Source organism: Dermochelys coriacea, chromosome 7 (genome assembly GCF_009764565.3).
Source record: "Dermochelys coriacea isolate rDerCor1 chromosome 7, rDerCor1.pri.v4, whole genome shotgun sequence".
NCBI classification, from domain to species: Eukaryota; Metazoa; Chordata; order Testudines; family Dermochelyidae; genus Dermochelys; species Dermochelys coriacea.
Window position 1 is genome coordinate 72,308,914 of NC_050074.1, and position 256,916 is coordinate 72,565,829.

General features: G+C 40.3%; 5 protein-coding genes across 20 annotated transcripts; 1 reads left to right on the forward strand and 4 right to left on the reverse strand.

Moving 5' to 3' along the window:
- Positions 1 to 15,305: 15,305 nt before the first annotated feature.
- PARG (poly(ADP-ribose) glycohydrolase) lies at positions 15,306 to 139,935 on the reverse strand. 11 transcript variants are annotated; one of them, XM_043518908.1, is made up of 19 exons: positions 139,333 to 139,864; positions 135,343 to 135,409; positions 131,239 to 132,065; positions 131,055 to 131,139; positions 126,452 to 126,635; positions 123,760 to 123,882; positions 121,557 to 121,640; positions 115,158 to 115,232; positions 85,222 to 85,314; positions 77,767 to 77,924; positions 58,270 to 58,349; positions 54,460 to 54,520; positions 50,872 to 50,947; positions 44,518 to 44,665; positions 34,341 to 34,419; positions 33,381 to 33,489; positions 28,283 to 28,388; positions 19,843 to 19,971; positions 15,306 to 18,912 (listed from the first exon to the last, which is right to left on the reverse strand). In XM_043518908.1, exons 1-19 carry the CDS (start codon positions 139,550 to 139,552, stop codon positions 18,752 to 18,754), a joined length of 2,865 nt encoding a protein of 954 aa, XP_043374843.1. In that variant the 5' UTR covers positions 139,553 to 139,864; the 3' UTR covers positions 15,306 to 18,751. The 11 variants fall into 11 exon arrangements, with proteins under 11 accessions (XP_043374843.1, XP_038264766.1, XP_043374842.1 ...); XM_038408838.2 differs by adding an exon at positions 137,282 to 137,366 and having other exon boundaries at positions 126,452 to 126,638; positions 131,055 to 132,065; positions 139,611 to 139,849; XM_043518907.1 differs by having other exon boundaries at positions 126,452 to 126,638; positions 139,333 to 139,711.
- Positions 139,936 to 140,021: 86 nt separating this feature from the next.
- Positions 140,022 to 170,141, forward strand: TIMM23B (translocase of inner mitochondrial membrane 23 homolog B). 3 transcript variants are annotated; one of them, XR_006282750.1, is made up of 8 exons: positions 140,022 to 140,160; positions 141,462 to 141,520; positions 146,556 to 146,649; positions 146,871 to 146,955; positions 153,460 to 153,518; positions 156,412 to 156,522; positions 164,165 to 164,326; positions 169,560 to 170,141. XR_006282750.1 is itself a non-coding variant. In XM_038408851.2 (8 exons), exons 1-8 carry the CDS (start codon positions 140,052 to 140,054, stop codon positions 169,575 to 169,577), a joined length of 588 nt encoding a protein of 195 aa, XP_038264779.1. In that variant the 5' UTR covers positions 140,022 to 140,051; the 3' UTR covers positions 169,578 to 170,141. The 3 variants fall into 3 exon arrangements, 2 of the variants coding, with proteins under 2 accessions (XP_038264779.1, XP_038264778.1); XM_038408851.2 differs by lacking the exon at positions 164,165 to 164,326 and adding an exon at positions 156,664 to 156,716; XM_038408850.2 differs by lacking the exon at positions 164,165 to 164,326.
- Positions 170,142 to 176,121: 5,980 nt separating this feature from the next.
- On the reverse strand, positions 176,122 to 200,268 carry NCOA4 (nuclear receptor coactivator 4). 3 transcript variants are annotated; one of them, XM_038408848.2, is made up of 10 exons: positions 200,108 to 200,268; positions 184,221 to 184,375; positions 183,138 to 183,278; positions 182,856 to 182,944; positions 182,102 to 182,210; positions 181,236 to 181,307; positions 180,292 to 180,438; positions 179,085 to 180,101; positions 178,657 to 178,746; positions 176,122 to 178,079 (listed from the first exon to the last, which is right to left on the reverse strand). In XM_038408848.2, the coding sequence occupies exons 2-10, from the start codon at positions 184,359 to 184,361 to the stop codon at positions 178,074 to 178,076; spliced, it is 1,812 nt and encodes a 603-aa protein (XP_038264776.1). In that variant the 5' UTR covers positions 184,362 to 184,375; positions 200,108 to 200,268; the 3' UTR covers positions 176,122 to 178,073. The 3 variants fall into 3 exon arrangements, with proteins under 3 accessions (XP_038264776.1, XP_043374848.1, XP_038264775.1); XM_043518913.1 differs by having other exon boundaries at positions 180,292 to 180,435; positions 200,108 to 200,187; XM_038408847.2 differs by lacking the exon at positions 200,108 to 200,268 and adding an exon at positions 193,468 to 193,605.
- Positions 200,269 to 204,372: 4,104 nt separating this feature from the next.
- LOC119859002 (elastase-1-like) lies at positions 204,373 to 213,875 on the reverse strand. The gene is made up of 6 exons (XM_043519365.1): positions 213,779 to 213,875; positions 212,403 to 212,512; positions 210,685 to 210,779; positions 207,472 to 207,752; positions 206,229 to 206,392; positions 204,373 to 204,569 (listed from the first exon to the last, which is right to left on the reverse strand). Exons 1-6 carry the CDS (start codon positions 213,873 to 213,875, stop codon positions 204,393 to 204,395), a joined length of 924 nt encoding a protein of 307 aa, XP_043375300.1. The 3' UTR covers positions 204,373 to 204,392.
- A 1,686-nt stretch (positions 213,876 to 215,561) lies between these two features.
- On the reverse strand, positions 215,562 to 247,358 carry GPRIN2 (G protein regulated inducer of neurite outgrowth 2). Of its 2 annotated transcripts, none has more exons than XM_038410332.2 (2): positions 246,993 to 247,358; positions 215,562 to 221,088 (listed from the first exon to the last, which is right to left on the reverse strand). In XM_038410332.2, the coding sequence occupies exon 2, from the start codon at positions 221,072 to 221,074 to the stop codon at positions 219,269 to 219,271; it is 1,806 nt and encodes a 601-aa protein (XP_038266260.1). In that variant the 5' UTR covers positions 221,075 to 221,088; positions 246,993 to 247,358; the 3' UTR covers positions 215,562 to 219,268. The 2 variants fall into 2 exon arrangements, with proteins under 2 accessions (XP_038266260.1, XP_038266256.1); XM_038410328.2 differs by lacking the exon at positions 246,993 to 247,358 and adding an exon at positions 230,962 to 231,045.
- Positions 247,359 to 256,916: the final 9,558 nt, after the last annotated feature.

The window sequence follows — 256,916 nt, forward strand, 5'->3', positions numbered from 1 at the left end:
TCCATGCTTTAGAGGCTTAGACCTAAACTAATAGGGAGACTGAATTATGACTTTCCTTCTAGACAGGCTGAGCCTTTCAGGACAGAGCTGAGATCACTGACTAGACAGAGCTGAAGAGCCTGAGCAGTGATAAGGCCATTATACCAGAGTGCGGAGATATAAAAAGAGAGCTTATAAAAATATTTTTAAAGCAACATGAACACTTTCATGAGCACAGGACAAAACATAAACCTAGATTTTATGGGAAGGTTTCAGTTTTGTGGTTGCAGGAGTTTCACCTTTTGAAGAAAATGTCACTCCACAGCAGTTTTCAAAAGCAAGATCTTTTATTGGATGTGGCTAAGAGATCAGGGCACTGGGAGACAGGCTGCTTGGGGTTCTATACCCAGAGGACACTGACTCATTGTGGGAGTTGGACAAGTCACTTAACCTATGGATGTCTCAGTATCTCTATCTGTACTATTCAAATAATGCCACCTTATAGGGTGTTTTGAATATTAATTAATATTCATAAATGCTTGTAACATGAGAACCATTGTATTCTTTGCCTGCTAGTGTCTCTCTGAGCCCTAGGGAGATGCTAAGGTAAGATGTTGAAAACATGTGAAGTCTGTTGTTTAGAGATGCAGTTCCACATCATCCACACAACATCCAGTGAAGAATTTGATCAACATTATTAGAGCTCAAATCTCAGATATAAATGTAAGATTATGTTAAAAAACCATAGTTTAGTAACCCCACTGCCTTCTGCATTTTCAAAAAAGCAGAGCACTCTGCCATCAGTTTCCTTGGTACATAAGTACTTAGCTTTGGTCACAGACTATGGGCTTTTCATTGGTACAATTTTATATTGACCTGTCAAAAGCTTTTGCTACAGTACCACAGAGGCCAATTCAGACTCAATTTATTACTTAAATGATTTGAAGCTGTCTAAAGCTAATAGGTATATGGAATTCCCCAGACTTATTAAGCTTTGCAGAAACAAAGATGGGGGCTCTTGATGAAAGGAAACAGAATTTGAGCAGAATGGAAAGGGAATGACAAAAGCCTGCATCCCATTGGCAGCCATTGGAGGATCCTGCTGTCTATCATAATGGAAAAGTTCCAAGAAAATACAGCTATTGTGCTAGATCATCTGATTGTTTCTAAAGCTCACGTATGAGGGGCTGGGAGAGGGGAGTCTCAGTGTCGCGAGCTCTCTTGACTTGGTCACGTCTCATGTTTTTGGAGGGGGATTTTAAAGCTCCAGATTCTGAAGTCAGTTGATTACCAAGAATTAGCCATGATGATTGCAGGAAAAGACTTGAAAATGTGAATCCTGCAGGTTCAAAGACCATGAGGCATATAAAAAGTAACCCAAATGTATGATATTTTTAAATCCCATGATTTTTAATCCAATCTAATGCTATTTTAGGACCTGACTCATAATTTTTGGGCTGGCAGTACTAAGGAATGACAGATGCACTGAAGCAAGTGAAATGGGACTATCTATTATTTTTATTACTGGGATTATAGTAGGGCAATATACACCCACATAACCAAAAAACTATCCACACCCCAAACATCCTGCATGTGGTTGGACAACACATGGAGAAAATGAGCAAAAGAGGAGGGAAGTGGACTCTGACATTCCCCAGGGTACAATCTAGATGGTTGAACAACTGTGTCCCCTAACCTCTCCAATTGCCAGGCCTTTTACACTACCTCGCTGTGAGAGAAACCGCTCCTGGTCTGTTCATGCACAGCCTGTAGCATGCAAAATCACTCTTAGCTGAATTACAGGAGTGCTTCTAGCCAGCCACTCCTGAGAGTGACACCAGCAAATTCCCAGTCCCAGACTTGTCCCCAGAAATGTGGGTCCTGTACTACCTATCTCTTTTCTTCTGGACAATACAAGCTGATAGAAAGTGCGTCACTTCATTAATAGAAAATGATATGCATAAACCCTGTTATCTCAAGTGGAGGTTCCCAAACACTTCAATCCAAAACACACTGGCTTAGATGAAGCAATAAAACAAGTTCATTAACTAGTAGGGTGACCAGACAGCAAATGTGAAAAATCGGGTGGGGGGTAATAGGAGCCTATATAACAAAAAGACCCCAAAATCAGGACTGTCCCTATTAAATCAGGACATCTGGTCACCCTATTAACTACAGAAAGATAGATTTTGAATGATTACACATAATGACAGATAAAAGTCAGAATTGATTTGTGTGATGGGGTCTGCTTACCCTACAGTAGCCCAGACAGAGTTAAGCCCATATTATTGGCAGCGAAAGTCTTGCCCCTGCAGCGGGACTGGGCATACTCCAAATGCTCTAGCAGTATAAAGGGAGGAAGCCCAGCTCATCGTGGAGGCTGGAGGCTTCAGGGGAAGGACTTGTCTGGGAAGCTCCTGTAGAGGGCCAGCCACAACTCCTTAGTGTGCTGGGAATCAGAGCCTCCCCGGGCCCACTTGAACCCCAGCAACTGGAGGAGCCACAGGAAGCGACCAGCCCAACTGACCATGGAGAATCCAAAGGCTCATGGGTGACCCCAATGCAGATACTGGTAGGAAGTGATCCAGGGAGGGTGATGGAGTGGTACCTCCCACCCAGGAAAGCTCAATGTGTTTCAGTAGGACCCCCACACTGAGTCAGTGGCAAGTTGCTATACCACTGTTAGGGCCCTGGGTCGGGGTCCAGTGGAGTCGGGTGGGCCCGGGTGCCCCTACTGGGGCTGCTACACCCCTTGGTGGGCACCTCACCCCCATTGAACTTTGGCCACTAGGCCACGCTGCCCTGACCCTAGAGACGTAGACCGTCACACGTGGTGGAGAATGTGGGCAATGACCAGGACCTGCTGAAAGGTAGATGACGGGAGCCCCACCACCGTCCAAGATAGAGACAGAGAAGCTTCTAAAGTGGATGCCGGAGAGTCAGCAAGAGTAAGCACCCCAACAGCAACAGGCTCAGATGATGCAGCAGATGGCCAGCCAGCTGCAGATGATCCAGCATCAGAAACAACAGCAGCAGAAACAACAATTCGTAAATTGGCTGTCTAGCAACAAATACAACAAAAGTGCCTGGTCCAGCAAGTGGCAACTCTGTTACGCCCACCAGGAGCCCCAGCTCCTGCACCCATAGGGGCGGGATCTGGAGAGACTTTGGTGAGGCTGCCAATACACCTCACTAAAATGGGACCAGGGGAGACCCTGAAGCATTCCTGGTCACTTTCGAGCTGGTCGCTACAGCCGCCCAGTGGCCCCCGGAGCACTGGGCCACCATGTTAGCTCTGTATTTGGACAGGCACAGTGTCTACTGTAACCTTGATCTCCCAGAGGCCCTGGAGTACCCTTGGGTGAAAGCGGCCATATTGGAGCATAACGGCATTAGCCCGGAGACTTACTGCCAGCGCCTCTGCAAAGAACAGTACCCTCCTTGGGCTCAACCACGGGCCATGGACCAACGGGTACGGGACCACTGTTGGAGATGGTTGGACCCAGAAAGCTTGACCGGATCCCAAGTGGCGGAGATGGTGGCGTTAGAACAGGTCACCCAGATCCTCCTGGCAGGAGGGAGCGCTTGGGTGCGACGCCACCGACCGGCAACCTCATCAGCAGCGTGAGCCTGATGGAGGACTATCTGGCAGTCAAGGGAGCTGAGGCACCACCCTGGGAATCTGGAAACCTGAGCAGAAGGGACAGGCCAGGCAAGGGAAGTGCCCTGGGAGCAGAGGCCTGGGAACCTCAGTCCATCGCCCACCCCACACTCACTAAACCCCCTAGCTCCAAACCCAGACACAGGATCGCCCAGACACTGATTTGAAGGGATTGGCACTCCCAAGAGGGGCGAAGCCTGCCAAAAGAAGGCCCTGGGCCCATGGAAGCCCGAGAATGCTGCTGGGAGTGTGGCCAAGAGGGACATTTTTGGCAGGAATGTCTGTTCATGGACTGCAACTATGGGCACGTCTGGGTTGCCAGCCAAAGAGCTCAGAAAAGAAGACTGGGAAAAATCATGGTCCGTGTATGGGTTGAAGAGACTCCCACGAATGCCCTCCTGGACTCAGGATGTAGTCAGACCCTTACAGGGGAGGGGCTGGTCCCTGACCTTAAACTCTCCGGTGAACAGATGCACTTACAATGTATCCATGGGGACAACCATCCTTATCCCACAGCCTGGGTTAGGATTGAGATCTGCCACCAGGAAGAAGTCTTCCACATGGGTGTGGCCCCCAGATTGGCCTATCCCATAGTGCTGGGGCAAGACTGGCCAGAATTCAGGGAGATCCTCCAGAAGTATCAACCACCTGCTCCATGAATGGAAGGGGCTAGGTGTCTGGGGAGAGGGCTGTTCGGACACACACCAGAGGCAGACCCCGGGGAAGGGACAGCTATGGCTGGGAAAATGCCCACCAACACCTGTGCAGCAAGGCACCCGTCCATGGTCAACATGCAGGCAGAGCTGGAGTGAGATATAAGATTTTGTGCAGGAGCAGAGAGATGACCCAACCCTGAGTAATGCCTGGGAGCAGGCCACTGGCCCCAGGGAGGACGCACCTTCGAGACCTCCGCAGGGGCCCCGATTTGAGATCTATATTGGGTGGTACAGGAACCACAGACACCCGAGCTGCTCCATCAGCTGTTGGTGCCCTTGCACCTCCTTGCACTTCAGATTTGTTTCACAACTTGCCAGCTACGTGGAAGAGACCAGCCAAGTTTTTGTTTGTTCTTCTGAACTAGCAGAATTGAGTCTTTCCAATTTGTCTTGTTAGAGAAACCCATTTTCAACACAACTGAGGGAGAGAAAGAGATGCAAAAAAATCCTGCTGCCCTACATTGGACATTCCAACTAAGAAGGCAGCGAGGAGGGAAAATGAATGGCTCTAGCACTCTTCTCACCCTACAAAACAAAACACAGGGGGATGGGTGTTTAGCCAAGCATGAGGATTCACTCATTTACTAATAAATAACAGTAATGCTTTTCTTAAACATTCATGAATAAAGACTCAGCTCTAAACACTCTATTGGGGGCAGATAAGTGCTATTAACCCAATTTTATTCTGTACATAGAGAAGCAGATACAGAAAGATTAAATACAAAATGCCCAAAGTAGTATTGTAAGTTACAAGCAGAAATGTACAGGAAAAGAACCCCAAATATTTATTCCCTGTCCCTGTCTCTAACCTCTGGACCACACTTTCTTCCTTCTCATTAAAATAAGTTGCAATCTGACATTTCCATGAGAAATTTCCATTGTAAGCTTTGAAGACTCCTCTGCTGAGACCTTCTCTGTGGGAAAACTGTAAGTAGATGCCTTTTTTTTTTTAAATCAGAGTTTGGGATGCTCAATTCACAGTGGATGTTGGATTTTTGCCTTTCCACCTCCAATTTAAAATTTTCCATTTAAGTTGAACATAAAATCAAACTCTCCCTCATTCTTGACCTGGATCTGAAGAAGGTCAAGTAATTATGAATGAAAATGCCATTTTGTTTATACAACTTCTGTTTCATGACAGAGATGAAGTTAAGAAATTCTTACTCCTGGCATCTTATTAATACTGTTTCTCTGTAAAGTTCCTCAGGCAACTGCGGAAATAATGACTTAAAACTTCAACAGGATAATTACTTACAATGTAGGCATTTCTAAGATAGAGTTAGCACAGGATCTGAAAATACTGTTTGTTCAGGGCCTTGTCCTTTTTTTAGAAAAAAATATGAAACATATACAATTACCCTAATTTATTTCAATGACATTTTGTTTTAAACTCAATCAATTCCTAGTACAATAAGGAAAATTGTGTCATTTAATTACAGAATGCAGCCATCCAAAGCAGTTTTTTCACCATTTAATTTTGGAAATGTAAGTCAAATCTTTCCCTGAACAATATTAGCAGATTTAGAATTGGTCAAACTGGGATTTATAGTAAATTTGTATTTGTATCAGGTGTTCCAGGCTGTCCCGATGATTCAAATACATTGATGTATTGCAGCATTGCACTGCAGCTTTCTGGTTCAAGTTCAGTTTTAATCTGAAAAGAAACTGTGAAAATAACTCAATTTTACTCAACAGATTAGAATCTGGCCAACTGACTCCAGAGGAAAAAAAAATGTTTATGCTGCTTTTTACTCTTAGCCCTGAAGAGGCAATACAGCTAAGAAGCAACAATCTGGTTTCTCATCTAGTTAGTACATCAACAGAATTGTTTTCCTACACCTCTGCAAAGCTATTAAAGATAGTGAGAGTGAGACAGGTGCCACTAAGGGCCTAATTCAGCCTGAGGAACATTTATTACCAGTGAAAATGTTCGAGGTAAAAGAACTCTGTTTCAGTAACAGCCTGTGCCACTCAAGTAAGACCAAGCAAACAAAGCAGCCCTAATAAGGGCACCATCGAAGAATCCTAGTGTAGCTTAAAGTAGACGTAGCTGGCACAGAGACTCCTCTCACTTGTGGCAGGGCCCAAATCATCCCCCAGTAGTTTCAGGAGTAAGGAAGCATTAAGGTGTGTGACAGGGTTGGGCCAGATGGCTACAGGAGAGTGATCGTATTGGGATCCAGGACCACAGGAGAGTGATAGAAGGCAGATATATTAGCCCCAGGTTAAGTAGGTCCCTTTTCCCTGGGTAAGGTAACAGGGAAGGTTCCAGAACAATCAGGAACTTTCTGGAAACGATTAAGACAGGCTGATTAGAACACCTGCAGCCAATCAAGAAGCTGCTAGAATCAATTAAGGCAGGCTAATCAGGGCACTTGGGTTTAAAAAGGAGCTCACTTCAGTTTGTGGTATGCATGTGAGGAGGAACTGAGAGTGAGAAGGCGTACTGCTGGAGAACTGAGGAGTACAAACATTATCAGACACCAAGAGGAAGGTCCTATGGTGAGGATAAAGAAGGTGTTGGTAGGAGGCCATGGGGAAGTAGCCCAGGGAGTTGTAGCTGTCGCACAGCTGTTCCAGGAGGTGCTCTAGACAGCTGCATTCCACAGGACCCTGGGCTGGAAACCGGAGTAGAGGGTGGGCTCGGGTTCCCCCCAAACCTCCCAACTCCTGATCAGACACAGGAGGAGTTAACCTGGACTGTGGGTTCACAAAAACGGCCAAACTGATGGCTGCCATGAATCTCCGAGGCGAGCAAATCCGCCAATAAGCGCAAGACCCACCAAGGTAGAAGAGGAAATTTGTCACAGGTGGCTTGCAACTACCTTTGCCCCCGTGGGTCCTAAAATGAGCATCTCCAGGCCAGAGCTCAGTTTTATGTATGTATATTTAACAATGAGAAAAATGCCATATTTTTTACCTGTAAACTGAGCTATTTTTATTCAAGAACTGATAAGGCCACGTTAGAGTAGAAACATGTCTGTTAATCTCGAGTGCTCATACAAACACTTGAAGAAGCCTAGAAAGGAGGCCACTATATGTTGGATATGAACTTTGCTGTATTGTTCTTTGACATCAAGATCACCTTGTGGAGAAGGGACACCTTAGCAAATGTGCAACAATGCAAAAAAAGCTTGCCTAAAGTGTATCCCCACTAACAAGGTGGTCTGCCTCTTTAAGGGCTAAGAGCCCATTCATTCATTAAGAAAGAGACTCCCTTTAAGAACAGGTATTTGGGCCTGCAAGAGGGGATTATAAAACCCAGCTGGGACGGGATTAGATGATTTCTATAAAGAGCTGAAAGAACTCAGTTAAAGGGGGAGCTGTGGGCAGCATCTCATGATAGGCAGACTGTGGAACAGGGGAGAGAGATGTAAGAGGAAAGGCCTTTAAGCCTCTGCTGCTGATTTTAGTCAGGGCAATACCTTTGTTTGTGTTACTTTTTGAGTTTTGGTGTTTGAAGAATAAACTGTGCCTTGAAATAGCCTTTGGGCTTCACATTTAATCGACAGGTTTCAGAGTAGCAGCCGTGTTAGTCTGTATTCGCAAAAAAAAACAAACAAACAGTACTTGTGGCACCTTAGAGACTAACAAATTTATTAGAGCATAAGCTTTCGGGAAATGCATCCGATGAAGTGAGCTGTAGCTCACGAAAGCTTATGCTCTAATAAATTTGTTAGTCTCTAAGGTGCCACAAGTACTGCTTTTCTTTTTACATTTAATCGAGTGACTGGAAAGATTGAAGTGTTCTACAGGCCAGTCCTTGCTTACAGACAGCCCCCCCAACCTGAAGCAAATACTCAACAGCAACCACACACCACACAACAGAACCACTAACCCAGGAACCTATCTTTGCAACAAAGCCCGTTGCCAACTCTGTCCACATATCTATTCAGGGGATACCATCATAGGGCCTAATCACATCAGCCACACTATCAGAGGCTCGTTCACCTGCGCATCTACCAATGTGATATATGCCATCATGTGCCAGCAATGCCCCTCTGCCATGTACATTGGTCAAACTGGACAGTCTCTACGTAAAAGAATAAATGGACACAAATCAGACGTCAAGAATTATAACATTCAAAAACCAGTTGGAGAACACTTCAATCTCTCTGGTCACTCGATTACAGACCTGAGAGTGGCTATCCTTCAACAAAAAAAAAATTCAAAAACAGACTCCAACGAGACACTGCTGAATTGGAATTAATTTGCAAACTGGACACAATTAACTTAGGCTTGAATAGAGACTGGGAGTGGATGGGTCATTACACAAAGTAAAACTATTTCCCCATGTTATTTCTCCCCACCCCCCACCGTTCCTCAGACGTTCTTGTTAACTGCTGGAAATGGCCCACCTTGATTATCGCCATAAAAGGTTTTACTCCTCCCCCACTCCCTTCCTGCTGGTAATAGCTCATCTTAAGTGATCACTCTCCTTATAGTGTGTATGATAAAACCCATTGTTTCATGTTCTCTGTGTGTGTATATAAATCTTCCCACTGTATTTTCCACCAAATGCATCCGATGATGAAGTGAGCTGTAGCTCACGAAAGCTTATGCTCAAATAAATTTGTTAGTCTCTAAGGTGCCACAAGTACTCCTTTTCTTTTAAAGGATAGCAAGTATCAGACTTTTAGGGTATGTCCACACTGCTGCTTGGAAGTGTAATTCCCAGCTCCAGTAGACATACACACACTAATTTTGGTCAAGCTACTGTGCTAAAACAGGCAGTCTGGCCACAGCAACACAAGTAGCAGCTCAGCTAGCAGCTTGAGTACAATCCTGCCCAGCTCTTTGGGTATTTACTCAAGCACCTAGCCTTAGCCACTGTCTGTGCTGCTGTGAGCACACAGCTCTTTTTAGCATGCTAGCTCCAGGAGAGCTACTGCATATATGACTACCCAAGCTGGGAATTACACCTCCCACCTGTTGTGTAGACATACCTTTTTTTTTTAATGTCTTGCCTGAGTGTAGCAGGGAAATTTTTGTCTAAGGGTAACACTTTAAGGAATTATTAAAAGAAAGTGATTAGTTATAACACCCTACCTACAAAAAAAGTCTTTAGAATGGCAGTGCCGAGCTACTACATGATTACCACCGCCAGTTTGTAATATAGTGAAAAATGGCATTATCTCAGATGATGCTGTGTGCTGATACTTGGTAAATGTGGACTTTTTGACAACCACTTTACCTGTCTCTATTTCACTGTCTCCAGCCACTGAATGGGGCCTTTGTCTCTCTCAGTGCAGGATGCCATTTTGGTGATCCTTCTCTGTATAGTAAATGGCACAATGCTATTAATTTCCAAATAGTAGATGACATCTGTTCAGTGGTAGTTTTTTTAGTTCATTAGACAGCACCTCCTGCTGGGAAGCAAACAGAGAAAGGCACCATTGAAAATACAAATAAATCAACAAGATGGCTATGTGGACATCTACACTGTTCTCCAAGCACTACAGATGAGGGGTACAGGTTTCAGAAGATGCCACCTGTGGTAGAAGGGTGCCATGCACTGTGGTGCCTCAGTCACCTTGGTCATTCAGGATCTTCTTTCCCATCTTTTTTCATAGTTATGGGAGCCCTCCCTTTTGGTTCCACTGCTCTAAAAACGCAATTGTTGGAATGGTGAGCCTGAAAGGAGACATATCACTAGATAACTACTCTCTCATTTTGCAGTCCAGTTTTCCCTTTCATTTGTTCCATCCATGGTAGGGACAATACTGGGACAGGAGTTTTGTAGATTAGACTAGTGTCGTCATTCTTTTTCGTAATCTGTTTTTGAAATTAAATCCCTTGTCTGTCTAGTGGGACAGGTGGGATTTCTAAAATGCATAGTAAGATTTAGAGAATATAGACAACTTTAAAGAGAGCCAGGTAGTAAATTCAGATTAACAAAAGATACAATGAAATGGTTATTTTATATAGGAACTACTGCCCTCTACTAGATGGATTTACAACTGATCAGCTAAAAGAAAAGGAGTACTTGTGGCACCTTAGAGACTAACAAATTTATTAGAGCATAAGCTTTCATGAGCTACAGCTCACTTCATCGGATGCATTTGGTGGAAAAAGCAGAGGAGAGATTTATACACACACACACACACACACACACACACAGAGAACATGAAACAATGGGTTTATCATACACACTGTAAGGAGAGTGATCACTTAAGATAAGCCATCACCAGCAGCAAGGGGGGGGGGAAGGAGGAAAACCTTTCATGGTGACAAGCAAGGTAGGCTAATTCCAGCAGTTAACAAGAATATCAGAGGAACAGTGGGGGGTGGGGTGGGAGGGAGAAATACCATGGGGAAATAGTTTTACTTTGTGTAATGACTCATCCATTCCAAAGATGGACTACAAGCCGTCAGGAACAGTATCCCCGATACTGTCACGGCTAACCTGGTGGCTGAACTTTGTGACTTTGTCCTGACCCATAACTATTTCACATTTGGTGACAATGTATACCTTCAAATCAGCGGCACTGCGATGGGTACCCGCATGGCCCCACAGTATGCCAACATTTTTATGGCTGACTTAGAACAACGCTTCCTCAGCTCTCGTCCCCTAATGCCCCTACTCTACTTGCGCTACATTGATGACATCTTCATCATCTGGACCCATGGAAAAGAAGCTCTTGAGGAATTCCACCATGATTTCAACAATTTCCATCCCACCATCAACCTCAGCCTGGACCAGTCCACACAAGAGATCCACTTCCTGGACACTACGGTGCTAATAAGCGATGGTCACATAAACACCACCCTGTATCGGAAACCTACTGACCGCTATTCCTACCTACATGCCTCTAGCTTTCATCCAGATCATACCACTCGATCTATTGTCTACAGCCAAGCGCTACGATATAACCGCATTTGCTCCAACCCCTCAGACAGAGACAAACACCTACAAGATCTCTATCATGCATTCCTACAACTACAATACCCACCTGCTGAAGTGAAGAAACAGATTGACAGAGCCAGAAGAGTACCCAGAAGTCACCTACTACAGGACAGGCCCAACAAAGAAAACAACAGAACGCCACTAGCCATCACCTTCAGCCCCCAACTAAAACCTCTCCAACGCATCATCAAGGATCTACAACCTATCCTGAAGGACGAGCCATCACTCTCACAGATCTTGGGAGACAGACCAGTCCTTGCTTACAGACAGCCCCCCAATCTGAAGCAAATATTCACCAGCAACCACACACCACACAACAGAACCACTAACCCAGGAACCTATCCTTGCAACAAAGCCCGTTGCCAACTCTGTCCACATATCTATTCAGGGGATACCATCATAGGGCCTAATCACATCAGCCACACTATCAGAGGCTCGTTCACCTGCACATCTACCAATGTGATATATGCCATCATGTGCCAGCAATGCCCCTCTGCCATGTACATTGGCTAAACTGGACAGTCTCTACGTAAAAGAATGAATGGACACAAATCAGATGTCAAGAATTATAACATTCAAAAACCAGTTGGAGAACACTTCAATCTCTCTGGTCACTCGATCACAGACCTAAGAGTGGCTATCCTTCAACAAAAAAGCTTCAAGAACAGACTCCAACGAGAGACTGCTGAATTGGAATTAATTTGCAAACTGGATACAATTAACTTAGGCTTGAATAGAGACTGGGAATGGATGAGTCATTACACAAAGTAAAACTATTTCCCCATCGTATTTCTCCCTCCCACCCCACCCCCCACTGTTCCTCTGATATTCTTGTTAACTGCTGGAATTAGCCTACCTTGCTTGTCACCATGAAAGGTTTTCCTCCTTCCCCCCCCCCTGCTGCTGGTGATGGCTTATCTTAAGTGATCACTCTCCTTACAGTGTGTATGATAAACCCATTGTTTCATGTTCTGTGTGTGTGTGTGTGTGTGTGTGTGTGTGTATATATATAAATCTCTCCTCTGCTTTTTCCACCAAATGCATCCGATGAAGTGAGCTGTAGCTCACGAAAGCTTATGCTCTAATAAATTTGTTAGTCTCTAAGGTGCCACAAGTACTCCTTTTCTTTTTGCGAATACAGACTAACACGGCTGCTACTCTGAAAACTGATCAGCTGTAGACCATATACCCAGTACTGCTAACCGCGTGGGCCAATTCTCATTTAGTTTTTGGAATAGATCTAATGTCTATCCCCACTGACACCAAGCAGCCACGGATGTTAATGATCATTGTGGGTCTAAGAACCTATCAAGTATGCTTAGAACATACTATGGTTTCCTTTAACCGTGTACCAAGTGTCACTTAGCAGAACCACATAGTTTTGTATCTCCAGCTGACAGCTCAGTTAACCAGAAATTGATGTTACTGTAATGGAGTTATCAGTGAGACACCCCTCCTATATAGCTTCCAGCTCACACTCACTTAAGCAATGATAAAGGAGTATGAAATACCATTAATCACAAAACAAGACCATAAGTATACAGTTTTTAGTTTGCAAATCTTCAGACAGCTACAGCTGATAGCCTTCTAAGGTTTTACGGATGTTTTTAATCCTGTTAAAAACATGCCAGATAGTATTGGATGGAAAATGCTGTTATAAACATTTTTGAAACATTTTATTACAGATATTCATAGCAAGTATTAGAGCTTGCCTGTTTTGGGGTGATAAAACATTAAGCTGGTAAACATGTAAGTGTTTCTTGCAGCTTGTTGGTATCCCAATGTCTGTATAACTCCATCCTTAGCCCCATTCCAAGGCCCAAGCAAAGATTGTGAAATGGAAAAACACTTGGAGTGTAAATGTTGGCAGTTGTAAAATCTGTTTGCCTGAGGTTCCTATGAATAACGACACAGACATTGACTGGGAAACAGGAGGCTGGCATTTAAGCAAGAGTCAAAACCTGATTAAATCCATGGGAAAGCAGACCTTGCAACTCAGGTTAGTCCCCAGTGTTATTTACATAAATTCTCGGAATCTTAATTTCTATTAAGAATTAGCTGACCTTACTTCCCAAGGCTACTGCTCCAGGGTACCATAGCATTACATCACTCTGTGACAGGGAGTGGTGGCTACTTTAGGTCTTAAGATGTTGCAGGAGCAGAGTGGAAGAGTTCCTTCTCTCATTAGTACATGCTCTTCTAACGTTTACAGCATATTTCTCCCAGCCAGTCATGGATTATCTAGGGTCCAGTGGGCTACGGCAGCTATCAATCTAGTAATCCATTCTGCTTTTTAATTGGATGGCCAACACAAATCAGATCCAGATGATCTCCACTGGCATGCTGCAGTTAGAAAGCTGGAGTAAATAATATTTGACATTCACAAGCAATAATATGCTTTAGTGGCCATTTGCAAAAAAAATAAGTGTTCCAAGAAAACAAAAATGATAAACTGTGTCATGTGTGCTTGCAGATAAACGGAGACCACAGTATGGGGGAATTGACACCAGTGGTAACAGGTGAGAGAAGGTGGAGGGCTTTCAATTGGGTTATGAATAGGCTCTTTTTAAAAATAGCAATGCATCCAAAGAAAAACACAAAACAAGTTTTCAGCTACCATTGAATTTTCCATATTAGTGTTTGCCACTGCAGGTTAGCTGTGTCATCATGCAAATAGTGCTACCATCAGAGAGAGCAGATGCTTCCTTTAATAAAAATATGATGAATGAAATGGTGAATTTCTTTGAGTTACATTTGATACACATGGCCTCCGGGCTATGGCATTTACTTTTTTTTAAAAGGTCATAAACAAACAAGGAAGTAGGGGGCAATTCTGGAGAGGAGCAACTACTGATAGCATCCTGCAGACGTAGGAGCTGCACTGAGGGGCAGCCACTTCAACCTGCCTTTGATGTTATCTGGTTTTAAAAGATCAACTCTGCATGAATATTTACATATGCAAAATAGGAATCTAAGTTCATATGTGACAGGCTGAAGACAAGCTACAGCAAAATATTTCACCATTCAATTAAAAGGCAAATTGTTATTCACTTTCAGCAAGCTTAATCTGTGATCCCTCATCATCCACATAAGCAAACACTTTTTCAGATGCTGTGATTTGCTGATCCTGCTTTAATTTGGAATCACATTCCTATTTCTGCCATAGCACTTCTTAAAAGTAAGCAATAAAAACTGTAAGATTCCATTGCTACCTGTATAAGGAAATAGCCTTCCTATACGTACTGGACTTCATTCCAGACTGATTCATTGGGGTAAAATTTAGATGAACATACATGTAATAGTAATACATTTGGGCTTGATTGATGCAGATTTTAAAACAAGTTCTAGATAGACAGACAAGATCTGCAGGGATGGTGTTGCCTGCTAGATTAGAGTCTAAACCATTTTATAATCAAACACTTAAGCCTTGATGAAAGAATTATATATATTCTTCTGTAATGAAGAAAACTGATTTTGAAATTCCTTTAAATGACAGCTTTACAATAATCATTTCGTTCTCAGAGCTTTCATCTAGTGGGAATCTCAAAGTGCTTTTACAAATTGATTGGGCAAACATAGGACACACAGCATTATTTGTTTAAATTTTTTCAGTTTTTTTAAATTAATGCTACTGTAGTATTTCCAACACTCGTTTTAAAGCAATATTGTGAATACCATAATACTGTTAATTGCTTGCTAATGGAAATTAAAGAATTTAATAGCTAACTGTACAGGCACTTGCACACTAACACACAGTTTATTCAGTCAGACACCTATACAAAATCACTTAGCTCATCCTTGAAATTTATAGTAATCATCTTTTTAAAAAATGCTGCAATTGATCAACACTGCTTAGCAACAGCATACAACAGGCAAAGAAGGTTTAGCTGGACTACTCTTTGCTACAATTTATTTTTAGTCTGTTACACTACCTGGTAAATAGTTCTCCATAGCCAATATTATACAATGTAAACACACTGGAAATCTCAACCCGTCTCAAATTTACCTAACATGAAGATCGTAAATAATGAAGAGGACAAAGTTCTGATCATCAGATTTTTTTTTATTTTATTCCTACAAAAATCATGTAAACATTAGCATCCAGAAAAATCAAAATATGATGCATCAACTGCAAGTTTAAGAATGTGTCAAGAATATTTCAGCAATTCGTAAATTAATATATTCAGCTATTGGTACACAAAACTGGACAAAAGCACCTCCTAACCAAGGAATTTAGGTGTAATAGCTGTAAAGTGAACAGAGGCACTCCGTCCCCCTAACCTGATTATAAGACCACACTCCAATCTAATAGACTGCCCACCATTGTTACATATTGATCATTCTATTTTGCAGCTAAAACACAGTATAAATCAACTGTTGGGGTAGGAAGTTTAATAATTCTGTTTATTTGAACATATGTAGCAAACACCCCTATAGAATGAAAAGAATAGAGCAGTCCACAAACAGGTTTCTAGGAGAGTAAAATTCTAGCTTCCCTGACTGCAAGATTAGTCCATCAGCACTCTCCATTTCTCAATATTTTGAATTCAGCAACAGAAGCGTGTCTGGCTAGATAGTATGCTCCAGAAAGTATGGATGATGCTGACTGGATAGGAAAGAAATTAAGATGTAGAGCAAATATTACACAGACCCAAAGTTATCCTTTTGGCTTTGATGGAACATCCTGGACAGTTTAATTTTCTCTCAGATTAGAAAGATCCTGGGAATATAATGTTTTTAACAACTTCTTAACCGTGTGCTATGTTACTTCAAGTCTGTATAAGTAAATATAATCTTTATGCTGCACTCAACATTACATTGCAAGTGCCCTCACAGTATTCCTCCTTCAAAGACCAAGTACATAAAGATACAGGAGATATTACTTCTAATTTTTCAGGTGACTATATATAAATTACATGAATTCTGTATGGACAGGTGAAAAAAGACAATTTATTAACTAAATTTCAAAAAAAAATATGGAGGAACATACATTAAAGAACTGAGCTTGAATAAATTGCTCTCTATGCTCCACCATTATTTAATTCTCCAGGATTTTAAGAAAAAAACAAAACAAAAAACATCATAGATGTGATCACATGGATTGTCCTGGAAATTCTTGATACTACCAACATCTTACTCTTTGAATTGAATACACTATGGTACAGTCAGAAAATGAACTTGAGAAAATCATCTTATAGTTACAAATATTCTCCATTTTCATGGCTGAAGTAGATTTTCTTGTAATGACAAGAAATTCATTTGGTAGAGTTTGATCTATAAAACTGATTTTTTCCCCAAAGATTAACACAATGCTTGTTTTCAGTAAGACTTATTTAAAATAGGGGAACGTTATGCCCAACTACAGGACTTGCTGATGTATTTTCTTCCAGTTGTTTAGGCCAAATCCTGTTCATCTTTGCTATAAGTAGTAAGCTGAGCAGGATTTGACATTTAACTTCAATTTTCTGTACACAGGTATGATCAGGTTGTGTTTATTATCAGCAGTGCACTGGAGTCAAATCCTAAAACATGATCCTTAGAACAAAATGCCTGGAATGAGAGTTCACTATGAGCATTAACCTCTTATAGTCAGAATCTGAGCAATTCCTGGAACAGACACATTTCCTTTAGCTCTAAAGCCACAGGTATAAACAAAGGAAAGATTCTGAAATGCTATTCCAAGTCTCTTTATCAAGAGTTCTTTTTCAATTTGCTCTTCAATGGATTTGGATGGACCAAAAGTACAACAGTTGGGAATGGTAGGGTTAAATCACCTGTGCCATAATGTATTAAATTACAAGGAATGGTGATCTTTCCTAATTGAACCATTAGCATAACTGTGAAGATGTTTTTACAGAGCGTCTGCACTAATCTTTTTTCAAGTCCCAAATTCCCCACTAGTTCATCTCCAACTGTAGGAGCATCAGCAGGAACATTAATGTAGGCGCACTAGTATTTAAGCACCATGTTGTTTAAGCCCACTCAGAGATCTACCAGACATCATGCTGAATATGTCCGTGGCCAACAGTGCTTTATCTACTCTACAGCTTTCAGTATTACTACCACCTGTGGAGCTTAACTGGTAGCAGCAGCAGCAATAATGAGATTGGACAAAAAAAGCCTAAGGGAGAGAAGGCCATACTTTCCACCTTGGGACTAAATTGCAGACTGCTTACCAGAGGCAAAACTTTCACTGAAATCAATAGAGTTTGGCCAGCATACATTCCTGGGATGTTATGCTACAGTTATGTTCCTGAAGCCTTGGAACTCATTCATACTTTTTTTAATGTACAGCAGCAGCATTCATTTTGGATTCATGGAGATGGTAATAGCACAATATCTACACTACTTCATGTGACATACCTCCACTGTTATCTCTTCCATACTTCAAATGGCGCACACATACACAGCTTCCACCAACAGTTGTTGGTTTAATGTTTTCTTTTTTGTAGGATGGAAAGATTTCTTGCCCACTGATGCCTAAGTAATTATCATATCCTCGTTTCATTTCTATTGTGTGCACATTTATACACATGTACATGCGTATATCTGTATATATTCTAGGTAGGGGATCATTGATATGCTGTTGTAAATCTAACAAATAGCTGAATTCCAGCAATATTACAAATCACTGCAGCAAACTGAGTAATTTTAGATACATCATAATGTTCAAGAACTTGTTCACCACTTTATATAATACTTGGGACCTACTACAAATTTTTAAGAATGTAAGTAAACAATGTGAATTTTTTCCCTCTGCTTCCTCTAGTTTTAATGTTCTCTCTTTTTTTCTTATAACTCAGCCCCTCTTTTCCCTTTCCCAGTCTAACTTCCTGTTGTCCTTCTCTCCTCAGAGTGCCAACACCAGAAGAGTAGCTGTGGGTGCTGCTTTAATTTTTGCTTCCCCATAATCCTTGCAGTTTTTAAACTTTTACTTTTTATTTAAAACATATTTAAAATTGTGAAGTTTTAAAGCTGTAGAAATTAATAAGTGAAAATTAAAGGCAAAAGTACCATGGCAGTTCCAGGGATGGACTGGAACTGTTAGAATTTCCAATAAAATGGATAATTACAGGCTTTCCTAACATCATACCCATGAGTTACATGGCTGTGGGTTTAGTAGTAATCACTTTATGTTGGAAATTTGTATATTTTATAGGTTCTCTTAAAGAGAGAGTTTTCACATAAATTGGTATTTGTTGATTCCAAAGGGTAACAAATATAGACCAAAATCTGCCGATGAACAGGACGACATGCAAATAGGATTTACAAAACAAACCCTTTATATGTGTGGATGGATGGGGTTTACATTGTATAAACAGAAAATCTCACCTCTGAAAGTTTGGTTTTAGGTTAGGAGAGTTTATAGGATTACAAATGCAGTATTATATACATTGATATTAAGTTAAGCCAGTCCATATATTACACCCAGCAATTAAACAATATATTAGAAGAGGAGGAAAAAAATCCTCCTCATAAATTTTTATTTTAGTCATCAAAGCCCAATCCTTTCTCATCTTCATCGGTGGAATCTGCATAGGATTCAAGGGTATTATATATGAAAGGGTAAAGCTTCATATCTGGTCCTGGAGTAGAACAGCTTCTGCATTCTTCATTATAATATCTGAGCAACAGCTTGTAAACATCCCCTTGAAAATGAAAAGAAATAAAACTAAAAGTAATTCTAAAATTACTGCATCATACTATATGTATATATTCACAATCAACAACTGTGTACTGGGTACAGGCCAGAGGATCTGCATTTACATGGATTTCAGTGGCAAGGAACATTGTTTAGGGGAAGTGAAGGGGCAGCAGCTCTTATTTCAGTGTGTAGGCTGGAAGCGCAGACCAAGAGGGACTGTGTCGTAATCTGTGGTTTGCTAGCTAGTTGAAAACAAGGCTTTGGGTCCCACTCAGCTTCTCAGTTCCTTGCACAAAATCCATTGCTTACACAACTGATTGCAAAAAACTACCTGAACTCTGTGCAAGGAGCGGTGAATTTCACAGTAACTGTATGTATATACATTTTATAATTTTAAACAACAAAACCATTACAGAATGGATTATTTTTTCAACTGATTTGGAAAGACCTAAATTTAGAGTTCTGTTTCCCACAAAGAAATTAGAGATAGCACTATCAGCAGGGCAATGAATGTAGCTTCTCCTGTACTGCCATTGGGACTCAACGAGTCCCAATGACTTCAAATCCGGCTACTTAGGTGCATCAGGGCTTGTAGGATAGGGCTCATAATACCATACCAGAATAGTACAAAATGTGGGTCCTATTTTTTTTTTTAAAGACAGAAAAGCATTTCAAATTCTATTTAGAGCTCTGGCAGGCCTTCAGTTACCATAAACTAACTTGATGATTAACTAATATGATGGCACATGTTTATTATCTACCACTTTTTCAGGAATAGCTTCTTGTATAGACCTGTAATGCTGAGGTTTTCTTTACTTAAATTCAGCACTTTTATGATCCTAGTGTCTACATTTCTTACTGTTCAGCTTTCACACAGGAAGGGGATTTATTCCTCTTCATATTTCACAGTGGAGAGAGATTGTTTTATGCTTACCAACAGTTTGGCCCTTCTCAGTGAGAAAGGTGTGCATGTTGTAAATATCCCTCATCAGCTCAGCATCTCCAAAGGTAAAATAAACCACATCTCGCCCAGCCTCCGCAGCTGCAAGGATTTGTATTAAGGCTGCAGCAAAAAATAAGTAAGTAAGTAAGTAAGTAAATAAATAAATAAAATAAATAAATAAATAAATAAATAGAATTTTTTAAAAAGGGAGAGAGAACACAGATAAATATAGAATAAGAATTTATTAATGAAGTAGAGTAATTTGTGGTCTAAATTTAAGGTTGGGAGCTTTCACAACTAATAATCACACCACATGGTATTCGTCATCTGGAGATCTTAAAGCCCACTTTTTGTAAAATTGCAAGCATCATTCCACTTAAAACAAAAAACAACCAGAAACTGAAGCTCAGAGCAGTTAAGTACACAATAGGCCAAAGACACAATAGGCCAGATTTTGTCCTCTTACATCAAGTTGTATCTTGATGTTCAAGTAGTTCCCTTGAAGTAAATGTGTCTATTCAAGTAGGACTCAATTATGAACTAGCTAATGTTCCTGCACTGTGGATTAAGAGAGCATCCCCCACTCCCTTGTGTGAGCTGCCTGCGTCGTGGGTCACAAAGCCAGATGAGTGCAGAGCAACAACCATTGAGCAAATATGCCCTCTGCTATTCAGGTGGGCAGGGAGTGGATGGAGCCTTCACTCCTCCCCCAACATAAAACCTGGCACATCCGAGTCTAAATTATGCCAGGAAAAGGGTTAGCATAGATTCCTTCCCCCCAAGAACACGGAGGAAGCAGGGATCAAATGCGAATCCCTCAGCCAGTGTAGATACATACTGTTCTTTACTCAATGCAGATTGCCAATCTAGCCTAGTAAACTACTGCTCAGCATGAATAAAGGGGGCTTATGTGACCCCTAGAGAGTGGGAGAGCATGGAATAAACCCAAAGTTTCCAAAGTCCCAGTTTTATATTTTACCCACTGGATGACACTGCCTCCACTGCTCTGACACAGGCTCCCTCTACGAGCTTGGGTACATTATACTATTTAGTCTCCCTGTCTCCGTTTTTTTCATATGGAAAATAGGGAGACTACTTTCTTCTGAGGAGTAAAATGTGTAAGTATTTGTGTTAAGAAACCGTACTTACCAAGTAGCGTGATAGGCACTTTATGTATTATTTAATCACGTTTAGCTCAATCAGCCTTACAATGTTCCAAACGATGGATCTCTATCAACTGCTGAATCTATGGAGGGTTACCATTATTTCTCGTCTCAAGAGATGTACTTGTCTGAATGCTAATCTTTGCATTCACAATGTCCGTCAGGGATATTATCCACTCTATACTCACCAGGTAGAAGGTGGTGAAGAATTTTATTTTAAACAAAAATATGAGAGAATAGTCCTTGCATTCACACCTGGCAGGGCAAAGCTCACTAGTAAGGTGTTCATTGTTCAGCTAGGAGGACAAATTTAACATATTATGCTCTTTAATCAAAGGGCCCTTTTAAACCCAGAACTAAATTATTCATTACACTCATCACATACACAATCGATCTCAATTTGGGGATGATATTTTAATTAAAATATTGAACCAGCAGCCTGTGGATTTGGTAACACTTCAGTAGTTCTGTTTTATAAAGGGCCTAATGAACTAACCTGCATAGGAGAACTGAATCTAATGAATCTTCACATTTAGGCCAAATGAACTATGCAACTGCGCATTGCACTAGGAGCATGAGAAAGTGCTCTGCAAATTGCTTTCCACCCGAGTTTTTACTTTTAATTGCTAAAAGTCTGTAAATTTGGCACTCATGAAAGCGAGGAACGTAGTGAGGAAAGCAGTGGCTTCAGTCAGAGTTCCCACCATACAAGCCTTCCCTTTCCCTTCCGTCACCTCTATTAGGGCCTGGTCCAATGTCCTTTGAAGCTAATGGAAAAAACCTCCCTTTGGTTTCTCACTTTACTTTTTTGAACAGATTTTTTTCAGGTTAGAGAAGTTTTTATAAAAACACTGATCTGGGTAGTTGAGAAGTACCTTGTCTCTCATGTAATCACAAACAACATATCCCATGAAAATACATTTTCATAACACTATGAAGATACTGAACATTTAGCATTTATTTTAGTTATCTCAGACCTTGCTCTTCCCTTTTAACTGGAACATACTGGAAAACTAGGTAAATATTTTAAAACAATCAGGAAAGAATGCCTTTCTGTACAAGAAGCATCACTTCAGATTATTCCCCCTAAATTAGCATAATGGAACCATGAATCCTAAGTGGAACCTTTTGGCGGTACTGCAATATAGGATTACGATATACTATTCAATTTTTCTAAAGAAAAAACTAAGTTGGCCTGGATAAAGTGTTCCAGTAGGAATCTACAGAATTAAGGGTAGATAGATTTCATTGAGCTATAGAAAAGACTGTAGAGGCCAAACAGCTCTAGTGCAAAGAAATTTAGAGGACATGAGAACAACACTGATGACTATGGCTGTTAGACTGTAGTAAGTCAGCGATCCACAGGATAATTGTATGCATATCCTTAACCTTTTCCAGTACATACAGTACATAAAATGAACAAATGAAAATCAGAGAATGGAAGCATGCAAATCCTCTGTGAGAAAGAATCTTGGCATTATGTGCCACACAGTGCAGTTCAGAAAATAAACAAACAAAGCCCACTTCACAATACTAAAGCAGAATTTTTTGAAGGAGACAAAAAAGGGGCATTTCTATGAACAGCCAATTCTGTGGTGACTTTAAATCAGTTATAGCCTCACCTCAGACTGATCACATTTGATACAAAGTAGAAATTAATCCAAATCAAAACCTTGCCTCCCAGCACCCCAATCTTTGGGAAGGTTTATGGATGTGGATCCAAACTTTGTAGCTCAGTTGTATCTCTAGCTGACAGACAGACAGACATGTGCCACATGGGCGTACACAGCCAGATAAACTCACCTTTTAAATATTCAAAATATCTATGCTCATAACTTAAGATCATTGAAAAAGGTCACAAACAAGCTGAAATCTACTTCAAAAAGTCTTATTTAGCCAACATAGCATTCCTCTATTTATAATCAGGAATAATTTTCTTTCTTTACACTGCAGTTTGTTGCATTCTCAGGTCATTCACTGTGACCTTGATTCAGACTGTATTTTCAATACAATAGCTTTTCTTTAATGCGTGAGACACAATCATGCTGGAGTGTGATTAAGGCTTCTAGAACAAATGTACTTTAAAAAAAATAAAATAAAATAACCAAATTCTCCTGAAACATCTGCAGAATATAGGGCGACCAGACAGCAAGTGTGAAAAATCAGGACAGGGGGTGGGGGTAATAGGACCCTATATAAGAAAGACCCAAAAATTGGGACTGTCCTTATAAAATCAGGACATCTGGTCAGCCTAGCAGAATCTCTTGGTAGAACGTTTGGAGATGAAGACAATTTTGCTTTTTTAATCTGTGAAAATGAATTCATATCTCAAACTTGAATCTCTGCATTTCTGAACACACAAAAACACTGGTCAACACCATACTAAAAAGGGTTATAAAAATACATATACAAAATATAGCCCCAAAATGTCATATCAGTAAACAAGTTCCTAATTTCTAAAGTTGCTTTCTCACTGCCATATATTGTCAGATTTAAGACAGCCTGTAAAGTCTATAGTATCAGGTTCTTTTAGTTCATGAAAACAACAGATGACATTGATAATCTTACATGTATGTAATTCCTTCCATCACAAAGGATCCTAAAGCTTTTTACAAACTTTAACCGATAGACTTTTCTCCACCACTAAAAACTGAGCTACTACTGGGATAAAACCATTCCCAAATTTCATAGTGCAAACAATGGTATACAACATTTGAGGACAAGAGGAGAAAATATCTTTTGCACTTGAAATCATATAGGGAATTTGCCCAGGCAGAACGTAATAAGTAGTTTGAATTTGGCCAGGAATTACCACTTCAATTCTCAGGAGGAGAATCATGGGATTTTAAATGATCAGAAGTTGGTCAAGTTCTTAGTTTTACCCCATGTTTTATTCAAAAAAGCTGTTTTAATCCTTCAAGTATCATATCAGCACTGACTCAGGAAAAAAAAAAAAGTCTCATGCTTAATCATAATACCTCTTGTGCAGCACCTAGCTGTTCCCTAATTCTACCAAGCAAGTACTGATACAGCCAAACTCTGGTTAGAGCCTGATCCAACTCTAAATGATGTCTTTCCACCAATTTCAGTGGATCAGCCCCAAAGTTTATAATATCTGATGGAAGCACAGCATAAGGTTAGAGCAGTGGTTCTTAAACTGTGAGTCAGGTCCACAAAGTGGGTCACGATCCCCTTTGAATGAGGTCATAAGGGCTGCCTTACACTTGCTGCGGCCCAGGGCTGAAGCCCGAGCCCCACTACCCAGGGCCAAAGCCAAAGCCAGAGGCCTTCAGCTCTTGGTGGCAGGACTCAGGTTGCAGACCCGCTGCATGGGGCTGAAGCCCTTGAGCTTCAGCTTTGCCCCCCACACTCAGAGTGGTGGGCTCAGGCTTTGCCTGCGCCCCCCCGCTCCCAGGGCAGTGGGGCTTAGGCAGACTCAGGTATCAGTCCCCGCTCCTGGGGTGGTGAAGTAATTTTTGTTGTCAGAAGGGGGTCAGCGGTGCAATGAAGTATGAGAACCCTTGGGTTAGAGGATACATTTGTATATTCTGATCTATATTCTCAACACAGTAGCTGCAGCAAAACCTGCTTTCAAGTGGTACTAAATTGAGAATTTCAGCTCTGAAAAATCATAGATGGATATAGAAAGTAAGGCAAATTCCACCAACAGGTAGAGAAAGTGGCTAGTTTTCTCTTGCCAGACTAGAGATGATTATAGCACTTGGCTTACTGGAGATCAGGTTATATATTTTCTAACATCAATAGGCCATAACATTAGTGAACAAAAGCCAAATAAAATTAAACTTTGTGCATATATTGTAACTGAAAAAAAGTTTATGCGTCATAACATAATTTGTTTAAACACACACACTTATAATTCTGCCATGACCTTATACTCTCACTCTCTCCGATATCCTCCTCTAATTTTCATCTACTCAACACTGAATTTTTTTTTAAAAGGTAATGCCTCTCTCCTCAACAAATCTGCTGGGACAGTCTTACTAGCCACCCCCAGACTGAACCTCTGCGTGACTAGAAGAAAGTTATTTTCAGTGTAGGACCATCAATTGTAAAGTTCATGTCCACTGTTGGTGCAATCGTACCTTAGTCAAGTGATCATTATTTCTAGCAGAAACCCATACATTTTAGGATTACACTGGGATATTGCATTTCAGACTAAGGCACTCTTATGCAAATTAAAACATTTATTAAAACTCCCTAACTTGAACTGTCCCTCAAATATGATCACAGATTGCAGCAGATTTGGCTCTTTGTATTGATGGTCTGAACTTGATAATCTATTTTATTTAATGGAAAACAAAAAACAGTTGTCACGAAATCAATGAGCACAGAGTGAAAAATAGGCTCTTGCTGAGTAACACACATTTGGAAAGAAAACTGATGAAGCTGGCAGCCTGAAGATCATGATGCTTACGTTTAGTTTCTAACATAACCACCTAAAATATTCACTAGGTCATAGTTAAACTAACTTTTGAAAATATTTTTTCACCCCAAACACTGACAATAAGAAGCAAAATAGGCCAATTTCTGTTTAGATTTAAATTATGTTAAATTATAACTATACAGAACTAGATTTGGGGATTTACTAATCCAGAATCCACACGAGTGCTTGATTTGCAGGTACCCACAAAGTGGGAAGCAGTCCCAAATTAATCCAGGACTTTGGGGTCTGCTGCAGGTTGAATGGCTTGATTAAGGACCGGGCAAGAGAAATTGAGGGATTTGGTTGCAAGGAAGGAGAAATTTAAGAGACTGGAGGTCCCAAGAATACACTTTGCCTTTTAAGAAGGCAGAGACCAAGAGGCATTTATAGAGGCTTCAAAGGAAGCTATGTTTCCTGTCCTTTCCTGACGATGATGTCAAGTATGTTGCACTGGCAACTGGTGCCCTCAAAGTGGTAGGGGAGAAAATGGGGCATGTAGCGAAGCGAGACTCACCGGCAAGGCGCTCCTGCTGGTGATCCTGGGAATTAGCTCGATCCCAGCCCGGAGCGCCTCCTCCTCGCCGGTGGCTCACCTGCCGCTGGCCCTGTATCCCTCCCAGGCCCCATTGCCCTTTACCTCGGGATTCTGCCCTAGCAGTAACCCACAGTCTGGGTCTCCCCTCCTGGGGAAACCCCAACCCTCTAAACCCCACCTTGCCTCAGTGGCTGCTGCCAGTCATCATCTAGCCCCCGCTCACTGGGGCAGACTGCAGGCGGTAAACCACTCATCACTGGCCAGGGGGTTGGACCAGCTGCCTCTGCCTAACCCCGGGGCCACGCCTCTGCAGCCCCAGTACCTCTGTAGGCCTTGCACAAAGCTGCAGCCTGGGGAGTTACCAGGCTGGAGCTTTCCAGCTCCTCTTGCCTTTCCCCAGCACTACTCTACCTCAGGTACCAATGTGGGCAGTTAGGTCCTTCTCTCTCCATTGTTAGAGAGAGACTGCCCTGCCTTCTGGCCCTGCAGCTCTTTTATAGGGCCCAGCCTGGCACTGATTGGTTGCCTCCCAGCCTTTTCCTATTGGCTCCCTGGGGCAGCTTTTTCCCAGGGCTGGTTTTAACCCCTTCAGGGCTGGAGCAGGTAACCACCCCGATACAGGGCATAAATTCTCCTAGAATGCAGCTCATTCTTATCAGCCAACAATCTCCAATACAGTAACTTCCCACTTAACATCCTCTCGGTTAACATTGTTTTGATCTTGCATCCCTGTTCCATTACAGAATATGCTCCATTTAAAGTTGTGCAATGCTCCACTATAACAACGTTTGGCTGCCTGCTTTGTCCACAGCTGGCAGCCCCCCTATCAGCTCTCCTAAGCCCCACCCCCCCGCGCCTCCCGCCCACCGGTGGACCCTGTGGATCAGCCTCCTTCCCCCTGCCTCCTGCCCGCAACAAATCAGCTGGTTTGCAGTGTTCAGGAGGCAGAAGGGAAGAGCGAGGAGGCAGTGTGCGGAGTAAAGGAGGAGGAGTGGGGGGGAGAAGAGGCGGATTAATGGTGGGTGCTTGGGGGAAGGGGTGGAGTGGGTTGAACCCCCCGCCCCTGGTGCTTGCACAGTAGGGGAAGCTGCTGCTGCGCAACGTGCTTCTCCTAGCTTATGGCACCTTCAGGATCCTTGCCTGCCTCATTGTCTGCAGTGCCAGTGGGCTGTGCCAATGTGGGGTAAGACGGGGCCACCTCCCATTGCTTCATACTCAACAATGATGTTCTCATTGCTTCATATTCAGCAATGATGACTGTAGTATTAAATTGTTTCTTTAAAATTGTTTAAAACTTATACCTGTATTAAATTGCTTGTTTAAAATGTAGATAATGCCTTTTATCTGGCAAAAAATAAATTTCCCTGGAACCTAAGCCCCCCCACCCCATTTACATTAATTCTTATGGGGAAATTAGATTCACTTAACATCGATTCGCTTAAAGTTGCATTTTTCAGGAAAGTAACTACAACGTTAAGTGAGGAGTTACTGTATTATACTTAACATTTTACATCTTTGGAGTGCTATACAGATATTAACCCTCGCGTGGGGTAGATGGGCAGGTATCAACCCTGTTTTGCTCTGATTAGGAGTCTGCTTAAGGCAGTGGCCACTTATGATTTTTCTGTAAAAATCAGTGCAAACACACTGGATAAACAAGAAAAGAATGAGAAGAACTTGTAACAGATTAAAGAAACTGAGAGCAAGGCAAACTGTCGCTGCAAACTGTGCTTGCAAATAATTGCAGGCACTATTTTGCAACCAAAATTAATTGCTCCTGCATTTTAGGTAATTTAGGTATCTGAGCACTGTACCGGATTTGTGAGTACAATTAAGTAATTAAAACAGTTTTGTGGGCCCATAAATAAAGGTCCACTTAAGATTGGACTCAAAGTTTGGCCCAGAGAGGTTTGGCCCAAAGCCACAGAGTGTGCCAGTGGCAACAATGATTTAAAACTCAAATTCTTGACTCCCATTCCCATGCTCATTCCATTTGACCTTACCTGTCAAAATAGAATTACAGACTTCTCTCACTATAATGTGCAAAATACATGAATTTAAGAAAAAGCATGTTCCTTTTTGGATTAGTACTACAGATGGTTTTAGTACTACTCCAGCCCTTGGCTAGCAGTTTGTTATGAAAACTCATTTCAATTTTCGGGACTTTTAAAGAGGGAGGAATAAAAACTCATTTCCTTCTCAACCAAAGTGTCCAAGCACCTAAAATAGAAAGCTTACTCCAACTTGACATTTGATTCATTCTGTCCTTAAAACATTGCTATTATTTACCTTTCAATCTGGAATCACCACCGAAGGCACCACATCCCCAGTTTCCTGTGGCTACTGCTGAAAGATGCTGAGGGGGAAGAGCTGGTCGAGCGAAGCCACAGTATGCCTGCAATCAGACAAAAGGCACATCAGCAGAGGAGGTTTTTGACAGTAGTTCTGCTGCTATATTCTTAAGCTTAGTGTTGGATAACAGTAATCAACATTTTTATTCTACTGTTTTCTGGTAATCTAAAATTCAATATAGCTTCAGGCTGGCTTAAAAGTGAAAGTTAACATACTAGTTTGTTGGCAAATGAGCAATGATAGGTAATGGAAACATTTAAAGTGCAAATCAGATAGGAAAACAAAATCCTAGTTATTTCCCCAGGACTAATGAGGAGCAGGGAATCCCTCATGCCCTAGGTAGAATTCCAAGAATATCTGTAAAACAATGTCTTTCATTCCATAAGACCCTAAGGCACTTTACATATTTAAACGTAATATGTATTCTATATTTAGTGAAAGCTCACTTGGTCCACTTGAAACCTTTCTGGTGAAATAGCTACACTATGCTAAAGTTGAGCAAAGAAAGAGGATACTTGTAGTCAGTTGAAAGTTGAGAGCGTATTTAGGTAAATGTGAATTTCTTAAACGGAATGTGGCTGAGACACTGGGATTAACCCTACTTGTATGGAAAATGCCATGGTCTCTTTAAATTACCATACTGGTCAGGGCCTAGTTTTTGTGTCTCATCTGAAAGCAGTACAGTACTAGCACATACCACGCTGGGGCTTCAGTTCAGTATCTACTCAGAAGGAAGAGTACTACCTCCCAAACCACATTATGCAGGTTCCTTAGAGGGCTTCCATCCAAGGACAGGTATTTATAGTTTTTCTGCATAATCCCCTTTACCCTATGCAACCCCTGCTGCCCTAGGCCCTGCATAATTGTCACCTTTTAAGGATAAGGAAGTATTTCATTTCTGGCTTTCAAAAAACTAAAGGTTAGATTAGCTATAGGTTTAAAATGGTACAATCTTTTCTTACTGTGCCTCTCTCATATACTAATACTATAAAGTTAATAAAACTTCTGTCATTTTTATTTTTTTAAGGTTTTTGTTTAGGTCTTTTGACCACCCAACTGTTTCTCATAAAGGTGTAAAATCTCCTCACCAGTTAAGCAATCAGAATTTAGAGAGCATGACCCAGAAAGGACCAACTTGTGATTTACCAGCTATCATAGCAAAGACAAAAGAAATCTGAGCCAAGTAAACAAAATGACCTTACAAGAAAAGGAGACAAATTTCCAGCACTAAATGAAATGTAATGAAGCATTTTTGTGATTGCTTGTGAAGTGAAAACTTGAAAGGCCTATCATTGATCCACACATTATGGATATTATTGAAATATAGTGAATATTATGAGACCATTACAGTAGGTTAAACCACTATGTAACAGCAGGACAAATCTGTCCCATGTTCTTTAAAGGCTTGAAACTGAGAATAAAATACACAAAGCCATCTTAAAATACAGGTCTTATATAATATTAAGTGAGGGAAGGAGGGGGAAAACCTGACAGTCACTCACAAATCTTGAATAAAGAAAGATGCTTCTACAAAAGACCCAGAGGGGGAAAAGGGCAAATCTCTCCTTGAAATGTTTACAAAGGTATAAAAATTTATTGAACGCTTTGTCTGGTACGGATTAGTAAACCTGTTTTTTTCGCTCCCATGTAGTCTGTAAAATCTGACAGATATTAGTTATGATTTGGCAGTACACCATTATTCAAAGTTTAAAACGGAGAGCTTACACAACAGTTCACAAATTACCTGTTCCATCAGATGCATGTGGCTTTTGAAAATCTCTCTCAAGAAAGAAATATTGGTGTGCTCAATGACTGGAGCAGGTTTGTGAAAAATGACAGCACCTAGCAAACCATTACAAAGTTGTGTGGAAAATAAACCTCCCAAGAAAGAACTGGATCTGTATTGGAACAAGACAGCCATTTTGTTTCTGTGTTTGTTTGTTTATTTGCAGGAAGGAGTGGGACATGTATTTTCTCTGTGTACTTCAAAAACACATGGAGAACATGGAAACTGCCTTTATATTCTCTCTCACTGTCCTATCTAACAACAGATAGGAGAGCTCCAGAACTAGCAAGCCGAGTGCCTGGAGTACCTCTCATCGCTCCACAATGACCCTTATAGCCAATATAAGAGTGGAACTGTCTTCGTCATAAAATCTCAAATTTCTAAACAGTGATAAGTTTTGCTCTACTGGAAATTAAAAAGAGCAAGTTGTATCTTGATAATTAAGCTATAAAGTATCACCAGGGATAGAATATTATTAACTAGCACTATTCTCAAGGGAATCATGATGATAATACAGTAGCCCTGTGGATAATCTTGCTATTACATTTCTTACATTGTGTATTTGCAAATCTTAATATTGAAATCAGGCACAATGGATGCCTTAGAATTCTAAACAGCTGATCTCGGACAACATTCATCAGTTTTTTTTTAGGAATGGTTTAAACCAGGTGTACAGCTAGTTATAAAACCAAAGAATTATAGTTATCTTAACTTTGATTAAAAAATAATATATTTGCTTTATAGTTTGTGGCTAATAAGCAGAAAAAGACCCTAATCTGCAAATAAAGGAAGCCTGTGAGAATAATTAGTAGTAGTAGTTATAGCGTAGGAAGGATGCATGGGTAGGACGGATGCATGGTTAAAAAAAAAACCTAATAAAAAACTACAGTAGCAAGACAAAGAAAAACCGTCTTAAAACCTTCTCTCTTCAAAAGAAACAAGCACAAACCTTCCCACTGTTCTGCTGGTAAGCAAGGAGATGGGAGTAGACAAGAAAGGAAGGAAAAAAGCAAGGCTAAATTGCTTCAAACTGGGTTTTTGCTACAGCTAGCAAGTTAGCTGATGGGTATAAAGAGAGCCATGAATCTTAAAGTTCTTTGTCAGACACTACCTGATCATTCTGGAGCACACCAGGATGAGACGGTTTTCCCTGGGTCTGACCTGTTTTTAAATATATTGATCACATGCTTATGAATAATTTGTTACTGTATTGGGTGTAGTGACTGGTTATCTTTGGGCTGTAAGGCATGTTTTGAGCAATTGTATAAATACCATTTGTCCTTCGGACTTAATAAAGAAATTTATGGTTGAATTAGTGTTTGGTGATCTTCCATATTAATATTAATAATTTCAAATAATATTAATAATTCCAACACCACGAGTAGGTGTCAGTTCCAACAAACTGCTTCTTGGGAAAACTGACTAACATCTGGCCCCATTGAGATAAGTGCAGCTTAAAAAGGAGGAGCTTAAAAAAAAATACCAACTTATAAAATAGGATCCTTTTAAAAAATAAAACCACTCTATTAAATGTCTCTCTCAATTATTTCCTAATGCTTAATAACAGAATAGAAGTATAACAGAACTACAGGAGTCAATGGATACCGATCCCTATCCTATCATCGGGTGCCATTCTTGTATAAACAGGTATTTGATAGCCTAAATAAATAAATGGTCTAATTAATTAAATCAGAATATATTTTATATAAGAAAAAATTGTAACACTTATTGTTTGTTTCCACACCACACAAAAAGTTAACTCTCTTGGTTTAGATAAACTGACTGAAAATCAGTGTAGACAAATATACTAGCAATATGTTGTCTTCAGAAGGCATGGTGATTTCTAGTATGATTTAGTATAGAATTCCCCCTTATATTTAAGTTTACCTTACTTAATGGAATGTAAAATCTATTTCACTCAGCAGTTGGCTTAGCATTTTCCTCAGATATGATTAACCTGTTCACATTGAACTACCACTGCCTAACAGGAGTTCTAAACAGAAGAAAATGCATACATTTATCCTAATATATGAAAGGATTTGCATCTATCAATATGATTGATAAGTTTAGTCTGCTCTCAAATGCATTGGGGTGGGCGATTTAGTTTTCCAATTAAACTGTCACTGAAGTTTACTAAATTCATTTACTGTCTTTTTCAGGGCTTATTTCATTACCATCAGTGATGGAATGATGTGATGTATGCTACTTTATACAGGAAACACAGGTTTTTAAACTAAAACTAGTCTTGATGGGTATACATCATTTTTGGAAAAATTACCTTAAAAGTGGTATTTCCTTTTCAGTAGGAAGATTAATGAAAAGCTTGCCTATACTTGCTTGAATTTATTTACATATCTACAGTAGGACCTGATCCTGAAAGGTGCTGAATGCTTCAATTCCCACTGATGTAAAATGGAAACTGAGGTTTCCCAGTACCTTTCACAGTTGGGCCTATACAGTACATATGTACACCTGCTAAAGATTAATTACAGGGCATAAAAATTAATGAAAAACCTGCCTTGTTTAGTTTAAAAAAAGAGTTGCAACTAAAGATAACTGTAGCTGGAAAGGTATACCAAGAATGTACAGTATCATCAGAATTCAATGTTTACTTGGTTTCTAGATGGGGCTAGGATCTGATCCATACTAAAGCAAGAGAATTCCCTCTCCAGTGTCTGATTGAAAATAGAAACTTAAATTGGATACTCATTTAGAGGAGAAAGAATTAGTCCAGAATTTGGTCATAAATTAGAAACTGCGGGCAGAGGGAGGGGGAGAAGAGAAGGTTAACAATATCAGTATTGTTAACTGTCACTCTATAGAAATATGAGGTACTGTACTTTTTTGTTTGTTTGTTTGTTTAAAATCATAGAGTAGGCTAGATTCATTACAGCTAACCAATCAAACACAAATTGCAGGAAATATTGGTAGTGCTAACTTTTCAGTTCTGGGCTTAGAACCTTTGAAAAACATTATTGGGAAGATTTAGACAGACCTATTAGTTTCCATTTAGAAAATTAAAAAAATGTATGCCAAGACAGAAACCATTTACCAACAAGCATTCTATCTGGCATGCTCAGACTTTAATCTTACTATTGCAAAATATGAAGGATACCTATTATGAAAAGATACTGCAATTAAACAAGATGTCCCCTTCAAAGGAGTTGCTGATCCTGCAAGAACTATGGGAAAGCATAACTCCAACATTAATGAAATGGCTGTAAATAATGGGCCTTAGAAGTTACTGGCCTTGTTGAGTTCTCTTCTAATTTTCTCAGGAACAAACTGATCAAGGAAACGTCTGAAGTGAAATGCATCAATAGCAACAATTTCAGTGCAGCGCCTCTGCCATTCATCCCTGCATTGGAAAAAGGAGGACAGCAAAAATTTTGTGTAGTCAATAATATATTGTCTAGAAACAATTCCAAAAATTGAAGTGTGACTCAAAGCTTTATAACTCATTCAGCAGGTTAACACTTTCAGTAGGCTAAGCTACAATTCTGAAACACAAACTTGGCAGAGATAATAGCACCACCTTACCTCACAGTGATGTGAAAATACATGCATTGGGTCTGTGAAGCACTGATATCATGGTGACAAAGGCCATAAAAAGCCCTTTCAATGTGTTTCAGATATTTTTGTACTGAAGACTCATAACTACACCATAGAAGTTATGAGTAAAATGGAATCATAGGTAGCTGTGGCTTTTGGCACCTAACAAGGTAATGCTCAGCAGTGAAACAGTAAATGCTGATAAACTGTCATCAGATTTCAGAGTTAGCACCCTTTCTGAATACATGCAATTTATGCCTCTCAGAACTACTGTTGCAAGCTGTCCAGTCTAAGGAAAACAATACTGTTACAGTTTGCACTTGGTTCCTCTTTGAAAGGTTTTCTTTGGTACCATAACGGCTTTAAATTAATGAATAATTAGTTTATTACCCTAAACTATCCTGTTGCAAAGAACAGATTCTGCAGTAAATTGCCCTGCCATAGAATATATGCACCTTATCTATAACAAAGCACCTACATTCTTTCTAGCAGTTTTAAAAAACCCAATTGGTCAGATCTGTAAAAAAAAAGAAGCTAAAAAGTACCCGAGAGCCGTAGTTCAACATTCATGATAGTTTCCTTACTCTTTTTTTCAGGAATAAAGAATAAACTTTAATATTAAAAATTATCTCAGCTACTCAACAGTGAATGTATTACCTTGGGGTATCATCTTCATGGCTTCTCGCCCATCGGTATGTTTCTGCATAGCCTGTATATTCACTGTATTGCTCAGTACCTGAAATAAATCATTTGTCAATTTGCAGATGTTTCTCTTAATACATCGCCTCCCTCCAAGGAGTCTTCACTCCTCTGAATATATGTGCAACTTATGTTAATACATATGAACATTACGAGGCAAACTAAACCCTATGTAATCAATATGAGTCTCTTTTCCACAGTGGATAGTAAGTGTCCAACACAGGCAATCAAAACTGTAGGTCTTTTTTACCTGTGTCCACAAGTCCTAACATACATTTAACTACCTGAAGTTCTCAACCTCTCCAGTCCAGAGTGAAATTCACCAGGAAAGACACAAGGCTGATGGCTAAGGATGCAGAGGTTTGTGAGTAGCAAGTTAATTTTTGTTGGGGGAGAGGGCGGGGGGAAGTCGACGAGGAGGACAGGGAAGAATGGAAGGACATGAGTTAATCCAACACAGAATTTTTCCAATAAACTATTTTTCCTTCAAGTTTTCACTGATAAATGTCTATTTAACAAAGAGATCAGATGCCTTACCAACAGGGGTTTTTTGTTTGAGACACAAGTAAAGAAAATTAGTTCTTTCATACAAGCAAGAATATTTTCCCAAATTTTAATAATCTGACAATGATTTCTAATCTATATTGTTCAAAGATCAGAAATTCCATGCCAAACATTTCTTAGGAAGGGTTAAGTTATTAGCCCTAGGAGTTGCTCTTTCAACTGGCAATTCAGTTAGGACATTTTTGAAATATCAGGAGTCAGCAAAGTGATGGAAAAGGAGGAAGAAAATCATAATATGGTAAGTTTTTTTTTAATATATATTAAACCATATAGTTAGATATGACAAGGTTTAACATATTAGAACGCATTAATACATAGTTCAACTCCTTAACATGACATGAATTATTAATTTATTTAGACCAGGAGCCACATGGGCAGTAAGTTCACAGGTACATAGATACTGAAACAAGTTGACTTGCATACATATTACAATGACAATAAAATACTCCACTATTCAGAATATAATTACACTGTATTAATCACCATTCACTGAAAGACTGGAATGATACACCTAATGAAGGAAACACAATAAGAGGAGGAAAATGGGATCTTAGAGAGTAGTACGTTTTCACAGGGCAATATAAATTTCTCTGAAAGAAAGTCTAGAAAATACATGAAGGTGTAAAAGCCAGAATGAAGCAGTTACTATTGCTGTGTGCCAAGAGTGGTACAGAGCTGCATCACCCCAACAGGAGCCTTGGGCATCCAGACTGCACACCTTAAAATCAATACATCTGGTCTAGGGCTGTCTTGCACTGGATGTTTGTCATCTTGGACCTCAGAGACCCATGACTGCTACTTCCGCTATACCCTTACCTCAACTTGCACTCTGAGGGCATGTCTTCACTAGCAACATTAAAGTTGCTTGTATAGTTGCGGCATAGCGCTGGAAGACTTTCCCAGCGCTATAAAAAACCCACCTCCATGAGGGGAATGGCTCCCAGCGCTGGTGCACTGTCTACGCTGGCACTTTACAGCACTGAAACTTGCAGCACTCAGGGGTGTGTTTTTTTTTCACACTCCCAAGTGAGGAAGTTGCAGCGCTGTAAAGTGCCAGTGTAGACAAGCCCTGAAGGTCATCAACTGGCAATTCATTTGTGGATTGCTAACTGAGTGTATAATCTGTGTCCCCACAGCTCCAATCAAAAGTCTGACTGCCTGAGATCATGCTCCCCTTCACCTACATCTAAGACTGAAACCTAACTTAAAGTAGAGTTGTTCATTCAAAGTTTCTCACCACAGCTGTTCTTCAAGCATGGGTCGCTACTATTGAGCCAGGATCCAACACAAACCAAGTTCTTTGAGCTCTCTGACTCTTCGGTAAAGGAGGCCAAAATGGCGCACTCACTCTCTCTCTCTCTGCTTGTATCTTCCAAAATTCAATGACCTTGCTTCAGGAGGCAGGAAGGTTTCCTGGAGCTGCAGCTTCCATCCCACACTGAGTGTGTTAAGTGGCCATCCCTCACACTGGTTTGCTGGATGGCTTTATCTACCTTGCACATAAAGGTAATTTCATTGTGTCTTCTTGCTGAGTTTATTTTGGAGACATTTATGCAGGCAGAACCACATTCCTTCGTCTAGGACAGGGTGACTTAAGCCCTGCCTGCCAAACACCCTTTAAGAACATATTTCCAGCACATATTTATAATTTTTCATCCATCACTTGTACTTTCACAACACAATAATATTAATGATCAGCATATTACCAGTTCATATAGGATACTTTACATCACACCTTTTAGATACAGATTATGACAACAACGAGTTAGGGTACACTGGGCTGGTCCGGCCAGCGAAGGCTCACTACTACATACCAGGGAGCCCTTTGCCCTCTGGTATTGGAATGCTATTAAGGTCACAATCAAGCGATTGTTTCCCAACAGCAAGCCTTTGTCATTCAGCGCACAGGATGGATGGTGCTCAATTAATGAGCAGCTATTCAATATTTTATTTTCTCCTCAATGTGTGACCCTCCACCTCATTTACTGCATAGAACTGAAACCCTGCTCTAAAGACAGAATTATAAATGTCCTCATAGGCTTTGCTATGGTACTCATCACTATAGTATCTGAGTGTTTTAGAAACACCACTTTATTTTCACAACATGCCTATGAAGTGAGGGGGTGATACTATCCCCATTTTACAGATGAGGAACTGAGGCACCAAGAGATTCAGGTCAAAAATAGCTACTAATTTTGGATGGATGCCTGATTTGAAACTCCCAGAATCTGATTTTTCAGAGTACTTAGTATTACACAGGACTGTATATGTTCAAACCACATCTCCCATTGACCAAAGTTGCAGCTGTGACCGCTAAGCAATTCTGCAAAGCAGGCCCAGGGTCTCAAGATGGGCACTCAGAAAATGAGGAACACACAATCAGTGACCACCTCTGAAAAGTCTGATTTAAGTGACTTGCTTGGTATCACAGAGGAACTCTAAGGCCAGGTCTACACTCAAAAGTTAAGTCGATCCAGCTTCATCACTCAGGGGTGTGAATAATCCACACCCTTGAGCAACATAGTTAATCCAATATAGTCCCCAGCGTAGACAGTGATAGGTTGACGAAAGAATTCTTCCACTTACCTAGCTATTGACTCTTGGGGAGGTGGATTACCTAGGCTGATGGGAGAATCCCTCTCGTCGCTGTAGTGAGTGTCTACGCTGAAACACTATAGCAGCACAGCTGCAGCTTCTCAAGTGTAGCCAACCCCTGTGGCAGAGGCAGGGTTAGAATCTACTCTCCAGGGCAGCTTTCAACAGTCTTAACCATGAGACCCTCTTTTTTCTCCCTGAAATCCTCTGTCTCATTACTACACACCTTTCAACTTCTGCAACAAACAAGGCAGGGGTCCTCCAGACAACAGCTCCTTCATGACACAACGTTTATTCGCCCCCCCAGTTCCTGTGCACTGAATTTCCCCCAAGCTTGACCCCTTCTGTCCAACTCTAGTCCTATCTCTTTCCCATCCCTAGCTCCTTGTCCAAGTCCCACTATCCTATTCTACCCAGTTCCTATTCCTCAGACTTCTCACAGTCCCAGTCTCCTTGCCCAGCCACTACTAGTCTTCCCCTCTAGGATCCTTTTTCAAGTCCCAGTCTCTTCTCCCCATGACTCCCAATCATTCCCCCTTCCCACATCCTGTCCCAGTCTCCCCACCACCCCAACTCCTTGTCCCCAGTCTCCTTGTCCAGTCCGTACCAGTTCCCACTCTCTTTGGCTCCTTGTCTGATCCATTTTCCTTTACCTGCTAGCTCCTAATCCCAGTCTACTCATCCAATCTCTGTTTCCTTTCCCCATCCAGTCCCTGGCTTCTTGTCTCTCAGTTCCTTTGTCCAGTCAGTCACAGTCCTCCCACACATCCATGCATTTTGTTAGATCTGCCTCTGCCCCCCCCCCCACACCTGCTGAGAGTGTAATTAAACTGTGGTTTGCCAAGGCCTCTGAAATCAGGGTACAGTTTCATAAGCCAAGGAAAAAGAGGGTACGTGAGGTCCCCCAGAATAACGGGGTTACTGTCCCCACCATTTATGACAATGTTATTTGGTGAAAATAGTGTCCCAGACTGTCCATCAACATTTCTCCCAATCGGTGAAAAACTCAGGCATCATGAACGTTTCCAGTGCACCCATGTTGACATTCATAAATCGGCCTCTGTGGTCCACTAGTGCCTGCATAACAATGGAATAGTCCCCTTTCTGGTTTATGTACTGATGTGCTCCTTGACGGGGACAAACAATGGGAACAAATGTCCCATCAATGGCCTCAGCGCAGTTAGGAAACCTAATAGTCTCAAAGCTTCAATTACCTAAGGAATATCTTTAATGCCTGCCACCTTGAGGTAAAACATATGCCTGATTGCCTCAGAAACCACCGCCACCACTTTACCCACAGTCAACTGTCCAACATCAAAATGGTTGGCAACAGACCTATAGCAGTCTGGGGTAGCCAGCTTCCAGACAGTTATAGTGACCCGCTTCTGCACTGGCCAGGGTGACCTCATTCATCTCTTTTTATGCTGGAGGGTTGGGGCAAGCCTCTCACAAATCTCCAAGAATGTTGCTTTCTTCATGTGAAAGTTCTGGACCCACTGCTGGTCATCCCAGGTCTGCATGACAATGTGATCCCTACAGTCTGTGCTTATGGCCCTAGAAGCAGCAGTCTACGTAGGGGGCATCAGCGGCTCTGCCAAGTGTATTGAACAGCATAAGGGAGTAAGAGTCTGCCATGCCAGGGTACTCCCCCTCCTCCATCATGGAATCAATCAGGTACCTTTGGTGGGTCAGAAAATGCTGTCCACAGTGCCTCATGGAACCTTTGCCCATTTCCTGACATGAGTGAAAGCGCAAGCAAGAGAAGTTCTTCAAAAGGCACCTCCTGCACGTTACTGGCTCTTAAGCTGAGAGTACACAGACCAAAATCACTCCTCGGTTGGCTGTGTTGGCAGGCTGGGTCAAACATTCTGTAACATGCAGGGTGGGCAGTAAAGTTTTCCCATAACGCATCATGGTGAAAGGGCTAGAGAGGCCACAATTCAGGAGGATACTAGGAACTCTGGGATAAGTTTGGTTTGACTCAGGTGTGTGTACTGTAGTGTGGAAGCCAGAGGCCCAGGTTCCAGTCTGGGACAGAAAGTCTTAAGTCAGGTTTAAGAATCAGTGTAGATGCTCAGGCCCAGGAGTTTCTCCCACAGGTCAGCTGACTCAAGTCCCATTAACCCTAGGCTTACACTGAAGTATAGACATATATTAAGAGTGCGATTACCATTAAAAATGCTAAGAATCACAAATGCAAGTGAATCTGGCACACATAGTGCATTCAGTCATTCATATACACACAAATGCACACAGAAAAGATATAGCTGTGTACAGTTTATAAAGTATTAAATACAAAAGACAAACCTTATTTTGAAACATACAGCCTATCAGCTTTCAATACAGGCTATTCTTGACTTACTTAAAATTCATATTTATTGATATGCCTGGGGAAAATGTCTGCACAAACAACAAGAAAAGCAAATAAGAGCTGACAGTTCTCTATCAGGACAGCCTAGGAAACCTTCAACTTTGAGAAGAAAACGTTCCCTTCGGGTATAGCAGTTAGAAGGAAAGCACTGGGTTATCAGGAAGGAGAAACTATATCATATCAGGATAGTTTAATGAGTGTAGAAGTATTAGTTTTGTTTTTAAAGGGTCATTTTCATTTGCTTTTTATGAAAATGCAACTTCTGATGACCAAAGTATGAAGAGATGGATTAATCATCAAGAGGCTCACAGAAATCACACAAAATTTAAACTCATGTCCCAGAAACCCAGCATTAATGAAAACCATTGATTTTCATAAATGAAACTCTGGAAAGATATCAGATAAAAATTATTACTTGACAGGCAGCAGTCTTGCCTGTGACTCACAGGCTTACAAGCTGAGGTTGGAAAAAGAATCAGCTCTGCAAACATTTCTTGAGAATTTCAGAGGCTCCTTTATCTTCTGCCCTATTTTTTGGGATAAATTCATTAGCATTTCCAACATCTGAATTAAAATGAAAGTATACACATAGCATACTGCAGAACACTAGGAAAAACAATAAGTCGAGAAATGTAGGAGGATAATTTGCCATTTACAAAACAGAACACAACCAAGAAAACGAGAGCAAAGAAACAAACAAAACATATCGGTGGAGTGCCAAGGTTTAGAGCACAAGCTACAAAATAAGATGAGGGTGGTGCTTATAAAAGGAGAAAAAACAAATACAATAAAGTAGCATAGAATATATCTTCTTTAGCACTTCTATGAATTACAAAAGGTCGAGGAAAACTATGTTTGCCATATGCTAGAGCCTCTAAAAAGAATTGTGTATGTTACTAGAAACAACGTAAGGACTCAGGATCTTACTATGCTTAAGATCTAGCATTGTAAATTAAATTACTTAGCTATAGGGGAGGAGGAAAAGGGCACTGCCCCACCTATTTTTCCCCTAGTGTCTGCATGGAAGAAGATAGAACATCATACCCTCTGAGGGAGGAAGGTTAATACCACTGGAATCCAGTGAAGCAGCAGAATAAGCAACTGTGTTTTTACTTTGGTTGAACATACTTGGTCTGAAATGGTAAAAAGGTTGAATTTAGAGTATCAGGACTTGTTCACAACCTGAGTAGAAATCACAGTCTGTCAGCAGCAATCGTGATATATAATCTAAACAAGAAAATACAGTAGAAATATCACTGGAATCTCTAGCATTCCCTCTAACATTTCTGTAGGCAGACAATTCTCTGTGTGTTGAACTACTTTGTTTGCATGACCAGTTTCATATTCATTACAGTGATGATCTCAACCAGATGTTGCACAATCAGAACAAATTTAATTTCTTTCCAATTTCTCAGACTCTTCTGCAAATTTGAGTAGCATAGTTACATCCATTAGGCCACTGCATCAAGATGCATCATAGAAAGAATGTAATTTATCAGGAAGATAGTGGCATACAGTGCAGACATGCCTAAGAACCAAGATGGAAGAAAGCCAGAGATCAAATAAGGATGATGAAATGGCCATTTCCATTAAGGGAGCAAAACATCACATCACAGATATTAATTAGAAGGCACTATAATAAAGTAAAGTGGATTGAAAAAAAAAATTGGGAGAATACTGGCTGAATGAAAAAGTCACGCTTGTTTGACCCTCGCAACAAATACTTGCATTTTTGAAGGTGACTGGCTAGCTGCCCCAAAATCTTTGTTTACTGTATCCAGAGATATAGACTTCTCTTGGGAGGACTCCTTCTTTACAGTCTCTTTTAATAATCTTAACTTGGAAAAGCTAACCCTTTCCAGAGGGGAAGTAATTCAGTGCTTTAATCTTGTTAGGGCCTAACACAAGGCATTTGACTGAGAACCTGAAACTCATATCATCTTACACCAAATGTGTTATGGCACATGAACTATATTCCTGAAGATATTTGCCTATTGATACAACTATATACAAGATAATCAAATTTAAAATGAGTAACAAAACAAAGCTTCAGAGTACAACAGAACCTGAAAAATGGATATTGTACTAAACTATCTTTTGTATGAGTACATTCTTTCATTAAGTACTCTTTCAGAGGGTTTTATCATGTATGTGTTTAAATGTATTTATAAACTTGTAAAAAAATTTTATCACTGTTTAACCTCTGATCTGAATTAAAATTAAAGGGAAGCTGGGTTCCATTAAAATCTAGATCCCTCACACCAATTTTAATTTCAAAGAGACTCTTCCTTCCTTCCCCATCTCCAGATCCTCCCCAGACTCATCTTCTACTCCTAAACTCTCAGTCTACCATTCCAGTGATACAGTTCACTCAAGCCGTCAGTTGAGCACATCATCATTGCAGGAAACTCTACATAGCTCAAAGCCACAGCTCAGCCTCCCTTCAACTCAGTCGGGCTCAGAAGCCTGATTTAATCCATCCTGGTTTGGTGCTAGAAACTGTATTAACATGAGTAACAGTAAATTCCAAATTCTAAAAGATGTAACAGATTGCACATTTCTGTAAACAGTCTCAAAACAACATATTCCAGGCACTATGCAGACCCTGAGCATATTCTGTCTAAATAACTTGCAAAATCAACAGTCTGAGAGGGACTTCTTGGATTGCCTTGTCTTGCTCTGCTCTTTGTGTTGATTGATTTTTTTTTCTTTTTATGGTGACTATAAGCCAGTTTCTTTCTTCAGACTGAGTTTTCAATCTCCCACTTTAATCAGGTTAAATGTAGCTGATTCCAGGAAGAATTTGGAAAACTGTTTTTTGACAAAATAGAAGTATCTGCTAATGGTGACTGATTGTGGCTTTTACTTACTGACTTTTCTTTGCAGTGCTCTTTAGTTAAATCTTAAATAGCCGTGGAGACTGTTTAGGAGTCTCCAGAGACCTGTGTGTAATAAATGAGTTTTATTTCTCGTCAGCCTGCTGTTGGCCACTTTTTTAGTAGCTCATTCACAAAAATATTCTATGCTGTATACTGGCCTTTTTCTCTGGAAATGGACAATTTGGCTTTTTTTTTTTTTTTTTTTTAAAAACACATGCACTGTTATATCATTTTTAAACTTCAACTTGATATATAAACCTAACTGAAATATTTTCATATCCACATTCAAACTTTAAAAAAAATATTAAAAACATTGAAAACTATTAGTTCATTTTGTTTCCACTGCTCTTTGTCTCATACAGTAACAGATGAAGAAATATGAGATTAAGCCACAGAAAAAGAAATAGTAGTAGGGAAAAATATTGCAGGTTGTAAATAGCTTGGTCTTTGCTACCAGTAATAATAAAGCTCCATTATATTTAGTCCATGTCTAAGGCCTGGTCCACCTCTCTGTGAAGTCAATGGGAGCTGTTCCACAGACTTCAGTAAGAGCTGAGACCCTAAATTAATAATTTAAGTATAAATATTCGCCTTTTATCTCTGATATCTTGGCCAATACAAATTTGGGAAACTATATTCCTGTACAGTTTTAGATCTATTTATGTATTCATATTGTGTTCTTCACAGGTATATTTAATCCAGAAAAAAAACAGTTAACTCTTGAAGTCCTTTCTTAAATTGTTGCATACATTGCTGTGTGCTACTAAAAACAACTCTGCAAACATTAAAACAGTGGAATTTTCCAGCCCAGATGTAGCACCACTTCAAAACAACAGATGAAGTGAGTGGAGTGTTTTTAAAGACAGTGAAGTGCTTTGAACTCCCTTCAGGATGAATGTCACAATTTCACTAAAAATATAAAGGCTTAATATGCAAAACACACAAGTTGTTAACAATCTCCATATCAGTTAATCTATGCATCTCCTAGATATGCTAATAATGCAACCATCCTGATAAGAGCCACTTTCTATTCTTGACCACAATACTAACATAACCAAAAAAGAGACTACCTCCAAAAGAAGCCATGCCAGGTTTTACACTGGGCTCGTGATTTACTAAAATGGAACTTTGTGAGCATAGTGAATATTCTGTACATAACTGTGCATGGTAGACATCTCCAATACACTTCATAACTACTATCTTCAATATCAAATCTTAGTATTTTAGTTCAAGAAACACGCAAACTGAGACATTATGTAGACTGAGTATTAATGTAGGTATTATAGCCAAGTTACAGCAGACCCTAAGTGGAATTTACAATCAGACCATTAGACTCAAAAGAGGTTTGTTCTTTACTATAAAGCCTGTTCCTGAGTTATCTGAAGTCAGTAGGATTTTTAACAAACTCTCACTGGAACATAATTCGGCCATTAATCTCTTATGACAATAATTACTCATTTAAGAATGGTCTACAAAGAGAAATATCAACAAACAGCATTGCAGTGAGTGTAAAGACTAGGAGATAGGTGCACAGGACACTTTTTAAATTTGTGATCTAAAAGAAAAATGGCATGAATAAATCAGGGTATGTATATGACTGTTGACAGTGCCTGAACTTCTGTGATGTTGGAGATGTCAAATGAAACCTCTTGGCATCGCACTGATTCCATATATAATAGGAAGATAAGTATTTGAAATGTTCTGCACAGAGTTAACAAAGACTAACCTGTGATTATAAGACATTCATTGTGGTCCAGGACTTCAGTGATGAGCCGAGATACTATCAGCTCTGGATTGATTAAAAAACGAATTTCTTCTTGTACCAGTCCTGCACCAGTGACACCACCTCCAACGAAACGATTTGCAAAATCAACCTAGTAGAAAAAATGTCCTAGATGATTACAGAATAGGCAAACATCTTTACATCCTTTCTTTAATAAGGTAAATAAATGCTACGTGAGATTCATCTTTCTGTTCAGCCTTTGTTTTGTTTGCCCACTTGCATTTAGAAATGCAACTAGCAGGACTGACCCACCTTGCCCTCACTGCATATTAAGTGGTGGGGACCTTTGTCTGGCTTGACAAAGAAGGTGAGTTGCCCCTGTTTAATTGCAAAGGTGGCTTGTCTAGCAGGCTGATAGGAAAGAGGTTGTTGCGCCCTGTCCCATGGTTACCTTCTCCACCTAAGCAGCAAAAAGCAGGTAGTGGATCATGTGGGGTGGTGGTTTATTATTTGACAAAATGTTCTCAGCCCAAGATCATTAGAAGGAACACTTTCTTTCCAAACATTTATTGGAGTAAAATATAGTAGTTGTTTCCATTTTTACATCCCTTTACAATTTTCCCATTCTATATTTTATAGGAGTTAGAAAAATTACACATTATTAAACATTTGGCCATAAGCTGCATGTCCTAAACCATTTATAGATTGGTAATGCAACTCTACCAGCAGTTTTCTACCTAGTGAGATTCACTGTGAACTATGGCTGAGGACACCTGAATGGGATGAGACTTCTTGTTCAAAATAGACTGACACACTGTTTAAAATAGATAAGCTTTAAACTCTTGGTTTTTTGCAGGAATAGCATGTATTTCACTTTAAAAAAGCCTCCATTCACAGAGATAAAGGTGGTGGACTAACACCTGTATGTTAATCATGAGGTAGACTGTAAAGAAATTAAAAGTGATGGGATGTATAAAATAGAATCTATTTGGGTCAAAAGCCCTTCAGTGGAAAAAGTTACCAGAGGTTCCTCTAGGTTAGTGCTTGGGGTATGCTATAGACTTCCCAGGATCTGATGTAGATATGGATAGAGACATCTTTAATATTTTTAATGAAATAAATATTACTGGCAATTGTGTGATTATGAAAGACTTTAATTTCCCAGAGATAGCCTGGAGAACAAGTGCTACTAATAATGGTAGCGTCCAGATTCTCCTGGATGCGACAGCTGACAGATTTTTCCACCAAATAGTCAAACAAACAAACAAAAAGGTGATGTCATTTTAGATTTAGTATTGGTGAGTAGTGAGGATCTCACAGAAGAACTGGTTGTAAGGGACAACCTTAGTTCGAGTGATCATGAGCTAATTCAGTTTAAACTAAATGGAAAGAAACAAAAACAGATCTACAACTAGGGTCCTTAATTTCAAAAGGGCAAACTTTCAAAAATTAAGGGAATTAGTTAGGGAAGTGGACTGGACTGAAGAACTCATGGACCTGAATGTGGAAGAGTCTTGGAATTACTTTAAGTCAAAGTTGCAGAAGCTATCTGAAGCCTACATCCCAAGCAAGTGGAAAAATTTCATAGGGAAGGGTTGCAGACCAAACTGGATGAGCAAGCATCTCAAACAGGTTACTAAGAGAAAGCAGAAAGCCAAAAGCCAATATGGAATGGAATATGGGATAGATCAGAAAGGAAAGCTACCTTTTGGAGGTCAGAAAGTGTAGGGATAAAGTGAGAACTGCCAAAAGCCTAGCAGAGTTAGACCTTACAAAGGAAATTAAAACCCATAGTAAGGCTCTTCAGCCGTATAAATAAAAAGAAAACAAGGAAAGAAGTGGGACCGCTAAGCATTGAGGATACTCAGGGTTTAACTGATTGCCATATTTGGGGTCGGGCAGGAATTTTCCTCCAGGGCAGATTGGCAGAGGCCTTGGGGGTTTTTCGTCTTTCTCTGCAGCGTGGGGCACGAGTCACTTGCTGGAGGATTCTCTGCACCTTGAAGTCTTTAAACCATGAGTTGAGGACTTCAATAGCTCAGACATAGGTCAGGGGGTTGGTTCAGGAGTGGATGGGTGAGATTCTGTGGCCTGCGTTGTGCAGGAGGTCAGACTAGACAATCATAATGGTCCCTTCCGACCTTAAAGTCTATGTGGATGGAGTGGAGATTAAAGATGATCTAAACAAGGTCCAACACTTTGCCTCAGTTTTTAATAAGGATAATGAGGAGTTTAGGGGTAGTAGCAGTGTGGCTAATAGAAATGTTGATTTGGAAGAAGAACTTATCACATCTGAGGGAGAAGTCAAACTCAAACAGTTTAATGGGACCAAACAGGAGGGCCCAGATAATCTCCATCCAAGAATATTAAAGGAACTGGCACATGAAATTGCAAGCTCAATTGCAAGGATTTTTAATGAATACCCTACTAATGGAGAATTGGTAATATAGTACCTATTTTTAAGAAAGGGAAAAACAGTGATCCGGGAAACTACAGGCTTGTTAGTTTGACCTCAGTTGTATGCAAGGTCTTGGAACAAATTTTGAAAGAGAAAGCAGTTAAGGACATAGAGATAAACAGTAATTGGGATACAATACAACATGATTTTACAAAAGGTAGTTTGTGCAAGACCAATCTGATCTCTTTTTTTAAGAAGATAACTGATTTTTTAGACAAAGGAAATGCAGTAGATCTAATCTACTTGGATTTCATTAAGGCATTTGATACAGTTCCACATGGGAACTGATTAGTTAAATTAGATAAAATGGGGATTAATATGAGAACTGAAGGTGGATAAGGAACTGGTTAAAAGGGAGACTAGCATGGGTCATACTGAAAGGTGAACTGTCTGAGAGGGGGTTACTAGTGGAATTCCTCAGGGATCGGTCTTGGGATCAATCTTCTTTAACATTTTCATTAATGACTTTGGCGCAAAAAGTGGGAATGTGATAATAAAATTTGCAGACAACAAAAAGTTGGGAGGTACTGCTGATATAAGATGAGACTCATGGAGCTTGACTTGGTTCGCCTAACCAAGAGAAGGCTGAGGAGCGTATGATTGCTCTCTATAAATACATTGGGGGATAAATACTGGGGAGGCGAGGAGTTATTTAATGCCCAATGTGGACACAAGAACAAATGAATACAAACTGGCAATCAACAAGTTTAGGCTTGAAATTAGATAAAGGTTTCTAACCATCAGAGGAGTGAAGTTCTGGAACAGCCTTCCAAGGGGAGCAGTAGGGGCAAAAAACCTAAGTGGCTTCAAGACTGAGCTTGATAAATTTATGGAGGGGATGGTATGATGAGACTGCCTACAATGACATGTGACCCATCTGCAACTGCCAGTAGCAAATATCCCCGAAGGCCAGAGATGGGACACTAGATGGGGAAGGCTCTGAGTTATTATACAGAATTCTATCCCAGGTGTCTGGCTGGTTGGTCTTGCCACTATTTGGGGTCAGGAAGGAATTTTCCCACAGGTCATATGGGCAGAGACCCTGGGGATTTTTCACCTTCCTCTGCAGGATGGGGCACGGGTCGCTTGCAGGTTTAAACGAGAGCAAATGGTGGGTTCTCTGTAATTTGAAGTCTTTAAATCATTATTTGAGGACTTCAGTAACTCAGCCACAGGTTATGAATCTATTACAGGTGTGGGTGGGTGAAGTTCTGTGGCCTGCAGTGTCCGTCCTGGCCTTAAAGTCTGAATCTACATTATAAATTAGTGACCAGCATACTTATTTATTTTAAAAGGATGCTATTCCATCCTAATCTTTCAAATGCTATTGTATTTTTCCACATCTCTCTTAAGATAACTGAATTCATAATAGATAATAAGAGTTGAACCAAAATAAGAGGGTGGCAGAATAAACAAACCCCCTTGGACCACAAACTTGTATGAAGTGTCAAGTCTAAAAAGATTTTTAATCTTAGTGGCAAGGCCCTGAAACAACTAGCCAAAATAACAACAAATTCCCACTGAAACTTGTGATGAAAATGTTGATAGACATTTAGTAGTTGAGGTGTTGCTAAAAGTGACTGTGGTATATAAAACTCAGATGAAAATTCTCCAAAATATTTTGTCAGAGTTCTTAATCCAAGCAGAGGGATTACGTGCTCTGTTTATTCAGATTTAAAAAGCTAAAGAGCTAGAAAAATGGAATATCATCATCCCTCAGGGTATATTTGTTTTAGCTGAGTTTAATGTAAATTTATACAACACATAAAAGGCATTATAAAAGTATCAGCATAATTTCCTCCTCCCTGCTGGGGTTACAGGATGGGTGGCTAAGGAGAAGAAAGAAAAATTAATATTTCTGTGTAGTTTTTAAGTTCATCATCTCCATGCAAATTCTGGCTGCTTGGATTTAATGAAGCTATGAAGGGCTTCAAGGAGAAGAATTTTCTTCCTGTTACAATATCAGCAATCTACTTGTGGTGATGCTCTCACTTGAGACATCGGATATGCCATGCTTGGTCACATCATTGGGTCCAGTATCATGTGTCTCCTTGTGGCTAATATTGGACCAGCACTAATGCCTACTGGGTATCAACTACAATATTTTAGAGCTGCCTGGAATAACTGGTTAATTTACTATTATTATTGATAATTTGAAGAATAATAGTATTATGTGTATACTGTGGTAGCACCCAAAGACCCCCAGTGAGGATCAGGGATCAATTGTCCTAGCTGCTGTACAAACAAAAAGGTAGAACATGGTCTCTCCCTACTCTGAAGGGCCTAACAGGGCCTATATTTAAATTCAAGACAAGACACAAAAAATAGGAGAGAGGTGAGGAGAGATAAGGGTAACACTAATAAGTTCATATGGTTACACAGGGAATTTGTAGAAGTATAAATGTTTGGGAACCATCCTGTTGTGCATTTGTTAACCTATCAAACCATTATCTTCTGTGTACTCTTAATATTTGCTGTCCCACAGAAAGAGTAAACCGGGGCACATTCCTTTTTATATTTATATGTTTCATCTCCTCACTTCTACTTTGCATTACTGGTTCCTGTTTAATATTTATATACATATATATACACACAAGATTTTATATGTATTAAACAATGTGTACACACACACGCTGGCTATTAGCCAGGATGGTCAGGGATGGTGTTCCTAACTTCTGTTTGTCACAAGCTGGGAAAGGGCGACAAGGGATGGATCACTTGATGATTACCTGTTCTGTTCATTGCCCCTGGGATACCTGGCACTGGCCACTGTCGGAAGACAGGATACTGGGCTAGATGGACCTTTGGTCTGACCCAGTATGGCCGTTATGTTCTTACACAATTTTCATAATGCTCTCAGACAACACATATAATGATGCAAGCCTCCTTCCTCCTGGGAGGCCATTGGGGCCCGAAGGGTTTCCTGAACTCCGCAGGAATGGATCACTGCGGGTGTAAGGTGTGAATTGGCATGGAACAGCTGACATCCCTGGAGCCTCTGAGGCAATAAAGGCACCACCTCCCTAGCGCAGCTCCACAGGCAGGACAGACTTTCCAGACTCCATCTGGCCACTAGTGCTGATAAACAGGAGATGCTAGGGTCTTTTTAAAGGGTCACTCCCCATGGAAAATTCTGTGGAGGACTCCAAATCACATGGAGCTCCCCCCTTAACAAACACATTCCCAGATGTAATCCAGCAACCTTGTAGTTCCAGCTACAGACTTTATGAATCTATTTCTCCCTCAGGCAAGGAATGCATTTCCCCTTTTCAACTGGGATTGCAAGAACCAAAAGCAACTTCAAATGACAGGATAATATAAGTTCATAAAAGGGATAGAACTCAAAGTTTTATACTAAACTCTAAAAGCTAAACTTGTCACCGTTCAAACAAACTAAATATTTCTTTATGGAAATGGAGGAGACATTCTCCTTATCAATCAGTTTTAGCTGACAGCTCTCAGACCAAAACAATTGTGCTGGCAGCAGAAAGAGCCTTTTGACTAATGAACTGGTCACCAGATGGGGCACAGCAACAGCTTTTAAAAAAAACTGAAAACTGTGACATCCTATCAAGCTCATACCCTGGAAACTCCTCTCCTGACAATCTCCAATCCATGTCTGAACTGAAGGACCTGAAGCTGTCCAGGTCTTGTGATTTTCTGTCAAAAGGTTTTGGAAACAGGGACACGTATGAAAAACAAGATGAGCTGGAGAATGTTGACACTACTAAGGCTTTCAGAATGATCAGTTTTGTTGTTTCTTTTATCTGGTATAATGTCACTACTTTAAAAAACAAAACAAAAAACAAGGAGGTATATGAATAACTGTGCTCAACTGCCCATTCATCAATAATGTGCCAAAAGCACAACATAAAGCCCTATTTTTATTAGACACTTACCTGTAGCATACCACGTCCATTGCTTTCTATAGTGCCCTCATATGTGACATACAATCTAGTCAGTTTTTTATGAGATCTATAATTTTAAAAATATAGATAGATACAGTGTTACCTTACAGAGAATCAATTAACTACATCACCAAATGTAAAAGTCTCCATTATAAAAATCTGCAAAAAAATAAATTAACAAAATTATGTTTTCAGTTACAGAGTAACTCCATTGACTTCAATGAAAAGCTGTGTTTGCTTTCCAAAGGAATACTCCAGATATACAACTAAGACCAGTATAACTTCGACAGAATTTGGTACAATGTGACAAAGGTCAGATATAAGTTAGGGAAGTAGGAGGTGAAGAAAACGAATACTTTGCATTTACATAGTACTTTCCATCCAATGATCTCCGCTCCCTATAAACACATCAGTCAATCCTCACTACCACTTGGTGAATTGGGTTTTATTATTCTCATTTTATAGATGGTGAAACAGAAGTTAGGTTTCTTGCCCAAGGCCACAGAACAAGAGAACAGCAGATCTGGGCCTAGAATTCTGATACTCCTGGATGTGGCTGAGTGTAGGGGCACCATCTGCGCCCCTGTACACAAAGGATTAACTATAGCTTCCCTTTTCTTTTCTGTTACACAGCAACTCAGGCGAAGAACTATACGCAGGAATGCTGGAAAGACAAAAGAGAGGAATGTCTGTTGGAAGGCAGGAGTCCACACTCAGGTACTGAGGCTATAGCTACACTAGAGAGCTTATAGCAGCTGCAATAAACAATCTCTGTAACCGCTCTAAGGTAATGGGAGAGAGCTCTTCCATTAGCTTAATTACTCCAGTCTCCATGAGTGGCAATAGTTAGGTCAGTGGGAGAGCTTCTCCCACAGACATAGCACTGTCCACACCAGCACTTAAATCGGCATAAATTATGTCACTTGGTATGTGTGTGTGGCTAATTCACACCCCTGAGCAACATAATTTATGTCAATTTAAGCTGTAGTATAGCCATACCCTGAGTGAACCCCACCTTGGGGGATCTTTATGTTGTTGCTTTATGCTTATGGTAAATTATTTTGATCTATGCTGATAAAGATTTGCTGCTGTTGAAAAATCCTGTTGCTTGCTGCCATTTTATTTCTGCTGAACTACACCCTCCAGCCCACAACTACTCTTTGGGTTTTCACAAAATTGGCCTTATTTTGATCAGAATGATCATTTTTGATCATTAATTTCTATCCAGAATTGTAAAATTAAAATAACTTAATTTTATGGGTTGATTACCAGTGTTATGGACAGAATATTCTAATCTACCATATACTTTCATTAATAATGGAATTAAATCTTTTGACTTACTGCCTTTATTTCCTCCAGAAAGAACAATTACTTCCACACTTTGTAAAAAAGAAAGTCACTGACATATTTAACAATAATACAGTTGAAATTAAAAAAAGAAAAAAGAAAAAGAAAAAAAAGAGGTTTAAATTAAGCTGTATTAGTTACAATCATCCATTAATAGATTTACAGGGGACATAAATCTGCCCTCTACTTGAGCAGGATATTAAACAAAATATTATGTGCGAGAAGCTAGTACATAGACTGAAATACATTCATATCAGTGATGGCTTAGATTCCTGACTTCAGCAAACAAGAAATAAAATGATGTTTCACCTTTCTGTTTAAAAAGAAAAAAACATTTGCCACTCAGCTCCCATTGAGGTTAAAGTGAAACATGTCTATATCCTCAATCACCAATTTAAAAACCTTTAATAGCATACAATTACATATTTCATACCCCTAAATAGTAGTTACACAGATAGAGCAAAGAAGCACTATGTTAATATGACAAAATCATCTGACAGAAGATTTGGTCAGATTTTGAAAAATAATTTGGGGTCAAATCCTCATCTGAGTACACTGGCAAAGCACTAGGGAAGTCAATGGAGATAAACTGATTTACACCAGCTGAAGATCTGGCCCTTGACATATACAATTGCAAGGGTGTGCAGTTTCCTGGAAGACTGGGGAACCATGTGTACTCTGTTATTACTAAAGATGCATGAATTTATGTACTCCGAGACTTACAGTAACAGATTTTTAAAAAAATGTTTTGGACCCCAAAATGACAGCATCTTTTCTGCTCAGCACAGATATATCTGTTTACTTCTGCAATTCAAGGGTTAATATGATGTTCTGAATTGACTCATCGTTTTAAAATGGTGGCTTAATTCTCCTCTGCCATACCTCAAAGTCTTTCTCAGTAATCATTGCATATTTACCCTGAAACCAGAGCAAGCTGAGTGCTTTTTCCTTACAATTCACTGTGCCACCATCACCTCAAGAAATCAATCTCTTTGAAAGAGACAGCACTAAATTACTCAAGCAGTGAGGGCCAAGGGAATGCAATGTCAGCTCCTATACGAGTAACTACTTTCAATAGGATTACCTTCTAAAATAACTTTTGTTTTATGCCCTTTAGGGCCTGGGCATCCATTTATCATGTACTAACTATAGTATATTTGAGAACTGGTAAAACTAACAAGAAATCCATGACATGCTATTTGCAAGATATAGTATCAGACCTTTCATTCTACTATGTGTCTAACAAGGGTACATTTTTTAAGATTACAGTTAATATGCATTGTATAGCAAATAAATCAAAAGTGAATGTACACTAGTTATTTTAGCACATTTTAGGGGTAGTAACTATTATAACTACTACAGTTATAAGATTTTTTTTAATAAACACCAATTATTAAAGTTAGTCTAAAAAAGAAAGAGCATGGAATAGCCAGTAAGTCTACACTGTGCTATTTACAGTTTTGGATCCAAATTTAACATACGTTATATCTTAAACTAGTATTTATGTCTATAATCCTAAATGTACAGATTTTGATTCTAGGGTTACACATCCAATTTCTTGCCTCTCTTCCCAGCCCCAAAACTCCAACATCCAAAAACTTTGCTTAAATCTAAAACTTCACATACCCAGACAAGCAGCCATCATCTTACTTGGACTGTTTGCTGATGACATGGCACTAGCCAATGAAAAAGTTAATAAATCAAAATTTTCATGCTGGCTGTCAGGCACATTGCATTCGAGTTCCTGTCATTGCTGCTTCAGATGAACCATCACACCCAGGTTTCCCTCATTCCCACATATATACCTGCAAATTTTCATGGAAATGTCACTGTTTAAATATTCATCTAAATTATGAACAAACAAAATGAAATGAGGTAGCTGAAGCACATAAATATGCTCAAGTTAGAAATTAATTTTACAAGAATTTTAGAACTTTTGACTAAATTATCTACTTCTACAGAAGACTGAAACAACTCCCCCCACCAAAGAGAACAACCCCCACCACCAAATTGCTTTTGCATCAGTTCAGCTGACTTCCCCCCCCCCCAAACTTGATGAATAAAAATAACAAAGATCCATACAAAATAGTGTCCCTTGTAATGATTAAGAGCCTGACCCAACTCCTAATGAAGTCACTGAGAGCCTATGACTTTACTGGGAGTTGCATAAGGCCCTAAGTCATCACAACCAAGTAAAACAATTTCTCACATGGAGAGATGTGTTTAATTTACCTTTCCCAGTCTGGAAGGTCTTGAAAACTTTGTCTTGTAAACGTCACTAATCCAGTTGGTTCTATTTTTAAAAAATAACCAAAAACAACAAAACATACATTATAGCTGTATGTTTCAAGTTTTAAAAGCTTACCACTTAAAATCATTCAGAGACTAAGAACCACATGTGTTGTAGCCTTACTCAGGAATATTAAAACCAATTTAAAATAAAAATGCTAGTTAAAATAAATATCTGTTTCTCCTAAAAGGAAAACTGAAGTTTGATTCCCTCACTGACAGTGCCAGTGTTCAAACTGAAGGAAATATATGTGATGATCAAACTTTTCACCTCCTTGCCCCCACTTCCTTTTACATCTATTTTTCTTTTTATCAGCCAACAGAAGTGGGGGTATGACATATGTCATAAGTTGGGGGTATGATTTATGTCCCTTCCCAATTTGAGTACATGAAAGTGTTTCTTTGCAATACCAGACCAAAGAAGGAAAGCACATTGTTTCTCAAATATTCCACTTAAACTGTAAACATCATGAGACTGGCTTGGTAGCTCAGGCGAGAGCAGAATGTGTTGCCATAGGTAAAAATCAGTCTTCAGATCCTGAGCAGGCTCCAGTCAGTAGGTCATGAAGCACTACATGCAAGTAGTAGGGGAGCATCATATGTTTTCAACCAAGAACCTTGGCTGATTAACATGAAGGACTGATGGATTTCAGAGGAAGGAAGTTCATTATCTCTTGAAGCATTTGAGAGAAGAAATAGGAAGATTCCTGGAGGACTCCAGCCCCCAACAGAAAAAAAGATGTGTATAGACACATATTATAAGAGATTACCTCTATTTATGTGACTTTTTTTATTTCACTAAAAATATGTTTTAGTTACAGCAACAAAAAATCAGTTTTTGAATATTTGGAAGAAACTTATTTTATTCAATCTGTTCTTTGTCCAGAAAGCAATTCCATTTTTTCTGTGGAAAAGCATTCTTAGAGTGAGAAACATTAGAAACTATTAGAGACAATGGTGGTGTCATCTAAATAAAAAACACATTTTAAAACTTCTATTCTTTAAGAACTCCTATATTTTTTTTGCAAAGCAGAAAATATTCTTCAGAAAGTGTTAAATATTCCTGTAATACTGTTAGAAATGTTATGAGGCTATAAAGAATTTTATTTAAAAAGGTTAGCTTAATTTTTTAAAGAGAAGGTCTTGTATTAATCAAGTGTTTCCCCACAAGGGTTCTGTTGTATTATGGAGGTGATGTTTCACAAATTAAGCATACATTTTGAGTATTAAGCTTTGGTTTGCATATGCTTCAATGTATTCTGTTACAAGGAACTCAATTACTATTTATAATAAAGAGGCCAGGGAATTAAACATTTAATTTTCACTCATTTCCAGGGCTAAATTACTTCAATCTTAATTCATTATGCGGGGGTGGGGGAGGGGAGAGAGGGTCTGTTTGAAAGTACAATATAAGTTACTAATTCAAGGAAGAACATTTGAGAATTCCATTAAATATTATTTGGAATTATAGTTTAAAAAATTCCAATTCACCAGTTACATAGAACATAATCCCAAATGATTTTAAGTACATAAAGAGGCGGCACAGCTGTATAACTTAGAAGTAAGAGGTTGTTGTAATTCAGGTTGCATATAAACATCTTTTCACTCACGTGTGAAAATGCAATAAGCTACACACAAAGTCACATGCCTGGGTCAAATTCTACTCTTGACCTTGATGTCAGTAGACGTTATTCACAAATGAGACTTTGGTAGGTATATTAAGGACAGGATGTGGTTCTACTAGTTTGCACGGTGGCAGTATAAATCCTAAAGTCAAAAGAATGACTGTCAGATAAAATGGTAACCTTTTTTTGGCCCAAGTATGGGAGTACTTTTTTTTAAATGCCATTTTGCACCTGAATACCTCAAAAATGTCTTTTTTTTAAAAAAAAAACAACAAATGCTTGTGACTTGGGATGAGTTAGTTATGAGGGAAAATTACTATTCTCTACATGTTAGAACAAATGATTTTCTAAAATAAAGTTTTAAGAGTAGAAAACATCATGATGTTCATATGCCATCAGAAAATCTAACACTAGACCAAGATATGATACTTCAGATATATGAATGATTATTAAGGCTCCATGTTAGTCGCGGAAGTCACGGATTCCATGACTTCCTGTGACCTCTGCAGCAGCTGGTGTGCTCGAGCAGCTAGCCCTGGGGCCAGTTGCTTGGGCGGCCTTGGGGACAGCCACACCATCTGCTGCTGGAGCAGCCCTAGGCAGTGGCTGATGTGGCTGGCCCCGGGGACTACCTGATCAGCAGTCCCAGAGGTGGCGGGAGCAGCCACAGCTCAGGGGCTCCTGACAGTGATCCTGAGGCGGCCAGAGCTACCATTAGCTGCCTGGGACTCCCTTCCCGCACCCAGCAGTGGCCGGAGCTGCCACTGGCTGCCTGGGGCTTTCCTCCCCTCACAGTCCCCGCCCCCCATAAGATTAAATCAGAGGTATTTATGGTATGAGTCATGGACAGTCACAGGCCGTGGTTTTTTGCCCTTTACCTGTCCATGACTTTTACTAAAAATACCCGTGATTAAATCTTAGCCTTAATGATTATGTATACAACTAGAGCATCATAGGTACATGCTTATTGCAATGAGTGCTCAGCCACGTACATGTGTTTTTACAAGTTTGTGTGAATGTGCAACTCCATGACAATGTAAGAAGCTTCAATTAACTTGGTACATTAACTTGAATCTCAGATAGCTTATATAATCTTACTGGAGTGTCCAGCTACACACATTCTGAGCATCATCTTGCTAGGCGGCTGAATGCCTTAAAATCCAGTTAAGTTCCATGGGAGTTGAGGGTGCCCAACATCTCGCTGGGTCACTCATTTAGTGGGTTTATTTTAAACATGGGTCAGCTCTCTTATGAGCTTTTGGGGAAGAAGGGGATAGAAGTGGTTGGGGAAAAAATGAAAAAAGCTGCATTATTGCAATATCAGAACTGAGATTTTGGATGTACTTTAACTTTGACTTTACTGGCTTAAGTTCCCTGGAAACCATTATTTTGATAGCGAGTGTGTGTATTTATATGCTTCTAACTGCTGCTATGTGCGTGAGTGCTCTCTCTCTTTTTTTATGGACAAGAAAAAGAGAATGGCAGTTAGCAGCATATGGAATAATTAAGATAATACATATATTTTAATTACTGAATATTGTGCTAACTGCCATACTCTCGCACATTAGAGAAACAAAGTGGATGAGGTAAAAATCTCTTATTGGATCAACTTCTGTTGGTAAGAAGCAAGCTTTCGAGCCACACAGAGCTTTTCTTCAGGTCTGGGAAAGGTACTCATAGCTGAAGAAGAACTCTGTGGCTCAAAAGCTTGTCTTCTTACCAACAGAATTTTATCCAATAAAAATTATTACCTCACCCCCTTTGTCCTTCTAATACCCTGGAACCGACACGGCTACTACACTGCATCCTCTCACATATACATATACATACACAAAGTGTTAAAGCGCGTGTGTGAGTGAGAGAGAGAGAACAAGTGCATGTGCATGGCAGTTAGCATCTTACATAATAATTCAACACTTTATATATTCTGTACCTCAGGGCAAAGCTACAGTTCCTGTGGGAACCAATATTTTCAATTTCTTGACTTCTTTGTTCAAAACCTTCACCATAACATTGTACTGCCATAGATTTTTCCATTTATTATACATTCTTTGTGTGTTTGCTTTGCAGCTCAGACTAAGGCATTTTTCACAGCATTCAAAAGAAATGAACTAATAAGAGGATATACTTTTTTCTGTGACTCTTCTAAAGTAGCAGAAAAGGGTTTTAAGCTTCTCAGGCTTCCTTGGCGACCGCCCTTCAAACAATCTGAATAAAAAGAAAGATATAAAAGTGACTGAATTAGTTTCAATGGCACACAGAGTAATAATTAAGCTGTTTAATAACAGTGATCTGATTGGATTTTGAAAGTAGTAACGATAACTTCAAGAGGCTTCTCTAGATGTTTAATAAGATAAAAGTGTCACACATTTAAATTGAAAAGTAACATGGAAAACAAGTGTGATTTCTCTGTTCAAAGAGGGTTGTAAATCAGAGGTTGCATAATTTTCTCTCTTTATCAGTTAGTAGTACTTACACACTCTAGTTAAAATCCTTGTTGCCTGCATAAAGCCCAAATACTTTATCTTTAAGCAGATGAAGGAGAGAGACTGAGGAGAAAAATGACAGATTTCAGAGTAGCAGCCGTGTTAGTCTGTATTCGCAAAAAGAAAAGGAGGACTTGTGGCACCTTAGAGACTAACAAATTTATTTGAGCATAAGCTTTCATGAGCTACAGCTCACTTCAGAATGCATCCGATGAAGTGAGCTGTAGCTCACGAAAGCTTATGCTCAAATAAATTTGTTAGTCTCTAAGGTGCCACAAGTCCTCCTTTTCTTTTTGAGGAGGAAAAAATCCACCCAACAACCAAGTGTCAGGTTCCAAGGCCCCTCCACAGCCACTATTCCAGTCTACAAGCTTGAAAGCACAGACCTTCCACAGCATTTGTATAGGGTATGGATATACAGCCTTCCCCTGGCCTGCCCTCAGTGTTGTATTTACATGCTGGTCTATGTAGGCTGAGTGCAGAGACCTTTTCAGCAGCACCCTGGGGGCATGAGGCATACCTGCATGGTTGCTCAGCCAATGGACAGCCTTGGGGAACCTCCACAGGGTTTAAGTGGTACAGGTAACCCCACTCTGGAGGGCCAGTGCAAGGCTAATTTAATCCCACTAGTATTAAGTGGCTCAAACAACAAATTATTTTGGTTGGTTGATTAAATGGAAGAATACTCCAATCCTTATTTTAAAGGGAAAAAAATCCTTAATGAGATAATAGTACACAACTAAAGCTTCGATCTCCAAGACACTAAACCTTTTAATATGTTATCAGTTTCCTTAGAAATAGGTGCCCGTAGAACGGAGGTGGGCAAACTACAGCCTGTGGGTCACATCCGGCCCGTGGGACGCTCCTGCCTGGCCCCGAGCTACTGGCCCAGGAGGCTAGCGCCTGGCCCCTCCCCTGCTGTTTCCCCTCCTCCACAGCCTCAGCTCACTGAGCAGCCGGCGCAATGCTCTGGGCAGCGGGGCTGTGAGCTCTTGCCAGGCTCACAGCTGCAGAGCCACAGCCTGACTCAGTGCTCTGTGCTGCGCCGTGACATGGCTGGCTCCAGCCGGGTGGCGCAGCTGCCTGTCCTAGTGCTCTAGGCGGCGCAGCTCTAGCGCTGCAGGGGGCAGGGGTCCCGGGGGGGGCAGTCAGGAAGGAGAAGAGGGTGGATGGGGAAGAGGCAGGGGGGCATTCAGGGGCAGGGGTTCTGGGGGCAGTCAGGGGACGGGAGAAGGGGTGGTTGGATGGGACAGGGGTCTTGGGGGGGCAGTCAGGAATGAGAGGAGGGATTGGATGGGGCAGCAGGGGGCAGTCAGGGGCAGGAGGTCCGGGGTGGTCATGGGACAGGAAGCGCGGGGGGGTGTAGGGGGGTGTGGATGGGGCAGGGGTCCCGGAGGGTGGGTATCAGGGGACAGGGAACAGTTGGGGTTGGATAGGGGATAGGGGCAGGGCCAGACCTGGCTGTTTGGGGGAGGCACAGCCTCCCCTAACCAGCCCTCCATACAATTTCGGAAACCCAATGTGGCCCTCAGGCCAAAAAGTTTGCCTGCTCCTGCCTTAGAACTAAAAGTTCAGAGAAATCTGTTAAAAAAAACCTATTAACATATTTTCCTGTTTTTCCCCTACTTATCCTCCATTACATTATTATTTATATTGCAAAAGCACCCAAAATATATCAGGAGTTGTAAAGACATATAGTCCTTGCCCCAAACAGTTTACAGTGAAAGGCACTGATCCTAGAAACACCTCTTTAATTTTTCTCAGAGAAGTATTCCCCATAGATTTCAGTAAGACTATTCAAGTGAGAAAAGGTATGTATTTGTTTGCAAAATTGGGTCCTAAAACAACAAAAGGCAGATGACAAGTGAGGAAAAGGCATACAAAATACAAACAAAGTGGTCAATGCGACAAAGGGCATATGTTTCACTAGTTCTTTTTCATTCTATTTGGTTTGTAATATACAGATCATCTACAACTACTTCTCAACCTAGCCATGGTTAGTTCCTTCAAAATGCAAAATAATATACATAAACTACCCAATTGCTCTAGCATTGGTAACTTTATAACAGTTTGTAAAAGGACAGTTGTGGATAACAAATCACTTATATGATAATAAATAAAAAGTAAGTTATCCTCAACTGACAAATATCTACCCATCTATGCATGACTCATTTATTCCCTAACATGTGTTAATTAGAGCCACATGTCCCACTGCCTCCCACTCCTCAAAAGCCCCCTTGTGCTACCATGGACCATAAAATGAAAGAAAGGACTGAAATAAACTTCGCTTTATTTGCTTCTGGCAACCAGAATCTGGCAACCTCCGTGCTTCCGTACTGCTAACTAAAAACTGGCACCAAGGCCAATGTTTGTTCCAAAGAAAAGCTGGTAAAGCATCTGTTGGATAACCTCATCCCTACAAGATTAAATACACCACTTCATAAAGAGACAGATCTGAGCTCAGGTACATCTACGAATACTAGTAGATATCACCTTAAAATTAATTCATAGAATGGCAAACCCAACAGAAACTCAATATTTTAAATTAGAGATGAATGAACTCACCAAAATATTTTAAGAGACCATAAATTTGGGGGGAAATTTTTTTTTTTTTTTGGAGAACTGAAAAAACAGAAGTTTCCAATATATGATTCTGCATGTGGAGCCACATAGGTGGAACCAGGGGCTTGTGCAGAATCCCACTGGAGTCAATCTGATTCCACACAAACACAATGGTCTACCCATATGGATCCAACTGCAGGACTGGGACCAATATTAGCAAACACTTTGTCCCTTGCACTTAAAACGCAGAATTTAAAAGCAGCACAAACTATGGAGTCTACCTTCTTTTCTCCAAGCTCAGGATTGACAAATATTGATGGAAAAGTGTGGGAGAAGTTTACACTGATATTGTTATTGCTTTGCTCATTAATTTCAAAATTTTTTCATTAACTTAGTGCTCATGAAAGGTACCAGACTGACAATTGTGGAAACTAGAATCTATTTACAGAAAAGCTCCAGTATGGGCAGCAGGAATGCAAGCTTCTCTATGTTATACCACTAATACTTTTCAACTTTGAATTGTAGAGATCACCTGTGGGGTGAAAAATTCATTTGCTTGCTATATCTGTTCCATGCTTGGTTTCTCTGATGAGATTGCCCACAAGAACCCCAATTAGTCCTATTTATAGGGATTTTGTAATGTTAAAAAAAAGAAACCTGTCCTCTGGGAATTGCACCTGAAACTACTAACTCATTACATACTGGCTGCCTGGACTAGCGGTTATTAAAGAGGGTTTGTTTTGTTTCGTTACTGATCTGCACTGGACTGGCACTAGGAACCAAGAAGTTAAAAGCTGCAAATCCAAATCCCAGTACCCTAAAAGCCATCCAACTCCTCCAGACAAAACTGAATTTTATCTACTTACACTTCAACGATCATGTTAGGACGAAAATAATATAACATTCGCCTTCAGAAATTTCACTGCAAGGAGAAAACACAACACCAGCTACCCTTTCTTCTGGATTAAAGAACAAAATAAAAACAAGAAAAGCTCTACTTTAAAATTACCTAGAGGGCTACTTCTGACATACAGAAATCCATTTATGAAAATCTAAGAAATAAAAAGAAACGTCCTTACTTTTAGCCATTAAGTGAATGCATTCTTTCCGTGTTAACCAAAATACTATTTTTACTGCATCATCTATCTTCCAATAACCTGCACTTATATTGCTTAATTTGGTTTCCTACAAAATGACATGGCATTGTTATTGGTAACACATAATGCAATTTGTCTGGAGGGAAGAACATAGGGGGCTTTGGAAGCAATATGCCTTGAGCAAGAAGTTCACTAAAAGATGTTGGATACAGTAGAAGTCCTTGGGGCTTAAGATCTCATTTCTGAAAGCCATTCTTAAAGTATAGCAAAATTGGCTGGGAATGGGAATGTAAAGTGACAGAATGTTATTCATCTACTTCCATGTAGTGCAAAGACAACCCTGCTTCAAAAGCAGAAAGCTTTAGGGTTGGCTCTGTATGACAAGATCACAAAAAAGCAATTCCCTGAGTGGAATGTAGATTATCAATTTACCAATATAAGAATCCAAGGCAAGAAACCATTAATATAATTTTTAAGAATTCATCCAACTAAACTGCACTGTAAATCAAACTCAAAGCACTGCAAGCCCCATTTTAAATTGAAGTAATTGATAAATTACTTGCAGCTGCATATTTTCATCCAGTAAGCCACTTTTGCTTTGTGCAAGATGTTCTGTCAAACTGCCACACAGCTACTTCAATTTAGTAAGGAGACAGATGCAAAAAGTCTGCCAAGCTGACCACTGAGGCAACCTACAATTTATCTTTAACCTTCTAGTTTCTCAACAAATGCAGCAGCAATGCTTATCAAATTGAAGCCCTTTATATAGATATTTAGGTATTCTAAGGAACCAAAGGACAGGCAGAAGTGAAGGTCAATAATAAAAGTAAGCAGACTTGTGGGAGCAACATAACAAGACATTCAGTTAACATTAGGCGCCAAACAAAATGTTTTCTGATTTAATCTTCAACTGTTTTCAGTGTTTATGTTCTGAATATAAATCCTACACTTGATACAAAAAAAAATCATAAAAAACTACAGTGGTTATGTTCCAACCAGGGCTGTCAAGCAATTAAAAAAATTGTGATTAATTGCATGAATAAAAAAATTGTGATCAATCACACAGTTAAACAATAATAGAATACCATTTATTTAAATATAACTGGATGTTTTCTACATTTTCAAATATATTGATTTCAATTACAACACAGAACACAATGTACAGTGCTCACTTTAAATTTTGATTACAAGTATTAGCACTGTAAAAAAAAAACAAAAGAAATAGTATTTTTCAATTCACCAATACAAGTCCTATAGTGTAATCTCTTTACCATGAAAGTTCAATTTACAAATGTAGAATTATGTACAAAAAAAACTGTATTCAAAAATAAAACAATGTAAAATTTTAGAGCCTGCTAGTCCACTCAGTCCTACTTCTTGTTCAGCCATTTGTTTACATTTGCAGGAAATCATGCTGCCTGCTTCTTGTTTACAATGTCACCTGAAAGTGAGAACAGGTGTAACTGGTGTGGCAAGATATTTACGTGCCAGATGTGCTAAAGATTTGTATACCCCTTCATGCTTCAACCACCATTACAGGGGATGTGTGTCCATGCGGATGATGGGTTCTGCTCAATAACAATCCAAAGCAGTGTGGATCAACACATGTTCATTTTTATTATCTGAGTCAGATGCCACCAGCAGAAGGTTGATTTTCTTTTTTGATGGTTCAGTTCTGTAGTTTTCACATCAGAGTGGTGCTCTTTTAAGATTTCTGAAAGCATGCTCCACACCTTGTCCCTCTCAGATTTTGGAAGGCAGTTCAGATTATTAAAGCTTGGGTCAAGTGCTGTAGCTATCTTTAGAAATCTCACATTGATATCTTCTTTGAGTTTTGTCAAATCTGCAGTAAAAGTGTTATTACAATGAACAACATGTGCTGGGTCATCATCCGAGACTGTTATAACATGAAACATACAGCAGAATGAGGGTAAAACAGAGCAGGGGACATACAATTCTCCCCCAAGGAGTTCAGTCACAAATTTAATTAACACATTTTTTTTTTTTTTAAAACGATCATCATCCACATGGAAGCATGTCCACTGGAATGGTGGCCGAAGCATGAAAGGGCATACGAATGTTTAGCATATCCGGCACGAAAATACTTTGCAATGCTGGCTACAAAAGTGCCATGCAAATGCCTATTCTCACTTTCTGGTGACATTGTAAATAAGAAGAGGGAAGTATTATCACCTGTAAATGTAAACTTGTTTACCTGAGCAATTGGCTGAACAAGAAGTAGGACTGAGTGGACTTAGAGGATCTGAAGTTTTACGTTATTTTGTTTTTGAGTGCAGTTAAGTAACAAAAAAATTACATTTGTAAGTTGCACTTTCATGACAAAGTTAGTACTTGTCTGAGTTGAATTGAAAAATACTATTTCTTTTGTTTATCATTTTTACAGTGCATATATTATAATCAAAAAAATATACACTTTATTTCAATTATAACAGAATATAATATATATGACAATGTAGAAAAACCATCCAAAATATTTAATAAATTTCAATTGGTATTCTACTGTTTAACAGTGCAATTAAAACTGCGATTAATTTTTTGAGTTAATCACGTGAGTTAACTGTGATTAATTGACAGCTCTAGTTTCAATATGCCACAAAAATATGCAATATGACAGAGTATGTGGTGAAGAGTATTTAAAATAAACAATTTCAATACTATCTGGTTAGAAACAAAGAAAATATTTTAAAAACGCTCTTTAATGCTATACTTTGCTTAAAATTTTGATTTGATTTTAAAATGACATCACGAGATTCCACGTTTATTGTCTAATTACTTCTATATAGAATTTACAACTTTTACAAGTAAACTTCTCCCACACCCCAACTGAGTTCAGGAAAGTACTTAAGAATGTGCTTAATGGCTTTCTGAAGGCCTTGCCCAATTAGTTTGGGCTGCGTTCTTTCTGGTTCCTTCACCATCGTCAGCAAGAGAGATTCAGTAACTGGAAACAAACTTGGTAACATGCTAATTAAGAAAGAAAACCAGCCTTCCATCTCACTGCTGTTTTACAGGAATAAACGTACATATTTATCAGAAACATACGCAGCTCTGACTTGGACATATAGGGATTAGATTAATTGATCATCATGGTGCCATGTTCACACAATAAGTTTCCTGACATCATATTTTATAGACATTTCATGGCAAAACTACAAGGCAAAAAATATTTCAAATATAGTGGGTCATCATGTCAATATAAGTATATTAATTTTGTAACCTTACATTATTTGCTACAAAAAACTGACAGGGCATGGATTTTGTCTAATGGAAAGAAGTTGAACCTTTGAAGTAAATGGTTCAGAAAATGTCTTCTGTTTCATCAAATCAGAACAAAATCATCTAATTTTGAAATTTGGAATTCAGGCAACTCCATATTCCAGTAAATTTTTTCCAAAAACTGTATCCCAATTCATAGATTTTTAAGGCCAAAAGGGACCCTTATGATCATCTATTCTAGTCAGACTTCCTACATAACAAAGGCCATAGAGATTCATCAAGATCATATCTTGTGGCTAATCTACAGTATATTTTTTCGAAAGGTATCCAATATTCATTTAAATGATGCATATTCCACCACATCCCTTGGTAAATTGTTCCAGTGGTTAATTACCCTAATGGTTAAAGATTTGGATTTTATGGCAAGAGTGGCTTAAACGTCAAATCTCAATATAAAATTTCTCATTCACAGATACATGGTATTGATTGTAATTCCAGGAGATTCACATGTATTCAAAACACACTAGTTACAACCTCAATCTGTAGAGTTATCAGACAGTGCAATTTAAATTCTGCAGTGAACCTTATTCATCAAGAAAAAAATTGATCTCTGCTGATGCAATTGAACATAAAATCAGATTACTCATGCTGTTTCCTGGATTTTAACATGCTCTCACAGTGGATGATGATGTTTACTCCTGTGCGGAGGGGCAGCACATGGGGTATGTACCACCAAAGTCCTACTTAAGACCTTATAATAGTTTAAAATGAAATTTAAAATATAGGACTTAAATGAAGCTGGTATAAAGATCCATTTCATCCTTTGAGAATAATATGTTATTGGGACAAAGAAAGCAGCCATGCACATAAGGAATATTCACTTTTCCATTTCAAAAATATCAGAAGGATACACATCTTTAAGCAAAAGTTCATTTGAATGCATAGGCTGACCAAATACTTGAACCCCAAATAATAAGCTATTAGTTTTCACAGTCATTTTTATTGGGTGGATCTGCTTAGGAGGTAAACTATTACGCTTGTATGTCCTTCGTGAAGACTGATTTAAGTCTACATAGAGATACAAGATGGGTTAGGTAATACCTTTTATTGGACCAACTTCTGTTGGTGAAAGAGACAAACTTTCGAGCCATTTAGAGCTCTTCTTCTGTGCGTTTCAAAACCTCTCTCTCACCAAAAGTTGGTCCAATAAAAGATCCTACCTCATCCGCCTTCTCTCTAATACCCTGGGACCAACATGGCTATGATGATACTTAAGTCTACATAGTATTAAGAGCCTTATCCTTTACTATGCTAAGCACACTCAGATCCTACTGATGTCAGTGGGAGATGTGGACACTCCACCCCACTTCACAAGGCCCTAAGAGAAAAACCAGGGGTCAAATGGGAAAATACTAACATCATCATCTACTAGGCTAACTAGTGAGCTTAGAAGCATTTGCTTTCAACTATCATTGCTTATTTCTTTGAACCATGCAACTTGACTTCAGGTTCTCCCCCCCGCCCATAGAATTGCTTAAGGAAAACAGAGGTCTTGTGCAAACAGAAATGTTTTCTCTTTTCAAAACCATCTTTTCTTTCCCTTATTAAAGATCTGTTAGACTTCAATTTGCATTGTTATAAACATTTGCCTGAAACCTTTCAATAAGTATCCTGTCACATCATCTGCATTATCTGACCTTTTCATTCAATTATACTCCAAGCAAGTTTAATCACCACGGGTTCTCAACTTTATTCTTTCTGAGGCCCCACGCAAAATGCTATAAAAACTCCATGGCCCACCTGTGTCACAATAGCAGGTTTTCTGCATATAAAAGTCAGGGCCGGCATTAAAAGGTAGCAAGCAGGGCAATTGCCTGGGGCCTGATGCCACAGGAACCCCCGCAAAGTTACATTGCTCAGGCTTCGGCTTCAGCCTTGGGTGGCAGAGCTCAGGGCCTGTGCTTCAAACTCATGTGGCAGGGCTGCTGGGCGGCCTTCCTGAAACCTGCTCGTGACGCCCTAGGGGCCTCAGGTCCCTGGTTGAGAACCATTGTCCAAGACCACACAGAATTAGGTTTTTGTATCAAATGTTTGGGAAAATCAGGAGAATCTCTCTATAGAGTATTTGCAGATTGCAATGTTTCTTTATATAAGTGCAGCAACTACCTTTGAAAAGTTTCAGGCTAATAATAAAAGCAGTTGATTAGTATCATCATTCTAGTCACCCTTAGACAATAGGGTTTTTTGGGGTTTTTTTTAAACAAATATTTTCTATTTACATTTTTACATATTCTGTGTTCCATCATAGATATTGATCAAGTTCTGTAAAATGAAATTGTGCTGGAATCAGTTATTCATCAAAGCCATCATGAAGAACAAAGATCTATAATAAGTGTTTGCTACTGTTATTTATATTCCCATCATCAAGTGAAATGGTCTCCACAACATTCCACTAGTGCTTTTGTGAACAACAGTACGTTGCACAACTTTAAGAAGTTTAGCGTCAACTACAGAGCACAGGATGGCAGTCTATAGAGATCTTTACATATCTAAAGAAATTTAGAATGGGAAATTCTAATCTCCATTAAAAAAGATAAAATATAGCCATACTTGCTAGCATATGTATAAGTCCCAACTCTGTCACTCTGAGTGCAGAAGTGGGGCCTGCAAGGATTTTAAAAATTAATACTTGCCACTCCAGGGGTGTATTAAACTCCCAAGGTTACAGCTTTTCTCTGACCTTGGCTTGGTAAACGCTGCCGCCACCCAAATGCAAAAAAAAGAAAAACCCCTTTGAACCCAGGAAGGAGCACTTGGGAATTCCTCCCTGTGGGGTACCCTCAAGACCTTTCACCCCCCCATTCCAGGGAAGAGCTGAAAAAGAAAAAGGAAATTAGCTGTGGCTACCAACACTCCCAGCTATCTTCGAGACACCACTGACTTCCTGAGGAAACTACAATCCATTGGTGATCTTCCAGAAAACACCATCCTAGCCACTATGGATGCAGAAACTCTCTACACAAACATTACACACAAAGATGGACAACAAGCCGTCAGGAACAGTATCCCTGATACTGTCACGGCTAACCTGGTGGCTGAACTTTGTGACTTTGTCCTGACACATAACTATTTCACATTTGGGGACAATGTATACCTTCAAATCAGCGGCACTGCGATGGGTACCCGCATGGCCCCACAGTATGCCAACATTTTTATGGCTGACTTAGAACAACGCTTCCTCAGCTCTCGTCCCCTAATGCCCCTACTCTACTTGCGCTACATTGATGACATCTTCATCATCTGGACCCATGGAAAAGAAGCTCTTGAGGAATTCCACCAGGATTTCAACAATTTCCATCCCACCATTAACCTCAGCCTGGACCAGTCCACACAAGAGATCCACTTCCTGGACACTACAGTGCTAATAAGCGATGGTCACATAAACACCACCCTATCTTGGAAACCTACTGACCGCTATTCCTACCTACATGCCTCTAGCTTTCATCCAGATCATACCACTCGATCCATTGTCTACAGCCAAGCTCTACGATATAACCGCATTTGCTCCAACCCCTCAGACAGAGACAAACACCTACAAGATCTCTATCATGCATTCCTAAAACTACAATACCCACCTGGTGAAGTGAAGAAACAGACTGACAGAGCCAGAAGGGTACCCAGAAATCACCTACTACAGGACAGGCCCAACAAAGAAAGCAAGAGAACACCACTAGCTATCATGTTCAGCCCCAACTAAAACCTCTCCAGCGCATCTTCAAGGATCTACAACCTATCCTGAAGGACGATCCTTCACTCTTCTCACAGACCTTGGGAGACAGGCCAGTCCTTGCTTATAGACAGCCCCCCAACCTGAAGCAAATACTCACCAGCAACTACACAGCACTCAACAAAAACACTACTACAGGAACCAAACCCTGCAACAAACCCTGTTGCCAACTCTGTCCACATATCTATTTAAGGGACACCATCATAGGACCTAACCACATCAGCCACACCATCAGGGGCTCATTCACCTGCACATCTACCAATGTGATATATGCCATCATATGCCAGCAATGCTCCTTTGCCATGTACATTGATCAAACTGGACAGTCTCTATGCAAAAGAATGGACACAAATCAGACATCAAGAATTATAACATTCAAAAACTATTGGAGAACACTCCAATCTCCCTAGACACTCAATAACAGACTTAATAGTAGCAATTCTTCAAGAAAAAACCTTCAAAAACAGACTCCAATGAGAAACTGCAGAACTGGAATTAATTTTCAAACTGGACACTATCAAACTAGGCCTGAATAAAGACTGGGAGTGGATGGGTCACTACAAAAACTAATTTCCCTCTGCTGATACTCACACCTTCTTGTCAACTGTTTTAAATGGGCCACCTTGACTGCATTGGCCTCATTAGCACTACAAAAGTGATTTTCCCTCCCTTGGTATTCACCCCTTCTTGTCAACTGTTGAGAATAAGCCACTTCCACCTTAACTGAATTGGCTTGTTAGTACTGCCCTCCTCTCCCCCCTGCCCCCCGCTCAACTTGGTAAGGCAACTCCCAACTTTTCATGTGCTGTGTATTTATATCTGACTACTGTATTTTCCACTCCATGCATTTGATGAAGTGGGTTTTAGCCCATGAAAGCTTATGCCCAAATAAATTTGTTAGTCTCTAACGTACCACAAGGACTCCTCGTTGCTTTTGCTGATACAAACTAACACGGCTACCACTCTGAAACTTAAAAAATGGTAACTACAAAATAATGTTGCTGAATAAAATTTTAAAAAAGCATCCAAGTGACTTGGGAACTTAAGTCTCACTGAAAATCAGGCTCCTAAGTTTCTTTAATACTATTGAAAATGTTACTCTTTATGTACAAGCTGATACAGATTTTAGTAAATCACTAATACGAGGTTTTTGTGGAAAAACAGGTCTCTCAAATGGATTAATGTTAAAAATGTTTTTACAGTGTAAAAATTTTATTCAACTAATTGATCTCTAACAATCCAGGTGATAATTCTGAGAAAACCTGTCATGATGGATATCAAGAAGACTGCAAATTATCACTCTTGTGGTAATGCAAGAGGAAATGAAATTATCTAATGAGCTATTATGTTTTCTAGTGGGGAAAAACTTCAGAGCAGACTTATATAAGTCAAACACACAAGGCACTGTGAAATAAACAGATTTGCTGCTGCTGTATATCTTTTCAAATTAAGTAAGTAAATCCCACCTTTCTACATTAAAACCTGTCTTCTATTCTTTTCTTTACATAGAAAGTAGCTTAGAGGTCTGGGATTCCCCTTGGCCTCAAAGAGAAGAAACATACTATACTTCAACAATTTAACCTCACAGGCAATTTCTTCTCTTATTTACTGCAGACTATTAACTGTCACAGGTATAAAATACTGTCAACAAAACAGACAAAACCAGAGCACTGAACAACCTGATCCGTAATTAGAAATTTACCTTTAAAACAAAGATTTTTTTCATTAAGGTTTGTATGAACATATATACATAGAGCAATGTAATTTTTGTTGGTCAATCCAATTGCAAACACTGCCTTCCCTTACTACACCCCCGAAGAAGAGGCATCTCTCATTTCTGGGTTTTTCCCGTGTTGGGTAAGTGAACTGGATCAAAGAAAATAATAGCAACTTCTTTTTTTAAAGTTACTGGGGATCTTTTTTAGTCTTAAGAACCGCAAATTTACACTAAGGAGCAAATCTTGCTCTTGCTGAAGTCAGAGGGAACTGTGGGAGCTCAGTAACTGAAAGTTAGACCCTAGGTCATAAGTTAGGCATCTGAAAATTGAGGCTTTCAAAATTAGTAAATACTTGAAAATTCTGGACTAAGGGTATGTCTACACAGAAAAGAAAAAGCTATGGTTCGCCAAGGCCAGCCAACTCAGGCTGATGGGGCTTGGGTTGCAGGGTTGCTTCAGTGCTTTGTAGACTTCCAGGGTTGGGCCAGAGCCCGAGCTCTGGGACCCTCCCACAACACAGAACCCTAGAGCCCAGGCTCCAACCCAAGACTGGAAGCGTACAAAGCAATGAAACAGCCCCGCAGCCCAAGTTCCACAAGCCTGAGTCAGCTAGTATGGGCCAGCTGCTGGTGTCTAGCTGCTGTGTGGATATACCTTAAGTGACTTAACTCACTGTATGACCATGGGTAATAGGAGAAGCAGGAACAGAACCCCAAACTCAGTTTTTATGCTTTAAGCATTAAACCAAATTCCCATTATCCAATTATTAGAGTTTGCTCTACTGATTATTCTAAGAATATAAAGACTTTTCATTTTGAAATGTAGACCACATTTTATAACCCAAATTCACATGTATATTTGTAAGCTGTACAGAAAATTACACATTTAAAAATAAAAACACTTCCATCCACAATGAAGATGAATAGAATCCACAGCCATCATCCTAAAGGGGGGAAAAAAACCTTAAAAGCAATATTCAATTCATAGAATCATAGAATATCAGGGTTGGAAGGGACCACAGGAGGTCATCTAGTCCAACCGACTGCATAAAGCAAATCATCCCAGACAGGGCTTTGTCAAGCCTGACCTTAAAAGTCTCTAAGGAGATTCCACCACCTCCCTAGGTAAAACATTCCAGTGCTTCGCCACCCTCCTAGTGAAAAAGTTTTTCCTAATATCCAACCTAAACCTCCCCCACTGCAACTTGAGACCATTACTCCTTGTTCTGTCATCTGTTACCACTGAGAACAGTCTAGATCCATCCTCTTTGGAACCTCCTTTCAGGTAGTTGAAAGCAGCTACCAAATCCCCCCTCATTCTTCTTCTGCAGACTAAATAATCCCAGTTCCCTCAGCCTCTCCTCATAAATCATGTGCTCCAGCCCCCTGATCATTTTTGTTGCCCTCTGCTGGACGCTGTCCAATTTTTCAACATCCTTCTTGTAGCGTGGGGCCCAAAACTGGACACAGTACTCCAGATGAGGCCTCACCAATGTCGAATAGAGGGGAACGATCACATCCCTCGATCTGCTGGAAATGCCCCTACTTATACATCCCAAAATGCCATTGGCCTTCTTGGCAACAAGGGCACACTGTTGACTCATATCCAGCTTCTCGTCCACTGTAACCCCTGGGTCCTTTTCTGCAGAACTGCTGCCGAGCCATTCGGTCCCTAGTCTGAGTCTGTAGCAGTGCATGGGATTCTTCCATCCTAAATGCAGGACTCTGCACTTGTCCTTGTTGAACCTCATCAGATTTCTTTTGGCCTAATCCTCTAATTTGTCTAGGGCCCTCTGTATCCTATCCCTATCCTCCAGCGTATCTACCTCTCCTCCCAGTTTAGTGTCATCTGCAAACTTGCTGAGGGTGCAATCCATGCCATCCTCCCTTTGCAATGAAATGTTTACGGTTAGGAGGTAACTGGAGCCACTTTTTATAGAAACAATATATATTCCTATTCCCTAACCAGATCACCTCAAATACACTGGATAATTTACTCCACAGAGAATACTCAACGCTATGAAATTGATGTTGTTTATGGTAAGAGACAACTGCATTATTGCTAAATCAGATTTCAGTTCCCCTGTATAAGTGTCTGTACAGTTTGTCCATTTCCTTTCCTATATTAAAAAAATCCATAAAAGATACATACATCTTAACTAGTGTAAATTTTTTCCTATTTCCATTCACTAAAATAAGTAGCTTAAAGATCCTGCCTGACAAGGCTGGAGTTAAATTTAGGATACATATTGGTGGTGTCAGTATTTTATATTGTCACTATTGCAGAAATGCATGATAGTTTAGATGTATTTTTTAATATAACTTTATTTTACCGTCTTAATTGTGCGTAAAAAAAATCTCTAGTTTTATGCCAGTGTATGTACTGCTTTAAAATATGAAACTGAACCCTGTGATCTGAGCTAAGCCTCTTTCTGACTGGGAACCATGCGCTTTTAAATGTGCCCAGTCTCTTGTTACAGGAAAATGGGGAAAGGAGCTACTGTAGCAGCATACCATAGCTAAGAGTCAACTGCTGCTGGCAGATCAGAGCCAGATAAGTAAAGTGTATGCGCTCTTGACAAGCCACTCAACCCCTTTTACAGTTATCCGGAAAACTGATTTGAGAAGAAAGCGTATTTTACCCTCAACCTGCTTCAAACTCCATTATATTTGGGCAGTTTTTAAATAAAATTAAGGGGTTTCCCAAAGTCTAGGAATTTAAGTCTAATAACTCTCAATAGGAACAACAGGCAAACTCCACAGTATCACAATCAGTACAAACCCTCATGATAGAGACTATTTTCATCTGCAATCCTCACACAAAAGTAGTGAAATTAAAGAACAAAGGATCAGCCATACATGTGTTATTTTTTTATTTTACAAGGGAGGGAATGAGGAGGAATATTTTGTTCCCGAAAAAGGTGCTAGATAGATGTGTCCCGGGACACAACTCAGATTCTCTGTCTATTCACAGAACAGATACACCATAAGCAGAAGCAACGCAAGTTTCTTCAACTACCCTAACAATGGGCCTCAACTATGTTCTAGAAGGATCACCTTTAGGACTGAAAAATGTAATTCATTCTCTAAGCACAGTTGGCACTTGATCTCTCTGCAGAGTCTGTCAACAAGGGTGTCACACAATAACAAATTTAATAACTACTTATTTTGTGATGGAGATAAAATTGGCATTTCAACCGTAACACCTAAATTCCCCAATAGTCTCTTTTTAATTCAGACTCAAGTTAAAATGCATCTTTTCCATGTCAACTTAATCTCTCTCTCTCTCTCTCTCTCTTCTAAAATATTGCTTACAATATTTTACTCACATTTTAAATGTTTTGAAAGGAAACAGCATAGACATTGTCCTGATTACAATTCTAAGGCAACATTTTAGCACTGTAATCCTAAGAGAGTCTTAGAGACAATTCCATTTTATCAGATATACTTCTAATTTATATACTATACTATTAACAACTTTAAAAGCCCACAAAGGCACATCCTTGCCAGGTTTAAAAGGGATGTATTTAATCACATTAGCAAGTGTTTCATTACTTTAGTATATTATTACTTAATGGCCTCTTAGTTTGTAGGAGGAAGTACAATCTAAATTTAAATGAAAATGTTACAATGTACTATAAAATTAAGCACCACAAAGTCAAAGATGTACTGACACATATATATTTATTTTAGGTGACAATAGCAAGAGCTGGATTGGAAAGGGCAAAGAGTAAAATGGCTTATGTTACGCTGACGAATAAGCATTCTCCCTTCCAGATGACCATAAAGCGGTCAGCATGCAGAAAAGCACTCAGGAAACTTGCCTTCATCAGCACATAACAAGCAGTGGCACATCTGAGATGGTTTACAGAAAATAAAATAAATGGTATGTCTCAGTCTCTTGTACCAAGTATGGCTTGTTTAATAAAACAGATTGATAGCCATGTCAAATCACAGTAAGCAAACAGTGACAATTTTTATTTAATATGTACATACCAAGTGTATCATTTCATTTTATTATCTAAATGGCCAAGCCCTAGAGTGAAAAAGGGGGACATTTTTTGACAGCAGATTTAAAGTGTTTTAAATTAGAGACTTAAGACCTTTCTCAGTTTAACCATCTATGAAGTACCAATTTTTAAATGTGTATAAAATGAATAGAGGTTAAAGGGGCACAGTTCATTCTGTAATTTGACATAAAAGCCAAATCCACACAACTATGAGGGTACAGATCTTTTTCACTTTGAAACAAAAGTTCATCATTGTTAACGATGAGGAATGGATACTGTGAGGTGCAGAGCACCATCAACTCCCATAAACTCCAATGAGATACAAGATTAATAGCATCAGGCCCTAAAATACCTATATTTGGCCCACGATTTTATAGTCCTTTCCAAAACAATCACTGAACATGTGCATACCTAGTCATGTCTTTGTAGAATAAAACAAATAAATTAATAATAAAAGATTAGGAACATGACTACTGTATGACATTAAAGACATTTGATTAAGAGATTTCTTATGCACATGTATTTTGTTTACCTTAAGCTGCGAATTTTATTATTTAAAGATTTGGTAGGAAGAAAAATGTGTATTATGCAAACGCTGGGAAGGCAGAAAGTCAATCTAATTATGGAATAATGCATTTGTTAAAGAAAAAAATCACAAAAATTTGCTAATATGCATACAATTATTCTGCTTCATTAAAGGAGTATAGTACATTAATTTCTACAGGTAATGGAAGTAATTCATTCCATTATACAGAAGATAAAATGTAGTAGTTTCCACAAAATTTAAGTCTCGATGCCATAGCACTTTGCTGCGAGGAAGCAGGGTTGCTGCAGCAGAACAACTTCTAATATATTCCTCTCCAACCACAGTAGGAAAAAAGCCCCTGATATTCCTTAAAAGTGGAGTGCATTGTTATAACAATCACAAATTATGATTTTGGACACTGCCCAGTACATTTTGTACAAACAAAGACAATGCTTGTTTGTATTTTCAAATCTTATAGAATGTAATGGGACAAATTCTGTCCTAATTACAAGCATGCAATACCACTAATGGCTAAGGACATTTATTTTATTGCCCTTTCCTTCCTATTGACATGCCCATATTTAAAAAAAAAAAAAAAGACAGTGGCATTGAGGGTAGGAAGAAAATGGTGCAAACTCTACGCTTTCCTTCTCCACCTCTCCCCATTTTCAAAATACAAATGGGGCCATGTTACAGTAAAAGGTGAGGTAGGAAACAGTGTTACTCTGGGTCAGTTTCTCCCAGTGTTCATGGTTGAATGCCTCCATCCTTCAATCTACTTTTTCTATGTTTTCCTATGCAGCTCTTACCTTATTAATCCTTCCCTGTCTCTGCTATATTTATTCACCCTCCCCTTATGCATGGTCAACTGCTTGTCTTTCCTCCACACCAAGTGCCCTTCCCCAGTCTATTCATTACTGGTGCAAGGGAGATAGGAAGCAGAGTTCATGGTGGCCTAGGATATGACTACTACTTCAAGCAAATGGCTGCAGTACAGCTGATATTTCTGTCAACATGTCACTTACAGCATTGCCTGGAATAAGAGTTAGACAACAACTCCATGTGGATTGGACTCTAATGCAATGGAGGAGTAGCCCAAGGACTTATGAAGGATTGCATACCCATGGCTCCACTATGTAACAGAACTAGGGGAGATGGTGGCGGGATACCTGTTCAGCCAGTCTGATGTTAATTGCATCAGCTCCAATGGTCAAAATTTGCAAGTGTTTACAAAAACCATGACAAAATACGCTTTTTGTAAAAATCAACAGGGACTCTGATAAGCCCTGACAACAAAGACAGTTCCACTTTTCAGGGACACGATGTTCTCTTCGTTTCCCCAGCATAGCGTCAGTAGCCTTCCATGCATGCAAGTACAGGCAACATTCTGCCCTTTGTAAATAAAGGGATTAGTTTGTTTTAGCGTATGTTCTGAGCAGGAGGTTTGAGATACTTTGATTTAAAAAAGTGGTGATGAAACAATGTAGGAATTTATATTGGTTGATGGGCAGAGTTTAAAGAGAAAAAAGAGGGACAGGCAGGCATTAGAGGCAGACAACATGGCACAGACCAATATAATATTTAACAAAAGATGTGAATTAAAATCAATTTAATTATTTCAGTGCAAGTTTGAGCCCATGAAGGGGAGACTAAAGGCTTGTCTACACTCAGAATTCCACTGGTTTTACCTTAAGGTGCAATTTTAACTGCTGTAGTTAAATCAGAGCACAAAAGGCTGTGTGGACACACTCAGTTTAAGCCAGATTTATTTCAGTTTCACTTAAGTCTACTAGGAATAGGTTGAAGCTAAAAAGAAGTAAGGCACTCTTTAATAAGAATTATACCTAGCTCTTATATAGCACTTTTCATTAAACTTATAAATGTTCATAAATGGAAATAAGAGTGTCCACAGAGGGGGTTGCACTCAATTAATTAAACCAGTGCAAGTTTGTGAATGGATTGGGGTAGGACAACCTTGTTATCAAGCATTAACTTTTCATCCACAAGACCCTCATATTTCCCATGGATAATGTGATTAAATTGTTTCCTGTTTTTTCTTTATAATTTAGAGGCAATAAATCAACTACTGAATTGGTGTTAATTGCCTTTTAATGATGTGAAAGAAAAAACAGGATTCTCTCCCAAGTGGCTACAATATTTTCCTTGAAGGGTCATCTGCTCCATTTATTCAAGAATGCCATACCTGTTGAAGTTAATGTCTGGATAACTAGAATACTCAGACTTCATCTTGGCATTGCGTCGTGGAAAAGTGCAGAAAAAAGCATTAGCTAGAAAACTAGCGATCTGCTCCTGTGACATTGTGATGGAGTGATTCATCTTTTGTTTCAGTAAAGGTATTGGCTACCAGAAGAGAATGAACAAAAAAAGAGAGAGAGAGAGAGAGAGAGAGAGAGAGGAGAGAAATAATTAGTTTAGCAATTCAAAAAAAAAGCAGGAGCACAAAATTACATTTGCTAAATTAGAGCAAGGGTAATTTAGGGCCATTGGCTGGTCCTTAAATCAGCAGCACCATTAAAGTCAAGGGCTGTTCAACTAAGATGATTGGGAACTAGCTTGTTTGACAAATAGCAGATTTCTAATCAGTAACAATAAGGCCAACAAAGCACAACTTATCAGAGAAAAAACAGGCTCCAGAGGTGGAAACAGACTGAACGCAGTAACAACTGGGCAATCTTAAAATCAAGTAAGATATATATAATATTTTATTTATTCCAGCAGCTGGATTCTAAAGTTATGCCTGTGGGTAGTTCACTATTCTGTCTCAGCAACTCTTGTCAGGCCTGACATACCGTCCGTACTCCACGCATTGGTGTCATTATCTGTATCTAAAAGGTGTTATGTAATATAACTATACAAACTGGTAACATACTTGTCCCAAAAATCATTGCATGGTGTGTGTAAGAGGTGTACACAAAGGGTAAGAAATATGTTCCAGAATTATGTTCTTAAAATGTATTTGGCAAGCAATGCTTAAGATACAACTGTTTCAAAGAAATATGATTCTGATTGCTTGAATGTCTCTCCTTGAAAAGTAGCCAAGATGTGACCAAAGACAAAGAAAAGCACACTGACATGCAAGATAAACAAAGACATCAGGAGAGCAAGTGGAGAGAGATGACCATTTAACAATCTCAATGGGGGATGAAGATTGCACCCCAGAAAGCCCACCTATCTTTTGAAGCAGGATCAATGAACTTTGGAAAGATATAAGCAGAGAGAAAAGGCCATTTTGGCATCCTTCACCTGAAGGGATAAAGGAACTGAGCACTTTGAGATCTATGAAGGGTCCTGGCCAGATAATCTGGTCAGCCATGGTGGAAAAGAGACTTGAGAAACACTTCTTTGAACAAGAGAGTCTAGTTTGTTGAATCAGATTTTAGTCTTAGAAGTGTATTTTTACTTTTGTTTGTTTGTAACTTTCATCCTTATACTTGGCATCATTCAATCCTCTGTCCTTTTTGTTAAACAAATTTGCTTTACTTTTACTATAAAACAATTAAGTGCACTTTCTGAAGGGAAGGGAGTGTAAAACCCACTTAAGCTAACAGGCTGCAGTATACTGTCTCCTTAAAGGAGCAACAAATTTAACTTCTGTTTGTTCACTAAGGAGACTGGACATTGCACGGAGTGGTCTCTAGGGAAGTCTCTGGGGAAGTTTGTTACCTGCAAGGCAAGAGTTGGACTGACAGAGTCCTGAAGAGTTTACTGGGAAAGCTGAGAAGCTGGTTTGTCAGGGAGTTGTCACACTTCTTAGCAATAGCAAAACTCTCAGCTGCTGAGGCTGAGAGGGTTAACACTAACTCTCAAGTCTGGGAACCTCAGCATATTGTCACAATGCTGTTGCACAATTTAAAGAAAATGTATTATTACAGCACTCACCCATTTACAGCTGTAAAATGAGCGGACAAATGTCACCTGAACTATAACAGATTTAATTACTCAACGATTTATTTTGACTCCCTCATCCAATTTTGTGTTTTGGATAACTAGAAGACTCAAATATAATTTGAATTAAACAAACACACACAACAAGCACCATTATTATTATATATTTATTTTATGACTGGCTTATCAATTTGAATGCTTTCTTTCTTTATCCCCACCCTATAAAACAGGTGCAGTGCAGAAATTCTGTCCCTTTATGATATGCCTGAGGAGGAAGATGTTGGATGAAATGGAGGAGTTGGAGAGGAATTTAGTTCACCATTTTCACTCCTGTGGGGAATCACTATTCAAATCTTATTTAAAATCACAGGTGGAAACCAATTTGGAGAATCTCATTCTACATTCTAAGTGGGCATCTGTCCACAGCATAAAAATTAGCACAACTAGAAGTCCATGATATAAAAAGGACCAAATTTAGCAATACATTTACAGGACAAGACTAAAGTGGATTAACAGAGCTGTGAATAGGCCTAGGATGAGATTAGGAATGACATGCACTGGCAAAAATGAATCGAGAAGATTGTACAGAGCCTACTTACAACTATCCACATTTGTAACTTGTATGATTAAACCTTTATTGACACCATTGGTTACCACTTATATTCAATCCATCTTAATCTCACAATTCCATGCAACATCCTCAGGTTGAAGATGCCTCTCTCCAAAGAATTTACAAGTCTACATAATGAATGTTATGAAGACCAGGACACCATAATTAAAGATTTAATACTTTAAGGGAAGCATAATTAGCCAGAGTGGAATAGTAACTTTTTTTTTATTATTATTAAAAATAACCCTAATGAAGACCAAAACAAAACAAAAAAGTTTGGGGGCCAGAAAATGAAAAGAAATACTGAAAATAGGAGCCACCAACTTTCAAAGTTATCCAGGAAAAAACAAAAAGTCTTAAGTAAAGACTAATAAAGAACAGTGTCTTACAAAGAATATTTTCCCCCCTCCCTATCTATAAGTTCACATCAGACAAAACTATCCTTTGGGGTTGTCCACACAAAATGCTACAGTGGCAAAGCTGCACCACTGTAGTATGTCGGTGTAGACACTACCTACTCCGACAGGAAGGATTCTTCTGTCGGTGTAGGTAATACACCGCCCTGAGAGGCAGTAGTGAGAGTGACAGAAGAATTCTTCTGTTGACATAGTGCTATCTTTATGTGGACTTAGGTCATCTTAACAACGCCACTCAGGAATGTGGATTTTTCATACCCCAGCCTATGTAGTTAAACCAACCTAATTTTCTAGTGTTCACCAGGTCTTTGAATCTGTTCGCTATTCTGACAAGGCACTTGTTCATTAGTAATGGCTGTGAAACGTCTGTGGCCACTGAAGATGGTCCCTCCTCCTTATCTGAACACCAAATATGGCTTTTAAACTCATGGGAGTAATGTTAACAGATGCACTAAGCATATTCTGCAAGTTTTCCCCTCCACAAAATGTTCTATAGTGAACAGGATATCAGCTAAAGAAACTTAAAAGGGGCTTCAGAGTAGCAGCCGTGTTAGTCTGTATTCGCAAAAAGAAAAGGAGTACTTGTGGCACCTTAGAGACTAACAAATTTATTAGAGCATAAGCTTTCGTGAGCTACAGCTCACTTCATCGGATGCATCCGATGAAGTGAGCTGTAGCTCACAAAAGCTTATGCTCTAATAAATTTGTTAGTCTCTAAGGTGCCACAAGTACTCCTTTTCTTTAAAAGGGGCTATAACCCAAAGCAGACTCTCCTTGCTGGCAGCTCTATTTGGGAGTTCTGCCAACAAATTAACAGGAGTCATACGCTACAAAGAATCTTCAGTATCTGGTTTTATAAATCATCATGAGCTGCATCTCTGAGTGCTCTACAAGATCTGGAGAGGGGAGCAGGTTTCTGCCCCTTTATAGAAATGCTACCCTCCCCTAGACAGCAGCCACAGATTTAGGATATGTCTATACTTACTGCAGTCAGAGGGTGTGACTGCTATTTGAGTAGACACATGCCCAAGCTAGCTTTAATAAGCTAGCTGGAGCAATGAAGACATGACAGTATGAGCCCAAGAACCTTGGATAATTACTCGCAGAGCTAGCCTGCACTGAAATGCACACTGTTGTGGCTTCACTACTCCAGGACCCAAGCTAACTAGATTAAAGTTAGCTCCGGTATGTCTACTTGAACTGCCTGTGGCTGCAATACACACACACACACACACACACACACACACTTAATGGAAGCATTTCTGAAAGGTATCTTCTTTTCTCACTCCCTGCAAACAGCACACCTACAGTAAGAGGGAGATAGCTGTAAGTATGAGGGGGCGTTAAGTGCAGGAATTTGGTCTTCACCCCAGCTGGCAGCTATGCGGGACAGCCACTTTACTGGTAGGCTGTAGGAATTCCAAAAGGCTTGAGTGGGTAAAAGGAGAGAACCAGGGTAAGCATATTGGAGCCACTGCAGAGACTGAAGGATAGAGATTTATATCAGCTTCCTTCTCTCTAAATTCTTTGGCAATAAGTGAGAAGTGGGTGTTTTTGTTTGTTTGTGGGGGAGGGGAAAGGTTGAGGAAGGTTGTCTCCTCTTGATAAGTAAACCTACTGCAAAAGGAGCATCCAGTTTGCACAGTGCAATTAGAAGTTTACACAAAGCTCAAAGGTGGACTATAACATTTATATAAAAACTAAGCTTTTAGTTATTACTGTTAATTTTATCATTAAATTCCACACCATTCAGTGAAAAAAAAATGCTTTCCATTAGTACCACACCCATTTTTGCTTTGTGTTTCTTCCTTCTCTATTTTCCTGTTTTTCTCCCTCCTCTTGTCTTTCCTCTTTTCTTCAATGCACATTTCCTCCTTGTGTTAATTTCCAGTTCTCATCTCCCATGAGCTTCACTCCCATGAAAATGATCAGCAATGAAGTAGTTAATGCTCACATTTAAAGCATCCTCACTAGGTGTTAGAGTTAACCAATCAATTAGATGAATGTGAGCGATGGAGTTCACACTTCTCCAAGCTACTGTTTCAAGTTCTGTGCAAAGTGATCTATGTTTTCAATGTCTGCTTTTTAACAATGAGAAACCAACTTTCCTCTTCCCCAGTGGAAGCTAGGATTCTGCAGGATGTGAACATGCCATTTCTCACGCACGCACGCACACACCATACTTTAGAAAGGCTGAATCCAGGCCAGGGGCTATGTTTTTGACATTTCTGATTTAGAGTAATTATTCAGCATTAACTAGGAAATACTGCTGCAGAGCTATAAAAATGTCTTGAAACGTTTTGTTAAAGAGGAGAAACTGTGTATTGGCAGAATAGAATGTGTTAGAATAAAAAGTATCAGAGATGTATCACTTTAGACAACACAAGAGAAAGCAAACCCTCAGACGTATGCAGCATTTTCACAAATGTATTAGCAGATCAATAATCTCTGCATTAAATCCTTGGCTATCATTCTTAGTTTCTAAGGAGACCTTCAAAAAGGGGCACAGATTCCCACTCATCTCTAGTAAATTCACCATTTTGTATTTTTACTAATCTACTGGCATGTCTACTATAAGATTAGGAAACCAAATTGACTCTCATCTACCATTTTGGTTTGCAAAAAGAAAAGGAGTACTTGTGGCGCCTTAGAGACTAACAAATTTATTTGAGCATAAGCTTTCGTGAGCTACAGCTCACTTCATTGGATGCATCCGATGCTCAAATAAATCTGTTAGTCTCTAAGGTGCCACAAATACTCCTTTTCTTTTTGCGAATACAGACTAACATGGCTGCTACTCTGAAACCTGTCATTTTGGTTTGGTAACTTGACTTCAGGAGATGCAGATTTTGAAAAGTCACATTTTCATACGAGCAAAAGCAATTACACATCTGAAAATCAGGATGAAATTAATGCTCTTTAGATTTTAGAAACTGAAATCAAACTAGCAGACCCTGCTATCCTTTAATCATAGCCGACAGCATGAAAAATTTTACTCTGAATTAAAAGAAGTCTGAAAAAATTCCTTCATTGAGTTTTTCCCATAACATTCAAGGGATTTTATTTTAAGAACCACTTTTATATCTGATACAATATTACAAAATAAGTTAGAATTATTTAAGTAATGGGCTAGTAGCTATTGTAATAGTCATTTAAAAAAATAATCAAATGAAAAGACATTTCTTCATCCCTTCTTCTAGCTCCTCCCTTCCAATTAAACCATTGGGATCTTTGTTTCTGGTTCTCCGCAAATGCAACAAGCACAGCTTCAGTGGAGCTGGGTCATTATGTTTTAGCACTAGCTGTGAAGAGACATTTCCTATGTGAACAGGTGCAATAGGTAGAATTATTGGATATACAACCCTAAGAAACAAGCAATAAATGAAATCTTCATTAAGAATGTTTTGATATATTTTTATAAAATGTGAAGTTATTAAATTTATATTCACTGAATTTAGATAGCTCTTTTGACTACAGGTTTTTCTTTCTCCATATATTCATCTGTTCATATTAGGGCTCTGTAAGACTGGGTTATGATATCACAGAAGAAAAAAAATGGAGAAAGATTGAAAAATCCTGTTTCACAGAATTCAGTTTATTTAGCTAAACTATACTGCTGTTGTAGATTAAGTCATTTCAGTGTATAAAATAGATTTCACTACTGCATCTTAAGTTCAGCTACATCTAAACTCATACTAGAGATTATATACTATTATATTATATTATTATTATTAGATTATATACAACTTATACTAGAGATAGTATAAAATGGTCAATAACATCTCTCAAACAGAAACATTTCAAGGCAGTAAAACTCCTTTAAAATATGCATAATTTAATCATCTTGGTGTCCTGTGCATGCTGTACTCACTTTTAAAAGCTTTGTAGCTGTCAGAAAAGTTCTTCCAGCCAAATGAGTGGTAAAAAGACCAGAAAATATTCCAATTTTCTGAATTCGTGTCCTCTGTAAACATCCTTTTTAGCATAACTAAGCAGGGCAATGCTTTTCTATTCCAATAGAAACACCTTACTTTTGAAAAAATCTATTTAAAAAGTTGAGACAGTCATGCTTACTAATTAGAGGCTCTATCCTGCAAATGCTTACTCATCTAAATAGTCTTTACTCACATGAACAGTCCTATTGAGTTTGAGGTGACTTTTCCCAGCAGTAAGCACTATACCAACTAAGAAGTGCCTGCAGGATTTGGCCCTATTACAATAAAGTAAAACATTCATGATCATTATTGAGAATTGTATATTCACAGACACTGTGGAGGTGTAAATATAATCATGTATTTTTATATGTAAAAGAAGAAAGCCTTATCTGAAGCATTATTCACATACAATTAAAATAGCTTTAAAATAGCTTTAAAAGTGGTTTCAAATCCAAAAGGGTATAAAAATCAACTAAAATATTTTCAAAGTTTAAAAATTTCATGGTCATTTCATTAGAAAGAACAACAGGACATTCTAATATATATATAGAATTTTGACTGATGGCTTAAATTAAGGTTCAGAAATGGGACAGTGAGTTTTTAATGTTCTTTTGTACCATTGTGGATGTGTGTTGTCCTCCCTGTTCCCTAGGCCTCAGCTAAATGTGACAGAACCACCACAGCTTTCAATAAGAAACATAACATGACTATGGCATTTTGACCCCAGCAATTGATTATAGTTTATAGGAAATTAATCTGCACTGGGGGTGTACCTATCTGTGCTTACTTACCTGAGTGCAGATACTAGGGAGACAAAGTGCTAGCTTCACCATATCAGGCAAGATGGATTGGAACAAATGCTGAGACTCTGCATCTTCGAGCACCTAAAAAAGAAAGATTTCTTTTACACCAAAAATGTGATTGATATTAACAAGATAAAGACTGCATAAGTCCACTTTTCACATTGGAAAATAGTTAACATTAGGCAAGTTAATCTTAAATTATTTTGTTTAATAACCTCTTCATTCCTATAGCATCTTTCATCCAAAATTTTCAATTAACTTTACAAACTAATTATCTTTCCCAATATTCTGTAAAGTACAGAGTAGGTAACCATTATCCACCCATTTTACTTATATGTATGATGAGAGGAGAGGTTAAGCGACTTGTCCAAGGCAAAATAAAAAGCAAATGACAAGGTGAATGTAGAATCCAATTAGCCGCTAATTAATCTCTAATGTAATAAAGACAAGAAAATGGTTATCCAAAGACACTTTATAGAGTTAAATAATAAAGTTACTAGGAAATAAGAGCCAAAGGGTAGAGAAACCTAAGATGTATAGGCAAGAGAGAAGAGATGTTTCTAGCTGTAATTTAAAATGAAATGAAGAATTACTGATGGAGAGAGAAACAGGAAGAATGTTCCCAGACCTCCCAACTGTCCTAGATTTAACTGGAGAGTCCTGCTTTGATCCCCAAAACACCTCTGTCCTGGTTGAAGTGAACATTTCTCCATTAAGGGCTGCCCTGGGGATGGAGTTTGCCCTTGGCCCCGCTTTGAGAGGGGCCCCAAACCCAGTGGTAGTGGCGGTGTGACATGGCACACAGGGTCTCACAGCACCACTCACATTTGGCCTGTCTGCTTCTCCTCTAAATGTGACTGGTGTTGCAACATCAATCAAATCTGGCCAGTCTACCCTTCCATCTCTATGTGATGCTGCATACCGCTTTAGCCACCTGAAATGTTGGGAGGTATATGTTCCAGGTGGCAAAAGCTTCAGCAGAGAAAAATTAACATTGGCTAGACTGTGTGGAAGCTTAAAAAAAAAAAAAAAGGGGGTCAGGGAAATCCCAGGAACTTTTCACTCAAGATTACCAGTTTATACCAACTGGGGAATTGATTAAGCTCAACTGAAGTCAAGAAAGCTAAACTAATTTACAGCAGCTGAGGATGTGGCCTACAATCTTTGAGGGGAAGAGGAAGGTCTGAATACATCTGGTAGTTCTTCTCCGCTTTTTTTTTTTTTTTTTTGCTCAGTCAATTTCCTCTTCTCCCCCCTCCTCTTATTTGATGTCACTCCATCTATGTATATTTTTATTCTAGTTTAACACAAGGCACTGAAGGAATCTGAAGAGCAAGATGGTTGGGTCCCTCCAATAGGCAACTAAGATCATTACCTTCACCAACAACGATCCCCAAAATCTGGAGATATAGTATTCCATAGTTTTGAAGACAAATTGTCAATTTAGAACATCCAGAATTGCTTTCTAAATATTTTATATATTGTACATACCAAAAATATGTATAGTAGATAGTGGACTTAATATGAAAAACACTGATGAGTGTTATTTACTTTAGACATTCATAAGAGTTCAGAGATTAAATAATCAAAAGTTAAAGAAAATATTTCTTTTTAGTCATATATTTTGTGCTTTTCCTGCTTCAAGTGTCCATTATATGATTTCACTACACACTGAAGTCTCTTTGAAACTTAGCAGATAGATTTCTTGCTTCTGGCTTCCACTGGACCACCATATACTACTTCAGTTCTTCACCTTTGTGGCTTGTTCTTCCCTTAAAACTTCTGCCTTCAATTTTCTACAAATTATTTCTACAGCACGTACAGGAGATGCGAAGGAATGAATATAAATGCTTGGGAAGTTAAAGGAACTTATGGAACAAACTAAATATGTGAAAGAAAGGAGAATAATACAACCTTAATACATACTTAGTGTGGCTCTAGTTTATTATTTATAACTGGGTGAAAGTCCGTGCTGCCATTCAGGTGTAAATTTGTAAAGCGTAAAAAAGCCAAAAATGGCTGAAAACTTAAAAAGTGGACATAAAAGTCCATGAATTCTAGTAATGATTGAGCCTGATGATATTCTAGACAAAAAGAGCACTCAACCATCCTTGAAGCTTTTTCCTTTGCTTTGCACTGACTCAGACATTCTAGGCTTCAGAGTGAGACACAGACAGAATGACAATCCTAGAATCTTATAATAAGATGTTCATGAAAGAAAAAAAAAGGACTATGATGTAGAGTTTTAAATTTCCATTTAACACTCTGAATTAAAGCTCTTTTCTTGCAAAGAAAGTAGCAAGTTGAGAAATCTGAAGGAAATTTGGCTGCAGTAGAGCAACTGAGTGCAAGCTATATATATAGTCTATTAAAAAATACAGTAAATATTTTCAGAAATGGGACGTCTTAATAAAAATTGAATAAGGCACTTATTGCACTGCAGTGGCTGGCTGTTGGCTTCATGTACATTTGCATTTTTGTGCAGTAAAAAACATGGATATCAAAGATAACATCTAAAATCTAGGTTTCAGAGCAGCAGCCTTGTAAGTCTGTATCCACAAAAAGAAAAGGAGGACCTGTGGCACCTTGGAGACTAACAAATTTATTTGAGCATAAACTGTAGCTCACGAAAGTTTATGTTCGAATAAATTTGTTAGTCTCTAAGGTGCCACAAATCCTCCTTTTCTTTTCATCTAAAATCTAGTACTCTTCAATTTTGGCAGGAAACTTTAAAGATGTTGGCTTGTTCTCCCACAGCACAAACACCCCAAAGTAATGAGAAACAAAAAAGTGTTGCAAGCCTGGAATTTCAGACTTCAAGCCATAAAATAAAATGAATACATATAGAAATTAAATCTATTCAAAAGAAGACATTTAACCTTAAGTGTCTACCAGGCTGTCAAATTCTGATATTTTCTCTCCTTTGGGTAACGCTTCCTGTCTTTTAAAACTGACACATGAATAGTGGCCGCCATGCTTTGCTGACTGCCACAAACTATACAGTATCACTTATCTGGTGACACACTATGGTACTGAACTTTGTCATAGCTGTCAACACTTCAACCTTTTGTTTATGCTCCTTTGCAAAAAATGTAATGATAGTATGACACATATCCTTTCTGAAACAGAACCAAGGCCAGCAACTTCACAAGTCTGATGGCAAATGTGTAATTAAATGAATTTAAGTGCACATTTTAAACTCTGAAATTCTGCTTTACTTTTTCCCTTTCTTGTCCCTCCTTATGCCCCTACAAGAGCATCTTACTCCGTCTCTCTTACCCACCTATAAGTTTGATTAGGAATCCTCCCTGTACAAATCATGAGGCAAAGTACAGACATTTATGCACAGGAGTACTTTCACTGGGACTACTCACGTGCATGAAGTTAAGCATGGAATAAGTGTTACCAGTATCAGGACCTAAAGGCCTAATCCTGCATCACCTACACAAGTGAATAATCCCACTGATTATTTTAACAGAAGTCATTTACCTAAGTAAGAGCTACAAGACTGGGTGCTAAATCCACAAGCATATCAAGGATCTCCCACCTTTTTCCTCTAGGGATCATCATTGCTTTCAACCCTCTCCTTTTTACAAGGCAGAGTTTCCTAAATAGTTTTCACCATAGATTCACAGTGCTTTTTATCTAGAAAAGGGGGAGGGATGATGAAGGGGGTACTTCCCCTTTTTCCCTAGCCCTCTAGATCTTCTCAACAACACTTCTACACTTAACTAAACCATCAAGTTTTCAGGAGGAAACAAAACACGCTAACGTGACTGTTGCAGGATGCAGACCAAGAGCACACCCCCTTATGGCCTGCCAAACCATTGCAACCACTGTGACTCAGTTTCCCTCCTAGTTTTCACCGATAATTCTCTTGGCCATCGGCACAGTTCCACTGCTGAGGTGACTTAACCCTCTGGCCAAGTCACAAGAACCCCTTCTGGGCTCTAAAGTCCAAACACACACATAAGTCTTCCACCCTAGTCCCTAGGCACAGTCATTCCTTCCCGAGGGTCTGTCTTCTTGTCACCTCAATTCCAGCCCTTCCTTCCCAGGCTCAGCAACAAGATATCCTGGACTCTATTCAGTCCGGTCTTCCCACCTATATAAAGGGGACATTGGAGGGTGGGAGAGTGCAAACAGAGTGGCAGTACAAGTGGAACTCACACCCACCCTCTATAGGTTCCTGGCCCGGGGAATACTAAAAATTGGACTGACCGTCCCCTATAACCACTACCTGTCTTGCTTCTCTTTTCTTCTACACTACCAGCCTTCCTGACTGCCCTCCTAATTCTTTATAGAGCACAGACTCCCAAGATTCCTCTCCTGGGAGTCCTCTCTACTTGGCTCTCTTCTCCTCTTACTGAGACGCTGCTTTTATATCTCCCAGTGCACCCAGCTCATAGTCATCTGATTGCCACATGACTTTATTCATTTCTTCCACCTGGGGACATGGGGTAGGGCGGGCTCAGGTGTAGATGAACTCTAACCTTCTTACAAGTCCACTCACTCTGTGACAGTGGCAATGAGAAAAAGTGATACAATACTTTAATTATAATAATAACAAAATAATAATAACAATAATAATAATAATAATAATGTGATCAGATTCAAATGATGAAAATCTATTCTTCTTGAGTGCAGATGCCCAAACTTTGGAACATTAAGCCATGCTCATTTGTGGATAAATTTACATTATTTCTCTTTTTCTAACTTAAGGTACAGAAGCATAAAAATTGTTGCCAACATTTTTCTTGATAGAGAGAAATAAAGAACATTAGCAATAAAAACCTATAGTTGACCAGTTAGGTCCTTACTTTTTATATGTACCTACCCTTTGCGGCATTTTTTGGGCAACTGGGTTTGAAACTAAGTTATATAACTGAACGAAATCTACAGTGTATTTTACCTATCACCAAAAATTTTGAAGGAATATTTAAAGCTTTAAGATCTTTTTAGGAGGGTTTTATTTCTCAGGAAAGCTCTAGGGTTTATTTACAAAACATCGGCTGCTATTTGCCAAATATAATTTGGTAATTTCATCAAATTGATGTGATTGACTAAATGACTATGACTTAGTGATGCAAATGGTTTAATGAGCTGTAGCAGAGGTAAGAGCTCCTAGCCAAGCATACTTGATTTGCAATTTAGCAAAATGAACATTTATACTGCAGCATAAGAAGCTTGACTAAACACTGCCATAAGTAGTGACTGCTTGTCAATATAAACTGGTCCTCCAAATATAATGAACAAATGTGCCTGACAGCCCAAATGAGAAGAGGCTGAGGTAGCATGTGGTGGTAGTGATGGTAGGGAGTTTAAATCTAAATCTGACAGCCCATCAAACCAAACAAACTAAACGTATGAAACATGCACTTAGACAACTCTATCCATCACATAAGAAGGTAGAATAATGAAGTCAAAAAGACAAAAACAACATGCAGAGACAGCAATGGCTTAACATTTTCTACTTGGTTGTTTTCTCTTCCCCATATTAACTTGCTGTGACAGGATGCTGACTGACTGAACACCACTTCGGTAACAAAATGAATGCTTCCTTCAGACCTGATGAAATCTGTGTTTCCCAACTGTAATTTATTTTGGTCATTTTACTCCTTTCTGCTCTTCAAACTGCAGTCATATTGTTTGTAAGAAAACATTTTTCCTGTTTTAAAACATCTTGTTTCATATTTGGAATCAGTTTCCACAATACTAGTTACTGTCATGACCTGCCTTTCCAGCTAAGCAGTTTTGCCAACTATTGTAACAGTAGATGCAATATATATGGAGGTGGTAACCACTCTATAGCTAAAACAATTATAGTTGATTTTATGTGACATTGTAATATGTCAACTGCATTCAACTTAAGGAGTTTTATGTTTAAATTTAGCAGACTATAACATTTCCCCCTAAACAAAATACCCTCAATATTCCTAGTGCCTAATAAAATCAATACAATATTAATTTCTGGATTTTACATATATATTATATAAATAAATAAATAAAAGCCCACATTCGGTAGCCACGCACACACACACACACACACACACACACACACATTCAGAAGCCAGCATCAGAGAGATTTTGAATCAATAATATAGTTCCAGGAATGAACAAAAAATATGAATGAAGCAGATTTTATTCTTGTATTTACAAAGTAAGAGCAAACTGAAATTCTGGGTTAAAGGAGTTTAATATGAATTTTACCCCCATAAGAAGAGAAAGTGCAGAGAGGTCATTTGAATATTAAGTCACATTAATAAAATTCAGTCTCTTTTCATGTATCAAAGGGATAAGGGCATGGAAAAGAAAATAAAGCAGAGCAATAATAATTAAAAGTAAAACACATTGTTCCCATTTGGGGAGGGGACAATAAGCATTTACTATATTAATTTACAGATTTTAATTTGTTTTGTCTCTTTACCAAGGCCACAATTTTGTCCTGCTTATATACATTCAAAATGCGGCTGCAGAGGTCATTTTCTTAGCTCATTGCTTTGACCACGTCACCCCTCTTTGCATCCCTCTACGAGTTTCCCTTTCTCCATCAGATAAAATATAAAGCTGCTTGTCTTCATTTTCAAGCCCTATTCCCAAAGTTGCTTATCATGTCTCATACATTAGTGAGATGCTGACTCTCGTCTCCCTTCAGTCAACGATGCCACCCTTCAACATGCACTCATTAAACTTCCAAAAGAGTACCTTTCTTGTGCTTTGGAAGAGTTCCTTATATACAACTATAAAGCTACCTCATTATCCTCCTTCAAATACCTCCTTAAAACTATCCTTTGCAGTGAAGCCTACAAAAAAAACCTTTAAAATGGTTAAGCAGCTGGAGTCCTATGAGAACTGCCTATCACATTAACCAATACTGTCTCCTTGTTTTCTTGTGCTTCCCTGATCTGTTGTCTTATACTTCAGGCCCTACTTAACTTTCGATATAGCAGATTCGCAATATTAGACTTCCACCGCAATTTTGACAGTGGGAGTCCCCGTTCTCAGACCCCAGAAGCTGATAATGGGAGCCCCAGGCAACCAACAGTGCAAAATCGTGGAAAAGTAATAATGGACTTTTCCGCAATTTTCCATGGCTTGTCCACAACTCAGCTGCAATTTTTTGACAATCATCCTGCAATTCAAGTTGGGCCTTATTTAGACTGTCAGCCCTTTGGGGCATGGACCATCTTTTTGTTGTGTGTTTGTACAGCACCTAGCACAGCTGGGTCCCAGTCCATGACTGATAGTCCTAGGTGCTACCACAATATAAACAGAACAATTTTCTATCATACATCAATATTTTACCAGAAAGAAGAATAACCTCATCAATAACCATTCAGGACTCCCCAAGAGGCATATGATAAATGCTAAAACAGAAGTGATTCAAAAACACTGGGGATTCCTAAAAGTAATTTTGCCTATGAGTTTATTTGGTAAATATTTATAAACTACACATTAATCTAACCTGTTCCTGGTTTGACTGAGAAGAGATCCTCAGGACACTTTATAAACAGTGATTTAACTCAAACTGTTGTCAGTATCACATAACCCTGGCTTCTTGATTGGGAGATAATTATGATTCCACTTTGACTGCATTGTGCCAGCACACACCTACACATTTTATCAATGGTTTGTGTCAGGGACTGATACACAGATATGAGGGTGCAGTTCTCTAATAAGTATACATATATAGCCTTGTACCATGTAAAAAAAAACTATTAATCATTGTCTTTATCCAAAACACTGTAGAAAGCATGACAAGAAAGCCTATAGCCTGGCAGCAAAAAAAAACAAACAAACAAACAAAGAAAAAACCAACAAGTGTTTAGGCTTTTATTTTTATTCTTACATTAAAGAATTGTTAATGAATTTCCAACACTATAGGAAAATAAAACAAAAAACAGCCAAACAAATGAACTCCCTCCTCTCCCTTTTTAAGTTATCACATGAAACTAATTAAGTAGGAAACATACTCAGCTGTCAACTCCATTACTCAGATACTCTTCCGATGAGAAACCATAGGAAGGACAAAGTAATCTTTGGAGGGATGAGAAAAATCACAACACAGGATTATGCAGAGAAGAACTTTATTTGAAAAAAAGAGAAATGTTTCTGACATTTATCAAAACCACAAACTGACACTTTGAAAAGAAAAAGGAAGACAGGTTACAAGAGAGAAGTTAATTCATTTTTGTTTAATTTTTTTTGAAGGCTCATATATGTCTCCTGACAACTGAACCCTGAAATGATTTCTCAGGTCTATTAACCTTGACAACTGCAGCTTCATTCTTACAGTTTTTCAAATTTTTAAATAAAGTCCAAATGGTTAATGAGAAATAATTATAAAAAGTGCATTAAATTTATTTTTATGATTCATTTTAATGTACTTTTTTTAAAAAAAGTTTATATTTCACCACAGTACTGGAAAGATAACATTTCCGTCATGAGTATGGACAGGATTATCATAATCAACCTGGGTCTGGGGAATGACATACTATACTTTCTACAAAAAGAAAAGGAGTACTTGTGGCACCTTAGAGACTAACAAATTTATTAGAGCATAAGCTTTCGTGAGCTACAGCTCACTTCATCGGCAAATGCATCCGATGAAGTGAGCTGTAGCTCACGAAAGCTTATGCTCTAATAAATTTGTTAGTCTCTAAGGTGCCACAAGTACTCCTTTTCTTTTTGCGAATACAGACTAACACGGCTGCTACTCTGAAACCTATACTTTTTACATCTCAGTTGCTGGTCTACATCAGTAATGATTGAAAGTCATTGACATCTGAAGGTCACTTATGTGAAATAACCGTCCATCTCTCTAGCTATGAAGGATTGTTCACATCAGTACTTTCCTTTGTCCAAGCGATGGGGCTTCCAACACTTACTTTGAGACTAGTCAAAAGCCTAACAGATATCATCAAGCACTCTGATATTCAGTTTATATTTTCCCCCCTCTGATCTTGGTTCCATTATCCTTAAAATGTTTAATGACTTCTTTCTTTAATATATGGCCCGTGAGTGAAAACTAATTTACTCCAGAAGCTTTTCTGTCATCATGAAATTGCAAGAGTAGTGCTCAATCATTTTATGAGCACCAGCAGACCCCTATGAGTGAAGGCCTAGTAATTATGTACTACAGTTGAAAGATACTGGATTGACGTCATGGAGTCTGAAGTCATTATCCAAAACGAGCTGCAGCACAGGCAGCAGCAGTAGCACCACAAGCTTCCCAACACTGACCATCCAATGTGCTCCACCCCTCACCTGAACGGATCATCTCTAGGAGTCAGCTTCCATGACTACTCAAATCTTTGACACATGTACTGCTGAAACTGCCAAAAAAGCTGATATACATCCTCTCCCACTGGCAGGAATAGCAAATTCAACCTACTACCTTTTTGATTGTAGAATCTCCCCAATAACATTGGCTACCAGAGAAGCGTGGGTCAGTTTGGCTAGAAATATTAAATTCTGTTTCTTCTCACACATACATGCTGTACTTTGGGTCAACCTATTGCTGAAAATTGACAAGAAACCATTAATGGATAAAGTGGATGGATAAGGGGATAATTTGGGTGTCTCAATTGATCGCAGAGATCAGTTTCTCCTATTCCACGAATTCCAACACTGTAATCTACTTGGTCCACCTGCATGACATTACCTGCAGCTTAAGCATCTCTTGAAGGACATTTGATCCTGATGCGCTGGAAGGACCAGAGACTTCAGAATTGTTGTTGATGTGGTGAGAGCTTCGTAAGTTCACCCAACCAATTGGAGCCCATTATGTCTTACAGGCCCTAAAGTCCCTCTCTAATTTAACTGCCTGCACCATGTATGTATACTAACCAATGGGGAAGTGCCTTGCAAAACATTAAAAACTATCCAGCAGAGAATTATATTTCATTGATACTGGTCCCCATATAGGTTACTGTGGACAGGCCTTGACAAAAAGAGACTCCTGCTGGAGGTGTGGGTTTCCTGCAGCCACACACTGGCTCAAAAGTTTGCAGCTGATACAATCCTTTTGACTAGAAGTAAGTAGGAAGATTAATATGATAATACATATCTCCTTAAAAATTACTTTCCACACTGTGTTTAGCAATTTATCCCTTCATCTTGGAAAATTTCCATCTCACAGAAAGCTTGGTTCTCTAGAGCAGGGCTTGAAACCAAACAACTACCTCACACCTCAGATACATTTGAAAAGATTTGCTCTAACTTTTTAGAATCTTTGATTAATCTCTACAAAATAGAAACCAAAATGTCACTTTTTTGCTTCCTCCTCCCTTTCCATTCCTCTTCTTTTACTGCTTTGCTCTTTTGTCTCTCTTCTCCTCTCATAGGGGTGGGTGGAATCCAATAAAATAATTTTTTTTTGAAAGGGTGTCAGAAAGCATTGTAATGGTGGCGTTTTTCAAAAATCTACCAAGAACAGACTTGACACCACAAACTTGATTTGTGGATGCCACGAAAAAGGCAACCTATATTAACCAATTTCATTCACGACTAACATTATCCATTTTTGAATCAGTGTTCCCAGCTGCCAGCACTGCACACCTAACATGACAGAGAGCCCTACTTGAACAATATCTCTAGTAATAAAGATGTCATGTGCCTAATCAGAACCTCAGTAACACCTGGTGCAAACTCACAGCCTTCAGTAAGTAGACAGCTCTTGGTAAGCAATTCTGTTGATGAGGATACTATAAGGAATAGACTCCAACTCACTTTCTAAGATGAGATAGCAGGAGTAAAAAAGCAGTTAAAAACCTTCAGTTACAAGAATAAGCAGATAGGACTTTGAAGACAGACTGGAAATATCTGTAAATGGCACTGCCATTTTTTCCACAGCCACTTTTCAGGGTAGCACTGCACTTCAAAGTTTTGAAAGATTTTTACCTTTGAAAGTTTTTCAGTGGCACAGCTATTTCTGACACCTATTATGTGGAAACACCATGAAATAAAGCAAGAGGAGGAATGTTCTGATGAAAGAGCATGTAGCTCATTCATTTGTGACAAGGAATTGTTGTGGATAATGGCATAGTTTTCATACAACCTAATGATTACAGTAAAATCTGCCTAAAGCAACCACACAAAAGGCCTGACAAAAATCTGACTGATGAGCAGAGGTGGCTTTCAAATGAAGACTGCATATATAGGTACCTTCAAATTAATTAGATGTCTAATAGAAGCGGTCTCTTACATTAGTTTCACTGCATTTTAAAAATCTAAAATACACCTTTCCATATGGCTTAATGCATATGTACAAACTTTTTGCACACATAACATAATTATAACTCCACATCTGTTACAAGTGAGTAGCCTACTTTCCTCCACACCCCACCTAAGGCAAATCTGTTCCTATGACATGCTCATCACCATGGTGCCTGCATATGCCTTTTTTTAATAACTGCTGATAGATATGGAAAATCACCTATACACCTGTAATTCAATCCTTATTGCTATTGTCGAAAATGTTTAGCCTCTACATTTTAAATCTGTACATTTCAGATAAATGCACTTCCAATATTTGAGGTAACTTTTTTCAGTTCTTCACATATTAGAGACCTTCATGTTTTGTTCAGTATGGGGAAAAATTCATTTCTGCTACTTTGAACAGAAAACCCTCCACCGCACATTCACAAAACCATTTCAGTTTAGATTACTCTTTTTTAATCTGATGTAATGAAATTTTTTCAAAACATCTGGACTAAAATGAAATCCAGAATGGAGGAGTGGATAGGTTATTTCAGGCCTTAGGACATGCTGTTTCTTGCTTAAAAAGCCTACATTTGTAGTGCTGACCTCTCTCAACAGTGCTTACTTCTGTTAGCTCTGTCCAGCCAATTACGAAGATAATTTATCAAAAACCCAGTCATCAGTACAACAAGCCTGTACTTTAGATTTTCCTTTATTCTGGTTTCATTGATTACAGCACTCATTTATTCAAGCAGTTGGTTCAAACAAAAACATATCAAGGACTATTCAAGTCTTCCCTATGTGAAGGCCTGTAGTCATACAGAAAAGTAACTGCATGAACTATATATATATATATACACATATACATATATACACATATACATATATATATATACACATATACATATACATATACACACACACACACACACACACACACACACACACCCACCCACCCCCTCCCAGTAAACAGACACTTAAATCATTCTTGCAAGATAAATGTACCGAATATTAGTTGTGTGTTCTTAAAATGAACATCTTTCAAAACTAGAGTATAGTCTAGAGAATAGGACTGTCAAAAGTTCTAGATTCTAACTAGACCCTGGTACTAAATGACCATGTGACCTTTAGGCTTGTTGTTTAACCTGAGTCTCCATTTCATCATCTGTAAACTGAGGAATTTAACACTTGTATAAGGATAAATGAGATGGGGGATGGGGGTATTAATTATTTAAAGGTTTGGGAAGCTCTTTGTAATCTTCCAGTGAAAGATTATAGAAGTATTTTATTACCTGGACAGGACTGTATTGATTTCATCCATATACAGGAGGAAGCAGCTTACTGATATTTATGACCAGACCATTCCTCTAACAGAAGAGCCATACTAATTTGACCTTTGCTAGTCTGCATACCATCATCATTTGCACATAAGATTTGCTCCTTAATTCTAAAAGAGTTGATGGAGTGATGGCTACTAGTTGTTTGAAATATTACTACTAAAACCTCAGCACTTCTACAAAATATACTGTCACGTGTACTAGTACACTATGTAGTAGTATATATCAAATGAAACTATCCTTTATCAAACAAATGAACAAAGTACATTTAGTAATGCATTATCTTGTGTTGTGTGTGTTTTTAGTCACTAAATTAGCCAACTCAGTAACAGGTTTCCCAGAAAGTGTGAATTTGCAAAGGTCTACCTCAATAATAAAATTTTGCCATATTTTACATTTGTAAATAATTCTGGAGTACAATATATTGAATAATGGAATCAGAGGCCCATTGTAGTGGGTTCCACCGCAATGAACTTGAATTTACATGGAGTCGTCTACACAAAAAAACTAAAAGAAATCTTTCTACAAGCTTGTTGTAAACAAGTACTTTGTGCCCATACCTGCATAAGTATTGCAAAGCCAAAATTTAGATATTGAGATCTGTGTAAATGCAAAATGTTTGTTAGTATGATACAACATATGCTATAATTAAAACTGCTAATAATAAAGAAGAAACAAATGTTAATGAAGAAAAACATCTGTATTTGCAATAAAGCAATTAATTTTCATTCTTGAAAACAGGATATATGCAATGATGTTCTAGTCAAGATTCACAGACACAGATCTGTATGTAAATAAAGAAAACAAGGAACATTACACCATGATAGAGGCATACTTTTCATAGGGATCCAGTAGCCAGAACTAAAAGATGAGCAGGTGAGGATTAAAAGAAAAAAAATTCTTTCTTCAGTCTGAATGACCAACAGGACAGGTCATTTGCTTCTGCTGCTATAGTTACATAAAGATTTACCTATTTCCAAATTATGGAAATTGACAAATTATGCCATATTGTTTTAGTCTGACAGCTGACACACTGTTTTCTATAGATTTTACCAGAAACTATATAATGGTATAGACCTTGACTGATCCTAAAAATAAATTAATAAGAACAGCAGATTTTAGCATCTTAAAGCCAAAATAAAGTGCATCCGAGCTGCACTGGGCCAGAAAAGAGGGAGGATTTGTTTTATGGCATGATCCTCCTTTCCCTTGACTCCAAAGATTGAGCTCTGGATATGGGAAGGGATGGGTCAGAAGGTTAGCTCATTTCTGGGGCAATGTCACCATCCCCAACCTCATAAGGAATATCCAAGTAAGTGATGAATGAGTCAACATTCATTTATGCAGCTTCCCCCACACAAAAAAAGGAAACCCTATAAAAGAGGGGGTTGGGAGCCACAGAATTCCTCCTAAAGGAACTGTGTTTAAATGGAAACTGAGATCAAGAATGGAGGCACCTGATCTTGAACAAATTTCCTGACACTCAAGGCATTGGGCACAGAAATCCTCCCTTCCTAATCTGCATAACCAAATCCAGGGCTTGGAAACAGCTAGTATGTGCCCATACACCATCTCTCTGAAAAACGTGAGTAGCAGCAAAATCTCAGCTTTTTTTTTTTTAAAAAAAAAAAGGTTTCTAGCTATTCGGGTTGCTAAGAAAGCTGTAAAAATTTGAACTGAGTTTAGCTGATGCAGAGATGCAAGATGTAGAGAGCCTGGAACAAGAGAGGTGTGAGCTGCCCACTCATCTCAACTCAGATGCCCAGTGACAGTAAACTATATTGACATTTAAATTATTTCATTCCTCATAAGAGAGGGTAGATCACAGGTCTTTTCCATTTCTTGTGACATCATTTTGGTTCTAAAAAGGGTATTGGCGTGAACCCACCACTTCCCTTCTGCCACATCAAAAAGGAGCCCACCAAAACATGTATAAGCCCCACCAAGGGAAGCTAAGCTCAAGGAGTCTGAGCTACACTCATTTTGATTACTCACATGGGAGAAGTTTCATTTTTGTGGATGAGCTTATAATACCACCACCACTTCCTCTCCCCACCTCAGTCTAACTGCTGGCCAGTTCCCACTTCTCATCTCTTTTCTCCACAGAAAATCAGTCAGGAACTTCATGAGTCCAGACTTTCCATTTACAAAATCCTATGTAGGAATAACCTACAAAGTTGACAATTTGTCATTTAATGACATGTTTAATATGAACATTTAACTTTTTTTTTTTAACCGAATGAGGCAATACAAACATCAATCCATTAAGTGTGGAGGATCCTGAAGTACATATACTCATTGCCTGCATGTATAGAATGACAAGACCACAGCAGACAACTGGTGTCCACACCGCAGTAGCTGATAAAGCAAGATATGATCACTGGGTCTTTTGGTTTTGATTCCTTCCTTTCATTTAAGTATAAGAGGCAAGTACATTACTTATATTACTTAGCAATTGATTTAGTCTGCAGCAAATTTCGGCAGTGGTGACATTTATTTTCTACTACTAAAAATCAAAATTAAAACCCATAGACTTCCTTCTCAAGGAGGGAAGCTGATTCTGACTCCAGCCCTGAGCTGTTTCACCAGCGGCTTTACTGTTAGTTTAAATACTGCTGCTATGGTTGCTCAGTTTTGTACAGAGGCCAGAAATCTCTGAGCTTGACACAACTCCCCTGTACAATCAGTGTAATGAGAACTTACAACAAACTCTGTGCCAACTCTTCTGCTGGTTACTCTGGCAGAATTCCAATGATTTTACTGAAGACTGGTTCGGAAGCTGGAGAAAGCCTCCAATTTGTGAAATCAATGAAGCGCCAATTTGGCCCTACTCGTTTAAGTCTCTGCTACAATCTATATAACCAAAACTAAATTTGCAAGCTGGATTTTGTTTTTGCACTGGTCACTCCAACAGTGTGTACAATGGTGCCATGTCTATTTAAAATTCAAAAGTTTCTCCAACTCTTCAAACAACGGCGCAGTCACAGACAACAAAAGAGCAATTCACAAAGCAGCATCAGCAGTATGCTTAAGCTCAAAAAGTTTAAAATTGTAAGTAACAAAGAATGTCTTAAGAGGATATAACCCTCTTTGTTCTTGGAATTAACTTCCCGAGACAAAGCAGAAGCAATTGGAGATGGAGCCTTTCACAGATCTTGGGATTTGGCTCAGGCAATCCTTTGCCCACTCAGAGAATGATAATTGGAAGTGGGATGGTAAATATACACTAAAGGAAAGGGAAAAATGTTCAAAAATAAACAGAGCACTGTTTATAGGGAACCATTAAATAAAACCCACAGGTCTGTTGTCAGATAGTGAAGCCCCACCACCATTAGGTTATCATCATCTCACCTTGGGACTGCGACAGCCCCAACCTCAGCAACATCCCCCCTTTCCACCTCCTACTCTTCACCCTTACTTTCATTGCCTACTCTTTCCTATCACTTTGGAACGTTTCCATTTTTATTCCTTGCCCTCTGATTAGAGCCCAGCATGATTTTCAAGCAGCAAGAATTTCATGATCTAGCTAACAATATTAGCAATGACGTGCAAACAAATCACACACGTGGTTAGCCACTGTTAGAAAACAAGAGAAAACTGTGTGTCAATTCCATGCACGTCAGCAGAATTGTCCACCTACCAGATATCAATCCCAGGTAGCATCCATTAGGGACAAGTGAGCCATCTTGACTTAGCAGGAATTCTGTGCAATATTACTTACTTACGTTTAAAAAAGTAAAGTTTTCATTTTAATTTTGTTTCTTACAAAATGTTTTAAGACAATGTTCCTTATTTCTGGAATGTGAGTTTTGCATTCACACATTAAATTGCATCCTGAAAGAGATTATTCCTAAAACAGTGTATGAGCTCCCTCTTGTGTTGGAAAAACACTAGAGCTACTTGGAACGTTTTGAGACACTAGGTGGGGGAGGTAATATCTTTTATTGGACCAACTTTTGTTGGTGAGATAGACAAGCGTTCGAGCCACACAGAGCTCTTCTTCAGGTCATATTACCTCACTCACCTTGTGTCTCTAATATCCTGGTACCGACACGGCTACAACAATCACAGAGACTTATCAGTTTCAACAAAAGTTTTTGTCAGGAAAGTTGAGAAAGAGAGAGACTGACACCTACAAGTCTGGTGGGTAGGGGACTGGCTTGAGACTTGGGAGACCCCAGAGTGATCTGGAACAAAAAACTGCTCTGAATCAGGCAAATAAACAACTTGAATACGAGTCCCCCACATCCCAGGCCAGTTCCCTAAACACCAGTCTTCTCTTCCCCACTCACTTGCAAATCCAACAGCTCATCTTTCAAGCCCAAAAGTGGAAATTTCAACACAACTCCATTTTTGAGAGGGGAGGGAAAAAAAAAAACATTCAGAAGGTTTTGTTCTGATGTGGAACAAAATCAAACGTCAAAGCCTTGAAAGTTGCCACAAAATGGAATAACCATCCTCTGGCCAGCTCTAAAAACACTCAAACAAAAACATTCTCATTCTGAACACCTGCAGACACTCAATATGCAATTTATTTGGATTTAAACCAGTTTTTCTTAACCAGTAATATGGCAAAAAATACACAAGTTAAGAACATAAGAATAGTCCTTCTCCGGTCACACCAAAGGTCCATCTAGCCCAACATCTTGTCTTCCAACGGTGGCCAGTGCCAGGTGCCCCAGAGGAAATGAACAGAACAGGTAAATCAAGTGATCCATCCCCTGTCACTCATTCCCAGCTTCTGGCAAACAGAGACTAGGGACACCATTCGTGGCCATCCTGGCTAACAGCCATTGATGGACCTATCCTCCATGAATTTATCTAGTTCTTTTTTGAACCCTGTTATGGTCTTGGCCTTCACAACATCCTCTGACAAGGAGTTCCACAGGTTGACTGTGCATTGTGTGAAGAAATACTTCCTTTTATTTGTTTTAAACCTGCTGCCCATTAATTTCATTTGGTGACCCCTAGTTCTTGTGTTATGAGAAGTAGTAAACACTTCCTTATCTATTTTCTCTACACCAGTCATGATTTTATAGACGTTAATCATATCTCCCCTTAGCAGTCTCTTTTCCAAGCTGAAAAGTCCCAGTCTTATTAATCTCTCCTCATATGGAAGCTGTTCCATACCCCCTAATCATTTTTGTTGCCCTTTTCTGAACCTTTTCCAATTCCAGTATATCTTTTTTGAGATGAGGCGACCACATCTGCACACAGTATTCAAGATGTGGGCTTCCCATGGATTTATATAGAGGCAACATATTTTCTGTCCTATTATCTATCCCTTTCCTAATTATTCCCAGCATTCTGTTGGCTTTTTTGACGGCCACTGCACATTGAGTGGATGTTTTCAGAGAACTATCCACAAGATCTTTTCCTTGAGTAGTAACAGCTAAATTAGACCCCATCGTTTTATATGTATAGTTGGGATTATGCTTTCCAATGTGCATTACTTTGCATTTATCAACATCAAATTTCATCTGTCATTTTGTTGCCCAGTCACACCCAGTTTTGACAGATCCTTCTGAAGCTCTTCACAGTCTGCCTGGGTCTTAACTATCTTTAGTAATTTTGAATCATCTGCACATTTTGCCACCTCACTGTTTACCCCTTTTTCCAGATCATTTATGAATATTTTGAATAGACTGGTCCCAGAACAGACCCCTGGGAGACACCATTACTGATCTCTCTCCATTCTGAAAACTGACCATTTATACCTACCCTTTGTTTCCTATCTTTTAACCAGTTACCAATCCATGAAAGCATCTTCCCTCTTATCCCGTGGTAGCTTACTTTGCGTAAAAGCCTTTGGCCAGAGTCCTTGTCAAAGGCTTTCTGAAAATCTAAGTACACTATAACCACTGGATCCCCTTGATCCACATGCTTATTGACCCCCTCAAAGAATTCTAGTAGATTGGTGAGGCATGATTTCCCTTTACTTGGCTCTTCGTCAACAAATTATGTTCATCTATATGTCTGACAATATTGTTCTTTATTATAGTTACAACCAGTTTGCCCGGTACTGAAGTCAGGCTTACAGGCCTTACAGTTATGCCCCTGAAACCACAATTTAAGAGCTATACATGACAAAACTGAATTAACTGCATATAAATCAGTCAATTAATCACTTTTTACCATCTGGTGGCTAGAAAATATAAAATAATCATCTTTGTTTGTCTTAGCTGTAGTTCAAAGCTGCTGCAGGAGGTTAAAAAATTTAAACTGTAAGGATTAAGTTGGTAAATAGTGTGATCAATAAGACAAAGCAAAATAGTTTGTACTACATAAACCTAATAGAACATGCTCAGTGTGTATTAAAGCATGGCAGTATATCAAAACCAAACAGTGAATAAGCTGTGGAATTACCATCACTGGGGATAATCAAGAAAGGCTGTGGAATTACTATCACTGGGGATAATCAAAACTAGACTGTACACTACCCATCCATTAAGGTAGTTAAGGAATAATTAAATTGATCCTGCCACGACACAGGGGAATAATTCTATGAGAAATGTCTAACACAAATTGTTTGATGTGCATATGGATGTGTTTAATCAACGTTATGGAAAAAGGGTGTTTGTTTCTTCTATTTGACATATTTTCTAGTTGAATGCTATGGGTTCAGTGACAGAGTTCACAAGTAAGGGCTGGTCTGGGCTAGTGAAGTACTGTCCAATATGTTAAAATTCTTACTTCTAAAGGTCTGTATTTTAAACAGTTCAAATGAAACACACTGAGCAGACGGTACATACGTGTACGGCCCTCCACATAGCAAAAGTCCTTTGGTACATAGGCAAGACAAGGTGGCACTTAGGGGAAGGGGAGTACGATCACACAGAATTGACTCTATGCTGGCTCCAAACAGACTAACATGGCATTGAGCAATCAGGGTAAGCCACAGAAAGAGGTCACTAGACAGCACTTTTGAGAAGTCAGTGGCTGTAAGACCCTGGACTTCTAACACAAGAAGATGGAAAGTAATATATAGCAATCTCAGATAAAATGCCTCAACTGTTTTAACAACACACAAAATGTAAACATCATGCTTTGCTACATCTAGCTCTTCTTATCTAATGGCTCTGATTAGCTCCCTCGTGGTTTAAACAGTCCTTTTTAATTAAATTAGACTGAGCCGTAAAATAATGCAGGCTGTACTGATTTAAAAACCCTCTGATTCATGCTGGGAAGGAGTCCAGAAAGAGTGCGAATTTCCATTAAATTTTAAATCTGAGATTCCAAAGCACAAAAAGAAAACAAACATCAGGTGGCATCTTGTAAAAGTATGTAATATATCTGCAGTACTGACTACATTCAAAATATCTGGTTTGCAGTCACCCCTGAGGCTGTAGCAAGTCTATGAGACCACAAAACGTGCAGAACACACGCCTGAAAAGGCACATTCCAAGAGATAACCCCCCCCAAAAATCCAAACTTAAGCATGATTATAAGTCATACAAGACTGATATTTGAAAACTTGCTTCCAAAGCTTTACTCGCAAACAATATAAACAGCATTCCAAGCATACATGTAAAAATTCAGTTTTTTTTATTAGCATGTCTGTACTGTATCTCAGTTAATTGCCACACATATATAATGCATAAAATAGTATTCTGTAGCCCCAATCCTGCTATTCTATAGGCTCAGTCAGTCCATTTAAGGCACTGGGATTCTTCCCACACTAGTACTTGCAGATCCTTCTCCAGATTAGGGTCTCAGAATGTTGTATAGGCTTTATGTCAATGTGTGCTGATTGACTGATCTGCATTACTTGTCTTAGGCTTTGGTGACATGCATTTGATAGTTGAGAAAATAGTCTTTCAAAGAAAAAAAAACAAAACAAAAAACACTTTTTGTACTTAAAACTATTAATCAAAAAGAACTTGAAGAGAAAATTAAACACAAGTTTTAATGACAATAATTAGCGCTTATATTATGCACTTAAAATTTCCAGAAGTGCTGGCCAAACATTACTTACACCTGTCTTTTTGGGAAAGTGAAATAACTTAAAAAACAGTTAATAGGTCAGATTTCCTCTGGGCATGAAATCCGTCTCAGCTAAGTTTATTTAATTTTATAAATGCCCTTACAGGAGCCCATTGCATAAATATACAGAACACCAATAAAATAATAATAATGGACTGATCATCCCACTTTAACAGAAATTGGAATAAAATAAATCCAATCCTTTGCCCACTCAAACACTTCATGGACTTTGTAGCATGTCTAGAAGCTTAATAAATTTGGGATGGCTCCAGAGAGTGGAAGACTGCTAGAGCAAGGTCCAAGAGCCTTCCTGAAAAGTCCCCATATAGAATCTCCCTCCCATTTACAATAAGGAAGCTGTACCACTATCACTGGTTTCAACTGTGATAGTACAGTACAGGAAGAGAAGCGTCAAACAGGACCTTAGGCATGAAATGTGTGAAATATTCAAGTAGTCATCACAAGAGACACAATAAGGATATTTATCTAAGCAAAAATGCTAAGGCAGCGAATAGGTTTGTCAAAATATTGCATTGATTAATTATATAGTGAACTTCTTATGCTTGAAAGATATGCTACTACACTTTAATTATCTAAAGTCAACTATGAGGTTTATAAGCAGCTTGATCACACATTCATTATCTAATAAACAATAGCACCTAGGTCAGGGGTGGGTAAACTACGGCCTGCAGGCCAGATCCAGCCCACCAGATATTTTAATCCAGCCCTTGAGCTCCCATTGGGGAGAGGGGTCTGGTGCTTGCCCCTCTCCAGCTGAGGACTAGGGTTGGGGGCTTCTCCCGGAAGCAGTGGCATTGCCCCCTCCAGCTCCTATGTGTAGGGGCAGCAGGGGGCTCCGCTCTGCACGCTGCCCCCACCCGAAGCGCCGCCCCCGCAGCACCCATTGTCCAGGAACCGCAGCCAATGGGAGCTGCAAAGGGCTGTGCCTGCAGACGGGGTAGCGTGCAGAGCCTCCTGGCCACGTTTCCATGTAGGAGCCGGAGAAGGGACATGCTGCTGCTTCCAGGAGCCACGTGAGGTAAGCGCCAACTGGAGCCTGCAGCCCTGAGCCTCCCCCCATACTCCAACCCCCTGCCCTGATCCCCCTCTCACCCACCAAACCCCTCGGTCCCATCCCAGAGCACCCACCTATACCCCAAACTCCTCATCTCCAGCCCCAGCCCCACCCCAGAGCCTGCACCCCCAACCAGAGCCCGCACCCCCTCCCGCACCCCAACCCCAATTTTGTGAGTATTCATGGCCCGCACACAATTTCTATTCCTAGACATGGCTCTCAGGCCAAAAAGTTTGCCCACCCCTGACTTAGGTCCTGTTAAATGATTGCATTAAAAACATACAAAAATCAAATCTGATATCCAGTTTATTAAAAGAAAAAATAAAATAATTTGCCTGACCTAAAACATCCAAAACAAAACAAAAACAGATACTAAGGAAACACATGTCCCAATGGATTTACCCAAGGAAAATAAATATCGGATCCCCCAGTGACATACGAAAGGCAGCACTAAGTATTTCCTTCCAGTGCACAAAGGTGAATTCAACAGTACATTGTTCCCCTTGATATTCCTACTCACTGTCGAGAGATATGTGCAGAAGTATATGCATATGCAACCGTATTTTTGTTTTTGCTATCAAATCAGTGTTTCTCAGAGCTTTACGTAGAGCTACAAATTGTAATTAAGTGTTAACTCTTACTCTGTAAGTAATCTGCCATTAAAAGGAATAAATAAGCTAGAAATATTCAGGAATTCATACCACACAAGCCTCTTTGTGTGTCTTTCAAGTTTAGCTAGCCATGGCTTTTATAAAATAATCTGAAAATAAAGTACAAAAATGAAGGCACCTTTATTCTTGATGGGTTGGAAAAACATCTTACCTACACACTTTTCCAGATGGTCATATAAGGCCAGCCATACCGTAACAGATGTTTTATGATTCAGTCCAACATAATTAAAAAGAAACAAATCTACGTAACTTCTGATGTTAGTATTTCAGCCTTCCATGCTTACATGTGCAATTATTGCTGTGCCTCTCAAAAGCATTTTTGACTTCTTGCAAAAAACATACAAGAGTAAAAAAATCATTCTAATTTCACCTTCAACATTTCACTATGACTTGCTTTCTACCTTGCGCTGTCTTTTTTCTTTGCCCCTCACTCTACTGCTCCTTTTAGCTGTGTGATACAGCAAATAATTGCATTTGACAGGAGTATCCCTTGTGGATCAGTCAGGACATAGAGGAAACGTAATTTGTACCATAGCACTTTCTCCCCAGACCAAATATATACCTTTAAACATGGGTTCTACTTTCCCTCATCTCAAACCACAAAAAATTATTTTAGAACTACAGCCTCCCAAAAAGAATCCAATACATGGATTAGGAAAAGTGTGTTATGCTCAAGATTTGTTTCAAAGGTTTTAAAGATAAATCCAAAACACATTACATTTTTTCTTAGAAATCCAAATAAAGTAAATCCAGGAACTCTGTGAGGAAGAAAATCGCCTGTTTGGAATCAGACAATGTTAATTCAGGTTAACTGTTTTTTAGAAGCTGTCTGATGTAGAGCATTATTTCAACAATGTAAATTTCACTTTCAAATGTACTAGGCATACAAAAATTGGTAAAATCAAGAGGACTGTCTTAAAACACAAGCTTCCAAAAGCACCCTGAATGTATTAGCACAGGCGACCTTCATTCTGTAATGTATTGTCACATATTCCTGTGAAAAATTGCCACATTAAGCATATTGATTCATTGAGAATATAAGTTATTAGGCAAGTGTTTTGGATTTAATTTAGTGGAACGCTACACAGGAGAGCCATAAAACAAAGCATATTAGTTTCTGCTGTTTTCAGCAGCTGGCAGAGAGGAAGACCAACATTAACATTTAAAATGCAAAAAACACTAAATATTGCCACTTCAGCTCAGCACCATTTTCAATTTTCTAATCACAGATAGAATGATAAATTGCAGTTAATATGTTCACCTTTACCTTATTCTGATAGAAATATGATTAAATCCATTACAAACACACAGTCATTGTTTTATCTAGATAAATACTTCCTCCCTCAAATCCCTTTTCACCTTTTAATGACACATGAAACTGCTGAAGAAGATTTCAATCTATAGCACTTTACAGGGCTTGGAAGGCTGGAGGGTAGTATTTTTATTTTTTAAGTTCACTCACTCCTCCCTAAAAGACATCTGTATTTATAATATTAAACTGGCTATCAGGATCAGATAATAAGCCTACTATACTGATCCTACACCACTGACCGGGATACAAAACAGCTCAGTTGACATAAAAGCCACAATGAACCACAAATAAAACTGCTGCTTATGTAGAATAAAATAGCTATTTTACATCCTCTGGACTGATTTATGTCTTTAAGAAGGTAACTTTGGGAGTTACCTAACTGCATGCCACTTGTTCTATTTATAGGAGGCTTACTTCCTACAAATTTCCTTGTTTTTCCTACATTTAAGCAAGTTCCCTTTGCACTGGTTGCCAGGATTTTTAAATAATGTAGATACTTTTTTTTTTAATTGATTTTACAACTGTGTAATAAATGTTTAGAGTATAAGACACTTCCTATCTTGAAGAATTTAAATTATACTCTAAGTCAAATCCCACCAGTATAACTGAGGAAGTATGAGAGTTAACTGCAGTATCTAGTACAGGTAAACATGTATTCCTACATCCAAAAACTATAATCTCAACTTTTTTGCTTTAAAAAAAAATGAATACTTAGTAATATTCTTTATCACCTTTTAAGAAAAATCCTTCCATCCAAACAGATGTGAGCAAAAGAATACTAGAAATTCAAAAATAAAAAGAGATTAAAATTAGGTGAATACGGCAGAAGAAACACTACTCTGTCAAAGATGGATTCAATAAAAAAAAATAAAATAAAACCCACCATATTCCCTAGTTTGAAACATTTAAAAAAAAAAAATTCTCTATCTGTGTTCAACCTTACTAACCAGCAAAATATGCTTAGCAATGCCAGGCTAACCAACAATATTTCATGCCTTTCAAGACATTAGTTGTCAATGGCCGAAATCCAAGAATTGAGGTTTCCTGTGTAAACTTAAACTACCTCCATTGTACGTATGTATGTATTATAAACTCAAATTATAATACCCGAGTCATTCAGTGCACAGAATGGACAATGAATGAGGCCGAAAGTTTCAAGTAGAGAAAAAAGATGTTCTCTTGTGTTTAAGGCACTGGACTGGGACACAGCTGAGCTGGGACTCTGCTACTTCTGTCAGACTTTCAATATGACGTTGGTCCAGTCTATGAAAACGAATACACACAATGGGGCCCATTTAAGTTTGCACAAGGAACCTAAGTTCTGCCATTTCTTAACTTTCAAGTGCTTGACTTACCATTCTTATAAAATGTATTTTATATATTCTCAATGAAAGCACCCGCATATCTAGCTGAATCATATCCATCTGCTTAGGGCCACCAAATTGTAAGCTCTTGCTCCTGTCCAAGGACCACAACCAGACTGTGTAATTTAGCCCTATAATCAGGTAAGAGACCAAGAATAGTCAATTCAAAAATACCTGGGTATTTTTTTTTTTTTTATGAGGGCACCACCAAGCCACATCAATCTGATCTCTTAAACACATTTCAGGCTGTATATTGTACCCCCATGCACTTTTCTACAAAGTAACCATCATCCCCATCTTTTACTGTTACTTAACTGAAACAAATGACTTTCAAAAATTAAGTAGCTGTACACAGGTTGAGCTGACAGAATTACAAAATGTCAATGGACCACCTGTGCATTATCATTCTGACAGCCAACAGGGGAAGTCCCTTTTGATCTTGCCCTCCTTACTTCACACAGCCTTTGGAATTAGCAACATCTTTGGCAAACTAGAACTTTGAAACTTTCCCACATGATAGAGACACTGGGTTACGTACAGGAATCCGTTTCTAAACCAGTTTAAAAAGCCCAAAGAGCTTTAATATTTAAAACACTCACCCAAAGGTTTAATAGCTATCTTAATAAGTATTGCTGTTACAAGGAAAATTAATTTGGATTTTACATTTAAAAATTTAAAGAATGACCCTGTATTTTGACTATAACACTCAATTAAGAAAATCACAAGCAGATGCACAAGACAAGAATTTGCTAAGAGGATAGCATGAAACAAACTAGTGGGTGAGGTGCATTGAGCACACAGAAGATGCATCAGGAGATTGCAATGCCAACATTCTTTGGAACAATATTGTTAAATATTTGTTATATATAGATATGGCCTAAAAGTTACACCCAGATACAAATGGGCCCCAATGTGCCATTATGGCAGACAAGGATATCCAGAGGACAATACTGGAATGCAGTTAGAATTGTGGAGGCTCAGCTCTTCTGCAAATCAGACTGTACAGGACTTAGTTAAAAAAAAACAATAAAAAAACCCACAGAAAAGCAAGCAGTGGCTGTGAATGAAAACAAAGGTTCTTGTCTTAGTCTCCAGCTCTAACAACAAAATCACAATTGTATACTTTTTTGTACTAATTTTGACCAATGTTCAGCAAATTATTTCCTCTTCTTAGTCAAGTGACTTGCCACCCTCTGAACTTTTACTACTACAGCTAGTTTTGCTTTCATCCCACCCTCTCAAATGGACTTAGTAAATAGGAGAAAGCATCAGTAAAACTGTAAGTGCTAACTCCCAAAGTCAATAGGTTCAAACTCTGCACTTCACTCCAGCTGGCATGTTTAGGTCAATCTGCAATCATCTCTACTGAGTGCCCACAGAAGCTCAGCTTTTCATTCAATAGCTCATGTGCTCTAGTACTGCAAAGTAAGCAAAAGAAGAGGTTTTGATAATTTATGGAACCTTTCAAATTTTTCGTGTTCCTTAGTCCAAAACTGATTTAAAATAATTTCTCTATCTAAAATATATAGTTTTTTTTTTTGTTTGCAGTGTTGTTGTAGCTGTTTTGTTCCCTGAATACTAGGAAGACGAGATGGATGACATAATATAATTTACTGGACAAACCTCTCATAGTGAAAGAGAGGCTCTTTTGAGCTTACTCAGAGCTTTTCTTCAGACTTGTAAGCTCAAAAGCTTGAATCTTTAACCACAAGAAGTTGGTCCAGTAAAATATATTACCTCACTTACCTATGACTCTGATAGTTTTTTGGGGAATTCAACATTTTATCATGTATGAATACATGCATTTCCAGGAAGTGATTTAGTTATGAGAGTAATGGGGAAGTTATAAAGTTTGGAGAGGGAAATTTCCCTGTGCCATAGCTCTAGACATTTAATTTCTGAACCAGGGGATGGATTTATTCACTTCTTGTAAAATTTATGTGATTTTCATTATTCTTTGTTTAGTATACCAACACATGCTATTCAAGCCTGATCTGCAGCTCAGACTTTGGTACAGCTTTTCTCAATTTCTCTGGGAATCTCACAAATAAATCATTGTTACTGTGTGACAGAAACTGCCTTCCCACCTTTGGATGGATTAATGCCCACTGTAGTTTATTTCCCTGTTGTTCCTATCTTCTCCAGTACCAGCTGATATTACTTACTGTCTCTGGCTGATGATCTCTCAATCTGATCATCCACAGTTTTTGAACTCCCACAGCATCACTTGCATACATTATGACAAGTTCAGAAACGTTTGTAGCTGTGCAGTATCAGTTTCAAACATTCGAGTGTATTCTTCAATAGTACTTTTGATAAAAAAACATTGGGGATTGAAACGGGGATATTGGCCCTTTAAAGGGAAGAGGCCAGGTCATCTGTGACTGGTCAGTTGACGCCAGCTGAGCTTAAAGCAAGACACATGGGCCACAAATTTGTGTAGAGACAAAGACAGTGAAGGAGTCAGTCAGAAAAAGGGCAGCTGAGAGCTGCCTGAGACCAGGAGACTGCAGAAATTCCCTGAAGGAAGCTATAGGTTACTGGAGCAAGGCTGACAGGAGAGACGTTTGATGACTGACCACTTAGGATGGAGAGCCAGGGCTAATGGCTGAGAGCAGGAGAGGAAGTTGCCTGCATTACTTTAAAGCAGGAGAGCCACGGCCAGAAAGGGATGAATGCAAGAAAGCAGCAGAAGGGTTTGCCAGCTGACCTCCCCAAGCCAGACAGCCAGGGCCAAAGGGCTGGAGAGGGTTGAAGACAAGAAACAGAGCAGAGGGAGTTGCTGGTTGACTCCCAAGCTGGAGTTGAGGGCCGGAAAGGGCTGATGGGAAATAAGCAGCAGAGGAGCTTACCTGATGGCCTGTCAGAAATGAGAGGTTAATGGAACTGGGGAAGTCATGGATGCTTCCTGGATGAGGATGAACTTCCAGCAGAGAAGCGTTGTAGGGGGAAGAGGGATGTGTGTTCTCCACTGGGAAGAACAGGGTTGCATCCCTGCTGGAAGTACAGGGATAGCTGTTCTGGCAGAAGGTCAGTAGAAGACTAATGAAAAACCCAGGTGTGATAGAACACACTAGAGAGTGTGGTATGTTCCAAATCAATGGACTAGAAGTTATGGAATTTTTAAAGAACTATATATACTGTGGGAAAGTAATAGATGATGTTTTAAGCCTTGTGTTATGGACTAAACTGCACTAGATTTGGTAATAAACTGGCCCCAATGAGGATATTAGTGAGTAAAGTAAGCTAGTACAGAATTGCAGGTGACTCTAAAGGAGGGAAATTAAGGCCAGTAGGCCTGTTTTGCCACAACCTGCTGCTGGAGGGTAGCCCCAGCAGGGTCGTCCTATGACGGGGTTTCCCACCCCTTTTTTATAAGTTGTTATATTTATTGAATTATTATATTCTTTGACAATATTATAGGGAGCATCTTCAACAGACCAGATTAATTTCTGGTGATGCAGCCAAGGTTGCAAGCCCTGAATGGTGGAAAGCACACCAGGAGCAAGGATGCAAAAAATACCCACAACCACTGCTAAGTTAGTGGCATGAAAGCTAGCCAATGCAGCCCCAAAAGAAGATGAACTAGGACTAGGAGGGGGCAGCTCCAGAGAGGCCTGAATACAGACTGATTCAGCACCTCTTCAAGACAATCTTGACAAGGAGGGCTCCCTATGAACCCATAAGCAGTTTTTACAGCTGCCCTTCTGCAGCAGTGCCACCACCATGTTGTCCCAGAACCAAATCCCACTCCAATCCAGCTGTCCCTATGAGTATAAGAGAGGTATTGCAAAGAACAGCCTCCTTTCCCACATGGATCAAGTTGCCCAAACATTTTTACACATACGTACTGTATAAACTTACAAAAAGGCAAACATATGAATTATGAAGAAAACTACCAAACACCAATTGTTTAAATGCACAGCTACTTTTGGATACTTATTGTTTCTCCTATGAAATTTTTGCTTCTGTAAAAATTGGTCAACAAAACAAAATACATTTTCTTCTGTATTTTATAGAAAAGCAGGCATATTTCAAATTTTCTGGCATATCTTTGTAATGGACTACCAAAAAACTTCCCAACAAATCCATACCATATTAAAAATTCTCCTTTATAAAACACTTATTTTAACTATAACATTCAATACAAATCAAATTCAATTTCAACCATAGCTGAATTACCTACTGGAGAAGCCCCCGGCTGGAGACCCATCCATAATTTTTATCACCAAAACAAAGGCAGTCTTGTGTATTTTCCAAATACATTTCTTTCTTTCCTTCCAACTCAGAATCTGTCTCTTTTTTGGACCTCTTAAACTCAAGATATAAACCCTTTCTTTGCAGTCTATTTAAGTTCTTGTACTGCCTTCATCAACATGGCATCTGAGCACTTTGCAGAAGTGCATTAAGCAATGTTACTAGCATCTGTCACCTGTAGCTCTCTTCCCACATCCTCTTGCCAGGGGGAAAGTTTGAAGATAGAACAATTGCCCCATCTTCACAAGGGTTTGTTTAAAGTTTGAAATCAAGACCTCCTATACCTTAAAAGAAAAATATACTACTAGACTTGCAACCAGTCTATGTGTCAGGGAATGAAACTGGGGAGAAACATAAAAATAAGTTTCTTTTTAATATAATGTTTCTTTAGAAAAACACAATAGAGTTTACTAACAAATCTGGCAGCATAACAGGATGATCACAGATTTTTTCCTGGAAGCAAATGGTTAAGGAACGTTCTAAAACTTCTGAAGTAGTCATGCAAAAATCTAGAATGAAGCAAATGCCTAGTATGCATTAACCACTGTAACTACCATTGCCAACCAAAGTATTACATTTGGGCCAGTTATAGAAATGTGCAGCTCGTGACTCTTTGTTAGAAGGGAAAATGAAACAACAAGTAACACAAGATATATGGTAAATATAGCCAGAATTCATTGAATTATCTTTTACATTTTCAGTTTTGAAGTAAACTTTCTTTACCTTATCACAGAAGTCAGTAAGAGCAGTAAAGTCCCACTTCTTGGCATAAGCAACATTATATCTCAATATAGCCTCCTATGGGGGAAAAAAAACACATACTGGAATAATAAATACAGATCTTGGTTGGCATGTGACAATTCACTGAAGTTTATCTTTTTTGAAGAAATAGTACCATCTACTGGCAGAAAAGTATCTTAATACACAACAAACGCGCTATCTTGGGCCTCACCCGAAGGCTTTATATAGACAAAAAACTCCCCTTGTAGTTGATAGGAGCTTTTGCATGTGTAGGGCACTGGAGAATCAAAAGTATAGCAAGGTTAAGCAGAACAATTAAAAACAGAGAAACAAGGACCAGGTCTAAACATAATCTTACCAAAAATAATTCCAAGAAAAACTGACTTTGTTCTTAATTTACTCTTTGTGTGTGTGTGTATTTGACTTTAAGATTTCTTTTTGTCTAATTTAAACTCACTTCTTGTTTTTGTTTCTTTTAACAAAGAAAAACATTTCTAAAATGTCAATTTTACACTGCTTCAAGAAATTAGTCATCCTCAAAACACACGCTAGGAATTGTTGACAAAAAAATAATTGAATAGTTGCTATGTCATTCATGAAACATATAAAAATTGAGCATTTTCTTTAGTCATCACAGGGCATAGAGGCTTTTTTTAAAAATTGTTTCTTAAAAAAAGGTTTAAAGCCTTTCCAGCAGCCTGAATTCTTGTGAAATAGAAATGGAAGCAGGAATTCCTGACAGCCCTGAGCTCCAACAGATTGATGTGGAGATTGGTTTTCTGAGCTGTCCATTTGCCCTGAGACACGAGAGCATTGAGATGAGTTCCCCATCCCAACAGCGATGCATTGGTCGTTAAAGTCAGTGATGTAATTGAGCGACAGAAGAGAATGTCCATGAAGATGTTGAATTGATCTTTCTACCAATCCAGGGAGTTCCTCACTTACAGAGGAACAGTCACCTGTCTCTCCAAGGTGTTTCTGACTGGAGAATAGGTCATTCTGAACCAACCTTGAAAACAGCAAAGGCATAGCCTTACATGATATGTCACAAAAGGGCAAGCTGCTACGCGTTGCAGGAGCTGAAGACAGTTCCTTACAGAGGTTCAAGGACTCCCCTGAATTTTTCATACCAAATCTGACAAGGTTATGAATTTGTCTTAGGGAGGGTAGGCTGGCTGTTGACAAATCCACAGATGCCCCTATAAACTACCTTCCTTGTGGGGATTAACAGGGATTTCCTTACTTTTAGCTAAAGACCCAACTCTTGGAACAGAGCAAGGGCCAGGAGGCTGGAAGACAGCACTGCTTCATAGGAATGGCCCTTGGAAGACCAGGATTGGCTCCTGTCAGAGGTAAACAGCCACTACCACCACGGCCTTGCAGAACAGCCTGGAGGCAGAGTACTTGCATACATACCGAAGGGAAGTACTCTGGAAATGATCCTGGTCTACAGTGAATCATAAATATTTCCTGTGCGAAGGGTGTATCATTATATGGAAATAGGCATCTTGTAGGTCGAGAGCTGAAAACCAATCCCCCTACTCCAGTGAAGTAATTATAGCTGCCAGAACCGCCATCCTGAACTTCTGAGGCTTTACAAACTTGTTTAGAACTCTTAGATCAAAATCAGTCTCCGCCCTCCATCTTTCTTTCATATGAGGAAATACTTTGAGTAAAACCTCTTGCCCCTCTGAAGGGGCAAGGACTAGCTCTAAACGGAGAAGTTCACCTTCCATCTTAATAGAACCTCATGAAAGGGGTCCCTAAAGAGGAATGGGGAAGGGGAATTGACAGGAGGGAGTGACATACAATAGATTATATAGTGTGATATTGTAACCTCTATAACCCACTTGTCTGTAGTAATTCGCCTCTAGGCATACTGGAAATCAGAAAGGCAGTCCCCAAAGAGAGGGTGGAGGGCAAACAGTTGCAGCTGTAAAACCAGAGATGCAGGAGGATCCCAACTCTCAACCAGCCTCTCAAAACTGCTGCTTATGAGATGGTTGAGTGGTCATGGAGGGCAGGTGGGCTGTCCTTTTTCTTATCTTTTCTCTGTCTCTTCTATGTCTTTTCCTGCGGCGTTCAGTGGATCTATGGAATCCAGAGAACTGATCAAGACGTGATCTCCAGGCAGTATGTGACCTACTAAACTATCTCTTATTAGTAGGTGTATATATGCCCAGGGAGTATAAAGTAGCTCCAAAGTCCTTCAGTGTATGCAAGGACTCATCTGTTGTCCCCAAGAAAAGCCTACAACCATTGAAAGGGAGGGCCTCAACAGTTTTCAGTACTTCTCTTGGAAATCCCAAGAGCTGGAGCCATCATGCCCTGTGCATTGCTACCACCATGGAGATGGACCTGGCAGCAGTGTCCACAGCAACTAAGGATGTTTGACGAGCAGGCCTGGCCAATAATTGCCCCTTTGAAATGGACTGGAATTGCTCCCTATGTTCAATAAAAGCCATCAATTTATTATCATTTCTGAAATGGATTGCCTGATAGTTCATGATCCTGAATTGCAGGATTGCTGATGAATAGGATTTCTGTCCAAAAAGATCAAGTCTCTTTGTCATGTGGAACAGAAATGGAGAAGTGCTGCCTGCCCTACTTGTTTACTGCATCCACTACTAGGGAGTTCAGTGGAGGGTGGGAGAACAAGAAATCAGTGTCCTTAAGGGAAATATAATATTTTTTGTCTACCCTTTTACACATGGGTGGAATAGTAGAAGATGTTTGCCATACAGTCTTAGTGGGATCCAGGAGTGCCTCACTGATAGGTAATGACACCTGGAGGGTGTTGTTGACAGTAGAGTATGTAACAGCTTATGACATGCTGTGAATCCCTGACCTCTTCAAGTGGAATTTGAGGAGTGTCAGCTACCTTCTTTATGAGGTCTTCAAATTGCTGAAAATCACTGGCCCTGGAAGATGGAGGCAAAACTGCTTCACCTGGAGAAGAGGATGAAATTGGTGTTTGAGGGTGATTTCTGCATCTGCCCTGGGCTCCTGTTCCTAAAAAGTGTCTCTTCCTCGGATGAGGAAGGTATGGCGTGGCTTGTTGAGGAGGACAGGACTGAACAACCCTATCTCGTGTCTAGAGAGCTGCTGTCAGTAAGCAGCCCAGGGATCCTAGTATGCCCATTGAGGGGCCCATACAGGAGTGGAGGTGGCATACAGGGTTACATACATACACCCTTGATGTTGGTTGCACTCTTCCCTATGACTGTCAAAGAATGGGTTCCTGATAGGCTATGTTGGGGAACCCTGGACTCAAAAAGAAGACCCCTTCATCCTCCTCAACACTGTCCGATGGAGGAGCATAGAAAAGGATGGAGAATCCTGAGGTACCGGGGGACTACAGCAGTCTGGAGACTGAAGTCTCAGTACTGAAAGACACTCAGTACCCACAAGGAACTGGGATTCCAGCTCATATGTTATGGATAGGGCCCTACCAAATTCACAGTCCAATTTTGGTCAATTTCATGGTCATAGGATTTTAAAAATAATAAGTTTCAAAATTTCAGCTATTTAAATCTGAAATTTCACAGTGTTGTAATTGTAAGGATCCTGACCCAAAAAGGAGTGGGGGGGGGGCTGCAAGGGGGTTGGGGGGGAACTGCTACCCTTACTTCCCCACTTCTGCAGGTGGCAGCACTGCCTTCAGAGCTGGGCAGCTGGAGAGCAGCAGCTGCTGGCCGGGAGCCTAGCTTTGAAAGCAGAGCCGCCGCCAGCAGCAGCGCAGAAGTAAGGCTGGCATGGCATTGCCACACTTACTTCTGTGCTGCTGCCTGCAGAGCTGGGCCTTCAGTCGGCAGCCGCCACTCCGGTCACCCAGATCTGAAGGCAGCAGCGCAGAAGCAAGGGTGGCAAAAGCATGACCCCCCTAAAATAACCTTGTGACCCCCAAGGACTCCCTGCAACTTTCTTTTGGGTCAGGACCCCCAATTTGAGAAACCCTGGTCTTCCACGTGAAATATGTATTGTAGACGGTAAAAGCACACAAAAGGCCAGAGATCAGGGCAGGAGACCAGATTTCACGGTCCATGATCCATTTTTCATGGTCGTGAATTTGGTAGGGCCCTAGATATGGACAAGTCCCTCACATATCTGAACTCTTGAGGTACCGAGTAGGGAATCTGTACCAATGTGGTAGCTATGGACATGGTAGCCAAAGCTGACAGTATCACCGATGGCAGGCATACCAATGTAGACACTAATGGAGTCTGGCACCACTGCTTGCTCAGTATTGAGGGTGCCAAATGGGTAGGTGCCGACATGGGCCTGGAACGGATAGTACCGGCCCATGGTGTTTATGCTTGCCCTCCTTCTCCCTGTCAAGAGCCAGTCTCTCCCTCGAGCTCCGGGGCTTTCTGGCTCCACCAGTACCAGATGAGGAGTCCTTCAACTCAATGGTACCAAGCCAAGAGGTCAAGGCTTTGGAGACTGTAGCTCTCCAAAGGGGACTGGGCTTTTCTGGAGCAGGCTCTTTCAGATGAGAGTCCACACTCCTTTTTTTAGGAGTCCTTTCAGACGCCTCCAACAACATCCACTTCTTAAGGAGAGCCTGTGCCAAGGTGGAAGGGGCCCTGGATCTGTCTTGAGGGCCGGGGGGGAGAATCTCCTGACCTGACTCAGACACTGAAGTGAGCACTCAACCATTAACAGTCTGAGCTTATTCTTTTTGTTCTTCCTTATCCTCATCTTGAGGAATAGGCAGCAATTGCACTCCCCAAACAATAGATACACTTAGAGTGGCTATTGCTCACAGGTATAGCCTCTTGGAAGGAAAGGCAACATTTGAAGCCTGGAGAGCAAGGCATGTCCTGCCAGAAAGATAAGACTCCCCAAGGAAAAAGAGAAGAGGGGGAGAAAAAACCCATCCCCCCACTACTAACACTCACTAAGTAACTAACTACTACTAACAACAACCTACGCTCACAAAACTTAAGCTATAAATAGAATTTGAAATAACTGAGGCACGCTCAAGGAGTGCATGCTACAGCTCCATCTGAGGTCGAGGAGGTAAAAAAGGAAATGAGGGCGGTTTTCCCACGCATCCATCTATAGCTTCAGTGTCCAGCACAAGGAGCCATATGGCGCACATGAAGGCTGAACGAGTACTGCTACTAGAAAAATCTCCAAACTAGGGCTTGAGAAGCAAATGTGCAAGGAGGTATGTTTGGGGAAGTTACAGTGCAGCTTGCTGAGGAAAAGGCACTAGAGAAAACATTTATGAGAATTTAGAAGAATACCACTTAAGTCTCTTGCTCATTTTCAGTATCTCCATTTACATCTGAAAACTGTTACACAAGGCCTGCTACTTTTGAGTGAAAAGCAGTTCAGAGTGTTAAAAATGCCATGGTGTTCAGTGAGGACTTAGAGTGGAATCTGCCCCCTGCTTGGTCCAAAATAACCCATATCTGGGGACCATCTTGGTACTCTGCATGTGTCCTCTGTTGACTGGAGTTTTGGAGAGGGCTGAAGATGTGCTTCCTACAACAATGAAGGGGAAGAAAGAATTTTTATAGGCAGCTGATGACATGTTGAAATGATTATTTAACGCTGCTGGCATTTTATTGCGTTTTGGCATCTAGAGACTTGGACTAGCGTCTTTATGATTTAAATAAATACAAATAACCACATTAAAAAGAGAAACTGCCTGAAACGTGTTGTGGACCTACCTCATACAAAACTTACTAAACATACAAAACTAACCAGAAAATGAAGGAAGACGCACACACACAAGCTAAATCTGACCTAAATTCTATTTTTTCCAGCTTTTTTCCACATTTGAATGGTCTAGCCTATTAAAACAATTAGATGGTAGGTTAAGATTCTGTATTCAAATTTCAAACCCATGAGCAGGTAGGATTGCTTTCTTTTTAAATTGCTAAATCAAAAGTTCTTTTAAAAAAGAAAAACAAAACAAAAAACAAAAAGTAACTTAAGGATAATGCTGTTAGCATTTATTGTGTTTAACCAGGAAGTGAGGAAAATAGCTCTGCTACTACACTACATAAAGGGACACTATCATTTAAAAAAAAAAAAAAAAATCACATTCCTGCCTGCTATGTTTCTTTAAACTAAACTAATGTTATCAAACACACCTAAGGGAACAAAGTGATTAGAGAAAAAATAGCTGTTTTTCCAGTATCTTTACTTTGTGCATTTGACAGCACATTTTGCAGAGTGAGTTTCACATTTCCCACTGTATGGTCACTTTCTTCAGTTGTTTATGTGGGTCCAATTCATCAGCAGAGGAAAAAAAAAGAAAAAGAAAAGAAAACTGGGATTGGCAAAGGCACTCCTAGACAGATATAGGACCTTAAACCACCTACAACTCATTTTTAAATTGACTTTATTTTAGATTGCTGGCCTTACCTTCAAATCATGTGAGCTGGTGAACTTGTTAAGTAGTGCAGTCTGGATAAGCTCCCATCGGCTTCCAGCAGTCCTATCGCCATTCTTTAAAATAAAATTAAAAAAAAAAACATGAAAGCAAAGCAAACACTTCAGCTAATAAAATTGTATTCGACCCCCCAAGCCAAAAAGCATGTAGCAGTAAAATATTCAGTGTCATTGACTGTATACCACAGTACAATTGTAGATGGGAGAAAAGGGAAAGGGGTTCTCTATTTGCCTACTTTTAGAAAGAACTATGCTTTGAGCACGTGTGTCATTTGCTAATTAATGTCTCAAATCACACTGCATTTTGCTTTAAAGTTTTTGGGTTTTTTTTAAATTGGGACATTTGTTAAACGATATATAAAGTGCTCTCCTTCATACTGACCACACTGTTAGTCTTTTCTATCCTACCCCCTCAGCCATAAATAATGCATTAATGGACCTTAATGCAGGAAATGGTTGACCAAAATATTATTAAAGGAGACTACTGTTGGAGGAAGTGAGCTTAATAGCTGAAGACCCTCCACCAGAAACAGTCTGCCTCTAAACCCAAAGGTCGCACATCCATGAACAGTAGGCAAAAGTGCCTCATATCCTCTCAACCACCAAAATGGTAAAAAGAAAAGCAGTACTTGTGGCACCTTAGAGACTAACAAATTTATTAGAGAATAAGCTTTTGTGAGCTACAGCTCACTTCATCGGATGCATTTGATGAAGTGAGCTGTAGCTCACGAAAGCTTATGCTCTAATAAATTTGTTAGTCTCTAAGGTGCCACAAGTACTGCTTTTCTTTTTGCGAATACAGACTAACACGGCTGCTACTCTGAAACCTGTCAAAATGGTAAAGTGGCAAAGAGAAAGTCCCTAAATGAGCCAAGTCCCAAATCACGTAGGGCTTTACAAATTACAAATACCACCATCAATTACAGCCAGAATCAGAAGGGAAGCCAATACAATTCACAAAAACAGAGGTATTCTATGCTCATTATACTAGGCAAGGAAAGGTGGTATGATCAAAGCAGTAGGAGACAAAATTGCTAGAAAAGTTCTGGACCATCTGGAAACGGAGGTGAGAAATGGGAGGGTTATAATTAGCAAGGTGAGAGATATGACCAAGACTTGAACAAGAGTTACAGCAGTAAGGATAAAATGGATATTTGATTATGACATAATATGGCTAGAGTTATAAAATCCCCCAAAATCTCCTTTCACACAGAATATTAATTCAACAATTCATACTTCAAAAGCAGTCATTTTTTCTACTATAGATAGGGGGATTAAGATACAGAAAGTCTGGCTCATTCTTCCACATACTTAAATTAAGACCATATGCCTAAAGAGAGAAAAAGATATTGGGAAAAACTCCAATGCTTACTCTGTGCAAACACAGGCAATTTTCATGAGGCTGGTACGAGGGGGCTAGATAAGATAGTTTACCTCTTCAGAGTCATGCTAATGGTCTTGTCTAAGTGGTGCCATAGGGTTTTCATGAATCCTCTTCCTATGAAGCACCAATTCATCAGTTATTAATTTTTCAGCTGCAGTAAAAATACCACAGCTGAGAAAGTCAAAAAGCCTTTAGGCTATAAGTGTGTACCAGCTGGCACAAGAGGCAATATAATTTGGTCTCCACACAGGTCCATCTTCAAAAATTTATTAACCTATAACTAAGGGATCTCTCAATCACAAGTCTCCCAAGTGGTAACATGATACTCGTATCAAAAAATCTTTAACCTAGCAAGACTAGGCCATTCATGGTTTAGCCAGTAACATAATAAAGATACACTTGAAACCTTTGAAAACTTTGAACACATGCACACTGAGTGACAAACCATAACTGAACCAATCTCATTCTGCAAGGTGTAATCATCATCCCCAATAGGATCGGGGGAGAAGGCTCTCCTTTTTTCCATACCCAACCTGCCCCTCAGACTTTTTCCCTACCATGTATAGTATTCGTCATACAGATGGCTAAATGAATTATTGGCTGGCAGAAGAGTTCTCTTCTTTTGTCTGAAGCTTAGCTACCAGACCAGATAGACGAGTGTTCTGATTCAGTATGGCAAACTGAACATCTACAACTATAATAGAAGACAGGGTAACAACTCCTTACCATATCTGTCTCAGTTTTATTGCCCAAACTTTCATTCATATTTGTAAGGAAATTTTTTTTTCTTACCTCATCCTCTACAGGGTACAAGTTTTGTTCTGAACAAGGCATTTTAACATGTTTATTATCCCACAAATCTTTATAATGAGTTGGAAAAGGTTTGGGCACCTCTTCTTCCCTCAATAGATCTACCTGCAACAAAGAATAGAAAGAAAATTCATGCTATGCAAAGTGCTTGTGAAACCTATATAAACAATAAGAAACAGAAATCCTCATGAAAAGCGAGTGCACAGCCAAATTTTGGCCACAAATCTTTTTCCACACGTTCCATCAAGTTTAACAGCAACTATACCCAAACATCTAAGAGCAGGCACTGACCCATATTATATAGTCTTAGACATAACTCTGGCGACGTGTACACTACCGCGGTAAGTCAACCTAAGTCACGCAACTCCAGCTAGTGAATAACATAGCTGGAGTTGATACAGCTTAGGTCAACTTACTGCGGTGTCTACACCGTGCTGGGTCGATGGGAGACACTCTTCCATCGACTTACCTTGCTCTTCTTGTTCCCAGTGAAGTACCAGGGTCGATCAGAGAGTGCTCTGCCGTCAATTTAGCAGGTCCTTCACTAGACCCATTAAATCGACCAGCGGTGCATCAATCCAGCAGTAGTGTAGACATAGCCTCAGACACACACATTTGTGTAACACTGCTCCTGCCTGGACTCTCTGTGAGGATTGAACTCAGGACCTCTGGATCTAAAACAGTGCAGCTACTGCTTGAGCTAAAGCACCTGGTCAAATAGGTCAGCAGTAGTAGACTCAAACTTCTGTATGCAGTCTAGCCACCAGAAGGGGACAAAAAGCCACACTCTGCTGGTGTGAGTTACACTTGTTTTCAGTCTAAGACACTAGGATATTATAGTAACAAAACAATCATTTTGGTGGAGAAGACACTTTCATTACAAATTGATCATTTTCAGGTATTTATATAACATTTTTTGAAATTATTTCTTTTTGGGCTGGAGGAGCATACTTCCCCTTCTAAGAGGCAGGCTTGAGCCTACAACAAAGACAGCCTGGGTGTAATAAAGGAGGCCTCCTGCCCACCTTAGGGCTTGGTAATTTAAACAGGAACAGGAAACTGAGCAGAAGGAATGGGTCTAGAAGCCATCCAGGCTGCAAAGGACAGTAGTCTTTCCCTCACGCTCCAGAGGGCTAGCCTAACCCAGCTAGAGGATTTCTTTGTGGACTTTTAGTTTGGAAATTCTGAAACAGGGTCATCTGGTAAGGGCCTATGAACTGCTGTTACAACTGCTCCTTCCCTAAGACCTTATTAAAGGGGATATACGTATGTTGTTTCGGCTTATCCTTGCCTGGATTCTTTATAGTGGATTTACTGATAGATACAGTCGGAAACATTGAGACCAGGTGTATCTGTTGCACATACCTGGCCACAAGGGGCACACAGGGAAAGCACACACCTTTTACAGGTGAAAAGCTATTCATTTTTATACACAGCCCAAAAGTGGATTAAAAAAAATTGTACAATTTAGTTTGGCCTCTTTTGAGCCATTAGAATGCAGAAAATTATTTTTTCATGCTTTTACAAAATGTATTATATGCTGTTCTGCTTTCTAATAATTCAAACATGGATATATTTAAAAAACTCCAGACATAGCACATTTGTAATTCTCAATGCTGATATTACCGGGTGAGCTTCTATGGCCTGTGTTATGCAGGAGGTCAGACTATAAGATCGTAATGGTTCCTTCTAGCCTAACACTCTATGAAAAAGTGTGATCATTTTAGTGCACTTTGAAATAAATGTAATATATGCAATCATTCCAATATCTGATCACCTGCTAGGGCTTTTCCCCCCCTCTAAAAATAAAAAATACTGAAAGCTATTCTAAGCCACTATGGCTGGAAATTTATATACACAAAAGTCACACAATTATGGTTCCAAATGTAGCCATAATTATGTGTATGAACACCACACTCTATTAGTGCACATGGTGATAACTAGTTGTGGATACAGTGGGAACCATATTTAAAATTCCTGACTTTTCTGATAGTAAATTCTATTTATATCATTGCATTAACAGTTGAACACCTTATAGACCACATGCCTTTTAAGCAACAAGTAAGTCAAATAAACGTCAATTTATTAAGAATGAATGCGATTTTCTTTACCTGTGCTTTGTGACATCCTGCCAGTTTATCATATTTCACTTTAACAATTATTTTACTGTACATTATTTCAAAGAGAGTGAGAGAGAGACAGAGAGACACAGACACACATATGTGTGTGCCAGGTTAGTATGGGATGCAAGGCTAAGATTCATTTATACTCCTCTTCACTCGTTCACTTTTATACCTTGAATCCAAAATTGAGAAATTTTGAAAAGAGAAAACATTGACCAATTCTGGATAAAGATATACTTCCTGCAGTTCCCAGAACCTGGAAGTCAAATGGGGAGCACAAACCTATCTAAAATAAAAGTTTGTCCCTAAGGGCCAGAGTCAAAATCTTAATCATGTTTCTGCAGCCCTACTCAACCAAACTGTAAGACCTCTGTATCACAAAAGGCAAGGCATCTTTAAGCATATTAGATACTCTAGCTAGCTTCCCATGAGAAGTCAAAAGTTTCCACAACCAGGTAAAGCTGCAAAATTGATAAATGGCAGGATATCAGTCTTATGTCATCAATTTAATAAGGAGGTTGTGTTTTCAAATAATATTTGAATTATCATACTCTGATGGTCACTGTGTGATTGGTTGATGGTCTCAAATGAGGAAGATGAGCCCCGCACACAGGCATTCTCCTCATCTCTTCAATAGGTGTCCCAAACCATTTCTTATTAGTGGGAAGTGAAGGTGGGATATATATAGGAATCTTCCTTCCCAGCCTTTGGTGTTTGAATTCACAAGGTTCTTTTCTGCTGTTAAAATAAAAAGAATATATTGAAGCACATCTTATTTACAATGGAAAACTCTATAGCTAAATGTATGTATTAACATTAGATTTCAAACTAAATTTATGTCACTTAAGCAGTTTCTTTTCTAAAATACTTTTTAACAGCATCCAAAACACAGCAAAAGCTGAATCCAGAAACACCTTGTTTTCAGCAACATGCACAGTTTTCCACAGTGTTTTGTTGCATATTCAACAGCAAAAAAGCCATCCTCAAAACTGCTCCAAATATTGTAAACTTTATGGAATGGAACACAATCCTTAGTCAGGGGCATTGGTCCCATTATGGTCCCCATTAACAGGAGTCTAAGTATCAGTTTAATCATTAACTTTACATGTTCAATGCAATATTCTATTTATACATGATGAAAAGTGCTTTTACCATACGAACCTATCAGGACACTGTATTGGACAATAGCTTTCTCAAGATGACATTTACCTGTACTACCAGCTCCCCAGACACTACCAGGGGTATGGAACATATTGACTCCTAAGTCAGTAGTTTGAACAGCCTTTGTATTTGTATTTGTCCTCAAACAGCAGCAAAAGAGTTCCAGTGTATTCCACCTGTGTACTAAGGCTTAAGCAGACACTGTAGAGACCTGGCACAAATCATCAGTTGTAGAACTTCAGAGTGATTATAGATGTCAGTTTAACAGACAAGCAACATCCTATCTGAATACCAAAAAAAGGTTTATCAAGGTGGTAGCACAGACTGAGTGTTCAATCAGAAGTGCTTGAGCATTCACAGCTGACATTAAAATTAATGGGAGCTGCAAATGCTCTTACACATTTCAAAATCCAGCTTTGCCTTTCATCTTATGTAGGTAATGATTTACACCCACTTTGCATATGCATAAGTGACTACACAAAATGTAGGGCAATAGTGAATTGGGCCTAACACACAAGGAAAGATTATAGAAACAAGCCCAAATTTTGTTCTCTGTTATACTGGCATTACTTCAGACTTACTCAGGTAATTTAGAGCAATAATTTGACTCAATTTCTTGAAGCTGGCAGGGGCTAAACTAACCAAAGAGTCTCCAGAAACAAGACTGATTTTGGTGAACACTTCACTATTTATTAACTCATTGCCCAAAAGTCTGCTCAGTGCCCAACAGATACAAGAGATAGCAGTCCTGAAGCTTTGTTTGAATCTAGATTTACTAAAACCATAATAAATGAATATATATAACATATACATTAACTTGTGAGGAAATTCCCCTTGTGCAAGACTCATTTGTTACGGTAAGGTGAGCATCTCTACAGGACTATACAATGAAATACAGACTATCCAGTGGTCTCTGTGCTAATCTATTTCATATAAAACCAACAGTTGTAACGGATGGATGATAGTTCATTCCATGGTCTCATTAAAATCTGGTGTACTCATTCATTATCAGCCACTGAGGCAAAATAAAATTTAAAAAAATCCCAATTTGAACTTTCTTCAGAAGTCAAAAGATCTGCATAACAATTTTGACAAACTATATTACTAATTTCTTCTGTTATATTAGACCTCCAAGAAATTAACTAGCTCTGTTTATCAGATTTTAGCCAAGGAAATTGTCACAGATAAGCAAATGCCATCGGAAGAATGGATTTCTATTATCTAGTAACTTGAATCAAAGACGAAGTACAGAAAATTTCAGAAGTTTGAGAAAGTCCTGAAAAGTAAGGGCATGTCTACATCGAGAGGTATAGTAAAATAAAAACTGGGACTCAAGCTTAAGTACAATGTGCACCATGAAATAATGAAACTATAATAAAAGTGTGCACATAGTTGTTAGATACATACTAAAGAGCCAAGGCAGAAAACAAAGTCTTGAATTATATTATTACTCAGTAAAAAAAAGTCAGAAGATGCCAAGTATTCTGTTTCCACAGAATAGGCATAGCATACAATACTCTAGTGAAGCAAGGTTTTTGCTGCTTAAAAAATTAAGATCTACTTCATTAAAAACTTACATTTCTACTTGCACAACTGATTTTTACCAATTGCTACTCTTTGCTATTGAGAACAGACACAGTGCCACTGGCAAATGTAGTTTAATATCTACCTAAAATACAATGTCATATAGTCAAGCAAACACCACTTCTCTGAACACAAATTGCTAGTATGTCCACTTTATTACTCAGAATTTACACTGGTGAAACTGAAATCAGAATCTGGCCCAAATTCATTCACTGTCCTCTATGATCTAATTTTAACCAAAAGATTTTGTACACTGTATTGAAAGGGATCTGTTCTTCCCTCAACTCCATTAATGCCAATGGGAGTTACCTGCACTTGTTAAGGAGAAACAGAAACAGAGGTGGGCAAACTACGGCCCGCGGGACTGTCCTGCCTGGCCCCTGGCCAGGGAGGCTACCGCCAGCCCTTCCCCCACAGCCACACCGGGAGCATCTGGTGCGCCGCTCCTGCCGCGCAGAGCGGCTTGCACCTGCCCACCTCCCAGGCTTTCTAATAAACTAGTCTTGCTGCTCTGAGTGGCATGGTAAAGGGGCGGGGAGAGGAGGGGTTGGATGAGGGGCAGGGAGTTCTGGGGGGCAGTCAGGGGACAGGGAGGAGGGGCGTGGTCAGGGGACAGGGAGGTTGGATAGGACGTGGGAGTCCTGGGGGGCTTGTCAGGGTATGGACAGGGGTTGGGGCAGTCAGGGGACAGGAGGGGGTTGTAGCGCTTAGTGGATTTTCCACGCCCCTCAGCAACACAGTTATATCAACGTAAGTTTGGAGTGTAGCCCAGGGCTTAGACAAGTTAGATGTCTTCAAGTCAGCTGGGCTTGAGGTAATACGTCCTAGAATACTTAGGAATTGTCTGAAGAGATCTCTCAGCCATTAGTTATCTCTGAGAATTCGTGGAAGAGAGGAGAAATATCAGAGGACTGAAAAAGGGCAAATACAGTATCTATAAAAAGGGGAATAAGGACAACCCAGGAAATTATAGACCAGTCAGCTTAACTGGTCCAGAACGACAATAGAGCAAATAAATCAAACAATCAATCTGTAAGCACCTAGAACAAAATAAGGTAAAAAGTAACAGTCAAGAACAAATCATGTCAAACCAACCTAATAGTCTTCTGACAGGATAATAATGACATCTTGACTTTAGAAAGGCTTATGATACTGTCTCACATGACCTCTTCATAAACAAGCTAGAGAAACCTATTATAAAGCATTTGCACCACTTTGGGGCAGCTTGTGTTTCTGCTGTATTTTTAGAGCACATAGAATAATGGGGTCTTGATCCCTGACTAGGACTTCTATGCTTTATGGTAATACAAACAAAAACAAACAGCAAGCACCATCACCACTACATTTCCCAGTTATGAATATCTTTTTCAAAGTTTTCTGGACTGAAATTTTCCATATTGGTCTCAACCCTAGGATAAATATTTTGGTAAGTTTGAGCAAAACTAAGTCAGGTTTGTTTGTTTTTTAACTGAGTAATATAAGCATTGAAAAAACAAATAAACAAAAAAACAAAAGCCCCTTTCTCCCATGTATTCTGATTGAATTTTGTAGATTCTGCCTTCTTTGCATTAGACGAATGCACACACAAAAATCTAACTTTTTTTTTTTAATATTGATCATTGACAAAGGAACAATTGAAGTTTGAAGGAAATCTTGATCAATGGCTTAAATTCTTTACCCAAACACCTCAAAAATAGATTATCAGTGTATTTAAGGATCGGTCCACTGAATCTCTTTCAAAGCTAATAAAAGCTTTATTTTTAATTGTATTAGATTGTGTCATAGATCAGTAGGCCAGATTCATCCTTGCTATAAATCTATTGAATTCAATGGAATTACACTAGGAATTTAATTTGGTCCTATAATCATACTAATGCTTTAGAAAGAAAAATTCACTTGTATTCAAGCTCATATATGTAACATTCAGAAGTAATTCCACAATTCACAGTACTCGTTTGCCAAGATATATCGAAAGAAAATACATACCACTTTATTTTAGAAGGATCCTGCTATTACACAATATACTAAACAATGAATAGTAAAGCTATTCTTTGTCAACGATATCCTGTGCCACCATGTATTAAAATCTCATTATTCTAAACTATTTCTTGACAAGATATACGGAGAAGTCCTTTCAGTACTCTAGCTTTAGAAGGTCAGTATTAATTCCTGACCTTAATATTTCTTCTGTGTTCTAGAAATGGCACAAGACAAGTTGTCATTGTGTAACCTTGAAAGAAGGTTATATAAACATTTTTGAACTCATCTGCTATTTTTAAATCAGTGGTTTCTTCACTATTATGTACAATTTTGAAAAACTGCTTAAAGGATAATAAAACATCTACTGTGCTATTACTGAAGAGAAATATATTTAAAAGGAAAAGAAGGAAGGGGACAAATTCAGATTACCTTTTCTCCTCTTTCCTGGGTATCCTCATGAAATGGGCAGTGATTTTCGAGTCCTTCTTCCCACAGTGTTTTGCACCTTTGCATTCTGATGAAAGAGCAGGAGAGATCCCATATGACTTTGTATGCAATTCATCCTCTTTGACAGAGTCATCCATCCCCTCAAAATGGAGGTTATATCGAGCACCTTCACAACATTTGGAAGAAAACGGTGACTTTCTCAACTCCAGGTCAGCATTCCCTCGCTGAAACCTGGAAGATTTGCCTTCAGCTTTTGATGTGTCAACATCTTCTTGCTCATCAAGAAATGGACTTGTTTCTTCATCAGCTTCTGAACCCTGGCAGCTATTCTTAGAATTATCTACATCCATTGGTGACTCAGGTTCACTTTCTTTCTCAAAAGCATGTGAATCTCCTGAATTACTTTGATATTTGTTCAGTTTTCCTGCATCTCCAATATCAGATACACAGGTATCACTGCAAACATCTGAAAGTGGGCTTTCTGGAACTACATCCACCTCATCTTGCTCACTAGTCACATAGACTACATGGACAGGATTGCAGGTCTTTAGCTGCTGTGGATTACATGAAGTCACTTTTCCTTCTGTCTCACTGTCTTTTGATGGATGTTTTCTATTTGCCATCTTCACAGACCTGCCTGATAATTTCCTGTGAGTCCAATTGTCACTATTTTCTTCACTACCTCTGTGAACTTGCTTGCCAGTTTTGTGCATTTGATCAATATTGGCATTTTTAAACTGATCTCCAGACCAGGTCCCTTTAACAGGCTCTGTGTCTGATGGCTGATCTCTGCATGGCCCCTCTGCCTCCCATTTACACGGGTTTCCAGTCTGAGGCAGATTTACATGTTTTGTACTTGTTTCCACGGATTTTCTTGGATAGCTTTGTGGACAAGTACTCTCCAGCTTTTTAACATCATGCTCACACAAGTTATCCTTTTTAACAGAAGTCATCTTGGGATCTGCTCCTGTGTTATTAGTTTTGCTCTGCAAACTGTGGAAGAAAAGATTTAAAAAGCTGGGTTTAATTGTTTCTTGTGATATGAAATTCTTATTTGTAGATTTAAAGGCCAGAGGGACTACTACAACCGTGTAAGACAAACCACAGAATTTTACCAAAGTAGCACCAGCAGTAAAGTCCAATAACTTACAGCTAAACTAGAGTATATCTTTTAGAAGCCAACCTGAGCCTGAGAAGGAGCCAGAATTCACCAACGTACATTTCCAAAGAGCCACAGTAATGTGTCAGTAGCCCCCCCATCAGCACCCACCCTCCAGCTCCCAGAATCTCCCACCTACCAGCACTCCCACTGATCAGCGCCTCGCCCACCCTACCCGCACCTCCCAATCAGCTGTTCCGTGGCATGCAGGAGGTTCTGTGGGGGGGGGGGAAGGGAGAGGAGTGAGGGTATGGCAGGCTCAGCGGAGGAGGCGGGAAGGCGTGGAGCGGGGGCAGGGCCTGTGGCAGAGCCAGGGGTTGAGCAGTGAGCAACCCCCGGCACGTTGGAAAGTTGGCGCCTGTAGCTCCAGCCCTGGAGTTCGTGCCTATACAAGAAGCAGCATATTAACTTCTGAAGAGCCGCACGTGGCTCCGGAGCCAGAGATTGGCCACCCCTGTTTTAGAAAGATAACACGTCTCCCTTTAAAGGTTCCAAGTGAGATGATGAATTAGTTACTTCTCTCAGTCATCTGTTCCAGTGGTTAATTATCCTCACAGTTAAAATGTTGCATCTTAGAAAAATTTAATTGGCAGCATCTTGTTATGCCTTTTGTGCCATCTTAAAGACCCTCCTAAAGGAGGTCTCTTTTCTCTCAGTATAGGTAATTCGAGGCCACGATCAACTCATCTCTTAACCTTGTTTTTGATAATCTAAATACAATATGATTTAACTAGCTAAATTTAAGTCACGTTTCCCAGACCGCAAATCATTTTTGTACCTTTTCTCTGAACACTCAGCAATTTGCCTACACACTTTTAAAAGTGTGGACACCAGAACTGGACAAAATAATTTAGTTGTTTTCTCACCAATGTCGTATACATCTCTACTCCTACTCCACATACATTCAGTTTATACATTTATGTATAATAATTCTTGGATGTAGCAGTCCTAAACAGTCTGCAGTTTAATAAAAAAATATATTTATTAAATCTCTTATTATTTTACAGCTAAGTCAGTTCTAGACTAAATATTACACTAAGATTGAACAGAAACATGATCTGCTGGTCAAATAACAGGCCTGTGAGTCAAAAGATTTAGTTTATATTCCCAGCATGCTCCCAAGCAGCAGTGGGCAAGTCACTTCACCTTTTGTGCCTACATGTGCTCATCTGTAAATCTGTATAAAAATACATACCTACAGCAAAGAGATGCTATAAAACTAAACAAATGTTTATAAAGCACTTTAAGATCTTCAAATAGAAGATTCTATAATAGAATTGTCTATAAACAACATATCAAATGTTAGGCAGTACTTTGTTGGGTCTTTCCCTAATCTTTCATCATCTAAAAGATAAAAACGGGAAATTACTGATTGTTACAGTTTATGAACTTTTTGACTAAACACATTTTGATAAGCTACTGAAAATCAGCAGCCACCTCAATAAACGATAAGATTCTGCTGTTCTTGGAAGATACTGTGGATGAATAAATGGATTACTTGTTGTGTACTATGAACTAAGCAATCCAAATAAACAGGATAAATGACTCACTGCTCAAGACTTGACACTGAAAGCGCAGAAGCTACAAAAAAGCAGTACTTGTGGCACCTTAGAGACTAAAAAATTTGTTAGTCTCTAAGGTGCCACAAGTACTCTTTTTCTTTTTGTAAATACAGACTAACACGGCTGCTACTCTGAAACCTGTCAGAAGCTACAAGAACACCAGTTACAACTAAAAAGAGTTTGGTGGCTTTGATCTTACAATATTCACATCCAACTCCATTAATCTCTACTCACTGATATTTCTGATTATATTACTGTCTACTTAAAATATTGAAATGACACTGTCAACTTAAAAAAAAACAACCTTCTATCTGAATTTTAAACATCATGTTGCTAAAAGTAACACCTATGCTGACTATAGCTGAAAGACTAGTGGGGGGAAAAAAACTTTTTTTTGTTTCTTTATTTTGTGTATTTGACAGCATTTATATATAGCCAATGTGTCAGTTTCCACTACAGAGAAAGTCAGGACCCCATCCTGCAAGCTCCCATGTGGGCGCAGAACTCTACCTGGGTAGAACGGCTTGCAGAGACAGAATTTTCCCTCTTTGCGCAAGTCTTTAAAATAGGAGCAGAAGTCAAAAATTGGCAGAAGAACTATGGAACAGGTATATGTACCATTCCTACTTTTTCATTATTTTTTATACTGACTAGGTTTCAAGTTGATCATGTCCCTTTAAAGGCCTCACATTAGAGCCACAGCTACAAAGGGAATTTGGAATAAAGATTCTCATTCCATCCTTAATTCACCTTTTTGTGTCAAGTATTTCACCACGTATGGCACATGATATCACATAGCAACCTGAGGCCATGTACAACGGGCACCACTTAATCAATCGCTTTAATAGAATTTCCTTGCTTTTGCTGGTTATTTTATCATCATGGCTGTCAATTTTCTTTTCCAGTGCTTTTTTTTTTTTTTTGTTATTGTGAAAAATAAATCTCTTGACATGATAATTATGGGAATGGAACAGTTATTTTCCGCCGAAAAGATTGCCTAATATTACTTCATGCCAGACACCACATAAATTAAACCTTTGTGGGTTTAGTTATGTTTTAGATAGTATACTTAATAGCTTGTACCAGCAGAATGATGAAGATTGTACATCAAGTTTGCATTTATTTGTAATAGTGATGCTGTCACACCAGCTATGAATAAGTTTATGAATGCAAGATTGGGCATTCATACTCAGCAAGAAGAGTATGTTCCAAACTAAACCCAGAGGTGAGCAGCTACAACTTGATCACAGTCAATGGAGATGTACCACCTTATATCAGAACTGAATATGATCCTAAAAGCTGTAGGAACAGCAAAACTATTTGCTGAAAACAGGATTACAAGAGCTTTGATTTATTAATGCTCTATGTTATACCACAATGAAAGCAGAGCCATATCTACAATAGTCCTATTTCTATTCCAGAATAAAATGATTGTGTTAATAAGTTATAATAAACCTTCTGACCCAAATCCTGTTTAGAGACAGTTAAAAGAATTGTTCCATTAATTAAAAAAAAAAATCTTTTAAGCTGTTTATATTATAGCTTTTACCTCTTTAACTCTGTTGTCTTGGGTCCTTTATTCTCCATCCAAGTGGTAATTGTCCTTTGTTTGTAAACTGAAAAACCATAATATGTATATTATGACACAAACTGCAATATTAATAAAAACTATGAAGTTTACATTTTGCATTAGCTACAAGTAAAACATCTAAATTAAGTTTTCATTGATACCTGAAGCAGGTATGGTATTCAGACCAGGGGTCAGCAACCTATGGCATGTGTGCCAAAGATGGCACGTGAGCCGATTTTTAATGGCATGCTGCTGCCTGCCAGGCCCCAGCGGCCAGCCCCGCTCAGCCCGCTGCCGAACCGAGGCCAGGATCCCGGAAGGCAGTAGCATGCCATTAAAAATCCTGCCCACCCTGGCCCGCTCTTCTCCGCCCCCATCCCCCCAGCGGGGGCAGGGTGAAGAAGCTTGATCCTGCCAGCTGCTGCTGCAGGGCAGGAGAGCTCCCCCTACCGCCAGCGTGCTGCGTTCCTGTCCCTCCTCCTCTCCCACCCTGCCGCCAATCAGCTGATGGACCTTGCAAGGGATGGGGAGAAGCGGAGCGGCAGCGCGCTCCCAGAGCTCAGGGGAGGAGGCAGAGTAGAGGTGGGGACAGGGCCTTGGGGAAGGGGGGTGGAAACAGGGCATATCCCCTCCAGCCCCCTGCCTTGAGCCGCTCTGGGCAGGGGGCTGGGAGTACCCCATGACCCTAGCCCACACCCCCAGCCCTCTGCCCTGACCCCTACACTCCCCCCCACACCCCAGCCCCTTGCCCTGACCCCTGCACCACCCCAGCCCTGACTCCAGCCCCCCCACATACCCAGCCCCCCCACGTCCCCAGCCCTGACTTCCGCACCCCCTCACATGCCCCCAGCCCTGACTCCTGCACTCTCCTCATACACCCGCAGCCCCCTGCCCTGACTCCTGCACCCCTCACACCCCATGCCCTGACTCTTGCACCCCCCCCATTCTCACCCCCACCCTAAGCACCAAATGGGAGCTCCTGCACCCCCCCCATTCCCACCTGCACCCCGGCACCAAATGGGAGCTGCCCAGGTAAGCACTCCACACCCAAACCTCCTGCCCCAACCCTGAGCCCCCTCCCTCGTTCTAGCTACACTCTGCACCCTAACCCCCAGCCTGCTCCTTCACCTCCAGCCCTGTGCTCGGTGCACTCCCACCCTCAGTTCAGTGCAGAGAGAGAGAGGAAGAGAACTGGCTAGAACCAGGGAGAAGGTAGGTACCCACTCTATGTGGGAAGGGCTGGGATCCCAGACCGGCAGTGGGCTGAGAGGGGCCAGCAGCTAGGATCCTGGCTGGCAGGAGCCAGCAGATGGAACCCCAGACCGGCAGCGGGCTGAGCTGCTCAGCCCACTGCGAGGCTGGGGTTCTGGCTGCCAGCCCCTTCCCAGCCAGGGTCCCGGCCGCAGGCCCCGCTCAGCCTGCTGCCAGCCTAGGTGAATGGAACCCCAGGCTAGCAGCGGGCTGGCAGTGTAAGATCAGCATTTTAATTTAATTTTAAAAGAAGTTTCTTAAACATTTTGAAAACCTTCTTTACTTTTTACATACAACAACAGTTTAGTTATATAATATATAGACTTATAGAGAGAGACCTTCTAAAAAACTTTAAAATGTATTACTGGCACGCCAAACCTTAAATTAAAGTGAATAAACGAAGACTCGGCACACCACTTCTGAAAGGTTGCCGACCCCGATCCAGACTAATGACGTAATATTACAACACATGTAGATTTAACATCTGTAATTAGCTCTTGTATTCCCTGTAAACTCCAGGCTTGCTTTTAGGATAAGTCACAGGTTTCTTTCCTCCCCATCCCAGGATTATTTGCAAAGCAGGGTCAGAGCATTGGCTACTTAGTATTCACAATGAATACAAAGTAATTGGCTGGACTCAATGGAATGGGTTGGAAAATTACCTTACCCATACAGCTGCTCTTGAGGTATTCACTTCTCAGACAGGAAAATTAGATGCTTCTGTATCTTTAGCTATTGGTACCAACATACACCTTTAGTATATGGGAAAAAGACACATCCTGGATCTTTAAATGGCAAAATTAAGATAGTCGATCTTGCTTCTCTACTGCCACCACTGCTCCAAATAAAACTGTACTGATCAGTGGCTAGGTTTAGTCTACCCTTGAAAATTATATTGGCATAGCTCTGTCGATCAGAGGGTGTAAAAAACCTCGTAGTTATGGCGCAGAAAATTACATAGCTATGCCGACATAACCCCCAAAGCAGACGCAGCTACAATGAGAGAAGAGAGTTTCTGACAACTCAGTTAACATTTTGAGGGAGGCCTACCGCAACAGGAAAACCTCTTCTGTCAGTGCAGGCTGCGTCTACTAAATGCTGACACAGTCTATGTCGTGCACGCATACCCACAAGCAGTGAACACTGACAGACACATTCTAGCCACTGAACTTTCAGAATGTGTGGAGTAGGGGGAGAAGGTAAGAAGGGGTGAAACAAGATCCTCAACATCCCCACTAAGCTGAACTTCCCTTGTTCTTCATACAATTTTAGTATCATAATATACTTGACTGATAAAGCCAATTTGTGCCCACTGTACAATGAAACATGGGCCTTGTAATACTGAGAGTATTAAAAATGAGCTGGAGCAGCTTTAGTTTATGCACTCAGTTGTTCCAAAGTTCAAAACAGAGAATGCATGTAACTTGCTCATTTGGGTTAATCTATTCCTTTTTTCTTTTGTGAATGTAGAATCCACCCATCCTTTCATACCAGAAAATTTCTTGAAATGTATGTCCAGTTTTAGGAAGAACAAAATTTAGAATTTGTATTTTCAAGTGTATGTAACTGAATGCTACCATTTATTGTTATTTTATATTTTAGTATTATGAAGGTAAGATAGCACATAAGGAAAGGTAGAAGAGAATCTCTCTGATTAACCAAAATCTTACAAAAAAAATAATTTGATTTCTAAATATGAAGTAGAATTTTAAGTTCAAAATATATTAAGGTAATTGACAATCTATGTATTTGTCATAACTGGATTGCTGCTAAAAAGCCCCCAAATGTCATGGTACAACCCAGTAAGACTTAAATCTTCACCTTGATACAAAACCCACTGCATAAAGCATTTAGTTGGAGCCTTTTAACTAACTTGGCTACTCCAGTAAACAATCTGAAGTTTTGGTGGAATAAAAACATGCAGAGCAGCCAAGAAACTCAGCAGTTGCAAGTCATAGTGTTCTTAATTTGTTGGGGTGCAGTACTTTCCCTCCTCTGGCTTAATTTCTACTCTCTGTCTGTATACCTGTCTTTCTTTTTCCATTCACCTCTACAACAACCAAATCTCATCACTGCAATGGCCTCCAATGTTTAAATCTGACAGTCATTATTTCCTGAAATCCCAATGGATGAACGTGATTTGGATGACCAGATTTGGATGAGCATGAGAAATTTTTGGCCATTGAAATAGGTGAATTCCTTATAATTTAACATAAGCATTTCTCTCCATTAATTTCATCATGCATATAGCACTTTAAATATTTGAAAAGTGGTCAGTTCTAGCTAGGTTAACTGTTGCTCTCGATATACACCTAGCAAAACTATGTTATGAAAGATTATAAAAAGTATCAAATCTTAGCGAGTCTAACTCCATGAAAAAAGGGGGGAATGAACTCTTTCTACAGGCAAGGTGGTGACAAGTAGCGAGTAGTTAGTGAAGACACCATTTGCCCTGTTTATTTTAAGTACATGAAAGCAAACAAAACAATAAGACGACTGAACAACATACTTGTCTCTGTGCACTTATCTACCACTCTGATACTTGTCTCTGTGCACTTAGTACAATCTTGGCTTCTCCGATGGACATGGGGGGGGGGAGGGGGAACCATAGCTACACACACATACAGGGAAAGACTCTCCCCAGTCCGACAGGAAACGAAAAACAGCCACAGAAGGAGATGCACAGAAGAAGGTTAAAAGGAGGCGGGTGGCACAAACCTTTGTTTCCCACCGTGGCTGCCAAGCTTTGGCTACTACCGCTGCTTCTGGGCCCTCGTTCCCAGGGGGGAGGGGGAAGAGGAGACGGAGGCTGCCGTGTCCCTTTTCTGTCCAAGGAAGGGGGCTGCTCTTCCTCCGACCCGCGGCTGCCGCTGGGAGAGGCGGGGGGGTCCAACCTGACTCTCTTCCTGGGGGGTTCACACTCAGCCCCTGCACTCATGCTTAGGAGACCCCCCCCGCTCCGCGCACCCCCAAACGCGCTGCGGCGCTGGGCTCACCAGGGAGGAGAAGCAGCCCCCAAAGGAGAGAAGGCGGGGGCCCTTCCCCTCCACATCCTCGTGCTGCCGAAGGTGGGTCGGGGGCAGCTCGCCCGGCTCTCCCGCGCCCCACACCTTCCGGGGAGCAGTGAGCGGACAGGGAACAGGAGCCCGCACAGGCCTGGACTCAGGCCAATACAGGGGCGGGGACAGGAGCAGGGGCCGCGGCCACACACCTCAAAATGTCTCCCCCTCTCCCCATAGCAACAGCTCCTCCGTCGCCCCGCCTCCTTGGGCCACAAAGCAACATGCCTCGGGCCGTCGTAAAGCGGAACAGGAGACGTGAAAGCTGCGGCGCTGAGGACTCGCTTTACGGCAGCAGTAGCAGCGGGCGAGGGAGGGGGCGCCAGGGCGGTTGTTCGTTGGCTCGGTCAGGGCCAGACCCTGTCCAAAGGCGGCTGCATGGAGGGCGGCGGTGGCAACTCGAAGGGCTCAGGCCTCGGCGGCCTGTTCGGTGCTGGAGGAGCCGGGGGCCCGGGCTATTCCCACGCGGACCTGGCCGGGGTGCCGTGTGAGTATCCGCCGGCCGGGCCCGGCCTCTTGCCCTTCCCGCCACGCTCGGCCGGGGGCTCCCGCTGCCCGTGCGCTCAGCGTAGCCCCCACCCCCCGCTCCCATATCTCCGGGGGCGGGCGGGACTCGAGGCCACGGGGCAGAACCGGGGGCGCGCCGGCGGGGTTAGAGGAGGAGAACAGGCCCTAGTAAGGGGGAAATAGAGGAGCTGGAGGTGCAGTAACCCTCCTGCGGGGGGGGGAGGGGCGCACCGGTACCGGAAACTGACTCGAGCCCTGGGAAGCAGCTAGCCCCAGTCACGAGCGTTGCACGGGCACCGGGCGGGGTGCGCTGCCCTCTGCGGAATCCGAGTCTTGTGCAATCGCAGAGGAGCCAGTGCCTGAGTAGGGGGGTCAAGAGCCGCAATACATCGGTCTTCAGCGAAAGCACTAATCGAGGGTGTGAGCTGAGGCCCTAGGCACTTTGACTGTCTCTCAGTGTTTCCATCCGCTATTATTAGCGTGGTGCCTGAGAGGGTGGCCAGTATTTATTCATACAAGCTGCTTTTGTCACAGAAACGTGAAAATGAACACATCCTTGTTGGGGGTGATAAGGGTTACTTAGTGACTTACTTACTGCTTAGTTTAAGAAAAACTTCAGCTTGAGATGACATATACAAGACTTTATATATAGTTGAATGGATTTGGCAGTTAAGTATGACTTAGGCAATTGGATCTATAGTAAACATTTAATTACTTGTCAGATAGTCCTGGTTTAGGGGGTCGTCTGGTTGATTTCGGACAAAATATCCTCTTGCTCATCTCAGCCTGGCTGTAGGCTTAACGAGGAATAAAAGAAATGTGTAACTTTTGCACCTAAGAATAATAATCTATATAGCCTGTACTAGTCTGTCTATAGACAAATTGATTTACAAAGATGTTTACAGAGGTAGATAAATGTCATCATCCCATTTCACAGATGGGGAAGTGGAAGTAGAAGTTAAGTGACTTTTTAGGGTCACACAGTTCATCAGTGGTGGAGTAGAGAATAGAACCCAGGTTTCCCAGCAACCACTTCCCTGATCATGGTGTTCGTCTCCTCCATGTCGTACAGTATAATACTGTAGAAATGTGTATGTACTAGAGATACCAAATAATAGTGATGACAGTTTTAATTAACTGAAAAATTGATTTTAAATGACTGGATCAAAATTCTAACTACCCTCTTTCCTCAACCATCTTTCCATCACTGTTGCTCCCTCTGTCTTAGAGATATTGCTCATAGTGATTTCAGTAACAAAGTTCTTTTTCTTCCTCATTCAGTAACTGGAATGAGCCCTCTGTCTCCTTATTTAAATGTGGATCCCAGATATTTAATACAGGTAAGAAGCATGTTTCTACTTTGATTCTATTAAGTCAGTTATCGTAAATGAGTCACTGTCTCCCTTGTGTAGAACTGCTTTTCCTAAAGTAAAGAGGTCTGATTTTTCTCTCCTATATCAGCGACAAATTGAACTAAGCTGAAAAATTTGTATGGAACCATATTAAGTTTTATACTGTTCATCACTTGAAGTCTGACAACTACGTTTCAACACAGTATTTAATACAACTTCTTGATGTCATAGTGCCTGGGAGGAGAAATCCAGTTTAGGGACACAGTGTGAATTAGTCCACATTAGAAATGGAACTTCTAGAATCTTAAGTCATGCTTCCTTCCAGGTCAATATCTAGTACCCAACAAGAGGATGTATCAGTTGTGAAACTGATACTACGCTTACTCATTTCTCTTTGCTGGATCCTACACCCAAGAGGAGAGATCACCTACATCAGAATTAATTTAATTTAAAAGCATCCCTCATAAAATAACTCTCAGTTGACTTATGAAACAATAGTGTTTATAAGAAAAATGGTTTGGGAATATCCAAATATTTTAGTGTACAAGGGCAGTGTGGACTAGATGTCACCTCAAAAGGCACAACTGAGTACAACATATTTCTCAACTAAATAAGCAAATATTATTAAATTAAATATAGCTTTAAGAAAGCTTAAAAATAATCCTGCTAAAAATTGTCTGTAAAATTAATCTTGCAGGAAGTTAACATAAGAATGGCCATACTGGGTCAGACCAAAGGTCCATTAAGCCCTGTATCCTGTCTTTGGATAGTGGCCAATGGCAGGTGCTTCAGAGGGAATGAACAGAACAGGTAATCATCAAGTGATCCATCCCCTGTTGCTCTTTCCCAGCTTCACTATTATTTAATCTGAGATCTAGGTAATATGCAAATTATGTAGACCATCCGAAGATAAAATCAAACTAAACAATTACAGAAAACCTCATTTGCTTCCCAGTTTCATCCAGTTATATTAAATATGGCAAAAAATCTCTAAGATAGCTGCTTCTTTGATTATGTCCTCAATTTTGAACCGATGTTTAGTACAAATAACTTGTGCTATGATCTTAATAAAGGCCCTTTGTCACATCTAAAATAGCTAGGGGCTTGCTGGATCAGGGGAGGGAACTGCTACTTAAGGAAATCTGTTTGGCTAAACAGGTACAGCAGCATGTGTTACTCTTCTAATCTAGCACCAGTCTTATTTTGCATGAGTGTTAACACGTGTTCACTCTTAAGATAGCAAAAGTAATAACTCTCTTCAAAAGAGCTTCCATTCAATGAGTTTGGGAATTGCAGGGGTTTCAGGAGGCACACGGTAAATGTTCTGAAACCTCAGTGGTGAATCACACTTAAATTAAGTAAGAGAAAACACTTGTATTCTATTCAAATATTTTATTTAAAAGTAAAAACCTGTAGTGTATAAACCAATAAAAATAGTACTTGACTTCTTACTTTCACTTTAACTTACTCTACAATACTTCATCTGTTATATTGACATCTTGAATTTGGAAAATCCTGGAAGTCTTTATACCTACTGCCAGGCCCAGAACTGGTGGCAGATTTGCCTTGGGTATCTACTCCTGGGGAAATTCTGCACCACTGCAGATTCAGATTTCTTTGCTTCCCTGCAGAAGAATGACTGACAGGGAAGCCACAAGAGCAGTCATGCGACTCTTCCCAGCAGTATGTTTTGGGTGCCCAGAGCAGCTGACAGAGAGGTAAATCACTGTGGGGCAGCGTGCGGAACTGGGGAAGACCCGGACTCAGCTGCTAGTCCTGGCTGGGCTGAGGAGGATGAGACTTCCTCTTCCCGTGCACAGCATCCGGGGCTGGGTCAGACCAGATTTCTCCCCAGGCTGCAGGAAGCTCTGAAAACTCCCATCTCTCTGCCCGCTTCCTGCACCCATTGCTCCTCAGCTACAGGGAAGTGGGATCACTGTACGGGGAGCTACTCCCCCATCTGCTTAACCCCCATGCATCCAGACCCCCTCCAATCTAGACGCTCCTGCTGAGCCTCTCCACCCTCAGAACCTCCCTTTAGAGCCCTACTCCCCCTGCACCTGGACCACCTCTACGAGCCACTTGCACCTGGATTCCCACCTCACGAGCACCAGATAGCTACACCTGGATCCCCATCCCACTGAGTCCCACTCCTCCAGCATCTGGACCCCCTCACTGAACCCTCTATACACAGACACACACCCTCCCTCCAAGCCCCAACCACTTTCATCTGGACTTCACTGCAGAGTCCCATTACCATTGCACCCAGAACCTCCCTCAGTAAGCCCCTGTGCATCCAGATCTCCCCTGCACCCAGATCCCCCCACTGAGCCACGTGCATCCAGATTGCCTCACACAGAACCCTCTCAACCCACACAAAGATCCCCCACACACTAAGTCCCTCCACACTTGGACTGTGCCTTGCTGAGCCTGCATGCTCACACCTGGTGTACCTGGCACAGAGGGGCAGGGCCCTGGAGTGTTTCTGGGGCAGGCCCAGTCCTTGCGCTGCATCAGGTTGGGTGCAGTCCCACTGCTGAGCCTGTGTCCTGGAGGTGGGGGAAGCTGGAGAGTGATCTCCCACCTCTGTACAGCCAGTAGCCTGTGCTCCCCAATGCCATGCTGGCACCTCCACATTTATTTGACAAATAAAATTTGCAGAATTTTAAAATAATTGTGCACATTTTTTTGGTATATAATTTTTAGGCACAGAATGCTCTCAGGAGTAGTTATCAGTCCATAGGGTATTGCAGAAACTCACTCAGAAAACTTAATTCTAAGTGTTGATGAAAAGATTCAGCGGAAAAGGAAAAAAATGTTTTCTTCTCTCCCCTTTCCCTTGAAAAGTAAGGATTCTACACTGACTTCCTTAGTTCTCAACAAATGTTGTTCCTTTGATATAACAGACAATATTAATTGAGAGAGTAGCATCATGAATCAACTGGATCCGTGCTATGCCCCCAGCTTTGGAACAATCTCTTGGAGGAATCCCTTCAGTATGCCAGACCCCCCAAAGAGGCTCATTCTTCCTTCAAAGTAAGCCACCGGGCCTCACCACCTCCTAAGACTGAACATGTGGAGCTCCAGCACTCATGTTTCACACTGTGAGCTCTGTTCAGCGAATCCAACTGAGAGAGACTCCTGGTAGAGACTTGTATATTCAGGGATTAACACACCTCACCAAGCATCTGCAGTGACCCTCACATGGCATTGTCAAAGCAGTAGGCTTTATTAGTCAAGTGGAACACAGCATAGGAAGTCCTTAGGTTAGCATAGAGAAATGAGGGGTAAAACATAATCCAGGTCCATTCTGGGCCCAGAGCCTGTAGTGAATGCCATGTTCAGACTCTGGGCTTGTCTACACTGGCAATTTACAGCACTGCAACTCTCTCACTCAGAGGTGTGAAAAAACACACCCATGAGTGCAGCAAGTTTCAGCACTGTAAAGCACCGGTGTAGACCATGCACCAGCCTTGCTGAATTTGCTGGCCTCTTATACACTATTCAGGCATCATGGTGTATGAGGGTGGCTACCTTTCATTTTGTAATTCATAGTGCATTCCATAACACAACAGCCAGAATTTTCTAGAATTTCATCCAATGTCCCCAGTGATTTTAGGGAATAATGAAGCTAAGAATTGTTTGGATCCCAACAGAACAGACAGGGGAAAGAGATAGTTAAGATTTTTTTTTTTTTAATGGTGCTTTCTGACATAAGGTTTAGCAGAGACTGAGGACTAATCTGTACAGAGAAATTGCACTAGTTGAACTAGGGGTGTGACATTAAACTGATTTATTACCCAGTGCTATTATGTGTGGACACTTACAGCAGTTTAAGTCTGGTTTATCTGTTTAGTTTGCACCTAGGTGCAAGCTAAATGGATATAAACCAAGTTTAAATCACTGGTTTAACTAAGTCAGTTTAATGTCACATCTTTAGTTGAACTGGTGCAACTTTATGCACGGACCAGGCCTAAAGTCTGTGTGCTTTTGCCAAGTCTACCCATTCTGATTGAACTAACTGTAAAAATTACTAAACTTCTGGAGTACAGATATCATGAACCAAGCAAAACATTTTCTTTCTGAAAAGTCCTAATGTCGGAAAAATACAAAAGAAAATTTCCATAGATTTTGTACAAACAGTACATTTAATACCAAATGCTACAGCCACACTGTTAGGGAATATTGTGAATTCCCAACCAGGATCACCTTATGATCTATCTTTGGCAAAGGAGGAGTTTGCTAGAAAAAATATGCAGACGTTGATTGCTTTGCTGTCCCACATCTGATGTATTGAGAACGAAAATGGAAGCTGTTAGATGCTATATCCACTGTCTAGAGTGAAGAAGGAAACTTGCTATCTACCTTAAAGAAAATCTTACTACAGAAAATATAAATTACCAAGGAAGATGCAATATTGACTCAGAAAAAATACAGAACTGTGAAACTACAATTGTTCTTTTTCACATGTTAATTGGCTATAGGGTAGATACTGTGCTAGACTTGTAAACTGCATAACAAATTGTAAAAACATATCTTCTGAATTTTTTTTATTATTGATGTGCGGGCTCCGGTGAAGCAGCTGTCCTGTTGCTTTCTTTCAGAGGCTAGAAATTGAATTGCCTGCTATGAGGCATAAGTAATAATAAACATTGTACAAATGATTGATTAATGCATACTCAGTTTCTTGTTTTTTTCACTTCATATTGAGTTAGCTGGAAATACTAGTCTAGGAAGAGAATCTCAGATTTAAACTTAGATTTAAAATCTCCCTTTTTTAAAATTTGTAACTAATCTATTCCAATCTGAATAATTTTTTTTGTAACATAATTAGAGAGAGGCAAGAGTATTACTGATTTCCCCCCACCCCCATCTGTGGTGTTCAGCAGCATTTATGTGGAAGTGTATGTTTTGTATTTTAACCTTAGTATGGTTAAGCCAACAGAGAGAATTTGAGATGTCTGAAACCATGCCTATTTTGAAAGTACAAATGTATAAACACTTACCTTTTCTTCCGTTTCAGGATACAGATGAGTTTATCTTACCCACAGGAGCGAACAAAACTCGGGGAAGGTTTGAGCTGGCCTTTTTTACCATTGGAGGGTGTTGTATGACAGGTAATATCTTAAGACTGATGTTACTGTATTAAATCCCAAGTACATGAGACACAATAAAACTGAAGAGATGTTGTCCTATAGATGTCTTCTTCTCCCCCTCTCCCCCCCCACCCCCCCCGCAGACTGTATACATATTTATATATGCAATGGCTACCTGACTCGTCTGTAGACTTACAAGATTGGGAATGAATGTGTTTGTCCGTTTACTGTATTGTTGATAGGGGCTGCATTTGGCGCACTGAATGGTTTGCGGCTGGGATTGAAGGAGACACACAGCATGGCCTGGTCCAAACCTAGAAATGTACAGTAAGTATATAAATGTACCTACGAATGCATACTTTCACCCCATCATTATTAGAATGGCTCAGCTAACTGAGTATATTGCAATAACAAAATTAAAAGTACATTTGCCTCTTCTGTGGGACAATATGTACAAAGCATAAATGCAGTATTAGGTAAATTGAGTTGTGAAATGCCTTGGTTAATCTGTTAAGTGCTAGTTTTACTTTTCAAATGAGCTTTGGTGGGTGTGTTTGACATTTCTCAAAGGGGTATGGAAAGAGAATAAGTGAAGCATTAATCATTCCCTGGATGCTTATTGAAAACTCACCTTGCATCAAGACTATATTTTTACAGGTTGAAGTACTCCCAAAAGGATTACAAATTGTCTAGAGGCTTTTTTTTTTTTCCCTTCCCCCTTATCTGGAACTTAGTACTCTGAGAACTGAGTACTCTTTCTTCAGTACTCCTAGCCTTTGCAGGATCAGGCAGGGAGAGACTTGGGCTATGTCTACACTACAAAGACTATGTTGGCATAGCTGTGCTGGCATAGCGCCCAAGTGTAGACACAGCTATGCCAAAAGGAGGAGTTTTTCTGCTGGTGTAGGAACACCACCACTCCAAGTGACGTTGTCTATGTAGACAGAACTGCTCTTCAGTCAGCATAGCTGCATCTACACTGGGACTTTTATTGGCATAATTATGTTGGTCAGGGATATGTCTTTTCTCACACTCCTGGCAGACGTTGCTGTCCCAATATAAGTTTTAAGTGTAGACCAGCCTCAGAATAGAATCCAAACAGCTGGGTCCACCTGGATATTTTTCTGGGGGGCAGGAGGAAATTCCACTGTGGGACAGTCCAAGGCACAAAATTTGTTCTGGGGTGCTGTTACTCTTGAGATCCCTAGCACTTGTCTCGCCTTACAGTGTTGCACATGCTATATTATTTCCAAATCTCTAGAAACAGGGTGAGCTGATTGTATGACAAATAGGCTTCATATACTGCTTTTCCCCCCTCCTCCTTCCCCTTCAAGAATGATTTTGTTGGGGAGACTTCCGTAACTTGATTGGCATAAGTGTTGAAAAATGTAATTTTGAGTTAGCTCTAGTACCTCTTCTTAGAATTTGTCGTCTGGGGGAGGAAGTTAGCATTCACTAGTGATTTTCCCCCCCACCCCCCCCCCCCATTGACTACTCATATTTGAGCATTGTTTGTTTATCCTTTTCCTTCCTCCTTCACAGTGTATAAAATAAAAACATATAAACCAAATATCCTATAGTATAAATCTAAAGTTACTTTTATCTAAATGGTTGATTTTTATTAACAGATCCTTAATTTATAGATGGGGAGGGGGGCACAATGAGCAAACTGAGGCAAGAAAAGTAACTATTTACTTAATTGACTGTCATATGAAAAACTTACCAAGTTGAGCCAGCAGAGGGCAACAGACACGCATACTCCACCTAAGTTTGTCCTTTTATGCAAGGCCAATGAAATCGTGTGCTCAGTTCCACTCTTTCATATTCAGCTACAGAGGTAGACCCGCCTCACATCTCTTTTATAAGCTGAAATGTAGTTTCATTTTGTTACATCCCCTTCACACTACATTTTCTATGAGGTTATCACTAAGATTCTGTCACCGATTTTTTAGTAAAAGTCGGACAGGTCATGGGCAATAAAAAAAAAAAAAAAAATTTTCACATAAGCCTGTCCCTGACTCTTACTAAAAATCCCCAGGGGGCAGGGGGGAAACTAACAATCGGAGCGCTGCCAGGGGCTGACTTCTGGTAGCTGCTCCAGCCATGTTGCAGCTCGTGTGGGCTGGCCACTCTGGAAGAAGTCACAGAGGTCCTGGAAAGTCATGGAATCCATGACCTCTGTGACAGTCGTATCTTTAATAATCACCATCACAAAGAATGTGAACAAACTTTTGAAAGATGGCTGAAATATCTTCTATTACTAGCGTATGCCAGGAGCGTCTGTCTGTTTCTTAGGCAGCACAGTCCTCTACCACTGAAGCTGATGGAAGTTTTGACACTCGTGTCATTAGGAGAAGGACTGAGCCTGATGCCTCTAATGACTTTACACTGAAAGGTCTTTGCTTAATTTAATCTTGCTAATAAATTCAATTTTAATTGCTGCCAATAACTGAATTAATTACAAAGGCTTTTTCATAAATTTCTGTTCTTTGCCTGTAGTTTATTAATCTGTCTCTTTATACTGTTATCTGGTTATAACATCGACTTAAATCAAACCATACCTTATTTATGAAAGCAAGATAACCAGTGAAGGCTCCAGACACGGTTAGGGCAGACCAGTGCTGTATAGAAATATTTAGTTAGGTATGCTATCAGTTAGGTGAGCTTTGCTTTTTTTTTTTTTTTTTTTTTTTTAAAAGATATCTATATTCTTAACTTTAAATTTACATTTATGTAAATATTTTTTAAAAATAACTCAGTAATACAGCTAGAGACTTAATTTAACATTGCAGCTATTTGAAACATGTCCTGACTCTTTAAATTCTCAAACTTGATGTAAAACTGATAAATTGGGAAAATGGAGGGTGTTGATGTGTTTCGGATAGATGGATATACTTGAGCACCTCTTCTCTATTGTACTACACTAGATAGTTTCAGAATGAACTTCTCCATGCCCTTTCAACTCATTTAAATCTAGCAGCATTCAGTGTTGTCCTGTGTCTTTCAGTGAAAAGTTAGTGTAGTGTTACAAAGGAAAGTAATGGGGAAATAAGCTTGATAATTCAGAAACACATACATGTAAAACATGTTTTCATAGTTGGACACTGAATTCCAGTGGCAGTAAGCTGTCCAGGGCAGTACCATGCCCATGACATTGTTACACTGCTGGGAGATAAAGATACTGGCCATTTCATCTGTCATCAGACTTCTGAAGGCAGCTGCCACCAGTGTGGAACAATGCTGTGCTTCCATGAGTGTGCGCTAGGCATTTGCCTTCACTCTTTAATGTTAGTCTGAAACCACACATGAAATATTAAATTTCTTAAGCTTCTCTAGTGTACACGATTCTAGGAGCAAATGAATATGTAAAATTATTTCCTTTAATCTTCTAAATATACTGCAATTTTCTTTTAACCAGACATTTCCCAGCACTATCAGATGTTGTTATAAAAGTGTTTGAGCCATTTCAAATGCCTCCATTTGGTGAAAGTGTTTGTTCAAACCAGCTACCCTTCTTTCAGTCTTCATCATACTGCCTAAAGTTTGGCATTGGTTCAGTGTTGACCTCAGCTGTGGTTTTGTTTTTTTTTTTCCACCAAATGCATCCGATGAAGTGAGCTGTAGCTCACGAAAGCTTATGCTCTAATAAATTTGTTAGTCTCTAAGGTGCCACAAGTACTCCTTTTCTTTTTGTGAATACAGACTAACACGGCTGCTACTCTGAGACCTCAGCTGGGTCCACCAGCTTCAGCTCTTGGAACGCTCCGTTTCCTGGAAGGTCTCTCATCCAGTTATTGTCAGACTGACTATGTTGTCTCATAAGCTACAAGTGAGCACATTAAATCAGTAATTGGATCAGAGATACCCAGTGTACTGTAGAACTTGGTGCTGGTGATTCAGGAGATAGTGGTCTTTGAGTCAGTACTGAATAAATACTGAATAAATAGAGTTGAGGACACAATGCTGCCAGAGCTGCCATCATTCTGAACTGATGTAAAACCTAACTAATGGTTCTGACAACTTGATGATTTTAAAGATCTCATGGCCATTTTCACAAGTATAAGGTGTTAATTCCAGTGCTGTGTCCAGAGTCTGACTTGAGGAATTGCATTTCCTACCTGCCATAAATCCTTCCTGTAATTTCAGTTGGATATGATAGTGTTTTCTGGGCCTCAATGTTTACCAGATCGTTGTTAGTCAGGGGCTGATATGAAAGGTGCGGGAACAGAAGCAAGCACCAACCAGGTTCAGAGAGCAATGTGGTGTTGAGCAATCTTAGCTGCTGATCAGGGGGAGAGTTTGTGGGTTTCTACAAGTTGGTTATGCAGTAACTCCTCACTTAGTCATCCCAGTTAACGTTGTTACATTGCTGATCAATTGGGGAACATGCTCGTTTAAAGTTGTGCAGTGCTCCCTTATAATGTCGTTTGGCAGCCGCCTGCTTTGTCCACTGCTTGCAGGAAGAGCAGCCCATTGCAGTTAGCTGGTGGGGACTTGGAACCAGGGTTGACTGGCAGCCCCCCCCCATCAGCTCCCCGCTCCCCTAAGTTCCTTGTGCGGCAGCCGCCCAACAGGCTATCAATTGCCAGCAGTTCAGCTGTCCTGTCCCCACTGCCATGTACTCCTCCTGCCCTCTGCCTTGGAGCTGCTACCTGAGCCTCTTGCTTGTGTGCAGGGGGGAAGAAGGAGGGTAATGTCAGGATGTCCCCCTCCCCCCCGCTCTTGTGCCCCACTTACCCCATCTTCCATAGAGCAGGTGGGACATATGACAGGGCTCAGGATGGAGGGAGCTTCCTGGCAGCAGCTGCAGTCTCAGCTTGCTGACCTACTTAACAAGGCAGTGTACTTAAGAGTGGGGTCAGCGTACTTAAAGGGGAAATGCCCATCTCTCTCTCTCTCTCTCTCTCTCTCACACACACACACACATACACACACAGCCTGTGTGTCTCTTTCTGTCTGCCATGCTGTCTCCCCTCCCTCCATTTGTGCTGCCTTGTAGAGTGAGAGTCAACATTAACAACAAGTTAATCCTTGAGGGCTCAGTCAATTGCTAGTTCATCATTTAGCAGTAAGGCCTCCCCTGGGGAATATCCCACCCTCTGACTTCACCACCTCAACCAAGCTTCAGTCATCATCGCTGTGTACCAGTATTAAATTGTTTAAAATTTACTCTGTGTGTGTGTGTGTACACACACATAATATAGTCTTTTGTCTGGTGAAAAAAATTTCCCTGGAACCTAAACCCCCTCCTTTACATTAATTCTTATGGTGAAATTGGATTCGCTTAACATAGTTTTGCTCAAAGTCACATTTTTCAGGAACATAACTACAATGTTAAGTGAGGAGTTAATGTACCTGGAGCCAGCCTAAAATTTTAATGTTTTGTATCGGATTCTGACTTGATAGGGTCTGAGAAAATTGAAACTTCATCCATTTGTTTGCTGAAAGGGAGACTTTTCTTAAGCTTAGAAAGTAATCCTGGCTTTCTGCACAGTTTTTCTTGTTGGTAACAATGGCTGTATCATTCAAGCCTGTTAGAGGTATTACATGGTGCATAATGGTTCTTATATCTAGCTACATAATTGCAGCCTTCCCAATGCATACCACACTGTTTGCCAAAGATTGTTATATTAACTGTCATGAAGAAATGTCACTCACCGTACTTACGAGATTTTTCCAATTTTAAGTGCCTTTATCTTCTATGTGGCTGGTTGGCAGCTACTGTATATTGACAGTCATGATTTTCATTGGAAAGAGCACAAATTACCCAGTGCAACTAATATTGCTATAATTGAGCTAGTAGGTCACTCGTAGCTGTAGTATACTAGTGTTTTAAAACTGAGAAGTTTGATTACTTGGAGAGGTACAAGCCATATTGGGGGGGAGGGGGAAATTGGAAGGAGGATATTTTCCATTTTGTTTAGGACTTGACAGGGCCAAATACTTGTACTCAATATTGAGTGGCTAATTTTTCATTTGTAGCTTTCAAGGTAGAAATGACAAAGCAAGAAGAAAATTGATTGACTTTCTTGTCTAATTCCCTCCTCTCATCCCTACTTCTTAAGTCTTTAGGGGAATCTAAGGTATGTCTACACTATAGTCCTTACAGCGGCACACCTGTACCACTACAGCTGCGTCACTGTAATGTCTCTCAAGTAGCTGCTATATGCCGCTGGGATAGCTAATTAAACCATCCCTAATCAGAAGCAGTAGCTATACAGAGAGCTTCTCCTCCCGACATAGCACTGAAGCTTATTTCTGTCAGTGAGGTGGTTTTGTTTTTTCCCCACATCCCTGACTGACAAAATTTTTACCGACAAAAGTGCTAGTGTAGACAAAGCCCAACATACTTTTGTGACTAGAAAAGGATTACTATGGTATATTTGGAAGCACTCTAGTAGATGGTCATTTTGCATTTGACTGTCACTTTGTGCTTCCCAGAAATGGAAAGCAGCATTTTTAAGTACAGAAACAGTGTTTTGAACTGAACAGCAGCATCAGAGGTCAAACCTGAGAACCTGTTTTAAATTGTCTCCTGATGTGAGGCCTGGCATCAGGGATGTATCAGTTTAAACTTCAGGCAGGCTTGTAAGAAGTCATATGTCTCTCTATATAAAAACAAAGTTTTAAGAATACATGATCTCCTCTGATAATGGAATGGCTTTATATTGGATCTTCATACTACAGTTATTACCATATTAAATATATAGAATTGTGTATTCCATTGTGCTTTGTACCATGCAATCCTCATCTTGATTGGGGCCCATAGGCACTTGATTAATAAATAAGGTATTTAAGTTTTATTAAATAATGCCTTTTTTTAATCTTCAGAATTTTAAATATGGTGACAAGGCAAGGAGCTCTATGGGCCAACACTCTGGGATCCTTAGGTAAGTCCAACTTATCTCAAACTAAACAATGTACAAAGAGTTTGAAACTTTTTGGTTTCTTGGCACACTGAATGAGTTGATGTAGCCTATGGCTAAATTTTTCAGTCACAGCTGGTGATTTTGGGTCTCAACTTTAAGACATCTAAAAGGCCCAGTTTTTCAGAGAGTGGTGCTCTGCACTGCCTGAAAACTAGGCTCCTTTCAGGTGTCTGAAGTTGGGCACCCGAATTCTCTAATCCTCTGATCAGAGAGACGTTTGTAAAATTAACTTGCCCTTATTTTCTCAGCCTTTCATTTGTATTATGACAATTGCATAGTCATTAGTCACCATTTTTTCTGTCTCTGAAAAATACAACATACATTAAGAGAAATTTGAAAGTCCAAAATGGATTTTGAAGACTAAAGGTATAAAAATAACCAACTAACAGGTTGTTTTAGTACATCAGAAGTAAGAAGACTGAACAAAAATCAGTGGGTCTGCTGGATCAATGGGAGTAATTAAGGACAATAGACATCCTAAAACGATTTCTTTGTCTCCCTAATGGAGATTGCATTTAGCAACACTGAATTTCATTTGCTAAGTAGTAATGCACACTGGAGCGACATATAGATTAGTTAATTTAGAACCCTGTATGGTGCAAACTATCTCAGCCTAAGAAAGGAATCTGGGTTGTGGTGTGGGAAGCTCAGTGAAGACCTCTACGTCGGGGCAGCTGCAGTTAAAAAAGCTAACAAGATGTTAGGATGCATAAGGAATGGGATGGTCAATAATAAAATAATGCTTTTATATAAATCAATGGTGCACCCTCATCTGGAATACTATGTACAGTATTGGCCATCCAGTTTCTTAGGGAATGTCTGCACTGCAGCCTGGAGCAATCCTCACAGCTAGACTCAAGCTAGCAGGGCTCAGGCTGCAGCTCAGGCTCTCAAGCCCACACAGCCCCCTAAACTTGAAAGCCTGAGCTGTAATGTCTGTCCACATTGCTATTTTTAGCCTTGTGATAGCAGGCTAAAACTAGCAGTCTTACCCAGCTGGGAGGCTTACTCCCAGCTGCAGTGTAGACAGACCCTAAAAAGGACATTGCAGAACTAAAGGGACTCCAGAGGAGAACCACAAGAATGATCAAGGGCCTGAAGAGAGATTGAAAAGATTGGGGTTGTTTATCTTAGAAATAAGGCTAAAGTTGAGACACGATAAAGGTTGATAAAATGAGTGGTCTAGAGAAGGTAGATTGGGAACTTCTGTTTCACACAAGAACAAGGGGGTATTCAAGGAAATCGAAAGGTGGGAAATTAAAAAAAAAAACTGATCAAAAGGGATTACTTTTCACAGAATGTGTAATTAAACTAGGAAATTTATTGCCACAGGAAGTTGATGCCAAGAATTTAAGATTCTAAAAGGGACTGGACAATTTCACAGATATCCAGAGTTATAATTTACACCAATTTTTGGAATAAGCTTAAATCCTGAAGCACCAGGTTAAATATCTATCTGTAACTCTGAGAAATCTGGATGACCCAGTGTGGAGAACAGATTATCCCACATCTGCTACTTCAGAGGAAGGCACAAGAACCCTGCAGTATCGGATATTGGCCACTGTCAGACAGGATACTGGACTAGATGAATGTTGGGTCTTTTCCATTATGGCAGTTCTTTTTTAGGTTTACCTATTAGCTGATTATAAAACTGGAACACAATATAGATAAACACATCTGAAAAAGGTGCTGCATGTTGCAGTTCAAGGTTCCAGTGTGATGAGTGATGTATTAACAGATTTTTCGCAGCTGTTTGTTTTCTTGAGTAATCTTTCTTCTGTGTTTGCCTTAGTTATACTGGCATGCATTCCAGTGGCCTACTAGTGTGCAAATTCCCATGTAGAACATGACCTTTCTAGTTAGCATATTATAGTCCTTAGGAGTGCCAGGCATGACATGAGAGTTGGTTCTGGCTTCTCCTGTGCTAGGTGCTGGGGAAGTGCAAGGCTTTTTCTCATGTGGAGTGCTATGTATTGTGTGTCAAAAATAAGAAGCAACCCTCTCCTCTTCCAGTTTGCTGTTTGTGTTCTTTTTCAAGAGATGGTTCAGTAATGTTATAGCTGTCCGCTTATGGAGTGATCCATTTTGAAGGATTCTGTTAAACAAGATTTTTTTCCTCTAATACTGCACACTTAAGGCCAGATCAATATCCTTGCTAATATTCAGTACCATTTTAAGTGGGGCTGTTTTTGGAGGAGTAAAGTACAATCATGTGAGTAAAGGTATCATAATCTGGCTTTTAGAGCCACAAGAATAACTAACAGTATTGTATCTATATTGTTTTGAGTGATATGAAGTTCTTCGCCCTGTATGAAAATTCTAGATATTGTTACGTTATACCAGGGATTAGTTTGTTTGCTGGCTTGGGCTCATGCACCCATATTAAGAGTGCATAGATTCCCTTTTGCCACAGGGAGAGTTCCTCAGATTGATGCTTTCCTGTTAACTAAGTGTGCAAGGTGGTGCCACCCTTCATGTATAGGGACAAAATTATTATATGCAGACAGAAACAAAGAGCTTATAGTGCAGTTGAAAATTCTGAGAAACCTAATATCCTAATTTAGAATGAGGGTAGACATAGATGTCCTCCTTATAGAATAGAAATGATGTAATGTTAAAGACTGAAAAGGCCAAAGATGTAGCCTTAAGGCATTAATAGCAGGAGTAAAGGGAAGTTGCAAAGACTCCATCAGAAATAAAAAATATGAATGTTGAGCTCAGGATAGCTTTGAAAGCTGCACTCAGACCAGAATCCAAGGCCTGGTTAATCTTATCTCTTCTAGAACATGGATGGCAAGGTAATTTGGTGCAAAATGTTTTCATATTTTACCAATAACTTTAATTCCTCTCCCAGCATTGCTTTACAGCGCATTTGGAGTCATCATAGAGAAAACACGAGGTGCAGAAGATGACCTGAACACAGTAGCTGCTGGGACCATGACAGGAATGCTATACAAATGCACAGGTAACCTGAGAAGATCATATAAATATTTTTGCCAAAGATATGTAAAGCATGAATGTAAACTTAGGTTTTTAAAGTGAAGTTCTGCTCTGAAGAGTGACTATATATAAAAAGAGCATATTTTTACTCAAAGTTTTTCTACAGGTACAACTCTGAGTGCACACAGGACTTTAGTGTCAACCAACACAGCAAAGAATGTGAGCGGTTTTATTCATCAATATCAGATTTGTTAAAAGCCTCTAAAGACAATGGTTACACAGATGGCACTCAAGGCATAGTTTGGCTTGCAGAATCTATCAGTGCTGATGTGTGAGAATGGAAAAAGCCATATGGGAGTTTGTAGGGCTGGAAAATTGCCTATGTAAACTGGGTAAATGTAACCTGGAAATCATCTAAGCAGATATGAATCTCCATAGTGCTGTTTTCAAAGTCACTTTTCAGAGTAGACTTACACTTAAGAATTAGAGTATGATTTAGCATTTAAAAAGTATGGGAATGTTTATGGTGGAAGAATATATTCTGTGATATAGTAGATTCACAATAACCACTTAATTGCATGTATTGTACCTGTTATTGCTATAAGAGATTTTAGGGTTAAGGCAAAATGAGGCCCAAGACTGCGTGTATCCTCAGCCACCTGAGAAGTAAAGATTGTTTAAGGGAACAAAGTGTTGTGTGGGGGAGGGGGGGGTCTGACCAATAAAATCCTATTAGACAGATATACAGTACAACCATCGTAGGCCTTGTTTTGGATTTCATCTTCATAAAAAAAAGACTCCTTTAAATCAGTTGTTTCATGCTCCAGCATAAGTACCAGCGGTACTCCCACTGCCCCTCGATATCCCCTTCCAGCTTGACAGTGAACTACTGATGATTACTCTCTGGGAACAGTTTTCCAACCAGTTACGCACCTACCTTATAGTAGCTCCATCTAGGTTGTATTTCCCTAGTGTGTTTATGAGACGATCACGCGAGACCATATCAAAAGACTTAATAAAATTCAAGATATACCACGTCTACCACTTCCCCCCACATCAACAAGGCTTGTTACATCTGTGTTGGCATTACCATTACAGTACAACCCTAAGTACATATTATTTATAATAGTAACCAAACCATTTCAAAGGAAAATGAAATTCTACAAAAATGAAAATCTAAGAATTGGAAATAGCCTTTTTCCTTAAGGCAACAGAGAATTTGGAATTGTAATTAGGGGCATTATAAAACCACATTAGTAAACAAATTAGTATATTGTGGGAGGTAAAATTTGGGAATATAATTACATCACCCTTTGTAGAGACATTACACTGTTTCTTGTGTAACTTGTTTCCTAAGCCATTAGGACTTTGAGTCAAACACCACTGTGAATTGCACACTGACAGTGAGCTTTGGAAGATGATGGGATATTTCCTACAGGAAGCACTACTAAGCAAGTAGGCTGGCATACTTTACACTAGCAGAAGTTTCCCATTGGTTTTCAAGTGTAAAACCATAAGAATGATCATAGTGAGACCAATGGTTCATCTAGCCCAGTATCCTGTCTTCTGACAGTGACCAATGCCAGATGCTTTAAAGAGAATGAACAGCACAGGTCAATTATCAAGTGATCCATCCTGTCATCCAGTCCCAGCATTTGGCAGTCAGATGTTTAGGGATACCCAGAGCAAGGGGCTGTACCTCTGGCTATCTTGGCCAATAGCCATTGATGGACCTATCCTTCATGAACTTCTCTAATTCTTTTTTTAGTCCAGTTATATTTTTGTCCTTCACAACAACCCTGGTAAACTTTCACAGGTTGACTGTGCGCTGTGTGAAGTACTTCCTTTGGTTTGTTTTAAACCTACTACCTATTAATTTCATCAGGTTATCCCTGCTTCGTATGTTGTGTGAAGGGATAAATAACACTTCCTTATTCATTTTCTCCACACCATTCATGATTTTATAAACCTTTATCCTTAGCCCCTCTTAGTCATCTCATGGAGCATGCATTGCTTTAATCCAATCTTGAGGTGGCACAGGCATGGATAACTTGTAAGGTCACCTAGCCTTTCCCTTGCCAATACAGGATTGTTCCTACAATATATCTTCAATGCACTGATTTTTTTTAAAGAAAAAGACAAATAGGAAGAAAAAGGGTTGTATTCCTTTAACTTCTAATGTCCAAAGCTACTGAGGCAATGGCAATGTAGATAATGGTTTGCCTATGTTCACAGCACTGTATGTACCAATATATCACTTCAGGCAATTTTTCTATACTTTGTTACATATGAAATGCCACATCCAAAAAAACCTTAAGAACAACTGGGATATTCAACTCCACTGGAGCTAGTTAAGTAATTAGCTGCTACACTATAGGGGTGATTGAAACTTTTTAAGGTTTATAATAAGGAATCAAAACTTAAGTGAGAACATCACAGATGATGTTCACACTTGTTGAAGGGAATGAATTCCATCTTCACTTTCTAGGTTCTACACAGCTGACTCTTTCCCCCTTCCTCCCTGACCCTTCCCTGAGTTTTGTTCTTTTATTCCTATTACTCTTTGCACATGAATGCTTCTCTACTCCCCTTTCTCCCCTGCTGTCCCTGTGCCAGTCATGTCCTTCCTGCATACATTATAGCCTCCATCTCAAATCCACTTCTCATTCCCACATTCTCTCCAACCTAATGCAGTCTAGTTGTAATAAATCAAAACAGCTCGTGTGTACCATACAGAAACAAGCAGTTATTTCACTGACTCAGATCAGTAATGTCAAGTATCTAACTTTAGCAGTTTAGACAAGGCCTCTTTACAGCTCTGAAACTTACAGCGCTCAAGGGTATGAAAAAATACCCCCCTGAGCACTGCAAGTGTCAGCACTGTAAAGTGGCAGTGCACCAGTGCTGATAGCTATACTCCCAGTGCTGGTCGCCACTCTCTTCATGGAGGTGGTTTTTGTTTTTGTTTTTTTTTTTTTAAGAGCACTAGTGAAGACGTACCCTTAGATTTAAGCTCTCACGGTGGGGACCATGACTTCGCTTGTTATGTGAAGAGCCCAGACACTATATACCAGTGTGAATTGATAATATCCACAGGAGAGGTTTATATGTTCATGGTGTGTCCTCTCCCACACCTTTTACTGTCAACTGGCAAAGCAGGATCATGCCCAGTTTCAAAGTTAACTCCATTCTATAATTCAAAAAGGATGGGTACATTTGTGTTGGAGGCAGTGTTGTGGTGCATAGGTTTCGTAGGGCCACCCTCCTTTTGTTTAACGATGAGTTCATGGACAATGTATAAGGTAAAAATATATACAGTAATGTAACGTTTGGCATTAACTTTGCCAGCAGTGCATGGATGTAGCACTGTGACTCAGTATCAGTGGTAGCCTTGCGGGATTGAACATTTCTGTGTCTGCATTATGAAGCTTACTTATTGACTGGATTTTTAAAACTGCATTGACTGAGGTTTTGATGAGGGGAAAACTGGTCAGAAATAGCTCATGGGAAGGCCATTGTTGGAGTCTAGTGCATTATGCTGTTACTTAGAAAACTATTGCCCGAAACTAACCCTTGATGTCACATTTTGCCCTTATGTTGGTTTTAAATGCACAAAGATGTCACAAGATCAGACTAGGGAACTATGTTGCAACAAAATCCTTTGCAGAATTTAACTATTCCACCTGGTCTAGATTAGCAAATGTTTATAAATGACTAAGCAACAAAATGAGTTGAACTTTGGAACGATGCACTGTTTGACCACTCTGGACAAAATTATCTAAGATTTTCCGTTTACGCTGTGGCATAAACTTAAGTGCTGTGATTAGAGACTTTTTACAACTGGAGCTAGTTAAGTACGGTATTAACTGCTACACTACTCTTGCAGCTTGTTGGGACACATTTTGAGATCACACTTCACACTGAATGTAGACAGTGATAGACAAAGGAAATCCTCTCCTGTTCCTTTTACAAGTATAATAAGGAGCATTGTTGGGAAAACACTCTAGGCCATCAGGGAGCATGCGCTTCTCAGTTATAGACTGATTTTCCCCCTTCCCCCCTTGTTGCCTGCCAAAAGTGGTCTTGTAAACAGATTTATAATCTCAGAAAAAGGCCAGTCAACACTTCCTTCTTCCTGTTTTTTTTTTTTCCCCCCCATGGGTTGCACAATGTCATCATAGTTTGTAGAGAAGTGGTTAAAATTCAAAGTCTCACTTCCTTATAGACATTCCAAAAACCCCTTGTTGAAGAGGGAAGTATCATGCAGATAAAATGATCAGAAAAACCCGTAAACACAGTAAGGTGGTGGGTCTCTCTCCCCCTTCCTCCCCTGTTTTTAAAAAAAAACACAACCTACCTATTGGGTGTTTTGCCACTTATAAATAGGCAGAAATAAAAACTGATCTGTTGTGGTCAGAATTACTGCAGTGGATGTTATGATGCATACATGTTCAGACTCAAGCTTATATTGAGCCCTTCTCTGTATGGACTCATTCATTCAGCAACCTTTCTTTTGATTCAGAAACAAGGGTCACTGAAAACTTCAGTCAAGCTTAAAACAAATTTGGCAGTTTTCAATTTACCTGTTTAGCTATGAAAGCAAAGCTCTTTGTACAGTGAATTGAGTCAGCAGAAAACTTAACCTTTCACATAAAACATGAGCCGAGTTTGTAAATGACTTTCCTTTTCCCTCCTTCCCATCCCCTCTTGGATGGCTTAGTGTATTTAGCCTTTTCTTTTGGGGAGGCAGAAGGGAGACCTAACATTTGGGAAAGGAACTGTTTCCATGTATGCATACAGCACCTAGTACAACGGGTCTGTGATCCTGATTAGAGTCTCTGGATCCTAAATCTATTGCAATAAATATGTATATATTTGTTGCAATCAGGAGATCCATCTGAACAGAAGTGACATGCATGTCCATTTTAGCTATTGACCAATCATCATTTTAGAAATACAGGACACAACCCTGAAAGTCAACCAATCTTAAATTCATTAAGCAGGACTAATCACTTTACTGCTACCAATACAAAGTCCGACCAAGCCAGATCTAGAGACTAATTTGGTGTAGTTGTAATGGGTGAAAGTTCAGGAGAACTGGTCTGTCTGTAAAAGAAGCCACACAGACAAACCACAAGACAGCAAGCCCTGCAAACTAGGGCCTGATTTGTTCCAGTCAAGGTTTTCCGTTTCCTTGATCCAAGTCTGATTTGATTTTTTTTTTTTTTTTTAAATTTAAATCTGTATCTGCTAGGAAGTAGAGGTTCTTTTTTTAATCTCCTTATGTTTCTTGAGGGAGAGACCCTTGAGGTATTTTGCAACCTGCTGTAGACACAGGCTCTGTGATATCTATCTTGTCTTCAGAATCTACATAAAATTGTAGAAGATTTTGATTCCTAGCTGTAAATTGAAATCCCATTCAGATAATTTAAAACGGAGGTGGGCAAACTGCGGCCTGCAGGACCCTCCTGCCCAGCCCCCGAGTTCCTGACCCTGGAGGCTAGCCCCTCCTCTGCTGTTCCCCCTCCCCCACAATGCTCTGGGCGGCAGGGCTTTGGGCTTCTGGGGCAGCGCAGCTGCAGAACGCGACCTGACCCGGTGCTCTGTGCTGGCTCCAGCCGGGCGGTTATGGCTGTTGGACTGCCAGCCACCAGTGCTCCAGGGAGCAGGGGGTGTTGGATAGAGGGCAGGGGAGTTCGGGGTGGTGGTCAGGGGGCCGGGAGTGTGGATAGGAGTCAGGGTGGTCAGAGGGTGGGGAATAGGGGGGTTGAATGGGGGCAGAGGTCCTGGGGGGGCAGTCAGGGGCAGGAGTACTGGGAGCAGTCAGGGGACAGGGAGTGGGGGTGTATGGATGGGGCAGGAGTCCTGGGGGGGTATGGGGGAACAGGGAGGGTTGGATGGGACAGGAGTCCCCAGGAGGCAAGAAGGGGGGGATGCACCTGGCTGTTTAGGGCAGCACAGCCTCCCTAACCGGCCCTCCATACAATTTCCAAAACCCGATGCAGCCCTCAGGCCAAAAAGTTGCCCGCCCCTGCTTTAGAAACATAATGAACAACCAGTGTGGTCTGCCTTCTTTATAGTGTCAGCATCTTAGATGCCACTTTGACATGAGTTCCAAATAAATAAACTCAACTGAATTAGGTTGTGGACTGATTCACTCTTAATCATGCTCTGATCCAACAGATGTTCCACATCTGGTACAAGAAGGGAAGGGTATTTTTGTGTCTGATCTTACTACAAACTGGTATGTTGCATATAATGATGGGCAGTAATATTTGATTTTCAATCGCAAGGGAGGATGATCAAATACAACCCATTTTGGGGTTTTACTTGGCCATTCAGGGGTTAAACAGTTACCTCTGACTTATGCCTGTTCTTAGTTCTCTCAAGTAGCAGCAGTGTAAAATAGACCACCTTCTCAGTTTCACTGCTGCTTGCAGGGTTCTGAATATCACCACTGGAAACACAGGAGCTGTCTAACAGACTTAGGAAGATAACATTGCATTGGTTAATATATAGAAGGTGATGCTAACAACCATTAAGGGGCTGTAAAGTGGGGATGGGGGGGTGAAGTGGAAAATTTAGTTTCTTTAGAAAATGAAGTCTGTCTCCCTTCCACTACTGCCAAACAAGGAAAGTTTCCTAGTTTTAAGTGCTGCAGCTGTGCTGTTGTAGTGTAGATGCTTCCTAGACGAACATAAGGGGTTTTCCTATTTGATGTAGGGAATCCACCTCTCCAGGATGCAGGTGCATTGAGGAGGGAGGTCAACCTAGCTGCATTGTCTAGGGTGTGAAATTGTTCATAGCCTTGAGAGATGTAACTAGGTCAACTTAAGGCTATGTCTACACTAGCACTTTTGTCTTTAAAACTAGTCGGTCAGGGGTGTGGGGGGGGAAAAAAACCCATGCCTGACCAATGTAAGTTTCACCGACAAAAGCACTGGTGCAGACAGTGCTCTGCTGAGTCCACATAGAGTGGCTATGTGGGAGACCTTACAGCAGCACCGTTGCAGTGGTGCTGCTGTAAGGTCTGTAGTGTGGACCTAGCCTGCGTTTTAAGTATTGACCATGCCTTAGCATCTAGCTACAGCAGTCTGAAATCAGAGCTGTTTCTCTAGAACATTTCATTTCTTCAGCTCAGCTTTCCCTCCGTAATTTTTATACCAGTGGACCTTTCCTACCCTGGCAACTTTTAAAAACTCCCCTGGGGCAGTAGTGAACTTTTAGAAAAATTTTCCTAGCATAGACCTACGTTTAACTACACAAATGTACATGTTAAAAACTCAGAACAAAAAAAAAAATCTGTGGGCCATATTCAGAGATGATGATGATTAACTACAGCTTCATTTTAGGTCAGTGAGAGTTGAAGGTGCTTATCTCCTCTGAAAATCAGGCCCTTTAAACCTTTGAAGCTATTTCTTCTACAGGCTGCAAAAGAAAAAAAGATGATTTCTCATCCTAAGTTCTTGGGAGGCAGATGCTGGAAGCCATGAAATGTTTAGATTTAACTATCTGCCTTGTTCTACTTGACATATTTTGTAAGTCTAGGTTTCTGGCTTAGTGTTTTTAATGCCTACCTATTAAGGAAATAGGTAGCAGTTATCAATGCTGGCATTTTCTTCTCTTCAGCTCCTGACCCATAGTTTTCCTTTTTTTAAAACTTTCAGGAAATGATGTTAGGAATTAATGTTATCTGAAACCCGTATATCTGTTTTGAGTTAGTGAAAACTATAGGCTAAAAATGTGCCTGTCCAGCTTTTTCAGCTCTAGCACATAATTCCACTTGCTCAGTCAGCTCCAGTTTTGTGAAGAGGCAGTGAATTGAAATGGTAATGATAGTTGCGCTCCTTGAGTACTGCAAGTATGCTGTACAATAAAGTCTAATACTAGGATTGGGACAGAAAGAATATGCGTGCTCACTGATATTGGAAGTAGACAGGATTCTTTGTTAAGCTATATCAGCTAAAAGTATACATCAGAAAAGAGCTCATCTAACTTAAGGTCTGGGAAATGTAGCCTTAGAAACTTTGGCCGTTTCCTTAAATAACTTACGTTGTTTGGCTAACCCTTAAAGATCTGGTTTAATATTGGATTCTAGCAAATTAAGCCTCTTTTTTGATTCTTTTAGCCTCACTGTGCACATGGCAAAGTGAGATAATGGCATAACTATGTATGTCTGGTGGGGTGTGCCAAAGCAACTTGCTATCAAGACTAACAGAATGTGATTGTAAGGGAGGAGTGGGAATTTAGCTTATCACTTAAAATACACCCTGGGGATGGGATGATTCCTAAGCAAGGTCATCAGGTCAGAATGCTTAGCATTTCCTGCCCAATAACTTAGTTTTGTTTGCTCTAGCCAGCAAACTGCAGTTTCACCAGAGCTGGAAGAGTTTAACATCTTACTCAAATACAGTCTACCCACTTGGCAGAGTAGGAGAATACTCCTTTAGCAGTGCACTCCTGTGTGTGAATGCTTTGGAGAGCAGAGGCAAATTGCACCAAACAAGTAAGAGTGAAATTGCCGAACTCAATAGTTGTAGCTGGGGGCTTAAGTATGTATTAGAGCCCAATTCCTGTGTGCTTTCCAGTTACCAGGAAGGCTCGTTGTACAAACCATATGCATCACTTTCCATTACATGAAACAAGCTGTTCTGCTTTAACAGTACTCTAAATCTTTCAGCAAAGTACAAGAGACACCAAGCGACCTACTCTGCACTGAAGTATGTGGTGGTTGGAAGGTTGTAAAAGCTTGTGTGAGGCTTCTTTATTCAACTGCCTGACCTGCCCACATGAAAACTTTGGCCCTGCCTCAGATGCTCTAAGCAGTACATTGCCATGGAGATTGAAGAGTCCAAACTTGCACACAAAATAGCTAGACATGGCAAGTGACTCATTGCAGCAACCGAATAAATTCTGTCTTTATATAAATAGCTTCCTTCTGTCAGAAATCAGTCCAGACCTTCTTGCAACCTCCCACTAGTGGGAGAATGAGATATTTAGAAGAGGGGTTACGCTGTGGTTTAGCTTCTGTAGTGTTTGTTCTGTGAATAGGTGAAACCTTGAAGATTCCTTTCATCTGCCTTTACACCTAACTGGTTAAAGCCTTCCCTTATTTATTCTCCATGGCAAATCCTTTCCCACAGCACAAGCTAAGGTTTAATTTGGGTTTTTCCTTAGGATTGCGGGGAAGGGGCAAAATTTTATTGTTGTCCCCAAGATGATCGTCTTTATTGCACAAATGTCCTGTCAGCTTTTTACCTTCTCTTGTGCTGTGTACCCAAGACAAATTTTCAAGAATAGGTGTCACTCCTAAATCCTGTTTTAGGTAAATAAGGATAACTTTTAATGTTGCTGAGCATTCAGTACATCCCAAAGACTTCATTGGGAGCTGCTGGGGGCTCAGTACTTCTGAGAATCAACCCACTTATTTAGGAGCCTAACTAGAATTGAGTTCTTGACCCACTTACAAACAAGAGATCTTGTAGCTAGGTAAGCACAACTAGTTTGGCTGCAAAGTTACAGAAGGTAGTACTGGAATTAACTTGGGCCACCAGATATCCCTTGTGCTGTTTCCTGGTTTTATTATATGCCTAGGCCAATGTAAATAGATTTAAGACATAGCCGCTCCAGAGGGAGTCTGCTTAATCTTAATGCTCAAATAATGCCTTAATCTAGATGAAACTACTTTTAGTGGGACAAATTGTTAATCTACAAAACCTTGAGCAGTTTAGGGGGAGACCACTAATAACCTAGGAGGAACAGATTAATTGGTACAGATTACCATGATAAACAGAAAAAGGAATGAGTAAGACTGAAGAATTTGTGAAATTCCCCTGATATTTCTGCTAATTCCCATCTAGCAGACAGTTCATATCTAGCTCTAAAACTGAAAGTGATCCATTTCTAAATGTCAGACTTTCTCACTTGGCTTGATCCTGGTAAACACTGAAGGTTCCAATACTTAGTGACATTTTCCTGACAGTTTAAGGTCAGGGTCCCTAATACCATTGCATGTACAGTGTGTTCCTGGAAATGTCCCAGGAAGCTTTAAGGTTTTAGATACTGGAAACTGCAGAAGTCTCCATTTTACTGTTAGAGGGGTGAAAGCTGAAATTGAACAGCGACTAACAGAGCAAGACGTTAAATAGGGCATAGAACTGAAATGCTAACTGTCAAATGACTGAAAATCTTCATCTGATTATATTATGACAATTGAGTAGCTAAACCCACATTTTACCATTAGTAGTAGAAATTTTTTAAACTAAACTTTGAATAGGAGAGCCATTTAAAATGGTTTTATATTTCTATGTGACTATGTGGTAGCTGGATAAATTTTTTTTTCATTGCCTTTTCTTGACCTCAACTGCCTGATACTAGTGAGAGTGAAGTCAGTCAATTCAATGGTCCCCTCAAGTGTTTGATGACTGATCCTATTTCCCCAATTTATTCCAAATTACCAAAATTAGCTAAACTATAAAAACCTAGATGCAGTTCTGTTTAACTCTCAATTTCTAATTAAAGGAGTAGGGCCAGATATAAAGAAGTTCTGTTGCAGAAGTTCACATCTGCTTCTGCTGTTGTTTGCTTGTCCCCTCACCTCTTCCTCCTTAGTTACCTTATTTGAGAGACAGGATTAGGATTTCAGGTGAGCTACAACAAACATGAGATTTCAGAGTAGCAGCTGTGTTAGTCTGTATTCGCAAAAAGAAAAGGAGTACTTGTGGCACCTTAGAGACTAACAAATTTATTTGAGCATAAGCTTTCGTGAGCTACAGCTCACTTCATCGGATGATCACTTAAGATAAGCCATCACCAGCAGCGGGGGAGGGGGGGAGGAAAACCTTTCATGGTGACAAGCAAGGTAGGCTAATTCCAGCAGTTAACAAGAATATCAGAGGAACAGTGGGGGGTGGGGTGGGAGGGAGAGAGAAATACCATGGGGAAATACAGGTTTCAGAGTAGCAGCCCTGTTAGTCTGTATTCGCAAAAAGAAAAGGAGTACTTGTGGCACCTTAAAGACTAACAAATTTATTAGAGCATAAGCTTTCGTGAAGTGAGCTGTAGCTCACGAAAGCTTATGCTCTAATAAATTTGTTAGTCTTTAAGGTGCCACAAGTACTCCTTTTCTTCATGGGGAAATAGTTTTACTTTGTGTAATGACTCATCCATTCCCAGTCTCTATTCAAGCCTAAGTTAATTGTATCCAGTTTGCAAATTAATTCCAATTCAGCAGTCTCTCGTTGGAGTCTGTTTTTGAAGCTTTTTTGTTGAAGTATAGCCACTCTTAGGTCTGTGATCGAGTGACCAGAGAGATTGAAGTGTTCTCCAACTGGTTTTTGAATGTTATAATTCTTGACGTCTGATTTGTGTCCATTCATTCTTTTACGTAGAGACTGTCCAGTTTGGCCAATGTACATGGCAGAGGGGCATTGCTGGCACATGATGGCATATATCACATTGGTAGATGCGCAGGTGAAGGAGCCTCTGATAGTGTGGCTGATGTGATTAGGCCCTATGATGGTATCCCCTGAATAGATATGTGGACAGAGTTGGCAACGGGCTTTGTTGCAAGGATAGGTTCCTGGGTTAGTGGTTCTGTTGTGTGGTGTGTGGTTGCTGGTGAGTATTTGCTTCAGATTGGGGGGCTGTCTGTAAGCAAGGACTGGCCTGTCTCCCAAGATCTGTGAGAGTGATGGGTCGTCCTTCAGGATAGGTTGTAAATCCTTGATGATGCGTTGGAGAGGTTTTAGTTGGGGGCTGAAGGTGATGGCTAGTGGCGTTCTGTTGTTTTCTTTGTTGAGCCTGTCCTGTAGTAGGTGACTTCTGGGTACTCTTCTGGCTCTATCAATCTGTTTCTTCACTTCAGCAGGTGGGTATTGTAGTTGTAGGAATGCATGATAGAGATCTTGTAGGTGTTTGTCTCTGTCTAAGGGGTTGGAGCAAATGCGGTTATATCGTAGCGCTTGGCTGTAGACAATGGATCGTGTGGTATGATCTGGATGAAAGCTAAAGTCATGTAGGTAGGAATAGCGGTCAGTAGGTTTCCGATATAGGGTGGTGTTTATGTGACCATCGCTTATTAGCACCATAGTGTCCAGGAAGTGGATCTCTTGTGTGGACTGGTCCAGGCTGAGGTTGATGGTGGGATGGAAATTGTTGAAATCATGGTGGAATTCCTCAAGAGCTTCTCTTCCATGGGTCCAGATGATGAAGATGTCATCAATGTAGCGCAAGTAGAGTAGGGACATTAGGGGACGAGAGCTGAGGAAGCGTTCTAAGTCAGCCATAAAAATGTTGGCATACTGTGGGGCCATGCGGGTACCCATCGCAGTGCCGCTGATTTGAAGGTATACATTGTCACCAAATGTGAAATAGTTATGGGTGAGGACAAAGTCACAAAGTTCAGCCACCAGGTTAGCCGTGACAGTATCGGGGATACTGTTCCTGACGGCTTGTAGTCCATCTTTGTGTGGAATGTTGGTGTAGAGGGCTTCTACATCCATAGTGGCTAGGATGGTGTTTTTAGGAAGATCACCAATGGACTGTAGTTTCCTCAGGAAGTCAGTGGTGTCTCGAAGATAGCTGGGAGTGCTGGTAACGAAGGGCCTGAGGAGGGAGTCTACATAGCCAGACAATCCTGCTGTCAGGGTGCCAATGCCTGAGATTGATTCTAAAGCAGCAAAGGTCATCTCTACATATCAACATCCAGTCATAAGGACAAGAGAAATACATGGAAGATATGACCTATGGAGAGTTTTTTGTTTGCTTCAAAAGCTCTTTACCATCCATTTAAAATAAGTAAAGCTAATAATTGTACAGGCAGTTATATGAACAGAATTAAAGTTAGAATCAGGAAAGACCCATTATCCAGTCTAGTAAAATTAGAAGTACTGTCTTTGGGAGAGCTTTGCTTTTATGAATAAGCTTAGACTTTAAAGGGGAAAAGGCGCAGTCACGAAGAGCGTCTTGTATTTGAGATCCTTTTAGATGAAATGATGCCAATTGCTCTAACTAAATACTTTCCCTAGGTATTATTTAATGCTATTTATTTTTCTTTTCTAGGTGGAGTGCGTGGAATAGCACGAGGAGGCCTTGTAGGCTTGATGCTTACTGGCCTCTATGCTCTCTATAATAACTGGGAGCATATGAAGGGCTCAGTACAACGACAATCCCTCTGAGCAGGGTCATGAGGACTGATTATAGGACACTTATGTAGTTCACCAATCAAATTGATTGCAAAATCTGTCTGGTGATGTCCCTTCATATTTTATTTACAATTAGTGTGAAACTGAAAGGAAGCTATTGTACTGTGAGGAAGTGCATTGACTGGTACATCTCTTCTAGCCAGCAGACTACTGGAGGCAGCAGTACCTGGTGGGTCTGCAAATGATTACAATGTGGCTATTAACTTCTCCTCAGAAGGCAGAGATTGTCTCCCCAGTATCTCACTTTCTACTAATCCTGGACATAAGCTCCAAGATCTGGTCCCCTAACTCAGCTCACATAGACAGTGCTATGCCACCAGGTTCATTGGTTATTTCTGTACTATGATTGCTACTTTCTAGCCAATAAAGTTTGAGTCCCTAGAGGTAACTGCTGCAATTCTAACAAATAAAAATGGTTTTGTAAGCCACTGTTAATTCAGCTGGAGCGAGGTGGAGTCTGTCTGTAACAGTTAGCACAAGGCAAGGCTTGTGTTAATGGTAAAAGCATAGTGAAAATTGTAAAGAATAGGTGTATCAGGCAGTAAATAGAAGTGTGGTACGAACGTGCTTTTCCTAAATTGTCCCCTTTCATCTGGCCAAAGCAAAAGAAAAATGCAGAGTCTAGTGTTTTTGTTTGATTATAAAATAGCTTTAAGAACTTGTCAGTGCTAAAACTTGGTCCGTGATAATTTCTCAAGAAACATTGAATGACATTACCCCCTCCCCCCGCAATGTCCGTCATGAAGTACAGTAATTTTGTAAAAAGAAAAGGAGTACTTGTGGCACCTTAGAGACTAACAAATTTATTAGAGCATAAGCTTTCGTGAGCTACAGCTTATGCTCTAATAAATTTGTTAGTCTAAGGTGCCACAAGTACTCCTTTTCTTTTTGCGAATACAGAATAACACGGCTGCTACTCTGAAACCAGTAATTTTGTAGTGTCAATTGTGCAACATGGTGGGGCCAACCCCTGGTTTTGTTTGAAGGAGCAATGTGATTAGGTCAGAGGAGGGTAATGCATAGGAATCAGTGGAATAGAAAAGCCACATGCCAATTGGCTTCTGCTGCTAGATAAATGGTATGGTGATAGTTTTAAAGAGGGGGTAGTTGACTGGGCCTTGTATTTGTTTCTATTACTACAAATAGAGGGACTCATTTCGTCATGCAGGCTGTGGTTGGGATGAACTGAGACATCTGTGCTTTTGCTGAATAGTTTCTCACTATTAAAACACAACTGCTTTATGATAATGTTGAGGAAACTGGTTTGGTTAGTAAATTGAAACTAAGCAAATGGAACAGAACTGCTCAGAAAGCAATTTCAACCTGGTGAAAACTTCTCTATGGAGTCAAGCAGGATGTTTATGCTTTTTGAAGAAATCTGAACCTTCTTTCTCAGTAAAGGACAGTTTCTCTGACAGCTGTTTTCAATACACCCACAGTGACAAGTGTGAGCCTGATTCTCTTCTCAGTTACCCTAATGTAAATCAGGAGCAACTCCTCTGAAATCAGTGGGGTAGCACTGGTGGTACAAGGTTGTATAGGCAGAACTTACAACTGGAGTAGTGGATTCCTTAAGTGTATACGTTAACATTTGCTAGTTACAAAAATGTTATGGGAACAGCTACAGCCTATATTTTTCATATGCCTCAGTAAGCCACACTACAGAAGTACATATTAACCAGGGCACTTACAAATTCCAATATCAGACTAGGATTCTATTCCAACACAATTCCTTCTCTCTAAAATAAACCCTTCTTTGCTTTCTCTTAACCCTATCCTCAGGCTGTTGATAATTTGTCTACAGGAAGCCTCTTTACCACACTAGTGCTCTTGCATAGTGCCAGGAAATTATTACAACACAGAGAATTGGCTCTCAGTGAAAAAGTAGTTCTTGCCAGTGGAAAGTATGGGAGGAGATTCACTGCAGGCAGCAAGCAGTCTTCTAGTTCCTCTGGTGGTTCTCCTACCTACTTTTACTGGTAACTTTGTTGTAGCCACTCCCTGGTTCATGTCCATCTGACACCTAGTCGCTTTCCTCAGGAATAAAACAAACCCCCCTATGCTATGGCAGTAAACCAGGATGAAAAGGGAACAATAAGGGATGTTTTGGTGTTATTGTATTATAGTTTCCCCCCCCTTTGTTTTTTTAAAGGAGAGCCTATGTATTAGTAAGCAGCCCTTTGTACTGTTTGAAAGCAGAACAAGAGACACTCAAAAGCTTCCTTCTCACTTCTATATTAGAGCATAAGCTTTCGTGAGCTACAGCTCACTTCATCGGATGCATCCGATGAAGTGAGCTGTAGCTCACGAAAGCTTATGCTCTAATAAATTTGTTAGTCTCTAAGGTGCCACAAGTACTCCTTTTCTTTTTGCGAATACAGACTAACACGGCTGCTACTCTGAAACTTCTCACTTCTGCAACCCAATGTGAAAGGTAATTTAAAAAAAAAAAACCACCTCCCAGCTGAAACAACAGTTCTGCATCCCAATTCCTACCTCAATGCAGTGAGATCAACAAAGGCAGGAAGCAGCTCCTCCTGGCTTGATTTTACCTTATCTTCTTTCCACCAGAGGAGATGAAAGGATGTGGCTTTTCCTAGGACTTTCTTCCTTTGAAAGGGGAGCCTCACTTTACCCCATAGCAAAAGTCTTTTGGACCAGCTTTTATCTAGAGAGCTAACAAGCCTTATAATTGACACCCATTAACCTTAATTATCAGTCATTAGAGCACAGTACCAAGCAGGTGTTTAATACCAGTCTATAACTGGAGCTATCTGAGAGCCACAGAGCTCTGCTATTGGAGCCACTTAAAATTAGATTTTGTGTTTTTCCTTGTAAGCGCATGGTGTGAAAAAAGAGTGGCTGCTGTTGCTTCTCCCTAATTGCTGCTTGTCCTCCATTCTAGCACCCTCAGATTGGAATAGCATAATCTATCAGTGCAGAAAGTTAAACAGCCATATCACCATACTCTTTGCATCCTTTGTGGATACAGAGGGATGATTTATCCAGCACATCTGATAAAGGGAGCCACATTGAAGTGAGCTGTAGCTCACGAAAGCTTATGCTCTAATAAATTTGTTAGTCTCTAAGGTGCCACAAGTACTCCTTTTCTTTTTGCGAATACAGACTAATATGGCTGCTACTATGAAACATGACCTAAGAACTCCCTCAACTCTCCCCCACCTTCATTTTTTTCTCCTGTGCTGGTCACCTTTAATACTTTGGGGGGGGGGTTGCACTTTTGTAATGGTATATAAAGGAAATGTTGGGAGTTCTTTTGCTTGAAATATCAGGATTTTGTAAAGTTTCCTCCTATTTTGCTGAAGATTTTTTCAGGAGGACTGAAATGTAGCCTTAGAGCTCACAGATCTTAACTAAAGCAGAAGAAGTTGTGAAGCTTTAACAGCTGGACTCCTCCAGCAGGAGAGGGGCATGCAAGTTAGCTGAAAACTGAAGTTTTGAAAGCAAGTAAAATAGTTCCCCTCAATTAGATTTCAGTTGCTTGATTTGTGATGTTAGCCCTACTCTCTATCCAGTTAATTGGAATCCTCTGCCCCCAAAAAATTAAGAGAAGGCCTCTTGTTTCCTTTGCAGGTCACCTGTAATTCATTAGATGCAAAATTAATTACTAGCCTGTATGATGTTCAAATTCACTAATGCCTTGAGGCCATAATTAAAGGCTAGATTTACTAGACTTCTAACTACAGTCAATCTATCCTACAAAAAGTCTCAAATTACCTTGAAGCAATGGCCCCACTAAAGCAAAGTAGGCTTGGGTCACTGGAAATGAGAGTTTAATTTATTTTACTTTTAAGGTAAGTAAATAGACTTGGTTCATCATGGTGACAGCTACTCAGTCACGTCTTTGATTACATTCCAATATGTCCACCAGGAGGAGGATGCTAATCTTTAATCCTCCCTTGGCTTTTGTACTCAAGAAGGAATAATAGCATCAACATACTGGAGAGGTGAAGGCTTAGTATAAATACAGGGCCTGAGACTTGACAAAGAGAGTAGTGGTTTTATAGCAGTTCAAAATGAATAATTCAAGGCAATGGTTTTAAACGGCTCACCTGTTTAAAGATTAGATTTAAAAAGTGGGAGATGGCTGTTAAGTGGACAGGTGTGCGGGGGGGGGGAACCAAAAGCTTGCTTAGAGTGAGTGAAAGGGAAAAGGCCTAGAATCAGAGGGCAGGCTCAGGGGTTAAAAAGCCGCTGAGACCTGCTCTGTGGAAGGAGGTCATGGCAGTTTTTTTATTTTCTGTTTGTCAAACCTGTTTTGTCCTTTGGAAAGAAGCTAATCATGCTGTCTACTTTTACTCTCCATAACTGGGAATGTGTACAGCTGCCACCCTATGAGCAGCCAGCTCTCCAAACTCTACTAATCAGTTTAAGAACATTTACTCCAAGCAACCTGGCAAGATTGTGACATTTCAGGTGGAAAGAATTGCTTTTTCAGGTTTGCAAGGTGGTCTTCATTCATTATAAGGAGCAGCCAAAGACAAACTTCTTTTGCTCTTCCCTTTCACATGACTTCTCTCTTCCAGCAGTTAAGGGTATGTACATGAAAGCAGTTAAGGTGCTAACACTCCTAGCCTCTGGGCACTTGTAACTGGTCAGCCCAGCTTCTCCCTGAACTAAAATGTGAGGCGGTGCAGAATGATACCCCTTTCCAGGTCCTAGCAGAAGATTGACTGGAGAAGCTGTGAAGCAGTCCAAAGAGAAGGGAATTCTCACTTCATTCTATTCTGCAGGGAAGTTTAAAAGATTTGTATAATGACTTTACAGAAGTGGGGTCTACTACAATACACGACATTTCTAGACAGCTTAATAAGCAAAATGGCAGAAAACTTCAGGGTAGCTTGAATTTTTACTTATCATTAAGGAAGATTTAACCTATAAACACAAGAGGCAGCCCTCACCTATGTCTTTTAAACTATTGGATTTCTAAGGTCTTGTCTACACTACGGATTTGCCAATTTCAGGCAAGCAAGTGAAAGTTGCAGCTTATAGCATTTACCCTGTCTACACTAGGGCTTTTCACCACTGCATTTACTCCAATGACTAGAATTCCATGTAGACAAAGCCTCAGTAACTTCCTTCTCCACAGGAGTACTCTGAGTTCCATGAACCTGAACTGCATCTTATATTAAAGATGGCTTACTTGCCACAAGCTGATTAGAGTAGGTGGCCAGTACTCCTTTTCTTTTTGCAAATACAGACTAACACGGCTGCTACTCTGAAACCTGTCAGTAGATATCTATTTTTATAAACCACTGATAAAGGGGCAGGGAGGTGAGCACCCTCTGAAATGCATTTGTAAAGGATGGGAAGGAAAAAAAAAAAAAGAGCAGGCATTAAGGAAGCTTCTACCTAAGGCTAGCCTTAAGCTTTGCCCTGCCCAAGCTGCCAGAATTTGGGAGGTGATGACAAATAGCCAGGCCATGAATTGCTTCCTCTGGTTTCAGAGTACCAGCTGTGTTAATCTGTATCCGCAAAAAGAAAAGGAGGACTTGTGGCACCTTAAACTAAAATGTATTTGAGCATAAGCTTTCGTGAGCTATAGCTCACTTAATTGGGCACATTCAGTGGAAAATACAGTGGGGAGATTTATATACACAGAGAACATGAAACAATGGGTGTTACCATACACACTGTAACGAGAGTAAAAAGAAAAGGAGTACTTGTGGCACCTTAGAGACTAACAAATTAGAGCATAAGCTTTCGTGAGCTACAGCTCACTTCATCCTTTTCTTTTTGCGAATACAGACTAACACGGCTGCTACTCTGAAACCTGTAACGAGAGTGATCACTTAAGGTGAGCTATTACCAGCAGGAGAGCAGGGGGGAAAAAACCTTTTGTAGTGATAATATGGGTGGGCCATTTCCAGCAGTTGACAAGAACATCTGAGGAACAGTGCGGGGTTACGCTGTCAGACAGAGGAAGAAGTCTGGTAGTGAGGTGTTGTCCTCTCCCCTATGCCAAGCATGCTATCCAAGAGGCAGCCAGGACCAGCCTATAATTTATAATGCCTGCATGAAAAAGATGTTCAAGTTGCCTGTTGCTCTGCTTATGGCCATTCTGCTCTTCATCTTCCCCTCTGCAAGGAACCTAGAACAGACCCCCTCTTACAGCACCAGAAAGGACATTCCAGTAGTATTATTGAGGAGGCATTTGTTGCTGTACCTTTTCTGAGTAGCTTCTGAATTAAAGAGCACCCATGTAGCCTACTGGATAGTCCCATATCAGTCAAAAGACAATGTGTAAATCTGTCAAATGTTTGTGCTGAGAGCCACAAATGATGAGGGAGGAGGCTGTAGGGAACAGGACAATTGTAAGTTACAGAAAGCTGAGCAAAGAGTTTATAAAATTCCCCAAATACAGCTTTCCACAAAGAAATAAAAACCACCACATCCACTTTTGGCTGCAATGTTTTTTAATGGAAAAGACTAATCAACACTTCACAAATATTTATTAGTATTAACTAAATTGGGATTCTGTGAAAAGCAAATGAACACACACCCAGAAAGTTTAAAGGGCATAATGAATTGAATATGAAGTTAGCACTCATTGACTAAGGTTAAAAGGATTATAAAGGTGAGTTGCACATCAGACATCATTAAATTCAACTGCTAATTAAAATAGGTTATCACTGGAGTTAGTCATAGTGCAGTCTTTCCATGCAGCAACAGGCAATATGGTCAGGTAAAAACTGAAGTTCAAAAACACTCTGATTTCAGTAGACGACAAACTATTAAATGAAAAGGTCTTAAGTGGTCTGCTAATCTAAAGCCCTTATAGAGTCTATTTTCAGTGTGCAACGGGCCAAGATTTTTTAAAAGCATCAGTTCACAGGCTAATCTGTACACAGTTATACCACACATGAATACTTTCATACTGTGTAGCACCAGGCAAGTGGTATTAAGTTTCAATCTTTCTAACAAGATTTTCTTTCTGCACTGAAAAGTTGAGGCCGTTTTTACTCCAAACAAGCTTTAAGAAAACATTATCTAAAAATCATCAGGAAAAAGTTAATGAAAATGAACAGGGGAAATTAACTGTGCAGATATTTAATAACTTCGCTAATTCTTCATGCAAGTTAGCAAACCTACTGCCCAATGGCACGTTGTACGCCAATGGCTTCAGACAATGTATGCACTGTTTCAGAAGGGTTTAAATAAAATGTTGTATACTAGAGGAAGTATATTCATGCTATGTACATTGCTACAGCGATCAAAAGGAATCTCACCCCACTCCCCAACTCTGATATCAAGGTGATAGTTACCTTAACTATTGAAAAGGTGATGGGATCCATGCAGGCCACCCGCTGGAAAACACACTGAACAGGATTACATCCTACTTGGAGGCTCTCAAGCATCCAAAATTCCATTTTTGTTAAGCATTCTGAGATGTTTCCATTTATGATTATATTTGTCTGTGAACCAGCTAAGGAAACATGACTACCGGCAGTTTAAGTTAACTGCCAATTAGTCTAAAAACAATAGACATCTTTGCATCACTATTACATTTTGTTGTACACCAAATTGTTTCAGTAAAATTGTAATTGTTACCTCATCAAATGCTGGGCACCTACTAGCTTCAGAGTCTATCAATTCACAAAGACTAAACAGCACTGAAAAGACTTTCAGTTCAAAAGCAATTTAAAAAGATCTGGGCCAAATCTGTCTCAGTTCTCAGTAGCTGAAGATGTCATTCACTGACAGGAAGGTCTTCCTTTAAAAACACATCTAACAGTTCTCATCATGTGTCAGGCCAAAAAAAGTATATTTCTTTCAAAAACTAGAATATATTTGACAGCCTTGGGCTGACCTGTATATAGGACGCATGCAACAACTGCCATCCTTCAAAAGTTAACAAAAAATTGCTTCCACCTAAGGAATAAGCTATTTTAAAAAAGATGGAATCCTTCTCAAAATAAAGTTCTAGAATATGAAGGGCAATCTTTTGGGTAAGAAAACTACAACATTATATAGTACAGTCCAAGCACCAGAGATGCATATTTCACAGCAAAGACATTTCATTTTACAATTGCTCTGAGCTTCAACATGCTTCAAGTGACAACCCATAATAGAAGCTTCACATAGGCCCATGAAAGATACAATCTTACAAATGCCTATTGTGTCAGTGTGCTTATATTCAGCCTGCACTCAGGAGTATTTATAACACAAAGGCATTTTCTGCATCATAACTCAATTACATATAAATATAGTTTGTCTTTTAGCTAAACATTTGGAAGAAAGAAAAAGCAGACTAGTCAGACAAACACAATGATTCAGCAGACTGCAATGACATAGTATGTTTGTGTGGCAATCAGCAGGAAGATGACGTGGTTCTAATGCTTCAGGTTCTTCACTTCTAGAACAAAACAATTCAGAATACAGCGTTATTTTATTTTGCTCTTTGGTAAAGGAGAAAGTAACACTCTGTGAGAGAAGCATGAACAAAAGAGATGTTGAAAATGCTTCACATAAAGATACTGCTTCTGGGGCTAAGTTTCTTGGTTCTGGTGGGTTTGCTGTTCCTTTGCCAGTAATGGAGCTTTCCAGGAGGTTAAAAACAGTGTGTTCATCTGTCAAATCCCAAATATAGGACATATGACAGACACCCCCAACATGATGCATACAAATTAAGAAAATCCCAAATTAGAGTGTAATTTACCATAAGCCATACAAAGAGTCAATATTTAATATCAATTTATTTAACAGTGGGAATGATTCCCTCAATCTCCCCTGACAGAAGAGGATAAGGGAAAGAACAATGGAGGACCAGGACGGGTGGGAATGGAGAAGAGGGAATAGGTTGAGCTGCTAAAAATAGATATAAAAAGCAAATCATATGTTGCTTTTAACATTTAAATGTAGATATCTTCAAGGATTATAGAATGCACACCTGTGTTTATTAGCAATGCATTTGTGTAACTGATTAATCTTACCTGTAAAGTGGTCTGGTACAGCCACTTTTCTCTATCTCCATTCAGTTTCATACAAGCAAAAAGATCACAAACTGTAGGAAGGCCATAGTCCTGAAAAAGGGAATGTCCTTAACAATTATGTCCAAAATACATCTAAGTTAGTTTTCCTATGGGTCTGCAATCTTTTAAAGGGGTCAGATCAAAGAAAGGTAAATCTAATATTTCTTATGAGATGAATCTTGGCTACATTCGCTTTATGAAGTTAGTTGGATTTCAATACCGAGATCTGTTTTATTTCAGCACTTTTAAAATAGTGGTTGAGCATTGAGGAGACAAGATTTTTTTAGAAAAAAATCTGAGTTTGGTGTAAACACAGGGCAAGAAGCAATACTGGTAATTATACCGTCTTAACACATTATCTAGGAATAAACATTAAAGACTATGCTCACTTGTGCCTTCTTGCGTAGCAGCCATTTATCTTCCACTGGAGGCTGGTTGACAGTTTCTATATTCTTTGAAGACAACACCCAACTGTTGACATGCAGAGGAAGGTGGAATGGGGCCATGTGGTCTAGAAAGGGACTCTTGAAGCTAACTTCTGCTTTCTCCCGGGTTGCCTTTTCTTCTGTGCTTGCTGCTTTGAGCTCTGATTTGGCTAGCCAGGTTGTCAATGGACTCTCAAACAATGCTTTTAGAGGTTCTACAACCTTCACTGAACTATCCAATTTCACTGTGGTAGTAGCTGACTCCTCTGGAAGTTGCCTGGAGGGATGAAGCCAGATGTTGACAGCAGATTTAGGCTTCTCAGGCTCAGGGTTCACCACCGGTATCTGGCTTACTGGCATGCCATTTTTATCCTTCCCCTCTTTCTTCAGGAGCCACTTACAGAGAGCTTCCTTTTCACAGCTGTCATCACACACACACTCTGAAAAGCTAGTGCATGGCTCATTAGCTTTGCACACATCTTCCACTTTAAATGGAGTCTCAGGGTGCTGTAGGAGCCAGATATTGTTGGTAGATACTGTGGGGGGTTTCTTCGCATCCTGATGCTCATTCAGGCACTTAAGATTTCCAAGGTTTTCTATCTCTACACTCTTGGCCTGACTGCCACGACAGTAAGTGCAAGAGTCAGCTTTGGGAAGCCAATCATTTATGTTATATTCCTCCCTAAAAGGTTGAAACACACATTTCCATTTCTCTTCTGAGACACTACTTCCATTTTCTGGGCCAGAAGGAGTAAGCAGCCAGTCAGAAATGTCCATCTTTTCTTGCTCAAGGAACTCCAATTCATCCACCTTTTCAGTGGAAAAGAAGGAGCAGGTGGTGGAATTGGAGCTCCTGTGCTTATGGGAATCTGTTTTTTCATAAGATTCTTCTCTCTGCTGATTCTGCAGGAGCCAATTTTCCAAATCTTTCAGATTTCCCCAGGCTTCCTCAAAATAACAGACTTTGGAAGAGTTTAAATCCTTAAAATAAAAAATAATAATAAAAAAAAGCTGTTTGTACAGTGACAGCTCAGAATATTTTGAGAATCAAGCAAGATGTAACAAGGGTAGGGCAGAGATGCAAGAAAAGTATAATGGATCTGGCTCCCCACCCTTTCAAATTCAACTGCAGCATACCACCACATTCCTCTTTAATACGTGAAGAGCTTACCTGGCTGGTCTCTGGCACATGCTTTTTCATTAGCCAGTCCTCAGGGTTGATGCTGGGAACATATGGAGCCTGGCGAATGCTAGCAGACTTGCTTCCAAGTAGCCAGTCACTGAGTGGGGAACTCAACGTCCCAGACAATTGTTTCTGCTAAAAAAGAATGTATGGTCTCCAGGTTATAAACATAACTATTTCATTGTGGAGGCAATCTACAGAGAATCTTAGGATGTACAGTGTGTCCAATGTGTACCATTTGTTAATATTTATTAACCAAAACAAGAATCACAGAAGTCCCTTCTCACACCATCATCACAAAAGCCTCACACTCATCTATGTGGCAAAAAACCAGCTTACTGCTGTGTGGTTTGCTTTTCCAGTTGTTTCTAATTATCTAGAAACTAGATTGAAAAAAGTTAAATGTGTACAATTAATCTGTATGACCCATGACCCACAGGAGTTCTGGATCTTGTGATCACTGCAGCCCTTTTGACTGTATAGTCTCTCCATCTACATGAAAAATACCTCAAACTTAGCTGCATCTCTGTGCTGGACCCAGCATGGTGCCTCCCAGATGAACTATTGCAATACAACTGGAACAGTTTCAAATCCCTGTCTGGCACTCTTAGGACTCATTTCCATTTATCCTCTAGTATTTGGACTAGAAGAGCCAAGCTGGAGCTGCCCCATTCCATCCCCAGGGACAAATTAACTCAAGTTCATAGTCAAGGAGCTGATGTAAGGGAAGATGGCAAAAGGAATCTAGAACATCCACCCAACAGGCATTTCATTGTGACATACAGCTTGCCACGTTGTTACTGAATACTCAAACAGCAATACCTTAACAGCTGCCATGAAAATTACCAGTTAGGAAAGCGGATAGATAGCAAGGTTATGCTTATACTACCTTTAATCAAATCCTATTTTCAGAAGACAAATATTCATTTTACCTGTTCATGTTGGGCCAGCGTGCAGTTCTGCACTGACATCCAAGGGGAAGCATTTTCTGTCTCAGGAGTTTGCTATAAAAAAAAAAGATGAATAATCACTTTCCTCATTTTTAAAACTCAACTCTAATTAAAAGAAAACAAACGTTTAAACATTAAGACTAAAATGAAGCAGCATTAAAAGCACAGTTACAATTGGTAAACTCCTTTTATATCCTTGTAACTCAAGGTTACTGAATTTTTTTTTTTTTTTTTAAAAGGGGGCCCTTCAAAATCAAGATGTTATGGCAAATTTCAGTCTAGAGCAATTAAGCAGAATTATTTCTGCTTTTATAAAAGTAAATGCTCCCAGAGGCTGGGGCATGTACCTTTTTCACCAATATTGCCTACAACTGGCATCCACTAAAGTCAATCCCCACATTAAATTCCAACTACTACAACAAAGAGCAAGAATACATACCCGCCACCCTCCACCCCACCCTAACTTTCCAATCAACCTCTGCCAAAAACACATATGTAAAGTTTTCCGCAGCAGCTGAGGAGATATTTTTGAAACGGATTTCTTGACAAATCATCTATAGCTTGGGTTTTGTTGTTACTGAATATAAATATAACATCCCACCAAGGTGATCATAATCTATCTGATCAGGGAGTTCTAGACTTTTTGAAGTTGAAAAAAATTGCTATATGCAATATTAAATTATGTGCCTAAAGCTGTAATAAAACATACACAAATATTTTATTTCAACTAGAGATTTAAAAACCCAGTTGAATAAATTATCAGGGATCTGCAGACATTTTCTCCCCTTAAAAATATCTGAATCAAGTATTTTCAACAGTGATCCTACTATAAAAGCCTTGGTACTCACCATTGTTTTAATTGAGCCAAAGGACGTGATGGCCTGGCGAAGAAAAGATGCATCAGCCTCAAAGATCAGGTTGGAAGACTCTTCTGGTTTGAGGGTCAGACTGCCCAGTCTAAAAGAATTAAGGAGATCTTTAATAAAAATTAAAGTTTACGCATAAGTTCAGTTAAATGCTTCACTAGCTTTAAGCTTATAAAACTGAGCCAATATTTGTATAAAGGCTTTTAATTGGCTCTGTTGCAAACAGCCAAAAATCTGAACTAATTTGAATTTATTTAGCTTTTTACACAAAAATAAAAAGATATGTCCATCCAAGGCTCTATGCAGTAAAAACAGAAAAAAATGAAATATCCAGCAAAACAGCAAACTCCTCTCCTCACTTACTCTTCCTCCCAAATCAAATGACATCAAACCTTAACCTCTGTAGTAACCTGCACAAATAGTTATGATTGCATTACCATTTATGGTATCCTGACTTCTCTTTAAAGGATCGATTTAAAAATCTTCCACTGAGATTTTCAAAGCAGTCCTGCGTATTTAGCTATACTCATCTTCTATCCTAGACTGTTTTGAAATCTCACCATTAATTTTTTTTAGCAATTTAGCTGAAAATAGCTCATAGTAAAGTATTATACATACTTCAGAAAAGCTAACTATGTAGAAGAGATGGTCTACAGACAATTATGACCAGAGTTTAAATTCAGTGTAAAGTCAAAATGAATAGCACTCATTTATTCAGATCATGTAATATTTTTACCTCTCCAGGCACAAAGAAATCTGATTGACTACGTCATTGCTATGGGGGTGTTCCAGTTGGCGGATAAGACAATTGAACTGTCCCAGCAACTATATGAAAAATATAAAACAATATTATTGCCTTAGCTCCAGTAAAGGCATCACATGTTCAAATTCACATTCTTATACATGACACAGGATATACCTGTTCAAGATTTGTACTTTACAGTGAATACATACTAGCAAGACCAGTGTATTTGAAAGGGCCAATATAGCTAAATTGAGTTAAACATACACATCTTACCCAGTAGAGTTGGTGTGTTTGCTGTTGCAAGGTCTCTTCTTTGAGCTGTTGAATGAGATCTACCTGTTCAAGCAGCCAAACTTCACGACTGCGCAGACATTCCATATGACGACTTATGCAGCTGTGAATCTGAGCTTTGACCTGCAAGATAAATACCAGCTCCATTTAGTATTTCTAGGATGTCTGTTGAGTAGTTCAAACCAGAGCATGCCCAATGTTTCGTGGGGGGGAGAGATGAAACCACCCACTGAAATTACATACTAATATTTTTGTACTAATTGTAATCACCTCAAACCATATTATCAGTTTATTAAAACAGCCGTACTACTAAATATTATTTGTAGCACCTTTATATCTTTCACTTTAAAGAAGTTATTTCCAGTAGTATAAATAGTTAATCACTAAAAAAATCCCACTACAAATAAGAAACGATTAACACAAAAAATGTTGAGAAACTGCACTTTTTATTTTGCCAGGTGAGGTTAGCAATACTCAAATGCTTAGGTCTCCTAAGGATTATAATGAGATAATGGTTAGGGCATCTGTCATGAAGATTGAGGAAGTCACGGACTCCATGACTTTCTGCGACCTGACTTTCCGCAACCTTCAGCGCTTCTGCAGCAGCCAGTGTGGCTGACCCTGGGCTGCCCAAGTAGCTGGCTCCAGGGTCAGCTGCTCAGGTAGCTCCGGAGCCAGCCACACCAGCCGCTGCTGGAGTGGCTCTGCAGCCAGCCGCTTAGGAAGCCCTGCAGCAAGCCCTGTGCGGCTGGCCCCAGGGACCACCTGAGCAGGGGCCCATGTGGCTGGCATAGGTGCTGCTAGCCCGCCTCCCAAGGCTCCCTCCCCCCCCCCATTTAGTCAGGGGTATTTATAGCATGGACAGGTCACAGGCCATGAACTTTTGTTCATGGCCTGTGACTGGTCCATGACTTTTACTAAAAATACCCATGACTAAATTATAGCCTTAATAATGGTGCTTCTAGGACAGATTTCAGTTTATTATCTCAGAACACCAAGTATCTTGTAGAACTACCAACCAAAACCGGCAAAAAGTTAGACTTCTAAAAAGTACATTTTAAATACCTCTCTCCAGTTCACTTTAATTTGTTGTTCAGCCTTGAGAATTCCAGCAATAGCTGTCTCCAAGTCTTTCTTAGCTTGAAGGCACTTTACAAGGGGCTCCTTACTGCAGGAGTTTCCACTCCTATCCTGCGGTGGGCTCATTCTTGATAGTGTTCCTAAACCACAAGGAAATTTTGTTTTAACAATAGTGAAACTTAAGTATTTCCAAAAGTCCCTGGAAGGATAAGAATGAGGAGGGCATATTCTGAACAGTCATCTGCATCTGCTACCTCAGTAATATTAATTTGTTACTGAAAACACATTTGAAATGTAACTTTTCCAAAGGTCAAGATGCCTAATACTAAAAAAAACTGCTATAAGAAAGTAATGTCCAGTAAGTTGTACACCTCTGTGGACAGCGTGTCTGAATATAACAATCTTTGCCTTGGTTGTCCTCTTGGTTTACTTTTGGTACACAGTAATTTGCAATATCTGATGTGCTACAGAAAACAAATTGTCTGGAAAAATATTAACGAGGAGGTCACATCGAGATCTTGAGATTCTTCAGGGTAATTTTTCAGCACAGTAATTTATCCACACTAACAATATAAAAAGAAGATATACTGTTCTGCTAAATATCAACATACCGAAAACTTCCCCATTAGATTTCTGTTTTCCAATGCTTTTAAACTTTTTTCTAGCTAAGGAAGACATGGAGGATGGGAGAGGTCCCAGAGGACTGGAGAAGGGAAAATATACTACCTATCTTTAAAAAAGGGAACAAAGACGACACGGGGGCTTATAAACCCATCAGCCTAACTTTGATACCTGGAAAGATACTCAAATTATTAAATAATTAATTTGTAAACACCCAGAGGATAATAGCGTTATAAGGAATAGCCAGCATGGATTTGTCAAGAACAAATCGTGCCAAACCAACCTAATTTCCTTCTTTGACAGGGTTACTGGCCTAGAAGGAAGGGGCGAAACTGTAGACTTGATAAAGCTTGACTGTAGTAAGGATTTTGACAGTCACACACGACATTCTCATATGCTAGCTAGATAAATGTGGTCTACATGAAATTACTATAAGATGGGTGTATAACTAATTGAAAGACCATAGTCAAGAAATAATTATCAATGGTTCGCTGTAAAACTGGGAGGACTTATCTATTGGGGACCTGCAGGGCTCTATCCTCAGTCCGATACTATTCAATACTTTCATTAACAATATAGATAATGGAGTGGAGTATGCTTTTAAAATTTACAGACGACACCGAAGCGAGAGGGTTCACAAGCACTTTGGAAGACCAGAATTTGGAAGGACTGTGACAAATTGGAGAATTAGTCGGAAATGAACAAGACGAAATTCAATAAATGCAAAGTACTATACTTAGGAAGGAAATATTAAATGCAGATACAAAATGGGGAATGACTGGCTAGGCAGAAAAGAAAAAGACCTGGGGGTTTTAGAGGATCACAAGTTAAATATGAGTAAGGCTACGATTTTGCCATGGACATTTTTAGTAAAAGTCAGGGACAGGTCACGGGCAATTAAAAATTCATGGAAACCTGTCCCTGAAACTGTCCATGACAAGAAGTGGGAGGGAGGAGGGTCCAGCACCCTGCCCTGCTGTGGCTGCAGCCCCTGCCTCGTGGCTGGGAGGACCCTCATCTGTGGCAGCTGGGGAGCTGCAGGGGATCCCCTGCTGGTTGCAGAGGCTAGGGAGCTGCACAGGTCCCCTGCATCTGTGGCGGCTGGGGAACTGCAGAGATCCGCTGTCACTTGCAGTGGCTAGGGAGCTGACAGGGTACTCCTGCCCATGGGACTGGGAGCTGACGGGGATTCCCCCGGCGGCTGCTGGTAGTGGCAGGGGTACCCCGCAGCTTCCGGACACCACAGGAGATGGGGGATACCCTGCAGCTCCCAGCAGCTACAGGCTGAAGTCACGGATGTCAGCAGAAGTCACAGATTCCGTGACTTCCGCAATCTCCATGATCAAATCGTAGCCTTAAATATGAGCCAACATGAGGCTGTTGCAAAAAAAGGCTAATATAACTCTGAAATGCAGTGTTGTATGCAAGACACAGAAGGTAACTGTGCACTCTACTTGGCACAGGTGAGGCTTCAGCTGGAGTAACGTGTCCAGTTCTGGGCGAAACACTTTATATAAGACCCTTCGTGTTTTTGGGGATAGGAGTAGGAAACTTTCTGTCACTGGTGGAGCCGAACCTATGTTTGCAGCATTAGGGAATTTTTAGAAAACGCTGTACTCTGGAGAGGCCAAATTTAGAACAAGAGCTAACAGATTCTTCAGAGATGTGCTATAAAACATGAGATTCACTTAAATGACTATCAGAAGAGTGCAGCATCTCTGGTTTACGAAAAATGGTCAAGTCTAGGCTGAGCTTAGGCAGGAAATGTTAGCTAAACCCAACTACATCCTACCTTTTTGCTAGTCAGGACAACCCTAAATGAGGCACAGAACTACTCTGAAAGGTACGATTTATTTATTTTTTTCCCCATTCACAACAGTTATCACAGTGAGAATTTAGTTTGGTTGAAAGACTGAACTACACTGCTTCCAATACACTTTTTTTAAAAGTAAGACTAGTTTCCTCTTCCTATCCCCAAAACACAAAGAGTCTTACACAGGGTGGATAAAAGCCAATGATTTTTAAAAAAATAAAAATTAAAAAAAAAAAAAAAAAAGGAAAAAACCTATCTAAAGATAGTTTTAATTAAGATACGTTATAGCTCAAAGATATCTCATCATGGAATAGGGATTATAAATTCTAATTCTATAGTATGAGACAATATATTCATGCAATGTTTAAGAAAAGTTTTGTAAATCAGTTCCAATAGTTCATAGATTACGGACCCAATCTTATGGGATTCCAGGGGCTTCTGTATAGATTATTTTGGTTAATCTTTCTATCTACCCAATGGGACTCTGTGCTCAGTCTAGAAGATACCATCAGAGATGCTCAGTTTTGCACTTCTCAAACTGTGGATTTGTGTCTCCAGAGATAATAATTCTTGTTAACAGTAAGATGTTATTTATGTTTTTAAATAACTAAATAATATATAGAGGTGAGAAACAACAGACCTCAACCCTACTGTCCCTCTGCAAATTTGTGTACACAGAGTCAATCCCTTACCTCTCTCTAAAAGTGCAAAGTTTCAAAAAGTTCAACGAATAGAAGATTGTTGGGGGGGTGGAATAGATCTGGACAAGGGAGAAGTCTGAAGATAAATGTGAGAAGGGAGGTACAGGCAGTAGAAACAAAAGTGAAACCGTTTGAGCAGCATATTCCAGAAGTCTTGAGGTCTTTCTGAGTGTAGCCTTCATTGATTTGAGATCTACCATACCATTCTTTCACTAGAAGGAAAAATCTATAATGGCATCAGGCTGTAAAAGAGACCCAGTTTGGGAATATTTTAATGAAGTTTCTCTACCTGTGGGTAAGACAGGCATGTGTGCAAAATGCAAATAGTGCAACAAAGTAATGCAAGGCCTGGTTGAATGAAACAACATCATGAGAAGTGGTCCTTCTCAGGAGGAAGCTGCGTTGAACATTATGAAAGGAACATGTCTGAACATGCAGGATTTTCAGGTTTGTACACTTTCTTATTTCATACTTCTTTCTTAAGGACTGCCTGCCTTCATTTTGGACTATTCTTCTGGAATTCTCATGTTTGAGCAAAAAAAAAAAAAAAAAAAAAAAAAAAAAGTTGTTACTCTATGATACTATCATTTTAGATACAGTTATGACAAAAAAAATAGCTGAAATAGGCAGATCTTCCTTTTACAATTTCACCTTTAAAGTAGTACTGAGCGTCAGTGAATGCAATGAGTAATACTAAATGAACAGTATAGTAATAATTAAATAACCGCATTGACTTATTTTGTTTAGGAGAATCCATCCTCAACATAAAGGATTCTGAAGACTACCACCTTCAAGATCACCATCCTTTTCTATAGTTTCAGAGTTATCTGCTAATGATAGTGTTTCAGTAACATAACATATGTCACATAGCCACAGTACATCACCTGTAGCAAAAAGAAAAAAAAATCTCCATCATCCAGAAACAACTATAGATAAGTTTGTGATAAAAACCAGCAGATTTACAAAAATAGGTAATAGATGAAAAAAATTGTCCAGTTTGTTTATGCAACAAACTCTCCTTTCCGTATGACTGAAAATCCACACTTCATTAATATGGTTCAGCCATTAAGACCAGGATACAGTCCACCCAACAGAGCAGATGTCGCAGATAAATTGCTGGATAAAATGTATGAAAAAGAAATTGAGCAGTGTGTAAAAGGTATAGGTGAGTAAAATTGTTAACCTTAGTCTTGATGGGTGGAGCAACATCCACAATGATCCTGTTGTATATGCTTGTGTGACAACAGAAGAAGGGAAAGTAAGTCTGCCTTATAGAAACAACTAATACATCAGGAAATGCACACACAGCAGAATACTTACAATAAGTAGCAGTAAAAGCTGTAACGATCTGGAAAAAAATTCAAATGTCTAGTATGCAGCTTGGTCACAGACAATGCTGCAAATGTATCCAAGATGAGATGAAATTATTTAGAAGAGAGTGAAGAGTCCCAAGCTCTGCAGTGCTTATCTGATGCCAAAGATTTCAGTGTTCCAGAAATAAAGACTAATGTTGTTGAAATTGCAAAATACTTCCCTAACAACCACTTTGCAGCAGCTGCTCTGAAAAAAGTGGAGGAACCAAGCTAACTCTTCCACAAAATGTGCAATGGAACTCAGTAGTGGTCTGTTTCCATATCAAGAACTGGCCTAATCTGATGAAAGTTTGTGAACAAAATCGTGAAAATAAATAGATGGCACTGTCAAAGCCGAAGTTCTCAACATTGGGCTTAAAAGAAATGTTGAACACATGCGGAGTACCCTGAAGCCTATTTCTGTACCTTGAACAAAATGCAAGGAAATAACTTTTATTGCCGACGGTGTTGAAATATGGAAGGAACTGAGTAAGATTTTAAAAAGAGAAATATGCAATGACAGAGTTAAATTACAAGCATTAAAAAAGAATAGGACAAGCAGGATCTCCATCTTATTTTCTTGCAAATATTCTTAATACTAGGTACCAGGGTCAAACCTTAACTGCTGAAGAAGAGGAGCTGGCTATGACATGGACATCCAGCAATCATCCCTCCATAATGGCAACTATAAGAAACTTCAGAGCTAAGGGTGAACCATTAAAAAAATATGTGTTTGCTGATGATGTTTTAAAGAAAGTCACACCAGTGAACTGACGGAAGTCACTTAAGTACTTGGATTCAGAAACTGTTGAAGTGATAATCTCACTTTTAAGATTATTCTGCTGATGTAGAAAGAATATTTGCTTCCTTTGGACTAATTCATTCCAAATTTAGAAATCGTTTGGGACCTGAAAAAGCAGGAAAGCTTGTTTTTCTTTTCCAGATTATAAACAAACAGGAAAATGAAGGTGAAGAAGACAGTTAGCTGCAGAAGCCAATATTTTAAGTTTCTCATGTTGACCTGGCCGACAGTTGATTTAATTTTTGATTTTTTTTTAAAAAAAGTTCATTTAACTATTTTAGTTAAAAACAATTTTAACAAAAACAAGCCTGATTTTAAAAAACTTGAATGTTTAACTAAATTCAAAAATTCATATGCTTGTTTTGTTAAATTATTATACGTTTGCTGTTGAAGAAAAAAATCCAGAATGCATAATTTTGTTGCTTTAGTTAAATAAAACAATTTAAATGTCAGTCTGGTGATGTTCTCCTCCTAATACAGCATGGCAAGAAAATCCTCCAAATATTAATGATTAACCTGTTGAATTGGAGATATTTATGAAGTCATTGGGAGGTGAACTATCTGCTTCATTTATATTTGGTAAATGAAATAACCAAACAATCATTCATTTTCTGATATAGCTGTAAAACTAATCTGAAAAGTTTTCAAAATAAATCACTTTAAAAGTGTATACCTTCTAAAAATGAAACCTACATCTCTCTCTGAATTGTGAAGAATATGTATTAAGGTTATAACAACCGACACATATGCACTTTTATAGAGAAATCCATGAGTAAATTGAGTCTTTTAGTGATTTAAATCTAATACACCCTGGTCTTTAGTAATAATGTCACATGAAAATGCAGGTCACCACCATGAATGAAAGAACTAACAGAACAAAAAACAAACACAAATATAAACATTCTACAGAGTGGTGTTGTATGGTGTGTTTGGTTTTCTCCCTATGGAAAAGGGTAGAAGCAACCTTTCATATGTAAAATCAAAGATCACACCACAAGTTGTGAAGTAATTTCACCCAATACCACCTCCTCTTGAGAAACATATGATCGTATTCAGGCTAGAACTAGAAGAGTACTTTAATTCTTTTTTTAAATGTACATAGGTCTCCACCAAATTATTCAGGATGCAGAGGGCTAACCTATCTTGTCTCTATTTTTGCTTGAATATTATATGTTTAAATTCTAATATTAATGCAATTCATTTGCATGTTCAATTTGTAAAACTTTTGTAATCCTTCTTCTTGCTACAGTGATTGAGTCCAAGAGAAGCCTAAGTGCATCATTTCCTTTTAATTTTAAAGTTTAGAGGACACTGCTAAACTTAATTTTTTTTTAACCAACTAATTTTTAAAAAAATAAATTCTGATGCTACCGCCTCTAAATGTGTCCTGACTTTTCTTTTTAAGTTTCTTTTTGAAGAGCTTTCTGCTCCCCTGCTAATATTAAGCAGCACCTTTTGGGTGAGCCAAGAACAAACTAACATGGTAATTCTCTTCCCTTTCCTTTCTTGAATGATCCTGCCTGTTGCTAGGGTAAACTCCCTCTTGAAGAACCTGGAAAAGATTGTGCATGTGAACCCATCTCCCAAGCACTACGTAAGAGCAATCGTGCTACTGCATAAGATGGAAGCATAACTGTAACTGACCAACAAAACAATGACACCGGTTATATATTAAGTGCGGTTAAATGCACTTATAAATCAGTTACAGTAAGCTTACCTATCAATTATGGAAATAGTAGTCACAATTTTTTCAGAAGATAGTATGATTTTTTTAAGTTAATTCTGCAGTGTTATAGTTTGTATAAATAATAGTGAGCTTGAAGAGACTTGGGTGAAAATTACACTGGTTTTGTAATGGTTTTGCATTCGGTAGATGTACAAGTTGCAACATTTTGCAACTTACATATTTTAAAAGAGTAAAATTGACAATAGACTTGCCAGTTTCATGGTTGGCATTCACTGTCAATTTTGCTACCTTTTAGGAAAAAACAGCCAAAGCACTGAAAGGGTTGTAACTGGATCTCCCTGTCTCCCATCAACACCATCTAACTTTCATACACTAAACTGATTTAGTACTCTATGTCCAGAACATTTTGCAAGCACCATATATAGAATCTTTCAAAATATTTTAAAAAACTGAACTACACACACAGTACCAATGAAATGAAACCACCTCTGGAGTGAGCAGCCATTTCATAGCCATAATTCACCACCTTGCCATCATGACCAGTGGCAGAGCTGAAAACTGTAGCACAGGGATGCCTCCTGTATTTTACCAGGAGGCCTGCCTATGTTACAGCTTTCACTTCAATGTCACTCAATTCATCTCTACTCTACAGAGCTACCACCCATCAGAACATTATTATGGGTAATTACAAACTGTGAAGATGCAACTAGTTTACAAAAATGTGGAGTTTTAGGGAATTTCTGGCCAAGGACATTCACAATGAGTGCCACAGGATCTTTAACACCTTCTTGTAGCAGTAAAAGCCTCAGTTTTTAACATTCTCATACAATAACTGCAGTTAATTCTAAAGAATGAAGGGCTGAATTGATTATGCTGGTATTTGAGGGCCCGTCTCCATGGGACACTCAGGAAAGTTAAACCAAAGTTACTAAAGGTGTGAAGGTAATGCACATAAATTAAAGCACATTATCGCTCCCTACCCCCATGCTCTCATTCAAAAGTAAGGTGGCCTTAGTTCACTGTAGCTTAAGCTCTTTCTGATCCAAGTAGCTGTTAAAGATCCAATGGCACGCTTTATAAAAGTTCCTTGCCAAAAATTCCCTAGCTTAAGCTACAGCAAACCAAGGCTACTTTATGCATCCGATGAAGTGAGCTGTAGCTCACGAAAGCTTATGCTCTAATAAATTTGTTAGTCTCTAAGGTGCCACAAGTACTCCTTTTCTCAAGGCTACTTTAGTATGTTATATGGAATATTTTTGCCATTGTCTCAATTGTATACCACAGATACAAAGCCCTGAGTTGTTTTACACATTTTATATTTCAAAACTGTCTAGATTAAAAATTCTAATTGCAATGTCTTTAAATATATGTATAAAAGACTGTTGATATGAAACCAAAAATATTCAGGGAAAAGAGTCTATAATCTTACAACTTGTAAGATGAAAGCCCCTACATTAGCTAAAACTATACCTTCTTCATCCTGCATTTCTATCCAATGATGTATCCGATGAAGTGAGCTGTAGCTCACAAAAGCTTATGCTCTAATAAATTTGTTAGTCGCTAAGGTGCCACAAGTACTCCTTTTCTTTTATCCAATGATGGAAATGGTTCAGCAGTGACTAAGGTTATTAACAAGCTTTTAGTGTTTTCTCTTTCAGCATCCACTGATTCATACAGCTTTCTAGGACTCACCCAAAACCTCTTTGAAACAAAATTGCACTCCTGTTCCAAACACATATCTGCTCAAGAATGCACAGAACAGTTTCTAGTGCAGAGGCAGGAACACATGAATTCTTCATACAAAATAATGCAATTAAATTTTCTGCTAAAAAAAAAAGTCTGAAAACCAAAGACTTTGCTTGTGTCTAAATGATTGTTCCCAGAACTGTTTAACCCTCTCATTATCGTTCTATTCTGAATACAACACAACATACTAACAGGTTTCAGAGTAGCAGCCGTGTTAATCTGTATTCGCAAAAAGAAAAGGAGTACTTGTGGCATCTTAGAGACTAACCAATATATTTGAGCACAAGCTTTTGTGAGCTACAGCTGTAGCTCACGAAAGCTTATGCTCAAATAAATTGGTTAGTCTCTAAGGTGCCACAAGTACTCCTTTTCTTTTAACATATTAACAAAAATTCATGCAATCACAAATCCCTGTGGTAAATATTTTATGCAAATCTTTAAAGCATACACCCATACCGCTGACTTTATGTCACATCCCTGCAGTCTAAAAGCCAAGCCTGCTTGTCCTACCTGTTTACTGTTCGTCTTGTCTTCCCGTACGACGAGCCCCTGCAAATTTATCAGCTGTGAGCACTGAGCAGGCTTTGGAATCTGCCAGCGCAGCTTATTTCCTAAGCCCACCCCTCGAGCCCCACGTGGCCAGGGCAGCCACAGCCGATACTCAGTCTTGCACGTCTTCACAGAGAGGAGGGATTTACGGGTGCACCAAAGGGAAACGCCTGGAAACAATCGTAGCAGCAGAGAGCTCGGAGAAGAGGCCGGATTGCTAATACTGAGAGAGGAGGGACTCAGGGAGGGTTTTCTGTTTAAGATTTAATAAAAGTTTTATTAAAATAAGCTTCTAGAGAAGTGGAGTCTGGTAGGCTCTTTATTTTGCATGGTTGCTGCACAAAAAGAACACAGCTCTGTTGCTGAGCAAGAAAGATGCCTATTCTCTGCCTTGAGACTAACAAATTTATTTGAGCATAAGCTTTCGTGAGCTAGAGGAGACACACCTTACACTTATGGACTTTAATCTTCTAACCTCTGTCCAACAGGACAATGCAAAGGGGAAAGGCCACATTAGGAGTCTAAGAAAACTGGAAGTAGGCACATGTCGGTCTCCAAAAATTCCCTTTCGGAAATTAAAAGATGGAATTTTGTTCACCAAACCTGCACACACAGTTGCTTAGGGCCAAGCATGCAATCTGCGTATGTGGTTTGGCTAACAAATATGGACACATTTTCTCAGAAAGATCTGTAACTTAGCTGTTCAACCAAATCTTCCGAAGTTTACATAAGAGACAATCCGTCCACATCAAAATCTTACTATTCTACTCAGCAAGGACAAAAATTAGCTTGAGATCTGGGACCCTGTCTATATTAAAAGACTGAGATGTTTCCCGTTACAGTACCAATGAATTGTGGTTCTCCTTAAATACCTATCCCAGAATGCAGGCCCACAAATCCTCTTAACAGATGGAGAACTGCTGTAGCAAAATGTAAAGTGTAATCCCTATAATAAGCATTTTTCAGTCTAAAATAGCATGCATTTAATAAAACTTGTTGTCAGCATTCCCCAAAACACAGGTCTTTGTTGTATGCTGTACCTTACAAAACAGAAGCTATACATGGATACAGAAGCTGCAGTAGGCTTAAAACAAGAGAGGAATCTGGAATCACCACCTTAATGAACAACAACAAAAAATGCTTCACATAATGCATTTTGCAAATCTGAAGATTAGATGTGCTCTTTATCTACCCATGCCATTTTGGAATTGTATCAAGTGAACTTGTGTTGCTACACTTCCATTCATACTAACACTGGAATAGTTCAGACTGAACCAGTTATAAGATTTGCTCAGAGTTAATGCAGTAATATCAATACACAACTGAGAAACATTACAAACACTAAAAAAAGAAAAGGAGTACTTGTGGCTCCTTAGAGACTAACAAATTTATTAAATATAAATTTATTAAATAAATTTGTTAGTCTCTAAGGAGCTACAAGTACCCTTTTTCTTTTTGCAGATACAGACTAACACAGCTGCTACTCTGAAACCTATCATTACAAACACTAGTGTGGAAAGTGTTTTAAATGTGTTCTAGATGTTTGAAATGGTTCTTTTCATTGTTGGAAGTCTGTAATGAAGTTGGGACACAAAAGTTCAGCACCCTTCTGAAAGCCTAATTGTGGTTTTATGGCATTTATATTAAAAGTAAAAGTAAATCTTTTTCAGCACCAGAGGGGTAACTGTTGCTTATACTCATTATTAGCATGCAGTGTTGTTGCAGTCATGTCGTACTCCTGGGAGAATTCTGCATCACTTCACACATGCAGAATTCATGTGCCACTCAGATTCCCCCCCCCCCCCCCCCCAGCAGAAAATTCATTCTGCTAAGACGTGCTGCAGTTACATCTTTGGGCCACCAGGGGCCGCTGTGAACCTAAGAACTTGCAGACTGGTCAGACCAAAGGTCCATCTAGGCCAGTATCCTGTCTTCCAGCAGTGGCCAATGTCAGGTGCTTCAGAGGGAATGAACAAATGAGGTACTCATCAAGTGACCCATCCTCTGTCGCCCATTCCCGGCTTCTGACAAACATCCCTGCCTATCCTGGCTAACAGCCACTGATGGAGCTATCCTCCATGAATTTATCTAGTTCTTTTTTGAACCCTGTTATAGTCTTGGCCTTCACAACATCCTCCGGCAAAAAGTTCCACAGGTTGACTGTGCATTATATGAAGAAATACTTCCTTTTGTTTGTTTTAAATCTGCTGTCTATTAATTTCATTTGGTAACCCCTACTTCTTGTGTTAGGAAGTGTCATTTTTTTCCTCTCATAATTTACTTTCTCCACACCAGTCATGATTTTATAGACCTCATCAGATCCCCCCCTTAGCTGTCTCGTTTCCAAGCTGAAAAGTCCCAGTCTTATTTGTCTCTCTTCAGATGGAAGCTGTTCCGTACCCCTCATTATTTTTGTTGCCCTTTTCTGAATCTTCTCCAACTCCAATGTATCATTTTTGAGATGGGGTAACCACATTGGCACGCAGTATTCAAGGTGTGGGCGTACCATGGATTTATAAAGAGGCAATATGATATTTTGTCTTATTAGCTATCCGTTTTTTAATGATCCACAACAATCTTTTTTAACTGCCGCTGCACACTGAATGGATGTTTTAGCAGAACTATCCAAAATAACTCCCATATCTCTTTCTTGAGTGGTAACAGCTAATTTAGACCCCACCGTTTTATACATATAGTTGGGATTATGTTTTCCAATGTGCATTACTTTGCATTTATCAACATTGAATTTCATCTGCTATTTTGTTGCCCAGTCACCCAGTGTGGCACCAAAACAGAGAACAGCCGCTCCTGGGTGGGAGCAGCCCCAGCTGCGGCTAGGGAAGAGCTTTGGCTGCATTCCTAACAGCGCCTGCCCGTGGGGCCAGGTCAGGAGGCATGGGATATGGGACAGAAAGCATGGGGCACATGGAGCTGCTTGGGTGTCACAGACTAGGGTTCAGAAGCACTAGTGGGGGGACAGACTGGGGCAGGGGGTGAATGGGAGTGCAGGGACACATGGAGACAGGTGGAAGAGGGTGGCTTAGTGGGGGTGCAGGAACACATGAGGATGGGGGAAGAGGGTGGCTGACTGAATGAGAGGCTAGGGGTCAGCCAGGGTCTGCATGGAAGAGGCTCCCTAACAATCCCTTCCCTCAACACACTAAAAAAAAACCCTGTTCCATACTTCTCCCACCCACACACCTCCAAGTTCACTCTCAGGCTCCTTCCCAGCAATTACTTCCCTCTCCCTCAGCTCCTCCATTTCCCCAACTCCCAAGTCTTTGCACTGCTTCTGAGGGGTGCAGGAAATACATTTCTGTATTGTAGTTTAAATTAATTATTACTCAAAAGTTCTGTATTAACATGCTTAGTAAGGAATCTATTTGTCAAAAACATTTCCTGAATCTTTTGGTTTTGTCTGTATTGTTACAGACATACTTGCTTACAGGTATTCTGAAAAACTACCAAAATAATTGAAATGTGTGACTATACTGTGTTATTTTGACAAATAAAATATGCCAAATTTTATTGAATTTTAAAATACCGTGCACAGAATTTTTAGGCACAGAATTCCCCCAGGAGTACAGTCTCTCCCAGGACATTAGCAAGACAAGGTGGGTGAGGTAATATTGTTTTTTGGACCAACTTCTGCTGGGGCCAGAGACAAGTTTTTGAGTTTACACAGAGCTTTGGGAAACTTACTCAGGTTTGGGAAATTTACTCAGGTCTGGTCTACACTACCTACCTATACTGGCATAACTATAACACTCAGAGGTGTAAAATATTCACACCCCTGAGAGGTCGGTATAGCTACATTGAACCCCCTCTGTAGACAGCACTGTCAATGGGAGAGATTTCCCCACCAATATAGCTACCGCCAGTCCATTTGGCTGATTCTGTAGCTTGATTTGAGCTGTTTGTTCATGGAGGCCTAAATGGAGATCAGTTTTCCTTTAGTGTGATTTGCAAATGTAATTTTAATTCTATCACCATAGCAATATGCTGATTGCCCCTCAATAACCAAGTTAAATGGAAAAAATTGCCCATTAAATGAAAGCTCTTTGCAGATTCCCCCTATGTCTGTCCCTGTTATAGCCATTTCTGTTCCAACATGATATCCAGCAATCATTCCATCACTTCAAGGCTATTCTATAATCCCACTGAAGTACGTAATATGAGGCACATTCCCTTGAAAAAAGTCATGCCATATATTAACGTTGCCTATATTTTATACTTTTAGAATGTTAAAAAAAAAAAAAGGCTTTCAGAGAAAAAAAACATGCAGTATGTCAAAAGAAATAACTATGGGGAGTTCCACAACATGATGCATGGTGGGTTGTCACAATGCAGGAGATATGATGAGGACGGACACAATAGGACCTGAAATAAAAACTAACTTTTTAGGTGAGAAGTGAAGTGGTGCATAACCCTTAACCTGGTTACAGGGGGAGGCATTCAAGATATAGTTAAAATTATTGGAATGTAACATATTTCCATTGTTAGTGACCTTACAAGGAAAATCCAAATGTTCTTCCCGTTAATACTGCTTCCATAGTCATCTTCTTTGTCACCACTCCCTACTCCAGCCCTGCTCTCCTAATTATGCTTCTCTTGGTACTATACTTCCATAAGTACCTCTCTGTCTTCTCCCATGCTATCCCCGAGACCTGGAATGTACCCCCACATTTGTTTTCACTACAGCCTCCCTCTCGCCTTTCAAAAACCACATCAGACAGCTACTTATTTTGACCCTCCCTTCAAATCTAAGCACTTCTGTAACCTACCTGCAATTTTTTAAGAATTCTTCCGTATTATGTCTTACCTAGCCTGGAGTTAAATTCTTTGCAGAGCACTATGCACCTATGGCACTGTATTAAAAAGCAAATTTATAATCACTACAGATAATTCCCAAAATGCTCAAGTCCCAGTGACTCAGGCTTGGCCTACACTTAAAAGATCAAAATAGCTGCCAGGGATGTGAAAAAACCACACACCTGACCACACAGCTATGCAGTCCTAACTCCCAAACGTAGACAGCTATGTCAACAGAAGTCCATGGACCCAGTCACCATCTACTGAGGAGCCTACACCAATAGAAAACCCCTTTGGTCAGCATAGCATGTCTCCACACTATAGTACAGGGTTGTGCTGGCATACCTACACTGACACAGCTAAAATTTTGCCCGAAATCTAATTAACAAACGTAAGCCAAAAAAGATTTTTGATCATGCTCAAATATATTTACCAAGAACACATGATAAAGAATGCTACTATCTTTATGTATGATTGTGTAGGTTAGGATGCAGGAAATATTTCACTATTTGAACACAAAGAAAATCACATTTTCAAAACCGTTTAATTTAATGAGGTTCAGTGCCACCCATAATAAACTGTAAGATAAATTATTAAACCAACAAGGCTGCTGATTCTTAATTTTTAAAATATTTTTTTTAATTGACAGTGTAGCTCAGAGTAAACCAACTAGTGCTTTCATATTGTACACCCATCACTTTGTTTATTATTCTTTATTAGTGCATCAAATAGAGAATTGTTTTGTTTAGTCTGTTTGGCAAATGGTACCTTTTAAAAGAACAGTCATATTTGCAATCATTGCACTTCCTTACATTTGCAAAGACGTGGGTACAAAACTGACAGGCTCCTTTTATGTAGATCAGTGGTTCTCAATCAGGGGTACACAGAGGTCTTCCAAGGGGTACATCAACTCAACTAGGTATTTGCAAAAAGAAAAGGAGTACTTGTGGCACCTTAGAGACTAACAAATTTATTAGCCTAGCTTTACACCAGGCTACATAAAACGCACCGGCAAAGTCAGTACAAACTAAAAACTTCAGACTTGTTTATATAGCTCTATACACTATACATTGAAATTCAAGTACAATGTTTATATTTTATCGATTTTATAACTATACCGTAACAATGAGAAAGTCAACAATTTTTCAGTAATAGTCAGCTGTGACACTTGTGTTTTCAACGTCCGATTTTGTAAGCAAGTAATTTTTAAGTGGGATGAAACTTGGGGGTACGCAAGACAAATCAGACTCCTGAAAGGGGTACAGTAGCCTGGACAGGCTGAGAACCACGGATGTAGATTGTGGTAGCCCCCAGCACATGCTCCTCAAATAGAGGAAACCCATCTGTCGGCGCCGTCCCAAAGTCCTCCCCACCTCCCGCACCCGCCGCTTACGCTCCCCCCGCGCCGCCCCACTCCGCTCTCTGCACCTGGCAGCCTCTCCCCGCCCCCGCAGTACAGGCAGCATCTCTCCTCCCGTCTGCCTGCCCGGCTACCCCGGCCGCCTTGCAGGACTGACTGTCACCCCGCCGGCACGCAGCCCCCGCCCGCCCGCCCGCCCGTTACCGGCGCGGGAAAGCCACGTACGGCCAGGCCGGAGCGGGAGCGGCGCCACCCCCCCGGCGCACACGGGGACTGAGCCCGGCCGGCCTGGGCACGAGGCGGATCCTCGGCTCTAGCCGAGCACAAGCCGGCGGGGGTTCCCCAGCGGGCGGGCGAGCGCAGGCGGGGCGTCCGCGCGCGCACTCGCACGGCGGAGGGGTGCCGTGTCCCGGTGCGCTCCGCACTTACCGGGCTGGGGGGCGGGGAGGGTTCTAGAGACGCCGCGGTTTGACCTCACGGGCTGCAGGCCCGGCGCAAAAGGGGAGAGAGGGAACTAACGGCTCCTCTCGCGAGAGCTGTGCCCGTCGTAAAGCCTCGCGTGGAGCGCTCGGCGTGTACTGACCCGGCGCGGCAGAGAGGCGCCACTACGCACGCGTGCAACTTGCCAGCCCGAGTTCCCGGCTACGCTAGAACGGGGTCTGCGCATGCGTAAAACCCCTTTCCCCCCCTCCCCCCCCCGCCTCGTTACCGGCGCGGGAGCGGGCTGGCCGAGGAGGGAGGCCTGCAGCGGGGCAGGTAGCAGCGAGACTGACCGAATCCCAGGCTGGGGCCTCATGGAGGGGTCGGGTCCCGCTGGCCTGGCAGCGCAGCGGGGGTGCGATCGCGGCGCCCGTGGGCTAGAAACATCTGGTTTTTTCTTTGCGTGAGACCCTCAGTTTTCACGAATCACGGGACTCCCGCGGCTGGGTCTTCAGGACCCCCCCCTCCCCCGCTGGCATGAGACGAGCTAGTAACCCTACCCACTTTCATACACCGGTTGGGGGGGGGGGTCAAAAGAATGCCTTGTCAGGTTGTCAGTAGCCAAAAAAAGAAAGAAAAATCCCCCCGCTGGGCCCCAGGGATCCTGGCATATCGGACAAAAATGGAACCGGCAGCAGTGACCAGGAGAAAGTGATGAAGACATTTCTAGGCTAACGCTGCTTTTGCTAAGGCAGGGCTGGCAGGTGGCACAGATCTCATTTGACTGCCCCATCATGTTTGTCCGCAAGATCCTGGCTGAATTGTGGGTGAGAGCTGTAGCCCTCTCACCTCTAAAACTTGCTATTGTGCATAGCATCTGACTGAGCCTCTGGGGCTGAGGGAGGGGGACCTGAGAAGGGATGGGGTGAGCTGCAATGAGTGTGGGGGAGAGGGGAGCAGGTGGCCCAGCCCTAAAGACAGCTCCCAAACCACAGCAAGTCTGGTCTAAGGCAGAACTGTCAGGCTGTCTCAAAGGAGGCCACAGCTTGAGGCAGAGAACCCTATGGCCACTTACTTACTAGTGCCTAGCCTCCCCAGCTACCCATCAGCACCAAACCTCCCTTCCCATTCAGCATAGTCCAACTATAAGCACCCAGCCTAGCCTCCCCAGCTACCCATCAGCACCAAACCTCCCTTCCCATTCAGCATAGTCCAACTATAAGCACCCAGCCTAGCCTCCCCAGCTACCCATCAGCACCAAACCTCCCTTCCCATTCAGCATAGTCCAACTATAAGCACCCAGCCTAGCCTCCCCAGCTACCCATCAGCACCAAACCTCCCTTCCCATTCAGCATAGTCCAACGTGTCCAACCATAAGCACCCAGCCTAGCCTCCCCAGCTACCCATCAGCACCAAACCTCCCTTCCCATTCAGCATAGTCCAACTATAAGCACCCAGCCTAGCCTCCCCAGCTACCCATCAGCACCAAACCTCCCTTCCCATTCAGCATAGTCCAACTATAAGCACCCAGCCTAGCCTCCCCAGCTACCCATCAGCACCAAACCTCCCTTCCCATTCAGCATAGTCCAACGTGTCCAACCATAAGCACCCAGCCTAGCCTCCCCAGCTACCCATCAGCACCAAACCTCCCTTCCCATTCAGCATAGTCCAACTATAAGCACCCAGCCTAGCCTCCCCAGCTACCCATCAGCACCAAACCTCCCTTCCCATTCAGCATAGTCCAACGTGTCCAACCATAAGCACCCAGCCTAGCCTCCCCAGCTACCCATCAGCACCAAACCTCCCTTCCCATTCAGCATAGTCCAACTATAAGCACCCAGCCTAGCCTCCCCAGCTACCCATCAGCACCAAACCTCCCTTCCCATTCAGCATAGTCCAACTATAAGCACCCAGCCTAGCCTCCCCAGCTACCCATCAGCACCAAACCTCCCTTCCCATTCAGCATAGTCCAACGTGTCCAACCATAAGCACCCAGCCTAGCCTCCCCAGCTACCCATCAGCACCAAACCTCCCTTCCCATTCAGCATAGTCCAACTATAAGCACCCAGCCTAGCCTCCCCAGCTACCCATCAGCACCAAACCTCCCTTCCCATTCAGCATAGTCCAACGTGTCCAACCATAAGCACCCAGCCTAGCCTCCCCAGCTACCCATCAGCACCAAACCTCCCTTCCCATTCAGCATAGTCCAACTATAAGCACCCAGCCTAGCCTCCCCAGCTACCCATCAGCACCAAACCTCCCTTCCCATTCAGCATAGTCCAACTATAAGCACCCAGCCTAGCCTCCCCAGCTACCCATCAGCACCAAACCTCCCTTCCCATTCAGCATAGTCCAACGTGTCCAACCATAAGCACCCAGCCTAGCCTCCCCAGCTACCCATCAGCACCAAACCTCCCTTCCCATTCAGCATAGTCCAACTATAAGCACCCAGCCTAGCCTCCCCAGCTACCCATCAGCACCAAACCTCCCTTCCCATTCAGCATAGTCCAACGTGTCCAACCATAAGCACCCAGCCTAGCCTCCCCAGCTACCCATCAGCACCAAACCTCCCTTCCCATTCAGCATAGTCCAACTATAAGCACCCAGCCTAGCCTCCCCAGCTACCCATCAGCACCAAACCTCCCTTCCCATTCAGCATAGTCCAACTATAAGCACCCAGCCTAGCCTCCCCAGCTACCCATCAGCACCAAACCTCCCTTCCCATTCAGCATAGTCCAACGTGTCCAACCATAAGCACCCAGCCTAGCCTCCCCAGCTACCCATCAGCACCAAACCTCCCTTCCCATTCAGCATAGTCCAACTATAAGCACCCAGCCGAGCCTCCCCAGCTACCCATCAGCACCAAACCTCCCTTCCCATTCAGCATAGTCCAACGTGTCCAACCATAAGCACCCAGCCTAGCCTCCCCAGCTACCCATCAGCACCAAACCTCCCTTCCCATTCAGCATAGTCCAACGTGTCCAACCATAAGCACCCAGCCTAGCCACCCCTCCCACTCTCCATCATCCAGACTGCCTTACCTCATTTTTCTGTCACCAACCACATGGCACTGCCCATCTTGCTTTTTCACTGCCACTCACTATCCAATAGCATCCCTGTAGCAACTGCAGCACATACTTGGGTGGAAAAGTACCTTATTCAGAAATTTTTCACTAACAAATTTTTCACTGGGTAGCTCCAGTTCCCAACGGCAATTCCCCCATCCTCTTTGTCCACTGGTGGATGAAGACTAGCTGTTTCCTCAAGCTTGTTTCAAGCTATTTTTTCACACTAGCTGGATGCCTGTAGAAGTCACTGTGATTTGCCAGCTTTCTGTGATCCATAGTTTGAGAACTACTACTGATTTTAAGAATAGATACAGAGATAGGAGGAGAAGTAGGGGGGTGACAGAGCTGTTTCACCCCCTCAAGGAAACCCATCTCCTAAACAATAGCATAGACAAAGGTGTGAACAATACCTCACCACTCCCTTTTCACTGCAGTGAGATGTTAATTTGCATACTGGATGGAATTATATAACGATTCATGTTTTAAAGCAGAAAAAGTCAAAGCTACACCCAGAACTGGAGATCAAGCACTTTGCAGAAATAACTCCATTGTCTTCCTGCTTTCTCCCCAACCTCCAAAATCTCCATCCACCTCTCCCCATCTTTTAATTATTTAGAAGGAGCACACTCTCTCTCTCCCCAAAGCAACTTCAAGCCTATGCCCCATATATTATGGAAGGAGAAATGTTTTTCAAGTTTATTAAGAAAATTGAAATATGGTAGTTCATCAAATCCCCATAATAAACACAGGGCTCCTTTACTTAATCACTGAACAAACCACCTGGCAAGGACACTGAACTGTTAAGTATCCTGAATTTCTTTTTTAAGGCTGTCCCATAATTTATTGTTGCCTCGTGCAGCCTTCAGTATTGTCTGGTGTGCAGCCTATTCCTTTTGATCAGCATTTGCAGAAGAGAGTAGAGGCATGGGGAATTAGAGTTTGGGGTCTAAGGAGAAAAAAATGACAGAAAGAAGATGGGGGACTGAGAAAGAAAAGACACGATGAGAAGGGAAAGTCTATGAAAGACAGTTAACTGAACTTTACAATACTGAAAATTTAACCTAGTGATCTGGTACTCAGGAAAGAGGAAACAAGTGGAGACTACAGCAGGTTCATCTATCTTGCCCTCTGCAAAGAGCCTAATTAACTTCAAAGTTAGAAATGAACACATTTATTTATTGAAAAGATTTTTATTTTTCCCCCCACTTCAGTTGTATCTCATGTCTTTACAAAAAGAAGTCCTGGATTCTGGTTGCTTCAATCCAGGAAATGTAAGCAGAAGTCCTTGTAAAGACACTGGGTTTGTTCTCCACTTTGCATCCAATAGGTCCAAAGCTAACTACACCATGCACTTCCCACTTTTCTCTTCTATTCTGACAGACCAGCGGTCCACCTGAATCTCCCTGGAAGAAACAAACAACCATTAGACGGGACTTGGAATTGCAGGAAATTGCTTACATGCCAATGACTTTGTGCTCTTTAATAGCTCTATTAACAAACAGAACAAATCAGACTTTTTGCATGTCACATAATGCATAAAACACTCCTAGATCTATTTTTAACAGGTGTCATTAAGGTACAGAAAAGGATGTAGAGCTACACTGGAGTTCTTAACTCTGAGGCATCTTGTGCTACTTACAAGAAGCAAGGAAAGCACCATGTTTTAGAAGGATACTCAATGAGATTTAGCTGCCAGGTTAGAGTCCTCTTTTGGATTACCTAAAATGCACAGTTTCAAAACCACATGGGCCACCTGAACAGCATTTTCTGCCAAACACATAAGGATATTAGATGCAGACTGAGTCAGCTTGTTCTTTAAAGCTGTCTAATAATTTACTGGATTAAGAAAGTGGATGATTCAAAGATGTAGTAACAGTATACAATGTGTTTCATCTCTTAAATCATAGATCTGGATCAAGGCTAGGTTGGTCATTACTAACATTTGATGGGTGTTCAGTGACCCACATGAAGTGAATTAGTGGTCTTGATCCGATTCCTACTAGAAAAATGTACAGATCACAAAAACCATTTCAGCTGACACTAATATGCCCTACGATAGGGCAGTCATAGCAGAGAGATCAAGGACTGCATAGGCCAATGAGCCAATTACTTTAGTAATTCTTGAAGGGATGCATCCAGAGAAGGTAAGGGGCATGTTGACAGCATTGTGTAGGGAAGTTTGCACTACAGCTGCTTTTGCTGTAGCTGATCTATGGGAAATACAAATAACTTCAGTATTCAGGGCTACCAGTCACTTTTCACAAGCACAAAAAAATTAACACTCCCCAAGTCTCCCACACCCAAAAATAAAATAATTTATTAATTCGCTTAAATAATGCCTGACCAAAAATCATCATAAAATATATGAAATAATATATTCCTAGAAATTACCTTGGAATTGGTACATATCTTTCACTCATTATAATACAAAGAGGTAGAAAAGTTAAATATCTTTAATTTGACTAGTCAAAAAGTGATAATAGACAAGCTTTTGACAAGAGATTCCTTTGCAGCAGTTTGGGGCATTTTTAGCAACCTTTTCTCTAAGGATACATACAGCTATGAACATTTTTCCATATATTGTTAAAACTGCAATGGGCTTAAAATAATCTCTTCCCAATTCTCACTCCTACTCCCCCGCACATAGAGATCAGGATACAGGATTAATGCTGCAAACTAGGACTGTTTCCTGTAATTTGAGGCCTCTGACAATCCTAATCTATGCCACTGCTTTAAAACTATTTTTCTCCAATTGGATGAGGGATTTCCAAACCTTGTCCTACTAAATACCACATTTAAACCTCTTAATTTACAGAGAATCTTGCAACAGACTTTATCCCGAACATGGGAGTATGCCCCTTGAAAACTACATATCCCAGCATGCAGTATTGACCCTTGTATATTGAGAGTATAATATTGACAGGCCACACACACACTTCTCTTTAAAGATAGGGGCAGCAGCAGGCCATTTTTTAGAAAGTCACAAACTACATGTTAGCTACCCCTGTACTGAACAGCCTGATGTTTTCATTCATAGTTGGAATTAACAGCTGATTTTTTACCTGACAGGCAGCAGGAGGCTCCCCAGTGTCCCTGAATCCAGCACAGAGCATTGACTGCCGAACTCTGTCTCCCCAGAACTTCTTTAGGCGACATGTACTGAAATCTATGACTGGTAACTTGGCCTGGTTCAAAACCTCAGACAAAGCCAGGTTTTCTTTCCCACCTTAAATAGATAAAATAGATGAGAAAAGGGAACATGAAAAAATTTCTGTTCTAAATACGAACATTTCAAGTGACATGGAATGCAATTTAGCAGCATTCATGTACAAGTTACAGGAACCTGGGTCTACTTTGTTCCAGATTAAAAGATTCCCACCATTCCACTTTTGTTTCTAATTTGTTAATTCAGACTTTTTGTTTGTTTTAAATAGTCATATTGTGTATGTGTTTATTCCACAAGTATAGTCAACTATGAAATTGCATTTCCCCACAATCTATTGTCACAGGGTCCAACTATTCATTCATCCATGGGCAGGGTCATGGTATAGTGGCAGGGCAGTACAGGGAGGTTTGTACTGCTGCTGTCCATGTTTTATCTGTTTTGCAGATAATGAGACTTCAGTCTCCAGGACTAAAGAGCCTGGCACTTTTCATGGGCATTAGTTAGAATATAAGCTCTTTGGGGCAAGGATTGTATCACAGATGTTTGTACAGTGCTTAACACAATGGTGCTGTAATTCAGATTGGAACCTCAAATGTGCTACCCAAATATAAAATAAATAAATACATACATACATAAACATGAAAACAGGGAAGAACCTCAGAATAAAATCTGAATGGTTGTTGAAAGATTTAGCTGTGCAAGTATGCAGGTATGTGGTAGCATGGGCAGTAACTGTGACCAAAATGTCACGTACGCTCTTTGGGGCAGGGACTGTTCTGTGTTTATACAGTACCTAGCACAATAGGGTTCTTGACTTTGCCTGGGACTCCTAGGTGCTATGGTTATACTGTTATAACAGTAACATTTAAAAGAATAAGTCAGTCACCTATTTCAAGAAGTGCTGTTATAATAGGTACTTGCACTTCAGAAGCAATGGAAGCTATTTGGTTTTCTTGTGCCTCAGCATATAGGAAGGTACCCTGCCTATATTGCTATGTACTTTTAAAAGAACTCTCCTCTATATCATTGGAATTTCAAAGAGTAACTGACTAAAAGTTGGTCTCTGACAGGCATTCACCTTCCACAGACTGGTGAAGTCTAACCTCTGAACCCATGCTATGAGAAGCACTCAGAAGTACCTCTTGTGTTCCCCCATCCAGTCACCCAACAGAAATGTCCTGGATGAAGAGCGCTGTCTCTCTTAGGCAGGCAGGCATAGTGAATAAAATGGTTTGTTATAATGTCTTCTACAGGCTTGACCAAGGCAATGTCATAATCCAACTCATTTAGGTGAGGGTAGCAGAAATGCTCATGCTGATAAATTCGTTTCACACGGTAGACTCGCTCTGTGAATTCGGTACGATTAAGGTTATGCTTGCCCAGGAGAATTCGCCAGTTTGCTGCATCTTCTACCTTTCCTCTAAAAAAATTAAAACAACATAGGGTGTCATTATATTGAACCGAATGCCCTCTTTTTAATGAGTTTTTTCCACCTAATTATTATGTGCAATACTCCCCACACTCACATAATTGACCAGAAGGCTGTTTACCCCAAACTTGCAATTATATCAAATGTTGTGAGTTTAAAATGACATTGTTTAGAAGTTCAGAATGGTAGCCTGCTGAAATGAGTGGGGGTGTATTTATGATGAAAAATGAGCCAAAGAAGTAGATTAGAAATTACTTTAAAGGATTCTGCCGACACAATAAATGTAAAGAGCAGCCTTCCTAGTATTTAACAGCAGCAAAGATACAGTTTGACTCTTCACTGAAGGAGGAAACAATGCATCATTATTTACAGCAGGCCTCCATATACAGTGGGAATAACATATTATAGATGCTTAGGAGGTATCTATAAAATACAACAATAAAAAGCAGGTTTAGAGACTTAGTGCACTTGTCCTTCACCTTTGGACACTGCACATGAATGTATAACAAGGTTTTGCATCAAAGATTCAGTACCATTTCTAGTTGCCTGAGAAAAAGGAATGAACTGTTTACATTTCTTTAGGGTAAAATGCATTCCTCCTGAGTAAATGTGCTTTATACCAGGAACTTCAGCTCTCATTCGGGAAGTGTGGGACTGTTCCTGTGCTTAAAGATGGGTATATGTTAAGTACCTTGCTGAGTTGAGGCCTAAATGAGGATTGGGGAGAATGGAGCCCTCACTGCTCTAACTATGGGCAGGACATAGGACTTGTAGTTTTAGATGGGATTTCTAGCTACCGAATCTGTCAAGCTTTACCACTGTGCAGCTTAAGTGGCATGACGGGCTTTACACAGGGTCTTTGCAATAGGGTGAATTTTAATCTTACACCAAATTACATATTGGCATGGAGGTTGGCCAGATATTTTTTTTAGAAAGTTTGACGTTTTCTTAGTTAGACTGTAACTTATTGAATAGTGGGATTGACTTATTGTTGAACAAGATCAATGCAAGATCAATTGCATTTGTTTCTATTGTTACTTGTTTTACACTGTACTTCACCTGCATGGTTTCTCCATACTGTATAAACTAAAAACTACATTACAGTTATTTTAAAAGGGGAGTTACCAAATTTGTGACACATTCACGGATGATTATCATGCATGGTACAAGAAAAGGAATACTAAATACAAAGATAATTTACCAAGTACAGAAAATAACTATGTATCATTATATGAAAGAACAATAGTGGTTTTTTGTTTGTTCAAAAACAAGTGTGGAACATTGATCGCAGAAAGCAAGACATTTTAAGAACTGGGTAAATCCATATTTGCTTGATTTTATTTCTTTCTGTGATGGTATATTTCTCAGTCCACATAAAAAAACTAGAAGTTCTTTTGACCTCATTTATATGCTCTCTTTCAATATATTTTCCTAAGTAATATCCCATGGTTGTCATCTTTTGCATTTTGATGGATTTTTCTTTTGCTATTAAAACCCTAATTTCTAGGTTATGTTCCCCAGTTTATATTCTTGGGGAAATTCTGCACCACTGCGCAATGCAGAATTTTGCAGAAATTAATGAGTACACAGAATTTCCTTTGCCCCACAGAAATGGGCTGCAGTGCTGCTAGCTGTCACTAGGGGCTACTGGACCCAGCAGAGCACAGCTCAGACATAGAAGACACTGCTATGGGGGAGCGGGAGAGAGCTAGAGGGTTTCTGGCAATTGCAGTTCCCAGCAATTGCAGTTTCCTGAGGGAAGGAGAGGGCAGTGTGCAGGAAACTCCGTGAAAACCTGACACTGAGCATCAGGTTGTTTCTCCCTCTGGATCCCTGGGCTCTGGGGGGTAGGGAGGCCTGGGCTAGGGGGCTCCACGGCTGGGCTCTGGGGAGGAGGGGGTTTGGATGTATTGGCTGGGGGGGGCCGTGCAGCTAGGCTCTGTGGGGGAGGGGTTGTGGGTATCTGCCCCCCACCCCCACTGGGCTCTGGTGGGTGGGGAAGGGGAAAAAGAAATAGGAACTGGGTTGTCATAGGTTCTCTTTGCTCCTGGGGGAATTTTTGTGGGTGTCTGTATTGTTAGAGACATACCTGCTGACAGGTATTTTGAAATAAATTATCAAAATAATTGAAACTGGTGTGATTATGTAGTGTTATTTTGACAAATAAAATTTGCAGAATTTTAAAATATTGTGTGCAGAATTTTTAGTTTTTTTGCCTTGAATGCCTCAGAAGTAAGTTTAAGAACCACCCCATTGGTGTGCACAATTTCCCTTGATCAATAGGGTTACCATAGTCCATATTTTCCCAGACATGTTTGGCTTTTTGGTTCTTAAATCACCATCCAAGAGGAATTTTTAAATATCTGAAAACGTCTGGGATATTGACATTATTATTTTTCCCGAAAGAAGAGTTGATCATTCAAGAAAGAGAATGAATGTTGATCATTCAAGAAAGAAAGTGAATGTTGATCACTCGAGAGAGTGCCCACCTTTTCCCCCTAGCTCCCAGCTCTTGCGCTGCAAAACAGCTGTTTCACGTGGCTGGGAGGGATGGAGAAGGAGAGGGAACACAGCACGCTCAGGGGAGGAGGCAGGGCCAGGGCGGGGATGGAGTTGGGGACGGGGTTGGAATGGGGACAGGGAAGGGATGGAGTTGGGGCGAGGCCGGGGGGGGGGACGCGAACAAATACCCCCCCTCTCCTCCCGTGGAGCGTGTCCTCTTTTTTGAATGTTCAAATACGGTAACCCTAATTTCTGTCAGTCTTTCTGATGTCCCTTTTCATGGTGGCTCTGAGTCACAATGGCTGAAGTACAGAATACATCTAATTATGCACTTATTTCTCCTTTCAGTGGTAATGAGTATACAAAAATATATTCCATAACCTCCAAGAACTCAAGCAAAAACTGCAAATGTAAAACTTACTTCTGGAAGCAGTGGGCAGCAGTGAGAACCCAGCTTTTGTGAATGAGAGTCCCTCCACAAACATGAATAAATTTGCTATTTGTTCTAGTCCAAACCTAGAAAGAAAAATAAAGTTAGAAAATAATAGAACTTTATGTTAGAGGAGATTTCATTCTTGGGCACTTGAATGGATGAACTAATGGTGGCTAATGGATGAACTAAAGTGCCCTCAACTGAGCAATATGTGTTACTAGCAGTTGTGGAAGAAATTGGTTTACCCCGGCATTCTTTTTTCTGTGCGTAAAATCATGCTAAAGAATTGTTAAGAAAGACCTGTCTGCTAATGCCATTGTGGAATAAAGATGGGGTAGTGAAAACCACTGTTAACTAATAAGCAATAATTATGAAGATTTTGTACATCCAGACTGCCAAACCCCCATTATTATGTTTTACTACTGTAATCTGGTCTTCTCTAGCATTGAGGCCAGCCCTGTTGCCCCCTCAAGTCTATTCATAACATTGTTGCAAGGATCATTTACCTTGTTTGTTGTTCTCATCACATCACTCCCTTCTTTGCATCTCCCTATTGGTTCTTCTTCCAACATTGCAATAAACACATGGACGGTAACAAAATTAATATGGAAGACAAGGATAGAAGAATCTTGCACTGAAGACTCCTTTGTATTTTGTTTGTGAATCCTAACACAGCCCATTATCTCTCATTTTATTTAAATTATAGGATATTATAAGTTATTTTTTAACTTAATTTGCCCTTGCATGTTATCCATTTCCACGTCCAAATTATCAGCTGTCAGCCACACTTCAATTATTGATTCTTTATATATACACATCCCATTCTCTTCTCTGACTGAGCTTTCTCCTGCAGAAATATAGTCTTCTTTGATGACCAAGAAAAATGTATCAGTGGTGGAAAGTAGGGGACTATTTGAGTTAGAGGTTCTGGAGATACCAGTTTATAAAAGACTCCTTCTGGATGAATGAGACCATGGTCTCCATTTTTTATTGTGGTGGAATAATTCAGTCACATATCAATCTACTTTGTTTAGATACAAAACAGATGATATTACTAATGAAAATGTGTTGCTGTCTTGAAGTTCTGTATTTTCACCAATGTCATACAGAAATACCCTCTATCCCTCTTCTTTCTATTTCATCCTTCTTGCCTGCATCTGTAACCAAGTGTTCATTATTTTCTAGGGAATTATTTTCCCATGAAGCTGCTATACAATTCTTGGTTTTAAAATTTATTTTGAAAGTGGCCAATCCTCCTATTATTAAATATACAGGGCAATTAAAGAGAGAAAAGAAAATTTCACTAGTTGGTTTCAGGGGGGTTGGGATGATTAAACCCTTAATTAAACGTGCTTCCATCAACTTTTTGGAAAGTATACTTCAATTCAGGTTTGATGGCTACATACTGTAGCTCACAAATATTTTACAACCATAAGAAACTACTTATATTATATATAAAATTATATAAATAGTTCTTAGACCGCAATCCCTTTATTTAAAGTTTTGTGAAAAGCACTCTTTATCTATACATACATTTTACCCTTGACTTCAGTAGGAGAAACTTGTGGCACAATATAGAGACACAAGTTACATTCACTTGCTTGGTTGCACACACACTCTTAATAACTGTATTATTGACTTCAATAAAAATGTTGTACTGACAAAGGACAGCCAGGTTTGTTCCTCTGTCTAAAGGTCATTGTTACCTGTAATGAAACTTGCCAAGGCCAAGAATGTGGCCTTACTTCGTTGCCCGATATAATCCTCTCCACTGTGTTTGGTTGAAAATATGGAACACCACAGTTTGTTGGCCAATCTAAAATACACAGATAAATAAATGAAGTCCGCAAGATCATGTTCTAACAGTAGTAGGCTGATTCTGGAATGATGGGGCATGCAACTCAAACATGCAGATTTGGAAAAATGGGGTAAAATGACAATCATTAACAATGCACTGTATTCACCAGCCTTGTATTCATATTACGCTCTTTTGTACAATTATGTATGCATGTATAGGGATAGTAAAAAAAAGTTAATAGATTTTAAAACTTCAAATAGATCAATAAATACATGGAAGAGTTTACTGTGTGAGCTTATTAGTTTTTACACCCACAGCTGCTATTTTCAAATGTCTATGACTAGTTTGCTTTTGGGCCAAAATTCCTTTTGCTTCTCAATTTACAGATGATTGTTTCTCTGGAATGTGTGATCACTTTCTGTTTGACTACTTTGGAGGTATCTTATTATGAGAAGATTTTCAGATCTTTTATTGGTTTTGCGTTACTGGTTTATTGGACACATTCTTTTGAATTTTCACTCAGATACCTCAAACTGCATCTTTCAGAAACTTCATATTTACCATGAATGCACCAGGCAATAGGGACAAATGCCCTTGACAGGTTTGAAGAAATGTGAATTAAAAGTACAAAGTTGGGTACTTAAAAATAGCCCACCCTTCATCAGGAGCCTGATCCTGCAATCTCTAGTTACACAATTGGTTCCATTGTGTAAATCAGGTGCCTGACAATCTTGCCAGGTGTCAGTGCCATCATTGGAGTCTCCAAGACTTCCCTTTTAAAATGGGGCTTTTAAAATATTAACAGAAATGGCAATAGCAACTTCTGACCTAGGAGCAGAAGAAATGACTTATTTGGGCTATTAGGTGGGGTTGCTGATCACTTGACCAAAGAAAGAAATCCCCATGGAACCCAAATAGCTCCTTCTAATTTGACCCGACATGCCCTGTTTTCACCTCATGGTATTAATTATAATTATTATTATCTGGTTGTTGGTTTGTTTGGTTTTTTTTGCCAGTTTCTAGAGAGCAGCCATTAGGGTTTGGTATCATTAACAGCCAACAGTGTTATGGCACTAATCAAGTCATATTTATAATAGATATATTGCAGATGCGGAGAAGGGGGAACATTTGGCAACAGAGAGCACTATTAAGCAGTGAAGGAACGAGCTTATCAAACAAGTTTAAGGGTGTGCACAGGATCTGCTGAATTAAAATCCACTGGCTAATGACATTAGCCTGTTTAATAGTTTTTTCAAAAAAAGAGATCATGTAGTGTCAACTTACCGACGTTCAGGAATTTGGGACGACGTGCATTCCGGACTGAAGATGCTTGTGCTAAAGAAAGCACTAACAGCGGCATAAGCAAACCATCTACTATCATTGTCAAGAACTTGATCAGACGAGAAAAGAAGAGAGTCTGAATTTCTGTACTGCAGCACAAGTGTCATTACTGAACATGACACTGGAGGGACAGGACCATAAACACCACAGCTTGTTGTTACTTTCATGATAAATACAGTAAAACAATGCAGGGCAGATCAAAACACCAAGGCCTGGATGGTTCTGCCTGTGGTTAGCATTCTTGTTATGACTGGCTGTGGGAGGGTGGTTCTCATCAGCAGTTTTACATTGGAAGGCACAAACAAAATGGGCATTTCTGCAAGGTACTGTTGTATGTTTAGGGAATGCTGGTCCAACATTCACTTTATGATTAATGATTTACAAGCTCAAATGAAGAAAGCCATTGAATTTTTATTACTTACTAAAAATGAGTGGCAGATCCAATCACTGAGCAGCAGATGGGACTAGGGAACCTATTTTCTATGAAGTAACACAAACACACTTTAATTCATTGAAAGCTCTTGACCCAGATTCATTAAGTTATGCTACCTTTAACCACATAGGGATCAAAATCTCTCCTTATGAGGCTGAACAGCTTGCAACACCATGTGGTTAAATGTTGCTGGGGTTGCTTTTTTGCCAGTAAGAAAACAGTATGTGGTTGGAAGAGGGTTAAAATTTGTTGGCATCATTTCCTCATTCGTGTTTATTCTCTTCCTTTTTAAAATTCCCTTGAAATGTTGTTTGAGCAATGTATTCTGTCGTATATGGATGGCTGATAAGATAGATGGCATCTGTTTAGGTCACATATTAGTTGGGATTAATGCTTCTAAAGACTTACAGACTGCAGCTTAGTACTCTGCTATCTGAATGCATTGACCCTTCTGCATGTGATGACTGTAAGTTCAAGACCCAGAATTTCTAGAGCTTTAGAGAGGCAGAAACTGAACATTTGAACAACTGCAGCAAAGCCTGCAAGTGTGTTTCTTGATCTGATACAGGCAAGAGTTAAATGTGTGAAGAGACTGGACATCCAGCCCTTCCCCTGAAAGGATGTTCCACAGTCTAACAGCTCTAACCATAAGAAAGATTTTTCTGATATTCAACCTAAGTTTTCCTTTTCTTAATTAAATCCCATTATTCTTTGGGGCTTTCTTTTCCTAACAGGGGCGTCAGTTCTGCAAGCCCATGTCATCCCTGAAAGGGGGTGACAGGAAGAGGAAATGAACCAGTTGTACAGTATTCCCCAATGGCAGTTGCAATCTCTCTAGGCCAGGAGGCTGAATCTCTCATTTTATAAAGTGGTGGTGATGGTGAGGAGAACATTCATTCTTAACACAACCAGTGTCTTTAGCTGCAAGACTGACATTTCATCTTTCCAAATGAGAAAAACACATAGATCTTGTTCATCTACAAATTACACTCTCCATGCAAAATGAACACACATCCTTTTACCTTTCTGCCCTATTGCAGAGCTAGCCTATTTAGAATGTCCCATTCAACACAGGAGGCTAGACAGCACTACTCATTTTCATTGTCTGTAGTGAAATGAGGGTGTGCGGTAGTTACAGGCATATTGAAAAAATAAGGGCTCTGCCCAGAGGAACTTACAATCACCGGTTTCTTATCCTCAAATGGCTAGATGAACCCAGCAACATGAACTATTAAGAGGGTGAGATTTTAAAAAGATGTGTGTTAGACATTGGTTTTTAATTGAGCCCTTCATTTCAAAGCTATTTTGCTGAAGAAAGTGAAAAAAATATAATTTATAAACCAAATAAACCCCATAATCTCTGTCTTCCTACCCAAGAAAGCAAGACATAAATGACTAGTGTCATGAAGAGTTCTGTATGGTTATTTAGCCCATACTAAGGGTTTACTGAAAGGACTTATTTCCATCTAATAAACCATTCTTCTCCCACCCCTTTTTTCCAATTAACAATACTACTTAACACTAATATAGCATTTTTCATTTTCAAAGAGCTTTGAAACCATGAATTAATCACCTCAACATGGCTGCAAGGAACAGTTGAAAGTATTACCTTCACAGTTGGGAAAACTCATGAGAGCAGTGTCTTGCTCAAGTGACAGAGAATGTAAGGGTCAGTTCCAAGACTAAAACTCAGGAATTTCTGGCTCCCAATCTTGTGGTAAGAGCCCCACATCAGACATTATGGCTTAGCCGCATCCTTCCCCAAAGTGTTTTTCCTACAAAGAACTATATGACTTTGTTCTAATTTTAACAAGGAACAACCTCCTGTCCCACCAAGGACCCCTTACCTCACCACACTTACTGGCAGATCACTATTTCCTTGGATTTACAAAAAAGCTAAATAATTGTGTAATGAGTAATATGTTTTGTACTTGGGCCTGCCACCACAGAAGTGATCCTTTCTTATTGCTTCAGTTCATAAGGACGGCAGGAAGAAATGCCTCCCCAAACACATACGTCTTTGAACAACTGGCTAATTGCCTTATAGGGAGTAGGGATTCTTTTCCTCTGAAGTACCAGCCATTAGCCACACTGGGAGGCAGAATACCAGGTTGTATTGAATTCATTGCCAGTTTGCATTCTTTCACATGAAGGCAAGTGGAGCCTCTGGGGATGGAAATTCTCATCTTGGAGTCCTGATGCAGATTCTGCTGCACCAAGATCAGAGTATATGGTTTATAATCCCAGGGCCAGATTAAAAAAAGATCAACAGGCATATTTTTTATTTTTATGATCTTAGTAAGTTATTTGTTGTCTCTCAAACAAATTGGAACCTAGTTAGTGCTCATGAAAGTCTTGGAGATCAAAGAACTCCAACCAAAAACAGGTACAGCACAGATGGTTATTTTGTAAGTTTTTTCCTCACTGCCTAGCCCAATTAATCTCTAATACTGATCTTGAGGGGCCACTTTCAATAAGCGAGAGAGGGTCTAATTCAGTTCTTGGCTTCTTCTCCAAGATTGGAAACAGCAGATTTAATTATATTGATAGTTGTTTATTGGTAACTGGACTAAGATAACTCATTTCACACATACTACCTAACAAACACCCACATCAGGTATTACCTATTCTCAGTCAATGCCAATTTGGGCTAGAGCTGAACCAGTGACCTAGAAGGGAACAGCTTTGTAACTTATACTTTAAGCAATCCATGAGCCATCCAGAATCCATGTGTTCAGTTTCTAGCTAGTCCTTCTAGTGCTAAGTTACCATTCTCTAAAATTTATTAATTAGCCACTATCTTGATAGTTCCAACATGCCCTTCTCCCCAGCATCTAGACAGGTCAGCACCAATTGTTATCCAGAGTAGCATCTTCTGGTTTTTGGAACATAAATTTGGTGACAATCCTCTTTCAAAAGCTGTTAGTTAAATTTTAAATGCAGACAAGCCTGAATCTACAGCATTCCAGGTCATTAGAACTCAGAAGTCAAAAACTACTGTTCTGCCTCGGATAAATCTAACCCCAGTTCCATGAACATTCACAACAAGAATTTTGAACAGTGGTCAAAAATGGAAAAGATTCAATTAACGTGTTACCTGACAGGCATTTAGATTCAAAATGTGAAAAGTAACTTTCCAAGGACCACATCCAAAGTGAAAAAAGAGGCAGTTTTCATATTTCATCCACAGAGTTAATATTCAGATGAATATTTTAGTTTTCCTAAATCCCCATTAAAAATCTCTTCTATTTTGATCCTTTCTAAAAGCAAAGGAAATCCGCAGATGCACACACTATATTTGTTAACAAGCCACAGTGACTCAATTAGAAGCCTAAAGACCTGAAATGCCCAAAATAAGGGAGCATCTGGTTTTTTTGATTAGCAAGACATTGACCTGATTGCCTTGCTGTCCTTCCCCTTCATTTGCTGTTTATTTTTCTCCTACAGTGATAATCAGATATTGGTAATGTAGTAGCAAATCTATGCCAGTACAGTACTATAGGTTTATTCACTGCAGTGGTTTATATAACCTAGTAGTTGTAGTACTAGCTTCTAATCTACACTGTATAGCAGCCTATCATTGTTTAAGAGACATTGATCCTAATTGGTCTCTTCTTCTGCTTACAATTCCCTTCTAATCAATACCAATACTATTTTAGGACTTATTACAATTATTTTGAAAAAAATTACAGTGATCAGAACTATCCCATTATTTTCATATGATTTCCCAAAATTTGTTTGAACACACACACAAATTTTGGGAAGAGGGGATCCTACAGTTCATATGGCAAATCAATCAGCTGGAAATTTTAACCTTATAGTTTAAGTTGCATTATATTAAAAGCAAATGAACAGCAACCTGACATTAGGAACATGTTCACTCCAGCCAAATGAGGACACGAGGTTGGTGGAGGACAAGTTGCTCAGGATGGCCCCTCCGCTAGTGTACTGTACACATCCAAATAGGCATCCCTGTGACTATACATTTATCACTTATGCAATTTTTTTAAAAAAATCACAATTCAATGTAGATGCACATCCAAAAATCACTAAAAATTACATTTAATGTCAGGAAACCAAACTGAACACTTATAATCTGTAATATAGACACAGTATGACAGACTAACCTGAGATTCTTACAAACACATGACACAAAAAAAGTAAGTTATTCAGGATAAAATTCACATTACATGAGTCATTCATGATTCATTAGATATCTTTGGTAATATTGAACATTTATGTCTTAGTTACATTGCAAGTACTAATTCCTTTGGATACTTATCGTGTAATTCATTATAACTATATACACTAATTTAAGTGATGTTGCAGTAGCGTCTTCTATCTATACATTGTCTGTGACATATGTGATGTATAGAATTAAGTCAGACTAGGAGAATTGAAGTTACTCTGCACATTTATATTACAGATCACTCTTACTCATTAACTATATAGCAATTACAGTGTAATTAATATTATGCCCTTTATATATTACTAAAGTGATATTTATGGCTCTGTAAAATCTAAAATGCAATTAAGTTATAGTTTTTAAAAACAGCATACTATTTCCCCAAACAATTTCAATCTAATAGGAGGCTAAAGAATGTAAGTTTTATTTTTAAAAAGTTTTCCTAACTGTAAATTATTAAAGTACAAAGTACAATAACATGACCTTAAAAGATTTGTCTTTTAGAAAAAAAGTGTATCATTGCTTGTAATATTATTCACATCTAACACACAAGGACAGAGGAGTACTATAGTAAACAAAAAAGTCAAGGAGCTACAAATATACAACCCTTCTGCTTTCTCCGGTAATAGATCTCATTGGAGATTCTTGTTGAGTTCTTAGGTAATAGATCTCCTTGGAGTTTCTTATTTTATGTTAACTCACAGTTTCCCACCCTATGCTAAAGTGACTGAATTGTCCACACTAGCTGTGTTAAGTCTTAAGATGTAATGTTTATTTACAAGACAGTTTAAACGTTGCAGTCATGTAGCTATGTTCACTCCACAACAGTATTGGAACGGGCACAGCAGCTTGGGTGTCTCAAAGAGTGCATCATTGTTCTAAATGGCCTTTTCTTTGCCTCTTTAGCTGGAGGTGACTCCTCAGTACTTTTCCTAGAAAACTCTATAGGCTCTGTCTGGAATTGTTCTATCTGAATTTCAAGATGTTTTTGAATGGCTAATCCAAGAACTTCTGGGTCCACGGCTGCCCCATATACTTCCCATGTCATCCCTTCGTCATCCCATCTCACTTCACGTACTGGAGACTTTGGGGCTTCTTGGTCATGTTCTAAATTAACCTCTGGGAACACATGAGGGTGACCTTCAGCTACAACAGATGGGCTTGTGGCCACAGACTTGCATTCCATTGTTGAAATGGTTTGTACCTCTGCATCTTTGCACTGAAGAGGAGATTTCAGTCCTTTGGTTAAGTCATTCATAGAGGTCATAGTCCATGTGTCTTTAGTCTTCATTATCATATCTGCACATTGCTGGTCATGCAACACGATGTAAGAAGCCTTCATTTCCCGTTGAGCTCTGCTCTGTTGAATGCAGTGCTGAGCATGTGACAGATGCTCCCAAGGAACACTACAGCATTTCAGGATTCGCTTTGCATCCAGACCTGATTCGCTAACAGATGACACCAGTTTAGGAAAGGTCATGATATCTGAAGTAGGCAAGGACTGACGATATCCAAGAGTTACCTGTTCTCTTCCCGATTCACTAACTGAGCATACCAACCTTGGAACAAGTTGAAGAGATGGTATTGGCAAAGAATGGCAATAGGCAGAAACAGTGCCATCTATCTTCATAACAGAGTCCTGCCTTGCACTGCAGGGTAGAGCAGTGCTGTTGTGAATTGTCATCACTGTAGCAGAGTATATACTGCTTGATACGTTATTGTAAGTCATGCCACCTTGACTAAGCCCAATTGATTGACTGCACATTGTCCTGTTTGGGAAACCACTTCCTGGCATGTGTGGTCCTAGAACGGCAGTGTGAAATGTTCCAGGATCTGTATAAATGGTAGTGTTATATATTATACCGCCACTGTCAAAGCTGTTTGTGGGCACTTTTTGGTCGCTATATGACGTGGGAATCTGAGTCACCCGGTTTTGATAGTTAGGAGTATTTTCATATGTTCCAGAGCCATATCTCAGTCTTAGGAAAGACGTGTTATGCACTGATGTATCATAACTATTGCTAGAAGAACTTATAATGGAGTGTGTGGCACTGGTTTCCATGTGGGTGACAGAACTCTGCTGCTTCCAACTGCATGTTAGGTCAGAATGGCTTCTCTGAACTGCAGCTTCCAGTCCTTCCATTCTATTCACACTTTGCCGGTGTGTATTACAGACTGAAGAAATGTTTTCAATAGTGCTACTCTTGACATGCATCCTAGTGTCCTTTCCTTCCAGGGATATTGGAGTCTGGTCAACAGTCAGGAAGCGGTTTGTAGTGGTAGCTCTGTTCTGCACCTTATCACCTGGTGACCGATCACTCGTGTTTCTGACAGCCAATGAACTTTCCACCATTCCAGACTGTGTGGAAGACCATTCAGAACTAGGGGTACTTCCAGCATCATTCTCACTCATATGTGTTTGGCAGACAGTACTACTGAGGCTCTTCTTGAGATCTTGTTTACTGCTCTGTCTTTCATCAGAACTCACTTGCCCAATGCATGCCAAACTTGAGGAGCTCTTAGACAGAGGGTGGCTGTTTAGATTCAGGGGATGGTGGCAAACAGAATTTAATGTTTCCTGAGGGGAATGGGTTTGGACCTGGTGGCTGTTGGCTGCCATGGCAAGTAAGAGACCTGCAGGAAGGAAAGAGACTTTAAAAAACAATTCAAGAAGGAATATGTCATTAGCAATACTCAAGATCAGGAAATACTTATTCTTATGGATCCATTGCTTGGGCTTCCCTTGCTTTTTATAGTCAAAAGCATGTGCCTCCAGAGATCAAAGTACAACATCTTACTTTATCCTCAAGCAGATCAGCTTGTTTTTACTATTAAGATTGTTATACAAAGGATTTTTTTCCCAAATTGGGTTTGTACTTCATGATACAGAAGGAGAGTCAAGTCTCTCCTGAGTTTACTGAAAAACACTTCTTACGATGTCCAGAGACAGGCACTGTGACCACACACAACTTAACTGAAAGGAAGGCACATTTTTAAACAAAGATGAACACTCAGGAGAAAAGTTATTAGGAACCTAAAGTAAACAGGTGTTATCACAAACAAAATACAAAAATGTTTTCAAGATTAAAAATCCTTTCCTCTCACAGCTGTTCAGCTTTTAGTTCCTTGTGATGTCATGATTTTTACAAATTATCCGGTCATCGAGTCTTCAAGCATTAACTGGATTTAAATTTCTAAATTGGAAAAAAAAAAAAAAAAATCAACTCTCCCGCCCCACCCCGCCCCCTCCCCCAAATAAGCCGAAAATCCTTTAAAGCATTATTTATATATTGTTTAAAAAAAGTAAAAAAGAGGAGACTAGTCATGTGGCTTTCCCTCTCAGCTGCTAGCAGTACAAACACACACTGCATATGGTCTAAATTTACCCCAATCCTGGCAGATACTTTAACACACTCACACCCACCCAACCACAACAATTCAGATTATTGTTGGATTTCCCCTGCTATCTGTCCTACCTCAGAGAGACTGTCATGGCCATTTATACTTCAAGGTTGCAGTTATAGGATCCACCAGGTGAGTTAGCAGAAGAGCTCTAACAAGGCCAATTCAGTCAGGGTGGATGTGGCCTATTCCCAACAGTTGACATGAAGTTCAGCTCTTCTTGTCAACTGTTGGGAATGGGCCACATCCACCCTGATTATATGGCCTCGTTAGTACTCACACACACACCCTTGGTAAGGCAACTCCCATCTTTTCATGTGCTGTATATTTATACCTGCCTACTGTATTTTCCACTCCGCGCATCTGATGAAGTAGGTTATTGCCCATGAAAGCTTATATCCAAATAAATTTGTTAGTCTCTAAGGTGCCACAAGCACTCTTCATTGTTTTTGCTGATACAGACTAACACGGCTACCCCTCTGAAACCAGAAGAGCTCTGCACCTCAGAACAGGGTTTCCTTTTGCAAATTGCCTTAAGAACCCAGAAGTTCATATTAATTGTTGAAGCTAATACCCAACAGCAAGGTGAAAAATACTCATTTTCAAATGAAATATTAGAACTTGTCTGTCTTTGACAAGAGAACTATCCAACTTCTGTTAAGAACATACTTGCTTCTACTGGTGGTATAGTATTATTTGCCCCTGTGACCCCTACAAATGTTTATGTTAGTTTTTCCTCATTTAGGAGAAACTGTAATAGTAACAGTCTTGTTTTTAACCAGTTTTAAAAGGCCCCAAGTAGCTTCTTCCAGTGGCTTTCTTTTTAATGTCATTTATTCTATTCTCCTGCTGTTGCAACATCTTGCACTGACTATTTGGCCTATTCACCTTCCCTCCTCTTACCAGACACTTTGATGTATAATTGAAGTGAAATTATTTTAACAGCTTTCTGCAACAACAGAATGTATTCAAAAGAACACGCTCAATTTTTCATTTTTAAAAATCTTCTACCCAACCAACACGTGGTTTGAGCATTGGCCTGCTAAACCCAGGGTTGTGAGTTCAATCCTTGAGGGGGCCATTTAGGGGGCTGGGATCTGGGGCAAAAATTGGGGATTGGTCCTGCTTTGAACAGGGGGTTGGACTAGATGACCTCCTGAGGTCCCTTCCAACCCTGATATTCTATGATTCTAACACATAGTTAAATCAAGCTGCAGCATTTAATTTATTAGCATGCAATTAAGTGGCCAGCTCAAATACCAAGTAATTTTTTATATAGAAGTACAGATGAAAGTGTTCCTAAATTTCATGCCTCAGGGCTTCAGAGGATTGTCAGTAGAGGTCCAGAAGGAAATATTTTTCCCCACTCAATGTATTTCAGGTTTGTTTCCCCATCCTCTGAAGCATCAAAAAGGGCCAGGGCTGGAGATGGGACATTGAAAAGGATAGACGGGAACTCTGAGGTGGTACGGAGAATTCTCTCACTCAGATGTTTGGCTGGTGGATCTTTCTTACATGCTCAGTCAGCTCAGACTTGTACTGATCACCATTTTTGGGGTCAAGGAGGAACTCTGCCCCAGATCAGATTGGCAGGAACCTGGAGCGGGTTTAGTCTTTCTCTGTTGCCTCGGGCATTGGTTGCTTGCTAGGATAATCAGGGTGCAACTCACCAAATCAATTGCTTGCCATTGCAGCAGCCTCTCAGGCATTTGTGCACCTTGGTTTCTCCTATTCTCTACTGTAGCATACAATATTTTAGTCTCCTGAGGACTGTAATACTGAGTCTAAACCAGGTTTTTGGGCTCCATATTGGGTAACTGGGTGGGGATTAGCAGCCTGTGATGTCCAGGAGGTCAGACTAGAGGATCTGGCAGTTCCTTCTGGCCTTAACCTTTATGGCTATGTAAGTCCCAATGTTTTTAAGAACTTTTAAGGAAATGCACACTGCATATTCTGGCTTTGCAACAAGAAAGCATTCACAAATACACGATTCATTCCTTTAGAATGCATTTCAAAGAAGAACTTTAATTCTTGGGACAAGAAAGTTAGATGTAACTGATAAGTTCATCACACAAGAACAAAAATATCCTGTAAATAGATCAAAATACTCTTCTCATCTCTCCAGGAAATTGCACAATCCCTGAACAGAAGGTGAGGGCTTCTAATACAGCTACCTTTCTTCTGGCTGGCAGAGGAGGAGGAGAGTAACAGGAATAAGTTCATGTGCTAACATAGTTCCAGTCATTTACATATTGGGGTTTTAAAAGACCTTTTAATATCGATTTTAAGGTGTTTGGGGAAGGGACTGCCCTGGTGTATGTACACAGCAGCTACCACACCTGGAGAGTTGGGCTGCTCTAACTGTTCTTCTAGGTGTCCTGTAATACAAATATATAATTGCCTATCATTTATTTTCATATTTTGTTTGCTTGTATCCCCCAATTCTATACAGACTAATGCCCCACTAGTTAGCAGGATTAATTCCTTCCATATGTAGAATATTAATAAATGTAAACTGTTCCCTCAGATGATGTAGCCAGAAACACATGGGGCTGGGACACTACTGGAGCCCCAAAGGCTTCCCCCGCTCTCTCTGCTGCTGTCCAAAGATGGAATAACAGTGGAAAAAATCCACTGATCAATTACGGAGCCCATGCTCCACTGTCCCTGCTGTCTGGGACTGAGAGACCCGTCTGTTGCTTAACCCCTACTCAGTAACCCTTCCCTCCCACACCCAACGGTTAATCTCCCAAATTCAGAGAAAAGATCATACACCAGACTGCTGAGGGCATTAACCAGTGTTGCTGAATGGGGAGTGGCAAGGGCTGCAGGGCCCATGGACCCCTGGAGTCCTGGCTCCACAGAGATGTAAAGTGCTCAGGTAACTGCCTCTACCTAACCCCAGTGCTATATTCTTCATACTCTGATCATCTGTGACAGCAACATGATGTTCCCAATGACTAATCTGCTACAAAAGCAACATGTGATAGGTACTAGAGAGCACAGTCAGAAGGGAATGACAGACAACAACCACTTGCTGTCAATATGAATTACTCATTCTGTACAACACTACTGCTACCCCATAACTGAAAGTGTTTAGAAAATCCCATTCAGAGAGCACTTGAGAAGTAAAGCATGTGATAGGAATGATATCTAGTTTTTAAACACACTTCACTGGTCCAGCTCTCTCACAATGCACACACGGGCCCAGTCCTGTGTACAGATACACTGGCTAGCATATCTTTCCACATGTACTGTAAATGAAGTGAACAGGATTAAATGCCAGAGTACAACTGTATGTGTGGGCATAACTGATTGCAAAGTCAGGGCTTTAGATTTAAACTGTTAGGGCAGGGATCTTGTCTTCCTACACATCTGTAAAGACCCTAAGATACCATTGGTGGTAACCAATATTTCACAATGTACATTTCTTCAGCCGCAGGATCTATAAGTCTCAGATGAGAGGAAGTCTCCAATACAACAAAGAGAAGGTAGAGATATAGGGCTTGATCCTACTCCCACTGAAGTCTACAGGAATTTTTCCAGGGACACAACTCATGAAACTTGTAAGACTTGGGAGGTAAAGATCTGTTAACACATCAAAATATGAACAAAACTTTTTACATTACAGTAAGCAGTGCAACAGAGAACTGTTTACATAAAGGAGAGCCTGAGGGGGGATTTGAATGTCAAATTCAGGTGAAGAATCACTAATATGGCAGAAACACTTTTACATGAACTTATGATCTATTGCCATAACAACATCAGCTGAAAACTTCAAAGTTTTCAATAGAATTCCAAAAAGGAACAACTACTTTATAAAATCGTGTTTGTCTCCCTTGATGCTATCCACACCTACAGATAATTTTAAACTCAACTACACTGAGTAACTGAACACCAGTAAATTAGGAAGCCAACCTCACATCTGTGGTTATTTCACTCTATGGACAGCAAGTAAATTATTGCTTTACAGACTTAGCGTTCTAAATTTGGTTATTGTTCAGATACATGTATATTTGATAGTGATACAGGATAAATATTGCTCTTGGCACCCAGGACCATAGCACCGCAAAATAATGGAAACAGTCACTTTATTATTCCTTAAATAAAAAAATTAAAAATGATTATACAAAAAGGGAAATTCCCTAACAATAACTTTAAGACAGAGTTAAGGATGGTAAAAGATATACCTTCCAACAAGATGAACAAACCTCTATTAGAACAATATACTTTACAAACATGTTCCCCCGCCCTCCATACCAATATCAGGAAATTCAAAGTAAAGTTTCCACAGACATCCTCATCTTTTCCCCCAGTTCCACGCCCTCTTTCTACCTGTAGATCTTATTCTCCTCGGTCCTATGTAATAATCCATGAGCAATCACCTACCCACCAAATACTGGCAATAGCCCAAGTTGTCTTTCAGTCAATACACACTGTGAGCCAGAATTAAGATATGTATGTCTGAGTTGGTAATTAATACTTAGCTCTTATAAGGCATGTTCACCCATAGATCTCAAAGCACCTTACAAAAGAGAAGCAACATCATTATTTCCATTTGTAAAATGAGGAACAGAGGATCCGTGATGTGAAGAGACTTTCCCAAGGTCACGTGGCATTTGAACAGTACATTGTTGTGTTACTTACTCTATGATATACCATTATTCCCAAGTGGGGGCAAGGGATGCTCACTCCTGCTTCTTAATCTTCCCTCTACTACCCTCCATCTTTCCTTCTAACCAACAGACCTGCCAATGCTTTGGGTTTCTGACTCTCCTGTAGGTGAATGGGGGAAACCCAGTCATTCTACAGAGAAATCGCACTTTGATTGGCTGCATTCTCAGTAAGCAAGATAATGGGGAAGTACAGCCAGTCAATGCTGCTGCATATGCTTGAGCAGCTGCCTCCTTCTCCTTCTCTCTGTCACTAACCCATATACAAAAGGCTGGGAGCGCTACTGAAGCACCCAGTCCTTTCATCTCAGAGCCTCCTGAAATGTAAACACGGGGCAGGGAGGTAGGTGCAGAACTAATTAAATGGCACCCCTGGGGATGGGTCTGCCATGCCATCAGGCAGTACTTTACACAAACTTAAAATGAAATTGCTTTGCATCACAAGGGACTGGCAGGTATGTAATTCAGATCACACACGCTCATCCTCCCTCCAAAACTCTACATTCTAGTGACTAGCCTACAAAATGCTGCAGACTTGAACCTCCAAAGTCCAGAAAAATCCATCATCATCTCCCCATACACCATGTCCCTATGGCATAGAGGCACCACTCTATATACCGTTCATCCTTCCAATATACACCAGAGAGATTCTCTTCCACGTACTGGGTTATATGCAGTGTACCTAGAAATTCTCCATTTGAAGAGGGGAAAGGAGTGGGCACACATCCCAGCAATTATACCAAAATGTATATCTTCACAAAAGCCATACTGGTGTCATGAGAATGGTATGTATAAAAATGTGGATCACTGCTAATGTAATTTACACAGTCAGTGGGGCACTTTTACATTTTATGCAGAAGCGAATCAGAAACTCGGATACACATGTAGAGCATGGAAAAGGATAAAGGTAGAGTTAAAGCTGGGGAACTTGAAGATCCGAAGTCCCTTTCTTTTAGTGTGTTAGGTGAGGGAATTGCTTGGTTTTATTTTAAATTTAACAAAACACACCCATGAGGTTCATTCTATTTAAAGATAGCTATTGTTTACATTGACTTTATGTGAAAAGTTTTAGTTCAAGAATCTGAAGATGTCTGCACTTGGATACATGAACAAAAAAGCATGCCATTTGAGGTAGATATGTTAGGAGTATATATAAAATTGTTAAACAAGCATAGAAAGGATTAGGATAGAAATGGAATTAACATCCACTATTTTTGGTTTAGCTTCAGATGGCTGCATGAGGGGATCTAGGATGCTTTCAATAATTCCACTGAACTACTTTACTTGAAAGCAACAAATTTGTGTTTTTCTCTATGACTTATGATTAAAGTTGTGACCTATTTAATGCATTAGTAAATTTAGTATAAGGATATTACATTTTGTGCATTTTACTAGTTGAGATTTATTGACAACTTACTATGCCTAAATGAATTCCTCAATTTTTTTTTTTAATATTTCATGCATGTGTTTTCAATTACAATTTTGAAAACAGAACGTAAATGGATAAAATGCAAAACAAACAATCCATAAAACCATGTTGGCATCTGGATCAAGTTTTCAAAGCAAGTGGCATTACATATGCACAATACCAGCAATAATCTTTCTCCATAGACTTTTTAGTACTATTCATTTTGTAAGTGATAATTTTGATGAAGACAAAACTTTGTCTTTCTTCCATGGTTTGAATCAGTTACCTGACACCTACTAGCTCCAGGATAATCCTACTAGGCAAAGTACAAAATGCCTGTATCCCCATGCACCCCAAGCCATGTGCATCTGTAATTTAAATAAATTAAATATTTGTGTTTCATTTGCTATTGCTTAACTAGAACCTTGCCAATCAATTTTCAGTTTAATTTTTTTAAAACATAATTTATCACTCGGCTGACCAAATAACAGTAAAATATATTCGTCAATGAGTTTTTACACATGTGTCAAATAGTATATTCACCAAGAATTATTTGAGCAGTTACAATGCTGGATGAATACCAGTGAGATCCATTAAAAAAATGCCACCCACCCGCATCAATAGGTAGGGGAAACTGATGGGGCCAGAGGTGAAAGGGGGGCATTCCTAGTAGTGATGGAGAGAGGCACTTGCCAAGGAACAATAGCCTCACATGGGGTCTCTGGCACCCATTGGCCTGCAGGGTGAGAGGGGTGCTGACTGGCCAGCATTCCCCAGCTCCCAAGTTTTAGCCCAGCACAGGGGCCATGTGGAGCCTCTTTCAGCTCCATTCCAGCAGCCTACCCTACCCACCCAAACTAGGAATGGGAACTTGGCCTGACACATGCTGCGGGTCTAGCCAATCGTCTGTTCAGGGGGTCAGGAAGGAATTTATCGGGCCAAATTGGTGGAGGACCAGGGAGTTTTTTTGCCTTCTACACAGCATCTGCAAGCAACAGGGGGTTAAGTAGGAACACATGTTACCTAACTGGAGTGGTGTTGCTTACTTGTCACAACTTGTGGCCAGTTTCCAGTGTGGTTGAGAGAATAAAATGAACAGTTCTCAGAGATAAAAGACCTGGGATTTTGGCAGGGCTGCCCAGACGATTCAGGGGGCCTGGGGTCTTCAGCATCAGGGGTCCTTCCACTCTGGGTCTTTGGAGCACTTCGCCGAAGACCCGGAGCAGAAGAAGTGTCGGCGGGTCTTCAGTGGCGGGTCCTTCACTCTGGGCGTGCTGCCGAAAACTCTCATAGGGGCCCCTGAAAACTCTCGTGGGGGCCCCTGCGGGGCCTGGGGCAAATTGCCCCATTTGCCCCCCCCTCTGGGCAGCCCTGGATTTTGGTGATGGGCCTTGGGTGAGACCTTGTGGCCCTTGTGGGCCGAGGTCCCCATCCTGCTACACCCTCTGTCCCCCTGCTACACCCTCTGTGGAGGGAAGGATGCTAGGTAGGATTCAGAGAGAGCTGAGTCCTGGGGGGTAGGCTGAGGAGAGCTTACCCCACCGTGTGGGTTATATATTAAAGAGCCCTGTAACCCTAGCACCAGTTATGGGTTATATGGTAAGGAGCCCTGTAACACCTACATTGGAACCAATTAAATGCCTAGCATAGGCAAATATGGGTAGTGAGCGGGTAGCACTCCTTCCTTGTGCTAAAAGTTTAATAAAAGTTGTAGGTTACCACTTAAATTCCATGCGTGTATCTATCTGTCTTCATTCTGCCATTGTGTCCACGTCAATTTACTCAATACTATTAAACCAGCCCTACTTATTACTACCCCTCAATTGCTTTTGTTATAGCTCCACTCCTTTCCTGGCTTCACTACACATTATCTTTTCCATAACAGATGACAGTGTATCTTTTCCTTGTCCCTCACTTATAGAGTCACTGTCCAGGGGCAACACCCAAGTGAGAAACCAACAATTGCACCCAAGCTGGTGGGGAAGAGGAAGAGATTCTTCCCATGGTGCTACTCTTTCCCATTTTCTTACCCAGTGCTTGCTTCAGCAGCTCTTCAGAGTTTTCACAAGCATTTTAGCATGAAACTGACCTGATTCTTGTCATTTTCCTGCCTCCCACAGGGGGTTCTAGTAGTAGGAGTGAAAATTAGTAAGAGCAGTTTTCAGTTTGCTATGGCTTTGGAAAGCTATGAGGAGCAGCAGTTGCTCTTTGTCTGCTTATCTGGGAAGACAAAACTGCATCAGTGGGTCCCAACTCTGCACTCCCTGCACATGTCCAACTTCAAATGAAGTCAATAAAGAAAAAAATATATGACATACAATATTTGTTGATCTAGTTGCTTTTATAGCCCCATCATCCTAGCAGCCAAGTGCCTATTAGCACCCTCATAACTGTGGTCATGGAGAACAAACCAGTTTCTCAACTCTCGTCTGTTTATAAATAGCACAAAAGTTTTAGTATTAGAGCTTAATAGCTCTTTGAGTAGTTAGCACTCTTCTCCCTTGAAAAATTGCTGTGTCTCAATTCATATATTGCATTGTTAAAGACATGAAATAGACTCTTCTTGGATGCTTGTCACTGTGTGTGACAAAGTTCCTCTTCTGCCTTGGTGGATCCTGCGCTTATTGGAGGATTTGCTTTCCTCAGACATTCACGGTAGCCCTCAGTTTGGCCACTTTTGCTAGTGGCTCAAACCTGCCATTCACTCAACTAACCTCATCACTCGCCAGCATGGAGAAAAGGAAGGAGAACAATCCCCACAGTCCCTGCTGGTCCACCTAGTAGGTCGTGGGGCAGGCCAGGGACTTTCCCCTCTGGTGGGACCCACAGTCCAGGTCAACTCCTCCTGTATCCAATAGGGAGTTGACAAATGGGGGCAACCGGGCCTGCCCTCTACTTCGGGTTCCATCCCAGGGCCCTGTGGATCACAGCTGTTTATAGTGTTTCATGCAACACCTGTGTGACAGCTACAACTCCCTGAGCTACTTCCCCATGGCCTCCTCCCAGCACCTTCTGTATCCTCACCACAAGACCTTCCTCCTGATGCCAGATAGCGTTTGTACTCCTCAGTCCTCCAGCAACACACCCTCTCACTCTCAGCTCCTTGTGCGCCCTTCACTGACTTGAGTGAGGTCCTTTTTAAACCAGGTGCACTGGTTAGCCTGCCTTAATTGATTCTAGCAGCTTCTTAATTGGTTCCAGATGTACTAATTAGCCTGTCTGACTTAATTGGTTCCAGCAAGTTCCTGATTGTTCTGGAACTGCCTGTTACCTTACCCAGGGAAAAGGGACCTGCTTTACCTGGAGCTAATATATCTGCCTTCTATCATTCTCCTGTAGACATCTGGCCTGACCCTGTCACATATGATATCTGGACAACTCACAACAGCCCTGTGAGATAGGGAAATATTATTGTGCACATTGTAGAGGAACTAAAACAGAAATTAAGCTGCAATTGTATAAAGACTTGCACTGGTGCTTCATTGTCATGCAGTTGATGACATCATTGATTCTACACACACCTAAACATGTGAATTACCATTTGCAAGATTGGGACCTAAAGGAAAATTTATTTTCCCTAGTGCTAAGTTCATGATTTAGAAAACCCACCCAAAATCTGATTTACCCTATGTTTCATCCACTTATTGCCATGGCACTTTTAAGAAAGGGACACTATCTTGTTAAAATCTGAACTAATAATAGATTTGTGTGTGCCACTAATTGCACATTAGATGATAAAAGTAAAAGTTTTTTTAAAAAAATCTTAAACCACTGATTCTGTTTATTTTTTCATCTTATTCAGTTTGTATAATTAAAGAGACTTATTTTCATTTTCTGGTTCTCATGAAGCAACACTGTGTAGTACTATTTGAATGGCTAAATGCTGCAGGAAAATATTTAGGTCCAGACAAAATAAAACCAATTTTACTGGAATATACTTTAAGCAATGGAAATTATTCTTTTAAAAATTACACTCTAGATTTTGAGCTTTAAGTCAACCCAACAGCATCCTTCTAACTAATTGAATATGTATATAACACAATGTCTAATGCTCTATACAGCATATACACACAGGTTTGTTAGAGTAGCTGATTTCAGATCTGGATTTGATTTGATTTAGAATGTAACCTTGAAAAATACTCTCCAGCCCAAAGAACAAAGATTATTTTCAGTTACTTGGCTTCGCAATCCCATCATTCCTGTACCAAGTCTGTTCAACAGCCACAATTGGCATGAAACCTCACATTACACAAATTAAATAAATAATCTCTTATACTTGTGAAAAGGAATTTGAATGATTACCTGACTCACTGAATTCTGCAGAACTTTCCATGAAACAGAATTCTACTACCCTCTGTGAAAATGCACTATGTGTACCATTTCCTGCCACAAAAATGGGTGACACACAAAATTCTCACCAGATGGCAGTAATCTTGAAAGAGCTCTCCAGAAATTGTACCACTTTTAATGCATGTTCTCTGCATTTCACACTGAAATATTTGATTATGGGGATCCAAATATTTTGTACTAAGTTTCTAAACGGTATTAAGACTGAATATATATCTTGCTCTCTCTCTCTCTCTCTACACATACAATTCATCTATGATAGTGATAAACTTGGGATAAATTGCATGCATCATGCACATTTGGTTGCTTCACCTGTACTTTGTTCCCTAGTCCATCTCTGTCAGAAAATATTCCAGATCTAATCATGAAATCTATAGCATTAACAATTTTTCTATAGCATTCTAACTATTCTATAACATTCTAACAATTTTCTAACAAGCTTCTAACAATTTTTTTTATAAAATCTGTCCCTAAAACTTTTCATTGCCCCCTCCCCTACCAAAATATTCCTCCAAATTAAATTGATACTAAACAAGTCAAATTCAGTTCTAGAGTAAGGGTTTAAAGTGCAATTCTGAAGAATGACTATATCCAAACAGCACCATCTTACTCAAAAAATCTGACTGCCAATACACACAGCTCACGTGCTGAGCTCGGACTGCTCTCTTTACTCTCATTGGCATTGCAGAACCAACATAGCTAAGAGAACATTCTTTTCCATTTAAAAGATCAACACTATTGTTTTCTAAGTTATAATCAATTACACCTGTGAAACCGTACTGAAGTCAATAAAGCTGCACCAGTGTTACTAAACGTTTAATTTGACCACAGCACCTTTATTATGTTGATAGTGCCTGAGATGCAAAAAACCCAGTTTTGACTCTGTACCCAGGTACAGATGCCATGTGGGGGTTGGGGTTAACATGTTAACAGAACACATTTGAAACAGAAGTACTTACTCAAACAGATAACACACAGCCCTCTATTGTCATTAGTACAGGGTCACTTATCTGTCTTTCAAATATTGACTCACTCTGAGAACAAACTATCAGGGTTAGAAACAGGAACTTTCCACCTGATGAAGTGGGCTTTAGCCCATGATGCTCAAATAAATGTGTTAGTCTCTAAGGTGCCACAAGTACTCCTCATTCTTTCCACCAACAGAAAGCCAAGAATCTTTCTTCACTAATAGAATGAGATTTGTTTGGGGGCTTGGGAAAAAACACACATAAGATACTGGACTTTTTAGAACACAACATACATAGAAAAGCTATTTTAGATCATTTCTAAGCTGCCTTTATTGCATTTTGGGACAGGAGTTTTAAAAGAGCTCAGTGTTGGCCTAAGGCTGCAGCCACTGAAGTGGAGATTTTTACCACAACTTCCAGAGACAAGAGTTAGGTCAACACTGTGCACTTTGGAAATTCTCTCCCTTAGTTATCCCAAGATACCATACAGCTGGATAGCTGATACTAAGAGAGCCTCTCTTTATGGATGGAGAGATGTGATAAATAGGAGAGAAACAGAAAAAAATTTTGTTTGTACGTTATGACTTATACAAAAAATATGGTGCAATATAAAGGTTTGATACTAGTATATATGGAAAGGGTATGCTGATGAGAGATGTATGGATATTTGCATTTCCTCCAGTAGGTGAAGGAGGCCTTGTGAAACAAGTGAAACAATATTGTCATCTAGAAATCTGCAGCAGCTTTATTTAGCTAGTTATGTCACACTAAAGTGACTGATTGTTAGCTATGCTCATTTTTAAACTCGTTGCTCTGTAAGTTAGAAAAGTGTGGTGCTAACATTAAGTTCTCAAAAACAGATTAAATAGGCACATTCTGAATTCTCTGCAGAACTTGAGGCAAGGAGAGAGTGCATTACAGATTCAACACCATCTTGTAAAAATTCCTGCACCTTTCCAGTATCCCTAGTGATTACTTTCCATATTCTATATCAATAACTTTTTATGGATTATTTATTCTACATAAATGTAATATTCAACAAACTGGCTATAATGCACATAATTAGAGAAAGAATAATGATGGCAGAGCCTACAACCCTATTATAACAAATCCAGACAGCATTGGTTGTGGGTATATGCTTGCAATGCACATTCCTCTCCTCCATCTATTCTTAAAATCAGGCAGGAAAGTGGTATTTTATGAAGATGTTATGTGAAATATAAACCTAAAACCTAAAAATAAGGTTGCCAAATCAAGTATAAAAATAAGGACATGCCTGTGCAAACTTAATTCGGTACCTGTGTCCCAATGCACTATTATATAGTCTTTTGTTACATGAGTACATACTGGGTTTTTTTTTCACAATACCCCCACCTTATTTACTCAGTTTGGATGGGAATCGGAGTTCTGTAGTATGTGATGCTATTGTCTATAGGACCCTGACTTGTTTGGTGCAGATGTTGGAAGGTGTGTAGTAAATTTTGCTCCATGCCTTCAAAATCAGCCTCTGATTACAGAGTAAATCTGTAAAAATTAGAACCACCCTTGCCACAAATGGAGAATATATACCTGTGAAATTAAAAGAAAGAGTTCTATAATAGATCTAGCCAAGATTCTCAAAATGATTAATAATTTTGGGTCTCCAACTGGAGACAACTTAAAGGGGCCTGATTTTTAGAGGTTGGGTGCTCAGGAATTTCAGAAAATCAGGCACTGTTAAGGTGTCTCAAGTTGGGCACCTAAAAATTACTACTTAGTTTTTAAAATCTTGATTCTATTTTGTGTCAGCATTTATTAAAATATATCATGGAAGGCTTCATAAAATCTGTCAGTAGAACATGCACAGCACTACAACTTCAGGGCACCGAATTCTTCTTTAACACCAGAACAAATGCATGTATGTTTTATACCAAGAGAGTAGTGTGATTTTAATTTACTTATAAGATTTATTCCAGTAGAAGGCTGCTATATCTAGATTCTTAACTCTATTTAAGCCTAATACAGACACCCTGAATGTAACCTGCAAATTCCCTGACATACTGCTCAGGAAGAATTGCCTGAGAGAGGCTACAATTGTTATTAATGATAGCATATGACAAACATTCAAGAACTTTCATTGCAATCCAAGTGGCAGCAGTTGTGATCAGTTACAGATTGCATGGTGGAATGGGGGAGGGAATACCGTACATCAATACTAGAAGTGCAGAGTGCATCTTCATTAAAAAGTTCTGTTGTAGTCACCCATGATGGAAAACTACTATACTTAAATGTCTAAAGAAATTTCCTTTTTCAAATATCTGACATTTCCTTATTTTAGAGCTGGGCGGATTAAGCAATTAAAATAAGGAGATAACAAAAATAAATTCATATGAATTGATTTATCATATCCTGAAATCATGTAATAAAAGTTTTCCCATTTTAACCATACTAATATTTACAGTTGCCTTACACAAGATAAGGAGGATCTATCTAAGGATTTACATTCTAATATTGCGAGACTGGTGGCAATTTTCCCTCTCAAAAGAAACTGGTCATTAGCTGGTTTCAGAGTAGCAGCCGTGTTAGTCTGTATTCGCAAAAAGAAAAGGAGTACTTGTGGCACCTTAGAGACTAACAAATTTATTAGAGCATAAGCTTTCGTGAGCTACAGCTCACTTCATCGGATGCATCGGAGCTGTAGCTCACGAAAGCTTATGCTCTAATAAATTTGTTAGTCTCTCAGGTGCCACAAGTACTCCTTTTCTTTTTGGTCATTAGCTGTAATGATTAGCATCCATTACTGCCAGGGGGTCAAGCCCCCTGAAAGGCATTGACAAAACAGAATTAGCTCTAGTAAAAAGTTTAGAGGCTCAGGTACCAGGGACAAGGGCCTCTTGAGCAGGGGAAATTAAAGAGAGGAGACACTGTTGAGGAATTTAAGGAGTCTCTGGATCACAGATGATCTCATACAAGAATTGTCTTTGACAAGGCTTTCCCAAGTTCTGTAAGCAACCAGGGCACATAAGTAACTGAGATGGTTGCAGAACTGGGCTAGAGACCCCAATTTTAAATATTTAAAAACAATCATAATTTAGGCTTTCACATACCGTATGGCACTTTGCACTGACTGTGCCTAGCCACAGCTGTAAGATGGTAGTCCCTCTCTTTTAAATGCTTTGACTCTTCTTAATAATACCTCTGATTATCAGACATAGGTCATCAAGTGGAGTGGACAAACAACGTCACATGCATGTAATGAATACATACTGAGTATGCACTTCAATAAGTAGGATTATTTTCAGCTGTGCTCATTTATAATATGAGTTAATCATTCTCAGTTATCTCAACTATCATTTTGGCCTGTAGTTCTGCAAAATGAGCGCGTGGCCATTTCTGCAACTGATGGTCACTGTTTTGCTTGATCAACCATATCATCCAGAAGTAACAATAGCAAAGACACTAAAAAACTAAACCCACAAAACAAGAGTTTTGGACGGACAGAAAACCTTTCATGCTTTGAGGCATAAGCCAGCCTCTAATGACAGTTAGGAAGACATGTTCCCCATGCACAGTTTATTCCATAGCTACTTATCCCAGCATTTCTTGCACCTTCCTCCAATGCAGCTACCAATTGCCATTGTCTGAGGCAGGATAATAGGCTAGGCGGACCAACCAGTATGATCTGGTACAAAGTTTACTATGTTCCTATCCATTTTGACCGTTTTTCCTCTGTGATCATTATGGGAGTGCAAGAAAAAACAAGTGTGCCCCACATTAGAGTTCTTTGCACATAGCAAGAATGTTATACAGGCACTCGATGAGTGCAATACAAAAGCCTAGATCGTATACACTCCATATACATACAAGTAAGCTGATCAGCTGCATCTGTTAGTTCTTATCAGCTATACAATGGTTAACTCCAAGCAAGCTTCCTTTGATTTCCAACACTACCCTCCTGTTCCTCAGCCTGGCTAAGGTGTGGAATGTCAGACAGACATCTCGCTTACCCACTGACAGGGAGTCAAAGGAAGAAGCAGGAGTGCCTGAGTCACTCTGTATCAAGTGAGGAAGTGTCTGGGAATACTCAAAGCTCTAGCAAGGGGCTCTCTCCTCTCACTGACTCCCCAAAACAATGACATATCAGGGAAACCCTGCTTATAATATTACCTTGCAATGATGTAACATGAAAATAGCTATTTTGTGGAAAAAATGAATGGCTTTCTATATTTACTGAGTTAATAAAAAATGCAAACAAATCACAAAGACAAGTTCCGTATGTCCATAGTTTATATGCTCAAAGCAAAATCACACAAATGGAGATGGTATTCATGTGATAAATTAGTGTATGGACATTTGACCACCTTGCCTGACCTCTGCTCATGAATCCAGGGATGGCCTGTAGTACTCACCTGGGGGTTTACTACACATGGATATGACCAATACATTCTGTCCTTTATGTCCCCTCCCCCCGCACACATACATACATTCCCACACACACCATATCCTGGAGCATTGCCAACCCTACGTGTTCAAAATTCATGAGTCAGGTCTCAAAAAACCCCATGATATATTTTAAATCTGATTATTCTGAAATCCAATAAAAGTTGCATGCTTTTAATTTGCCTCCTGACTTTAGAGCATTTAGGGTTCATGTTTTCAAGCTTTTCTCCACAACCATGAAGGCTAAAAACTTTTAAAATGAAAGCTAGATGCTCATGTTATAAGCTGATTTCAGTAGATGAGGCTTTAAGAAAAACATCAAATATTGTGAGAAGTGAGATGACCTAGTACTATACTCACAGTGAAAGCTCTGCTGTCTGCAGAATTTACATATTAACGTACGGTCTCTAGCCTGTAACAACAGACTAAAGTTACACAAAGCAGAGACTTAATCTAATTGCCACATTTATTTAAGTAGGAATATCTTGCAACTTATATTCAGTTAAATGTCAGCCCATAATAGTCCTTGTGGGTATAGCATTTTGCTGTTTCTTAAAGACTTCAACTCTTTAATGCACAAACATGACAGTGATCAACACCTGGCTTCCCAACCACAATGCAGAATGATTCAAAAAATAAATTACAACTCCTTAACACTGGGTGCTACTTAAAATCCAACTTAAAATCAAAGTCAACCATCAAAAGTATAGCACAGCAAAAATGTACAGACAAATGCAAATTAAAAGTGAAAGGCATCAACAAAGTTTGACCACCCCAGGGTCTCTTTCCAGGCTGGCATTGATGTAAGTTTGAACTCTGGGCTGTGTCCAACACTCTGGCTTGGAGCCTCTGATGAACTCCACCTCGGTAAACCCCATTGCAAGGTCAGGGCCACAGTCCCCAGTCTCAAAAAGAGAACCACATAGATCAACCCCTGCACCTACTGACTTCAACTGAACTCTGTGCAGACACAACGATCCACCCATCTCAGTCTCTGCAGGATTGGGGACTTGAAAACTCTGAGTCAGGGACCTATGTTTTGAGATTGTCTGCAGGGCTGCTCAATGCACACAGGAAATCAATAGAAATAAACAATAATAAAAACCATGATTTGCTGCTGATAGTGTGATAAAGACAGCAGGAAGCCAAACTAATATAATTTGTTTACAGAAGGCTGCATACAGCCACCCATGTCTTGCATACCTAGCCCTCCACTCCAAGAGGTTAGATGACAAACATTTAGATGCACTTGTAAATTAATATTATACTTGCTTTAAAATACTCTGATATTCTTGCAGGGTTTTTTTCCCTGTTTTTTTGTTTTGTTTTTTTGTTTTGCTGCTAGCTTGTAAGTTTAACAGCAACAGTTAAAATGGAAAGAAATAAATTTGATCTGGCCTAATGTCATGATCTATCAAAGTCCCAAGTTCAACATTAACTTCAGGATTAGCATTTCTTTGGCTAGTTGAGCTTGAACAGGACAACAATAAGGTGTAAGACTAAGGGACAAGAGTGTGCCTGGCGTTCTATACATTTAGAGCTCTTTGCCACACAGTCTAGTGACAGTAGTCCTTGGAGATGCTCACATGATATCATGCTTGGCAGAAGGACGGCAGTTGTTTTTATAAACTGCAATGGATGGTGGCAGAAATGACACTAGAAATATAAAGGAAAGAGAAAGATGGTGACCCCAGAATTTCTCCAGACACCCAGGGAAGCCAATGCTCACATGCTTGAAAGATGCCCCACCAAACAGATCAGTGGGGAAGCTCTGTTTATCTTCTTATGGATGAAGACAGTTCTGTCTCTTTCACAAACCCAGTGTCGTAAGTATTATAGGTGGCAGATGGACTAGATACCCAATAGGTTCTCTCTCTCTCCCTGGCTCTCATATTTTCCTTCTCTACCTCTTATACCACAGTCTATACCCATTTAAACTTTGAGGTTCCAAAAGTTGCTGTTTAGAGTATCTTAAAGTAACATGGAGCAAAAAGAAAATAGATTTTAAAATTATGAAAAAAGAGATGAGGAATGTGCAGTGATTACAGAAAGGAAATGGGAGCAAGGATTACTGGTTTCTCTCTCCATGTCTGGATCACTGAATCACTGTGCAACCTTGAACAAGTCACTCACTCTCTGTGAGACTCAGCTTACCTATCTGTAACATGGAGATAAGATAAATACATCACAGGGATTTTGCAAGGCTTAATTTATGCTTGCAAAGCACTTTGAAATTCTTGGATGAAGGATGTTAGGAGAAAAGTCTTTCTGCCTTTTTAAAAGAAGTACCTTGCTTGAAATAATTAGTTAGTTTCTTCAGTATAATGAACTTTCTGCCACATTCACAGAAAACTACCTTATCAGAAATGGTTACATTCTATTCACTCCTTACTAGCATTAGTGCAGACCTATCCACTTCCTCAGACTCCAAGTGTTAGGTCAGAGTGGTTAATCCAAAGGATTTCAAATAGGTAAAGCAAGGATTATCTGAACAGTAACATTGTTTCATCATAGATGACAATTTCTCCAATAAGAAAGTCCCAGTCTAAAAATCAGTGGTCTTCAAACGCCTTTCCCATCAGATGCCACAGAATAAGCATTTTACTTACTGCTGGGACCGACTTTAAAAAAACCAACTTTTATCTATGCTGGAATAATCTTGATCCAGCAAATAAACGAGAGAAAGGATCTGTTTGCTGTAGGTCATAAATATACTTGCCTATAGGTCAGTTTTATGCTGTTTGCACCCTATTTCATAGCTATATCCTCATGTGGTGATGTGTAGCACTCCTGCTCAAGTATGCAAGGGTTTACCACGAACACACACACTGGTACAAGGGGTGAACTATGATGTAATATTTTATCATAATTTGAGTCATGCTGAATTTATGTCCATAAGAACAGAGCTGTGAAAAATCATCAGAATCTGGAGACTTACCTATAGAGATTCACTCACTTACTAGCTTTTATTCTAGTATGCTAAACTCTTCATGAGTACCGATAGCATGGCAATAATAGTACCTTTTTGCACTGGCAGAGACTGAGCAATCTCTGCCCAGAGGGGGAGAAGTGAGCATGCATCCGTGCAAGAGAATGTTAAACTGGTTTGAAAAGGAGTAACAAGAATAGTTATGTAAATATAGTTTAGTCTACCCAATTGATGTGAAGTATCATTCAAAGGGTTTGTTCCTCTGAAATGTTGTGGGTCACATGAAGTGGAATGGGGAGGAGGGGGAACAGGACAAAAAGACTTTCCATCTAGAAATTTTGTTTAATTATATATTGGGTGCAACAGTTATCATATTAGCAAATAAACAGGTGATAACCTCACTCAGAGATATTGGGAGTGAGAAAGTATCATCAGTGTTGCCAAAGATGATGACTTGTAGCTAGAATGGGATGATGCAGGATATTCATACCTAAACACCAAAATGAGCCTACAGCATAACTACAAGGTCCAACACAGAGAGGCACAACTAAAGTCAAGAAATAAATCCCAGCAGCCTCAGAGACTTACATTGACCTAACTATGTAAGTGTCTATGCCGCAAGATGTAAGACCCACTACATCGATACAATAACTCCACCTCCACGAGAGACATAGTGCTTAGGTCAATGTAGTTAGGGCAACGCAGGGTCCGTGTAGACACTGCGTTACTTACATCACCTGTTGGCTATGAGCCCTCAGTGGGGCTGACAGCTGGAGCCCCACCTCCACCCCTCCCTAGCACTTACAGCCCAAGCTGTCAACCAGGCCGGGCTCAAGCTGTCAGTGTCCCACTTCAGTCAGTGGACGCACTTCTGATGAGGATGCACACTGCTGACAGAAGGAGCATGTATGGACTTGAACCACCCGCTGTAATTAGTGCAGTGGCTGTATGTCGACTTAAGTTGATTTAATTTTGTAATGTAGAGAAGCCCTAAGGTTCATTTGAGCTCCTACGAACATAAAGCTTTTACTCTTTGGCTTAACTCAACTATAACTACAACAATTTGACCCCATCAGATGGGGTACATATCCAAACAGAGTAGGTATTTTATGCCTCTTACTTATGATTACTTTGAGTTCTTGTAATTAGATTTATGTGGGCAGTTACTGTGGACCATTTTCAGAGACAAGAACGATTAATCTGTTCTCCCAGGACACAGAGAAGAAGGGATGAAAAAATGTTTGTACTGGAGCATTTAGCTGAAGTCGTGGGATAGAAGAGTGTCCATTCTCAAAAGATCCTACAAAAGACTGTTTGCAATCAACCAAGAGCACTGAGAAAGTCTAAACCACAAGGTGTGGCAACAATTGGAGACCATAATTTGCAAACATGGTATCAGCTTTGTTCACAGGATATCTACAGATCTGAGGAGAAGCTACTGTATTTTCAGGAATAGATACATCTCCCATTCTGTGGGAACAGATGTGCTTCCCCACTGCTTGGCTGATCTGAAGGCAATGGCTTCTCTCAACCGACTGCTCAGTCAGTTACAGAATCCCCCACTTCTTTATTACCGTCTGTTATTAACGTAAGAAAAGCAAATTTTGAAGCATAATGATAGAAAGTGTTATGAGCCCTAAAGAAATTCATTCCAGCTCATGAAGATTAAACATTTCAAAATTAACATCAGCTTGGGTAAAAGAAGATACCTTGCCCACCTTTATTATATCAAATAACTATAGGTGACCATCTGAAGCATCTGCTATTAAGCACTGCTGGAGACAAGATACTGTTCCAGAGGATAACTGGTCTATTCCACAATCGCAATTCTTTTGATTTTAAAATATTTGAAACAGTATTTTCTTGTCTCCTTAATTTTGGGCCTTTGCCCAACATTTGGACAATGGCATGTTTGCCATTCATGATTTTATGTTGCTTCTTACCCCTAACCCCAAAATGGGAAAATCTATACATGGGTTACTAACATTTTGTATCATAAAAGTTAATTTTTTTTTCTTTTGTTGGTAGAACTTGCACCACTTGTTGAAAGGGTTAAGACAACAACCACTAGATAATGCATTAACAAGAGGAATTTCCCCCTACATTCTACATTAAGATCAAGTCAATGCACACAAAACAGTAAAGTCTTAGTGTGTCTTCCCAATTTGTCAGCAACACCCCAAAACCATATAGTTTGTTACGTCCATTATATTATGGACTTCAGTGTGATCATAGTCCAAATAATTCAGCAAGACAACTTTCGGGATACCACAACATTGTATATCAGGTATCAAAACCTCTCTTTGAAAGCAAGTGTTTTAAGAACTAAAGAACAGGGAGAAAGCCACAAATAGGAAAGGTCTTTTCTGACAGAATTTAAAAAATACATTGAAGATACAGTACATTCACCTTACCCTAGTTAGACACGTTTTGCAGAAAGTGATGAGCAAAAAAATCTTTTAGGATAGGGTGCCATTTTAAACATAACAAAAAATATCATGGTGGGGTGGCACATTTATCATCTCGTTTTCGAGATCAAAATTTGCTTAGCTGATAAGTAAAAAGATCTGATCCCAATCAATTCAACATGGGCAAACTAGGTTCTTTCACTACCATGCGTTACTGATAGTAAAAGATTCTGCAGGCCAAATTAAGGCCTTATTTACATCCATTCAACCCCATTCCATTCAGTTGATTACACAGGTGTAAACTCACTGGAGTTTAATTGGTAAACATTTTGCACAAGGAGAAAGAATCCAGCTCATTCCTCTGTGCTGTTAGCGCTACAGCACGAACAGGAGTAACACCATCTGTCTGAGCAGATGTGACTTTAAATACACACAAAGAAACATACTGGTTGAGTAAGAAGGTGCTATTTTTACAGTCCCTTTTCAATGCAGAACCAAAGCACTAATAGTTAACGAGTAGGTTCATAGCATTGCTCAGGCTGAGATGTCTGCTGGTGTTAACCTCATTTACACTTAGCTTGTCCCTAGTCCCATTTCCTAATTGAGTAAGGGATTACTTAAGACAGGTTCACAACATGGCTTCAGTTTAATTAATAGATATTTCTGTTGCTGAAGGAGATCCTTCTGAATGGAATTTTTGTAAGATCTAGCAATTTAAAAACAAATTGAAAACATTGAGGTAATTCTTTGCTTATAGCTGCACCCATAAAGTGTTTCTATATTAGGTTAATTTAGTAGTTTTAACTCATCCATAAGAATTATAGCATCAACGCTCTCAGCTGGAGAGTGGTTTAACGTCTTTTCACTCCACTGCCCCTTCAACATATCCCTCCCCCTGTTCTCAAAAACAGTTGAGGTCACAGAAGTGTAAAATAAATGGTTGTTGGTTTTAGACAATTTTCTTGCTAAAAATATAGCTTGTCACTGAAATTATTCTTGTAAAAAACAAAATTAATATTTAGAGTTCATTAAGGATTCAAACCTTTCAGAATTTGAAAATTAAGTAAAACAGCTGAGCTATCAGGAAAAACCAAAAGCCCCTTTCACATAACTGGCACAGATTTACTGTAATGGATGCAAGATTTATACATACACCTTTATGATATACATCAAATAGCTTCACTGTGAATCTACATTAGGACAGCTACATAAGATTAGTGACATGTTTCACTCTATTATATGCAAAAATATTAAACCCCAGCCTCCATATGCACTCAAGATCTAACTTCAAGGGAGACTGTCCACATGAACTCAAATCAATTTTAAAAATATGAACTTGAAGGCAGTGTCAGGCACTATTTATTATCGTATGGTTTTCTAGAGTGGCCATCAGCATAATATCTAAGTCCACATTTCTACCTTGCAAAGTCCACCTGGCAATTTTCGTAGTTTTACAATCACGTCTTTTTCCACTTTAGTGTCCCTTACTGCTGTGCAAAGCACTCACACAATGGAAGAAACTTACTGTATAAGAAAAAATAAAATTGACTATACACATAGTGTGGTCAAATGCACCAAGCAAACTGAAAAAGAGAAATAGTTTTTCCTCTGACTTCTTACAATTACACTGATCTTGTGACAAAAAAAAAACAAAAACAAAACAAACCACAAATAAAAATACAATTTTTAATTCAAATGTATCCCTTAAACCAATAAAACCCGGGGGAAAACAAAACAGAGTTAAGACTTAAAATAGGATATTCAGTTCACCCTGCTCTTTCTAATTATTGGAAGATGTCTCCGTGCATTGAGGGATCTCTCATGCCATGTACTATATAACATTTTGTAATTGTTCAAGCACAAGAAGGTGGCCTTACACTAAAGTTTTACCTTCAACTCTGGAATCTCCCTGCTGTAGTAGAATAAAGCTATAAGAGGTTTTGTTTTTAAGATTCTAACTACAGTGAACAGCTGTTGAGATTGCAACCTGTTTAGGTTAAAAAAAAAAAAAAGGAGTTATCAGAAAAGGAAAGAGGAGGAAACCCTTTGCTGTTCTGCACAGAACTAACCCAGCATGCAGACTGGTGTAACATCATCTCATTAATGCACCACAGGGCTCTGCTCCTCTGGACATTTTAAAGCTACACCTGATTTGTGCTATTTTATCATAGCCCCCTTTTCCCCCCCAGCTCTTACTTTTCAAATTGATTTTGACTGTTTGAAAACAAAAACTTAGCTTACTGTAAAAGAGTAAATATATTTCCAATGCTTTAACCTGGCGCCATTATCTAATGAATAATCTTATTCATAAACACAAATAAAAAGCCCAAGGACATTATGAACAAGTGATTGCTCTTAATGTTTAAGTGTTTGTATGCAATTATCAAATAAGAAATTAAACTTTAGCTACAATTCCCCTGAGAGTAGTAACAAAATACATCTTAATGAGAAAAAACACACAGAACACTATGGCTTAAAAAAGTCAACAAAGGCCAGAACTTAAAAAATACAAATTAAAAAGACACTTCTTAAATCCTGTCCTGTCTTATTGCAGAGGTCTTTGAGCATTAGGCAAACTATTGCCCTAATCCTGAAAATGTTTGCCCACATGATTAACTTCCAAGGGGATTAAACAAGTGCATAAAGTTAAGTTTATGTCTAAGTATTCACAGGCTCAGGACCTCAACCATCACCTTTGCAGGTAGGCACAATACAGCAACTGGTGTTTTGCATCAAATGATTACTTTGTTTAATACATAGATTATTGACAAATAGATTTTTTTTGTATTTATATGTTCTGCTTGTTTGTGTACCTCCCCATGTTTAAAAAAAAAATAAGTTCTTATACAATAACTCTCTCTTCCCAGTCAATACTTCATGTGTACAATCCTCTAAATAAAAACAACCTGCTTGTTTCTCTTAATCTCTTTCCCCTAATCCATAAAATGAGTTTAAATTTTTAATTTTAACATGGGAATTTATGAGCTAGATGATGCACAGAAAACACAATTCCCTATTGCAGTCTCAGACTTCAACACAGCAAAATTATTGCCCCCCATTTGAGTTTTGTTAAATCAATTTGTACCTGGGTTGAGACTTTTGCAAACCAGGTTACAACTCAGAGCAAATTTTTAGTCAGTCATTCTAAACAGCTGAAGACAAAAGATACCACCGAAGCCATGATGGATCCTGTACATAGGGCAGCAACAGAGAAAATAAAGCCGATAACATCATTTAAAACAATGGTATAATGCAAGTGTGGAGCAGTAATTTTTTTCAGGTTGCATTTGCTGTTGTGCGCTAATTTGCTGACAGCTTCAAAAATGTATGTGATGACCACGTGGTACAGTGCTGGGAAGGTTGTTCTCTGATGAAATATTACAGCAAAAACACCCAAGAAATAAGAGTTAGTAAAACTACTATACGAGTTATGTCCTCTTCCTTTTAGCAGAGCTTTTTTGGTACCAAAAAAGCAAAAAAGAGAGTTGGATACAGCAGCTGAGCATCCCTACAATCCAAAGGGTTCGGGGGAGAAACACCTAATGTATTTATTTTCTTTTAAAATCTCTACAAAATACCATAGAACACACAGAGATTAAAGGACAAACAGACACACATTTTAATGAGATCTTTCAGGCATTAGGCATGGAAAGAGAATCACCTTTTTCAGAGCTGGATGAGATCTGTTTAAAACTCAAAACAAATGCCACCTTTGAGAGGTCCTCCTCTCTTTTTAGGAAAAAATAAAACTCTGCAGATTAATTACTATTTCAGTTTTAATCACTGGATTTTAGGTCTCCCTCCCAGAGTCCAGCTATCATCAGCCCCCCGCACAATACTCGTAGAACTCTGGGTCTGTCTCTCTGCAGCTCCTCTCACTTCCATACAATTTGCTTTGTTATTCTCCAAGACATGCATTTAAAATGAAAAGATCTCATTGTATTAGAAGAAAATAAGGGAACATGTATCTCCTGTGGTCCTTACCTTCCCCCTACTCAGAGAGGTTTTACATCCAGCTTGCCAGTCCAGGTTACCTGGGTGGGGGAGGATTTCAAAAGATGCTCAGTAATTAAATGAGAAAATCAAAGCCACGAGTTTAGGTTTCCTCTGGAAACTCAGATTGCTCCTCCTCCTGTTGGTAACAAGGTGTATGGGGGGGGGGGGAAGAGAGGAGTGGGGAGTGAAGACCATCAAAATAAATGGAGAAGGGATTAAGGGATGCAGTTTCCTTTGCTTCTACAGGTGACGCCTCTTCCTACCCCCTCCCACGACTAAAGAAGAAACAAAATGGAGCCTGGGAGGGAGAGAGATAATCCTGCTGCTTCATCTGATTAGAGAAACTGGGCCTGTGCAGAGCTAGCAACTCCGCAAAGGATAAGGAAGCGTGGAGAGGGGAAAGAGAGGGGGTCAGAAGGAGGAGCAGATGGGGGGGTCACAAAAGAGGAGGAGGAGCAGGGGGAAAATAAAGTGGGGAGGGAAGAGAGGAGAATAAGGTGGGAGGGAGAGGAGTGACTACAGTGATGGCTGTGAGAGCAATGTGGCAAAGTGTGGGTACCCGGGCACAGAGGGACTGCTGCTACCTGGGGCATAATTGCTCCCTATTCTCACACAGACTGGAAAATATGACTGGGAAACACCTGCTGCTTCCGTGTCTCTAAAGGCTGTAAAGAAGGAAATAAACAGCAGCTTTGCATGCATGGATTTGAAACAGGAATCTCCTGATAAATTCAGAGGAGTAGCATCTGCTTGGGTTGAATAGGAGGAGGAGGAGAAGGGAAGTCCGGCTGGCCCAGTGGACATTCTGCTAGTGCTTTACTATTTCTCCCACCCTTAGGGTTAAGTCCCCTAAGAAGTTGGGGAAAAGAGGTCTGGTAAATTTTAGTTTAATTTGAATCTCGTAATTATCAGGACCTCAAAAAGAACTACAAATATAGGGCCTGACCATGGCCAACACAGTGAATAAACTAGTCAGCAACGGATAGAATGGGCACAAATCAAAATGATTTTTCTATCACAAAGTTATTTTCTAGAGGTCATTTTCACTTTGTGGAAAAATCTTCATTGAACCAAAGTGGTTTAAAAGTATACGTGGGTATCAGTATTGGAACTGCCAAAATATAACCGGGCACACGAAGTGTAGCCTCTAGCTTGCAAGAATCCATAAGAAAATGCACAAAACCCAGCCCCTGATATTGCAGAAATACATAAGTGAACAATATCCAACTATCCAGTCACTACATTGTCAATATTCATTTATGAAAATGCACAACACTTAGACTCAACATTGCAAAACACATATGGTAAGAGAATACTCATAAAACCTAGCTCCATACTGAAAAAGTGCATGCAAAAGCCACACAAAATCAGCTGTAAAAGTACATTCAAGAACGCACATCCCAATGTCAACATTGCAAATACCCACAAAGACATTCAATACTAGAAGTCTGGGAGATGTTTTGGATAAACATGCTGAACTTGAGACACTTAGCCAAACTCATGGAGCTCGAGCTCTCTCTCATTCTCCCCTCTTCACAAAGGCCCCCCCTCAGCCCCCTCCTGCAAAAGGCTTCCCCTTGTCTGAAGCTGTTCTTTTGACACTCAGTCAAAGACTGCCCTCTCTGGTGATTTCAGAAAGCAGCCATCAAGCCTGCTGCTCTTTTGTCTAGACCCTAGGCAACACAGACCTGCTCCAAACCCACTACTAAGAAGCACCAGAAAATAAGGGGAAATTCAAGATAGCCTGGTGGAAATGTGCAATACTGAGGGAGGGGTGTTTTGGCAGCAGGTTGGGTGGGGAATGGGGGGGCAGGAAGAGAAACAGACAGAGAAACAAGAATTAGTATGGTGGATGGGTCTCTTACACCCAGTTGGGCTGAACAGTAACGAGGCAATGGGAAGGGAGTACTCTGATGGTGGATGAAGAAAGGAAGGATAAAGCAAGGCAAGTAGGTGGGAGATGTCTCTGGTGAGGGAATCTGAAGCAGTGAAGGGAAGGAGGTTGTGTGAGGTCTCTGTGATAAGAGGGGAAGGTGGTATATCTCTAGGAAAAACAAGATAGTGCAAGAAGTGGACACTGTCCAGGTTTCTTTGCCTGGTATCCTCCCAGGCCTTTTACTGTTTACCCTCTCCTGTCCCTGCATCTTTTATTTTCCCTGTGTAATTAGGTGGCTTCTATTTTGTTGTGGCCCATCCCTTCTCCTTTGGGTCCTCTCTCCCGCCTCCCCCACAAGACTGGCTGGATATGTGGTAAAGGAAGGGGCAGCAGGAAGAAAGGTGAGGAGGTTTCTGGTGGAGGGAACTTGAGGTGGCGGGTAGAGAAAACAAGTGGAGCAGGGAGAAGGAAATCGAGTCTCACAACAGCAAAACCAAAACTCCATGGCCTGTTTAGTTTGTCCTGGTCATGAATGTGTTAATTACTTTCCTGTTTAATATTGACATCATAAGCTCTCTTTATATCTAAGCTCTCATATAAAACCCTCATCACCATTCTTATCTCAGTCTGGCTGGGAGAGGGCGGGAGCAGACTCAGTTTCTGACGCTTTCCCTTCCCCGGAAAGAGATGATTAGGAAGGGGAGGGGGCTCTCTCTCAGCCTTCAAAGCTGGGCTTTACTGCCCAAATAAGGTGATTATCTGCATCCTTCCAGGCAAGTTCTCTCCCCACACATAGGAATTGACCTCAGGCTGTAAAGTTGTAGGGCAGTAGCTGCTGTTGTGCTGCACGTCAAGGGTTAATAATTTTGCTTTATTAAGCAACAGCCTTTTGGATTCTGTAAAGCATTTTTTATCTGCAATGTTTATTGGAGCAATAAACCAAAACAGGTATTTATAGTAGGCTGCTGGGGCTCACCTCAGGGATGTGATGAGGCAGGAGCTCACCAAATCAGCATGATCCAGAATGTAACCTTCAGTGTGCCCAAGGGGAGGGCAGGGATGCTCTGTGGGCAGTTCTTCCCCTGTCTGTACAGGAGGGAACAGGGCAAGCCACTTCCACTATACTTTCTCTTCACTCCTTGCCCCCCAACAAGAGACCCTCGGCCGAGGTGCCAAAGGGGCAGAGGTGGAAAGGCTGTACTCGAAAGCACTGTTCCTTGGTAACTGTAGGTATACCAGCAGCATTCCATAGGTGTTACTGGGCAGGTATAGAAGAACTAGTCAGTGACACCCTAGCTTCTGCAAACCCCCACTCTCCATGCTCTGTGAGGCTGGGAGCAATCACCCCTTCCAACCTCGACAACCTCTCAAATGTTAGAGGGAGCAATATACAGAAAACTCTGTGAGGCATATCTTAAAGCATTTCTTTCCTCTCAGGCCCTCTGCAGGAGGGTGCATTTGGCCTTCTAGTTTTTGTTTTGGATTTGCTCAGGAACACTGATACCCAAAACTGTTTGCATTCAAAGTAGCAAAATACAGATTATTTTGGATACTGAAGGATTCTGGTGACTTCTGACTTTTTATTTTTTAATAATTATATTTCCATGATTGTCAGAATGCTCTCTTCTATCTCAGTCTCCACAACAATCTCAAGGGTCCTCAGCCAATCAGCAGCAGAAAAAATGAGAAGGAAGAAAACTCACTGGTTGATGGGGCGAGATGTGCTCTGAGATGGAGAGACCCAAAACCAAAAAATATCCCTGAGCCTATGTCACTGCCGTAAAGAGTGGCAAAGAGACTATTTTGAGGCATTGTAGAATTAAAGTGGTGATTAGGCTTTATAGTGGCCAGTCACACAAGTGTGAATTTCACCCAATAGTTCAGTAATGCATACCCTTATTGGCACACCCAACAATTTATTGTTGGTCACATATGCCTCTTTACCTTTACACTGAATGAGAACAAAAATAATTTTAAAATCCAATTTGGGGCAGTTTATTCAATGTATCTTTGTTAAAATAGTTCACAATGGAAGGAGAACTGAATATAAAAGATTATATACTTACTTAGATCAGAAGCTGTTTGGACAGAGACCATCTTTTTTTTTCTCTGTTTGCACCCGGTCTATGAGTGGGGTGCTACTTTAAAAAAAACAAACAACCTTTAATCATGGGTCTCTGGATTCCTCAGATGCTATCCAAACCCAGCGTGAGTTTGTGGCAGGGTTTGGACAAGACACAGGGTCTGGGCAGGTGGGGAGAAACTTCACAGGATTGTGTTTTGCTTAAATTCACTCTCCCTGGGGTTTCTGGTTTATTTTTACAGGGTTCTTATGAAATAAAATTCTTGCACTGTTGCCAGCTCTCAGGGTATTTGGAGTTTTTCTTAGAGCCCAAGTTCCTGGAATCATTTTATGACATAAGAATCTCAGCGGTGTTGGTTGGTTTGTAAAGTAAGTTTCTAGCCCTTAGTGCAATGAACAAAAGCTTCAAAATGTAACTCCCGAAGGTTCAGAGGGCAGAAGGTAAAAAGAACCCAACATGTATTATTTCAAAAATATCATGATTTAAAACCTGTCTCGTCATTTTGCAGGGCCTGACTCATGCTGTTTGAACACATGTGGATGGCAATACTCAGTGGAGCCGGTTCGCACTGGAACCAGTAGTTAAATTTAACAACCGGCCAAAAGTGGTGTCTTAGGCACTGACTCCGTAGGTGCTCCAGGGCTGGAGCACCCACAGGGAAAATTTGGTGGGTGCAGAGCCCCGATGGCAGCTCCCTGCCCCGCACCCAGCCCCAGCTCACCTCTGCTCCGCCTCCACCTCCTTCCTGAACGCGCCGCCCCACTCTGCTTCTCCACCCCCTCCCCCGGCTTCCCGTGAATCAGCTGTTCGCGCGGGAAGCCCGGGGAGGGCTGAGAAGCAAGCAGCAGTGGAGTGGAGGGTCAGCTAGGGCGAGGGGGGGGGACGTGAGGAGGGCCGCCCGCACCACAGCAGGTAACCCAGGGCGTGCAGAGGGGAACCGCTCCCCGCCCCAGCTCACCTCCACCTCCACCTCCCTAGGCCTGAGCGCGAAGCCACCGCCTGCTTCTCAGCCCACCCCGGCTTCCCACGCAAACAGCTGATTCACGGGAAGCTGGAGGAGGGGGTGGAGAAACAGAGCGGGGCGGCGCGTTTAGGAAGGAGGTAGAGGTGAGCTGCGGCCAGGAGCTGCCTTTCCCATGGGGGCTCCAGCCCCGGCCCACCCACGGAGTCAGCACCTAAGGTGCCACTTTTGATGTGATCAGTGGGGAGAGCGGCCACTCCCCCAGCTCCCCCCCTAGCTACACTACTCTGCCCCTAGGAGTCAGAAGGACCTGCCCGATGCTTCCTGGGAGCTGCCCCAGGTAAGCACCTCCAGGACTCCCCAGCTCGCCCCCGGCAGGTCCCTTTGGCTTTTAGAGGCGGGGTGGGCACCATACAGTGGCCCCTGAGACCCTCCTGCCTGGTTCTGGGGGCAGTCAGGAGAAAGAGGAGGGGGGGTGGATAGGGCAGGGGTCCCGGGGCGGGGGCATCAAGGAACATGGGGGATTGGATGGGACAGGAGTCCTGGGGGTACAGGGGTGGGCCACACCCCCTCACAGGGTGAGGAGGGAACCGGTTGTTAAGATCTTGGCAGCTCATCACTGGCAATACTGAGTGCAGCTTTCAGAGTAGCAGCCGTGTTAGTCTGTATTCGCAAAAAGAAAAGGAGTACTTGTGGCACCTTAGAGACTAACAAATTTATTAGAGCATAAGCTTTCGTGAGCTACAGCTCACTTCATCGGATGCATTTGGTGGAAAAAACAGAGGAGAGATTTATATACACACACACAGAGAACATGAAACAATGGGTTTATCATACACACTGTAAGGAGAGTGATCACTTAAGATAAGCCATCACCAACAGCAGGGGGGGAAAGGAGGAAAACCTTTCATGGTGACAAGCAGGTAGGCTAATTCCAGCAGTTAACAAGAATATCAGAGGAACAGTGGGGGATGGGGTGGGAGGGAGAAATACCATGGGGAAATAGTTTTACTTTGTGTAATGACTCATCCATTCCCAGTCTCTATTCAAGCCTAAGTTAATTGTATCCAGTTTGCAAATTAAACTCCAAATCCAGAACTATCTGTAAACACAAAACCAATATAAGCAAACAGAGCAGCTCTTCTGATTCTAGAACACCCCCCATCCCGGCTTCAAGCCAATACTTCCTACCTCCCCAGCCTAACTAGGCTCATTGGAAGTGCCTCTCTCAGTTGACTGGGAAAACTCAGCTTGGATTTCACTCACAGAAGCCCCACCTCTGCTTTGTAGCAAGGAGGACTCTCTCTTTATGGGAGTCACAGGGGTGTGAAGTATATCATGGCTGAGGCTCTGCTAAAGAGGGTTCAGGAAGGCTTTTACTCGCTGTCACATGAGTCTATTCCATTTAAACCAGTGAAGTTGCACCTGCAACCAGGCTGCCTGTAGCCAGCACCAAGAGGCTGACTTTCCCCTAATGTATTTTTACTATCTGTTGTAGTCTATGAAAATAATGTAGGCCTCCAGGGAAGATATGCCATTTTGTAGGTTACATTGCTCATTTCCTTGAATTCCATCTGCCACAGGCAATTTGGATCAAATCCAAGGTGTCCATATTGAAGATTTTATATTGTAAATTTTTAAAGGGTTAGATTGTGCTATGAAGAAATCTAAAGCAATCTCAACCATTTTAACACAACACAACCCGATGCACCTCTATCTTAAAAATCACAGTAAAATGTTTTTACACATAACACCAGTTAGAAGCACTCCCATTTGAATACTGGCTAACTCCTAGTCAAATCTAACATCCTTCATTCATGGACCTGATATGAGCTATTAAGAGCCCAGGTTTGCAGTTTGGCTCATGTAGTTATTTGCAAACAATGAATTTGTGTATGCAAAAATAGCCTGTGTGTATAGAAATGAGGTATGTGTGCATGCACAGCAGGTATTTGTATGCCTAAATTAGCATATGCAAATAATTGTGCACTTCTAACTTTGAAAATTTGGGATCATTTGAATTTGTAGATCCAGCAGGGACTTCAAATTTGACATATAAAATACTTACGTTTAAAGAAACTTTTTTGACATAGGAATTTTACAAATCTATTCCATTTGTCGGGTATTACAAACAATTTCATGCTTAATTTTTAGTTCAATTACCAGACTATGTTGCATGCTTAGCAATAATTTTAATGGTAGAATTCATTTGAGTTTATATTAATTTTCTACTTACGGAGGTGGTGGCCACTTGTAGACAAGAATGATTAATTGGGAAGATGTAAATAGGCCAACTCTAATAGTACTATAAGTGTGTTCATTGTAGGGTTCTGACTGTGATCCTTAGAGTACCGCAGTGCCAAATGGCATAGAGCTCTCTGATCTGTAGCAATGAGATACATGTGGCCTCAACAGCTCAGTACACCTCAGATACCGTGGTCAATATTTATCCAAAAGGTAGCATATAATATAGCATTAGAAAACTAAAAACTCACTGATCATTCATATTCTTGCATGATGTATGTACAGTTAATTTACAAAGAATGATATAGATGTTCTGGCCATATGTGACCAGAATGTGTTTAAACCAGACATCTGAGGGATCTGATACAAAAAGGCCAAGGAGCAGTCATAGAGTGGTAGAGGGGAACTATATAAGCCCTAGGCTAATTAAGGCATGTAGACTAGAGAAGGTAGCTGCAGGTTAATTGGAACACCTGCAGTCAATTAAGCCCTGTCAATAACCTAATAAAACCCCCCTGCTTCAGGCAGATAGGGAAGAAGAAAAATAGATGTTTGTTTGTTTAGAGGTATGTTGAGAGATTTGGAAGACCCTACTCAGGGAGACTCCCTTCCCCCCAGCATCTAAGGACCAAGGGTAATCCTATCTAATGGGGATGAGGGTAAGAACCTACAGAGGTTGAGAGGGGCTCGGGCTCTGAGTGAGGGGCAAACCCAGATTGCTTCCCTCTTCTACCATCTTTCTGGGCTGCTATTGGGGAACCTCAGTGTCCTAAGAGCAGGGGCAAGGTGTGGTGTCTTAGCTCCCTGCCAAGAAAAGTGTAAGAACCACCATACTAATGTTGGCTATCTTGCCATAGGGGACACTGTTAAACAGGTTTTTCCAGATGAAGGAAAATGGCTGACACCTCAAGTCAGGTGTGGCCAAGGACAGGGTATTATTCATTTATATTGGAAAGTGCAGGAAGATCATAATTTACACTGTAAAAATCTCAAGTATAGGAGAAGCCTTATGGTGCTTCACCCAGCAGGGAAAAGGACCTTCTTCTGAAGATACACTTCAGAAGAATACATTTCAAAGGTTTCCTGGATTCTAAAGAGAGGGGGAGAGAAAACTCCAAAGTTATCCTTCAGCTGTGGGACAAAGTAACTGAATGCTATGTTTGGATCCTGGCTAAGGACTAGCCAGCCATGCTGGAAGATTGACTATAGTGGGGAAAAATTTTAAACAAAAGATTCTAGTTTGAGTGTCATATTTTCTTTGTTTGTAACCATTTCTATCCCTATTACTTCTCCTTGGTATCACTTAAGCCTATGTTCTTTTGTTAATAAACATCTTTTATTTTTCCTACAATCCAACTCAGTTCTGTGACTGAAGGGAAGGGTGTATTAATCCAAGTTAAATTAACAGGCTGCTGTGTGCTGTCTCTTTAAAAGAGCAACAAAGATGACATTTTGTGAGTGCTATAGTGGGAGGGGCTGTGCACTGCAGAAAGATGTTTTGGGGGGAGAACTTGGGACTTGAAGAATTGTTGAGGTCCCCATTGCAAAGAGTATCCAGGCAGAGGAAGCCAGGGTGTGACATACATGCTTGTATGCTGGCTCTTGGTGTCAGAGCTGTGAGCCACAGCAGTGTAGCATTCTTGGCATGCAGAGTTTAAGGGGTTCAGTCAACACCTGCCTTGATGTCCTGAGTGAACCCTGAAGGGTCATACTGATTTTTTAAAAAAGTGACCTAATCAAAACCAAATAATAGAATTTTAGCCATGTTCCGATCTCCTAGACCATGCATGAACTGCCCAATATAATATTCAAGGCTTAATTTTAAAACAAATCTGCAGTTTCCTGAGTCCTGTTTTACTTTTCAGACTTCCCAGCAGGGATGCACTAAGCCTGTAAAAGCCTCAGGTTGATCATTTGTATCACAGCATCATGATGATGTAGTGCAGGGGTGGGCAAACTTTTTGGCCTGAGGGCCACATCTGGGAATAGAAATTGTATGGCGGACCATGAATGCTCACAGAATTGGGGTAGGGTGCAGGAGAAGTGAAAGCCCTGGTTGGGGGTATGGGCTCTGGGATGGGACCAGAAATGAGGAGTTCAGGGTATGGGAATGGGCTCTGGGATGGGACAGGAGAGTGGGAGGTAGGCTCAAGGATGGGGAATTGGGTTTGGAGGGTAGGAGGGGGATCAGGGCTAGGGCAGAGGTTTGGGGTGCAGGCTCTGGGGTGGGGCTGGGGGGTTTGGGGTGCAGGAGTGTGCTCCAGGCTGGGATCAAGGGGTTCAGAGGGGAGTTGGGGCTCAGAGGTGCAGACTCTGGGCAGCCCTTACCTCAAGCAGCTCCTGGAAGCAGCAGCATGTCCCTTCTCTAGCTCCTATGAGGAGGCACGGCCAGGCAGCTCAGCACACTGCCCTGTCCGCAGGCGCCACCCCCGCAGGTCCCATTGGTTGAGAACCGCAGCCAATGGGAGCTGTGGGGGTGGCGCTTGGGGCAGGGGCAGCATGCAGAGCAGAGCCCCCTGGCTGCCCCTACGTGTAGGAGCCGGAGCGGGGGGGCATGCTGCTGCTTCCAAGAGCTGTGTGGAGCAGTCTCTGACCCTGCACCCTGCCTGGAGTGGGGCTATGCTGCTGCTGCTTCCGGAAGCTGCATGGAGCAGCTCCCAACCCTGCTCCCCAGCTGGAGCACCGGAGCAGGGCAAGCCCCAGACCCCACCCCGCAGTGGGAGCTTGAGGGCTGGATTAAAACAGCC

Excerpts from the sequence above, each read along its gene's own strand:
- PARG (XM_038408836.2), bottom strand. The coding sequence starts at position 139,552 with ATGAGTGCAGGGGCTGAGTGTGAACCCCCCAGGAAGAGAGTCAGGTTG. Across the intron at positions 123,883-126,451 it reads ATCACACAGTGACCATCAGA|GTAGATCTATTGAGGGAAGA; the intron begins GTATGATAATTC and ends TCTTTGTTGCAG. Across the intron at positions 50,948-54,459 it reads GACCTTCCAGACTGGGAAAG|ATCTCATAAAAAACTGACTA; the intron begins GTAAATTAAACA and ends TTAAAATTATAG.
- LOC119859002 (XM_043519365.1), bottom strand. The coding sequence starts at position 213,875 with ATGATAGTAGATGGTTTGCTTATGCCGCTGTTAGTGCTTTCTTTAGCA. Across the intron at positions 212,513-213,778 it reads TCCCAAATTCCTGAACGTCG|ATTGGCCAACAAACTGTGGT; the intron begins GTAAGTTGACAC and ends TGTGTATTTTAG. Across the intron at positions 207,753-210,684 it reads GCTGCCCACTGCTTCCAGAA|AGGAAAGGTAGAAGATGCAG; the intron begins GTAAGTTTTACA and ends TAATTTTTTTAG.
- TIMM23B (XM_038408850.2), top strand. The coding sequence starts at position 140,052 with ATGGAGGGCGGCGGTGGCAACTCGAAGGGCTCAGGCCTCGGCGGCCTG. Across the intron at positions 153,519-156,411 it reads CAACACTCTGGGATCCTTAG|CATTGCTTTACAGCGCATTT; the intron begins GTAAGTCCAACT and ends TTCCTCTCCCAG. Across the intron at positions 156,523-169,559 it reads AATGCTATACAAATGCACAG|GTGGAGTGCGTGGAATAGCA; the intron begins GTAACCTGAGAA and ends TTTCTTTTCTAG.
- NCOA4 (XM_038408848.2), bottom strand. The coding sequence starts at position 184,361 with ATGAGCCCACCGCAGGATAGGAGTGGAAACTCCTGCAGTAAGGAGCCC. Across the intron at positions 183,279-184,220 it reads TTAAAGTGAACTGGAGAGAG|GTCAAAGCTCAGATTCACAG; the intron begins GTATTTAAAATG and ends TTTATCTTGCAG. Across the intron at positions 180,439-181,235 it reads CGCTGGCCCAACATGAACAG|CAGAAACAATTGTCTGGGAC; the intron begins GTAAAATGAATA and ends ATTCTTTTTTAG.
- GPRIN2 (XM_038410332.2), bottom strand. The coding sequence starts at position 221,074 with ATGGCAGCCAACAGCCACCAGGTCCAAACCCATTCCCCTCAGGAAACA.